The sequence below is a fragment of the Eublepharis macularius genome, chromosome 10 (assembly GCF_028583425.1).
Source record: "Eublepharis macularius isolate TG4126 chromosome 10, MPM_Emac_v1.0, whole genome shotgun sequence".
Classification (NCBI taxonomy): domain Eukaryota; kingdom Metazoa; phylum Chordata; class Lepidosauria; order Squamata; family Eublepharidae; genus Eublepharis; species Eublepharis macularius.
The window spans coordinates 58,044,116-58,304,696 of NC_072799.1; the positions used below are offsets into that span (position 1 = coordinate 58,044,116).

General features: G+C 42.8%; 3 protein-coding genes across 4 annotated transcripts; all 3 read left to right on the forward strand.

Annotated features, from left to right (window-relative positions):
• The first annotated feature begins 101,513 nt into the window (after positions 1 to 101,513).
• On the forward strand, positions 101,514 to 168,202 carry TRIM2 (tripartite motif containing 2). The gene is made up of 12 exons (XM_054990259.1): positions 101,514 to 101,604; positions 127,908 to 128,089; positions 131,748 to 131,985; positions 137,605 to 137,756; positions 140,118 to 140,298; positions 143,939 to 144,662; positions 151,408 to 151,511; positions 152,744 to 152,911; positions 153,172 to 153,340; positions 159,152 to 159,222; positions 162,668 to 162,808; positions 164,016 to 168,202. The coding sequence occupies exons 2-12, from the start codon at positions 127,956 to 127,958 to the stop codon at positions 164,166 to 164,168; spliced, it is 2,235 nt and encodes a 744-aa protein (XP_054846234.1). The 5' UTR covers positions 101,514 to 101,604; positions 127,908 to 127,955; the 3' UTR covers positions 164,169 to 168,202.
• A 2,093-nt stretch (positions 168,203 to 170,295) lies between these two features.
• MND1 (meiotic nuclear divisions 1) lies at positions 170,296 to 205,724 on the forward strand. 2 transcript variants are annotated; one of them, XM_054990223.1, is made up of 9 exons: positions 170,296 to 170,373; positions 174,973 to 175,017; positions 175,586 to 175,651; positions 180,272 to 180,329; positions 182,182 to 182,330; positions 195,567 to 195,641; positions 196,144 to 196,258; positions 204,258 to 204,302; positions 205,498 to 205,724. In XM_054990223.1, exons 1-9 carry the CDS (start codon positions 170,371 to 170,373, stop codon positions 205,602 to 205,604), a joined length of 663 nt encoding a protein of 220 aa, XP_054846198.1. In that variant the 5' UTR covers positions 170,296 to 170,370; the 3' UTR covers positions 205,605 to 205,724. The 2 variants fall into 2 exon arrangements, with proteins under 2 accessions (XP_054846198.1, XP_054846199.1); XM_054990224.1 differs by lacking the exon at positions 174,973 to 175,017 and having other exon boundaries at positions 170,300 to 170,373.
• Positions 205,725 to 206,450: 726 nt separating this feature from the next.
• Positions 206,451 to 222,884, forward strand: LOC129336514 (lamina-associated polypeptide 2-like). The gene is made up of 2 exons (XM_054989643.1): positions 206,451 to 208,203; positions 222,535 to 222,884. Exons 1-2 carry the CDS (start codon positions 206,451 to 206,453, stop codon positions 222,882 to 222,884), a joined length of 2,103 nt encoding a protein of 700 aa, XP_054845618.1.
• Positions 222,885 to 260,581: the final 37,697 nt, after the last annotated feature.

The following is a 260,581-nucleotide window of genomic DNA, read 5'->3' on the forward strand; positions in this document are numbered from 1 at the left end:
GCCCGACGGACTCCCAAAATGGCGCTTTTCACTTCTTCTTTAGTTGCCCTCGCGGGTGTCGCCAAAAGTTCCGAGGCGAGATCCCATAAATCCTCTTTTTCCTCCTCTTTAACATTCTGGAAACGCAAAATGGTTTGTGTTCGCTCCACTTGCAGTCCGATCAGCTGGTTTTCCACCAACTTTAATTCCCTGTTCGTTGCTCTCGTAAGTGACGCACTTTCCCGGGCAGACTTCTCTGCCCCCCCCCGCTGCTTCTTTAATGGCTTTCACATCGCTTTCAATTAAGCCCACCCTTTGATCTGTTTCATTCAGCTTGTCAACAAAGGGTTTTATGGCTTCCATAACCGCTCTTTTAACCAGTTCCTCAAGTGTCTCGCCCCTCTGCAAGGCCGCCGTAACTGACTTGCCAAGAGAAGGACTCTGCTTTTTCGCTGCCATTTTAGGGGGGGGGGAAACCGCCAATCTTCCGAGACTCTATGAGGGGGGAAAAATCCGAGTCTTCTAACCTTCAGACCCCACCACTCCTCACATACGCTTGTAGTAACAGAAGGGATTCGCTTACAGTAAAAGGGCCTTTTTAAGGGCTGTTTTGGACTTTGAGAAAGATCTTGGTACTCGTCTTTTGAGTTTCCTTGGGTATGTGCTTTGTACATGTATTCCCAACATGTCACAATGGCATCACGTCTGGGAGTGACATCATTGCGCCTGGTGGTGGGCATGTTCCTGACCTTCACAGGAGCCAATTTTGGCCCTTGTGAAGGGTGGGAGCATGCTCTCCATCTGGCATGATGATGTCACTCCCAGAAGTGATGTCATTGCACAGCATCGGGAGCGTACCTGCTGCACAGTGGCCCAGGTGGCTTCTTGCCTTCCCCCCACCAGACAGGTGAGCGGTGGCGGAGGGCAGAGACTGGGAACGGGAGATCCCCCACCTCGACTGGGGGACTGGCAGCTCTAGTGACTATGAGACAGTCCTGCTCAACCTAATCTACCTTGCAGGGATGATGTGAGGATAAAATGGAAGAGAAGAGAACGATGAAAGCTGCTTTAGTTTCCCATTGTGGAGAAAGGTGAGGTATAAATGAAGTAAAAAAAATATATAGCTGGAGACTGGGGGCAGATAATACGTAAGTTGGTGGGTGGGTGGGTGGGAAGGAGAGAAGGAAGCAGGATGTGGCAGGTGAAGATAGGGAGGTTGCCCAGAAAGAAAGAGGAAATAGTGCGGGGAGGGGAATACAGGGGGAAATGAGGTACCCTAAGCAAGTCCATGCAACCGGGCCCATCTTGGAAACTAGCACTGCATAACAACCAGACTTGTCCCCGGGAAAGGCTGCCAGGGGTAATGAAGGAGAGAAAACTTAAGAGGAGAGCGGGAGAGATAAAGGTGGGTTGGCTAGTGAGTGGATGGGAAGTGAAGGAGCAGGCAAGAAGAGGGGAGAAGCGATGGGCACTTTCCGGGAAGGGAAAAGGGAAATAGTGGAGGAAGGGGAAATTATCCTTGTGGGTTCTCTGCTTGTAGCACACTTTTTTGGGTGGCCTGGTGGACGCTATTACTTAGAAGTCTAGGATTGCACTTTCTTTGATTTGTGTGTTTCAAGGACAACAAAATAGCCTGTTGCGAGCTTATTTCTTTAAAACACCATCTGAAGGTGCAACAAGGCTGAGTAAAAAAAACTAAGCTTTTTTGTCCATGTGCCCACTTAGATCCACGGTACTTGTCTTGTAGTTTCTCAGGTGGTCAACAAAATCAACAGCCTTGGGCCTGGGTATGGCAAACTGCCACCAATGTTTTGCATTAATCTAGTGCAAGACATTGTCTGTAATAAGTGTGTATGGGATAAGCCTAGTGGGCTTTACGCATTTTGGAAATTGTACTATTGAGCAATCTGTAGCATTTATGCTAACAAAAACAGCAGCCTTAGAAAACTGAACAGCTGTTGGATTGGAATCCTCACCTGAAGCTGTTTATATAGGTAGCTTAGTCTCTGTTTGTTTTACTTTTCCCTTTCTCTGCAAAGAGCAAACATGAAGAAGTCTTGCTGTGTACACACCTCAATAACTTGATGATCTTGTCTCTGGCATCAGGGGGAATGCTTTTTTCCCCCTTCAGGATTCGTAGAGAGGATTCTATAATTAGAAGGTATTGATCAAAGTATTCCTGTATTATTATCTTTTTAATTAGCAAATTTTTATCCCCTTCTCTGCCCCCACCCCCGGTTTAACTATATAACCTTAAGCTATTCTGATCTATCTGGGATAAAAGGACTTGAAAGGGAATCCCATTCCTTTTTAATTATAAATTCTAACTACCAGTTCCCCCACTTTGAATGCCAATTTATATCTCTGCTTGTTTATGTTACAAACTGGTTTAATGGTTTGATTTCTTTCCTCTCAAGGAATTCTGGGAACTGTAGTTCTGTGAATAGGACCAAGAATCGCTAACAGAATTCTCAGTCAGGACCTAGAGAATGGTGCAAGTCCCACATAGTGTCATATCAGATGGCATGCCTGTCTGTAGTGAGAATGAGCACTGTTTCAAGCTTGTGCACCAATTAACAGCTGTATTATTTCTTGGATGGCCTTGGATGGTGCACTAGACCAGGAGCTATTATGTGGCTTTCTGCTATGGCTATCTAGTACTGCCATCAAGAACTGTGGGATGTTCAGTGCTGGAGGTTAGCAGCGGAGTGGTGAGGAGGAGGGAATGGGGCACTTGGCTAATTGCTGTTTGGGAATGCTTTTGCCCTTGTAAACAGCACTCTGTGCTAGCCCATTGCATTGCCAACCTGATCTTAAATGCATTTGTTTACTCAACAGAGTGGTGAGTAATAGGGTGGTTTGCTTCACCAGAGCCACACCAGGCAGACTCAGAGTGACTCATTGTGGCTTGAGAAGACTTGCACTATTTCCTGGGCTACCAGAAAGATGATCTAATTACCCCTGGGTGATGGAACATGTGCATGGTCACGTGTCAAGCTGGGTGATCAACCAGGTAAGAAGAAAATGAAATTTTCAGGTAACCTAGCAAGAATGCATCATTAAACCTGGGGAAGAAAGCTAAGGGTATCCAATGTGACATATGGTCTGGGAACATATCCAGCACTGTAGCAGGCTTGTATAGGGGAAAGTGGGCAGAAGCAGACTGGTAGGGGTCCTGGTGAAGTAGTTTGTCCTCAATGTTCTGGACTGGACAGAACTGCAGCAGTTCAAAACATGCAGACCGCTTTCATTATAGGATATAAATCCATAGCTTTCGTACTAAATGCTGGCAGACATGGCAGTGTGACTGATAGTTCTCCAGTGTTTTAGGACAAGCAAGTTCACCTCTGCTTACCCAGAGAGTTCAGCAAAGGCCTCCTGGTAAAAACTGAAAGCAAACTTCTGGAGAACCTGACTTTAGAAAACACAAAAGTGCCTCTGCAAGGGTACATTCATGTGTACATCAATTCAAATAATATTGTGAATGTGCACATGACGTTAAAGAAATGGCGATGGGCTGGAGGATTGTTTAACATTTGGATCTGGCAATTTTGGAGACGTGATTTCCTAGCCACGAGAGTGTTAATTTGTATAAGACTTCTTGTCTTGAAACTGCAGCCAGTTGCATTAGTCACCTCCGAATCTTTCTGTGGATGAGCCAGCCAATGAGAGTGTAAGTGATGTAATGCTTGTAACCTGATTATCCTTATTGCGAAGACCTGCTGGGTTGGTGCTCCTGTGTTTGTGCTGCAGTTTGGATTAACACTTTACAACTGAAAGAGAAATCTTAGCTTGTGCCTATAATTTGCACGCAATCTGTATGAGAATGAACAGGCTTCTTCTCTAGGCCTTTAAGAGGAGTGCCACAATTAGAAGTGTCCCACCTGCAGGACCTTTCTTTGCTGCTCGTTCCATTGCCTCTGCTGTGGCCTGGAGCCCTTGCTCAGACTGCCCTCGCTCTCACATCAGGCTTCTCTTCTTTTAATAGCTGTATGGAAGGAAGGTGCCAAAAAGTGGGACTTTTTCAGAGTAGTGCTGCAGAGAACACTCTGGCCACTAAATACGCAATAAAGAGTATCCAGTAGAAGCTGACTTGTGTCTCTCCTCACCCCCCACCCCTATAATTTGTGGCACTGAAGAAGTAAGAGCCTCACTTTGCCTGGGTCTATATTGCAGGACTGTTGCATTCCCTCCAAGACTGAAACAGGGGGAAATGCAGTTAATTGTCCCTTAAACAGTAACACTGTGATGCTCAACAATCTTGCTCCACATTTTATCCCACTTGTCAGAACAGAATCCAGCAAAACAAGCAAGCAATTTTGACCCAGGTCTCATCCTGAAGGGCACCCAAGATAGCGAGTGAGGCAGAAACTTTCCCCTATCCTAGTGGTTTTCCATTGAAATTCTGCTAAGGGTGGCAATCTGGTGATAAAAGCTGAGTGATTGGAAGTCAAGGCAGAGCTGGAAAAGAAGGAACGTGGGTCTGTGACAGGAACCAGGAAGTGCAGCACTGGGGAGTCTTTTTTCTTGCTCAGGATAGAGAAGAGGCCCTGCCCTGATCTCTGTTCTGGCTTCATCACTGTCCAAAAGGTTCCTTTCCTGCTCTGATCTGTTACTTCTGCAGTCTCTGGCTTTGGCCACAGCTTGATGATGGTACGTGGGCGCTGAGTCCAGATTTAGAATACACACTAGATTTGAGTCCTGGCAACATGCACAGGATCCATATTTAGGAACGAAATATGATAACGTTACAGTCATTTACAGGGAATTTCTGTTTGGACAACTGTGTTTCCCCTTGATGGAGAATAATTTGAATCAGGAAAGCGGCTCAAGAGGAAAGGATTAAACAGGAGGAAAAGACTGATCGCTTTAGAAAATGTACATGCTGCCTCTCCAGAGACATTGCTCAGTGCAGCTCACAAACAAGCCCAAAGTGCACAAAAACAGTATAAAACAAACTCTGATCATCCTGAAATGATAGTCCTAAAGCAGGCTCCAGGCTAACAGCCCCCCAAGTGGAACCCCTCTGTTAAAAGCCTGGATAATAAGAAAGATTAAACTCCCTACTCTAGAGCTGCTCAGCCCTGAGCTGACCTTTCCTCCCAGCACAGCTGCTGCCAACGATTCTTTTTTAGAGACTGAAGAGTATTCATTTATGGATCTCCCACCAAGGTGTCTAGACCAGCCTGGGGTCAAAGTGATAAAACTTGAATCTTGAGTGTGACTTTGAAAACGTGACTGTTATAACTTCATTTCATGTTACTGAAAAATGTTCCTTTAGGGGACTTTATGCTGAAGGGTAGCCTCCTTGCGTATATGTTCAATGTGAGTCACATACACTGTCTGGAGATGAATTCTTGGTAATGGGAAACTTTCTGCCAGAGGAGTTGCCATTGTTGCAATCCCTGAACCATTTGGACATCCCTTGACTACAATCTTTCTTAAAGCTGGGCTAGAACTCAGCCCTGCCTTGTTTCAAGCTACACTTGTCCAAACCACACGTCATGATTCATTGTACCACGCTAACGTCAGTCTGGCTCCCTGCTCTCCTCCTCTAATTAGCACTTAGCTTGGATTAGGCAGCGGGTGAATTAAGGTAACACAGGCTCCAACCTGGAGGCTAGGGGCAGCCTGGCACATTTAGATGTAGGCACCACCTCCATTTAAGCTTGGGCAATTATTGTGTGAATTTCAGGGCAATTAATTCAGCACACATACACTTTGGCCTCTCCTGAAGTACAGGCAATATACCAACTAGCAGTTGATTTACTGTACTATTTCAATTTGAAGAAGGGATAATTAGAATTATTTAGCACATCAGTTTGATCTTTTGTTCCTTTTATGTACCTGCCTTCAAGTCAGGATGGGGGTTAAGAAGACTATAAACTGGGGAATACCCAATGCTCAGCTAGTCTGTGAACTTGCTGGATGGCCTCAACCTCACATAAGTAAAACAGAGAGTCATACTGGTACCTTCCATTACAAGACAGTGGAAGGCAAGACATGAGGGAGCAAAGGAGAACAGTGTGCCAAAACCTGAGTACCAAAGTGTGTCCTAAAACTCCAGAAAAGGCTCCATTCTGCATTCCTATCCATCTTGTTTCTGGTGACATGGAAAAAGCAGTCCAGTGTCCCAGTCCATTTAGGTCTCTAATGTATATGTTCATATGCAAGACAATTGGCTCTTACCATATTCTGGCCCCAGTCCATGTAGGTCTCTCAAGGTTATTTATCAATACTTTGAGCTAACTCCAGACATTTGAATGCAATGAAAATGTTGCAAAATTAGCTGTATGTTCAATATGACGCATTCCCATTGTGACTGCTGTTGCTGTTCTGTTTTGTACCAACTGAAGTTTCCAATGCTCTTCAAAGGCAGCTCCATGCAGAGAATGTTATATAAAACTAACTTTATGCGAAAAGCTTTAACCTCTTAGGAAACACACCATATAAATTTGAATCAATTTTAAGACATTCTTACACTAAATCAGTGAGTTCTGTCTTGCAGATCTGCTTATCTGCTGCATTCTTCCTCCTTCCCCCATAATTTCTCACCATTTCTTAATCTGACAAGAAGAAATTACTCAATATCTGTCAATAGAAAGTCATTTTAAAGGAATGTTAACAGCTTGTCAAAATGGGGAAAGAGGTGAAGAAAGACAGACTATTTTTCCTGACTGTGTAATTGTGTATGTGTTAGGAAAAAGGTGGAACTATAAAAGGTGGTCTATAGGATGGGTGGCAGTAGGAGTTTAGGAGGAAGATGTCTCAGTTCTGTGACAACTTGCTTTTAGGAAGCAGTAGATACCAGCATGTTCTTGTGGGGTCGAGACAGAGCATTCTCACTAAAGAAGTGAGAACATGGGATGTGAGTAAAAACCTGCCAGCTTCTCACATTGCCAAACTGAGGCAACAAATTCAACTGAAATCAATGGAACAACTTCAAAAGAAATATTGAGGAAAAAAGGAAACAGACCAAGGATCCAGTAGAATGTACTATAGTTGTTCAGTTTGCTCAGCAGTCATTCTCTCAGTTTTTCTTTGGGTCTTTTGGCAGAGGCTTTTCCAGATTTGTCATCTATGAACTTTAGTTTGTTCCCCCAAAACTGTGCACTGGGTTACCAACCCTCTGTGAAGACCACCATAATATGAATGCTAACTCCTACCTCCTCTGGTTGCATATTTAATAGGTAGAACGGCCTATTAATGATTTAATGATAGGAACTGTATTTTCCCAAGCATTAGCATTTATGATTCCACTTGGCACTCATTCTGGCGGGAAGAAAAGACTGCCTTGGGAATGTCCTCTCCTATACTTTGATAACAGGTGCTGCATTCTTTAAGCTCTGAAAACGTAATGGTTGGGGAGTGAGATTGTATAAGAACAAATATATAGATTTATAACACTTATAGGTGGCTTCTGGATTGTGGGCAAACATTAGACTTTGAAGTTTAATCTGTTTGCCTCTGAAAGATACGGCCTCATTCATTAGTCTTGGTCACTACTGCAGTAGCAACTCCTTGTTTACATAACATCCCACAAGGGCACCATTGAAGGGTATCCCCTTTCTTGTGGGCTGGATCAGGAATGAGCTAAAGGTTTTAGTCCCTTGCTTATTGAAAAGAGTGTGGCTACTTGGCACATACCTGTCAACAGTCAATCAGATGGAAATTCACTTTGGTTGGTGGATGGCTCAAGTTAAGGGGGGTGGGAATGTCCTATACCTTGAGCTGCTCTACATTGCCTTGCTGCTCTGCAGCAAAGTGAAAGGCACTGCCCTCTCTTTAAAGCTCTGCAGGCATTTGCCTCTCCAAGAGCTTTGCCTTATGCATTCTTTATTACAGGTTTGTATTCTTTTATGCAAACTGTATGGTTCTGCAACCAACTCAGTTTAATTGGCAGAAGTTCTTGGTGAAGCCTGTCTTGCCTTCTTGTGGTGCTGGGGAAGACAAATGGTTTTTCCTAGCAGTGTAGCAGAGGGAAACAGGGGGAGCTCGAGGTCTGCAGGATGGGGAGAAAGTTTGTCCCAGAAACAAGAACTCACTTCCTGGAAGCTTTTAACACCGGCATGTTCAACAGCGCAAGTTCCAAATAAATATTAATGAAAGAAGGACGAGGACCAAGGATTCATATAGTCTAGTACTTTGTAAGGATAAAATGCCATGAGCCATTATTTGAACAGTGAACCTGACGTCATGCACAATCCCTGCCGTTGTTTAGCCAAGATCACCCATTGTGGCATTTCCTGATATGGTTCCGCTGCTTTCAGGTTGTACTGTGCACATTATTATTTCATTCCTTCTAGTGTTGTGTTGTGTATTTGGGCTGAAGGAGAAACAATGGGGAAACTCTAGTTTTGACAATGGAGAATACTTATCCAGGGGCCATATACAGACCATTATTTTGCTGGAGCAATGGGGATCGTTTCTTACAGCAACTATGGCACTGATCTCAACATAACAGTGATTGGTTGGTCACTGTGGATGAATGTGATAGAGGAGAAAAGAGAGGGAAACATTGTGGTGTGCAGAAAATCCCATTTTCTTAAGTCCTCATTACCCTTACTTACCGGAATCACACTCAATTTAATGATGAATTTGACTAGATTGTGAAGAAATTTTGGTCACTCATTTTCACTCTTGAGGGAAACTAAGCTTCGTTTCCCTTTGAAGAGTCATCTGGGTGGTTATATGTAAACAATCCATCCATCGTTTTAAAAAATTATGAACTTTAAGAGTAATAATTAGGATCCTTCATAAAATTTCCATAGACGCAAGAAAGGTGATTTTTCCTTCCACTGATTTCCTCTCCTATGGCAGACACAATGCCATTAAATGCTTCTCCGGGCATGTGGAGAACCTCAGGAATACCTTAGAAAAGCAATCAGTGGTCTCCTGAAAGGAGGAAGGAAACCAGTGAAAATTATCCCCCCCCACACACACACACACAAATTCTAGGTGGGATGCAACCAGAACTCATGACATGGAATGAAAATGTCTGTAGATAAGGTTTGGGTCCTATCCAATAAGGGCTTGTGACCGTTTCACTCAAAATGCATTCTGTAGTAATGGTAGATGTACTTCTAGGGAAGCCTTATCAACTTTTCCAGGAAACAGACTTGGAAAACAACTTGTAGATCCAATTTGACTGAAGACTGTAGGAGAACATGAAGACGTGAATAACCCATAAAGAAAAACTGAACGTGGATGCCAAGGATAATAACGGAGTTGCAATGTTACCACCACTACTGAGTCTGTTCGAAACTTTCATTTATGAAGTATGTCAAGTTTTCATCTCTCTTCCTTCAGAAGGTGCTTCTAGATCTGGTGAGTTAGTAGCTCAGATGGAAAGTCTGGCTTATTCGGTAGCTCAAATGGAAAATTCAGAAGCGACTTTGCAGGATTTACTGTTGAAATAATGTTGCTCATCAGGGTTTTATAGGCACCTTGGTTGTAAACCTTCTTAGGGAGGAAGAGCAATGCCTCCACTGCTAAAGGGAGTCTAGTAAAGAAGGTGTGTGGAATGGATACGCAAAACATTGTGCACAGCCAGATATTTCCCATGGACCAAAATGCACCTCAACGATCAGCCTAACAGTGAAATCCTGATTAATCCCAATCAATGGGCTTAGACTGGAGTAACTCTGCTTAGGATTTCACTGTCGGTAACACTGAGGTGGAAAGCCACTCTCAGGATCCAGGACCACTGAGAATTTCAACCCTTTGACATGGGGCAAACAAATCCTATTTGGATAGGCTCTTTGTGTTTGTTACAAAGTTTTAGATTTGTTAATATTGCTACATGTTTGGAGCCATGGTGGAATTTGGGTGACTTTATGCTGGCTTCAGAGCATGCAGCACACTCCTACTCGTAACTCGCCCACCTTCAGCAAATGGATCCTTCTTCTCACAAAAAAACCAAAACCCTGCTTGAAACACAAATTCATGCATATGAGGTTTCCCACAGCAGTTTGTTCAGTGGCAGTTTTCAGATCCTGAATCAATAGTTCTCTCTTTTAGAAAGTGTTTTTTTAAAGATCTGTTTTTTAAACGATCTCTCCTGTGAGTGTATTTGCTTAAAAGAAGCCTCCTGGCTGCAGGGCAAGGGGATGGGATACAAACCTGTGCTTTGGCCTTTGCCTCTCATCGTCAGTAAAGCTTTGCTCCAACTGTCTAACACACGTGCAGCACTAGATAAACTTTAGCTCAAGCGAGCACATTCTGTCAAGAGAGTCTTCCCTGCAAGCCCCATAGCTGGTGCAATGATTGAGGAGAAATGCTTGCTGTGCACAGGAATGGCAATCAGGATGATCCTGTCTGGCAAGCACATGGGCTATGTATTCTGGTTGGATGAGGATCCTGTCAGGCAGGTAATTAGACAAAAGGAGTAAGAACCTCAACTGGACAGAAAAAAAGAAGGCACTGAGTACCAGAAGTCAGAAAAGGAATGTACTTGTAATGCAAAATAGTGCAATGATATATTTACAAATTTATAAAACATCATGAGTTTGGCTTCTTGCACTGAAATTTATGTTTTATTATGTTTTTATGTGATTTTTATTACATATTGTTACCTACTCTGAGCCCACTGAGAGGAGAGCAGGCTATAAGTCTAATAAAATGAAATGAATGAATGAATGAATGAATGAATGAATGAATGAATGAATAATGAGGAATTGACAAGCTACAGAGGAATATTATTCTCTCTGAAGCAGTTTTCTTTTTCATGTCCACACAATATTTACAAATTGCCTTTTGTATATGAGCTACATTGTTATCCCTGAAACCGCGTAGTATGAATTTTTTGGGGGGGTCTCTGGTTTCCTACAAGTGTAAGGTCATTCATGCCCGATGAAGGCTGAAGCCAGGACATTTACCTTTGAATTTTTGTTTTCAAAATTACTTGCACGAGGTTGCTTATGACTGATGAAGATTTACACATCGAAACAGGAATGTAGCCGGCATCCTGTCTTTGTTGTATGTCCTTTGTAGCTTGTCAATTCCTCACTGTATGTATCTTATTACAGTATGATTTTTTATAAACATCAGCTCCTGCCTTCTCTTGCTGCCCTTCACCACTTCAACCAAATGGAATTTTAAAGATAGGATGGGAGAAAGGAAACAAAAGACAAAGGGCAGCTATAGACACTGCAGCATCACCAGTGTAGCCTATTCAGTTGCTTATCAAAAGGCAGAGGCAACTTAATTCAGCAATTACTCTTCAGAGGATAATGAATAGGGTGTGTTCAGATAAGTTTTGATTAGTTAGGTGCTAAGCGCATATCCCTACTCTGTATGACTGCCTAATGGGGAGATCTTGTATCTTCTGTCCAGTATTGGTTGGACGCTGTCAGAGTGGTAGCCTTAAGGGATCGTAGTGCTATTCCATATAAACCATGTTTCTAGCAAGAAAAAGAAGTTTAACATAACAGAGTCAAGGAGAAGGAGGACTGATAAAGGGATGTGCCATGGACAATCAAATCCAGACTACCGTTCATTACATCTAGGCTAGATTCCAATGACCACATTCTGCCTTCTAGACAATGTTTGGATCTAGTGCATAAGCATACATGAGCTGCTTTAGGAGACAAGAGAGATCTTGGGTTCTTCATATGCACCATGATGGGGGTTGCTTCTAAAATCACTGCTCCTGTTTTAGCAATGCCTGTGCAGGAACTCCTCATTCATGATTTCATCTCACTCTTTAAAATGCATTATAGCTCAGAAGGTTCCGTTGATGGATTTCTTCCAGCTCTTTGATGAGCCAAAGATAATTTCTCCATGTTCTCCCCTAACCAGTCCCCACTCCCTGTTTGTGGTTTAATGTTTGTACTTGAGCTACATGTCTCTACTAGAGTGGAGGATGCCCAGGGCAGGGATCTTATCATATTTGTCAAAGTAGCATGCACACCATGAAGTGATAATATTTGCTACTGCAAAATATGACAGAAATTCTTACAGCAGAGTAAGTGCATATGTTGTTCATGTGTGCAAACCCCTCATTCATCTAGACTTTCAGGCCCAATTTTGAGTCTACAGTAAACCACCTTTAATCAAGAGTTAACAGCTTTTTGTACTAGACTCCAGCACTAAGCAATCCTTTCTCATGTTTCTCATCTGCATTGGTTTTATGAACTATAAGTACTTTAGGTTTAAATAATCAAGCTTAAGTGGGGCTGGATTTAAAGAAGGGCAACCCAGGTGACCATCTGTGGACCCTGTCACAGGCTATTTGCACAACAGCTGAAACAAATAGTACAACAGTTCATCTTTACCTGTTAGGCAGGCAAGAATTGTCGTAACACTATTTAATACTGGTTTACTTAGTGGAGATGTACAGTTTTTAGTTGCTTGAATAAATTCAGATTTACAGATCCCACCATGCAGATGTATCATGTTATATGACAGAGGTGAATCATACATGCAAATCATACATCAAAATTGTGAAATGAGCTATGAAAACAATACATGATTGAAGAGAGGTGGGCCAGGAGCTGACGGTGCTCCTCGCCTGAGGCTCCATTGGGTCCACAGCTGGTCAAGAGCAGAAGCCTCGTGAATCTGAGTCATATAAAGAGGTCCAGCCTCATAAAATAGAACATTCTGCAACAAAATTATACCGTACATGGAATAGCTTACTATTTGAATAACGTTCTAGCACCTTCCGAGTACACGATGTTTTAATTTGCAAATATGATTACTATTGTTACGGGCATCTGTCTAGATGGTGCTTTACAGAGTAAAACAAAACAGAGGTTCCGACTTCCTACCCTTTCAAACTTGATTTTCATCCTTGGAACATTCTTGGGAGGTACGGCGTTAAGATGCATATTTTATATATGTGGTAACAAAGACACTGTTGTGTTTGAATTAAGCTGCTCCGTGTGTTTAGTTGCATGGCAGGGATCTGTAGCCTATATGGAAGTTGTACTGGTGTGCTAACATGTAGTTACTTTCCATGGGTTGCCACACTGTTTAAATGAAACAACCATCCCTGCACAGATTTGCACAGGGAAATGCAGCGTCACATGTAAATCAGTTCTGAGGCTTGGGGAAGCATCCAGCGACCCATCGGCAGAAGGTTCTGTCTGTTTGGGATCTTTCCCATTATCCCTCCCCCCCTCCCCAGTAGTCCTGATCCTAAGAATCAACATTCCTGGGGTTGGCAAGGACTGCTAGGAGGAGACGAAAGCATGGGGAAAGGGCTGCGGTCCTTGATGGCTATACACACGCAGCAGAATTAGGTGGTTGGAATCCTAAGGAGGCAGAATGGGCCATACATTTAATCCCCCCATGTAAACAAACGCAGACAAAAACTTCCCTGCAAATTTAAAATTAACACATTAGGAGGAAAGATTTTATCGTAGTCTTTCCCAATTTTTCGCTCACTACAAATTAGTAATTAAGAGAAACTCTGAAAAATGTAATCCTTTCCCGGCAGTCTGAGATGGTCTGGTCCACTCCTCCACCTCATTCTGCTGCATGTGTAGACCTGCCCTGGGTTGGAACTGGTTAAAACAGCGGTGGCAGCTGATGAGCTGGTTACAGCAGGGTTACCGGCTCATTTTCTTAGCAAGGCTCATATTCACCTTTGGATTCTCACCCCACCCCTTCATGTTAAAAGGAGTCCAGTAAGGGGGGAAAGGCAGCACGGTCTAATCTACAGTAGGTTTCACTTATTATAGTTGCTAGGGGTAAAGCTGGATGAGTTGAGCTCAAAGACAACAAAAACTTCCCTTTGCCCAGGTAGGTTGGCATCAACTGCTCTTTCTTCCCTTGTTCTCCAGGTGCAGGTTACAACACAGCTTTTCTTTCCTTGCATTCAGGCTTTTTGCTGTCTCAGCTAGCTTTGGTAATGAAGCCAATGGCCTTCAGAGCACATGCAAGGCAACCCTACTGCCAACATAATCTAATAAGCACTGTAATTTGCTCAGGTTGAAGAGCTTCACAGATGTTAGAAATTTAATAAAATCTATCTTGGCTCTAGATCTTTGGCAGTGGCTTTAACACCTCTGGAAATGCTGCTGTGAGCTTGGACTGTGGCAGAGGCAGGCCTAAAACTATTGAGAGAGTAAAAACCAAGCTACAAGTGACGCCTGACACAGGTTGGACACTTGCCAGCTTCCCTCAAGTTTTGAAGGGAAATGTAGGCATCCTGGTCTTGCCGCTGTAATGGACAGCCAAGCTGTAAAACCAGGACGCCTACATTTCCCATCAAAACTTGAGGTAAGCTGACAAGCAGGGGCATAGACTTTCCAATTTCCTGGGGGGGGGGGCTGGGGCTGGGCTGGTCCTTAAAAGAACCGGGGTCCAGTGACATCATAGGGAGGAGTCAATGACACCACAGGGAGGGGCTTCCATTGCCACCATCTATGGAGGCGGGGCCATGGAGGATTTAGGGAGGGGCTCCCCACAAATTTAGGGGGACCCAGGCACCAATGATCATTACTTGCTTGAAAATCGAAAAAGGATTGGAAAACATTTTCATAAAAATTTTCTCTTGCATTGTTTGACGCATATATTGTTGCTAGTGTGTAAATCTTGCCTTCCAGAAGCCTGATTTTCAGAATCATATATCTTCTGTCAGAGTCTCTTAATTCTTCTGTAGCATTTATTTGTAAATTGTTTATATAAACTGCAACTCCTTTTTAAAATTATAAATTCTTAATAAACACAGAAATACATAAGAGCAAAAAACAGGAACAAAGCCCCAAAGAATCATGGAAATTGTAATATAAATAGGAGGGGTGGACATTCCTGTGCTTCATCTGCCATTATAACTGAGTCCCTCATATGAGTTTGTCATTGCTTGCCCCCCCCAGCCAAATTCAAGGGGGCTTGAGCCCCTCAGCCCCCATGTAGTTCACCGGTTGCCCGGGGGGGGCTCAGCCCCCCCTGGCCAAATCCGGGGGGGCTCGAGCCCCTCAGCCCCCCCGTAGTTTACACCTATGCTGACAAGTGTCCAACCTGTGTAAGGCGTCACTTGTAGCTTAGCTCTAAGAGTTCCACTCTAAGACAAGCAATAGTCCACCTCCCCAAATCCTGGCTCTAACTCAAATTAATGGGTGCAGTGAGGGATCTGGTGTGGAATAGGCTGATGGAGCAAGGAGAACGCAGCAATTGAACTGCAGTATTAGAAAAAGGCATTTCTAACACTGAAAGTAAAGTTGTTAGCCATTTGGCCAGTTTGGAATGTTAAATCATGGTATGCTTTTGGTACCATTTGATAGAAGCCTGATCTGGGCTTAGTGGGATTGCCAAACTCCAGGTGGGGCCTGGGGTTTCCTAGAATGATGCCTGACCAAACTAATTCCCTTTAAAAAATGGCAGCTTCTGAGGGTGGACTCTGGCATCCCTCCCTGCTCCCCCAGACTTTGCCCTCAAATCTCCAGGAATTTCTCTACTCAAGTGGGGAATGCTCAGTGGACAATTCTAAGGGCAACCCCTGGGAGTTTTAAGTGCAGGAAAATGTTGTCAAGTCATAGGCAACTTATGGCAATCTCATAGGTTTTTCAAGGCAAGAGACATTCAGGGATGGTTTGCCATTGCCTGCCTCTTCATAATGACCCTGGACTTTCTAGGTAGTCTCCAATCCAAGTACTCATCCAGGCTGACCCTGTTTAGCACCTGGAGTTTTTAGACCATCCTAAGTACTTAGGAGGAGAGGTTCTAGGATTCCATTTAGGCTGCATTCAAGACATGTTAATAAATTGTGATCACCAGTTGGTCGTGACATCAGAGTGCAGATTGCCAGTCCAACAAATCATGGTTGAACTTGAAACCAAACCTGGAATTCAAGCTAGGTTTGGTAGCTGGTTTGTTAACCACAGTTTATATTAATGTGACTTCTGAATTCACAAAACATAGGTTGTTGAATACACCACCCCTTGTGGCCACCTGACCACAGACTGTATAGGGAAGGTGCTCTGCCCACTGGAAGGTGGAGATGAGAAATCAAGAAGATAAACAAGGATTACAGAAGACAAGCCAGGATTTGTTACTTATGCCTGGTAGAGTAACCAGCATGGTGTTTATCACAATGTTTGCATACAGTCTTAGAAAAAAACGAGTTTACCCCTACCTAGACCAACAATGAATGATGCTTACTAACCAGATATCTGGCGTGAATTACTTCTCAGAGATTTAACCCTCCCCCCTCTTTTTTTTTTTTTTTTGCTTTGGGCTGCTAGGATAATGCATGAGAATCCCGTCCTAAAATATTTATTCTGGTAATCCTTATACTGGTTTCTTATGCAATCTGTGATATACTCTGCAGTTTAGCGCAGTGCCTCCTATTTCACAGCCTCTCTCTTTAAAATGCCTATATTCATTCCAACAGAGAAACAGCTTTCAAAGATAATTCAAGCAAGCAGCAATATTCTCAGCAACTTGTCATTGAAAGTAGGGCTGGAGGGCTCCTTAACCATTCAGCCACCACTGTCTTGGCCATTCACAATGCTTCTTTTCTGTAAGGCTTCAAACACCTGCATCTCATGAAAGAATACATTGTTTCTTCAAGTGGAGAAACAACACATGTAGTGTCTACTTCACTAGCAAAGGAGGTGGGGGTAACTTCCCATTTATTCACCCCCATTCCATTGCGTAGGAACATTGCAATTTCCGCTCATCTGCACCCTGCTTTGTGCCTTTCTTTGAAATTTTATTAACTTAGTATTGAAGTGTCTTTGTCTTTTAAGGTTTATTTAAATTTCATTCTGAGAAAATCCTTAGGAATGAAGTTGGTCCATTTTCTTCCATTGTTGTCTCAGAACAAAACAAGCCAGGAGTGCAAAATGTTATAATAGGCAAGCAGTAAACTTTGAAATCTGCTAAAATTACTGCTATGCGTTGTTTCTGCCGCTTTCCTTGTCTGATGTTACTCAGCCTTTACAGCTACTTTTGACAAGATGTTTTTCGTGCACTCTATCTGCACATTTATGACTTTTGTAGAGAGGGTGACTCAGTCCAATCTGAGGCAGAGTTACACACTCCTAAATCCATCGAAGTCAGTGGGCTTAGAAGAATAAACTTTGCTTTGCGCTGCACTGTTAGAAAAGAGGTGAAACACTTGGGGATTCTCTTCCTTACGCATGTGTAGATGTGTTGCCCCTAAAATAAGCATGTGTCCTCTTCCTTGTACTACATCTCTGGGTATGTGTTCTTTTCATATTTCTGCTCATAGGAAAGTATATCTTTAGCTGTACAACCTTCCTAAGGGTATGCATAAATTCACCCTACTAGATGCTCCCCTATCCAAGATTGGAATATGACATTTTGTCTCAGTAAAATTCTGGAAGCTCACTACACAGTGTGTCATGTGTGTTTGTTGTGAGCCTGTTAGACTCGTCTTTTCCGTTTTTACTTAGTTCATGTTCAGCCTAATTCCAAAGGAGTAACCTAGAAACGATTTAACGTCACATTTCCAGTGGAATTACATGACAAGATGGATTTTTCTCATGCAATTGCCATTGGCTCTGTATCTGCTGATGGCATGGTACAACAATGGCCCGTGAATGACTCAGATGGATTTCCCATTTGACACACCTCTCTGCACCCGCTGGCCCTGTTTGTACAGTGGGAGCTGTTCCTATCCAAAGTTGGCTTTGCATATTTGTCTAGCCTGAGATCATATTCTTTCTGACAACTTATCACAACCAGATCCATGCAATTGTTTCATTAATACTTCTCCTTGTTGCCAATGTAATCTAACATGCAAGTGCTGCAGGCACCTGGAATTGGAAATATTTGTCATAGTTATGATTGATTCTGTAGTCATTACATTTTTAAAAAACCGTTTGAACCAAGGACAACGTTAGTGTTGTTTCCATTTAGTTTCACGGGAAATCAGTGTTGTACTGCACTACAAATTTACACAAATTCTGATTTTGTTTTTTCTGTTTCTTTCATCGCCATATTTATTAAACAAGAATCCTGAATATTAGCTGAGAAGAGTAGTTGTCATTCAAATGTCTTGTTATATAGTGAATATGAATAAGTATGTGTTGTTTATATTTCTTAAATCCAAACCATGATTAATTAAAATGTGTGCATCAATTTGATGAATTTGATATGGTGGTAAAGAATCTATACAAACAATGCAATCCTAAGTAGAGCCATGCCAGTCTAAGCCCATTGCTTTCAATGGGTTAGACTGCAGTGACTCTGCTTAGGATTGCATTGTAAGTCATTAAAGCAGCTCACTTGCCGTGCTTTCTTCCAAGGACCCTAGAAGGTGCGTTTTTGCATGGATGGCAGTCTATGCTCAAGAGAAACAATGTTCAGAATTCTTTAGGAGGCCATTAACCTAATTTTTGTGTAGTATGGCCATCCTTCCCTGTTGTAATTTAAATTTAGAAGGATCCACCATGTCCATTTTCCCGTCTTACTGGCCGTGCAAAATCGCGCAACCCTGCCCCCCCGGAACGACATCATCTTCCTGGCGCAATTTCTTGTCATGACTCCAGTTTGTGGCGCAATTTGCTTTGTATCTGAGTTTTGTGCGATTTTGCATGACCGGTAAGATGTGTGAAAATAGCCCATGTCCCCCAATGAACATATCCGAGCTTCTTATGAAGGAACTCAGCATGTTCATTTACATGTTACATATCTTGTGCCTAGATGCCCTAAGCGCAACCTCTGCAGCACCCATCTTACAATATCTGCTCTTGGTTCTTCTTCCCATACTCCCCCAGATGACCTCTCTTCCAACTGTTAACTCATTATCTGTTTATACATCATTCGTACACGCTTTACTATGCTCATAGTAATCAAAGTTTTGAATCCAGTCAGCTTGTTCACTCAGCCTTGCTGTATTCTCCTCTTTACTACAATCCCCACCTCCAACAAATATGGCTTTTAACAAAGCAGGTCCCCCAAATGGACTTTTTTAAGGTTGTTAGAGGTGGATCCCTTACTCCTTTCTTCACTAGCAGAAAAGCTGGTTAGATCCATCTCAAAGAATTTACATCTTTTAGGGTGACCCACAGAGTCACTGGCCTCTACGGCACCACTATACAGCTAATGGCCATTAGGCACAGCAAATACCTACTCTATAGAGGATTCAAAGGCCAGGTGTACAGCCAATGCCTCACTGTTCTGAGTGCCAACAACCTTTAAAACAGTTATTGGTGTGGTTAGATAAGTTCCTTTTGGAGGCCAACAAATTAGTCATGTAACCACACATTCCTAGTTCAAATGTCAAGAGATGTTCCTTCTCATGGATCACCTAAGAGCTATATTATTTCATCTCCCTATCTACACTTGAAAGAGATTTGTTGCCAGCCCACTGGAAAGAGTTTAAAATAACTAACTACCTATTGTGTAATCAGAAATAGGTCCTTCATAAAAGAAATATTCACAATACTTGCATGAGTAGGCAGATAGCTTATTCTAACAGTGGTAATTCAGGCAATTTGAACAACATCTGCAGTGGAGTGCTCTGCCTGTGGGCATCTTGCACTTCATGCCTGATGCCTTTGGGGCACATGATGCAATTTATCAACAATGAGCATGTTTTCTCCCAGTGAGTGTGTTGCCATAAAAGAAGAAATGAAGCGAATGTGTGCTACATCCCCCTGAATAACAGAATACTTTGCACAAGAACCCTGGACTTGGCAGATTTATTCTCTTTGATAAAAACCGAAGTAATTTCTCTTCCTAGAATAGACAAGTGGTAAAATCACAGCACATCTCCTGTCACAGGGTGATTATTACTGCTGCTGTGGTAAGTCTAATTTTGTGGAGTTCTCTGGCCATGTAGTGAGCTGGTGTGACACCATCGTCGTAGCCCACTTGTATTCCTGAGTGGGAGAACATTTAGGATTATACTGAACAGTCAGCATCATTTTCCAATGTAAAAAAAAAAAATCACTATGTTGGATATAAATCTGAAGCCACTCTAAATAACTCCAAAATTTCCTCAACAAGCCTGGTGATGAAGTCCAGCTATGGACTCCTCCTGAGCTAGCAAGCTCTAATTTCTTATATTCAAAATCCTGTGTCAGCAGTAGAATTAAAAAAACATGGCATTTCTAACACAGAATTTTTTTTTAAAAAGCGTTCTGCATCCTGAGCTTCTAGCATGACGGGAATGTGTGCGATCTGCATACCTGAGCGAAAAAGACCTTTGCTTAATCAAGGATCCTTAACCGGGATTATCAGGCCTTCGGCTGCCAGGCTTGTGCTAGGGGGCTGGGGCTGTATTTTCCATGACCTGATCTACAATCATGTGCAAGGACAAGACTTGCATGGATGGCGTTGCTGTTTTGAAGGTGATGATTGATGCTAAAGCAGCAACCAGAACTTGATGGACTGCTCTAAAGTAACATAGAAAGCCTGAAGAAAGAGTATGGCAGCAGGCCAAAAATCTAATCTCATGCAGTTACAGGCCTAATTCTGGCTAAAGCGTTGTTGAGTGAAGATTCTCTCTTTGAGATGCTACAGGGTCGTGTGTGTGTATGTGTTCAGTTACATACAACAGGCATACCATGTGTTGTATCTAAAAAGAATGGAGCCATTAATGGGTTGGTTTCTATCAATCATTTTGATGTTTTCTCTCTTCATATGTGGATTCTAAGCAACAACTGAGACTTTTTCACAAAACTGCATAGAGGGGCTGCACTGTTTTAAAATCATTCTGACAGGCAGCTCTTCTCCATAGGTTGGCTCCACCACCACTCATTTTGCACAGAAGATATTTTTGCTTGTGCATGTAGGGCTATGTGATTCCCTGCTCTCGCTACTGCCTCTCAGGCTAATTCCTACAATATTCCCAAGGATTCTTCAGCTCTCCAATGCAGAGGAGCTCAAGGGCTGCAATAGGAAGGAGCAATGGAAAAGAGCCATCCTTTGAGCAGACTGCAACAGTCCTGGGGGGCAGGGGGATTGCTCTTTGGTCTGTTGGGGAAACCTAGGTGTGGCCCAGGGAACAAGTGGATTTCTCCAACCAGCAGTCCCAGAACAGTTTCAGGTTGGCAGAAGGGCATGGTGGAAGGTACTCAATGCATGCCATAGTCTTGATCTGAATCAGGCACTGCACACACAGGAATTGGGAACTTGCGATCACCCCCCCCCCCCCACCTACTCTGTAATGTTTGAATTGGCTTGCTGTGTCCAGAGTTTAAAACATTCAGACTTATTTAGGGGCTCCATTGCATAAGCAGGGCGGTTGTAGACACATGGTCAGGGGTTTGGATGATTCAAACATGGTGTGAAATAGAAGGGTACATTAAAGCAGCTTGTTTCTAGGGATGCTATGTTAAAGAGTGAGAGTCGATTCAAATCACCATTTTTTCCAGCCACCTGCAAGGCTGCCTGTGATGGCTCGAAATGTCTGCCATTCAGTGTCTGGAAGGTTGATTGCAGAACCAGAGCCTGATGGACATGCATATCTGATGGAAGAAGAGTGACAAAATGGAGTTTGCTCTGTAAAAGTCTGTGGGAATCCACCCTTTCTGAGAGCCCTGTCGGAGGGTTTGAGACAAGACTGAGCGAGCCTTTCCCATCATCCCCTTTTTATGTGAAAACAAACAGCAGTAAGCTGCTTGACAAGTTTTCTGTGGGAAACACAAATGTTTTGTTCACTATAATTCATGCTTCTCGTTTCCCCAGCACAATAGTCCATTTTATTCTCTCGTCCTTCTCTTTTTTCATCTGCTCCTTTCTATCATTTATCAACTTTTCCCCAGCCAATTCTACCCTCTGCCTCTGACCACCGTTTGGGCTCTCTTTCTGCACCTTCTACCCACACCTCCCTATAGGCTTTCCCCTGTTTTTTCAGTTATTTCCTACTCACCCTTGGGCTTGCCTCACTTGTCTTTCTCTGCAAGCAACACCCAAGCTTTTTGATAGGAGCTGCAGATATGCATCGGGAATGTATAATCAAGCCTAGCTCAGTCCTGGGATATACCAGCCAAGAGTCTGAGGGCCAAGCTACACATGACGAATGACACTTGAATGGCAAGTGTATTTCTCCCTGTTCACTTGCCCTCCACTCAATCCACTTGCCGTTCAAGTGTCATTCGTCATGTGTAGCTTGGCCCATAGAAGGAGGGTCACAGTGAAATCCTCTGGTGTTAAAAATGCACACTTGATACTGTTCTTAAGCATCAGTTTTTTATTTAAGATTCAATTGCTGCAGAAATAAATTGGTCTCATGATAGCTATTTAATGTACACATATAAACTGAGTTCAGACATTACTCAAAATCATAGTTTATTTTAATTATAGCTAGTTTGTGAAACCAGCACTCAGCTCACTCAAATCCTGTTTTCCCGGTCTTCCCTCTGTACCCTTGCACGATGATGTTGCCAGAGACCTCGACAGGATTAAACTTAGTTGTCAGTGTTCGTATTGATACATCACATTCATACTGATATATCACATAGTCAGGAGTCCAACTTCTGGTCATGGTTTGAGGGAACCCTAGGGAAAAAACGAGAGATAACTGGAAGAGAATTAATTTTAATTCAACTCTACACATCTTGCATTTGGCTCATCAGGAGAATCTGTAAAATATCACAGTTCCCACCGCAAACTCTGGCTCAGACTCCATTGCAGTTGGAACACATGAAACACAGGGGTCTCGGAGCGGGACTTTTTCTCTTGTGTTTTGCTCCATGCTTGGTGTAGCCTTCCTTTCCTCACTGCCTGAGCAAGCATGCTGGTGGAGTGGCCTGCACTGACACAGTCACAGAATGATCATATAACTAAACTAAGCCCTGGTTCACACAATGTCTGAACTGAATCACTCTGTTTAACATTCTTTTGAACTATGACAGTAACCACTTTCCTTGGCTATTGCCTTGGAACTAAAGCAGAATATCAGTCGATTCAGTGACCAAAAGCTTCAGATGAAAATCAAGGATGCATCTTTAAACAAAAAGAGAGATGGGTTTCGAGTAGCAGATTCTTTTCTCTGTATTTTGATAGCAAAGTTCTATAGGTCTGCACACTCAGTTGTATAGTTCCCAAGGTGGTTTCCAACACAAATTAAATAAAAACAGCAAGGATAATGATGAAAGACCAACAACAATAAATACTTGTGAACATAGCTGGTACTGATACTGGGCTGATCTCTTTCTATGGTGTGAACTGCCTGGGGCATCAGTTCCAAAGGTGTGTTCTGGTTCAAAAGTAATCAACATTCAAATGGCAACCTGAAGAACATAAAATGTATTCAGATAAGAGAAAGACTTTTTGAGGGAAAGAGAGCCACAGAGGTAGCTAGAGTGCTGGACATGCATTGGTGAGACCTGGTTTCAAATAGTGACTTGAGGCTCAAAGCGATGAGATGGAAGTCATTGTATAAGAACACGCATGTGCAGCTTCTTTGTATAGGCAGCAGCCAGTTTAAATGACATCATTGGGTCTGTGTAAAGTCACATAGTTAATTACTTTGCTTCACCAGTATCTCATTTGAATCAGGTCACAAGGCCTAACTGGACACCCCTAGTTCAGCTTGAGAGATGTGATGTGGAGTTCCTTGCTTCCCAGAAGCATACACGCTCAGTTTGGACTGGGGCCATGGATACAGAGAGAGAGAAAGCAGACTTTCCTCTCATGACATTTTCCTGACCTGGAATGGCCCCAGGGAGTCACTGTTTGCTCTGTTAGGGAAATATGTTTGCCCACTGGCAAAGACACCTCTCTCAGTCTCCCTGCTGCCTTCTGCAGCTCCACTTCTCGGGCTGACCCCCCCCCCCCATACCCTGGTCCCTCTGCCTGACTCAGCTGACCACCTGGCAGGAGTGCCCCTCTCAGCCTCTTTTTCCCACCCAGCCCCACTCACACCACTCCACTGCTTTCCTACCTAGCTTCACCAATTGGTAGAAGCAGCAGAACATCTCTCAGCCTTCCCACTCATTCAGGCTGCCCACCCCACCTGCCTGCCTACCTGGCTCGGGCACTTGCCAACAAAGCCAATACCTCTCTCCCCTTCTTCTCTATCCTCAAAATGGTGAGCAAGATCTCACAACATTGTGTCACATCTCAGGGGTCCCCCCCCCCTTCATAAACTGAGGTTTGGGATTTTCTTAAAAAGCCCCCTCACCTCTTTTCTTTCATTTTCAGATTTTGTAGAAATCTTGTAGGCTTGTAGACAAATGTTTGCTATATGTACATGGCCCCCTTTTAGAGATTTTTTTAATTCAAGAGAACTGGTATAAAAATTGAATGAATAAATAAATAATATCTAATGGCTGCTGATAGTATTTTATAAAACAGGGCTGCTATATTCATATGATAAATGCCATCCTCAGCTCCGTGGAGGACAGACGTTTTATGTAGCAAGAAGTACCAGCAAGATAATTGCTCAGATGAATAGCAATTGGCAACAGCACCTGATCAATCCATTATTGGGAAAACATGGTTCTGATGGAACAAGGGAAATAACATACTAAGGGTCAAGCGACAAGTGACGAATGTCACTTGAATGGCTGTTCACTTGCCCTCCACTTGCTCTCCACTCAATCACTGCGTTCAAGTGTCATTCATCACTTGTATCTTGGCCCTAAGTTGAAATGCCCTTGGCTCAGGAACAGAATCTGACCACAAAATATAACCACCACTTTCATATATGAGTATTGGTGGGATTTTTTTTTAGCTTAACTTTGCAATAGTGCTATAACATGATTGTGCCTGTAACATTTCAGTACAATTAACTATAAGGTAATCCAGCTTTGGTCTTTGTTGGGGTAGTGGGGGGAAGAGGTACTTGTTTCTAAAAGCATTTCTTGAACATCTTCCCATCTTCAGCAGTACAAAAGAAAAAAGGAAAGGTGACTGGGTGGGCTGATCAGGATTAATTGATTCTTATCTGCAAAGGGAAAAGGTCAGAGGCTGGGTGCGGTAGCGGAAGTTTATGTCACTTGAAACCATCGGATTGTTCTCAAAGCTATCCTTACTATCCAATGTGATCTTATTACCATTATCCTTTCCCTCCCTTCTCATAGCTTTCAAGCATTCTGCTGAGACAAGGATGTTCCGTTTAACAAGGACTGTCACTTTATTGGTTCAATTAAAACCCAGCAGCAGGAGGCCTTAGGCCCCCGATTGTAATTCCCCATTGTAACCATGCTTGATCACAGAACTCACATCTGTGATTTTCATCAGTAGCAGGAGAAAAGCTGCCAGCAACCAGGCTGAAATACCTTGCTTAACTAACTCAAAAGCTTAATTACTCAAAGTGCTTAAAATCATTTCTTAATTGCTCTTTTCTTCACTAGGATTTGCAGAGGTCCTCTTACAAAAGATGACAAGATTATAGAATGTAGACAAAAGATGAAGTTACAAAGCTGATCTAGGACAGGCTTTTATTGTCTTGGACTAGGATATGACAAATGAGGGTGTTATCATGTTTATAACAACACTTCTAATTGGCTAAGCACATGGCCACTTTTAGGCTTGCCAACTTCTAGGTGAGACCTGGAGTTCTCCTGGAATTACAACTGATTTTCAGACCACAGAGATCAGTTGCCCAGGAGAAAATGGCAACTTTGAAAGGTGGACTCTGGCGTTACATTCCAGCTGAGCTCCCCCCTCCCCTCGATCTCTAAATGCTATCCTTCCCAGGCACTCCCCCTCAAATCCCTAAGAATTTCCAAGCCAAAGTTGATAACCTCTTGGATCTGTATGGGACAAAGAATCTCTCTATCTGAGACATCTGACACATGAAAAACATGTGTTGGGAGATGGCAATGTTAACCAGAAAGGGTAATTTTAAAAGACAGAGCAAGCAGCAGGGCAAAGGCTGTGCTATACTCTGGAGCTGTGTGAAGGGGCTGTGAAATGCCAGAAGGGATATTCCAGCCCATTATAACCTCTCCATGTCCAAGCCTGGCTCTGAAAGGCAGCTTCAGACCATTTCCATTCCTCGCTGCCCTCAGGTTGCAATCGCACACAGTTTTAGACCAGAGAGGTGAAACTGACAGAGCCTTTGGGGATGAAATTAACAAACCCTCTGATGAGTGATCTCTGCCGGCTCTGTCTTTTAAAACTATATTTCTTGGCTAAAATTGCGTCTCCCTACACTCGATGAACACATGCCAAGGTGTCTTGTGTAGAGAGACTCAAAGTGTGATTGTTATTGGCCAAAGTAGGGAGGTCCACATTTTTTTTGCCCACAAAAAAGCATGTCCCGCTCCAGTTGTAGGAGATGCTACATTAGACCACCCAAAGCATACCGAACAATCCATTGAATAATGTCTGTGGCAAAACACTGCATTTGCTCCTTTGAAAGGGATTCTCACCTGAAGGATTTACAACAGGCATTCTTGGGATTATAATAACAACCTGATGCAGTAAGGAAACAGATGGACAGTGCCAGAATTGTCCCCAGAAACAGGCAGTTACAAAGCAGAGCCAAAGGAAATAACACAACACCACCTGTTATCTGCAGCTCAAACTAGTCCAACACATCATCAGGATTCTACAGCCTATCCTCTATTATGAGCCTAATCTCTCTCTGTCTTACAGGGCTTGCATGGCAGGATCTTCCTTGCTCACAGGCAGCCCCCTAATCTAAAACACCATCAAAACTCCATATATCAGAAACACAGACTTGGGAATAAACCAAAATTCCAGCTTCGTCCCCATATGCACTCCAGCAATATTATTACAGGACCTCATAGCATCTGTGCCTGTACTGGCTCTGGCTCATACATTTGCTCATCTGCCTGGAAAATATGTCATCGTGTGTTACTGTTCTTTTAGAAAAGAATTTCAGACAGTACAAGGGGAGATTGCTGAATTAACATTAATCAAGAGGTGAACACTATTTGCCAGCTCTAAGCAGGGGCCTGTCATTTCTTATTCACTAACATCTTGCATTTCCCAACCCTCGCAGGTGTTAATTGCTTCAGCAATATCTCTGTAACTTCCTATTGCATAGGCATGCTTCTTTCCCTTCATCCTGCACTAGATTTTACATTTGGACCACCTAACAACAGTTTGTCTCACACCCACGTGAAGTGATTACTCTGTGGATTGGGTTTTGAAATGGCCTCTCTTTGTAACATCCCACCCCCCACCTTACTGTTGTGTACTGAAATTGTCCTTCCTTCCTGTGCATCGAATGAAGTGAGCTCTGACTTGCCAAAACTTGCTGGGATACATTTTGTTAGTCCTTAAGATGCCACTGGACCCCTGTTTACTTATTTTCCTGCATAAGACTAACATGGATACCCATCTGGAATCTGCTCTTGTAGATTGATGGGGACTAGCTTTTACAGGCCTCTCTACAGGAATGATTGAGGGCAGGTAGGGACACAGATTGCCTTCAGAAGTGAATGGTTAACTGACTCTAAGCCGAGATGTTGCCTCACCCCTTCCTCCTACCCTCTCAATTCTTGCATTGAAAATCCTGTTTAGAAACTGGCATGCCTGCCTTTGTATGGCTCTTGTAATTCCAGTTAGTGTCTAACAAGAATCCTCTGTAAGAAGGGAAAGGGAAGGTGGGAGACGTGAGGTGCAGGTGAGGTTGACATTTCGCACATCCCAGCCTCGTGCTGCTTAGAAGTGTTTGCAGCCACAGACTTCTGCCTAGGTCTGCAGACCTATGCACTTCTGCACTCCCTTTCCCCCCTATCCTCATGCTTTCATTGGGTCACCAGATTCCCTACTTTTTAAAAAAAAGATGGAAAATAAGGCTACAAGAGGGCAGATTCTGGCATCTGAGCCATACATCCTCAACAATACTGAACAACGAAATGCGTCTATAAAGATATTATGTCAGTGGCTGAAGGGATGTTTTCATAGTGCTGAATTCAGCTATAATACTAGTTCAAACGGGTGTGTGCATTGCACCTTTGTAATTGGAATCTAACTGGTGGTTTTGCAGCAGACTGGCTTGAAGGCTAAGCCAGCAGCAACTTCTCTGGAAAAGAAATAGATGTGTGAACACTGACAACTTTATTTGGCCGTCAAACAGCTGCACTCATCACCTGCCCAACCCTGAACCTTTCTTTACAGTGACCAACAGACTCGGCATCTAAAGGTGCCCTCTGTGCCCTAGAAGGCAATCAGCCGCATCAGGAAGTGAGTACTCGCTTAATGTGGCCACGGCAAATCACGTTCACCCAAAAGATTAAAATTCAAATGCTCCCTCTCACGTAAGGGTTCTGAAAGCTCACAGGACCCATCATCTCTCCTCCCTAAAATAACGCACACGTTGCAGAAGAAATGTTACATTTCCTCCAGGGCTATCTATTAATTCAAGATTTTAGCTGACAGTCACCTGGATTTTAATTAACCGATTTAAATAAATGTGCATGTTAGCAAAACTTCAATGGAAGTGCATTTAGGAGCCATGTACACCTTAGACAATAGCTCTCAGTGTTAGAAGGGAATTTAGGAGTAGGGTCGTCAACTTCAGCATGAGGAATTCCTGGAGATTTGAGGGCACTGCCTGTGGGAGAGGAAGCTCAGCATGGATATGATGTCATGTCCTATGATGCTACATTCTATGATGTCATGTCCAAATCAAAAGTGAGGCCCTCCAACTTCTCCCCTTCCAGTGAGTTCGTTTCCTCCCATTAAAATTCAAATTTTAACGTTCCCACCTATCCCTCCCCCCTTCCCTTCCCTTCTCCTTCTGCATTGCATCACTTGTGTAAATGGCAAGAGCCACATTAGAGAAAGCATTTCCCTTCTCTCACACAGGATGATGTGCTAAAATGTAGCAAATAAAGATAATGTCTGCTACATGTGTTCATAATGCAGTAACAAAAAGATTTGTATTTTAGGTCAAAATTATATTTTTTTACTCACACGTGTCTTACCTGATATGGAGGCATATAATGGTCTATTCAACCTTTTTTAAAAAACCCTCTCAAAGTTGTCTTCTGGTTTCTCTCAGAATCTACTTTGAAGAAGGATGCCAGCCAACAGCAGTCCCAGCTTGTTTTTCAATCCCAACAGACTTCTGCCCTTTATCTTTTCAAGCAACAGCCAATCAGTTTTTCCTTGTGTCTTTGTGGTAAGCCATAGGTAAAGTAGAAGTTCTAGAGCATCCACTTCTATAACCACCTTAGGACTTTAGAATCTATGGTATACCATAGAAGCTGCCATTTCCTCAAGGGAAAGTGATATCTGTAAGCTGGAGATCATTTATAATTCATGAAGAACTCCAGTTTATATCTTGAGGTTTGTAATCTTCTTTTGGAGCAGCTATGACTCAATGGTAGAGCTAGGTTTGCTAGGCCTGCTGATCATCACAGCAGCATAAAATGGTGGCAGTGATTATGTCCAAACCTGGAAGTGATGTCAGTTCTGTGTGACAATCTAGGAAGCCCCTCTAATCTCTATGGTAAAGACCACAGAGATTTGGGGGGAGGGGGTCTTAAAGTGCTGCTTGTCACTTCTGGGTTCACACACACATACACTTTCTTCCACCACAACCATCGGCATCAGCAGGTAAGTGAGTGGATAAGTGGGCAAACCAGGTAGAGCATGTGCAGAAGCTCCCAGGTTCAGTGTCTAGTAGGGCCAGTTCCAGGTTTTGGAGGGCCCTGGAAAGGAAGTTCTCAGCCCCCCCCCCATGCCCACTTCTAGGCTCCCCTTCTTGCCCTCCCACCCATATGTCCCCACATACCTGTGCATCTTTCCTTCGCCCACTCACAAGCTCTTCACCACCTGCAGTCACAGCTGCCCATGCTGCCTGCGCATTTCCCCCCCAATGGTGCTGGGTAGTGGGTGCAGCTAAGAGTGCCATTGCCATAGCCACCAAGAATGCTGATGCTTTGTGCATCACCCACACACCCTTCTGCAGCCGTGCCAGGCAGCATATGCAGCTGGAAGCAGAAATGACGAAGCACTCACAAGCAGGCAGTGGAAGGGTACGAGCGCAGGCATCAGAGGAGATGCTTGAGTAGGGAGTCAGTAGCGGTGGGCCCCACCGGAAGTCAAGGGCCCTGGCAGCTGACATATCTTGCCATGTGCTGACATTGGCTCTGGTCCCTAGCATCTGTACAGAGCTGCTCCCTGTCAGAGTAGACAATACCATAGATCAACAGTATGACTCGCTAGAAGGCAGATGCATGCAATTCAGTTGAAGTCCATATTTAAAACTTTTTCATTCTAAAAAATCCATTAATTAAATATTACTCATTATTCAATAACCGAATGTTTTACTTAGGCCGTTTTCACACGGCTTACCGGCCACGGAACATCATGCCAAGCTCCCAGAACGACAGCGTCTTCCTGGCCTGATTTCACGCGAGACCTCTTGCGCGAGATCGCAGCAGGAAGACACTGTCGTTCCAGGAGCTTGGCGCGATGTTCCGTGGCCAGTAAGTAGTATGAAAACGGCCTTAATCTATTAATCTTTATAGCTCTTAGGATTTTTTAAAAATATGAAACAAATATGAAGGGGGAATGTGTCAACAGCCAGGTAACATCTTACATCTCCTGTTCTCCAGAATGCCAAATTGCACAGGAATCATGAACCAGTTTGCTTTGCTGATAGCTTTCCATTCATGCATCAAACAAGGCATCAGCTTTCTGGTTCTGCTGATGCTCTCCGTGTTCACGTTCTGAAAGTTTATCACATTTCTGTTCTCTTTGGGACGTCTTCAGTAGAAGCAGGACAGAATAAGGCCAAGAACTCTCTCTGCTTGAGTAATATATCAGCATAAAAATGCAATGTCGTGCTGCATAATCCTTCAGAGTGCACCCTGTAACATTTTTTTTTAGTCTCATTCCACAATAATTGCAAGGGTGATTTTCAACCACAATGAGAAATGGAATGGCCTCTTTGAAGTAATTGGTGGGTTATTTTCTATATTTGTTTAATTAAACTTTGTGAGATATGTACTCTTGTGTACAGGTTGGGCAATTAAGGACAGCACCACCCTCTATGCTTAAAAAAACAAACAAACCTGAACCAAAACAAAAGCAAGCTCAGAAAATGATGTAATACCTAACGAACAGGGTTGGGGTGAGAGCCGTATCACCCGCTTTAGCATCACAAACTCTACTTAATAGGTCTTTCTGGCTCCCCAGTGAGGCAGGTTTTATTTATTCACTCATTTGCTACCTTTTATGTACTACCATTCCACCAGTGCATTCTTTATACAATAAAACAATCATTTACATTTTCATTAAAATTGGCACAAAGGGGAAAAATGGAAAGAAGATGAAAATAAAAAAATTTAGATTATTAATTGTATATAATATTTTTTTTAAAAAAAGATCTTTCAGCTTTAATTGAGTGGCATTACTAAAAAGATTAATAGGGTGGGATGCTAATAATATCTACAAATAAGTTTACCATCATCCAGGTAGGGCCTGGAGATTTTCTTTAATTACAACTGATCTCTAGATTACAGAGATCAGTTCCCCTGGAGAAAATGGATGCTCCACCCCCAAATCTCCAGGAATTCCCTGACTCAAAGTTGGCAACACTATCTACAAATCTAGTTTTTTATAAACAACAACAACACTGATGGTTGTTCTGGGTTTTCCGGGCTGTGTTGCCGTAGTCTTGGCATTGTAGTTCCTGACGTTTCGCCAGCAGCTGTGGCTGGCATCTTCAGAGGTGTAGCACCAAAACACAGAGATCTCTCAGTGTCTTTTGGTGCTACACCTCTGAAGATGCCAGCCACAGCTGCTGGCGAAACGTCAGGAACTACAATGCCAAGACCACGGCAACACAGCCCGGAAAACCCAGAACAACCATCGTTCTCCGGCCGTGAAAGCCTTCGACAATACAACAACAACACTGGTTTAGAAGAAAGAGTAGTCGCTGTTGCAAACAGAAATAGGTCCTGTTTAGAGATCCTGGGCCAGTTTTTTTATTCCATTTTTAGCTTGCCCTTTCTCTCAGGAGTTTGGGGTAGCATACATTGTTCTATCATCTTCCTTTTAATCCTCACAAGAACCCTTTGAGGTAGGGAATGCTAAGAAGTAGAAGGCCTCTCAGGTTCTAGTCCAACACACTAATCTCTATGCTGCATGACTTCTGTTCTTTGACTAAATTTACACAGAAATGTACTAGAAGCTTTGTATGTGTTTATGGGAATCACAGCACTGTTCCGGCATAATGTTCTCATGCACCTTACTTGATACAGTACAGCGAGAATTTGGGAGGGATTGTTGTGTTAATTTGTTGCTACAAAAAGGAATGGGAATCTAGTGGATTCTTAAAATCTTTATCCCTGCATAAGATTTTATGGACTCAGGTCTATTTCGTCAAATGCATGGCCCATGGTTGCATCCACTCTGCGGTGTGACATCGCCCTCCTTCTGCTGTAGCAGCACGGAAAGAGGTGTGAACTGCATCCCCATGCCCTGTCTCTGCACTACTAGTGGCTGTCATGGTCCTCACTCCTGCATCTCTATTATATTGGTGCAAAAGCATCAAGATGACAACAATCGTGCTGGCCTCCCACAGCCCACTAACCTCTCTTTCCCCTCCCTTTCTCCTTCCCAGATGAATCGCAATGTGAAGTTGCACTGGAATGTGCTGGAAAAAATGTGTTTAGGGTATAATAGACACCACAGCAACTTTTTAGTAAAGGATTAAGTACAGTATCCGATTGTTGGTGTAACTTACAAGAGGTTTCTCTAAAGCGTATGCTTTGGACATGTCCAGTTATTCGGTTCTTTGGGGAGGAAGTCATTACTCATATGAGAATACTCATTTATTTTTGAGGATGTTTATGTACTTTTAAACTATTTGCCTGTCTCTTGGAACCTAACCAATGGTCAACAGAAATAGACCACCTGTGCCCTTACTATTGCTAAAAGACTTATACAACAACACTGGAAAGACAAAATCCCATTCCCATAACTCATTGGATCGAGGACCTTATAAACTTATCAAAACATTGATTTTGTTTGTCAGCGTTGTTTTTCTTTTTTTCTGTTTCTTTTTTGTTGTGCTCAAATAAATAAAATTTTTAAAATTTTTAAAATTTAAAAATTTAAAAAGTTACAATGTAATGTAAAATTCATTTTTTATTTTTATTTATTTATGTTATTTATAGTTTTTGTTACTGTGACTCAAGGCAGCTTACATAGTATAAGTCAATACATACATCAGCTGGGACATTCAATCCATCTGAACACTCCACCCATAGTCACGGCACAATTTCCCAGAGAAGCTGGATAGGGGAGTTTTTAAAAAATTCTACACATCAGGAAAAAATACTGAAGCCACCTGCATCATGCCCAGACTGGATTGTGTGGGTGATCCCAAATACAGCAGAGAGCTGTCCACACAGCAAAAAATCTCCATGTGGAAACAGCCCATGGCAGCTTATGCTGGAGTAAAGCCTAGACTCCTGTTTGTTTTTACAATAGAAAGACAGTTGACAAGTACTTTCCTGTACTAAATAGCTTTTACTTTGATATTTCTGTTCTAGTTCTCCAAATGTTATGGTCACACTTGTGTCACAGAACACCCGGTTGATCGGCATGCGCCATTCCATTTCAGGCTTGTGAGGGGTCAAAACTAGACATGAGCACAAACCACATTACGAACCAAAAAAACCCCATGAACCGCCTGATCGTCTGTTCACGATCCAGCGGTTCGTGAGGGTCCATGGCCAACGAACCAGTGTTCGTTGGAACTCTAGTTCATTGCATTTGCCCGCAGTTCGTGAAGCCAGACAGTCAGGCACCATCAATCAATTCCCTTGGAAACGGAGCTGGGGGAATGCCTGAACTCTGTCTGCACACCTTCTGTTGCCCTGGAAACCCGAATTGAAGCCCAGCTTACCTTGATTGGCAAGTCTTCCTTCCAACCATGGAGCTGCAAATTGGTTACAATTGGTTACATGGGAGAAGACACCCAGGGGGAGGGAGGGGGAAGGGGGTGTTCTGTAGCCATGGGCACTCCAATCTCATCCCTGCAAACCCTGATAAACAAACCCTGACAGCCAACCCCTTGTACACTGGTGGCTCTAATTGTATCGAGTGGGAGTTTCCTGGGGGCCTCGGATTGGAGAGGGTATAACTCCAAGATCCCTATTGCAATCTTGACCAAACTTGGATGCTGGCTGGAGAAGAGCCTGCTAAACACTCCCTGTGAATATGGGCTCTCTAAGTGCAATGGGGGCCATTCTGACACCCACAAACCACAAACCACAAACCGGTTCAGTAATGGGAAATGTTCGTTATGGTTCGTTTGTTTGGGTTCGTTGGTGGCACCGAACCACGAACCGCAGGTTCATTAATTTTTTTTGGTTCGTGACCATGTCTAGTCAAGACTATCAGCAGCTGTCTGGGGTCTCCACCTGTTGGCACACTACTCTCCTGAGCCCACTCAGCTCCCATAGTGGATCCTCACTTCTCTCTGATCAATTGTTTTTACCTTTTTGTATGTATTTTAGTTTTGTTTTTAATGATGTGTTGTTCTTTTTAGTTGGTTTTAATGGTTTTAAAATGTGGTTTTATTATATCTGTTTTAATTTATTAGCTGCTTTGGTTGGGCAGAAAGGCAGTATATACATTTTGTAAAATAACTAAAATAAACACAACATCCTGTGACAGTGAATTCTAAAACATAATTACTCTTTGAGTGAAGAAGTACTTTGTCTATCCTGAAATGCTGCTTATTAATTTCATTGTCACAATTTCTAGTATGGGAAAGGAAAGGAAAAGTATCTCTATACATAATTCTATAAACTGCTATCATGTACCCCCTCTACCATAAACTAAAAAGCCCCCAAATCTTTAGCCTTTCTTTGTAGAGAAAGGACTCCACCTCTCATTCGGCCCTGCGCCTTTTCCAGTTTGCAATATCTTTTTCAAGATGCAGCAACCGGAACTGTAGACAGTATTCCAAATGCAGCTGCAATCGTTTTACACAATACTAGTTATTTAAGAGAAGAGGAACAGCTTCAAATTTTGATGAGCAGAGGGATAAGGTTCACACCTTTGTTTTTGATCCCTTTCCCAATCCTCAGTTGTATAGAATTTGCCTTTTTCGTCACTGCTGCACAGAGTTAACATTTTCATTGAAATGTCACTATGAACTATGATCCCAAGATCTCTTTCCTGGTCAGTCATTGGCAGTTCAGACCCCACTGGCATCAACTGAAACTTAGGATTCCAATGTATATTACTCTATGCTAATTCATAATGGACTTCATTGTTGTCACCCATTCATACACTCTCTGTAGAGATACTTTTGATATTCTTCTTATTTCACTTTGGTTCTCACCATTCTGAATAATTTGGTGTCATCCTTGAACTTGGCCACTTCACTGCTAACATGCCATTCTAGACAATTTATGAAATGACACCTGTCCCAATAAAGATTCCTCTGAAAATCTCAGCGCTCATGTCCCTCCATTGCAAGAACGGAGGGACATTTGCTTCTACTTCCTGTGTTTTAATCAGGTTATTATCCACAAAGGGACCCATCTCACCCCCTTTGGTGAAGGGCTGTCAAGCATAGGAGCTACATGTTAAAGATTTTTTTAAAAAAAATTGTTTGCATTGCAAGTTCAGACATGTTTTAGTAAAACTGGTTCTCAGCTCCACCAAGTGGCCCTACCCTCTAATTACAACAGCAAGATACTGGATCAGGAGGAGGACTAGAGACAGAAGAGAGCCAAGCTACAAGTGACGAATTGCACTTGCCCGGCAAGTGAACAGACTCACGTGTATTCCTCCCTGTTCACTTGCCATTCACTTGCTCTCTGTGGAGCACAAGTGAATGGCAAGTGAACAGGGAGGAATACACGTGAGTCTGGGCCAAGCTACACATGACGAATGACACTTGAACAGCAAGTGTATTTCTCCCTGTTCACTTGCCCTCCACTCAATCCACTTGCTGTTCAAGTGTCATTCATCATGTGTAGCTTGGCCCTCAGTTCACTTGCCGGGCAAGTGTAATTCGTCACTTGTAGCTTGGCTCAGAGAGACATCATACCCGAGAATGCTCAAGTGAAGGGAAGTGCAATGCTAGCTGGGAAGCCGAGTTTTAAAAGACAAAGTGTAGCTATAAAGTGTAAAGATACAAAGCCTGTCCCATTCCATCCTGCAGAGCTGGGAGAAGGGCCTCTGACACATGGGTCACCTCAGTAAGTTAGTGAGCGCTTTGCAGACCAAGGCAGGTTGCAGCCCAGAGACTGCACCTAATAGATCTTCACATTGCACAAGGCAGCAAGAGAGATGCAACCGCAGTTCCGTCTCCGGCTCCTCTGTTGTCCCCTTTCTTTCTGTGTAGAAGCAAGGACCCTAGTTTTGCCCTAAGCAGACAAAAGTGAAAGGACTCTCATAAGAACAGAGTAGGAGGCACAGCAGTTTCCCCTTCTGTCTCTGCCTTGTCCAATTTAAAGCTATAGAGCCAGTCTTCTCTAGTACACCCAAGTGACACAGCAGGCCGGAGCAGTGCCATGGGTTACAACTTTGTTTTTTGGCAAAGGACACTCTTCTTCATTGTGGAAGGGACCCTGTCTGTACATCAATTAGAGAAGAAAAGTGATGTCCCTTATTTTCTTTCTGCTTACAATACAACATAGTGAATGCTATTTCAATATTTTTATTTGCTCCCCAAGGTGATATGGTTACCAGCTTGGCAGGCCATGGACGCTTTTGCCCTGTATGGTTGACCACTGATCATTGTGCGACTCAGTGCATCCTACATGGGGAAAGGGATGGTAATGCTTTCAAAGGCCCTTAATGGTTGGGAAATGGTTTTGTTCTAACACCCATTAGGGCTGGAAAAAGTGTTCCTTTCCTAGCTGGAACAGGAAGCCAGAGGTGTGTGTGTGTGAGAGAGAGAGAGAGAGAAAGAGAGAGAGAGAGAGAGAGAGAGAGAGAGAGAGAGAGAGAGAGAGAGAGAGAGAGAGTAAAGTAAGCACAGAGCTTAGATTTCAGAAGAGAGAGTAGAGAGCCGAACATCGGCTGAAGCATATAGTTGGTTGTAGGATTTCTCTCTGATGTGGCTGGGTGAATATGTTGCCCCACAGGAATACCTCTGGGCCTCCACCTGCACTCTGCTTGTAGGTTTGTAAATAAAGCAAGTGCTGCAAGACGACACCATTCTTCAGTGCTCTCTTCTCCCCAGGAAAACCACCTAAGTAAGTGCCTCTAGAACTCCTTACAGCTCACATATTATTCATACTGCCAGTACTAATTGACAAAAAAGAGAGTTAATATAGACAGAAAATGAATGGAATTTGATCTAGTTCAACCCTGCAATTTGCCTTGCATGACCCCAAATGGATAGCATTAGATGGAGGAACCTTCAGTCTCTCATGCTGTAGTTACATCAGCCCTTTTCACACTGCTTACCTGCTGCTGCAACATCGCAAAAAACTTTGCGACATCGCACAAAACTCTCCCGAGAAGACACTATCTTCCATGTTTTTTTGCGCGATATTTCACGACGTTGTGGCAGGAGGTAAGCAGTGTGAAAAGGGCCATCCATGCACCAAAATATTCTATATGCTGCAACATGAATTATGAAATTCCACTGTGCAAGACTGTAACAGAGAAGAAAGGGATGGTAGGGAAGGAAGGGGATTGGTGCTCCTCTGCAATGACATGAGTACAAACATAAGCATCAGTTTTCCAGGCCTGTAAGGCAGACATTTCTGGAGGAGGGGGCACTGACTAGGAATATAGCACCAACAAGCTTACCCTAGGGCAGGCCTGCCACTAATTTCGAAAGCACAACACTAGAGAAAGGGATGTTTGTTCAAATTAAAGGGGTAACAAGATGCTCCTCACTCAGATAAGACCCTCATCCTTCTAAGCTCCGATAATTTGCAAAACAGAGCTAGAGGGCTCAGCTGGGAGGGTTGTTTCACTGTCTTGGGGCCGTTCAGTAATTATACTTTAGATTTCACGTGCTCTTCCCTTCATTCCATTTTGGTGACTTTCCTGAGCCCACGTGTCCATGGCAAATTCCCAGGAGATTCAAGAGCAAGGACACTTTTTTCTCATTCTGCTATGAAACATGTTGGACAGGCTGCCATTTTTGAAAGGTTATTTAAAATACTGTTCTTTATCAGTACAAAATACTCTGCTGAAGAAGCAAGAAGCAAGCAAAATACTCTGCGGGAAGAAGGCACTTCAGAGGCTGTGATTTATTTGGGCACAACATATTCGGAGCAGCTTCTGTTTCTGAAACATCCTTAACAGTAACACTGTAAAGAGTGTTCATTCCTTACTAAAGTGCTGGACAAACATGACGTAAGTTGTGGTGGATGCCTCTTACACCTCTGTACAGAACCCTTAATAACATAGTACCTAAATTGCAACAGTACCTTAAAGGTTGTGGGTTCAAAGGACAATCCATATCCTTTGGTTTCAAAGGATCAGTTTGAACAGTACAGATTGGATCCAGGTCTTTCAGAAGCACGAGTGATTTGGCTTCCATTTCAATACTCCTGACAAAGAATTTGAAAAGGGGATTTGCAGGTCATTAGAGATCACAGATCTCCCCATACACGAGACCTTCAAGATCCCTGTACCTTTGCAAGAGGGAAACCAAATGCATAATTTTGTCAACTGAGCAGGGGGGAAATGCTTACTTTTGAGCATTTAACAACAATGTGCATGGCAAACACCATCACTTGTCCATGTCTGCAGACCAAGGCACATGGTTAAAGCATCTAGTTAAAAAAAAATGACTACATACTAAACAGCCCATAGATCCAAGTCCAAAACAAATTATTTATGTAAACTGTGAGCATTTTTAGTTTTAAAAATAAAGTTGAGGGATACAAAATTGCAGATATTGTTTAAGGACCTTAAGTACAGAAGGCACAGAAGCAGCTTGTGACTCTTGGATATGGGTTTTCCTAGTAGTAAGAAGAAACCGTAACTTTAATAAAAGCAGGCCTTCCCTGAATTTTGTGTTATGTTTGTACAGTGGAGTTACCACCACTCAGAGGTGAAAGTAACTTAAATGTCTGTCTTGTACTGTCTTTCTCAGATGGCTTGAAGGCGGAGATGAGAGGGGCAACTTTCTAGACCCACTTTGACCTCCACACCTGTACCTTGTAGAGCTGTAGGACATAAGTCCTTCTCGTTGGCGCACCTGCCTGATTAGACTAAGTAAGCTCCGTTTGCTGACTTTCTGCTTGATAGTCTAACAAGAGTTTTCATTGTAGTAGGCATTCCCCATTATACATAAACCCAAGGTCTTCTATGCTGAAAGTCAGGTAATAGTACCCAGGGATTCCTTGCTGATCGGGAAGAGCAGAATGCTGTATTTTTTGTACAGTTTCTAATGGATAGAATGTTTTGTAGGGGGCTGAGAGGTCTGCATTCAAGTCTTGACCCTGACTTGAACTTGGGTTTGTTGAGCACGCCATCTTCTCAGGCTGCTTCCACAAAATAATGATTCTCTGTGTAGCCCTTGTTGCTGCTGCAAAGGAAGAAACATACACAGCGGCAAACACAGAGCCCAACCTGCAGTTTTCTCTGCACTTACCTTGCCTCAGCCCCCTTCCTGGCTGCCCCTGCCACTACCATCACTACCAGTCTATTGCCATGATCTACCAGCTATGCTAAATTCTGGGCTTTTCTTTTAGTAAGCCTTTAGCCCTTTCCATTTTGGAAACATAAGGGGAAAAGTGTGTCACTTTTATCACTGAAACCAAGAAGGCTTGAGACAATTTAAAAAAAAAATAAAAACGGGGGATTCAGAGGAGTTAGTCAATGGGCCTTTTGTGCAATTTTGCAGAGTTGTTATATAGATGAACAATATTAATTTATAGTACTGATTTGAGAGGACCGATAGTAACCTGCTTGGCATACTGAAGGTGCCCTCTCCTGTTTAAATAGACTCTTGAGGACAACAGCTCTTGAGTGCAGTAAGGGTGATGGTATCTATAAGGCAGCTTCTGTGAGTTTTGAAGCATTACAGTATAGTGGTAGGTAATAAATTTACTGAAGATCAGTTTTAGATTTCTCAGTTGTAGCAGTGTGACTATTTGTCGTAACAATGTTTTTAAGATACATAGGACTATATACATCTTATGTACTATTACCTGGCATGAAGAATTTGCCTCTGGCAGCCCCATAACAATTGAAGAGATTTTTTTTAATGGAAAGCTTTTAAAAGTCATGAAGTTGAATGCATTTTATGGGCATCTTTTTCAGCAGTATGGCTTTCAAGGAAGAAGAAGTAACGCACTGGCATTCTTTTTTAAATGGTTTGCTCTAAGGGGGCTGTGAAATTGGACCTTTAAATCTGTTTGTCCTTAAATATCAAAAGTTCATCTCAAAATACTATCCAAATCGTAGGTGTAAAGAATGCATATATTGGATTAATGCCTTGGTTACAAATAATACATTAGGTAACAAGAGAACAATATGAAGCAAGGTTTTCTCTCACTTTCATGATTAAACTTTTGAAGACTGAGGTGTTAGGAGCATGGTAATAGCACATGTATCTCAGGATGGATTTAGACATGTTTCCCATGTGACTTGAACAGTGGGAAAGTAATGCATCAAGGTTATCTTCAAGGATTCAATTTGTCACGGTTGTTCTGCGGCATTTGTTCAAAAAAGTCCCTGCCTAGTTATGTCTGTATGGTGATTAGTCATTTCAACCCCAAATATAATAATCTCTGAGAGCGGCTGTCCTGAAAGAGAACATTTTGTGGGTGTAGTGAGTAGGGATTTTGCTCACAGCAGCTCCTGCCCGGGGAGTATAATATTCAGGCTCCAGCCCTGAATGAGATTTGTAAATAACTTGCAGAGGATTAAGGAGTTACAATAGTCATGTGACTGGCACCAAACCCAGCAGTCCTGTGTCTCTTCCTACTATTTGTCTCATTCCTGCAACATGTCTGGTATTCAAAAATGTGTTGTGGGACCTCATGATGATCTGAGTTTCCCTGCATCTGTTTTGCTTCATTGGCACTTGTGGTGTTACCTGAATTGGTCTCCTTGCAATCAGAGAATTGTGGGGGAATTAGCAAGCAGGGAAGACTGCTATACGAGAGGCAGTAACTACAGGATCTTTTCCTTCAATGTTTATGGGGTCCTTTCCAATATAGCAGATGAGACTGGTGCTTTAAATTCAAAGAGCAAACTTTTATTGAAAAGGAAAAACACGCGCACACACAGGAATAATTAATAAAATGGTTACATGCAAACAGAGTCCTAGGAAGCTAGGCAAAAGCTGGAATAGAGTGAGGGAGGGCAAAGTATATCTACCTATCCTGAAGAGTGGTCCAGTCCATGGGGAAGAGGGCAGCTTCAAACACCAGCTGCAGGGAGAACAAAAGGCTTGGAGCAACCTCAAAGGAGCAGCACTTTGGATCCAATAAATGTGTATACTTCGAATGGGGCCAGGGCACTATTCTTATAGGGTAAAACATTCCCTGAGGTGGGGTAGCCCACCTAGCCATTAGAACAAAGACTCCAACAGTCAGTTCCTGGGAGTAACAAAACATTTGATTACCTTGATTGGTAGAGGCAGGGGCATGTGAAAGAGAATGAAAAACTTGTCCTGGCTCTGCACAAAAGAGCAGTTTGTTAATAAAGTCCACCAGAGCTAAATTGATGAATTTAGTTGGGGAATGTACCTTCCCAGGAATGAATTATAAATACTTATGAATGCTAGTTGTCTCCTCAATCATGGACAGGAGATCTGATCACGGAAGGAGGGAAAGGAATGTATTAAATGGGGGTGACTCTGCAAGACCTTTCTTGCGCTGGATTCCTTTAGCAGCTGGGGAGGCTGCAAAACTAATCCCTGCTTGTCTCTCTGCATTTACATGTGGCATTCCTTTCATGCCTGGGTCTCCCGGGCAGGATTCAGCAACTGTTAGCTGGAATTCCCCTGGCTGCAATCCAAACTGCCATATTAATCCAGGGGCCTGGTGACATTTAATATCACTGGTAGCCATATTAAATGGCCATTAAAGATGGCGGAGGCTGGGCCGATTGCTTACAGTGGGAGGACTTGATGATTATGTCATGATTATGATTCTATATTAAAGACTATGTGTGCATAAAATGCCATCAAGTTGCAGCCAATTTCTGGCAAACTGCTGAAGTTTTCAAGTCAAGAGATGAAAAGAGGTGGTTTGCCATTGCCTTACCTCTGCTTAGTACTCCTGGATTTCCATAGTAGTTGCCCATCCAAGTAGTAACCAAGGCCAACTCTGCTTAGCAGCCAAGATTTGATCATATTGGACTAGCCTAGACCATCCAGGCCAGGTCATATTAAAGATTACAGGGTGACAAACCACCTGAAGCAAATAAAATGTAGAATGTTTACCGCACAAACAGTTGCATATCCTGAATTTTATGGGCGGGGGGTGGGGTTTACTAAATTCTCTGTTTGTATCCAAAGCCCCTCTGTTCTATGAACTTGTGTCAACCAGCTCTATGATAATTCAAGCATTATGGCTTTCCCTATGGTTATGTAGACAAATGAGATTACATTGTCATACTAATTACTAGGCAGGTTAATCTCATTCTGTAAATACAAGAGCACTTGTTGTCCCATTGCCAATGGGACTGCCAGACAGTTCATGCAGTAAATTTTTAGTCCATGTGAGTAGTCAAGATGATCTTGGCTACCAGCTCAAAGAGATAAACACCATGGCTGGGATCCAACAAGTAACTTGGGCACACCCAAAAACATAGCATGCTGAATACATTTTTGTGTGCGGATGGAACAGCAGACTCCATCCCATGCCATGTCACAAACTGTCTTTGAAACTTCCCTGAGTTTCCAAAGCAATTTACTATGTGCGTGGGGCTATAGCTGGAGAATGCAGAGCTCCTTGCGTATAGGTTTTGGGATCCTGGCAAATCATGCAACAGTGGATATCCAGTTTGGTGTAGCAGTTAAGAGTGCTGGGACTCTAATCTGGAGAGCAGGGTTTGATTCCCCACTCCGCTTGAAGCCAGCTGGGTGACCTTGGGTCAGTCACAGCTTCTCGGAGCTCTCTCAACCCCACTCATCTCACAGGGTGACTGTCGAAATCAACAGCAGCCCATACACGGGCTTTCTCTGTGGTGGCCCCTACCCTGTGGAATGACTTGCCTGAGGAGGTCAGGAGAGTCTCCACTCTCCTGGCTTTCTGCAAATGATGCAAAACTGAATTATTCAAAAAGGCTTTTTACTCAAATGGGAGGGCTGTATTGTAGGGATGGGGCATCAGATAGGGACCATAGACTTCACTGCTGTGTTGCCTTACATATTATCTGCTTCTTTAAATATGTACTCCTCTGTATTACCTGTGCTTTATATTGTCTAATGTTAGTCCTAGAATTAATTATGTTCTGTTTCAGTATTTCTTCTACTCTGTATTGGATTCTTGCTAATGCTATATCTTTTAAACTTGTATCTATTTACTCTATGGCATTGTTTATAGAAATGTCCTCGATACTGTATGGAAATATACTTGATACTGATTGTACTAACTTCATACTGTGTAATCTGCCTTGAGTCTCGGTGAGAAAGGTGGACTACAAATGACAGAAATAAATAAATAAATAAATACATAAATAAAAATACTTTGTAAACCGCTCTGAGTGGGTGTTAAGTTGCCCTGAAGAGCAGCATATAAATCGAATGTTGTTGTCATTATATAGTCGGGAGTAATTTCTATGGTTGCAACAGCCGCAATAGTCTGGAGCATTGCTGCTGTTATTCTTCCCACTTGGGCACAGCATTGCATTATTTCCAGAAACAGCTGTGTGACATGGCCATGTCCGGCAGTGCCCACCATCCAACTCACCTTCACAACTTGCTACTGCATGACTTCTGCAACTTGGCCAGACTTTTCCAAGGAAGAGGCAGACAGGGAGAGGGAAGGAGAGAAAGGGGACAGCCAATGTAGTGTAGTGGTTAGAGTGTCCAACTATGATTGGGGAGACCAATTCCCACTCTGCCACGGAAGCTTGCTGGCTGACCTTGGGCCAGTCACTCTGTCTCCGCCTAATCTACCTCACAGGAAATATTGTTGTGAGGATAAAATGGAGGGAAGGAGAATGAGGGAAGCTGCTTTGGGTCCTCGTTGGATTGAAAGGCAAGGTATAAATTAAATAAATAAATAAATAAATAATAAAGCTGAAGATGGGGGGCAGATAAAAGAAAGGTTGGTTGGTGAGTATAAAGGAGAGAAGGAAACAAGGAAAATTAAGGCAATATGGGGGCTGTCAGGAGGAAAGAAAGGGGAAATAGTGTGGGTAGGGGAAAACAGGGAAATGAAATACCGCCCCCATAGATATTGCATTTAAAGACTCAGTTCGCTACAGAAACTAATCACCACAGATAGTGCGGGACAGAACTGTTTTTCTCTCCAGGCAGTTGGGAACCCTATGGAGCTCATTATGAAACTAAATAAATGACATATTTTGTGTCAGAACATTACTGCCACTTCATTAGAATATACCATCATTATTAAAGTTGCTGAGTCTTTGCATTTGTAAAGGAACACTATATTTTAATACTAAATGAGGAACAGGTGGCAAACTTAATGGGGATCTCTGTATTTTTTGAATGAGAGAGCTGTCCTTCCAGCTTTGGGGACAGGTGGGAAAGAAACCACAAGTGGTAATTTTGAAAATACCAAGAGAGAGCAATGAGTTGGCTCAAGGTGAAAGGACCTTGGGGTGTAGGGCCTGTCTCTGGGAATCTAATATATGGTAACAGATCTTCTCCCTTGTAGGGGTACCTCTTTGCAGCTACTTATGTTCTGCTTGTATATTTGTAAATAAACAAACTATTACAAAGGAGCAAGTGGCCTCTATTGCTATCTCATCTGAAGGAAACAGAACGCTGTGCTGCCCCTGAAACTTTTCTCCACTTAGGGAAAAGGAGAGTGCATGTTATTGAGTGGACACACCTTTTAGCTCATCCTCATTGAATGCCTAGAAAACATCCTAGCACAATTGTGAATGAAGAAATAATATGAGAACTAGACATGGGCATGAAACGGAAAGAAACCAAAATTAGAGTTTCGTGTTTCGTCGTGAGCCACAAATCGTGAATCATGAAATTCCATGAAATTGACACGTTTGCCAAAATGATTAGTTAGAGCAGAACCACAAGTGACAAAAGGCACAGATTGGACACTTGTCTGCTTCCCTCAAGTTTTGATGGGAAATGTAGGCAGCTTGGTGGAATGTTGGACAAGTGACAGTTGAAAAGTCCATTGGACAGCAGTCAGAGAGCGAAGCTGCGAGACCAGGATGCCTACATTTCCCATCAAAACTTGAGGGAAGCAGACAAGTGTCCAATCTGTGCCTTTTGTCACTTGTGGTTCTGCTCTTAGTTTCATGATTTGTCAGAACCTGGGGCATTTCAATGGCCCCCTTCATATCCAGAGATGCCAAACTCGCAGGGAGACTTCAGCAGGCTCTCCACCTACCCTCCCAGTTTGCAATACATTGATCGGGAAGGGTCGGAAGGAAAGTGCTGTCAGAGTGCATGATTGAAACGGGGACTGGGAGTTGCTGGATCAGAGGAGGACAAAGGACCAGCTGTGGTGTGAAGCTGGGCTGGGAAGACGGAGATGGAGTGAGGGGTGGACAGCAGGCAGGGACAGTCCCAAGAGTTTGGGATGTGGAGAACAAGCTAAATGGAAGCTCTCCAGATGGCTAGGAGAGCTGCCAATCAAGAGTAAGTGGGCTATGATTGGGGTTTCCAATGGTAACAAAAGGTCTGGGCCCATTGTTGCCTAGGGAATCAATGGATCAGTGCCAGCGTGTCTGCAATTACGATTCATTCACGAAGCTAACAAAACATGACAAAAAGTTGTGAATTTCGTGATAACCGCAGCCCACAAAATGCTGTTTCATGATACACGAAATGGCCCATTTCGTGTTGAAATTTGCTTCATATTTCGATTTGTGCCCATGTCTAATGAGAACTAAATCAAATAAAAAAGACACTGAGAGAGACAATCAGGTGAAAGTTGCAAAGCCAACAGCAGACAGAATAGCTTTATACCTAAAAGATACCTAAAAGGAGTAATGGCTGGCATGGAACAGCTTATGTTGATTGTGTTTCTGACTAGAATGCAATCCCACCATGTTGTTTTGGCAAAAAGAAGCAAGGCCTTGATCTGAAAGCAAAGAAGCCAACATCTGTGCAAGCATTTTTATTACAATGGTTGTATAAATATTTTATTGCCTTTCCACATCTCACTTGTGCTTTTTTAATTAGAACTACTCCTGTATCATTTGTGTATTTTAAAGCCTATTGTTTGAAGACCCAGGTTGCCCAATAGTGCAAAATAAACTGTTGAGCTTGATACATAAGTCAGGATAAGTGTTCTTTGAAGTAAAAGTAGCTCTTACTTGTTTGTTTTTGTTCTGTTGAGTTTTAACTTTCTGAGTTAGTTATATAACTGTTCCCTTTGGCTCATTGTCAAGGTTTAGATTAATGATAGTTACTCTGTATTTGGCTGGGAAGCCAACACACATGGTTGGTCCACGTGTCCCTGGTGTATACCCAGCTCCTAAATATTATGTTGAGTGAAAGTCTCTGTGGCAGAGGTAGCATTTATAAAAAAAGTACAAAAGTCTTGGTTGTAATTTTGCCCTTTGGAGACTTGTAGACTTAGGGCACAGTACAACCTTTACATCACCGTTCAGGGCCAAACTGCAGCACAAAGACTCCTAAAATGCCCCTATATGAAGCACAACAAGCATCAGAGGAAGGGACTGTTCTAACCCTTTTTCTGCTTGCACATCTCCAAATTATGTCCCCCAATTTGTTTTTCCCCTTGCAGGGTTTCCAAACTAAAGCTTGTGAAATAAACAGAGGTCCCGAACATTGATTTGGAGGCAGAAGACGGATTTCCAAAGGAGAAGAGTCTGTCAGGCCATTATGACAGGTGGGGGTGGTAGATATTTGACCCTAAGTCCCATGCGATTTATTTCTGAGTAAGCATGCGTTGGATTGTTCTGCATGTCAGAAAATAAATAATCTTTTACTCATGTTCAGATGATCTTTAATTTTCATTCTATTGCTGTATGAGCCAGCTGACAAAAGGCTTATCAAGTGATATAAGTATCACTTGATAACTGCCATTTCATCTGAGGACATGAAGTGCCTCTCAGCATAAGCCAGGAGATTTTTTAGCTTTTATAATGTCACTATTTCATTTTTTCCTTAGTGTGCCATGGCATTCAGGATAGGAAGAAAAGATAGCAAGCTTGAATATGGAGCAGATGGGAGCCAAATCTGTGGAGTTAATTTATGACTGGAGGCTTGCCTTTATCCTGACAGAAGGATGGATTGATTTTAAAAAATGATTTAATTAACTGGTATAAGTTGTTTCCTCTTTTGTATTTCATGTATTTTGTATTTTGTATTTTAATTGGTTGCTGAGACAATTACATTGGTTTGCATTCAATGAAACAGACTCTTCATAACTTCTAGGAACATAATCCAAAATGTTTGGCCATGATCTTGTATGTCTCTTGCACTACAAATTCATATGTAACAGGTTCGTTATTTCTGTTTGGAACACTCTGTGCACAGTAAAAGAAAGGATAGGAAGCATGATGTGTACTACTGAACGCTGCTGAAAGGCAAATTAGAACAATGGTGACAGCCATGTTTCTTTTCATGCGCGTGTGTCCCATTCATATATTTGGAGGGGGGAACACACTTTCCATTAATTGCCAAAGAGCTGTTCTAAAGAGAGTTTCATTGTTGCTGGCTTCTCCATTTCAACATCCTTCCAGTGGATGAACATGGAAGATATGATGTGGGAAGGGTAAGGATTCAGCACCCTCTCTTACATTCACATAATCCTTTGTTAAAATCTCTCTCTTACACTCACACACATTCACACCCCACACTTTTACGTGTGAACCCTATCACACCTACTTTAGTTTTTGAATATGCTGGATTATATGCTAAACACCAAGAACTTTTTAGCACAAAGGATGTTTAGCAAAAAAAAAAGACTTTGCCCCTGAGATGGAAAGTAAATGTACATACTATTTAGCTAATAGGCTTGCCAATAACAAATGTAATACATGGCATAACATATTTAAAGTGTTTGACCTCAGAAAGCATGTTTTTACCCATTTTTATTTTTCTTTAAAATACATGCTTTAATTCAGTGTGTTTGATAAAACTGTCTTGTGGCACTTCAACAATATTTTTAAAATTCTACCATAAACTTTTATTGACTATAGCCACTATTCTGTGAAAGCTCATGTTAGGAAAAAATATTATTTTTTTAAGGTGTCACAAGGTTTTCTATTACCACCACAAGCTACCCCTCTGGTCAGCAGTTTGAGAGCAATTGATGGATTCAATAATAGAGATGGGCATGAACCAAAATACGAACCAAAGTTCATGACAAACCGGACTGTTTCATGGTTTGCGAATCGGCGGTTTGTAGGAGCCCGTTTCTGATGAACTGCCACAAACTTTAGGCTGGTTTGTTTGGTTCGTTTTTTGGTTCATCACTGTAGACAGTCTGGCACCGATGAATCAGTTTCCTAGGCAATAGGGGATGGACTTCATGCAGACCTTCTGCTGACCCAGAAGTGGCCTTCTGCTGGCCTGGAAGTGACCTTCTGCTGATCCGGAAGTGACAATTTGCTGACCTGGATGTGACGTTTTCATGAACCAAATGAACCAGTTTGTGAACCGGGGCAGGTTCATGAAAGTTTGTGGTTCGTGAAATGCGACGAACCCTGAACTGCATGGTTCGTTTTTTTCCAGTTCGTGCCCATCTCTATTCAATAGTAAAGTATTAAAACAATCACATGAAGGGCTTAATAGAAAAGGGCTTTAGAAGATTATGATCAATTTAAATAGCAAATCTCTTTTATTTGTCCCTTTCCACACTTGCATCTTTTCTGAAACACACAATAATTTGTTGATATTTTTATTTATTTTATTTATTTATAGTCTGCCTTTCTCACTGAGACCCAAGGCAAGTTACCCAGTGCAAGTCAATATGATCAACAGCTAGGACATTCAATAAACAAATACAATAGGGTATGGGCTGCAGAAATGTGAAAATAAAATAATATTAAGAATAAATCTGAACTCAGCTGTAAAGGCACAATGCAGCTTGATTAGAGCATAAATTAGCATCCATATTGATAATACCTCAATGTCTCTATTCAGCTCTAGGGGTTCCATTGTTCTCCCACTGGTTTCTGAGTGTTGTGATTTTTTAATGTCAGATTTATATCCATTTATTCTTTTGCACAGGAAATGACCTGTTTGTCCAGTGTAGAGAGCAGAAGGGCATTGCTGACACTTGAAAGCATATATAACATTGGAAGATGAACAAGTGATATAATAGGTAATATAACTAATTATATAACTCGGGTTGTTAGGCCTGGTTATTGTGTTATCAGAGTGAGCATGGGGTCAGAGCTGGCATCTTGGTTTATCACATGCTCTGGTCCCAGAGCCTGTGTCTATGTTAGGAAGTACATTATTGTGAGTGACAATTTGTTTAAGGTTAGGGGGCTGCCTGAGGGCAAAATTTTTTTTGCTTCTAGAGATGCCATGTCCCCCTACCCTTTCAGTGGGAGGGCAGGTGACCCTGTGTTTACCTTTTTCGTCTTCCTTGGTGTTCCTTGTGTGTGTACTCCCATGCCTACATGATGACATCATCTCCAGGAAGTGACAGCATTGTGCAGGCATGAGAGCATGCACATGCTTCTTAGCAGGTTGATTTGGGCCCCAAACAGGTCTGATTTGCCCATTTGAATCGGCCCGCTGAGAAGCGCAGGAGCACTCTCAAGGGTGGCGCAATGATGTCACTCCTTGAGGTAACATCATTGCACAGCCCCAGGAGTGCGCCCAGGGCAGTATTGGAACAGATGCGGCTGTAACATAGAGCTTGGCTATAGACAATAGATTGTTTGGTGTGTTTAGGATGGTGACTGGCAGCATGTAGATATGTTTGCCAATCAGTAGGATTATGGTATAAGGTGATTCTTAAGAATCTGTCATGTACAACAGTGTCTAGAAAATGTACTTCCTGTGGATTAATTCATGATCAGGTTGATGGTGCTCTGGAATTTGTTGACGGGCTGGTGAAATTTCTCCAGTGTTTGTTTCCCAGGTGCCTAGATGATAATAATGTCATCAATAAATCTCAAGTACAGGAAGGGTGTTAGCAGGTGGGAGCTGAGAAAGCACTTTGATCTGAAGGAATAAATCTTCAACAAATCTGCAGCAGCTATGGAGGAGAACAAACTGGCAGGGCTTTGTAGTGAGTGTGGTGTTGACAGCGATGGTGTTCCTAATCACTCGTAGCCCATCTTTGTGTGAAACATTGGTGTGGAGAGACTCTGCATCCATGGTGGCTTAAATAGTGTTACCTGGAAGACTGTCAACAGATGGTATTTTTCTCAGGAAGTCTGCGGTGTCTTACGTGTAACTGGGGATATTCTGTTGCTTCACCCCTTCTACCTCCTGTCTGGGATATAAAAGCTCCTTCCTTTATGTGAAGACGGGAGCTCTGAATCTCTGAAAATGTTGTTGGTCTCAAAGTTGCCACTGGATTCAAATCCTGCACTCTCTGCCCCTCTGCCAAGATATCTTGCTGAGCCATTTCTTACAGAACAGCCCTCTGACTTAAGTAGAAAGTCCTCCCGAATAATTCAGTTTTGCATAGTTTGTGGAAAGCCAGGAAAATGGGAGTTTTCCTGACTCCCTCAGGTAGACTATTTCATAAGATGAGTGATCCACAGAGCAAGTACATGTATGGGCAGTTGTTGGTGTTGCCTATCTGCAGAAGGCCCTGATCAGATGGGGGAACATAGGAGGGAAGGCTGCACTGCAGATAAGAGGGGCCAAGGCTTTGTATGTGATAGTAAAAACCTTGAATTTACAGATATGTTATGTGCTTAAATCTGTCTAGAACCGAAAGGGGACTTCTTTCCCCTCAAACAGGCAGAATTGCCAGGAACATAATTAAATGTGGTAGCAACAATTCTGTAAATATCATTTTTACAGAAATATAGTTTGGTGTAATTAGATGGGAATTTCCCCCTGGGATTTAGACAGAACAGTAAATTAGTAAAAACAAATTTTTGTGATCTGATCATACAGCTTGCACTGAAATCATTAAATCTGTGACAAAAAAAACCCTCAAGACAAAAAAAACCCTCAAGACATCTATTGTGGATATCCCCACCAAATGAAAGCTGCCCCATTCACTTCAATGCCCCAATATCCAAAGTAAACGGAGAATAGTGTGTGTGTGTGTGTGTGTGTGTGTGTGTGTGTGTGTGTGTGTGTGTGTGTGTGAGAGAGAGAGAGAGAGAGAGAGAGAGAGAGAGAGAGAGAGTATATGTGAATTTCTGTTGTTATGAAACAAGTGGGGGGGGCACCTCACTTTCTCCTGTATCCCTTCCCCACACTATTTCCTCATTCCCTCCTCATGGCAACCCCCATATTCTCACCTTTCCCTGTTTCCTTCTCACCTATCAACCAACCTACCTTTTACCTCCCCTGCCAATCTTCAGGTATATTTATTGTTTATTTACTTCATTTATATTCCACTTTTCTCCACAATGGCGACCAAAAACAGTTTACATCATTCTCCTCTCCTCCATTTTATTCTCACAACTACCCTGTGAAGTAGGTTAGGCTAAGAGTATGTGACTGGCCCAAAGCTACCCAGTGAGCTTCCACACCAGAGTGGGGATTCAAACTTTGGCCTCCAGGATCCTACTCTAAAACTCCAACCACTACACTGGCTTTTAAGGGTGACTTCTATTGAATAGTAAGAAGAAGCCAGGTCTTGGGTAAATCACACAAGGGTTGCCACTCCAGTTTGGGAAATCCCTGGAGATTTGGGGAGTGGAGCATGAAGAAGCCAGTGGTTGGGGAGGGGAGGGGCCTCATAGGAGTATAATGTCATAGAGTCTACCCACCAAAGCAGCCACTTCCTTCAGGGGAACTGATCTCTGGAGCCTGGAGATTAAGTATAATTCTGAGAGATCACCCAGTGGTTGCTACCAGGCCTGGCTCAAATGATCCTCCCTCAAAGGCTCCCTTTGCCTTTTTTATTAATTTATTTATTTATTCACATTTCTAGACTGCCCTCCCCATCAGATGGGCTCAGGGTGGTTTAACAACAGCTTAAAACAGTAAAAACATTATGAAAACATTAAAACATCATATCAAAACAATTAAAATTGGCGGGTATAAAATATTAAAATACAGCATTGTCCTGCATGGGTGGTGGAAGGTCTTCAGTGGTATGGCTGGCAAGAGGACAGCCTAGCCCCCACCAAATGCCTGGTGGAACATCTCTGTCTTGCAGGCCCGGTGGAAAGATAACAAATCCTGCCAGGCCCTAGTTTCCTCAGACAGAGAGTTCCACCAGGTCGGAGCCAGAACTGAGGAGGCCCTGGCTCTGGTAGAGGCCAGGTGGACCTCCCTGGGGCCAGGGACCACCAGCAAGTTCTTAGTGGCTGATCGAAGCGACCTCTGGGGAACATATGGGGAGAGGCGGTCCCGAAGGTATGCTGGGCCCAGTCTGCATAGGGCTTTATAGGTCAACACCAAAACCTTGAACCGGACCCAGTACTCAACCGGTAACCAGTGCAGCTGATGGAGGATAGGTGTTATATGAGCCATGATTGGTGCTCTGGCAACCACCCGTGCAGCTGCATTGTGAACCAGCTGCAGTTTCCGGATCAAGCCCAAGGGAAGCCCTGCGTAGAGTGAGTTTTTCTGAGACAAACCAGGGCTTGAATATTGCTATTGTCACCTAGCAACAGTTACTGAGGCCATCTGTTTCTTAAAGCTACACTTTCTCCTTTTATCATTTTGGTGTTTTTTTTAACCCACCTCACCTAATTTTTTTTAAAGATTGCAGTTTTTTCTGCAATCCTAGAGCTTTTCTCAAGTTTGTAGAAAGACTAATTATATCAGTCTGTAGCCCCAATCTCCAAATATCAGTTTCCGTAGTTGGAACCATGTTGAGAATTAGAAATATTGATGTTAAATCTAACCCACCTTTCTTAGTAAGGTACTCAAGGCTAACAGTTTAAAAACCTTGATACAAAATAGCAGTTGGCCAATATAATGTTGAAAAATAGAAACATTATATGGTTAAGGAGTGTCAGGGGAGATTTTTGTAATAGTGCTCTGCTTCCAATTTGTAATTCCCCTACTACCACTAACCCATATAATATTTCAAGACACCAAACTCAGTGATTAAAGAAGAAAAAACGGGTTTATTTCTTACATGGAATAACCCCAGACACATTCCCCATTAGAGGGAGACATGTGTAAAGACCAGTAGCACTGGAGGGCCTTATATACCCTTCAGTACTGATCGTTTACAGAATAATTGCTATTTATTTACAGAATAAAAGATCAAAAGAAAAATGATGCATACACCTTGTCAGACTGAAACAGAATGACACATTTTCCCAGAGAACATGACATCTGACAAGCTTCATTGACAAATGAATTGCAAACATTTGAGAAGCTGGAACCATGTATCTGACATATTCCTTGGGAAGGAATTCATTCAAGGTTGAAATCTTACTTTTTTAATTAGAATAACCGAAACAACAAAATGGTTACACATTGTTCAGTGACCTATCTCCACCAGAGGAGACATATGTAACAAGCAGAATATCTTAGAAGAAGGAATGTGACACTTAGAGCAAGGCTTTATTACTTGTTTACAGATTTCTTTGTGCTGGTAGCTTGAATGTACGCTCAGAATAAGATTTTATGAAATGGGGCCTAAAAATTCCCTAACAAAGAGCAGATAAACAAGATGGACTTCATCTGGAACTTAAATATAGGTGCCAGGTAAATTGAGCTTTGAGGGTGTGCCACAAATTGAGGTACCACCACTGGTAAGGGCACCTCTGGTAATCACTTCTCTTAATTCCTAAAGGTGAAAGTATACTGAGAAGAGTCTCTGATAAAGATCGCAGCTGACAGGCAGATTCACAGAGGAGTAAGGTGTCCTTAAAATATCCCATTCCTGGGTCATTTAGAACTCCTGTGCCCTTAAGAGATCACCAATCCAGAGCATAAATGTTTTAGAATCTTAAAACTATTGCCTAAAATCTAAGAATCTGAGCTAAAATAATGATGTTTTTAGATGTAGTTGCTGTGTAGTGTTTGCTTGCCTTCCTGATTACGGATAACTTGTTCTGAAATCCTTTTTTTTTACTAAAACTATTTTTAGAGTATTTAGAACATTTGCGGGAAACAATCTATTAAATGTGGAGTAGCCAAATTTATGACAAATAGATTGATCAGCGGCTGGATGGGATCTTCATCTTGAGAGGCAGTGTACCTTAAATGCCATTTTCAGGGAGGGGGTGTCAATAAAAGGGAAGAGGCTTTGGCCTTTATACTCTTGCTTGTGAGCTTTCTGGGAATATCTGATGAGCTACTGCTGAAAACAGGATGCTGGAGTACATTTACCAATGGTCTGAATGGTATACTGGTTAGAATATTGGACTAAGAACCTGGGTTCTAATCTCTCCTTGCTCTGTGTCTAGGTGACCATGGACTAGTCATTCTCCCTTAAGGCCAAACCAGATATGATGGCTTCCTTGTTGTAACTGACCGGGGGAGGGGGGGAGGAGCCACTGACATTTTAAAGCCTAAAATGGGTCATTTTAAAAATGCTGCCAGGGACCAGTCCTGATAAGGGCCTATAGTGCAGCGTGACCAAGCACTCTTGCCCTCCCACCTTTTCAAGTGCTGAAATGGCTGCCCCTTTGCAGCGTTTTTAAATTACCCATTTGAGGCTTTAAAGTGTCCACATGCCAGACACAAGGAAGCTACCACATCTAGTTTGGCCTTCTTACATGAGTCGTGAGCAGGGCTCATTTCAAGGGGGAATGCGCAGGAACGCAGTTCCGGCAGTTCCCCAAAGAGGTCACATGTCAGGTGGCCCCGCTGACCTGACTCTCGGCCATTTTGGGCCCATTTCATCCTGGATTGGGGCCGAAACGGCCCGGATTGGGCCTCTGATGGGTGGTGGATCACGCTCCTGTTCAGCAGCAGCCCAATTCTGACCATTTTGGGCCCCTTTTCGGCTGTTTTCAGCCCCTTTTTGCCATTTTGGGCCCAATTTCAGCCCTTAATGGCCAGGATTGGGTCCAAAGCAGCCAGGATAGGTGATGTCAGGGGGTGTGGCATATGCAAATCAGTTATGCTAATGACACGTTTCTGGTGATGTCAAGGGACGTGGCATATGCTAATGAGTTATGTGAATGTGTTATGCTAATAAGTTCCTCCAGCTCTTTTTCTACTAAATGACCCCTGATTGTGAGGATAAAATGGAGGAGAGAGAATGAAGTGCACTGCCTCGAGCTCCTTGCTGGAAGGATGGGATGAAAAACAATGCATAAAGCGAATGGCTTGGAATGTCTGTCCCTCCTTGCTCTTGTTCAAATAACTTGCATGGCAGCTAATTGCAGATCATGAATAAATCAATGAGATTAACTTTTGACAACAGTAAAACACCAGAAGGCAAAATGAAGAAAATAATTAACAGAGGAATTAATAAAACAGCAGCCAATGAAACCAACGAACAATAAAACCAGCAGCCACTCATTTATAAGATCAACACAGAAGCCTAGTTCACAAGGGTATACAGTGAATGCACAATCCACTTGTGTGTAGTGTCCACTCAATTTTTCTTTACAAGCTCTTTGAGTAATTCTCATGTTACAGTCAACACATACAGCTGAACATTTGATTCAAACTCACATTTATCCAGGTACTGGCAGCCAGTTTCATTTGTAAAGGGAATGTGCGCTGGAGCTTTTTAAAAAGCAGATGCATTTATGTACAGTTAGGGTGCATGCGCATTTGCTGTTACGTGTGGATGGGGCTAGAGCAAAGCACTAGTAGCTGCATGACTAACCTACTATGTTCTCATGTGAAATTAGCCTGAAGAGCACTCCCCCCTGGAAGGCATAGGAGCTGTGCAAGAGCTCTGCTTTGACACACTGCTACTGATCTCATGAGTTCCTGGCGTTTCTGCAAAATATATTCCTGGTGGATCTTTGTTAATACACGTGGCTGGACCAACATGCAAGAGTTTGATGCCAAGAGCAGGTTGGTTTAGGAGGATACAAAATGTCATAGTATTAATAACAAAGATTTATTGTTTCTTTCACCTGTAACCACCAGTTAAGGGAGTATTTAGTCACATGCACACAGCATGCTTCGATTCTTGCCATTAGCTAACACAAGCAGCATGTCTGTAGTGTAGAAAGAGAGAATACTATGATTTGGGGCTACACCCACTTCTGGTGTGGTCCCATATTGGGCTTTGGCAGGCACTCTTGGAATACAACTGCTTTTTTTGTTAAAAAAAATTATATGGCACTGTTTCAGGTCTAGACCCTTCTGCTTGAGGCAAGGAAAGGGAGCCTGTTACTGCAGGAGAGGGGAAGATTATGCTCTATTACTGTAAATATAGGTAGCGAATTAATTTTCACTATATTTCTTCATTTGTGCTGAGAATAAATCAGTGGAAATTCAGTTCATATACACCTTGCCCCCAGCAGCAGATGTTAGGAGTGTACAATTAATGTGCCATCAATCTTCATAAAGGAAAACCAAGAAAGCATTTCAAAGGAAAGAAAGATTGTGTTTCATCGTGTATTTAGCACTGCCTGCCTCTTATTTCCATGGTTTTATGAAACACAGGAACTGCCCGTAGCTTAGTAAAATGACCTGCTTCCTATTTTAGTTCTTCACATGCAAGAGTGAACTATTTCTTTGACAGATACGTTTCAAGGGCAACATGCAATTATATATATGCATTTTGTTTTTAAAATCTTGGTTAAGATCAGTTTGATACTGTGTTACTCTGTTTTACAACTCTGGTGGTGGAGGGGATTTCTGCTGTGAAGGGGTTCTGAAGTAAATCTCTGTTGGCTTTTCCACACACAGTTGTGTTCCCCTCCTTTTATTGCAAAGAATCCAGATGTCTTCCCTCAAGGCATTCCTACTGCTGTACAGATGTTGCACTTTCCAAGGAATATTTTGCCAGTGGAGAAATTCTTTCCTTCATTATTGCCCTCATTGCTGTCAAATTGCTGTGTGGCGTGTGTTTGTGAAAATGTGGTGTGTCCCTATTAGATAGTGCCTGGCCTACCTAAAACACAACTCCTCCAAGTTATTTTTGAACTGGCAAAGAAGCTTTGATAGTATTGTCGAAGGCTTTCACGGCCGGAGAACGATGGTTGTTGGGGGTTTTCCGGGCTGTATTGCCGTGGTCTTGGCATTGTAGTTCCTGACGTTTCGCCAGCAGCTGTGGCTGGCATCTTCAGAGGTGTAGCACCAAAAGACAGAGATCTCTCAGTGTCACTGAGAGATCTCTGTCTTTTGGTGCTACACCTCTGAAGATGCCAGTCACAGCTGCTGGCGAAACGTCAGGAACTACAATGCCAAGACCACGGCAATACAGCCCGGAAAACCCCCAACAACCAAGCTTTGATAGGTCTGTATTTCTTTTACTGGTCATGCAGACACACCTTGCTTAGCTTTATTTAAGGCAATCACCCCCAAAGTAATAAATGACAGCAACACTGTCTTGCCTTTCCATTTTGTGGAGCTTTCATATAGTTGTCATTAAAAAAAAAATCTCATGCTGTCTTTTTCCTTCTCACAGCCCTAAGTCAATGTTGTTAATTTCTTGTTGATGTGCGAAACAGCCTTGTTAATGCTGCTCTCCTGATTTTGGTAACAACGAAAAGGGATAAAGCTGTCATTCATAGCATTCTGAGTAGATTCTGAGGACCACAAACTGAAAGATGTGCTCACAGCTCTGCATCTCCAGTTCTGGAACATATTCTAGCCTTTCACCAACATAATTATTATGTCTCCTTCCCCAACTGTCTGCTCTTCGGCATACCGATTCTCCTGTGTCATAGGGGATCCCACATTGCATTGTGGTCCTTGAGTGGGAGATACAGCAAGGAAAAATAGTTGTTGGATGCACTTTATAGGATCCTGCAGATAAGCCTTCCCAGAGTCCTGTGCACCAGTTACAATTTTTTAAAGCAACTCTTTATGCTTTTTAAAATTGTGGAGTAAAGGCTACTGAATTACATAATTTATTGCGGAAACATGGCCTGAGAAATGAACATGGCTCTTAACAATCTCTCTTATACAACCTATTTTGTCTCTAGGTAATATTTCTTATTTAGTTTTACTTCAGTTATACTCCGTCTTTCTCCCCAAAGGGGACCCAAAGTGGCTTACATCATTTCCTCTCTTCCATTTTACCTTTGCAACAACCCTATGAGCAGGGCTTTTTTTCTGGGAAAAGAGGTGGCGGAACTCAGTGGGTTGCCCTCGGAGAAAATGGTCACATAGCTGGTGGCCCCGCCCCCTGATCTCCAGACAGAGGGGAGTTGAGATTGCCCTACGCGTAGGGCAATCTAAATTCCCCTCTGTCTGGAGATCAGGGGGCGGGGCCACCAGCCATGTGACCATTTTCAAGAGGTTCCAGAACTCCATTCCACCGCGTTCCTGCTGAAAAAAAGCCCTGCCTATGAGGTAGGTTAGTCTGACAGTATGTGATTAACCCAAGGTCACTCAGTGGGGAATCAAACCTGGACTGCCCAGATCCTACTCTGCCACTGCAGCAATTATACCACACTTGCTCTATCATCCCCACTGGAGAAAAAACTTCACAAAATCTCTTATGAAATGGCTGTTATTTTTTCTCCCCTCCTTCCCTTTCAGTGACATGCAGGACAGAGAGCCAAGCTACAAGTGACGCCTGACACAGGTTGGACACTTGTCAGCTTCCCTCAAGTTTTGATGGGAAATGTAGGCATCCTGGTCTTGTAGCTGTAATGGAGAGCCAAGCTGTAAAACCGGGACGCCTACATTTCCCATCAAAACTTGAGGTAAGCTGAGCTGACAAGTGTCCAACCTGTGTAAGGCGTCATGTGTAGCTTGGCTCACAGTCTCAAGTTTCTGACCAAGTCAACAGGAAGTGCAAGTTTTAAAATATTTATACCCCGGCTTTCGTTTCTTCAGTTACAATCCCCCCCTGGACCAATATTAGTGTTTCATTATCTGAAGTAAGAATTGCCACATGCCAAAGTAGTAGTTGCCCTCCTACCTACTAGTCCTGGGAGAGATGAACTGTTTACAATAGAAAGCTGCTCACAGCCTCAGGGTCATGCTAAGTAGCCACTGGGTCAGACTTCCAATCTCCCTTTGTATCTTTTTACAAGTCTCTGGGAAAGGCCCTCTAACTCAATGAGGTTACAGGCAGTCCAGTTCTACAACCAGAGTAATTTACATCCATTATATCCAGCTGCAGGTAGGTGAAAACAGGCAAAGGTTTAGTTCCTAGATACTAAATCTACAAAGTAAGGTGGAGTTAAAACTAGGTTAAGATAAAAATCTAAGGTAGTAATCATGAACAAGAGAAGCCAGAAGGGCAATTGAACATTGGCAGAGGTCAAAATCAAGGTAACAGGCAGGAACAGAAATAATTTGGTCATAGGCAGGGTTCCCAGTTGCCTGCTAGAGGCAGATAGTCTCAGAGTGGTTTTCCCTGTTGCCTGGCAGGAGGTGGCAAACTGCCCAGTGATTGCCTGCCACCGGCAAGCAAACCATGCAAGCGCTCAGCAGGCATGCTCCCAATGGGGCACAACCATGTCACTTCCTGAAATGATGTCACTGCAGCAGCTGTGGGAGTGCTCCCATGCTTCAATGGGGCCAATTTTGGCCCCAAACAGGCTGGGAGTGCTCACTTTGTACACATGCAAAGATCATCTTCATCCCAGGAGGGGTTAGGGACCTGGCAACCCTAGGCTGGAACACAGGACGTGGATGCATCCCATTCAGTCAACATGCAGAGGGGTTGCATGTAGTCTAGACTAGGACTAGGGACTTCAGCCAAGAGCTCAGTTGTCCAGACTGAGGAGCAACCTCTGCCCTTAGGACTTTGTAGGACCTGGTCAGCAAAGATTTGCCTCTGTGGCAGAAGAGGCTCCTCCTTAGGGACCAACAGGGCTTGGCCTCTCTATGGAAAAAAGGGGGAGATTGCATTTAAGGAATTAAATGTATTAAATTACTCAATTAACATTTTTGTGCGACCTAGGCTAATTAATTAACTAATAAGCCTTGGTTTTCTTCTTGTCCAGTCCCATGGCTTCTCTCTCATGCCTGAGTTCCTAGTTTTGAACTGGCTTTTCATCCAGGCTTCTCTAACCCTGTCAGGGCAAGAGGGTGGGGGGCTGCAGATAAGAGTTTTGATGGGAAATGTAGGCAGCTTGGTGGAATGTTGGACAAGTGACAGTTGAAAAGTCCATTGGACAGCAGTCAGAGAGTCAAGCTGCAAGACCAGGATGCCTACATTTCCCATCAAAACTTGAGGGAAGCTGACTAGTGTCCAACCTGTGTCAGGCGTCACTTGTGGTCCCACTCTCAGAGCCAAAACAGATGAGATGCCTGACACGTGGAGGACACGGGTCAGTTTCCCACAAGGTTCCACGGGAAGTGTGGAGAGATTTTTTCTCTAGGCGTCTCGTCTAGTCTGCTCAGCTCCCTCTCAACACTGCCAGCTCTTCTTGCTCCCCTAAAAGCACTATGCAGCCTGCAGGAGCAGAGCATGTGGGCGGCAGCAAGGGGGAGCTGATTGTGCCAGTGGCAGTCAGACGCAGCTGGCAGCAGTGATTGGCTCCTTGTCCCTCTTGCCGCCACCAGCATGCTCCCCTTGATCCCCTAGATGCATTCGGCAGCGAGAGGGAACTGAGCGCGCTGGCGGCAGCGAGAGGGACAAGGAGCCGATCACCATCTTTCCACCAGGAAAGGGGAGGGGGTATACATATTCAAATAAATAAGTTCATTCCTCACATCTTCCAGCTGATAACCCTAAGGGCATTCTTATCATTCTTCTTAGTCTTGCCACCAATGTATCTCATCAAAGGCTGCTTCTCTTTGGAAGTGAGGATGTTGTCTCTGTTGGGTTCTCAAAGGGGTGGTATTTAGACATGTTGAGGGAGGCCTCCACATTCCCCCATATCAGTGGCTGGGTTTAAGCAAGGAGCATCTTGCAGTCCCATTATCCTTGTAGCTCTTTGCAACTAATTTAGGTTAAAGATAACATGTTAACCTGAGCTTTGTGATAGAATTTACATTTTGCTGTGCATAACTTCTCCTTTGACAAAGAGAGTGATTCCCTCCCCACTTTAAAAATCTGAGTTAATCTGACTCAACCTAGTTTATATTTAGCAATTGGCACAGAATGCCACATATTATCACTATCAGTCAAACCCCAGGAATAACTTGCTGCACTCATCATTTTGTATATTTTCTGGTGCCAGAGGGGACTATTAAAATAATGGCGCTGCCTTTCTTGAAGAAATGGAGACAGACAGACAGGATGAAAAGGCTCTGCCTTTTGTCTCCCTTTACTCACAGGAAGGCTGCACGATGATGATGCAGGCATTTTATGATGTTAGAAACGCAATACACTCTTTAAAAAATGCTATTCAATTTAAATAGTCGTTGCAAGGGATGCTTTTGAAATGAACTTTCTCAGTACTTTCCACCAATTAAACCAATGACTCTCTCAGGAATCAGGTTCGTTTTGACATTCAGGCTATTTGGAATTCCAGTCCCTGATTTTCTCTCTCACACTGTGTTACTCTCTCTCTCTCTCTCTCTCTTGTGCAGGAGGAGGATAAAAGAAGACCTTTGCACGCCTGCATCTGCTGGATGCAGATTTAAAACTGCCTGGGCTAAAGAAGATGCACAAATGAGTGGGAAGTCAACCAAAACTCAAGATATGCACCACTCCTTGAATAATTATCCACTTCTGCTCAGGATCCAAGCTTGACTAATGTAGAAACTTTTTTTTAAGCTACATTTTCCTACCAGGATTAGTGTAGTTGTTGAAACCATGGATCTACTTTCAGATGCAACCTTTCAGTCTGATATCACCCTCGTTGGCCTATGGTGCCGAATGTTTATATTATACAGACACTGCATGGAGCTGGGGTCCTGCTCTCCTGAGTTTGTTATTATGCAGTGCATGGCAGGGATCTCATTTGTCTTTGCTGATGACATCATATAGAAACAGATCGATGGTCAGTAAGTTCTGCTACTGTTAGATCACGGGCACTTATTTTGTGAAGCAATCTTCTCTGCCTCATTGAGTGACTTCTGTAATGTCATTTTTGCAAACTGTCAGAAGGAAAACTGAAGTACAAATTTTCCCAGATGGGGAGAACCTGCAAGTTCAATTCACTTCATGGTCCCAAACACGGAAAACTATTTCAGTGATGTTGGGGGAGAAGGGGGCAATTGGGTTTTTAAAACCTAGAGTAGACATACCATAATTTCCACTAGGTGGCACAAGAGACTTCTGAATTAGGACCGCTCTCCCAAGGCTAGCTGGCTCATGGATCTCCTCACTAAATTTTTTCCTTGCAAACAGTTTTAAAATAGTTATATTTGTTAACACTTCTGTCTTTGTAAGCAAAGCATTAATATAAAGTGAGTGACAAAGAGTCTTTTGGCACCTTAATGCTTATCACATTTATGGTAGCAAAAGCTTTCGTGAACCAGAGTCTACAAAAGTTTATGCTGCAACAGCTTTGTTAGTCTTTTTAAGGTGCTTCAAAACTCCTTTGTTGTTTTGGATGCCAGAGGGAAACTTGGCTCCTCTACTGGCATTAATATACAATATAAATTGGTTTTCACAGTTCAGCATTAGAGATACCACATGAGCCAATACTGCTTTGGCACACTTTAGGAGACAAATGCCCCAGTGGAAAGGATAGAATTACATGTTATAAGCAGTAGGCTTGTAACCTACTCCCCCTGGAGTAGCAGGAGAAAAATAAAATAAAAAACAGCCACATTTTACCATAGCATTTCCAGCAGTTCTTAGAGCTACACTTTGTCACTTCTACTAACGTCAGATGCACGCCCCCCCCCCTTATCCCCTCCCGCAGCCCTCCTGCCAGTTGCCAGGCTTGGCATTCCCCTAGCAGGGCTTTTTTTCTGGGAAAAGAGGTGGTGGAACTCAGTGGGTTGCCCTCTGAAAAAATGGTCACATGGCTGGTGGGCCCGCCCCCTGATCTCCAGACAGAGGGGAGTTGAGATTGCCCTCCGCGCCGCTCAGCAGTGTGGAGGACACTCTAAACTCCCCTCTGTCTGGAGATCAGGGGGTGGGCCCACCAGCCATGTGACCATTTTCAAGAGGTTCCAGAACTCCGTTTCCCCGCGTTCCCCCTGAAAAAAAAGCCCTGACGGTAAGCCACTGCAAGCCAGTACAGAGTAGTGGTAAGAAAGTAGCCACAGTGGTGCCTCCTGTCTTGTGCTTTAGTACCAATAAAAATGTGTTTTTTTCATTCTAGTTATATGGAAAATCCTCAGGTGTTTGGTAATGTGAATGCAGGAGTAGGGAGGGGGCATTTGTGAAGGAAAGAGAATTGTCAGGTAGGGCAGGGCATACTTATTCCCATGGTAAGTTATCTTTTTTTAGCCCGAGTGTCAAAAAAGAACGCAACGTCTACCTGTGAAGATATTGGTGTGCCGGCAAACAAGAAGAAGGGGAAGGGGTAGGTTGTATTTTGGGCAGAGTCACAGCAAATACTGTATGTGACTGGAATATTTTCTTTAGCTTGAGAGTAAGGGACTAAAATAAGACTGTTTTACAAACAGCAGTGGGTTTGCTTGTGGTTGCACACTTAGGAATATGACTGTATTGGATGAAAATGATACCTGTGTGATGCCTATTCCTGAAATATACTTTGTGAGCAGGAGCTAGGGAGGCACAATGGCACCAGAGGGAGAGCTTATACTCAAACTTCCCCAAACAGAACTCACCGTGCTTCAAATTCTAATTTTAAACAACAATTGGTGTACGGGAGATGACCTCTCCTCAGGATTCTGCTGGTTTTGAGTCTGCCCTTCACCATGCCAGGCATGACATAAGCCAAGTCCAGCTCAACTATATCCCTGTTTTAGGTGTGGAGCAAGAGTACTGCTGGGCCTGGACCAATGGAAATCACCCGGTCTGCTGTCATTCATCTGGCATGCAGAGGTTGCCTTCCTTGGACTTCAGCCCAGCCTGTACCTACCAATTCTTTCCTGCAAATGCCACCCTGAGACCGTTTCTGTTTTCAGCCAGGCTTCTTCTTGTCCCAGAGCCCAACTGGGGAAAAAAGTTTTTTAAAATCAGACTGGGGATATTTGCACACAAAAAAATGAGAGGTAGGGAAGGTTAAGCATATGGAGCTTCCGGCTGCTCTCTGCAAATGCAGCTGGTGCATGCTTTAGCATTAGGAGACAAACAGCGCACTTGTCTTATTCTGAGAAAGGCAGGATGGAAATCCTAGCTAGCTTTGCAATGTGTATTGGATTCCTGATTCATAACACCAACCCCAGTGAGTGAAATCAAGGTCATTGGCAGCATTCTGAAGTTACCAAGGCTTCTGAATTACAGGCTGTTCGGGGCAAATAGACAATGAAACTAGCAATATCTGAAAATTAAAAACATCAAATAAGTCTGTATCCATTTAAGCCAAGCTGGGCCAGTCCAGTGATGCACTGCAAGTCCAGTGCTGCCACTCCACTGTGCCATTGGATTTCCTGTCTCCTGCTCCATAATTCCTTTGAATGAAAACCCCCTGCATGCCCTAGTAAATGGGCAGAACTGTCCCACTCCCATATTGACATGAACTTGGAAGCCTGCAGGCACAACAACTGTGTTCACACTAATACAGATGGGGAATAGTATCACTGGTTGGTGGCAGCTAGCTCATTTGCAATCAGAAGCCTGATGTTTTAACTTTGCAAAAGCAAGTAAATATATAAATTGGTAGGAGGTAATATCTGCAAGAATCTGGAATGCCTAGATAACACTTGTGAGACATTTGACCACAGCTGCAAAATCACTAACAAGTATTTCTTGTGCAACTGGTTTCAAGGCCAACTTATGCCAGTTTCTTGGCCCCTTTTCCTATTTCTTAAAACTCCTCTCATCCTCACCAGTCATTGGTTCCTAGCTGCTTTACCTTGTCAAGGGGAAAAACAAGAGTTGTGATTGCTAGAAATCACAAATTGCATTTCTCAATACGTTTGCCAGATCCAGATCGGGATATTTCTGGGGATTTGAGGATGGAACTTGGGGAAGGAGGGATTTGAGGATTTGACCTCAGCAGGGTATAATGCCACTGAGTTCACTTCCCGAAGCAGCCATTTCCACCAGGAGAACTAATCTCTGTAGTCTAGAGGACAGTTGTAATTCTACGAGGTCTTCAAGCCCTACCTGGATGTTGGCAACCCCATATATCCAGCACCTTCTGGTCAATGTAAAAATTTCATTTTGGTGTAGTAGTAAGAAACTGCTTTTTCATCTTCTTCCTCTAACTGAATGCATCCCCAATGTAAACCAAAGGTCCGGCTTGCACTTCTGTAGAGATTTCCCAGGATTAAACCTGCAGTAATAATACAATCCTTATTCAGAACATCAGTGACAGCAACTTGTTGGGTTGCTTTGTAGCAGCAGCAGCAGCAGCAGCAGCAGCAGCATGGTATTCCAATGATCAGCTCTTCTGTCAATAGCGCATGTCAGACCCATTAGCAAAAACCTTTTAATTCAAATAGTACGTAGGATCCAGTGAGCCAGCACATCACAGACCAGTTTCCTCATCAATGTTCTATTCCATTGAATTAAACAGAAGACAGTGTGTGTATATCAGTAGAGTTAATGATAATGTCTATTTTTAAAAGTCATTTTTAATTACAAATCAACCATTGAAACAATTTTTACAAATCAAAACGTCCTTGAATGATCATCATTGGTTGTGGATTTTTTCTCAAGGTGATTGGATAATATCCGTTTTTTGGGGAAATATCAGCCCTAGGGTAGTATTTGCCCGGAATTGTTCTGTGTTACAGGTCCTCATGAATAAACTCCACAAAGTGTTATACAGACCAAAACTTGGCCACTGCTTTTAGAAAAATACGAATGAAGCTGGTTTATACTGAATTCGACCACTAGTCTACCAAGATCAGTAGAAGAAGTGGCTCTCCAGGATCTTGATCCTTTTTACTGAAGATATCTGGGATTGGACCAGGGACCTTCTGCATGCCAAGCACATGCTCCCTGAAGAGCTATGGCCACCGACCCATGGATGTACAAGGTTTGGCCTCCTTGATTCTGTTCACTGTTGAGGGATAGGTAGATTTCATAAAGGGATGACCAAAGATCTTTCCATTATGTGGACATATATTGACTGACTGCCCTAGATCCTCGTTTTTTGATTCCATGTATAAAGGATACCTCCAAGAACAAGTTCTTGTCCTATTTTTTTTCCATGTGGTTTATTTACTTATAACATATTTATTAATTGGCCATGTCCATTTGAAATGTTTTATGGTTGTTGAACTAGCCACTTCTCACCATCCCCCAAACCTATCATTGGTTTTCATTTGCTTCTTCCTCGGATTACTTCTAAATCCGATCAAAGGACAAGATCTCTTGGCCTCACTTAGCCTTAACACCTTCCTGTCCTACACCCAACTCAGATAACAAAGGAGCCTCTATGCAACACATTCGGAGAACAGAGCCTGCTTTAATCCACTATCTGGCTTTCTCCAGTGGCTGTTGTTTCTTTGCTTCTGTCTATAGAAAAGAGAAAGTCTACAGGTATAAATCGGTGCTAAGCAGACGGGCAGGCTGAGACGCTGTCACAATGTATTATCGATTGGTTTTGTGCTGCACGGCTGATAAGGGCATGGAAATCTTGCATGGCTGAAAACTGCAAAGGAAATGAGAGCAAGGTAGGGCATTCCATCTGAAATACTGTCATCCCTTGTTACAAACTGCAGATTGTCAAAACTATGTCAACAGCTGCAGCAGTAGAAGAAGTAGGAAAAGGGGTAGGAAACCTATTGGTCAACTGAGAGATATTTTCTTTTTGTATTCTTTCTAAACATGTAGCTGATGTAATGTTAGGGGTAGATGAATATATAGAACTTGAGTTTTGGAGGAAGAAGCCAGAATCAAGCAGATTTAGGTATCTGCCACCTTGCTCAGGGGTGTGCTAACCTAATCTTTTGTTGACTGTGACTTGGTGGGCGTGGTGACCTCTCCCAATGTTTATTTGAAAGTTCTGTAGGTTTTTAAAATTGTCATTTGTTAAATTACCATGTAATCTGCCACCGGACTATGTAGCTTTCATCCACCTCCTCTCATGGCAGGATTAGCCATGTGTTTCATATTATGGATCCTTGTTTAATACAGTATCCAAGTAACAAATGCATTTTTATTTCCTTCTGACTGCTGTGTATATAAAGGGGACATCCATCTCACAGTCCTTTTTGGGCACGAATTTGTTATAGGTGGGGTGATTTATTTGCTATGATGTCTCAAAAAATAAATGCAAACTGTGCCTTGTTGGTGCTCGTGCTCCAGAATGAAAAACACTGAATGAATAGAAAAATATAGACATTGCTAGTAAAATAAATTCAATAACAGAACCAAGGAAAGTAATTAATAACCCCAATATGACGTTGAAATGGATATTATATATTATTTTACATCTTATGTGCATTAGTCTTTTTGCTAAATATTTTCTTTGTTATGAATGGCCTTGGTCATCTATTGTTAGAGCCATAAAGGATAGCTTAGAGACTTTAAAGCTTCTTAGCACCATGACAGAGATAATAGGATATAACCTAAGACACCTGGAAAAGATGGGACCTTTGGTCACACCCCGGGGCATGTTAAGGCCTTGGTGGGGCTTGGGTGAAGTATAAACTAGTGAGTCTCCTTGCTTCAACTTCCTTAGGCAGATGTGTTTGAAAACAGGTCCTATGCTTGGAGCATCTCATGATAGGATTGGTCATACTTTAAACATATTCTTGTTTTGTTAGACATCCAACTGCATTTCCTTACACTTTGTAGGGAAACTTTGTGAGGAGAGAAGGTGCTGGAGGGGAGTGGGGAGCAAGTACAGAAGGGGGGGAAAAGGTTCTATTTGGGCTACTTGGGAAGAGGATGAGGGGAGGATGGCAGCAGTAGAGGAAGAGGCACCCACTGAAAAGAACAAAAATTGGGGGGGGTGTCTTGCTCTCTTGGCATATATATCCTCCTCCGCCATCGTCCTTAAGAGGCCTTGAGGTCACAACCTGAGATATGCTTTTTCTCTCTCCCATCCCTGTTTGTTTCTAACACCCAGCCTGGTGAAGAGTTCTAGAGTGCTTGAAAGTTTGCACATTATGTTATTTTGGTTGCTCTTAATCAAAGGTATTGATTCTTGAAGGTTTTTTGCTTTCCTCAGGGCACTGAAGATCCAGAAGGTTAGTTGTCATCCTCTGGGCATGGATCAGGGATCACTGGGGAGGGACAGCTATGAATTTCTGGCATTGTGCAGATGGTTGGACTAGATGACCCTTGGGGTGCCTTCCAGGTCTATGCTTCTATATTTAGAGATGCCAGACCCCCCGCTCCCACTTACCTGGCCATCTTCTGAGTGCGCTCCCCTGCGGTGTTGCACATTCCCGTGCACAGCAGCCACCTGGATCAGGCCCATTTTGGTCCGGATCAGGGCCACTGTGGAGCATGGGAGTGCTCCTGTGCTCCGCAGTGGCCCAAAACACATTTCAGCCCAAATCGGGTGAGTTTTGGGCCCATTTTGGCACAGATCGGGCCCATTTTGGGCTGCTGTGGAGCACAAGAGTGTTCCCACTGCAGAGCACAGGAGCACTCCTGCGCTTCACAGTGGCCCCAATCCAGGCCAAAACGGGCCTGATCCGCACCAAAATGGGCCCAAAACAAGCCTGATTTGGGCCGAAACTGGCCTGTTTTGGGCCCCTGCAGAGCACGGGTGTGCTCCCAGGTGGCTGCATGATGATGTCAGTTCCTGGAAGTGACATCATCACGCTTGTGGGAGTGCACTGCATGCGCACACACCCCACCCCAAGAGGTACGTGCAGCGAGCCAGTCCCCTGCCAGGATGTTAAGACGGACTTGCAACCCTATCTATGTTTCTGTTGCCTGGTTTTGTTCTGGGATTTTGCTGTGGCTCAATGAAGCTACTTTTTGGCTTAGAAAATTGTAACTGTAGCAAAGGCAATTAGCTTTAGTTAGTTACAATGGTAACCCTGGACACTGCTTCAAAAAGATGGAATATTGAAATCAAGATTAATTATGAATATCTCAATATTGGTATTGAATCAGCCCAGAAAAGGAAGTGCACTGGCCAGTTATATGATGCATAAAATGAATAATCATGGAACAAGAAAGTGGTACTCCCAATTTAAACCCACTTTCATGACTAACAAAAGTACCTTTAAGAGTATACTACACTTTGTACAGATTGTATTCAAAGAAGTTAGTAACAGTCCTGATCTTCCCCATTATTGGTATTTCTACTGTAATTATTAACTGAGTGACTACACCAAGTACTGTGTGTTTTGCATCAAAAAGCATTTTTCAACAGAGTGCTTTTAGGCTGCTTTGCATTAGTTTGCAGAATTGTGAGTCAGTTAAGACTTACACTTGACAACAGTAAAGCAGGGCAGGAGGAGATATTGCAAAGAGAGGCAGGTTTTAAACAAGATTCTATTGAAGGAAGAGACAGGACAGAAAAGCTAAGTTTATGAGTTGTTGTATAAAAAGATTTGTAGTCATCACAAACTGAACTAAATCATCCAACCAATTCTATACATAAATATGAAAGACCTCCACCTGAGGCCCTGGAGAGTTACTACTGCCAATCAGAGTAGAAAACGAACCCAGTGGTCTGGCACAGTAGAAGGTAGACTTCTCGTGTTCGTGAGAAACAATCGTTATCATGGGGACATGGCTCAGTGGTAGACCATCTGCTTTGCATGCAGAAGGTCCCAGGTTCAATTTCCAGTTAATAGAATAAAGCAGTAGGTGATGTGAAAGATGTCTACAATTGTACATAAATCTTAAATGTGAAAGACCTCTACCTAAAAACCCTAGAGGGTTGCTCCTAGTCAGAAGATACAATACTGACCTTGATAGAGCAATTGCCAAGCGCAGTAAAAAGCAGCTTCACACGTGTGTATTTATCCAACCATTCCTCTTTCACAGGTTATGACAGTCTGCAATTAGACTTCTGGTGAAATGTAAGATTGCAGTTGGAATCGCATTAGAATCAAATTCCTCCCCAAATCATCAACATATCTCATTCTCAACAAAGCCAAATCTATTAATATGGAAACGAGAGCCATGAACAGGCAGAAAAAAGTTCCAGGTTTGCAGAAAATCTGGGAAAGGGATGTGCCCCCCACAAGTCCTTGCAGATTCTCCACCATTCAACTGGACTTGGCGCTGCACACCTGGGCCATAGTTTTCCCAGGTAGAGGCTGCCATGGGAGGAAAAGCAGAAGCCAGGGACAAATAAATGTTGGTTGACTGGTGGATAAGAAGAAGAGAAGGAAGCAGGAAAAGGGGAGACACTATTAGGGCTTTCAGGGAATGGGGGATGGAAATGAGATGCCCATTGCAAGTCCTTACTGGCCCCTCACTTTTAAATGTCAGAATTCTGTGCCAGTGTTTAGCAATTCTACAGTATGGTACCACAAGTCAGATTAACTTTTCAAAAGTATACCCAACATATATTACTATTTTTACTAAAGACTCTCTCTCTCTCTCTCTCTCTCTCTCTCTCTCTCTCTCTCTCTCTCTCTCTCTCTCTCTCTCTCTCTCTCTCTCTCTCTCTCTCTCTCTCTCGGCAGTTACAGCTTCCTTCTTAATTCCTCCTCCATTCTCCCCCTGCCCTGCTAAACTCCATCGGAAAAGCAAGGAAAGATGATACTTCTTTGTATACGTGTTTGTGCTATTTAAATGTCTTTCCTTGAAAAAGCTAGTTATTATTACCCTTACTAAAATAGCTAGTTTGAGCTGAGCATGTGGAAAATAGTGGTAATAAAATAAGTTTAATCTTTTCCATTCTTTTTGCTCTTTCAATAAAGTGGTTTGTTCATTCCAGAGAGGATGTGAAATACTAACCAAATCTGGCCCAAAGCTGAACATGGGAATGATTTTGCCCTCGAGTTCTCTTTGTTCATTTTGTTTGCACTAAAGATGTTGCAGTGCAGAGAGTGGAATTGAGCTTGGCAGCTCAGTCCAACTGCTGAATTATTGGAGCATTTCTATTGTCTCATAAATAAGCTGCAAATATCATCTGATTCATCACAAGGCTGAGATACTAATTAACACTTACAAGGTGTCATTTGAAAGCCCCAGGGCTCCGACAGTGTGGTTTAATTTGGTAAGAGCTGTTATGGGCCTTGGTATTCCAATGCCGAGAACTTCCAAGTCACCCCTAGTGTTCAGCTGCCTGGCTCTGGTGTAACATAAGATCAGTTAGCATAATGCGGTCAAAGCAGGCCGAGAGGCAAAGATAGCAGAGGAGTTTGGAAGAGTAAAGAGATCAGAGAAGAAGAAAGTGCAGGGATGTCAGGGACGACAAGGGTGTTTCATAGAATCATAGAGTTGGAAGGGGCCATACAGACCATCTAGTCCAACCCCCTGCCCAGTGCAGGATCAGCCTAAAGCATCACTGACAAGTATTCATCCAGCCTCTTCTTGAAAACTGCCAGTGAGGGGGAGCTCACCACCTCCCTAGGCAGCTGATTCCACTTTTGAACTACTCTGACGGTGAAAAAGTTTTTCCTAATATCCAGTTGGTACCTTTGTGCACGTAGTTTTAGCCCATTGCTTTGTGTCCTACCCTCTGCTGCCAACTGGAACAGCTCCCTGCCCTCCTCCAAATGACAGCCTTTCAAATATTTAAAGAGAGCAATCATGTCCCCCCTCAACCTCCTCTTCTCCAAACTAAACATTCCCAAGGCCCTCAGCCTTTCCTCGTAGGGCTCAGTCTCCAGACCCCTGTCACATGGGGACAGGTTTGTGTAGTTTCCCTGTTGCTGCTTCCTTTCTGTACAGTGCAGCAGTGACTGGGCTTCCATACAGCATGTGTTGACAGCATTTTTTTTAATGCATGGTTTAATTGTGTTATATTGATTCTAGCAACAGAGCCCATTGTGGTAAGAAATACAATGGGCTCTAGCAGCAAGGGCTTGAGAGTTCCAGCTCTGTGCTGACAGCTCTTCTGCTGTCGTAGAGATTGAGAGTCTTGACGTTGCTGTTATAACATTATGTATAACAGGTTCACGGAATTCCCAGCTTTCATGTAAAAACAATTAAATTTCTAGCCCCCTCATTTGCCAGAGGGGCTAGAAAGGAGAAAATCTATCTCTGCAACATAAGGGGTTAGAAACTTGCCTTATAAATATATATATATATATATATATATTAGCTGAAAATTTCTATCAGTATAGCAGTCTAATGATATTCAATTGCTTGATCATAGATCCAGAGGTTTTTTTTAATGCTTGGGTTTTTTTTAATGAAGGACCTCATTGGCCCAGGGGATAGGGGGAAGTCCACTGTCAGAGGACTGGGGCATGTAAACAGTGGGAAAACTTGCCACATGGAAGCCCTATTGCCTCTGTGCTGTATTAGCAGCCACGGCAGCAAGAGGGGGGACCACTCCAGCCTGTCCCCATTTGGAAACTATCCAAGATTCTGAAGGCTTTCTCTTGACACCTGATAAAATTTGACAGTGGTAAAGAGATGCTACTTCCTTTCTATTCTCTCTAACAACATGATCTTCTTTGATTTTCTTCCTCCAAACTGCTAGGTATATGCAGCGTTTATTGCTATATTGCTTAGTAAATTATTAAGCAGACAGCTTCATATGCTATTATGTCAATGGCAGTAAATATCTGTACATCTCTTAGTACCGAGGTCTACAAATTGTGAGTAATGTGGAGTTGCTATTTTGGGAGGTATTTTTTGTAGGATCTGACTGGCAGTATGCATGTGAAGAAAACAAGGATTCCATGTCTCCTGCCTCTCTGTGTGTACACTGGAGTAGTATGGCCAGTGTGGTGTAGTGGTTAGAGTGTTGGACTAGGAGCTGGGACATCCAGGTTCAAATCCTCAGCCTGTCATGAAAGCTCTTGGCACTCTGGGAACAGGTTCATTCCCATGAGGCTATGGTTGCCAATCTGAAGAAGCTGAGAGAGAGAAAGATTTGTGGACAAGACTTTCAGAGACCCTCTAGAACAGTTAACAACAACAACAACAACAACATTTGATTTATATATCGCCCTTCAGGGCAATTTAACAACCACTCAGAGCAGTTTGCAAATTATGTTATTATTATCCTCATGACAATCACCCTGTGAGGTGGGTGGGGCAGAGAGAGCTCTGAGAGAGCTGTGACTGACCCAAGGTCACCCAGCTGGCTTCAAGGGGAGGAGTGGGGAATCAAACCCGGTTCTCCAGATTAGAGTCCCGCACTCTTAACCACTACACCAAACTGGCTCCACTTCTGTGCTGACAGCTCTTCTGCTGTCGTAGAGATTGAGAGTCTTAAGGTTGCATGATGCTAAGGAGGAAGGACATGATCCCTTAGAAGGTGTTGCCAAGTAGGCCCCCTCCCCTGCTTTAAAGCCTGCCATGAACTGTGTTAAAGTTTCCTGCGTTACTGTTTCACTGCTGCACAAAGATTGCTTTGCACGTGTGTGCTCTGATACACGTGTCAGTTTCCTGCCTGCGTGTCAATTACCCTGCTGCTGTAATAGACTGTGTAGTTTACTGACTCCATGTTTGGATAACTGCACAAAGGACTCTCTTTCTGGGCAGCCCTGCCCTGACCTGTATCTGGAATTCCCAGTGTGTGTTTGGACTCTGTTACAAGTGTGCCCCGTGCCTGCATTGCCATCTGCCACGGACCGTGCTTGTTCCCTGCTTTGGACTGTGTTTTAAAGTGCTGTTTCCCCCTGCCTCCATGGAAGCCTGCCTCATATGGGCCCAAGCCGCTGCTAGCAGCCGGGCGCCTGCCGGGGAAACCTCCAGCGAGCCTGGCTAGGCGCTCCCTGGTCAGTTCCCGCCTGGAGCCTCCCGCGAGCCGGTCCCCGAGCTTGCCCTCGCTACCGGGCAGCCTGCTATCCAGCCCCAGCTATGCCCAGCCGGCATCCATGTTCTCAGGCAGCCAGAAGACCCTGGGAAGAAGACTGCTTTGGGAAGCCATTTCGGCGAAGCGGGCACACCACGTCCGCAGCGAGAGCCCCTCGCCCCGCTCTGCATATCTTAGGAGCCGCCCCGGAGAAGAACTAAGTGCCGACCATCCCAAGCACTTAGAGAATGCATCTCAAAGAAACCTCCGCATTCCAGAGCTGATGACATCAGGACAAGCCCTGTCCGCTGGAACATCCTTTCAGCCCACTTGGATTTCCCCCTCCCTCTTTTGTCCCCTCTTCCTGAGGTGTCACTTATCACAATCTGATTACCAAAGTGGCCCATCCAAGCCATTCAGTAGCCCATCAGACCCTTTGTTTTAATCTGTGAGAACCACCAAGTACAGCACCAGCCCCCGGGTACGTTTTGGGGTATTTAAGCCGGCCTCTCAGACCGCATGGTGCGCGTGCCATCCTATCCAGAACCCCTCGCTGTCCATCTGTGGTCCCAGTGCTGGCATTGGGCCACCCTCGCTGCTGTGTCTCTGCTTCGCTTCAGGATAAGTGAGTATTCCCCCTATCATCGTTGGGAACCAGCTAATGCGAACGTCTCTGTATTTCCTACTCTGTATTTCTTAGATCTTGTATGTTCTCTTGTATGCTTGTGCAAGTTTAGGCTTACGCCACACTGAATACACGTGTTTGGAACCTATTTGTAGTCTGCCTCTTTGTCACTAGAGTGTCTGGGATCGGGACCTCCGTATACATAGGTTATGATCCGCGCTTAATTTTAAGTTACAGACTGCTACAGCTAATTCCCCATTATAATAAAGAGCAGTTCTGGTAACAAAGGAACCCCTTCCTTGGATGACAGACCAATAGCCTCTCATACTGGGGATACCCTCAAGGGTTAGGAGGTGGAAGTGGGCTTTTGATAGTAAGTGATTTGATTATCAGGAATATAGATAGTGAGTTCTGTGACAGGTATTTCTACTGTGTGGTGACTTGTCTGCCTGGTACAAAGGCTGCAAACATCACTCATAGTACACAGGTTGACAGTGCTCAGGAGGAGTCAGAAGCTAAGATTCGTTAGGCCCTGGGGAACTTTCTGGGGCACGCCAAGGCTGTACAAAAGAGGTGGGCTTTGCTTGGACCAAAATGAAAGTACCCCATGGGCACTTAATGTCCCAAAGGTGGCAGAGCAGCTTTTAAACTAATCCCAGGGAGAAAGGTGACAGGAACTGGGGAACCTCCAGTTTGAAACAAGTCAGTTCAAATGGACAATAAGGTAAACACTCAGGGTAAGATTGGATGGAGCACAACAGAAATTGGGAGTAAGAGTAAGATAGTGAAGGAGGGCACTGTGAGGAGACAAGATGAGAGTTGTTGAAGAGGGAAATACATTATAGGTATCTATATGCTAATGCTTGAAGCCTCTGAGCCAAGATGAGGAGACTGGAGTACTTGGTGCTAAATGAAAATGTAAATATAGTGGGTGTCTCAGAAACATGATGGAATGGGGACAATCAATGGGAAACCATTCTCCCTGGATATGAGCTCTATAGACAGTACAGGGAAGGATATGTTGTGGAAAGTGCTGCTTTGTATATCAAAGATGGCATAGAGTCAAACAAACTAGAAAACATCCGAGGAATAAATTTCCCAACAGAATTACTATAGGTGGGTGGAGATATCAGGCCCTAGTGCTGGTGGTGGTGGTGGGGATACTATCACCTCCGTGATCAAACCCTTGAGGCTGACCTGGAGGTAGATAGGAAATACAAGAGGTGACTAAACCAGGTAAGGTTGTAATACTGGGTGACTTCAACTACTCTCACATTTACTGGGTAAACATGTGCTGAAGTCATGCTGTAGAAATGAGATTCCTAGACATTCATCGATCACTGTGCATTGGAGCAGTTGGTCACAGAGCCAACAGAGTGGGGATCAAGACCTGGTGAAAGATTTACTGGCCAAGCTACAAGTGACGAATGACACTTGTAGTGATCCAGTGGAGCGCAAATGGAGCACAAGTGAACAGGGAGGAATACACGTGAGTCTGTTCACTTGCTGTTCAAGTGTCATTCGTCACTTGTAGCATGGCCTGTAGATATTGTTGCAGCAGTTGGGAACAGTGGCCACAATGCTATTAAGTTCAGCATTTGTATCAATGGAAAGTTACCCCTAAAGTCCAACATAGTAAGATTTGATTTCAAAAAAGGGGACTTGACAAAATTCAGGGGAATCGTTAAAAGGAAGCTGAAAGGGAAACACAAGAGCATCAGATCCCTAGAGGATGCTTGGGAGTGATTGAAAACCTCAGTAACTGAATCCCAGACAGGAGTTATTCCCCTGGGTTAGGAAAGGTACTGCCAAGACTAAAAGAATGCCTGCATGGTTAATGATCTAAGTCAAGGAAACCGTAAAAAGCAAAACGGCTTCCTTTAAAAGGTGGAAGATTACCCCCCAATGAAGTAAACAGAAGGGACCACAGGGTCTGGGAAAAGAAGTGTAAGTTAATAATTAGATATGAGAAAAGAGAATTTGAGGAGCAGTCATGGTATAAGAAGATGGATCCTCTTATGTATTAAGCAAATGAAGTTCAGTGTAGGTAAGTGTAAAAGGTGACTGGAACAAAGAATCCCATCCTTAAGTATATGCAGATGGAGTCTGAACTTGCTGAGACTGAAGAGACCTTGGGGGTCATAATAAATAGCTCAATACAAGTGTCAATCCAGTAGGCCTCATAAATGAAAAAGGCAAACTCTATGCTGGGGATTATTAGAAAAGCGATTGAAAATAAAATAGCCAATATTATAACGCCCCTTTAAAAATCTATGGAGCAGCCTTTTTTGGAATGTTATGTTGTAGTTCTGATCACTGTATCTCCAAAAGGACATTGCAGAGCTGGAGCACCTTTCCTATAAGGAGAGTCTGGGACTTTTCAAGTTTAGTAAAGATCCAATTAAGGGTGGACGTGATAGAGGTTTATAAAATTATGCACAATGTAGAGAGAATGGACTAAGAACTTTTTCTCCCCCTCCCAAATTCTTGGTCTTGAGGATATGCAGTGAAGCTGAATATCTAGGCAGTAGATTCAGGATAGACAAAAGGAAATGATACTTTACATGACTGATAACTAAAATGCGGAACTTGCTGCCAGAAGATGTAATGATGGCCATGGAATCACTGTAAATTCAGAGGCTATAAACCTCCGAATATCAGTTCCAGGAGGCAACATCCGGGGGCAGCCTCCGCCTCTATGCCCTGTTGTCTGACAGGTGGTGCACACACAAGTGACATAGGAAGGGAGGTAACTGCTGGTGGGTCACTGTGCGAGACAAGATGCAGGACCTGAGGGACCACGGGTCTGATCCAGCAAGGCTCTTCTTATGTCTTTAAGCTTGCTGGATGACCCTGGGCCAGAGACACACTCTCAGCCTAACCTACCTCTCAGGGTGCTTGTGAAGACTGTCAGGCTTTGGCAGGAGCATAGCTGCACATGGCATCAGTGTGCCTGAACTGCGGCCCTTGGCCATGGATAGGGCCTGCACAGGACCCCACTCTGTGGAAGGAGGGGAGGTATACATCACCCTTGCTCCCTCCCTCTCGCAGGCCTGCTCAACCTGTCAGGGTCCTTGCGGCATCCTTCTACTTCCAGCCTTCCACAGCTTCCACCATCTTCGCCTCCTCCTTGCTAGTTCTTCCCTCCCCCTCCCCCCTGCACAACCCACTTCCTGATCCTAACTCACCACCGCACCCTGTGGGAGAACTTCCCTTATATACCTTTACCCATTTCCGGCTCCACCTGCTAACCACACCCCCAGCCCTCTAGCCATGCCCCTGGCTCTCCTAGGCAGTCACATCTGTGGTTGTTTTGCTGTCTACTTTGGGCAGCTGCACCTGTGCCTCCTTTGCTGGCTGCCGGGCTTTCTCTGCTGATTGCTTCAGCCACACCTGTGCCTCCTTTGCTAGCTGCTGGGCTTTCTCTGTTGATAGCCTCAGGCAGCCCCACCTGTGGCTGCTTTGCTCCTAGCTTCACCTGATCCTGGCTAACCCCTTCTAGCCTGCCTGCAGGTTGGGGCACGGCCCTTGGTTGACCTGGCTGCCTTTCCTTCCCTGCTGGTAAGGTTGCTGGCTGGCTGTCCCTGCTTCCTGTGCCCTCTCCCTCTGGTTGAGTCCCTTCCCGGATGTCCTTGCTCTCCTTGCCTGGGCTCATAGCCTCCCACCAGAGGGTGGGGCTAGCTAGCTTCCACCTGCCCCGTCTGACCCTCTGAGGCATGGGAGCTTCTTTCCCTCCCTCTGGTGCTGGTGGGTTCTGGATTTGGGTGTACGTTGGGGCAGCCTGAGCCTCAGACCCCAGACACAGACAAAATTGAGGAGAGGACAATGAAAGCTGCTCTAGGTCTGCAATGGGGAGAAGAGTGGAGTATAAATGAAGTAAATAAATAGAATGGCAAAGTGAAGTCATTTAGCACAGGCAAGTTTAGAGAACCCCTCCACACAAAAGCGTGGTTTTTACTATAGAAATCTGAGAAATTCCTAGAGCATCATGTAATGTCCTCCCTCTCTTTTGCTCCCATTACTCCATTGAATGGCAGTGATAGCATGGATTCTGAGGGCTGCCAGCCCTAACTCACATGCTTGCACCATATAGCTTCATCTTTCTGATGATAATGACATTGTAAAATGCTCTGAACAGGCATTAAGTTGTCCTGAAGGGTGGTATATAAATCAAATGTTGTTGTTATTCAATCTGATGCTTTACATGGGGGGGGGCTCTGCACAGCAAGCAGAAATGAGAAACACTGAGTGACTAATGAGGATAGCCATGCTGGCAGAGGGAGGGGGAGAGAGAAAAGACAAGGAAGCACGTTAGTGGGGAAGGGGGTCTCTGACTTACCTATCCTATGGTTGTTGTGGGTTTTCCGGGCTGTATTGCCATGGTCTTGGCACTGTAGTTCCTGACGTTTTGCCAGCAGCTGTGGCTGGCATCTTCAGAGGTGTAGCACCAAAAGACAGAGATCTCTGTGTCACAGTGCAGTGCACTGCAGTGTTACCTATCCTAGCTTGTTCCTCACTATGTTATATACTCTGGTTCTTGAATTGTCTTCCTGGGCATCTTGGTCTGCTTCTCTAAATGCTGGTCTTGACACTGGTGCGGTCATAACACTAGCTCTGGATGTCACATGAATTCCTGTCATGTGGTTGGGATGTCATTTGACTTCCTGTCATATGCTTGCAGTTCAGTAGGTCTCATGCAGCAGCCTAAAGGTGAAAGCAGGGTCACAGGTGAACAGAGAGAAGACAAAATAATATAGTATTTTTATTTATTAACTTCATTTTTGACCGGGTCTCCCTCCAAGGAGGTAGGGTAGGGTAAGAAACAGCGTGACTGGATAAGCCAGCATGATTGTAGAACAGGGTTTTGAACCTGGGTCATCTTGTTCCTTGTCCAAATCACTATGTCAGTATCTTGAATTCCTATCTCACACTGACTCTTTATTAAGCAATATATATATATATTAGGAAAATAATCTATGATCCATCAATTAAATCTGTATTAAAAATCTGAATATTCAAAAATACTCTCGCCCCTATGAATGACAAGAATATTTTTCCACAGTGCATAATACAGTTCCAGTTTGAGCACTTGCTTAATGTTTTGAATAAGGTGTGGAGGCTGTTTTAAACTTTGAAATATCTTGCACTAGAGTATAACACACCCACCATCTTTGAATATGAATTGTATTATACAATATTCAATTTTTTTCAGTTTGTTTCCATTGCTGCCTTTGAGTCTTATGCCTTTGAACTTCTAAGTGTTACACAAGAAATATGTCAAAGCTTCAGTGTTTAAGTGGCAGTTCAGCTATTTCTAACCCCCTCAAGGAATCACTTATCTTTTTCTCTTTGAAAATATCTAGGTTTCTAGGACCCAAAGCCAGTGACAATTTTATAGGTTAATTTGATGCAGGTTGGTTACATTAAGGAAAAGGTAAAAATTAAAACAGCAGCAAGGAAAGGTAGCATGATACCTAATGACACATTCTCAGCATTGCTTTAAATATATTATTAAGTCTTTAACATAATTAACCCACAATGAGGAAAGAGGGTGGGAGCAGAATTACAAAAAAATGTAGATTATCGTTCCCACATGTATTTTAATGAGTTCTTTTCTGCAGAGCAATAAAAGGTGATATATACTAATTAACTTAATTGTAAGACAACTGCAGGGGTCCCCAACGTTTTTGAGCTTGTGGGCATATTTGGAATTCTGACAGTGTGGTGGGGCGCAGCAACAAAATGGCTGCCATAAAATGGCTGCTGCAGGAGATGAAGCCAGCCACATAATGGCTGCTACAGCTTACCTTCAGTCACCATGAAGATCCTTGTGCTGTGGAAGCACTTACTGCAAAAGCAATGTTTTTAAACATCTGTACAGCCAATCAATATCCCAGTGGCCAGTCATAAGCCTTGCTTTACAAAAGCCCCAATTGGCCCCACCCACTTCCTAAAAACACTTGGTGGGCATTAGGGTTGCCAGGTGCCTGGTTTTGGCCCAGACGGTCTGGTATTTTGGGAGACACTCCGGGAAAAACATCCCTCAAATACTGGACACCTGGGTTGGGCTGGGAAAATGGCGTGCCAGCCTGGGCTAGGGTTACCAGGTCCTCCCACCCCCTGGGTGGGAGTTGTGAGGCCTGGCACCTACCTGCTATCCTGTGGTTATGTGTGTGTGCTCTGGGAAGTGATGTCATCACATGGGCCGCAGGCCACGCTGGGAGCACTCTTGTGCCAATTTGGGCCCAATCCAGACCAATCAGACCGCTGCAGAGTGTGGGAATGCTGCTGCAAGTTGGGCCCAATCCAGGCCAATTCAGGCACAATCCAGGCTGATTTGGGCCTGATCTGGGCTGATTTGGCACAGGAGCGCTGCTGCGCTCAGTAGTGGCCTGATCCAATTTGGTCCCGACCTGGGGGTCAGATCATGCTGCTGCGGTGCACGGGTGCGTGCCGCGCAGCCTAGGAGCACACCCCAGGAGGTTCCCCCCGACAGCCAGGTAAGTGGGAGTGGGGGAGTGGCAACCCTAGCCTGGGCATCAGGCCAGCCTCCTGCACCTGTGTGGACCACTCAAGAGTGGTCAACCAGTCATCCCAGGTGCCCAGCCGACATCCTGCATCTGTGTGTCACAGAAGTGGCCTGCCACACTGAGAACCAGGCTAGCTTCCTGCAATAGCATGGTGCTGCCCAGGAGCTGCTGGCCAGCCAGCCCATACTCTCAGCCAGTCTACTGTGGCTGTACGGAAATGGACTGCCACCCTGGGTGCTTGGGCAGCCTTTTGTAGCCACACAGCACCACCCAGGAGTGGTCAGCCAGCCCGGGCAGCCTCCTACAGTGGTGTGATACATCCCAGGAGTGATGCCTGAAAGTGAGGGGAGTCAGCATGATGACATCACTTCCTACAGTGATGTCATCATGCCACCCTGGGAGCAGGCTTGCATTGCATGGACAAATGGTAAGTTCCCCTTTTCCGCTTCTCCCCAGGGTTTGGTATTAGGCCGGACCCCATCTAGCAACTCTAGTGGGCATGAGGAAAGGTGTTGGTGGGCGCAATAGTCCCATGGGCACTATGTTGGGGTCCCCTGATCTACTGAATTCTGTTTTGTTAGACATTCCTACATTTCTGCTGAATGAACATGCAGGGTGGGAACAGTTCCAGTTACTCTGGGTTTCATTTGATTGAAAAGGTTTATCCAGTCCCAAAGGACACAAATTATGGTGATATTTTTAATAGGATACATTCCTGTCCACAAAGGAAAAAGAGAGTATATTAAGGTATTATACGTATAGGTAATTGAACACCCATCAGGTAGTTACTGCTTTCTGCCTCAACTGCCTTGGGCTAGAATTTGATCTACTTATGTTTTCTTCAAAAGTAAATAATCCTTGCCCATAACACTAATGGTTTATGTTCAAGAATGCTTCCACATGGCTGATACTAATACCAAACCAAATTTTATTTATTTATTTATTTAAAATTTGTATTCTGCCCTCCCCGCGAGCAGGCTCAGCATGGATAACAACATATTAAACAATTCATGTACATTAAAAACAACATATTTAAAACAGGATGGTGGACAGCCTTCACAGGAAGGGTTAAGATTTATACACCCCTTTTTCCAGGCAGGTGGAGGCCCAGCCTCAGCCATATGCCTGGTGGAACAACTCTGTCTTACAGGCCTGGCAGCAGACAGAGCGTTCCACCAGGTGGGAGCCCAGACCAAAAAGACCCTGGCTCTAGTCAAGGCTCGCCGGGCCTCCTTGGGGCCAGGGACCACCAACAGCTATTTGTCCCCTGATCAGAGGGTCCTCTGGGGAATATATGGGGAGAGATGGTCCCGTAGATACGCTGGTCCCAAACTGATCTTTTAAATTTTTATCTCCTTCACTTTAACAGGATGGCACTGAAGAAAACTGTTGTGTGTCAAGGTGGTTTATGGCCCACTGCACTGAGTGGTTCACTTGCTCACATAATATGTTTCAGACTACTCAGCACATTTTAAAGGCTTTTTTATACTACAGAAGAGATAAAGATGCCAGACCTCCCGCTGTAGTGGGAGACTTCAAAGCATCCGAGTGCGTCGCCTGCCTGAACCTCAGGTGCCAGTGGGGGAATGGGTGTGTGTGAAAATGGAATGTGTACTAGTTTCATGTTGGCATGCTAATGTCACTTCTGATAAAAAGCAGAAGTGACATACTAGATGCTCTAGAATTTTAAAAACTCTATGGTAAACCATACATTTTTTTAAATTCTAGAGCATCTAAATGATGTCACTTCTGTTTTTTTCTGGAAGTGACATCCACCTCCAGAAAACCCACCAAGTTATTGCTTGAGGGGCAAAGATGTCAGCTTGCACCAGGGAACATTTTACCCTATATCTAGTCTCCCTAGCCACTGGTGAATGTGTGTGTGTTCTTGGATCTGTCCACATGCCCCCAAATCCGTTTGGACCTCTTCTCTTCACCGTGAAATGCTGGTTGTTTTGCTGCTGCCTCCATGGACCTCTATCCTCGAGAATGGTAACTATTGCCTTCCCTGGAACTGCTTTCTCTCCCTTTCCTTCCTGATTTTCTCTTAGTTAGCCTCATATGTGTGCTGTTTGTGGTTTTTTGTACATTTGCCCTTTTATTTCTCTTTTAAAAAACCTTTCCAGTTGAACATCTGCCTGGCTTATTTTGAGAGTTCTCTTAAGGGAATAATCCCTGAAAACATAGGTAGAGAATCCCGGTTACCCTCTCTTGCTTGACTCCTTTAAGCTAATTCCCCCAACTAATTAGGAGACTGCCTCATCCCCCAACTTTTTCCAGGGGTTGTTGGCAGTGGCCTGGCAATCCTAAAAAGAGAGAAAACATTTGCTATTGACTGAAGTGAGGAGTGCTTTTCATATAAACATTTAAATGATAAATAGCATTGTTTTATTCATTTAAAAAGTTTAACCCATTTTCTCTGACGTTCAAAGTAATTTACAAAATGAATCAAAATAATAATTATGATATAAAATGCCCCCCTTTTCCCTGTGTCCAGTATTTTTGCAGAGACCATTAGGCAATCCTACATACAGTCCAGTCTTCAAAGCAGCCATTTACTCTGGGGTAACTGATCCCTGTTATCTGGAGATCACTTGTAATCCCCAGAGATTTCCAGTCCACCCCCAGACATTGGCAAGCCTATTTAGGATATGTTTAGAGTGGAGGTCCCCAACCTTTTTGAGCATGTAGGCACCTTTGGAATTCTGAGACAGGGTAGAAAGCACAACCACAAAATGGCTGCCATGGAAGGCAGAGCCGCCACCCATGCAGAGGAAGCCCAAGTGCAGGAGAGAAGAGGGTAATTTTTTTAAAAAAATACACTGGGAAAGAGGAATGAGTGGGAAAATCAATACTATTTGGCAACTGCTGTCAAAACAACACTATTTAAATGTACACAGAAAATCAGATTGCTATTGGCCAATCAGAAACCATGCAGAGCAAGAAACCTACCTAGCCCCACTCACTTTCTAAAAACACTTGGTGTGCACCAGGAAAATTATCACCAGATACCACATTGCCAACTTCACCATGCTGGGGATCCTGGGTTTAGAAAGAAGATTCGTCATTACTTCTCATCAAGTTCTGATGGGGGGAGAAGCACCACCTCTTCTAGTATGAACCATTCTTAGATCTTCCCAGTGATCTTGATTGGCCATCCTGTCCCCACAGCTGTATCAGTTCATTTTTTAAAGGTGTCAGTGTTTAGTAGATAGTTTTGCAAAGGCATATTTAACTAAATGGCTTCTTCATTTTATTTTCTTTATGGAAATACAGAAGCATAACTTTAAAATAATTTAGTGAATTGGTGGGTATTGCCAAACTATTCTGCAGTTTTCTTCAGAGAAGAGTGTTCAGAAATTCTCTGATGACATCTATTAGACTAAACCTGTTACTAGTTCAGCTAAAGCAATGGTCATTCATCCAGTATTTAAATGCTAAAATTGCTTTTCTTCATTCTGGCAGAACAACAGGGCTAGTTTGAAGGGGGGGCACCATTAGGATGTAAATGTCACATCAGCTTCAGAGAAGACTCATAATCTGGGCCATATACATTATGTAAGGTCTCCATGGTAACAGTTGCTCTGAGGGGAAAACTAGCTGTCTGCAGTTTCCACAGAAACTGCTCCCTGCTGAGACAGGTGCCTTGGAGGAAAGGGAAGTGAAAAGCAATAAAGAGTCACAAGGTCTTTGCAGCGCACATACATTTCAGCAAATGCCATTGTGCCTTGCCTCTGTTAATATTTATGTTAATTTTAAATTGCTAGACGATTGAGTTGCCTGTATCCTGTAACTTAAAACTCTTGGTTTCTTTGGCCTACGGAGGAGGTTTTGTTGCTTGTGGTTTGGAAATGCCACTCATCCAGAGAAAACTGAGGCTGACCCCTTCAACTTCAAAGGTGCTGCATTGTACAAATTGCTTTGCATGGGAGCATTAGACTGGTAAATAGGAATGCTTCTACTTACCGACAGCAAAAGGGGAATATTGAGATTGGGGAGGGCAGGGACTCTGTCTAAGTCAAGATTTTTTTAAAAAAGAAAAACAAGATGGGACCATAAATCTTTTATTTATGATGAAATACAAAGCCAACGTAGGCATGTCCGTTTCATGCGGTTATTAGCTGTGTTAATCTGTGATGATGGAACAAAATTCAAGTCCAGTAGCACTTTAAAGACCAAGAACATTTTCCACATTATAAGCTTTTGTGAGTCAAAGCTCACTTGGTCAGATAGACGTGTGTGTGTGTGTGATTGTGGCCCTGCATTTAGAGTGTTAACAATACTTGCAAGATTATATTAGCATAACCCTTTCATTGAAACAAAACAGCACCAGTTTATTTCTAGTTCAAAGAGGGATATTTGGTGACGTCCGCTGAAGGCTTAGTGTTGGCATAACTGCAGATTAACATGCTGGCTATTTCATCTTCTCCTGTCACCCCATTTCCTCTTCATGGGGGGGAAAAGCCTGACGTGGTTATTAAATCTGGCAGCTGGGCATGCACATGGGAAACAAGCGAAGCTGAGTGTATATAGAAAATTCTGAGTAGCTTTCAGCTGAGCTCCTTTTCGCTGCTTCGGGGCTTGAAAGGTGGTTCAAAAGGCTCTTTCTTTCCTTTGTAATCACTAATCGCTGGATCAGTGGGCAAATATCACAAACAATTGCAAATGTAAGTATTCCTGGCTTGTTTGCTGCTTTCAGATTACCAATTAAGGCTGGGCGGGTTTGGTTTGGTTTTGTTTTTAACTTCAGTGTTTGTTGAAAGAGGAATGAGATGAAAGGCAAGGGCCAACTTGAGCAGGACTGTTAATTTGCAATACTGAACTGACTTTCAATGAAGCAATTAAAAGAAACAGATTTTGGTTGCCGGATGGAACACCTAGTTGGGTTTTGAAGTGGTTAGAGGATGCTGGTTCAGGATGAGAAATCAGGAGCCTCAAGCTATTTTGACAGGGTTGTTTTTCTTAATTGTTAGACCTAGAAAGAAACTATTTATTCCTTAAAACAAAGAGATTTGTTGTTGATGATGATCTGGAATCCCTAGCTAAAAATGTAAAACCAGAACTGTAACTGAGGAATTCTGCAGCAGCTGTTTGGGAAAAGCTGAAGCAAACAGCCATTGTGAGAGATGCTTAAACCCTCATGAGAAGCAAAGGCGGGGGGGGGCATCATGACCATGGAATGGTGAGCAATTGCTGTTTTTCATTAAGCCTTTCCCAGCGTTTATAGAGGTTGATATTTGCCTGTGAGGAGCGTGAGTGTGGAATAATGGTCCTTGGGAGAAGAGTGAAGTTGCACTTGCAGGTTTCTCTCAGTGCTGCTTAGCTGCAAAGATTTTTCCTTCAGTTATAAAGTCTGTACCTGATGGTAATGTGGTGTTTGCAGTCTTCTATATAAGGCTACAGCAATGGGGAGAGATTTCAGCTTGCAAAATCTTATTACATGTGAAATAAAATTTGCAGACAGGGACAATTGGTGCAACTGGTCCTGTCTGTCCTCAACGGCATGAGAAATGTCTGCCATTTCCAGTTTGTTTGAGTTGTCATGTCCTGTTTGTTTTACAGGATGTGTTATTTACTGTGGATTCAGACATTGCATCTGACCTCTGAGCTGTGCAGTAACGTTATTAGTTCAGATCTTTCACATGCTTATAAAATAAGGGGACCTTGAAATGAGGAGGACATCACTTCAGGTGATTTTCTAAAGCATGGTTAGGGTACAGGCATGTGCCAAGGGTGTTTGCATCACCTTCTGCCTCTGTTCTTGTGCAGATTCTCTTCTCCATTAGCAGACTGCAATAACCATCTTTTGCAGTGATGTCTCAACTAGGCATCGATGCTTACCGCTAACTTCCAGATCATGGTTTGATAGCCCTTTCTTAGACATCAGAGCAAATAATGGTGATCACAGGTTGGAAATGGAGGTGGGAATCCATGTGGAAGAAAACTACACAGATCTGCAGCACGTTAAGATTCAGCCTGTGTTCTGCCTCAGAAAGCAAGAAAATAGATGCATTCCTGGTTCTGCTGTGACAAAATGCTGCAGACTCTGCATTAGTATGTGTTTGGGTGGGGATTCTGTTCAGCCTCTTCTTCTTTCATGCTGCAGCCACACCCAGTTTGACCTCCTGTGAAAATGGATAGATTTGGTGATAGTTGATGAGGATTTGATTTGATTTCCACAGGATGATTTGACAACGGTCATAACTTCTGAGTTAAGGACATTGCAAATATGATAAAATGATGATGCGCTCAGGCAGGAGAAGGAGGAGGAAGTTTAGTCTTCAGTTTAAGTAATCTAATAAAAATTAAACTAGATTAAATGCTCAAATTTAGAAATATTGCAGGCAGTTCATTAGGGTTTCCAGGTTCCCTTACCCTCCCAGTGGGAAGGGAAGGGGACCTGGCACTTACCTTATCAAATTCTTCATGCATGTGCAAAGCTCACATGCGCTCCTGGCACAGCAAGTTGACATCACTTCTGGGGATGGCATCATCACATATGGCCCAGGAGTGCTCCCAGGGCCTGTGCAATGACATCACTCCTGGAAGTGATGTCACCGTGCTGGGAGTGTGGGAGGCCCATTCCCGCACCTTTCCCCCCACCAGCCAGGTGAGTAGGGGCAGAGGGAGGAGGCTGGGAGCGAGGGATTCCTTGCCTCCACCAGGGAAATAGGAACCCTGGGTTAATTCAGAAGAATATTCTGAAACAATATTAAATTTAATTTTGATAGTTGTTGTGGGTTTTCCGGGCTGTATTGCCGTGGTCTTGGCATTGTAGTTCCTGACGTTTCGCCAGCGGCTGTGGCTAGCATCTTCAGAGGTGCAGCACCAAAAGACAGAGATCTCTCAGTGTCACAGTGTGGAAAAGATGTTGGCAGGTCATTTATATCTACTCAGGAGGGGTGGGGTTGAGCTGAGTCATCCTGTAAGAGTTTCCCAGGGTGTGGAATGCTAATGGCGGGAGGCTTCACTGTATCCTGAGGAGGTTCTTTTGCATATGGATTGGTGCTTGATGTGCTAATCTTCTCTGCAGGGCTATTGTTGGGTGTAGAGTGTTTTGTTAGCCTGGTGTTTTTCAGAACTGGAAACCATGCTCTGTTCATTCTTAAGGTTTCTTCTTTCCTGTTGAAGTTTTGCTTATGCTTGTGAATTTCAATGGCTTCCCTGTGCAGTCTGACAAAGTAGTTGGAAGTATTGTCCAGTATTTTGGTGTCCTGGAATAAGATTTTGATAGTTTGTACATGAGGTTTTTGGAAGATGGTTTAAACTTAAAGCATTTCAAAAGTCCACACAAGATCTTCTTCCTGCATTGCTTTATATTATATCAGAGATCTGCAGTCTATTAGTCAGTAGTTAATTACAAAAAATAGGGTATTGCTTTTCATGCAACCTCCTCTTAGCCTAAAAACCTGGCCCATAATTTTAAATGAACATGGACTGGGTATGATTACTCAACAGTAGAGGTGGGCACGAACTGAAAAAAAAACGAACTGTGTGGTTCATGGTTCGTCCCATTTCACGAACCAGGAACTTTCACAAACTTGCCCCAGTTCGCAAACCAGTTCGTGGTTCGTGTGATTTAAATACCCCTTTCCGTGCTGCTGCCAAGTGGCACAGAAAGGGGCATTTCACCCCCCACCAGCTTGGATCAGCTGCTTATTGGGGAGATCCCCGACAAGTAGCTGATCCAGGGGTTTGAATGCCCCTTTCTGTGCTGCTTGGCAGTGGCACAGAAAGGGGCATTTCATCCCCCACCTTCACAGAGGCACGGAAAGGGGTATTGGGCTTTTACATGAACCAAATGAACTGGCAGATCAGTTCATGCAAGTTTGTGGACAATGTGCTTCCATGAACTGCTGGTTTGCGAAGCATGAACCGGCCCAGTTTGTGAGGAACTTTAGTTCATCTTGCAGTTCGTGCCCATCTCTACTCAACAATAAAGGAAAAGCATTTTGCATATGTTCAGTTATACTGTGTTACTACAGAAAGATACAAATAGCACCTTAAAGACAAAAAGATTTTCAGGGTATAAGCTTTCAGAAGTCAAATTTCCCTGCATCAAAGCTCTTTCACTCTTGAAAACTTATACCCTGAAAATCTCATTGGTCTTTAAGGCCCTATGGGACTCGAATCTTGCTGTTCTACTACAGACCAACATGGATACTCACCTGAAATTCTGCTACTATTTGGTTTCTTCTTTGGTAAAATAGGTTAAGAAAAATTTCTGCAACCTATTCCCTACTGTGTTGTTTATTGAATGTCCCAGCCTTTGACAAATTTTATTTACACAATGTAAACCCTATCCATCTTGAGTCCCAGTGAGAAAGACTGACTGCAGATAATGTAAATAAAAATAAATAAAATAGTCATTCTGCTGTTTTATTGCTCTAAGCTTCTTCATAATGAGACTGAATAGCAAGCTGAAAGTCTAAATACTCTCTTGATAGTTTAGTTCCATTCCTTCAATAAAGCAGTTGATACATATTTGGAAAGAAAAGAGAGGAAAAGCTCAAATTGCCAATTGTCTACCTCTTGTTCCACTTTTTTTTTTTTTTTGCTTTTGAATTCTACTTGGGCTGTTGCCACCTCAGTTCCTGGGGATCTTATAATAATCTAATAATAATAGTTAATAATAATAATAATATCTTCTGATCTTCTAGCCCCTATTCACTCATGCTACTTAGTCCAGTCAATTGTTAAGTCCAAGAAATCATTCTTGTTTCATCCATCTCAAATTGCTGCAAAAACAAAAGCCATTTTCACGTGTCGTTAACATCGTGCAACATCGCACAACGCTCACGGAATGGTGGCATCTTTGTGGCGTGATTTCTGATGTTACCCCGTCATGATTCTGTTTTTGTGGCATAATGATATCAGAAATCACACCATAAAGACTCTAGCGTTCCATAAGGGTTGCTCAATGTTGCATGACATTAACAATATGTGAAAATGGCCAAAGTCAATCAGACTCATTATGGACTTATTTGGTCCACCCCGTTCCTTCTTGAACACTTGGGGAACCTTTCTAAGGACAGACCATGAGCCGCCTTCTAGCTGATATGGAGCTCTCTCAGTTTTTTAGGGATAGGGCTGGGACTCTCTACCTCACGGAAAATCTCTTCCCCCCCCCCTTTCCAAAAGACGGGAGCTCATAGAGATGCCACCATCCAAAAACCACTTGCTTCCACATCACCTGAGAGCGCTCACCAGAAAGCACGCTGATTGCTTGCTAGTATCAAATAGTTCTGCCCAGGGTTTTTTTCTGGGAAAAGAGGTGGTGGAACTCTCAAGAGAGAAATGAGGGAGAAACACACGGGATTCTTTGAAATAATATTATTTTCAAGCACTATTGCTGAGTATTTTCAAGAGGTGCCAGAACTCCGTTCCCCCGCGTTCCTCCTGGAAAAAAAGCCCTGGTTCTGCCCTAGGAATTCTACTAGGCTGAGTAGCACCAAGGAGATACAGCCCTAATACTCTTATACCTGCACGCATAAAATTGAATAGGTTTTAATTATGTTTTCCAATGCAAAGGATTTTGCTATAGAGATAGAGGCCCAGATTACATCTACATTAGATTACTGCAATGCAGTCTTACCGGGAGGTGCCCCTGAAAAGTACTCGGAAATTGGTGTAGAATGTTGCAGCCAGGATGTTGATTGGAGTGGGTCTTAGGGGCCATTTCACTCTAGTCTTGGCTCATCTATACTGGCTCCCAATTTGTTTCCAGGCACAATTCAAGGTGCTGGGGTTGACCTTCAAAGCCCTATATTGCTTGGGACCAACACACCCAAAGGACTGCCATACCTACTGTCTCATGTACCTTTCTGACCACTTTGGTCATCTTTGGAGGCCCAGCTTTGGGTGCTCCTACCTTCTGAGATTAGGTGGGTGGCAAACCAGGAGAGAGCCCTCTGGGTCATGGAACTAGGTTTTGGAACTCTCTCCCTAGGGAGACTCGTCTGTCCCCTTCTGTAGTCATCTTCTGCCAGTGGGCTAAGTCTTTTGTTTTGTTTTATTTGGTTTGGCATTCTGTAAGTGATCTTTCCTTCCTGCCCAACATTTTAATTGTTGTTTTTATGTTTTTGTATGTATTTTAGATCTTGTTTTAATTATTTCAGTGAAGTATTTCTTGTTGGTTTTAATGGTTTTAAGATGAGACTTTATTATATGTTTTAATTTGTCAGTACCTTGATGGTTATGAGGGCAGAAAGGTGGGATAATGCATTTTTGTTAAATAAAAATTAACAGATCCAGACTAAATTGGTAATTTCCACCAATTCCCCCTTCCTGCTTCAGACTCCCCCTCCCAGTCCCCCTGGAAGGAGTATTTCATGATGATCAGTGGACTGCAGTGTGAGGAAGGAGGCAGGGAGTTTCTGTGTCACTGATGGAAAATTTCGTCTGGATCCATAGATGATAATACCCAACGGCAATGGAAGTCTTATTTTATTTTATTTTTAGAACATTTGTTTTAAATATTAAAACTGAATTTAAAGTTTTGTGTGACACTGATCTTTTTCAAAAGTGCCCACAGAAACAGAGATTTCATCTAGATCCCTTACCAGCCATTTTCACCCATCCTCTGGAAAGAGCCTAGAGTTCCAGAGAAGTGCCAACCAGCCCTGTTTTCCCCACTCCACAGTGTCCAGTTCTTCCTCCACAAGCAGCAGCCCAGAAAGTGCCCCCTAGCCTTAGCGGATGGCCACAAGGAGCTTGCTGTTTTCCTTCCTCCCTTCACAGGGTGAGGTGAGATGGGTCTGGCCGTCCGTCTTCCTCTTCCCCTCATTCCCATATTGGAGGATGAGGACAGCAACTGACTGTTTCCTGCCCTGTCCTGCCTTAGCAGTAAGGGTTGAGGAGGGCAGGTGCTGCAATGCTACACCTCCAATAAGTGGGAGGGGGCAAAGAGGGCACTGCCGCACTGTGACTCTGGTAAAGGGGGATGAGGAGGGAGGGGCAGTGACATACTGCACCTCCAGGAAGTTGGGGAAGGGGAGGAGGAGAGTTGTTGCAGTGCCACTTCTGCTCACCACCTCACCACTGCTGTGGCATGGAGGCAAGTAGGACAGGCAGCAGCTTCCTGCCATGGTGGTGGGTGGTGGCTTCTTGCTATGCCTTGGTGTATGGGAGGGTGAGCCAAAAGTGCTGAGGTCAGCCATGTACTATGGGCCCTTTTCAGCTGTGGACTTACAAATTTGGCAACCTTCTTCCTTAGAGGTCATGTACAGATCAAACACACATTTTCCTCAAATTTGCCTTTGACGTATGGCTGATATGGTTCTCATTGCATTGTTATAAGGTCATGAGAGCCTGTTTGGAAGCCTTCATGTTCTGACATGCATACTTTGAAAAGGGGCTTTCTGGCAGGTGGTGCACACACAAGAGAGGTAGGAAGCGAGGTAACTGGTGGGTCACTCAGAGAGGATGCTAGATTAGATGAACAATTAGACTGATCCATCAGGGTTGTTCTTATGTTCTTATGAGGGATGGGGAGGCTACAAAATGCTTACATAAAAATGATAGTTTCAAGTGTGTAGTCATGTTGGTCTGTAGTAGAAGAGCAAGATTTGGGTCCAGTAGCACTTTAAAGACCAACTGGATTTCCAAGGTATGAGCTTCCAAGATTCATACTCCCCTCCACTCTCTACTTGGATTATAAGGACTCCTTCCCTTTTCCACTCCTCATATCTGACTCTTGAAAGCTCATACCCTGGAAATCAAGTTGGCGTTTAAGGTGTTTCTGGACCTAAATCCTGCTCTTTTGCATCATGATGGGTTCCTTTGATTGCTGAAGTTTAAAAACTTCTGCTCAAGATTACAAAAACACCACAACCTCTTTGGCTTCCTCTCCATACCTGGACCCCCATAGCTAGTTCCGTTGTCCACAGACATGCAAGACCTGATGGTGCAAATGTGCCACAAATTTGCCCCAAGGCACCTAATGTTACTATGAATACAAAATCAAGTGGGAAATACCAATAAAGAAAAGGCACAGACACTTTTCATTGGCTTGAGGCATGTCGTTAAGTCTTTGGAGTATCCTGGACTTGGCTGTTACCAGAACTGCTTTTTATAATGGGGGAAATTAGCTTTAGCAGTCTGTAACTAAAATTAGCGCGGATCTAACCTATGTTTACGGAGGTCCCGATTCCAGACACTCTAGTGACAAAGAGGCAGACTACAAATAGGTTCCAAACACGTGTATTTACTAATAGTGTGGCGTAAGCCTGAACTTGCACATACACACAAGAAAGCATACAAGGGCTAGGAAGTACAGAGTAAGAAATATAGAGACTTTCGCATTAGCAGGTTCCCAACGTTGGTGGGGAATACTCACAATCCTGAAGCGAAGCAGAGACACAACAGCGAGGTGGCCCAATGCCAGCAGTGGAGCCACAGAGAGACAGCAAGGGGGTCTGGATAGGATGGCACGCACACCATGCGGTCTGGGAGACCGGCTTAAATACCCCAAAACGTATCCTGGGGCTGGTGCTGTACTTGGTGGTTCTCACAGATTAAAACAAAGGTTCTAATGGGTTACTGAATGACTTGGATGGGCCACTTTGGTAATCTGATTGTGATAAGTGACACCTCAGGAAGAGGGGACAAAAGAGGGAGGGGGAAATCCGAGTGGGCTGAAAGGATGTTCCAGCGGACAGGGCTTGTCCTGATGTCATCAGCTCTGGAATGCGGAGGATTCTTTGAGATGCATTCTCTAAGTGCTTGGGATGGTCGGCACTTAGTTCCTTCTCCGGGGCGGCTCCTAAGATATGCAGAGCGGGGCGAGGTACTCTCGCTGCGGATGTGGTGTGCCCGCTTCGCCGAAATGGCTTCTCAAAGCAGTCTTCTTCCCTGGGTCTTCTGGCTGCCTAAGAACATGGATGCCGGCTGGGCATAGCTGGGGCTGGATAGCAGGCTGCCCGGTAGCGAGGGCAAGCTCGGGGGCTGACCCGCGGGAGGCTCCAGGCGGGAACTGACCAGGGAGCGCCTAGCCAGGCTCGCTGGAGGTTTCCCCGGCAGGCACCCGGCTGCTAGCAGCGTCTTGGGCCCATATGAGGCAGGCTTCCATGGAGGCAGGGGGAACAGCACATAAAACACAGTCCAAAGCAGGGAACAGTCACAGTCCGTGGCAGATGGCAATGCAGGCACGGGGCACACTTGCAATAAAGTCCAAACACACACTGGGAAGTCCAGATATAGGTCTGGGCAGGGTTGCCCAGGAAAAGAGTCCTTTATGCAGTTAACCAAACATGGAGTCAGGGAACTACACATTCTATTACAGCAGCAAGGTAATCAACACGCAGGCAGGAAACTGACACGTGTATCAGAACACACACGTGCAGAGCAATCTTTGTGTAGCAGTGAAACAGCAATGCAGGAAACTTTAACACAGTCCATGGCAGGCCTTAAAGCAGGAGAGGGGGCCTACTTGGCAACATGGCAACACTGTGAAAACTGAAAACCCATAGGAGCTAATGGATTTGTGACTTGGCCTAAAGATGAAGTTTATAGCATTAATCAGTTAATGCTTAAATAGTAGTAAGAAAAAACCCAAGCTATGAAGCTTAAACTTGGTAAAGGAGTGAAATTAACCAGTGGCCAATACAGAGTGTCTGAGGACACGCCAGGATCTTGTATCATTTAGGTGGGCCTGTAAGACAGATGTTCTGCCAGGCCAGGCATATGATGGAGGCTAATTTTAGCCCATCATTGCCGAGCCTTCCACCAGTCTCCCTCTACAAGGGGTATGGAGAGTCCACTCCCGCTGGTTGCCCCAAAAGGGGCACCGTATTTTATCTGTTTTTATGATTGATTTTAAGTTGTATTTTAATCAATGTTGTACCTTGCCCTAAGCCTGCTTGCAGGGAGGGCAGGTTAAAAATAAAATAAATAAATAATAAATAAATAAATATTAAACATGATGCAATATTAATGTTATTTGCTTGAATTGCAAGCAAAATTCTGTTTGTGTACAAATCATCACTTGATCTTAAGTCAGTTTTGTCATCTTAAATTTCCAGCTACATTCTACATTTCTTTGCACTAAACCTCTCCACCAACATGTCCATAAGCTACAGGCTACTATATCAGTTTGATGATGTGTAATTATATAATTTTAAAGTCCATAAATAAAAATCAAAATGATTAAAAGACAATTATAAAGCCCCATAACGAAACATGTGACATGGCTTCTGCATGTAGGGCTAATTGTGATCCCTACTCGCTGGGCCTCATCAGCCATGAAATATAGTACTTAGGAATCAATAATTATTGATGGGAAAGAAGCAATTATTTACAATGTAATTACTGAGATGCTGGTGGCAATTCAGTTTATGCTGACCTTGGTACTTTGGGCGCAGAAAATAAATAATGCTCTCTAGTTTATCATGTCCACTGGCTCTTCTCCGAACCTGTGAACAAACAAGAAATTGAGCTGAGGATATTTTTAGCATGCTGCTTTTTAATAGCTAGTGTTTGTGTTTCTTGACTGAAGCACAGCCATTTTTTGTAGAATCAAAACCTGGATATCTCTTGTATCCTTTCTGTGTTTTGTGCAAATTTGAGAGCTACTGGGAAGATCTCTTATAGATACTTGGTGGAAAATTAGTATCAGTATTGCCAGATTATCAGTCTGGATTCCTGGTTTGATAACCTCAAAGCTCTTGGGTTTTGTTCAGTAATTTTGTATGAAAATCACCAATTTTAGTTTCTTCCTTTCCCCATTCTGCTTTCTGTCAGGAAGAAATAACCTACATTTAAAGAGGAATAAGGTTACCTCTTTCTTCTGTCTTTTTTTTTTTTTTTGGAGTTAAAACCACAGCCTGGTCTTCCTGTATTCTATTCCAACCCCCTAGGAGAACTACGCACAATGATAAAAGTAGAAGAGCTGAATCAGACAAATGTTTAATCTAGTTCTTCTGGTTTCCCCCAGTGGCTAATCCGATGCCCTGACAAGGCGTAGAGGCCCTGTAGTTGCCTCTGGACGGCACTGGTATTCATGTTCCTGAACGCAGAGTTTCCATTTAGTCATCATGACCGATAGTCATCAATGGTCCTATCCTCCATGAGTGTGCTGAATCCTTTTAAAGTCATCTCAGGTTAGTGGCGAATGCTGCATGCTATGGCAGTGAATTCCACACTTAAAGTACTTGTTCAGCAGTTCAAGTCAACAGACTGTCCCCCAATTTCTGCTGTTGTCAGTATTCCTGCTGTGAGATGTCCAGGACTCCCTTCTGGACTCTTAAGTACTCTCCTGTGCCTTTGCTGGGGTAGCAGCAAGCGGGGGCGGGGGGGGGAACACCTCCAGAATTTTCTCCCTCTTAAGTTTTTCATGGGTGTGGTCATGTTAGAAACTGCTACTGGCTGTACTGAGGGACACACTAGGTGTGACAGCATGCAGTCTTGAATGTGGCACCTACCTTTTGGAGCTAGTTGCTTGTTGATCATTGAACATCGTAAGATCGGGAATTTAATCATTACCTTTAACAACGTATGATCAAATCTCAGAATTAAAAATAACAACAACAGAAATAGCAGGTTTGTCAGGGCCTGATTTAACACAGAACCACAAAGGGGAGAAAGGAATTAACTCTTACATCCTTAAAAGGTTTTGCTGTATCACAATCAATTGTTACTCTTAGGAAGGAAAAAAGATAGGTGCCTGTCTTTTTCTTTCCTTCCAAGGCTACAAATAGCGTGTGTAGCAGCATCAATTTCAGTGAGTGAAACTATGTGTGGGGGGAGTTATTTACGCAGCTGTGACGCTATTTTAGAGGTATATGGTGACCATTTAAGCATTATTTGTGGTTCGGTTTCTGTATAGCTGAGTTATTTCACTGAAGACAAGCTTTTACATTGACAGAACATTATTTTATATTTTCTTCTTTTCACTCTTGAATATACTGTCAACCATTTAAAAAGGCTGGTTTTTCCAGAAGCTCTGAGCTAAAACACACTTAAGCTTCACCCCCTTCCAAGCTTCTTGGATAGTGTTAGTTAAAAGCATGGACCGCGCAATTGGAAATCCCAGTTGCTTTAGATGAGGGATGGTTGCCTAGATTTCATACCAGTTTGTCTCCTCTTCGTGTTATTCTGTACGCCTGTCTCCCTGGGGCTAAATATATGAAACAATGAAAAATACCACCCATGACTGAAGTGCCAGTCCTGAAGCCTGAGTAGCGAACTCTCATCTGGTGTGTTAAAAGTTGTGATTAAACTGGTAAAAAGGTGTATTGGCTCACCTGGGTTTAATCCTTGGATGCATGAGAAGGAAGTATCAGTTTGATTAGGGTGGCAATATTTAGAATAATCAAACTATTTTCACAAACTAGAAAGAAATCCTGCTTAATCAGACAGAAGATTTTTTAAAACTATCTTAATTCTAATAGAAGTACTTAGAAAAATTATAGCAATGGCAAGCATCATCTTAGAAGAGCCATTCTATCTACTCTCACAAAAGAAAGAATGCCTCTTCTAGGATGATTCCTGCTGTGCATCCTCTTTAAAAGCCTCCTCTTTATATTTTTTTCATTTATAAATGTATGCAGAGCATTCTAAGCTGATATGAATAATCAACTGAGGTGTCTGTAAGGGAATTACAGGCCTTATTTGAACAAATGGAAGCAGTTGGCCTCTTGTTACGCAAGCAGTAGTTTTGCTATGGAAGAGGATTGTCAAGGGTGAAGAGGATGCATGCCCCCCCCCCTTCCATCCACATCCTGCTCTGCAGAAGACAACTTTAGCAGACAATAGATTGGATTGCTGCAGGAGAGCAGCACCTGCAGGATATAGAGATTACACAAAGCTCCTCATACTCTATGCCAATGGGGAAGCGGGTTCTGTTCTAATATGTACCTTCCTTTTATCTCACTAGCTTTGTTTCTAGTGCCGCAAACATGTAGGCCAGGGAAGGGACGAGAGGAAGTCTATCCAGGAGAGGCTGTAGCAACATTTCCCCTCTATACAACGTATCTAATGGAACATTTAGAATGCAGTAGTCCAAATGTATTATTTTGGGAAGAGGGTTGTGCTGGACTGGGGTTTGCAGGTGTCTTGGCAGGTTGGCGTTGTTTTTGTTTCCTGTATATGGAAAATATATGGGAAAGTACATTATGTAGATTTTGATTTTTGTATATCAAACAAACACTGCAGTCAGGCAATTTCAGCTGAGGAGGAATTGATAAGTAACACAAATGGCATGTGAATGGTACCAGAAACTCCAGATGACATTTTGCAAAATAAATGCTGAAAGATTCGATTGTTGTGGTTAACAATTGCTGGTCATTAGCCAAGCCAAGCCCTGGCTCTTTCACCAAGGAGTAGACAGTGGAGTCTCTTTTTTCCCACTCAGCATGCCCAGTTTTTTTCCATAGATGCTGCGTGCTTTCTGTCAAAGTTATAACCATTATCAAATGGAACAGCCCCTTGCAGACAGAATGCAATCCACAATTATAGCCTGTCACATAATGACATGTCACATTTATGACATGGCACATAGCACATCGTACACACACACACACACACACACTGTTGTTCTGTATAATTCAGTTTGTCTGATTACTTATGATGTAATTTCATGTAGATTTGCTTAGAGTTTTAAACAGAAGTTCCAATTAAGATGATAAGCTCATAAGCATGGTGTGGTTTGCGCCTGGACACTGGGAATGCCTACATCTGCCACCATGCAAATGATGTCACCAATAGCATCCATGTGTGCAAATGGGGAGAAATGTGCCCAATTCATATTTGAAACCAGTCAGAGGTGGGCATGTGCTTTCCTGACACCTGAGCCTCCACTCCATGGTAGAATTTTGCTACTGAGCTGATATCTGAACTAACTCATATTGCCAACAGAAGTACTGCGGCTTAGACTAGACATCGTGACTTTGATTAATTGGGATTGAGTTTCCAGGTTTTCCAGGTCCTATTCACATCCCCCATAGACACATAGGAGCTGCAGGGAGCTGCCTTTTAATAAGGCACATTCTGCTCAGGATAGGGTTGCCAGCCTCCAGGTAGTGGCTGGAGATCTCCTGGAATTACAACTGGTCTCCAGGCCACAGAGACCAGTTCACCTGGAGAAAATAGCTACTTTTGGGGATGGACTCTATGGAATTATGCCATGCCAAGGTCCTTTCCCTCCCCAAATCCCACTTTCTCCAGGTTTCTCCAGGTTTCACCCCCCCCCCCCCCAGATCTCCAGGAATTTCCCAACTTGAAGCTGGCAACCCTAGCTCAGGACCACAGCCTTCCCATGCCATTTGCTGGAGCTGAAACAGTCCTGGAGGATATTATTTGCCCTCTCTTGGATCTGCAGCAAAATGGGGCCAATGATGCCTACTGGGCCATTTTGGCTTGGGAAAACAGCATGGGGGAGGCAGGACCCCTCCTCGCTGTGGTCCTGAACAGATCTGGGCCCCTGTGGCTCTTCAAAGGCAGTTCCATGCAGCTTTTGGGAGACTGCTGAGAATGCCAATTGGATCTGGGTTAGCTCATTCAAAGCCATAATGTTCCACCCTGTAGTTCTGCTTTCACTCTATTCATATGGCATGTAAACTTCTGGAGGTGACAGGAGGAGGAAGAGACAGTATTGTTATCATAGCCCTTCAGGTCTATGCCAAACAACCTTTACAAGGCTGTCAACAGCACAGAGGGCCCAGAAGTCCTCTTACTCCCAGGCCACTTTAACATTCAACCTCCAAGAGAAAAAATACATAACAAACGAGAGGTTTTTTATTTTTTAAAAGATTTTTTCTTAATTATCCCTCCAGTGTAAATCTAAAATCTGCATTATTCATGCTGAGCACCAGCCTGCCCAGATAAATAACCATATGATGGCCAGAGGAGAACCTCAGCACCCCCCCTGTTCCATTTACCCTCCGAATAGATGCTAGCTGCCAGTGCTTCAGTGTGAAACATTTTAAAGGAACATGCTGCTTCTAAATTAAGCATATGTAGGACCACCTCCTAAATCATTAATGGTTTGGGGCTGGCTATGAATCCTTATTTAAAATTTAGAGTATGCATGCTTAGATTGAGGAGAAATACAATGTAGCAGTTAACAGAGAAGATGCTTTCTTTTCAGTCCTTATTTTGATTAAGCTGCAGATAAAGAACCATGTTTCCAGTTCTTCAAACACTGAATCCCTCCAGATTCTTTATGAGATCTTCCATTGGTCAGAACAAAATGAACACAAAAGTAAACACTGTCATAGGACCCTGATCAATGTATTTATAGCTAGGTCTTGAAGAATGTCGTTTTCATCTGTGTTCCTACCCATTGCATTGTGTTGCATGTCTTTACCAATACAGCTATATAGTAAGTTAAGCAATATGTAGGTGAATGGCCTGTTTACTTAGAAGTAGACACTGTTGCTTTCACGTAAATGTGCTTCCTGAAGTATGTAACAAACCAAAAGAAGGCAGTACGACTGTATAGACTTTTAATCAAATGATTCTCACATCCATGCTTCACTCACAAAATTATACTTTCACTTAGACTAATGCCATAATCCCCTTAATACCATATAAGCCAAAGGCTGTAGATTACTTGTTTATGCTCCTGAAAGATTCAAGTCAAGTCATGGATACATCCTACCATCAAAACTGGCATGGCGCTAGCTGCTGGGCGACTGTGCAGAGATCTGGTTCATCCTGACAAGACTGTCTTATCCTGATATCCTGCTGCCCATCTGTAGCTGGCTAAAATTAAACATCCACAGACTATCTGACAATTCTCCCATGTGGCAGGAGGGAAGAAAAGCCTTTTGGAAATGTGGATTGGGTTGCCCTGAAAAGAATCTTCACCCGTTCAATGGAATCAACAAACTTGATTGATTAGATGCCACTCATAGGACAACTTTGGTCTTCCAGAAGTTGAGCATAAAAGTTAAAACACAAGTTTTCCCACCCCCAATGTGAACATCAATGTTGCTTTCGAAACTAGCATGGCAAAAATATGGCATCTGTATGCCAGGGCAACCTGCATTTCTGTTTGCCACATAGCTTTTAAAAGTGTACAAGCCCTGGCAGCAATAAAGTAGCATCCTTCCTTCCTTCCTTCCAGGAAAATATTTTGATCCCACAGGAAAATCCATCTTTGACCATGGAAAGGCTCTTCACAGATTTTAAGAGAGCAACTGATCTTTCCGAAAAGATAGCATGGCCCCTAGCTCTGCTACAAGTACCTGCTTTTTATTTTAGTACAGAAGTCCAAGTTGAATGTTGCTGTTGGTTTTCATTTAGTACACCTGGCAAACGTGTGCTTTTCCTGCAGTGATGATTTGTACGTTCCTCTCTTCTAAGCATTCTTGTCCTATTCAGCGGTGAAACGACAGCCTCTTGTCACTCCCCCACGCTCCTCTTCTTAAGAATGAAACACAATATCTTAACCAAACAGCCGCTAAAGAGGCTGATCATTGGCTGCCGTTGTCCTCTGATAGGGCAGTCCCGCCTCTTCAGTTGTGCTGACAAGCTGTTTATGTTTTTGCAAGGCCACCCTTTAACTCAGCCTCCTGAGGGTTATAATGGAGCCAATTGTCTGAATGCTGCAGGGAACAGCTTCTTCTCCTCAGAGACGCTGGGATTCAGTCCCTGGAAGGGCAAGATGGAAGGCCTGTAAGTAAGCTTCTAACTGTGCCTTTAGGGTTTGTTTGTTTTAAATTTATCTCAGGGTTTTTCAAAAATTCTCATTTAGCAGAGCTGGTGAGAAGTTTATGAGTTAGAGAAGTTTGGATGGAGGCAAAACATTCCCTCCCCTTTGGAAGGAAATACTCCCCTCTGAAAAAAAGCAGCTACTTTGTATGCGGAGACATGCTCCTGAAGATTTCTCTATTCATACTTCAAATGAGTGAGATCATCCTAGAGGATAATAGAAGCAGAGACGGAGAGAAACCAGCAGGATAAGAGGAACAGGACCAAAAACTAATGAAAAGGTCTAAACTTTAGAAGAAGAGTTGTGAGTTAATTGGCATCAATTGGTTTGCGATTAAAAACGTATCAACACTCTGTAATACGTTCAAGGGTATACAAAGAGAAGGGAGGTTGTAGGACATAAAGTATCCTTTATAAAACTGTAGACATATAAGAGATGGCATGTTGTAAAAATCAGTGCTTTAGAAAAATGTTGAATTGGTGTTCTGGGGTACCAAATTTATTTCTAATAATAAAGTGTTCATTGTCAGCAGATTGAGAATACCTGTTTGCCTGTGATTATAAGACACCTGTAGTTTCATGGAGTTTAGATTGTGGGAGTAGGTTAGGTTTAAAATGTCATAGTTCTCTGGAACCCTAAGGTACTTTTGAAAACTTCATTAATTTTGCTGTGCAAATTCTGGCTTTTAGACATGATGTAAAGTTAACCAACATAGATAAAATTGTTTTATAAATACTAATGACTTGAAAACAGATTTGGCATCTTTCCATTTAATTTAATTTCTGTGGTTTTGCCTCAGTCTTCCCTCCTCCCATTTTATCCTGACAAAAACCTTGTGAGGTAGATGAGGTGAATGGTTCTCAACTTTTTGTGTATGGTAAACTACAAGTCAAAATTTACTTGGTGTGGTGACCCATTCAGGGCTGATCCAAGGTCTCTTGGGCCTCCCTAGGCAGACTATGACCCTACTGCCCATCTAATCCAGCATTCCATTTTCTATGGTAGCCAACCAGATATTTTTATCACCAGCAAACATCCCACAAAAGGTACAGCTGCCCCCAGGCAAGTGACATTCTGAAGTACACAGCCTTTGCATTTGAACAGGTCCCACCAACACTCCAGCATTTCCCTCCTTTTAGCTACTACCGTAAAGTTACTAGTTGCCTGACAGATTTCCACCCCCCCCCCCTCGTTATTGTTGCAAAGGGAAGTGGAAGGTGAGAATCCGAGAAGCTGACAAGGAGGATGAGGAGATAAAGAATGATGCAAAGGCAGGAGCGGCCATTAGGGAAGGCTGGCCAGCAACCCACTTCCAAAGGTTTCACTACTCACAGGTTGGGAAACACTGGATTAGGTTAAGAGAAAGTGACTGTCCCATGGTCATTCCAAAGGGGTAGCTTTGTTAGTCTGTTGGACCAAATTAAAACAGAAGTCCAGTGGCATCTTAAAGACTAGCAATATTTATTCCAGCAGGAGTTTTCATGAATCAGAAGTCATTTCCTCAGATGTACCATGATCAGCCAATAAATTTACAGCAACCATGGATTCTAACCTCCCCAGTACTGGTCTGAAACACTAAAACACATTGCCAAGTTGATCTAAATAGCTTCCCGCTACCAGCATTAATTGGGGTTTCTCTGCCCCTAAATCCTAGTCTCAAAACTGCCCTCTTCCAAACAGAGGAAGGTGAAAAATGCCTGCTGCAACAAGCAGTGCCGAAGCAGAGAGGAGCAGCGTCCACATCTCCCCCCCTCCCCCAATAATGCTCCCCTTGCTGCTGCCATGGTCCCCAAATGCCATTCCTCTGCTGTTGAGCCTATACAAAAGCACAGGCACAACGGTGATCGGGGGGGGGGGACTGCCCACCACCCTGAAATATTTATTTATTCATCTGGATATTTATATCCCTATTTTCTCCTCGTTATAGACTAAAACATCTTTCATCCTTCTGCCTTGCTCCATTTTATCCTCAGAACAACAGCCCTGCAAGGTATGTTAGGCTGAGAGCAAGTGACTGGCCCAAGATCATCTAGCAAGCCTCTGTGTCAAAGTGGGGACTTAAACCTGGGTCTCCCAGATCCTAGTCCAATATCAATCACTATACAAAGCTGACTCTCTCCCCCCCCCCCAACTCACTTTTCTTTCCCTGCTGAGCTACACTGTTAGGCTACAGAGGAAAGGGGGGAAATCTTTCAAAGGGCTAAAGGGGGGGATTGCAGATTGCAGCAGCAATCTGCCCTGTGCCATTTTCAAAGCAGAATTTATCCCTGCCCCCTCCTCATAATGGCAACGAGTTTTGCTTTGAATGGTATTGTGGCAGCTAATCCAACAGTTTTGATTTTTCTTCAGATTAAAAGGGGAAGCCCTGGGAATGCCAAGAATTATGTTTGGAATGAACTTGATGTCATGCCCATATTGTTCTTTTAATCCTGGGGATTTCTGCTTTCCATGCAGATAAAAGTCCTCACGTGGAAGCAGCCAAAGATATGATTCAGTCATTCAATTGCTTTCATCAGGTTATACACAGCAAATAACTTTGACAACTTCATTGCCTTGCCTTGTTTCTAATTTTACTGCAAAATCCTTCCAAACAGTGTACTCTACAATCCACAAGACACCAGGGCAAGTCTGGAAGAGCAGATTCCTATGAAGGGTTGCCATCTTTTGTTCTGTCAGGGCTTCTCTGCTTTTAGCAGCAGCTTTGCAGCTTGGCATTCAATAATTGTGTCCTTCTCTAGCAGGATGTCATCTGTTGGATTACCTGAAACCTAGTTGTTGAAGAAACAGGAGTTCCCCAGTAAAAAAAGGTAGTAACCCAAGAGAAGGAATTTTAAATGTCCCCCCCCCCCCCTTCTGAAACCCTGGCCGTTTTCACATGGCCAAAGCCTCCAGAAGATTGCGCAAAACTCATGGCACAAAGCATCTTCCTAGTGCAATTTCCCGGCACGATCCCATTTAATGGCACAATTTCTGACGTCATCACGCCATTAAAGGGGATTGTGCTGTAAGTTCCACGGCATCTTCCGGATGCTTATGAGTGCGTGTGAAAATGGCCCCTTTTAAGAATGTTACTTACGCTATAATATTATCATGTAAGGAGCTGGAAGGATATAGATCTTATGAAAGAAAGATCAAAATGATCTTCTGAGTGAAAACATTTGTTTTTGTTACTGTGGTTGTTACTTATATCCGAATAAAATCCCTAGCCATTGTTCATCTACCAACGGCAACCAATTTCAATGTATGCGTAAGGAACAGACATTTTATTCATTCATTCCTTGTTCATTCTCTGACTGTTTCAGTGGAATTTGTATATAGTTGTCCCCAGGTGGTCTCTCATCTGAGGGATTTACAAAACAAGACCTGTTGAGCTGCTGCAGAGGAATGGGACCATTCGCTTGGCCGTTTCAAACTTCTGTTACTGCTACCACTAGAAGTAGTATTTAAATATTTATATTGACAAGAATAGAGACTGAACTAGAAAAAAGAATCTGATAAGGGCTGTTTCACAATCCAGTGCCGGCAGCAGCTGGTTAGCTTTATTTAAAAAGCAGGATAGAATTATATTTTTAAATGTCTGGAGTGTGATGCTATTAATATATGTTGGTAAAGTAGTTATTTTCACTTGAAATGTGATCTGCATTTGCAGCAATATAAGCTTGGGACTGGATCCCACGGAGTGCTTCCGGGGATGAAAAGGTTTCCATGACTGAAGCGTGACTTTCTCACCTCTCTGCTTCTGCCCCTCCCCCAAAGGTAGCATTTCACTAGGCGTTTGGGGCTGCTGCAAGAGGAGGAGGTGAAAGAGTCACATTCTGCAGTTATGGTTACCAATTGGCCCAGTAAAAGAAGAGTCCTGTCCCTTTAACTGAGGCTTAATCTGGGGAAGCTTTTCATGGTAGTAATCAATATCACCTGATAAATGACCATGCCATTAAGTTCCATTAAAGAGACAGGACATTTTTCTCTCCAGGCAGGTGTGGTAGCCTTAGTGGAAATGTCCCATAGGATCCACCCCATACATTCTAATTTCATATATGGAAAATTGAAAAAAAAAAAAGAGAGATATGCATCACTCGGGAAAATAGCTAAAGCAGCATCTCCCTCTCTGGCATGATATGCTACAAAAATCTCCAAAGTCCCTTGCTGTACTAAGTGTTTAGCAGACAGACCCACCCTGGGCCAAGCTACATATAATACTGGAGTTCCTGGATTAGAACACATAATTTGGCTAAAATTTATCCTGGTAGTCTAATCTGGATCAGGAGGGATGTAAATTTCTCCCTCCATTTCTTTGATTAGAAATGGCCTCTTCAGGCTGCTCTAAGTCCTGATGGTGGGGGGAAGACAGATACAACAAGGTTCCTCCCTTTCCCCCATGGGCACTAATAGGGAAAATGGTGCAGGGGGGGATTACACTGCCCTTTTCTAGTTCTTCAGACTAATCCTGCCCCTCCCCCTGGCTGCCTCAGGCCAAGTAACATGTTGGGACTCCCAGTCATGGAAATCCATTATCCCATGTAGTTTAGCCTTATGGAATTCTGCAATTCACTCGTTGGCAACATGGAAGTACAGGCCTCGGAGCTGGGGGGTGGGGGTTTCAACAGAATGCAGTTCTGTTTCTCCAGTCTAATGCCTCGCTAAGGTTGCCAGGTCCCCTTACCCTCCCAGCAGGAGGGGGGAACCTGGCACTTACCTGGTCAATCCCCTCCCGGACAGACCCAATGATGTCACTTCCAGAAGTGACGTCATCATGCCTGGCAGGAGCATCCCTGCTGCATGATGGCCCGGGAGTTTTTTTAGCCTCCCAGCCAGGCCGGTTCCCTAGACCTTTCCCCCACCACTGCTCCCAGCTGGAAACACTACTGTCAACTGGACAAGGGGCGGGGAAGCCCTGTCCCTTTAATCAAGGTTTAATTAACGGAAATGGCTGATTGAGAAGCTTTTCATGGCAGGAAGTTGAATAACCTCATCTGGTAGTTGCTTACAAATCAAACTGATATTAAAAGATACAATTTAAGGTAAGGTTGGGAACCCTACTCATGGCTAGCTTCCTATTTGGGGTGTCCTAGAGGAAAAGGTTTTTCTCTTTTAAAGATACTTTCTGCGCTCCTGGCTGTGTCTGCCTTGAATAAAGGCAGCAGCTGTGAGGACTTAGCCTTAATACTTGCCTTTAGCTTTCACTCTTGTTTTAAATTGATTGTGGTCCTTTTGGCAAAAGCAGTCACTTCTGTTTTTTGCAGAGGCTGGTCTCTATTAACCAGTAGTAGCCCATGAAGCCGTGCATCTCACAGGCGGCAATCAGTGCAGGATGTCCTTTCATTGTAATGGGGGAAATGCATTTTGGAACTCGATTACAGAAAAGGCCAGTCTGTCCTAGTTGTGCAGCAACATGACCAAAGAAGTTGATAGTGCTAAGGAGGACTGAAGGCCCCTACTGGAGTGCCTTTGCCTGGCCAAGATGGTGGCAGGAAGGAGGAAAACCAACCTCCCAAGCAATCAGCCTGGCCGTTTCATTTCTACAGCAGCACCAGAGGTTTCAATTAAGGCCTACAAGATGATGTTTTGGAAGGAAAATTATTCCCACCCACTCACTAAAGCTACTGCCATTTATATCTTAAGAATAGAGGGGTCAGTAGGGTAACCCCCCACCTCTCCACTGCATGTCCCTTCCTTGAAAATGTTGCTGTTGTCCTTGGGCTCTATTGTGCATTAAGAGCAGCTGTTGGTGGCTCTTACCACAAAACAATAAAAACACTTGGGGGCTGTTTACATTTAAAATCAGACAACAAGAGACTTCTGGATTTTTCAGTGGCCTCTGCTGCTTGACAGCTCCCAGGTAACCAGAACAGAATTTAGGAAGACAGAAAAACTGACTCTTCTCAAGATATAAGAAAACTTCTGTCCCAGTTTCCAGGTTCTCTTTCCTTGTCAGGAACGAGACAGCAGCTAGGAAGGAATTCCTTTGCCTTCTGTATTATCTTGACCCTTTCTGTGCTCTTTGTTGATGATATTCAAGATATGTTGAAGAATCTCTTTGCGGAGGAACCCAACAGCTGCAAATAAGTGTCCAGGTGCTGACGCGTTCAGAATATGTGTCAGAACTTGATAAATAGTGTAGCTGTTATAGATGCACTCATCCCAGCTCTGTAAAATAACTTATAGAGGGAGTTCATGGATGCGTGTTTATTGTTCATTTTCATCAATGGCTTATTTAATTTATTTAGTTTTTTTAAATCTCACCATTTCCCCCAAGGAGCTCAGGGCAGCACACACCAGTCTCTCCATCTCTATTTTACCATTACGATAACCCTGTGAGGTAGGCTGGCTTGCATGTTCAAGTGAGATTAATGAATGAAAGGCCACAAAAAAAAATCACCTCACATTACCTCAGACACAATATTAAAGCAATTCACACATTTGGTTGACAGTCACTGATTTATTCAAGCTTCATTCAGATATCATGGCAACCAACATTAAGCCTGACTATGAAGAAACATGGGTTGTTGCCAGGCTTCCATGTGATCCACGCTTCTCTCCCCTCATGTGGAGCTTTCTGAAGGACTCCTAGTTTAAAATTAATTCTGTTTCTGGCATGAGTCAACCAAAGTTAGTCTTCTGTTTCCCCAAAACTGGGATATTGAACCATTTTATACACTGGTTTAGTTCTCTCAGGGAGACATCCAGGAGCACGCCCAGCCTCTTCACCACTGGCAAAGTTGCCAGTGGTGTCCCATCCAGGGCAGGGAGCTGGATCCCAATATCTGGCAGCCCCCGTCCCAGCTGCAGGACCTCCGTCTTCACTGGGTTCAGTTTTAGCCTTCTCTGTTTCAACCGTGCCATCACAGCCTCCAGAGCTCTGGCCAGATTGTCCGGGGCCATGTCTGGCCGGCCGTCCATCAACAGAAAAAGCTGGGTGTCATCTGCGTATTGATGACAACCCAGCCCAAACCTCTGCACCAACTGGGTGAGGGGGTGCATGTAGATGTTAAATAACATCGGGGAGAGTATCGCCCCTTGCGGAACCCTGCACACCAAAGGGTGACGGGGCGATAGATCTCCCCCGAGCACCACCCTCTGTCCCCGACCCTGGAGAAAGTAGACCAGCCACTGTAAGGCTGTCCTCCTAATCCCCACGCTGGTGAGGTGGCTGGCTAACATGTATTCACTGCAAGTTGTGAATAGGCTCTTATTAATAAATGAATGTTCTTTTGAGCACATCTATCTGTGCTACATCAACCTAAAAGCAGGAACCATAGTTATTTATTTAACACAATTTATATCCCCCCTTTAGTAAAAAGCAAAAGCTTTCAACAATCTTAAGAGAAATCAGAGGGTTTTTTATTTTCAAATAAAATAATATAAAAAATTATGTCCTGCCTTTCTTTCCTCATAAGGGCCACCAAGGCAGCAAACAAAATAAAATATTCATAATAAAATTACATTTTAAAACAATTAAAACTAAAAAAAAACAAAGACTGCATTGAGGCTGTGTTGAACCATGCAATTTCTGAACAAGTTTGGAAATTTGTACTATTTAATTGGATAAAATTCTCATTATATCTTTAATTTAGGGGAAATATTTTTCAAATGATACATTTGTGGCATCTGACCCCTTATAAGCTTGTAAAGATTTGTAAGTCTTGTCTTGATAGATGTTGGTATTGCAAAAAACCTGAAGCAGATTTTTTCCATATGTGGTGGCTTTGCCCAGGAGATGTAGCATATGGGGCAAAATAGCTAGTTGTTTGAGTAAGAGGTTAGGAATTGCTATACTGCTATCACTTGAAATATTCCTGTATTATTTCCAATATTATGATATTATCTTACATTTTGTAATTATCACTAGATTGGTTTTGCTAGACATTGGAAGAAAGATTCATGTCAAGACATTAAAGACTAGCTTGATAAAATTAAAGAGGCTTTAATTCTGATTAAGTTATTTCTACAGAGAGGAAAGAACTTGGAACAAATTGAATCACTACAGAATCTCTGCATATCTCAGTGTGAATGCAATTTGTAGAATTTATAGCATGTAAATTTGTAGAATTATAATTTTGCAGAATATATGATCTTGTGATTTTTAATGGTTAGCATCAATTTGTATGCTGTGCATGTTTGCTGAAAATAAAAACGCAAAGTCATAAAAACAACAATTAAAATATTTAAAACAATTAAAACATTAGGCACAAAGGAGAGAGCACCAAATGAAACATAAAAGTCTTCATCCACTGGTGGAAGATGGCAACAGAAGGGGACAGATGGATCTCCCTGGAGAGCCAGAACTTTGGTGCCTCAACTAAAAAAACACTCTCCCAGGTCACCACCCACCTAATCTCAGAAAGCAGGGGCATCCAAAGTTGGCCTCAGAAAATGATAGCAGTTGTTAATTCATAAGGGAGTAGGCAGTTCTTCAGGTATGTTGGTCCCAAAGCAAATGTGTTTCTGCAGTGGCAGTCAGCTTTGACTTTTTCCTATAGGAAACAATGGAATGGCTGAAAGCACCTTGGTCAGGGGCCCATAGAATTGGACCCCGGGGCCCAATCTTCCTGAAACGTGGGAGGCCTTTAGAGAACAATCAGGAGTAAGCTCCCTACGAATTTGGTGAAGTTTTATTGAAAAATGACCACCCTAACCTGCCCCTGGATAGATTTCCCATATTTTTCTTTGGTGCACAACTAGAAGCAGGGAATGGTGACCTGCACTTACCTTGCCAGTTTCTTTTCTGCCATTTATACTCTCATGGGGATCAGCACAGAAGGTTGGCTTGCTGATCGTGTTCCTTGTTTGGCCACTTCCAAGCTCCTGTGCGCAAATACTTTAGCAACTGGGACCTTCTGAACTGTGTCAAAATTTCCACATGGTCTGTGTGCACCAGGCCAGCTGGAAGAAATAATATTGTGATAGTATTCCCTCTGGCAGTCCTCATGCACAACCTGGGTCTGCTGGGTGATCTGCTCAGGGAATGTGGTGTTTGTACGTTTCATTCTTCCCTGTGATTACATCAGAATGTGAATCCGAGCAGCTAAGGCCAAATCGGAGGGTGTGCAGAGTTTGTCTTTTCCACTAAACTACAGTCGTCCTGGCACTTTGACCAATGTAAAAAAGAAAGAAAGTGAATATGCTGTAGGCAGTCCTGCTAGGTGATGATCTGATTGGATGGCTTCTAATTCCCTGCATCCCAAATATGGTGGAAAGGTGTGGTAAAGAGCACTAATGAGTGCTCTTCTATTCCTGATGTGACTTGCTAAATGTAGGGACGTAAATGCTGATGCAACACTGGAAGTTGACCAAAGGCTCATAAAACAAGCCATAGATCTGTTTTAAGAGTGTCTGCAGGAATACTTATTTTGCACTGGTGGCATTTGTAAGAATCAGGCAGGCTTTTAAAAACAACAGTAAGAAATTTAGCCAGTTATTGGATATTGCCAGCCTTTCTGTGGTTCCAGAAATTTAGTTTGTGGGATCCTATGTCAACTGGACAAAGTGCAGCTATCGGCTCCATTAACTCCTCTATCTTTAGTTCTTCATGAAAAACAGATGTGTGAATCATCCGGAAGGTAAATCACAGTAAATTGACTGACATGTAGAGGTCTGACAGAAAACTGAGGATTAAGAAGAATCAGCCTAAAGCTATACTGGTATTCCTCTTTCCCTCTGGCTATTTTATTGCATCATTGGTATGTGTCAAATGGTGATGGTGATTTAATTCAGAAATATCTGAGGGGATAATGTCTTAAGATATTGTACATCAGCCATGCTGTGGAGAAAAGTTATTTGTAAGAAAATTCTTCTGTTGCTTGCACTTCAAAACTAACAGTTAATGTTCTTTTACCACCCTCTTTCTGAATACTGAACATTTACTATAACTCCTTGCATTAATTTTCACTAAGAAGTGTTCTGTGAAAATGGGGAAAAAACACTTTTGCTGAGATTTTTTACAGGCATTCTGCTGTGTTGGTATTAGAGTGTGAAAGAGAGAGAAGTGGAAAGCAGCCCTTTGCCAAGTCTGTTTTGGGAGGAGGCTGAGGTTGGCCCTGCGTGAGGTCAGAAGAACTAGCTGACACTTTGAAAGCTTTCCTACCAGATGGTTTTAACAAGAGGTTTTATTTTAGAATTTCAGCTGCTACAGCTACGAACATTTAAAGCACTTACTCTTTCTTCAGAGTTCAGAATGCCTGCTAGAAGACTGCAGAGAGAAAATGCATTTTGCTCAGCTTTCTCTGTGTCAGAAATTGGCTGGAAAAGTTGGCTGTCAGTGCCCAAAGAGATTGTGGGACGCTGCATAAGCAGGAAATACAAGGGCAAAGAAAAACCAATAGTTCCGGCTGTTAAAAAATAATCCTGAGCTAGTGCCAGATATTGTACACATTACATTACAAAAAAGTAACAGAAAGACAATATTTTTTTCTTGCCAAAGCTTGCTCCTTTTTTTTTTTTTAACAATCATTCGTGGTTGACCATTTTCTGTTTTTTAAAAAACAACCAAAGGGGTTTATTTTATTTTATTTTTTGATAGTCAGAAGACATCCATCAGAGAAGGTAAACCAGCACCTTGATGTTAAATTAGCTTCCCCTCCCCCCGCTGTATGAGTCCAGAAGTTGTTCTATGATTGTTGAAAATTCTTAGAGAAGCAGTTGAATTTATTAATAGTACTTGGGCAGCTTTGTCTTTTCCTATTTATTCACTGGCTTTTGGATTGTCGTGTCAATTGTTGTCTTCTTAAATATTACTCATGATAGATTTTAGAATTGTTATAAGCATATATAAAGGGTATGAAGAAAAAAGAAAGGGCTTGTGGATTGTCAGTTTGGATAAAAAAGTTTTGAACTCTAATGTAATCACATTGCAGAGTAGAAAAAAGCAAGAATCCAGTAGCACCTATAAGACTAACAAAATTTGTAGTAGGGTATGAGCTTTTGAAATTTTGTTAGTCTTATAGGTGCTACTGGACTCTTGCTCTTTTCTACCAATACAGACAGATTAACACGGCTACCCATCTTGATCTATTCACATTGCATAGCGTTACTGTAGTTTATGAACATAGGATATAGTCTTTTTCTAGTAGTAGTAATGTTATTATAAACAACATGAGAATTTCTGGTACTCGTCATCATCATCACTGAATGCTGATAATCTTTCCATGGGAGATTGTCATCATTTCTTTTGGACAACTATGTTGACAGTCCCTAATTGTTGGCATTCACAGTGCCATGAATTAACTGCTTTTGTTCTTCTGTTCTGGATGAAATCTTTAGGAATGTAATTTTGAGAGAGATTTGTGTGGTGCCTTTTAACAATTTAACATGTACAGAGAGAATGTATATTTATGTGCCACTTGTTACTTGAAGCCGATTCAAACGTTAATTATTGATAACCAGAGCATGTGAAACTGCTGTAAGTCTTGCTACTATATAACTACTGGTCATAGGATCAATTTCTTTTACCACATAATTAATCCCTGTCTCTGGGAGCCAAGGTTGGACGTTATAAGCTTGTCACAGACTGCCTGCTCTGCTTAGAATATGTTGACACACTAAATATCCTATTGAAGTTCCTCAGTAGGGTTTCTGGGTAGCCCTCACCTCCCGTTGGGAGGGTGAAGTCCCTGGCACTTAACTTGTGCCGGGCATGAGGACTTCTTTGTGTGTGCACACCCTGAAGCTGGCATGATGATGTCACTTCCAGAAGTGATGTCACCATGCCAGCTGCGTGAGCACTCCACACAGGGCCAATTCAGCCCATTTGGGGCCCAAATCGGTTCCAAATGATGTGCAGGAATGCTCCCGCAGGTGGCACAATTATGACACCCAGAAGTGATGTCACTGTGCTGGTTGGGAATGTGCGCATAGCGCACACTCCTGAGGTACCTGCCAGTGGCAAGCCAGTTCTGGGAGCTTACCCCCTCCCACCAATCACTGGGTGATTGGCAGATGAGGGGGCAAATCCCTGGGAGTTTGCCTGCCACCAGTGAGCACCTGGGATTCTGGGAACGCTATTCCTGAATTATGTTAGGGGAAAGCTATGGGAGGGCCCTCTTAAATCCATAATTCTATGTGCACTTACTAGCCTAGTATATATGACAGTGGCAATAATATGATAGTGTTTGGCTTCTGATAGTGCAAGTGTCCAGAGACAAGAGGTTAGGTCAAAGCGGGAAGTGGTTCCCTGAGAAGGCCCGTGAGATGTCAATGGCCAGGAGGCTGGCTGGTAGAAGGTCCAGTTGGAGTCCCTGCCATCTTTCGTACAGGCAGCCATCATGATATACTTAGCCCCATGCTCCTGCTGCTATAGTTGCATCCAGTACCTGTGGCATAGGAGGGTAATTAACGAAGGTTCTCAGCGACAGGATGGGAGCTGCAGTGCTATTAGGCACTAGGTCTAAATCACATTAATCTCAGTGGTTCTAAGTAAGTATGCATAGTGTTTTGCACTGAGTTCCCTGTAAGTATTTCCATTTTAGGTGAATGCATATTACTTTTCTTTTGCTAATGAAACTCTAAAAAGTGAGATGACAAAAAATAAGAGCTAATATATTGAGAACTGTGCAGCAATAGAGGCCTGAGAGTTCAGAGCTTTGTGTGTTGCTGGGAGATCTATGAATGGAGTAACTAATTTTTTCCCCCTTGAAAAATAGGCGTGCAGGGGTGAACAATTCTAATCACAACCACGGTGCAAGCAGGGGTTTAAGCCTCCTATTACTTTGATCAGCATCAGCGCTTCTTGCACCCCACACATGATTTTTCAAGAAAAATGCTGGATTTTTCATTCATGAAACTCCCAGATGTGTATCTTTACAGGAACATTCACAAGTGAAGAGGTGACTGTCATGATAAATATAGAAACTAAGTATAGTATAATCTTTTTGGAAAGATGCTTTAGCATAGATACATTCAAGTATAGCTAAATTAAGACATGGGCTAATCTCAGACATGTGAAATATGTCTCATGTACACTGGAACTTCCTGTTCTAGCCATCTATATCACTGGCTGAGTTTACAAACAAGGACTCCTGATATTTTGATACTTTGGTAACTAGAGACAGAAGAGGATATAAAAGGTTTTTGTGTTGGCCACTCCAGAAAAACAAATTGGAGAACAGTTGAGTTAAGATCACCTGAATGCCCAGTATACAACGTTTTCAAACTATGGGTTGAGTCCAGCTAGCTTTTCCACTCAGTCTCAGTTAATTTTTCTCCTTATTATAGCCCCATCCCACATGGCTTTTGCCCATGCAGGTCCCATGATCCCAGTACAGCCTTTTGAGACATCAAAGGGACCTGTGGCAAACCTGCTTCAGTCCACCAAATCGATCATTAATTCCATCTTGCAAAGTGGAAACCACTTTTAATTAGTTACTACATTTTCCCTCCCGCTCCCACTCTCCCTTTCTTTTTCTTTCAAAATATAAACAAAAAAAATAGTGGTGGTGCTGCATGTGCAACATCATGGATCACAACAAGGAATCTTCTGAGTACTGCTTACAAATTTAGCGAATGCCGTGTTACGTGCCACAATGACGGAGCATGACATGAAACTGGCACTAAAACAGATCAGGAAGTTTGTCAGTAAACATTGTCAGCTGTCATGCTGAGGGTTGGGATGCTATATTATGTTATGTTATGTTATGTTGTGTTAATTATTATATTAAAATAACCCTGTTCAGAGTAGAACCTACATGACTGGACTGGGTTATCATCATGACTGTTCTTCAGAGATTCCAGAGCACTAATGTACCACAGGACAAGAATTACTAAGTCTAAACACAGGTCCAAATTAAGAATATGGTGCTCTTCAACTCAGAGTTTCTGCTTGGTAGCAGGTGATTTGGTGGACCGAAGCAGGTTTGCCACAGCTAGCCCTTTGATGTCCCAAAAGGCTGTACTGGGATCATGGGACCTGCATGGGCAAAAGCCATGTGGGATGGGGCTATAATAAGGAGAAAAATTAACTGAGATTGAGTTAAAAAAGCTAGCTGGACTCAACCCATAGTTTGAAAACGTTGCATCAGGGCTTAAAATCAATTTAACTAGCATGCTACCGATCACGTGATTCATGATACAGAATCTTGATTTCCGTGACCACATTAGTTGGAGAGCTCAAATAGCTTTAAAAAATAATAAACTGTCAAAACTGCATGACTCCATGCAACTACAACTCGGGAACTGCTTTGGATTCCTTTGGTACGGGTGATGTTTGCTTTGCATGCCAAAGGTCCCAGATTCAATACCTGGCATTTGCAGTGAAAAGAATCAGGGAGTAGGTAAGTTGCAGGGTAGACCATACCGAACTTAATAGAGTAATGCTCTGACTCAGTATGAGGCATCTTCCAGTGTTCATGGAGTGTTTTCTACCAGGCAGAGTTTTCCACTGCTTTCTAGGCACAGAACTAATAACATGTAATCTTGCCAGAGGGAGAGGAGGTTAGGCGAATTCACAATGGCTTCCTTTCATAAAGACGCTGGCAGCTGGATGCTGCAACTTTCTTACCTTATACCTAGCTCATCTGTGGAAGTAAGAGCAAAACCCTTAATAGAATTAGCCCACACCAGCCATATATTTCTGGAGTCTTTCCCCAATGATTTTGGATGTGAACACTATTTGAAGGCCAAGGGAATTCTCCTATAGAACGGCAGATCTTTTTGTGTTATGTTTCTGTTTTGCAAGACTTAAAAAGCATGTGTGGTCACTGTGTGTAATAGGTAAGTGTGAAATTGTTCCCATTCTTAAAAAATACTTTATTCATTAATATAGTGACTGTGATTGTTAAGTACTGGGTCTACCCAAAGTTAATCTTAATTAAGTCACATTGATTTTAGTAAAAAGAAAAAAAGGAAAGAAATATGAGGACATTCTTAATGCTCCTTCTGACATCAGTGATACGTTCACCATAATCCTCATGTTTAATCAAAAGCGAGGCCTGATGAGTTCAATGGCTGCCCTGTAGTAAGTTTGTTTAGGATTTCATCTTTAAAAGTGACTGGATCATATGTATAGTTCTCCTGGTATCCCTATGTTCAGTCCGATTATTTAGAAATGTGCATAATTATCAGACCTGGTCAATAAGTAGTAAACGAGTACTTTATATGTAAGAGCTGTTCAAGCATGAAAGTATACACTTAGCTTTAAGTTACTTTGTTTACTCATCATTCTTCCCAATCCACTCCTTTCCTGCCACTTCCAGGATAAACAGTCTGTACATTTTCAGTGTGGACTGTGGCTAATAGGCTATATACATCCTGGAAGACCTCTCATATACTCAGTCTTTACTGGTAAAACAAACAAACCCTTTCTTTTGGCAGAAGACAGACCTCACAAAACATACATCAGATTTCATTAAAGGAAAATATAGTTAAAATGCCACACAGGCAACTCCCCCTCCAAAGCCAACATTATCCTGGATGTAGATGCATTGTGGTCCTGCTACTTTATCAACAGAGACCCTAAAGGTTGCGGGCATATTGTTCTAGTTTTTTAAAATTATTATTTGTATAGTAACCTATGCTCACGTGAAACTGAGAGTGTATCTACACAAGACGGCATGTGTTCACCACGTGTAAGGAGAGGCAACGTTAGCTGAGAAGCATGGTTTTAAAAGACAAAGGCGGTGATAATTCCTCAGAGGGTTTGTTAATTTCATCTTCGCCTCCCAGAAAACTCTGTTAATTTCACCTCTCCAGTCCAAAACAGGGTGGGATCACACAACCAGAGGGCAGCAAGGAATGGAAATGGGCTGGAGCTGCCTTCCAGAGCTGTGCTTGGACCTGGAGAGGTTATAAAGGGCTGAAGTTTCCCTTCTGGCATTTCACAGCCCCTTCACACAGCTCCAGTGTATAACAAAGCCCTGCTGCCGGCTCTGTCTTTTTAAACTACCCTTCCCAACTACCATTGTATCTCCCGACATGTGTTCTTCATGTGTCAGATGTCTCACAGAGAGTGGATTCCTAGTTAGAGAACTGACTAATAAATAGGCTGCACTTAGCTCACTGAATTGTACATTTGCAGGGTGGAGGGGGGGCGTTACCTATCCATATTTGTTTTAGTTTACTTCTTTTAAGCAGTGACAAGAACAAAGGACGCCTTGAAGCTGAAATATGATAGTACATAGATCTGTTTATTTTTCCATTATAATTGTTTTGTTATTTAGTAACGAATTGGCTATTGAGGAAAGGCAAATAAGTCAGTTGTAATTTTTTTAAAATTTTGAGTTGGCAGGAATCTTACTGGCTACAGCACTGATTCACAGGGGGTGTTTCCCTCTAGATTAGTAATGCCTTTGAAAAGAAAGTCCTCAAAACTGTTTTTAACATAGTGGGGAGGAACTTCACCCTGCACATATTTAGCAGAGCGACTTCCTTTATTATATCCTCACATATTTCACACATTTGTTTTTAGAAGGGTTAGGACAGGAGTAGATTGGCCCAGGGCTCATTTCGAGGGGGAATGCACAGGAACACAGTTCCTCAAAGAGGTCACATGTCAGGTGGTCCCACCCACCTGACTCTCGGCCATTTTGGGCTTGTTTCGGCCTGGATTGGGGATTATTTGTATAGTAACCTATGCTCACGTGAAACTGAGAGTGTATCTACACAAGACGGCATGTGTTCACCACGTGTAAGGAGAGGCAACGTTAGCTGAGAAGCATGGTTTTAAAAGACAAAGGCGGTGATCATTCCTCAGAGGGTTTGTTAATTTCATCTTCGCCTCCCAGGTGATGTCAGGGTGTGTGACATATGCAAATCAGTTATACTAATGACACACTTCTGGCGATGGCAAGAGGCGTGGCATATGCTAATGAGTTATGCGAATGAGTTCCTCCAGCTCTTTTTCTACAAAATGACCCCTGGATTGGCTGTTATGTGAATGGAGACCTCTCCTGGTGGACTGATGACCTCCACCACCACTCCCCGAGCTGGACCGGCCCGGTGGCAGAGGTGCTTTGCGTGGCTTGGGCGCTGCACAAGGCAAGGGAGGCGGCACTCAAGCAAGGCAGAGTCTGGCCATTTGAACAGGCAGACTGCCTCTCCCTCTCCCACCCTTTGGGGCGGGGGGGGAGGTAAGGGCATAAGGCTGGGTCAGGATGGAGAGGGGCATTATCCAGGGCTTCTTTCCCCTGCCCGAATGGAAAGGGTTGGGTTGAGCACGGCTCATTCGAAAATCTGTTTTAGAATAATTGGCTGGTGACTAGGGTTGCCAGCCTCCTGGTGATGGCTGGAGAGCTCCCGGAATGACAGTTCATCTACAGACTACAGAGATCAGTTCTCCTGGAGAAAATGGCTGCTTTGGAGGGTGGCCTCTATGGCATTGCACCCTGCTGAGGCCCCACCCCTCCCCAAACCCCACCTTCCCCAGGCTCCACCCATAAAATCCCCAGGAATTTCCCAACTCAGAGCTAGCAACGCTACTTGTGAGTTATTTTTTTAAAAATAAAGTCTCCTTCAAAAATTACTTCTCTCAGTTCCTTAATATGCTGCGCTCTTGTGTATTGCATAGAAGCATCACATAAACTCTTCATTTAATTGAACTGTGTGTCTGTGTATTTTTCTAATTCCATTTGTGTAGGAGCAGGTGTGAGGGGAAAGTGCTTTGTGCTATCTTTCTTATCGCTTTGCCTGTTCAAGAGTCTGAGCCTTTTAATTGAAAGTGGGACATAGTTGGCTTATATCTTGAAGATAAGTGAGAACCCACGTATGCTTATGTCTGTAGCAGGGCTTTTTTTCTGGGAAAAGAGGTGGTGGAACTCAGTGGTGGAACTCAGGACCGCACAATGATGTCACTTTGGGTCAGCTGGAACAAGGGGGGAGTTTTTTAAAGTTTAAATCGCCCTCGGTGAAAATGGTCACATGGCTGGTGGCCCCGCCCCCTGATCTCCAGACAGAGGGGAGTTTAGATTGCCCTCTGTGCCGCCTGGCGGCACGGAGGGCAATCTAAACTCCCCTCTGTCTGGAGATCAAGGGATGGGACCACCAGCCATGTGACCATTTTCAAGAGGTGCCGGAACTCCATTCCACAGCGTTCCCACTGAAAAAAAGCCCTAGTCTGCAGGAATCATTTTCCATACATCAGAGCTTGAATTATCTGGACCGGTTTGTTCTTTAGACACTACACTTTGTAGTGCATGCTGGTGTGGATTATGGAGGTTGACCTGCTTTGTGGATACTGGTGAAAAGATGGGTCCTGGGGTTTTTTTTGGCAGTGATGTGCATGACTGGCAGCCCCTTCTAATATTCTTGTGTCACACAAAATACATCTTAGGGCATCTCCTTCAGCAATTGCACTTTTAGTGGCTGTCTATTGACTGCTGCGCCAAACATGGGGGAGGAGGGTGGTGATGTTTATAAAATGAGGGGCGACTTTCCTCCACTCTTATTCTCACTGATTTGAGGGCAGGTTGTATTAAAAATTAAGGAGACACATTGCGAGCATGCACTCACATGTGCCTTTCGCTGTTGCAAAGGTGCCATCTCTAGATTGGTCCCTGCGCCTGCCTACTAATCCCGCAACAACATTCCAGAGAGCAAATTCAATGGGCTAGTCCTGAGCCTTGAAACAGCTGATTGCTGCTGACTAGGAACAGAGGGGGGGGGAATCCACCCAGCGAATCTCATTGCAGCTCTGTGCTGCATCCCTATCCCACAATCCCTTGCATGCTTTGCTGCAGTCTTTCAGCACGGGCTGAGTGAGAAAGATGTGCTAAATAAAGATTGATTGGTTGTAATCCTTTGGCGGGGGGGGGGGGTGGAATCTCCCACTTGTCAGTGACCTGGGGTTGGGGGAAATGAATGACTGCTTGACTGGGCCTCTGTTCATTTCCTCCATTATTCTCTCCATGGGATAGAGCATTGTTAACCTAAAGCAAGAAATGTGCTGAATCCTCAGTATCGGCAGACTGTGCATTTGCAGGGACCCTTGAGTCACACGTGAGGCTTTCAAACTTGAAAGTCTATTACTATAATTATGGTTGGCTCGTTTGGACTACTGCAGGACACAGCTCCATCCTGGAGAGGATTTTATATTTGGCACTGTATTGATTGAGCTCTTTTGCTGCGGAGATGGGTACGTCTCTTAAGTCCTTATGTTTGTTCTGTATTGTGCCTGGTAGCTAGAGGGTTCGAGCGTTCCTTCCTCCCTGTTGTGGTTCCCTCATTTTTAAATATGATAAATAAGTAGATTATGGTCGTTTGAAGATGGGGGGTGCTGCATGCTTTTGGGGCTAGCTCCGTGCTTTAAACAATAGAGGACCAAACTGGTTCAAAGATTAAAGGAAAGATATGCATAAAAGGGAAAATGTATCAGAAGTGTATGGGTTTTTGCTGATTTTTAAAGATACATGTTTTTAGATAAGGGTTTATTTTGACTACGGGAGTAAATCAATTTTTTGAAAGACTACTTCTCCCCAGTATTTAAAATGGCATGCTTTATGTATATTGGATTCTGCCTCTGAAGCAACATTTATTCAGTGGTAGAGTTCCATTGTAAATGTTGCCACTGTTAATGTACATATTAGACCGTCTGGATTCATTGGGCATGGATTGGACCCTCTGGATTCTGCATATTGTTGATAGTTGGTTGATGATTCAGTCTGTTCTTCCAGAGTCTAATCACAGCTCTGGATGTGTGGAGTACTGCCTTTATTTTAAAATCCTATACATTGTGACTATGTTACTATTCATGATTTTTTACATCTTGGCACAGGCAGTAGAACCATAATTTTGATGCAGGTAAAGATGTTTATAAAAATCATATAAAAGACTTGCTTGAGCCCCAGTGGTTTGTCTTTTAGGAGCTCTCTTCCAGATGGGTGTGGCTGCACACGCTGAATTTTCTGCGTTAATAAACTCTCGCAGTTAGGGTTCATTCATTCACTCTATGCACAACGTACAGATTTTCTTCTCCTATGATCTACTGATGCCTTTGAGTAGAAACTAAGAATTGCTATTTTTACACACATGTATCAGAAAACTTGCAAAAGAAATGAGGATGATGTCATTTTTGAAGCCTTCTTAATGCAAGATCTGACCATTTACCAAAAGACGGTCAGTGTTGTAGCTCCTACTTTGGATTGGGCTTAGCCAGCCTGACTCTGTTAGAGAGGAGACTTTTGTTAAAATGGTCAGCATTTATTTAGGATGACTCTTCTTGTAATACTAGTATCACTCTGTCATTTTTCTTAAATTTGATTCGTTTGGGTTTGCAATGAATGATAATATAGCTGCTTTAACCCTTTCTTTGTCTCACACCCTTATCAGTTCCAATCAACTGTACTTTGATTATTTATGTCCCATTGAAGTAACTAGGAAATTGTGGTACATCTCACAAAAATTAAGAATTAGTACTTGCAAGATTATGCATTCAAGACATAGAGAGTAAAAGGGCTTGGATCCAGAAGTTTCAGTTTTAACTATTCCTGGGACTCATTGTGTGGCTTTAGCAACCCACAGGCTGTGATCCTGTGCCAGCTTCTTTGGGAGTCAGGCCCATTGATTCAGTTGAACCAACTGTTAAGTAGGTCAGGCTGCAAACTGGGAAATAACTCCCACTGAGTTCAAAGGGAAGTGTGTATAAGAATGCAGGTGATGAACGCCCACACGATTTACCTTTGTTTTATCTATGAAATGGGAACAGTAATACAGTAATAAAATGGTTGCAAAGAGAATATTGTAGAAAAAAATCACCAGAATTAGTTTAAAGGTTTTGTAAATTATTAGTAGTGGTGACAGACATTCAAGGATATAAAGTTTGTCGTTTAATGCATGCCATCTTGCAAGCTATTGTCTAATTGCTATTATACGTTTGATAAAGACCGTTCTCTTTCCCCTGAGTCATCTTGATAGAAAAGACATATTGGAACCAAATATGTAATAATAATAATAACTGCACTTATATACACCTCTTCTAGACAGATTAATGCCCCACTTAGTGTTGTTATTATCCCCACAATACAGCTGGGAAGCTGGGACTGAGAGGAGTGGCTTGTCCATGGCCACCTGCTGAGCTCATGGCAGTAGTGGGATTAGGAACCAGCAGAGTGCTGGTTTGCAACCCAGCCACTTAACCACTATACTACAGCAGCTCTCTATGTATATAGTTTTGATTTACATGTCATTGCCTCCTAGGGTGACCATATGCAATAGGCTTGCCATCCCCCTGCCCCAGCCTCCTGTCCCATGGCCCTCCTCGCCTGGCCAGTGTGGAGGGAAGGCATGGGGGGGGAGACCCATGTGTGCATACTCCTGCACTGCCCCATGATGGGGGAGACCCATGTGTGCATGCTCCTGCACTGCCCCATCGCACCATCATTTTATAAAATGATAGGGGAGCTGCAGGTTATGCTGAAACCCAATTCCATAAAAATTGCCCATTTGGAGGCAATTTCTACTGAACTGAGCTTCAGTGCACCCGTGGCTCCTCCGTTGTGCTGGAGAGTGATGTCGTGCATGGGAGGTAAGTTCCCTGTTGCCCCCCAAGCCCTTGCACCCACACTTTTGCTCCTGGACCCCCTGACAACCCAAATGTGCAAAGCAGGACATGGCTCCTCTAGTCATGTGGAGCTGGGGATTTCTGGAGGTGCAGATTTTTCTAAATTCTTCACTTCATCACAGACTGCACCTAGCAAGAATCCCCCTTTATTTGTACAACCCTTAAAGATACAGGAGCCCTGTCATCCAGTTGCACCTGGTCACCATGATGGGTTGCTAATCTCCAGGCCAATCTCCAGCCTGGAGGTCTCCTGGAATTGTCTCCAGAGATCAGTTCCCCTGGAGAAAATGGCTGCTCTGGAGGGTGGACTGTATGGCATGCTACCCCGGGGCCTGCCCTCCCTGGCTCCAGTCTCCAGGAATTTCTCAAATGGGAGCTGGCAACCCTGTCACCATAAATATCAAGCCCAAATATATGCACTGTGTGTTGGTCACTGGCCGAGGAGGTGAAATGAAATCCTGCTCTCAAGGCATAGTTGACTTATGGGGTTTTTATAGCAAGCGATTCACAGAGGTGTGCCATTGCCTGCCTCTGCAACTCTGGCCTTCACTGGGGGTCTCCCATCCAATTACTAACCAAGGCTGACCCTGCTTACTTCTGATATCTGACGAGGTGAGGCTCTCCTGGGCTAATGCTTGCCAGGGGTCTTAGTCCACTGGTTTTAAGTTACAGTGTTTTAATTAAAACTTGTAAGCTGCTTTGAGTGATGAGGAAAGGTGATATATAAACAAACAAACCAACAGAGTACCAAGAAGAGTACTCTCATTCATTGGGCTCTTCCCTTTTGAAAGGGTGATGCCCGTGGATCTTATCTGGCGTGGGTTCCTGAATGTCAAAATTCTTATAAACGCAGACAATCCTTTCAAATGTGTGGAAATGGTGGGTGGAGGCAGGGGGCGTGGTTTCAGGTCCCCCTCCATGTGTTCATTCTACACAATCTGTCACCTGCATGTGGCTAATGAGAACACAACATTACTCATTTTTTTAAAAAAAGTGGTTGGATCCTACAACGACCTTCCACTGAATTGGATCGTATGGCCTTTTTGTGCTAAGACTTCCTTCAATGGCCTTTTCTAATGAATAAAGCTTCTCTTGATGGAGAAGAGTCTTTCTTTGCTGAAAGAAGGCCTTCTCCGTCGGATAAAGACTTAGTGGAAGGCAAGTCAGAAGAGCCGACGCTATATCTTTAAAACTGCAGTATATAGTAGCAAATTATATGACTAAAATTATGGATGAGGAGCAAAATCCAGAATGTTGGGTTTAAAAACAGATTTAAAGATGACTCCTGTATATATACTTCATAGTATGTATTTCCTGTATAAAAGTGTGCTGATTCTGCCTGCTTTTGTTCAGAGTTAGGCAAGGAATTATGAAGCTCACTGAACCCCGGTGGGCTGACCAATGGAAATCTAGTTTCTAAAATAGCCATGCATATTCTTATCCTTGCAACCGTATGTGGAACAAAACTGCTCTTTACATTAAATGAAGATGACTAAGTCAGGAAACTGAATTTTGCATCAGTATAAATTTATGTGGTTTCACTATGCTGTACAAACCTCCTTTTGTAGTCTGTGTTAAATAATATTGGCAGTATCATTTCTGGAAAAAAAGCTGCTGGTTCGCAGGCTAGCATGGAAGCTATGTGCACAGAAAGGCTTTTTTCAGTAAAAATTGCTCTGTGGCTGAGTCTGCCTGAGTATTGAGATCTTTATCTGAGTCTCTGCAATGTGTGTTCTTAACTTCTGAAGTGAAGTGGTGACTGAGATGGACAGGGCCTTCTCCATTGTGTCCCCCACCTCCAACAGTAGAATGACTTCCTTCTAACTTGCTGCCCTGGAGTTTTTTTGCCAACTCTGGGTTGAGAAATTCCTGGAGATTTGGGGGTAGAGCTTGGTGTGGGTGGGGTTTGGGGAGGGAAGAGACCTCACTGGGGTATAATGTCATAGATTCCCAACCTCCAAATCAGACAACTTTCTCCAAGGAAACTGATCTCTGTAGTCTGGAGATGAATTGTAATTCTGGGAAATCTCCAGGCCTTACCTGTAGGTTGGCATTGCCTGGAGCTAAGCTTCCAGCACCACACAAAAACCTCACTGTTTTCTCAGGTGTTTATAAACTGTTTAATGTTTTATGGTTCACACCTTGGGGACCTGAGTTGGGTGGGAAAGTGGTGTCGAAATTTTTAAGTAAATTACGTGTGTGTGTGTGTGTGTGTAAAGCGCCCTCAAGTCACACCCAACTAATGGCGGCCCCAGGCTTTCAAAGCAAGTGAGAAACAGGAATGATTTGCCATTGCCTTCCTCTGCAGAGTCTTCCTTGGTGGTCGCCCATCCAAGTACTGACTCAGCTTCCAAGATATGTTGAAATCAGGCAATACCATCTCACCTTCCCTCCAGTAAATACATATATACATTTAATATGCTGTTAAAGAATGCATTTTCAAAGTGGGACGTAAGTGCTCATGACTGCATAAGAATCATGTCATGCTTAGCTCTACTTCCAGGGCTGGATCGGTCATTTAACATACAGGGAACAGTCCTGGGACTAGGGCTGCCAACTCCTGGAGATTTGGGGACAGAGCCTCAGAAGGGCAGAGTTTGGGGAGGGGTGGGAGCTCAGCAGAGGTACAATGTCATTCTAGAACAATATGTTATACCATCCTCCAAAGCTGCCATTTCATCCAGGGTAACTGATGTCTATGTTCTGGAGATCAGTTGTAACTCTGAGGGCCAAGCTACAAGTGTCAAATGACACTTGAACGGCAAGTGGATTGAGTGGAGGGCAAGTGAACAGGGAGAAATACACTTGCCGTTCAAGTGTCATTCGTCACTTGTAGCTTGGCCCTGAGAGAACTCCAGGCACCACTTTGAGGTTAGAATACTACACGTGAAGGATACAAGTTAACTATAAGTTAACTATGGACACTATTGTTCTTTAATAGCGGCTCGAGTTTTTGATACATTTGCTCATTGTACTTGTGATTTATTCGTGTTTGATTTAAATTGACATTGATAGATGTTGAATGACTGTTCAGCTTTATAGCCAGTAAATCACATCTTCACTATTGCTGATTCCACACACGTTGGATAATGCAATTTCAATGCACTTTAGCAATCTTTTGGAAGTGGATTTTTTGTTTCACACATGAAAAATTCAGTTCCAAATGATCTCCAAAGAGGATTGGAAGTGCATTATCCAATGTGTGTGGAATCAGCCCGTATGTATATAGATAACTTGTATCCTTCATGTGTAGTATTCTACTCTCTTTCACATCAGTCCTGTGTGGAGGAGCTTCCCTTTTATTTTGCCTTACCACTTTGAGGTTGGTAACCCTATCCCAGTGTGCAGTCACCCTGGAGGGTGGCTTGCAGTTAAGAGCAAGCGGAGCCAAACCCTAGGAACTCCGCTAGTGGTGCAAAGGGAAAACCTATACACTCAGGGCCAAGATAGATGTGATGGCATCCCAGGGCCCAACCTGCGGCCACTTCTGCCATTTTAAAGACTAATGAGGCAATTTATAAACATCGCAAGGGCATGATCCTGATTAAGCCTGCAGCTTGGCAGGATGAGGCACTCTTGTTTCTCCTCGGTGTGCCTTTTTGACTGCTGTCTGGGGTGCAACCATTTTGGCACTGCCAGTGATCCACCAGGTAATCACTCCAGGGCCTTTTTAACTTCCCAGTATACCCTTGGCACATAGGGTTGCTAGATCCCCAGGGGCCAAAGTGGAGGTGCTGGGGGCTGGGGGGCAGTAGGGAATTTCCCTCCCTTGTGCATGCTCTCACACTCCTCCTTTGTGATGAAAAATGACATAATTTTCCAGCAGGTCAAGGATGCTGCGTGTTGCCCTTGGAGGCAATTTTTAATGAATTGGGCTTCATCATGACCGGCAGCTCTCCCATTGTATCAGAAATGAGGGAGTTGCACACTGAAGCCAAATTCATTAAAAATCACCTCCAAACTGGTAATTTTTAATGAACTAGGCTTCAGCACAACCTGCAGCTCCCCCATCACACTCATTTTCCAGTGTGATGGGGAAGTGTGGGAGTGCACGTATGTCCTTCTCCCCCCAGTGTCTTTCCTCCCACCAGTCAGGAGAGCGTGGGGGGGGCAATAGGTAAGGGGATCCACAGCCATGAGTGGGGGTCTGGCAAACCTACTGCCACTTGTGCACAATTCTAGCATTAACAGAACACTGTTGGAGATAAACTTCACTGCCATTTTGTTGAATGAATGCTGCTTTTTATGCTTTTTATTCTTTTCTCTACAGTTTTATGCTGCTTTATGCTTTGATGCTTTAAAAGAATTTTTCACACTGTTTTTATTGTCTTGTATAGTTTTAATTGCTTTTAATTATATGCTGTATTCTCATTGGAATTCTTCTTAGACAAAAATCTTTGGAGAGTGTAATATCCAAATATATTTAATAAATAAGTGTGTAGAGGTAAGCAGCAGTTGCTCGGTGGTTGAAGGCAGGTGATGATTTGAACTGATTATGGTGTAATAGGTATAAGCCTGATCAGTGCCTAGATGGGAGACTGTAAAATGCTATGGGAGCAGAATATAGATGTAAGCAATGAATTTTAAAATAAACTAAACCAAATTTGTAAACGTTATCTGATGTGATGTAGTGTAGCATTTCTTCTCAATACATGTTGAGGCTGCCATTTTAAAAAGCATTTTCCCTGTATTCTCATTCTAATAGTCCTTAAATCAGGATTAGGCACATTAGAAAGAAGTTTACTTTTTAATTGCTAAAGGTTTTGTTTGTTAAACATTTTACAGCAGTGTGCCGGGTAAAGGAGAACGGGACCCACATGTCAGTGGTCTAGGATGGCCAGTGAAGGCTCCAACATCCCAAGTCCTGTCGTGCGTCAGATTGACAAACAATTTCTGATCTGCAGCATATGCCTGGACCGTTACAAGAACCCCAAAGTGCTCCCCTGCTTGCATACTTTCTGTGAGAGGTAAGGCTGAGTTCTGTTCTCCAACCAAAGTGTTTACAATTGGTTGGTCTCTTTGGACAGTCTCCATGATCACTTCCCCAAAGTCTAGAGTTACATTTGATCAGGGCTTTTTTTCTGGGAAAAGAGGTGGTAGAACTCAGGCATGGAACTCAGGACCACACAATGATGTCACTTTGGGTCAGCTGGAACAAGGGGGGAGTTTTTAAAAGTTTTAATCACCCTTGGCAAAAATGGTCACATGACTGGTGGCCCCACCCTCTGATCTCCCGACAGAGGGGAGATTAGATTGACCTCCAAGCTGCTGCGCAGAGGGCAATCTAAACACCCCTCTGTCTGGAGATCAGGGGGCGGGGCCACCAGCCATGTGACCATTTTCAAGAGGTGCCAGAACTCCGTTCCACCACGTTCCTGCTGGAAAAAAAGCCCTGCATTTGATTTACAATGAACCTTGCATCCCGTTGAAAAGTTCTCCTGGAATATAGAACTAAGTTTAATGAAGGAGAGGCTAAAATGCCCTGGGGCTTTGAAGAAGAGTTGGTTCTTAAGAAGGAGGCAGCAAAGCTAATCTGGAATCTCACTATGAAATTTTGGTAACCAGTTGCAATGTTTATTGCTTGTGTGCAGTACATTTACAGAGAGTACTACAGCATTAGTGATTTCAGTCATTGAGAGCCAGTGTGGTATCATGACTAAAAGGACTAGGAAGCCCCAGGGCCAAATCCCCATGAACCTTACTGAGTGACCTTACACCAGCCATACTTTCATTGTTAAACTATCTTATAGGGGGAAATGGCATTGGGGGAGGCCATATACTCTACAGTGAGCGTCCAGGTGGAATGTTCTGTGGAGTTATAGCTGATCTCCAGGCTACAGAAGTAAGTTCCCCTAGGGAAAAATAGCAGTTTGTGAGGACGGACTTTGTTGCCGCGCGTCACTACTGAGCTCCCTTCCTAAACTCTGCTTTTCACAAGTGCCGCCCTGAAATCTCCAGGAACTTCCCAAGCAACGCTGGGCCTTGGAGGAAAGGCAGCCGGAGCCTGTTCAGCCAGTAAACTGAATCTTAGAGCAGAACCACAAGTGACGCCTGACACAGGTTGTACACTTGTCAGCTTCCCTCAAGTTTTGATGGGAAATGTAGGCATCCTGGTCTTGCAGCTTGGCTCTCTGACTGCTGTCCAATGGACTTTTCAACTGTCACTTGTCCAACATTCCGCCAAGCTGCCTACATTTCCCATCAAAACTTGAGGGAAGCTGACAAGTGTCCAATCTGTGTCAGGTGTCACTTGTGGTTCTGCTCTCTGAATCTAAATATGGATCTGTGCACTTTCACTAGGAAGTTAAACAAAAAATGTAATTTGAGGCAAGTATATCCAGAATTGAGGGTTTAGTGGCAAAAAAAGTTTTCATTGGCAAAAAAGTGTGTTGTTTCCATAGATGTACATCAGTTCTTTTGGGCCAGGGCTCTTGTATCTTTAACACCTTCAGGACTGACAGCTGTAATGAGTGATATTTTCTATGACAGGAAAAGCTACACAGGAACAGAAAAAGGCTGCAACCCCGCCTGAAACCTCCCACCACCATTTCTGCCCTTGCGACTTTTCCCCTGCAGGTTTTATTTCATTTCACCTCATCGACATTGTTTCATGAGTGTTTAAATGTAGTACCACTAATGACTCTATTTTCCTAGACATTTTTTATATATTCTATTTGAGGGCATATTATTCAGAAATTTTGCCTGAAGTGCAGTCCTGCATTTACTCCTCCATAGTCTAGATTAAATTCTTGGCATGCCATTAGAAACCCTCAGTATTTGCAGTTATGGGCCAAAAGCCAAAACTGGGCTGAACACAGCCTGCGGTGACAGACGCACACAATTGTCTCACCACAGGCTGACACTGCTGGAAGTCAACACAGGCTGGGCTATTTCTGATAGCCATTACAGGCTGATGCGCGACTGAGAATTAAGCTGCTTTGGGAGGGCATCATTGTCTGGGAAGCAGGGCAAAATTACGAATAATAAATAATAAGATCAGGCTCTAGGGTGCTGAAGCAGAGATTATTCACATTTTAAAAACATTGGTAGATTTATGCAGTAGTGGGCGGAGTCCATCTTCAAAATAATGATATTAGTTTGGTCTAGTGTAAACAAAATCTCAGAAATGTTGATAGTTGTGGACTGCCCCAGAAGAAACTCCTGGAGACATTTCTCTGAAGTGCTTGACAATGTGCTATTAGTCTTTTGACCTTCCCCTTTCTGAATAGAGTCCTTCATGTCTGTAGAAAGCTGCTCCTGGAGATGAGGAGCTCTTCCAAAGGTACATTAAGTACAGCATAACAATACAGAGCAGGAAACAGTGATTGGCAATCCTACTATACACCTCACTCTTCTGTGATATGCATACACAGATGTACTGAAGAAGCTCTTTGAATTTCAGCTAGGTCATGCAGTCCTGTCCGCTGATGCTTAGCACACTGTAAAATACTTTGCACACCGTAAAGTAGAGCCTGTTAAACCACTTCTGAAATACAGCCATAAAAATGGGTCAGATCTAGCGATGATTTCCACTGATGGAAGGGATAACCCTCACTGAAGAAGACTTTCTTCACATCTCTCATTCTGTTGCAGTTCAAAATGCTCCCCCAAATGCTGCTCCTGGGGAACAGAGAACCCTAAAGAACATCATGAGGAGTTAGCTGGAGACCTGCAGTGGAAGGGGAGAATCAGAGTCTCTCTACACAAGACATCTTACACGGGGATGCTCAAGCGACTTACTTTCTTTATAATCTTATATTCAAGTGTACTCTGTAGCCCTAGCAGTGCGGGTATATCCTCAATGGAAGAACAAGTGTAAGATCTTTCACTTGACCCTACTTGTGTAAGATGACTTGTGTAGAAAAACTGTCAATAAAAATCACTGTCCATTCCATTAGTGGAAATCTAATGTTGGATCCAACTCAGTGATGTGACACTGAACATTCCTACTGATGTCTGTAGTACTTCACAATTTCCCACCAAGCTTTTAATTGTTGAGAAGAGAGAATTCCAACAGGTATAGCTTCTCATACGTGAGAAAGAAATGATGTACTTGCCAGAATTCTCTTTTCTACAAGGTACCCTTTCCTCTTCTACCTTTGGCTCAAGATGTAAGACATTCTTAAACTACAATTGAGTTAATATTTCATGTGATCTAAAGCTTCAGTTGCAAAGAGGCAGTTTTTTGCAGAGAGAAGTTTAAAGTAACATGAGAGGAGACATCATTATCCCTTCATCTCCTCAGGTCCTTAAAAACAATGTGGATTGAAGATGACACAGCAGGAAAATGAAAGGAGCATACAGATGCTACAGGACAATAGTTTTTAAAAATCATATTTACATCAGAGCTTTGAAGAACAATTGTTTAGACTTTCTCCATCTAACTCCCTGTGTTGTTGACACTCTTATGTAGCTAGATTCTCAGTATGCACTTCCTGTAGAATGTACTTTTTAAACAGATTAAAGATACCGTATTTTCCCATCTGACGGGAGTTGCAAAACCTGAAACAGTTGAACAATGCTAGCAATGGACTCCGTCTTTCTCCTATTAATAAATCTGATGGCAGATTTTCAAAAAATCCATTCTAATCTCAGCTCCTTCCCCCTTAAATTTTCTTTTGTTAGGTGCCTGCAGAATTACATTCCAGCCCACAGCTTGACCCTTTCTTGCCCAGTGTGCCGCCAGACCTCCATCCTGCCGGAGAAAGGGGTTTCTGCACTTCAGAATAATTTCTTTATCACCAACCTGATGGATGTCCTGCAGCGAACGCCTGACAACAGCATTGAGGAGTCTTCCATCTTGGAGACAGTCACAGCTGCTGCTGCTGGGAAGCCGCTCACTTGCCCAAATCATGAAGGAAATGTAAGTGCAACAATGTCCTGTAATACTTACCTGCAGGGGTCATTTCGTAGAAAAGGAGCTGGAGGAACTCATTAGCATAACTCATTCGCATAACTCATTAGCGCCACGCCTCTTCCCGTCACCGGAAGTGTGTCATTAGTATAACTGATTTGCATATGCCACACCCCCTGACTTCAGCCATTTTCAGCCCCTTTTTGCCATTTTGGGCCCAATTTCGGCCCTGAATGGCCAGGATTGGGTCCGAAACAGCCAGAATAGGTGATAAGGGGCACAAAATGGACAGGATCGGGCTGCTGCTGAGTGGGAGAGTGATCCACCACCTGTCAGAGGCCCGATTCAGGCCGTTTCAGCCCCAATCCAGACCGAAACAGGCCCAAAATGGCCGAGAGTCAGGTGGGCAGGGCCACCTGACATGTGGCCTCTTTCCTGTGCGTTCCCCCTCAAAATGAGCCCTGCTTATCTGTAGTTTGGTGACCGTCTGCACCATCATCTGTGTTTTGTTAGTGGTTGGGTAGAAGATTGTCCTTGTTTGTACTTTCTTCTTTCCAGTTAAAAAGAAAGAATAAACGTTCCAGTTATGATCGTGTGTTGTGCTGAAGTGTTATGCTACTAAGCAGGAGGTTTAATCATGGCCTGTTCTGCACGGTGAACTTTACTTTCTGTGTAATATGGATTAGATCCAGTTTATTCATTGGTTCTGGCCCCATACTGCTTTGATTCTTTAATTCTACACTTTGAGGCGAACTGAAATAGTGTCTGTTTCTTATTTCTGCACTAGAAAAATTTGGCTGCAGGCAGACTCCATCAGTTTCCTCAGATGATGGGCTTAGGACAAGTCAGTTTCCTCAGCTGAGGAAACTTACAAGGGAGGGGGGATGGTCATTTTTATATGGCAGCAATATTACTGTTTAATTTTTTTTAAGCCAAACCAGAACGGACTGAAAAGTACAGGAAGCACAAATAAACTTTAAAATATCAAGAGGGATTCTGGGCTGTCTGCAGAGTTTTTGTGTTAGCCATGTTACAGCATTTCCCCGCTGGCAGTTGCTAGGGTTTTTTTTTCTTTAAGGCACCAACTTTGCAACATTGCTATTTAGTATTTTTTTTTAAAATGCAGGGGAAAAAACTGGATTGGTTGCTGGTCAGCCAGTCAGGATGCAGGGAATAAAGGGGAGGGCCAGGGTCAAGCCTCACACTGAAGAAACCATTCTGCATTTCAAAAAAGCCTTTGTTTGACTTGGTTAGGGGAAAAAATCAAAGTATTTGCTCAGGGAGAAAAGTTGCAGAAAAGCTGGGGAAAGATTGATTCTGCGGCAGATGCAGCCTTTCTCCATGCAGAACATTAACAAGACTGGGAAGCAGTTTGGAGACCAAGGCCGAATCCACACGATATTGCGCACTCCCGTTTCAATTCCCAATGGGAAGTGGCATTGTAAAAAGCCCGTGGAGGCATCAAGGGGTGGGCGGGTGCCATTTTTATTACAGTGAATAATGTTTTACTGCCGAAGGACAGCCTTGGTAATTTCCGATAAGCGGACTGTGGCTGCAAAGGTTGACTTCAGTTTTTTTTTTTTAATTTAAAATTATCGGTATAGCGAAAAATCGCTATCCTATAAATATAGTTGAGCGGTTACACAGTAGTATGTGGCAATTGGCCATGCGAACACCTGTGTCCCACCAATGTCCGCAATCTTTTTCAGTGACCCATTGTGCTCTCCTGGGGCTCTCTGATCAACAGAAAATGCCACTTCGGTCTCGCATGGCCTGTGTGCGATGCAGCGTGGTGTTTTCTATGAATCAAACGTATTTGCAATACAGCGGAAAATCGATATAGCGGAAATCTCTCATTACATTTTAAAAAACGTCATGTCATCATCAGTGACGGCGGATCTATACCCGCCCCTTATCCCGCTTTTCTCCCAGGGATGTGAACAAAGCATAGCGCAATGCTGACTCAGTAAGAAAGGGAATGTGAACACCGCCGCGGATAATATGGGATAGAATTCAGCGCAATAAATGTGCAGGAAAACTGGAAGGTAGGGAAGTGTGATTCGGCCCAAATCAGGGATTTTGACCATGTGTGCAGAACTCTAGAGAAAAATCAATGCACAACCGATGAAAAAGGCCCATGAGGAAAAGACCTATATGGCTTTCTTGCTATTCAGCTCAGAGGTTAACGCTTTGCGGTAAACTACATTTTTTGCATATGTTTTACTGGAAGGGGAAGCAAATCGGCATGACTTGGAAAGTGAATGGCCTCTTGCTTCTTCCTATTGTACATTTATACAGTTGTTGAGATGCTTCCTCCTCCACCATTACCACATCTCCTATTTTCCTTGTGTGTAATTCAAACCATAATATATTACATTTACCAAGCAGGTGGCTTGCATGTGGTGCTAACAAACTGAACTGTATGCTGTAGGGGGGGGAAATCAGGTTTCCCACCTCTCCTTGACATCTGATTGTTAGTTCATCTGACTACAGCTTACATCCACACATCGTTGGATATTGCACTATTGTTATGCCGTAACAATCATTTGCAACTGGATTGGCTTGCCTGCATGGGATAATCCAGTTGGGAATTATTGCTATAGCCCAATGATAGTATAATATCAAATAATTTATGGATGCAGACCAGAAAAACAGTCTTTTCTGACATCAGCCATGATGCTCAGTTAGGTATGATGCAGTTCAGATTAAACTTTATACTACCTAGTGTTATCTTGCTAGTTGCAACAGTCATTGGAAACAGCAGAGAAAGAGTCTGCATAAGCCACATGTTCTAACAAGGGACCTCAGGAATAAATGGAGCTTATAGCCTGAATTATTTCATCATTCCACTTGAACTGGCAGGTTGGCATTGCTGCGGGTACATCAGTTGGTGCTCTGTTGCCTTTAGACTGTGGCAGCGTAATGTGAACTACATTTGCAATTGTTGTTTCTAATTATTAGGAAGTTTTATATACAAGTAGAAATACAATCCAATGCTTGGCACAAGCTGAAATCTTTAAGTGTGACATAGGTAATGTAGCTTATGAGTAATTTGGCAAAGAGGAGAATTTCAGAATTGCATGGATGTTAGCAAAAGCTCGTTGATAGTGATCTCCTCAAAACATTTCGTGCTATTTCTTTCACTGTTCTGCTTGCAGAGATAGAAATAGAAAAAGACCATATCGCTCAAAACAGAACCTTCTGATATTCAGTTGAAAACTCTGACTTTTATTGTCTATGGATGCTAGATGGAATCTGTTCAGTTCTGAAATCCTTTGCTTTGGGAAATATAGGCCGTTTTCACACTGCTTACCAGCCACGGAACATCACACCAAGCTCCTGGAACGACAGCGTCTTCCTGGCGCAATTTCAGCGAGTTCTTGCATGAAATCGCGCCAGGAAGACGCTGTCGTTCCGGGGGCTTGACGCGATGTTCCGTGGCCAGTAAGCAGTGTGAAAACGGCCATAGTGAAATTATTCAGGGTTATACCTGAAATAACTGCTGTGACTGTTTTAGGACCATATCTCTTTGGTGCCACGTAACCAACTGGAATTCCTAGGTTTGAGCTATTCAACTCCAGCAACCAAACTCCTTGTGTAGGGTGGGGGCTAGGCCTCTGCAGTGATCTGGCAGTTAGGTGGCTGTGAGTTGCAATGACTTTGTGATCTCCTGCACTTTGAGAGTGAGGGAAATTTATTTTATTTTAAAATAATATTTATATCTCACCTTAGACACAAGGCGGTTGATTCCATCCCTTTTCCTTGAGGGAGATCATTCATGTGCCTATTCCTAAAAAAAAGAGGGCTCCATTTTATTGTTAGCTTGTGCTTGCCTGCTCTCTTTTGTGACTCCTTCATTGTTCCTGTGCATAGGAGTCCTCATTAGGGAAAAAAGTGGGATATAGTTTTAGGTGTGTAGCCATGTTGGTCTGCAGTAGAACAGCTGGATTTGAGTACAATGGCACATTAGAGACCAGGGTGTAAGCTTTTGAGAGTCAGAACTCTCCATATATGATATGGGATATAGATACCTAAATAAATGTTTTTGCCTGTGCAATAGTTTCTGTGTGCTTTTGCCCAACCAGGAGAGGTTTGGGGATTTAGTTTCACATTGCTGTTGTAAAATTGTTCTATTTTGATTGGAAAATGTCTTCCACATGGGGAAGGTCACCTTTTGATCCATCCGTGTGTGTGTGTATAAAGAACTAAAACTTCTTCAATTAGATGGGCCTCTTTGTAAAATGAAAGGATGCAGCATAGGAGTAAAATGCTTATTACGGGAAAACATAGATGAAAAGCTTGCTTCTCTTCTTAATTTGAAAGAACTTCTTGGCCTTGCTGGATCCTGTTGTAATTCCCTTTAATATGTTTCTGCCTAATTGGGGTGGGGGGGAGAACTGCTCTCTCCTTCTGTCTCTGGTAAACATTAAGCAGAACAGATTACTCCCTTTTAAAACTGTGAGTGCCAAAAATATGGCTCTCATTATATCAAACTTGATGTTGCCGTGTTCCATATTCAAGGGGAAGTCTGTACTATTTTAGGCATTTTGAGCAGTAATAAGAGTCTTAAAGTACAGGAAGTGTCAGAATTATTTCAAACTGAATAGTGGAAAGATGACAGCTACAAGCATGGCTGTGTAATTTCAAGTAGTTTACATTGTATAGGCTTGTATTTGTTTATGCTTATAAAAATAGTGTGTTTTCCAGCATCTTTGTTCATAAAAAATAACATCTTTAGAAGTCTGTATTAAACATTAAATTTTGATGCTCCTTGATATTTTAGTAAGATCTGTCAATTGCTGGGCAGCCCACCTGGTTCTCCATGTCTCCATTTTATTTTCACAAGAACTTTGATAAAGATCATGCCCCTTAGCTCAAGATCAGCCATTGAGATTGATTCATGATGGAAAGGAGGTTTGAACTCAGGCCTTGCCAATCATAGTCTGACACTCTAATGACTACACCATATTGACTCTGAAATGTAAATATTGATCACAGTCCAACTACAAAAGGGGATTCAGTATGTAAAACAACTAAAGTTTGATGAACTTTCAAAGACTGAGGACTAATAAAAGTTAAAGGCAAATAGACAAACCACTATTCAGTTCATTCCTGTATTAAAACTGGGATTTAACGTGTCCAAAACATTTGTATTTGCTGTGTTAGGAGTAACACTGGACATTGTTCTGGTTATTCTGGGCCAAAACCAGCGCAGACTGTCCCCTCCTTTAATTCCGTAAGTTGTAGTTGTGGTGCTCTGAGTTCAGGATTTCAAAGCGATGTGATCAGAGAGACTCTGCGAGTGTAAAGGAGAAACTAGTATTATAAAGCTGATAACTATTTCCTTTCTTGCTCCCAGAATGCCTGAGGTACAATCTGACACTAGCTCCATTTTAACTCTGCACACCTGCTCAGCATTTTTCACAGGATGCTGACAAAACAAGGTGTTATATTCATGATCTGACTGAGCTATACGATCCCCTCCAGTTTTTTGTTTGTTGGTAATATCCAGCCTGATGAAGAATTCTGATGAATTCAAAATGTGTACAGTTCTGTGTTATAGTGGTTGTTCCTAATAAAAGCTATTATGTGGTTTTGTTTTTTGTTTTTCTCCCTCTTTGTAATCAGCTGATGGAATTTTATTGCCAGTCTTGTGAGACAGCCATGTGCCAGGAATGCACAGAAGGAGAGCACGCGGAGCACCCCACAGTACCCCTCAAAGATGTAGTAGAACAACATAAAGCTTCACTTCAATCTCAGCTAGATGCTGTCAACAAAAGGTATGAAACTTTCTCTGTAATACTCAGTATAAAGTTTATGGCAGTCTGAAAACAAAAGCAAAACTGTTTTCTAATTTAAGCAAGCTTGTTTCTATGCTCCTCTCAAAAGAGGTGCTTGAGGAGTTATTGAATATTGGTGATGGGAAAGGAAGAGTCAGTGCCTCATGCTTCCTGTTACCTTTGCTTCCACATATTGTCGTGACACCTGAATGCAGCCTGTGGCCATATTTGGGCATTATGGCAAACTTGTTGTCAGGCTTGTGTGCCCTCTTCTTCCCTACCCTTGCATGTTGAGAGCAATTCAGAGCTCATGGTTTAGGAAGCCTTGTCTGAAAGGGAAACTACACAATACCCATGGGCACATGTTGGGTCCTGCAAAGTTCCCTGAGAAATAGGTAAAAGATAAAAGTAGTCCCCTGTGCAAGCACCGAGTCATTACTGACCCATGAGGGGACATCGCATCACGACTTTTTCTTGGCAGACTTTTGTTATGGGGTGGTTCGCCATTACCTTCCCCAGTCATCTACACTTTACTCCCAGGAAACTGGGTACTCATTTTACTGACCTCAGAAGGATGGAAGGCTGAGTCAACCTTGAGCTGGCTACCTGAACCCAGCTTCCGTCAGGATCAAACTCAGGTCTGCAGCTTACCACTCCGCACCACAGGGCTCTTTAACTACACTTTGTAAGTGTAGACTTACAAAGATCAGCTGCTCAATGAATCGCTGGTTTGAAATCATTAGAGCAAGTTCCCTTTTTATTCTTTTTGCAGAGAGCCCTGAGCAAGTGAAATTGACCTACCTTCATCAATTTCATCTCCTAGCAAGGGGTGAAATTGACCAGCCTCCTCTTAGCTAGGAGGTGAAATCAATGAAGGTCGGTCAATTTCACTTGCATAGGCTCTCTGCAAAAAGAATAAAAAGGGAACTTCCCCTTCGTGCTTTCAAACCAGCTATTCCTCGATCCTGCGATGGACTTAACATCTACAAAAAAAGAGGAAAGAGGAGATGGGAGGGGAGATGGAAAGGAGGAAAGAAGGAGCGGCTGGATAGACAATCACAGCGAAGTGAGAATTGCAATGGGAGTGGTTTTCTCTCTCACTTGCAAAATGCCTCAGCTTTTTTTCTGCCTCCTGTTACATCCTCCCCCACCCCTCAGCTCCTGGAGGAAAACCTGAGCTGAGCAGCTTTTTGAAAGGGAGAGAGACTCCCTGGCAGACAATCTCATCGAGCAGCTGTTCTTTGTAAGACTACCCTTCCCAGGGAAACTTGCGGGACCCAACACCTGAAAAACACATGTTGAACATCTCTTGTAGTTTGACTCTCATTCATTGTGATATCTAAAAGCAGGGAATTAGATTGGCCAATGGTAGGGGACACAGTGAACTACAGTTTTTAGTCAATGTGCTCAGAGAAAGTGTTCATTCTAGTTGAATCAGGCAAATTGTGTGGAGATTGAGAGAGAGTCTGTGTAAAAAAGAGCAAGAGTCCAGTAACACCTATAAGACTAACAAAATTTGTGGTAGGATATGAGCTTTCATGAGCCAAAGCTCATTTCTTTAGTTTCTGTGTGTTTCTGAAAGAAAGTTAGCCAGCCAGGTGATCCTGGTTGTCAGTCTCTCTGTGTCTCAGAGAAAGGATTCTGGCTAAATGAGGCAAACTGTGTATGTGCCTGAATTTGTCTAAGTATATCTGAGTGAGAGACTAATCTCTTTGTGACTGAGTCTTTGAATATACCTTTAAGAAGATATAATTATTTTTAAACTACCAAGCTTAAGAATTATTCTGAAACCAATATGCTTATAAGAAGTCTGCAACCGTCATGCTTATATTTTTATAAATAAATTCTACTTTTGCTTAAGCAAAAAAAAACCCTTTCCCCCTCACAGCTACCCTCATGCACTGTCCATTCTGTCAAACTACCTTTTATAATAAGCCTTCCTAAAGTTAAACTGAGGAGATCTAAGGAAAAAGCCTTTGGTGCCAATGGGAACTTTTGAGGCATTCAGGGAAGTAGCAATATGAAAGTCACACGAACACAAAAAGGAAGGTGCTCTTGAGGTAAAAGTTTGGATAAAGTAGAGAACACCTGAAGCTCTGTGTGAGTAGAAATAAAAAGAATGTTTGTTGTGACCAGAGCCCTCCTAAGGTATATGTTTAAAGTAAAGTAAGGAGGAGCTGGATTAAAAGTCCAAAGGCAAAGGTTTAACAAGGTTATAACGACAAATTTTTAAAAAGGAAAACCATTACACCTTTCATTAAAGTTCTGCTACTGAAAATAGATTTGTCATATGAATTCAAAAAGAAGAACTCGGTGGTAATGCCTTTGAAACCAACATTCATTATAGTTTATCTTCCTCAGGCTTCCAGAGATAGACTCTGCACTTCATTTCATATCAGAAATTATACATCAGCTGACCAACCAAAAGACAAGCATTGTAGATGAAATTCATTCCACTTTTGACGAACTCCAGAAGACATTAAATGTCCGCAAGAGTGTACTGCTTATGGAACTGGAAGTGAATTATGGCCTTAAACATAAAGTAAGACCTGGTTCTTGTCAGCAAAATGCTCTCTCTTTTAACTATTGGTGCTTCTGGAAGGAAATAATATCTTAGATATCATCTGAAATATATGAAAAATGGCTTATTTGCAATATATGTTTAATTTAACTGTGCATTTTCTATTTTGGTTTTGATTATGTAGAAACTAGTAACGTTTGCAAACAAACAGCTTCAATCACATTGCCATAAATTAGTTTGAAAGAAACAGTAATTGAAAGCAGTTTTTAAATGTACAGGCAGACCCTGTTGGATTCCCAGGGAATGTATTAATGTATCTACATAACTGACAGTTTTGAAAGCTGAATATTAAACTATTGTCACAATTCATGGTGAATGTTATCATCTAGTTTCATTAGTTGTAACTTGTAATGCTTTAAAAAGCAACTGTTAAAAATGTTAGTTCTGTATTAGATAAAGTTAGTGACAATACGGCCAACTGTGAACATATAAAATCAGACAGCTATTACATTCTTAAGCATGTCATTTGTATTCTTAAGGTGTGTTAAAATCCAACTGCCTGCCATATTATTAGCATTATTAGCCTTCCCTTATGTGTAATGAAACAAAAAATACTTATCTGAAGGATAAAAATGTGTATCCTTCATTTAAAAACTATTATTTATTTTTCAAAAATTCTTCCTGCTACTTGAATTTAGTTCATTTAACCCATAAATCATTATAAGCCCATAAAATCCCTCAGGCACTAGGGAGAAATGCTAACCATGGCGGACTGAGTCAAGGAAAATAGTGCCGTTGTACATGGCACTAGCAAGCATGCATACTGTCCTTTCCACATGGAATACAAATACATTTTTAATGTGATCTTTCCAAAAAGATCATACTGTCAGGTTTAAGATAGATGATAGAAAAGTGGAGGGGGTGGGAGAAGAGACACAATGATTAGAGGATAGTATCAAGGTTTATATAGTATAAAGCCTGGATAGCTGCCGTCTGGGGAGGGTTCCACAACCATTTCCCATGACTCTGTCCTTGCGATGACCATTTCCTCCCCTTGCCACCGGAAGACCTTTTTAAAGAATTGGCAGCTGAATATTATTACATCAATATAACATTATAACAATAAGTGTCTCAGATTCTCTAAATTCCTAGCTTTCAGTTTTAAAAAAGTAAGGCCATTTCCACATGGCTTGCCTTGTTCCGGAAAACAGTGAAATCTTGCACGAAATCATGCGAGAAGATGCTGTTATCGTGCGAAATGACGCTGTTATCATGTGAGAAGATGCGATAATAGCATCTTCTCGCAAGATTTCACGTGAGATTTTGCTATTTTCTGGAACAAGGTAAGCTGTGTGTAAATGGCCTAAGTCTAGCACCCTTTGTTGAGGAAATACAAGGGGGAAAGCATATTTTCCCAACAAAAGGGGCTATAGAGACCTTTTTAAAAATGGAAGAGGGGAATTTAGAGAACTTGAGTTGTTTATGGTTATAATGTTATATTGATCTAATTATTTAAAAAAAAAAAAGTACCAGTGGCCCAGAGAAGGGGAGGCAACTACTTTCAAGTATCTAGGGTAGAAAAACTGTGGGGAAACCTTCCATGTGGAAGCCCCATCGCTGCTGCGTTGTATCAGTAGTTGCAGCAGGACCATCAGTAAGATTTAAAAACACTATTGAGTAGGTATGATTGTGTGAAATAAATGTTAACCAAGGTCATTGTGCATTCCTTCCATTGAACATCCTTGGGTTTCTTTTCTGCTGTATATCAGTAATTTTTAAGGTAGTAAAGAACAGAGAGCTTGGATGCAGTCCTATGCATGGGGTTTTTTTTGTGAATAAGTCCTACTATTAAGTGGGATAATTACCAAGAAACAGGATCAGGTTGTTAGACTAGTTGTTAAGTGTTACGGAACTGTGATTATGAAAGCATGGAAATATACATTTCTAAACTTCTCTAAACTGACCTGTGTAACTACACCCATATAAATTGTCTTCCATCATCATTTGTTGGACTTCTTAATAAAGAACAAGCTAGGCTAGGCAAGGCTCAGCTCTGCCATAAAATGCGTCTCGGAAGTCCTGCCTGCCTTCTCCCAGGAGGGTTATATTCTTGCCACAATTACTAAAATTGGGTAGTGGCTAATTGCCACTATTTTGCTTCGGAGAGTTGGGCCAGTCACACACTGGCCAAATCCACACTTACCCGGCACAGCGCTAAGCAGGCGGAGTGAGAGCATCTTTCTGGCGTGTTTTATGATGTCATCGCGCCACAAGAGCGGCATCATGATGCGATGATGCCGTAAATCGCGCCAGAAAGACACTCTCACTCTGCCTGCTTAGCGCTGTGCCGTTAAGTGTGGATTCGGCCACTGACAGATTAACCTGCCTCTCAGGGTTTCTTGTGAGGAAAAAAATGGAGGAGAGGAGAATGATGTAAGCTGCTTTAGGTCCCCATTGGGGAGGAAGGCGGGGTATAAGTGAAGTATTTTTTTTTAAAAAAAACCTGAAGAGTACTGTTTAGTTGTCCTGTCTGTACGCGAAGTGAAGCAGAGAAATGTTCAGCATAGCGTCTTGCTTAAAAGCACATTATATAACTCTGACAGCTTCCAAATTAAGCGACTTTCAAAGAATTCCTATTTGAGCTTCCTGGTTCAGTTTTGTAGGGTATCCACTGATGCTGCTCAGTAATCTTTAAAATGTAGCTCATCAAATTGAGCATCTCCTTCAAAGCCACGGCAGACACTTCCAATTGTACATAACTAATTTATGTGTACACTGCTTGCTTTGTAACTTGAATTATCCTGTCTAGGCGATAGACAACCATGAAACATTGGTACAACCCCTCGGTCACTTTGATTACCCTTTCCAGCGCCTTTTCCAGTAGTACAATGTCCTTTTTGACAGGCGGGAACCAGAACTGTATTCCAAATGTTGCACTTCATAGTTTTAGACAAGGACATTACAATGCCGGGCAACATGTTTTCAAACTCTTCCCTAATAATCCGTAGCACAAATTTTGCCTTTTTCACTGCCACATGCTATATTTTTTATGTTGGTTTGGGCGGAGTATTCTGTACACATGCAGCCTCAAAGATGGGCAGATTGCTTCTCCCCCTGGCCAGCTTGGCTCAGGAAAATGACATGAGGGATGAAGACAGGAGCCCTCCATTCCCCTGTGCTGTCATCCTGAGCCCAATCAAGCTCCTTATAACTTCAAAAATGCCTTTCCCCACAGCTGCTGTGTGACTGCAGGGAAAAATGGAGGACAGGAGGACAGGAAAATGATTTGGGCCTGAGGAACCTGGACCAATCTACTTGAAAAACATATCATGTTGTTTGGCCCTCTGAGCCTACAATTCTATTGATATATCCACTATGACTCCATTCTTTCCTGGTTAGTCAATTTAAAGTTAGGATTTTTTTTATACCAGTGTGCATCACTTTACCCTTACTCGCTTTAAACCTCACTGGCCAGCTCTCTGGCATCTCCAGTTAAGAGATCTCAGGTAGAGCTAAGAAATCCTACTGTCTGAGATTTTCGAGTTCTGCTGCTAGTTCAAGTAGACAGTACTGGGCTAGTTGGACCAGTGGTCTGACTGCATGTAATGCAGCTTCATATGTTCACATGTGGCACCATCATTGTGTGTTATCCTCTGTCCAGGTCCTACAAACGCAGCTTGATACCCTACTGGAAGGACAGGAGAATATTAAGAGCTGCAGCAACTTTACTGCCCAGGCACTCAATCATGGAACCGAAACTGAAGTCTTACTGGTTAAGAAGCAGATGAGTGACAAGCTGAATGACCTTTCTGTACGAGACTTCCCACTGCAACCCCGTGAAAATGATCAGTTGGACTTCATAGTGGAAACAGAAGGATTGAAGAAGTCCATTCATAACCTTGGTACTATTTTAACCACAAATGCCGTTGCATCAGAAACGGTGGCCACAGGGGAAGGGCTGAGGCAGACTGTCATCGGACAGCCTATGTCAGTTACCATCACAACCAAGGACAAGGATGGTGAACTCTGTAAAACTGGGAACGCTTACCTCACTGCTGAGCTGAGCACCCCTGATGGGAGTGTAGCAGATGGAGAAATACTTGACAATAAAAATGGCACTTATGAATTTTTGTATACTGTCCAAAAAGAGGGGGACTTTACCCTCTCGTTGAGACTGTATGATCAGCATATTAGGGGCAGCCCCTTCAAACTCAAGGTAATTAGGTCAGCAGATGTATCCCCTACAACTGAAGGTGTGAAGAGGCGCGTGAAGTCTCCTGGCAGTGGCCATGTGAAACAGAAGGCTGTAAAAAGACCAGCCAGTATGTACAGCACGGGCAAAAGGAAAGAGAACCCCATTGAAGATGACCTAATCTTCCGAGTTGGTAAGGAACGCGCCTCTCTTGTAAATTCAGGGGATGATGGTGTTTGATTACAGTCAACTTATTTTAGAATTAGCATTTTAGAATTTTAACATTCAAGCAGAATTAATTCAAAGTGGAGTAATGCATTTTCTTACAAATTATAGAGATCATGTTACATGAGAAATATCCAATGTTGCTACACAGATCAAGGCCACTGTGCAGACTGAGAGGAGGTTTAACCCTTTCTCTGTTGCCATTTTTGCAGTAGAAATCAGCCCCTCACCCCCACATCCCATGTTGCCATTCACTCTGATAAGGAACACAAAACACAACAGGGACTCAATTTTTGTTTCCCACAAGAGCTGATAGTAGCTTGAGGGAGAAAGCTCTTTTCTACCAGAAAATAATGAGCAAGCAAAGGGTTAACTTCTTCTTTTCCCAGCACGATGGCTTTGTTCCAAATCAGGCGTTCCCAGTGGCTGCTATCTAACCTTTTAAGAATATGTCCAGACAACTGACTGCACGTCTCACACTTAGCATGTAGTTCACTGTAAGGGATCCACAATAAGGGTATTGTTTATGCCTTTCATACTACCTGTATTACATCTAGAATTCAGGTTTCATTATACAATAGCTATATTGCAGGTCTAGACAACCAGCAAATACTTTGACCATTGATTTTCTCTATAGCATTATTACAATCTGTTGGTGCTGTGAAGTTAATGATTCATGCAGTATGTTTCAAAACAATGATCTGAATTTAATGCTGCTCTGAAATCATTGTTTTATGTGCAAGCAGTGGAAGATGTCATGCGTGGTTGCAGTTCAAAGTCCTGAGATTTTAACTCCAATGTGAAAACACACAGTTCATAACTTTATTGATTTTTGCAAGTCATAAAGGCTGAAGAGGGATAACTCAGCAAATGGTGAAGACAGCATCAGTCAATAGTAAATAATGCATCATTAACCTTGTAAGGATGTAATTAATTAATTTATCAAAATAATCATTATTTTAATATATTAATCAAAATGTCCTGGAGGCTTATATAAAATTAACATTGGTGCAGATTTTAATGACTGATGTGCAAGAGTAAATTAAGTGCTCTACGAAGCTACTTGGAGAATCAGTAGTAGTCTAGAATGAAAGGGAAGAAGTGTTCTACACAAATCTCTTACCACTATCATTGACTGAGTAAACTGAGGCTCTATTTTAATAATAAATAATAAGAGTGTGCTTATATACTGGCCTTCTGAACAGATTAGTGCAACACTCAGAGCAGTGAACAAAGTCAGTGTTTCCTACAATACAGCCGAGGAGCTGGGGCTGAAATGCTTGCCCAAGGCCACCTGCTGAGCTCATGGCAGTAGTGGGAGTTGAACCAGCAGAGTGTTGGCTCGGAGCCCAGCCATTTAACCACTATGCTACAGCAGTTTAAATGATCTGTTTGGCATTTCATTCATATAAATGTTCAGAGCACAATTGTGTGTTTCAAGTTCAAATTTCAGCTTGGCACTGCACTTGAGCGAAATACAAAGTTAACGTGGTCTGTGCAAATATATAAAAACTAGCAACAGAGTACATTGTGTTGAAAAATACAACAGGTTCTAGAAAGGTGATTCAGTGGCCTCCTGTGGCAGGGCCTTGGGAGGGCTATGCCTTTGCACCAGGCCTCCCTGCTGCCTCTGTGACTGCTGAGGGGCCATGGGAGGGCCACGCTGGGCCCTCCCAAACTCCTCAGAGGCCTGGCATAGGTAGTAGGGAGGCCCGGCCCAGCAGCACAGCCCTCTCAAAGCCTCATCACTTACCTAATCAGTTTACCTAATCATTGTATCTAATTCTGAACTGGGTCCTGGAGTGTGGATCAAAAAGCAACTCAATAGGGCAATTGACAGATGTTACAGGATGTCTACAAACCTATGGGAAACCCCAGGTTAGTAGAAAAATCCAAAATCTAAAAAAAAAAAAGAGGGTTAACCACCCCCAAAATAGAAGCATTATTTGTAGCTTTAAGAGATGAATGTCCATTCACAAGACTACGTTCTGAGTAGACCTGGGCACGAACCGCATTACGAACCAAAAAAACCCACGAACCACCCAGTCTTCCGTTTGCGATCCAGCGGTTCATGAACGTCCATGACCAACGAATCAGCGTTCGTTAGAGGCGCAGTTCGGTGCATTCTTCCACGGTTCGTGAAGCCAGACAGTCAGGCACCATCAATCAATTCCCTTGGAAACGGAGCCGGGGGAATGCCTGAACTCTGTCTGCACTCCTTCTGTTGCCCTGGAAACCCGAATGGAAGCCCAGCTTACCTTGATCGGCAGGTCTTCCTTCCAACCATGTAGCTGCAAAGTGGTTACAACCTCGGAGAAGACACCCGGGGGAGGGAGGGGGAGGAGTGTTCTGTAGCCATGGGCACTCCAGTCTCATCCCTGCAAACCCTGATAGGCAGCTCTGACGGCCAACCACAGACCTCCTGTGTTGCTCAATGGAACCTCAGCTTATAAAAAGCAGTGGGCTCCCAGGCTGGGTTTCACTTTCAGCGAGCAGTGGAGTGTGACAGAGCTGTTGCTTGCTACTTGCTAGCCTTTGGAGAGAGAGACGGAGAGAGTTTAATTTGAGCTTGTATCCTTATTGCAATCTTGACCAAACTTGGGTAATGGCTGGAGGAGAGCTTGTTAAACACTCCCCGGGAATATGGGCTCTCTAATTCCAACAGGGGCTGTTCTGACGCCCATGAACCATGAACCTTGGACCGGTTCGGCAACAGGAAAAGTTCGTTGCGGTTCGCTGGTTTGGGTTCGTCATCGGCACTGAACCACGAACCGCCGGTTCATTAAATTTTTTCGGTTCATGCCCATGTCTAGTTCTGAGATCTCAGTTTTGGAAGTTCCTAGGCAATCACAAAAATATTACTGGAGCCTTTCAAATCTTTGTTTTTTGTCAGTCGATGCTTGTGGAGAAGAGAAGGAAGAAGGAAATGGGAACAGAAAACGAAGCTGAAGGAGGAAACAACAGAATAACATAGTTTGGGAGAAAAGAAAAAAGGAGAGCCTGCCAAGAGAGGAAAGGAGAGAGAGCTAAAGAAAAAAGGCAGATAAAAGTGTGGGTGGAAGGGAGGGAGAGAGAGAAAGAAGGAAGTAAGAAAGGGGAAAGGCTATGGGATTGTGGGGGGAGGAAATAGTGTGGGGAGGGGGATACAAAAAGAAAATGAGATGCCCCCCATGAGTTCTTGCAGCTCAACTCCCTGTACAGTGTAGTAAAGGTAGCTTATGTGTTGTGGTTAATTTTCATGGTGCTATTGCCTTCTCTTTATCTTCCCTGCTCTCCATTCAAGGTGGCATTCCGTGCTTGCTTGCTTGTGAGGGTGCCATGCTGAACTCAGTGGAGTTCAGATCTGTATTAAAACACAGATGATAATACAGCAAAATTCAAATAGTGGGGAGAGAAAAAGTGAGATTGAAAGAAGTGTCAAAGTGTAGCTTGATGAACATGGAGATAAAGTATATACATAATGGTTCTTAAGGCATAAGTATGAAGATACTGAAGTTTAGTCTTAAACAGCTAATATCATCTTGCTATTTTTTCATCATTAGACAATGTTCACTCTGACAGCAAATCTTTCCAAGAAAGTTCTTATTCATATTCATTCTTCTGTGCAGTCCACACTGGGACTGCGCACACATAAGCCAGTCAACCGGAGAAGTTTTTATTCATCATTGTGTCTTCTGCACAGTTGCCCATGTGTGACTGCACAGAAGACCACTCAATGAACAACGATTACAGATAAGTGCGGTCCTGTGTTCATCATCATGTCTTCTGTGCAGTCCCCATGTGTGCCTGCACAGAAGACCACTTGATGAACAATAGTTACTCTTCTCTACAGCTCTGTTAGGGGACCACTTCTCCCCGTCACATGTTAGCTCATTTTCCTGCCTAAACAGCCATGTGACCACCCAGGAGAAGCGATTCTTTCCCTTCAGTATTCTTAGCTGCCATGAAGAGAAGAACCTTGCTAGTGACCTCTGTTGCTGTCCTTTATCTACTGTCTTTTGGTTTGAACTTATTGGAGTTAGCCTTGACTTCTCTTACGGTTGGTGATTTGGATATTATTAGTTATTGGAACAGTTTTGACCTGGATTGGCTTGACTTCAATATTGGGTTCCCTTTAAATGTCTCAGAGGGCACTCTTTAAGAAATGTACCAAATATGGTACAAAAATGCCCTACGCTGATGAGCATGATCTCTGCCTTCTATGTCTGGGAGAAGGCCACAATGTTGCAGTTTGTAAGTTCTACCAGCAATTTACCCCTAAGGCCAGAAACGAGAGGTCTCTCTGTTTAAAGGTTGCATTGTGGGAAAAGGTTCTATCTGGCTCAGATCCACCAGTAACTAAGTCATCTGCCTTGAAGAAGCATCCATCTAAGGCGGGATCAGTGTCCTCCTCAAGGTCACTGTTGAGGTTGGATCCAACAGGCAGAAAATCTCACTCTCCGAAGCCTCCCTCAGATCCAAGCCAACCACCACCTAAAAGATCGAAGAAAACCAAGCATTCAAGGTCTTCTTACAGCTCATCAGAACCAATCTTCAGTTATGGAGATGGAGGTTGAGGTAGTCATTCTGGTCACCCCGAGAACTCCCTCGCCTCACCTGAATTCTCTAGAATGGTCTTTCTCCAAGGGGAAGGCTGAACTCTGTGATTCAGGGATTCGCCACTTGGACCAACCTGAGGAAGAGGTCTGGAGGCTGTGGAAAACACTTAGGAAACAATTCCTTAAACTAACAGATTCTGGAGAGGGATGCATTTTTCCAACTTCTGTCTTGGTATATTACTTTGTAAAAAGTATATATGAAGGGCTGCTATTCTCCCAGGGGTGGTGGGCAAGCGCCTTCCCTCAGGCTCCAGGCCCTGCGAGGCCGCTTTGATCTAGTCAGAGCAAAAGGCAGAGGTCGGCAGCAACATTTCTATAAAAACCATAAAGATGACCAGATTCTTAGAGCTTCATGACCTCATTTCTGGTGCAAACCCGTGTCATGCATTATCACATGACGTCCCTCCCTGCTCTCCAAAGGCTCCTGCAGCCAAGCTGGCAACCCTATGTGTGTGTAATTTTTACTTTCTTTAGGGAACAAACATGTCTAAGACAAGTTCCACATACTTTTTTATAAACATAGTATCTTCCCTTACGTGTATTTCCTCCACCCCCGCAGGAGTCTTCTAGTTCTGAGAACTTCTGTTTACAACGTTGCGTTGTCTAATGTTGATTCTGAAAAACGTCCAGCTGTGTTCCGTAGATGGAAGGAAGAGGCAATGTGCTTCCAACTCTTCAGCTACCTTCTTGCCATTTAGCTGAAAGGCATAATAATGCCTAATCATAAGCATATGCAGTCAGGTTTCCTGTGTGCCCAAGAATGTCACTTGGAACTGAATGCATAGGTATAAATCCAGTTTGGACAGCCAAAGTAGTGAATATGAAGGTATGCTCTTTAAGGGGGAAAAACCTTCTAAAATCTCATGGGCTGTGCCTGTAACTGTCACACTTTAACATAGCTGTTTGGATCCCAGCCGTAGTCAAGCAGATATGAGGGACAATTTGCACAAGTTCTGAGCATGGGGTATCTTGTTTATTGGTTTAGCTACTTGTTTGAAATGTTACAAAATTCTCCAGTGTGCCAGCTCTTCTTTTGGCATTGCTGTTCAGCGCAAAAATAAATTGACCTTATGCATCAGCAACCAATTGGGGCTCTTTGAAGAACTATTCTGTAGACAACTTGTGTGAAGTAGTAGCATTGAAAGGTGTAAAAATATATGTGGTATAGCATCGTTGCAGAACATATGGTTGCAGGGCACAACATAAACTATGGATTGTTGGGTCTTATTTACAACTTCAGAATCAAAACATCTTGGAACTTAGTAGAAGTGCAAATTGAAAATCCTTTATTACTTTTCAGAGTGGTAAAATAGTTTTGCAAAGTAACGTATTTCACACTAATTTTTTAATTAGTTTACATTGCTTTAAAGGTTTGTGTTTTTGCCAGTTTAACTGGGTATGGTGTATTGGGCAACAGGCAAGCATTAACAAGGTGCACTAGCCTTTAACAGTGAAATCTCAGAATAATAACATTCTATTTATATACCACCCTTCAGGAAGACTTAATGCCACAATCAGAGCGGCTTACAAAGTGTGTTATTATTATACTCATGACAATCACCCTGTGAGGTGGGTGAGGCTGAAAAAACTCTGAGAGAACTGTGATTGACCCAAGGTCACCCAGCTGGCTTCAAGTGGAGGAGAGGGGAATCAAACCTGGTTCTCCAGATTAGAGTCCTGCAGGCTGCTACTCTTAACCACTTCACCAAACTGACTCTCCTAAACATGATCAGAAATTCAGAGGAGCCATAGAATAGATACCAGAGCATGAAAGACCTGCATAATGTCCTTTTGGAAGCTAGTGTATGAAAAACAAGAATAAAATAAATATGTGTGAAATGTGATATGTATAATATACACTCTATATGAACTAGCAGGCCAGTCCCTAAAAGAGGTACAACATTCCAAATCCATTGGAATGGATTCTAATCTCATTGATTTTAATGGGTTTGGAATGATATAACTTTGTTTAGGATGGCACTTTTAGTCTGTTACGATCACACAAAAATACCTTTAAAACCAGGTGCCTAAAAGGGTTGGGATGGGATAGTTTGCAGTCATTTACTTGACTGGTTTATACTGCCTAACTTGGTTTGTCTTCAAATCCCTTTCTAGGTACCAAAGGCAGAAACAAAGGAGAATTCACAAATCTTCAGGGAGTAGCTGCATCTACAAATGGAAAAATATTAATTGCAGACAGCAATAACCAGTGTGTGCAGGTAAAGTGTCTGTTTTTTTAACTTCTGAGTTGACAGATCTTTGTGGAAGGATCACAAAATTTCATGAAAATACGAATGAAGCACACATACTCCTGAAACACTAGAATTATTTTTCTTGAAACACAACAGCTGTTATGATTCATAGTGGATAATGCTACTCATGGTTACTTCTTTGTTAAAGCTGAGAGACAGTTTAAACACTGTTATGTTTATTAGTTAATACTTCGTTTGTTACATTTGTGTACATACTTGATTGGCTTTGGAAAGGCAGCCATTTTAGGGCATCGTCTAATTGCAGACATGCAATTTGAATGCATTAGGAACCGCTGAATGGAGGTGCTGGGGCAAGTGTGTATGTGTGTGATCTCTGAAACTTCCTGTCCTTAAAAGTAATTGATGCTGCCAGGGATTCACAATGCCTCATTATCCATGTAAAGAGAGATAGGGGGTATGGCAACCATTGCTCTCTGTTCATGTGCTGTAGTCCTTCTAAAAGCAACAAAAAGCCCAGTTGTAGAGGGACTGTGACCCAGAGGTGAACCATCTGAAGATCATGGTCCACGGATTAAATACCACTGCTATGGACGGTATTATTATTGTTATTTATAGTCCTTCTTTCTCACTGAGTCTTAAGACAGATTACACAGTGTAAAAGAACATGATCAATGGCTGGCCAGTGATTATCCATGATTGTTCACCACATAGACTTATGATGGCAAATATGCACACCAAGCTCCATAATGTGGACTAGTTCACCATAATAAACCACTGTGATGCACAAAGCTTTGCATTTGCAGAAGTCCATATTCTCTGTGCTTGCAAGGGATTCCCCATGTTAAATGTGGAATATTTCATTGAATAACAACAACATTCAGTTTATGTACTGCCCTTCAGGACAACTTAATGCCACACTCAGCGTGTTTTACAAAGTGTGTTATTATTATCCTCACAACAATCACTCTGTGAGGTGGGTGGGGCTGAGAGAGCTGTGATTGTCCGAAGGTCACCCAGCTGGCTTCAAGTGGAGGAGTGGAGAATCAAACCTGGATCTCCATATTAGAGTCCTGCCACTGTTAACCACTACATCAAATTGGGGATGAGGATGAGGAGTCCTTATTTATATAGAGGGCCATGTATCCACTGAATTCTTGTGAATACTTGTCATTGATCCTGTCTAAATCATGAGAATGAATGGCTACATTTTATGTTAAAGCTGTTTTTTAAAATTCTAGCTCTTTTCCACTGATGGTCAGTTCAAGAGTCGCTTTGGAATCCGGGGAAGATCTCCTGGCCAGTTGCAGCGGCCCACAGGAGTAGCTGTGCATCCTTGTGGCGACATCATTATTGCTGACTATGATAATAAATGGGTTAGCATCTTCTCCTCTGATGGAAAATTTAAGGTATGCTTAAAGCCCTAATACTTCCCTGAGATTAAAAAGGAGCTATTGTGTTTGGGAAATAAATTGCTAACGTCTCAAAGTGATTGTAAAATATATTCAATCTCATATATAATTGTTCTGTCCCTAATATGTGGACAGTATTTTGAGGCACATACCCAGTTCTGTGCCCAGATTATATTAAAATACCGATTTATTACATGAGGTTTCTGAATTTTTGTTGTTTGTGTGTTTAAAAGGAAATGTCATCTTGTATTCTATAGACAAAAATTGGATCTGGAAAACTTATGGGACCAAAAGGCGTTTCTGTGGATCGCAATGGACACATCATTGTTGTGGACAACAAAGCATGTTGTGTGTTCATCTTCCAGCCAAATGGGAAAATAGTAACCAGGTTTGGAAGCCGAGGCAATGGAGACAAACAGTTTGCAGGTATGCTTGATAGGTATTGGTACTAACTTTAGGGCAGGAGGAGCAGGCTTTATAAATTTTACAAAGAAAATAATACACATTCAGACCACTTTTTTTGCTTATGATTGAGTATCATTTCAGCATGTCGGTGAGGCTGAAATGTTTGTGCTGCACCCCCCCCCCATTGTAGCCATACGGTAGTAGAAAGAATTGCTGTAGTCAAGATATAAGCATTGTCTTTAATATTTGTACCTCGTTCTATAGAGAATGAATATCATTGTTCCTAACCTGTGCTTCACACTGTCAGTGAATATGAGATTCCAAAATAATACTCTCCGCTCCTTTCAGACATGTCCTGTTGAACGCAGTGGTGCCATTGCTAATGTTGCAGTTACTCTTTAACCAGTCCAGTCAATAAAAACATCCATTCTGTGCCAGAGAGTATATCAGTTTTGATGAGACACCGTCCTGTGCCTCGAAATGTTTCAGACCAATGACCCAAAAGAAAATAGGTCTTACTAGATTTTCGATATTTCCCATGATTTCTCCAGGCTTATTCTGTAGAGATACTCATCAGCGCTTGGCTACTTAGAAAAGTGAGCAGGCTTCTATTTGCATATTTCTATTTGCATATTTCTATTTGCATATGCAGACACTTTAATGGAATTGCACTGCAAAATCAGGCATACAATTGCAACAGCAACTTCAACTGAAAATAGATCAAAAAGTAATGTTATTCATGCTCATACTACTTGCAACATGTAGTTTCATGTCTTTTCCTCTTGTGTTTTTTTTTCTTTCAAAACTAAACTCAGCTTGCTCTAGCTGAGATGCCTTTTAATTCTGGTAAATTTTCAGCTCGGAGTCACAGTCTTTGAGCTTGTTTTTCACCCCATGATAGAAAAGTACTAAGCCTCTGTATCTTTCCCAATGTAGTTGAAGGAGGGGGGAGCTTTGAGGACCATGAAAAAAAGCTAAGCAATTCCTCTATAGCCCCCTTTCCTGTAGCCTGACTCACACAGTGCTGAAATGTGTCACTGTTTGAGCCTTGGAGTAATCTATCCAGTACTTTTCTGTTTTTATCATCCATACTAGTAGGATCCAGAATGGTTTCAATAATACCTTTGACCCACATTGCAGGAGGATACACTTTAGAATTGTGTGAACTTTGCTTTAGACAGGAAGAATTCTGTACAACCAAACTGCTGTCCTATCCACTCCAAGTCATTGATTGGTTATTATCTGGTTTTGGAAGCCTAATGTTGATAATTGACCATTCTGATTTGCAATTAAAAGTTCTTTTTAAAAAAATATATATTCAACTTATTTTCAGAGTAAATCAACATAGTTGTTTATATGTATAAAAGAGACCACATCCAAACAGCATTAGCCAAACCACACCAATCTAGAAACAAATGTTACCTTAAGCAGACCATGGCTGTTTCCACACAGCTTTCCTTGTTCTGGAAAACAGTGAAATCTCGCACAAAATCTTGTGAGAAGATGCTGTTATTGCGCGAAATCTCTCGAGAAGACGCTGTTATTGTGATAACAGCATCTTCTTGCATGATTTTGCTGTTTTCCGGAACAAGTTAAGCCGTGTGGAAACAGCCCATGTATCTGCTTTTCCTTCCAGTTGTTGATCAGGATGTTTGTGTCTGGGATGGAGGAAAAACTTCTAGACAGAACCATAGGCCACGTTCAGATGTTGCACTAAGGCACACTTAGATTTGCCACAACAGGCATAAACATGGTTTGTTTGTAGGGTTATACTGGTCCCTCTAGCTGTCCCTTTAATAGGGTGGTCCACACAGCAGTGCTTTCCACTGGAAGGCTCATTGTCACTGGTTGCAGTGCTAGTAAAAACTGGGCTTCCATATGATTGGTTCCCCTGGCACACTCCCTGCCACTATTCTTCCTATATACCACCAGGGGATTCTTCAATTAATTCCTCCATCCCTGATAATTGACGTATCATTCTATTGGTATATTAATATGTCACTTACCAGAAAAAAACCTCCACAATAAATCCCATAGCAGAGGACAGTGGGAAGGGGCAGGGAGGAGATGGCCACTGTGGAGACAGGCGCAGGGAAAATGGCTGTTGTATAGGCAAGACCAGGAAAATCCTACACGGCAACCATCCAGACTTTGCTGCAATCATTTCCAAATCTTGACAGCAAAGGTGGTTTGGGAAGGATCAGAGAAAAGCAAAGGAAGCACGAAGAGGTGCAGGAATGAACCGCAATGCTGTGGGAAAATGAAGGAAAAAATACTTCCCAACAACACTGAACCCAGAGCAAATAACCCATGTGGAAAAGGTTAACATTACTTTCATCTCCAGCAAATGCCAGGTGATGTTATTTATCTCCATGCCATAAAAAGTTTCAACTGTCCATTTCCACACATTCATTATGAAAGATGTTTTTCTCCTGGCCAGTTACCAACTGTACTTGTTTGTCATGCCAACAGACTCCAATCTCTCCTTCTCCCCTTTCTATGTGGAACCAAAAACAAATTCCAATTGCCTGCAGCAACTGAATGCAGGTGCCTGGATAAATTGGAGCTTATTTGCTCCTCAGAAGCAAAGGTTCCGAGGCCAGACTAGATGCTACATTTGTCATGAGTCGAGGTTCCCCTGTCAGGTTTACAGACAGACGAGGTCTAAAGCACTCCAGCACCCAATTTGGCTCGGACGTGTAGTGCAGGAGGAGAAGCTTCACCCCCCCCCCATGCCATTTTGCCAAGCCAAAGTTACTGCAGGGAGCACTATTTGCCTTGCTGTGGGACCCCACATGCTGCAGCAAACAGGGTTCCTCATGGACGTTTTAGCTCAGGAAAATGGCTCTCTCCTTCATGCTGTGCTTAGGCCCCAGAGCACTTGGGAATGTTAGCTCCTTGATGTCAAGTCAGGGAATCCTGACTGGACTCTTGGCAGATGTTGTAATAGCTCAATCCTCCACCCCTAGCCTTCCTCTCCTTGCTCAAAAGTATCCAACAGAAATTGCAGACATAATATCTAGCTTGGCCCTAAGTCAGGATTCATCTCTAGTTTAGAATCCTGGCTTAAGGGGAAGCAAATTCTCATTCATCTAGGCATCTAGGCACAGGCATTATGGATAGCTGGAGCTTGTTTGGGGGTTTCTTATGAGAAAGGGGGAGGGCAAGGGAAGCAAACGGGCACAAGGGCACAATGAACAAGGCACATTCATGTGCACTGTGGCAAACTGAAGTTTAATTGGGGTTCGATATGATGGATGAATGTGGCGATAGAGACATACTCCTGCTCTGTGCCTTGCCACAATTTCTTAAGACCTTGTTGAGTTAATAGTATAAGAAGGATAAATCTTTTTGTTATTAGAGTTGCAAAACCCTGTGAGGTGGGGAAAGAACAGGCTGTTAATTTACATGACAGATGAGTTTTAGATGAGTTTTAAAATGAGTTATTACTTTATGCTGCACTAAAAATGAACATCTATATAAGAAGAGCCAGTCTAACTAGTTTAAATCTAGCTAAGTAGCTAATTTTAATTTATTGTTCCCTAAATTAAATGTACTATTGCCCAAGTTCATTTTGCTGCTTTTGTGTTTGTTGCTGATTATATTCTTCTTAAGGTAATATCTCTTTGTATACTGGAAAGCTTATCCACTGCAGCTTTTCCCTTTGAGCTTGGTTCCCTTCCTGTTTCACTGTTAATGGAATGATTCAAATAGAATATAAACCCTTGAGATGAAATCCACATTTACTTAGTAGTTATATTTTCATAAGCTTCAGCCAGAACTGGATATTCAGTGGGCAATGTGCATCTCAAAAGTTCTGCTACAGTTTCTCCACTGGTGGGTTCGGTAGTGTGAAGAATCTATAGCATGCATCTTGAACTTTAAAGATGACTGGAGGTGGTTCTGGAGGGAAAGGTATCTGGTGTTTAGCAGTACAAAAGCAGTAGGCAGGAAGTCAGATATGTGTGTGTGGGCTGCCAAGAATCTAGTTCTAAGCTTTCATAGTATCATTCTATCTTATAGTAAAATGGCTGCTCTCATTGCGACTACAAAAACAGCAAAACAGGTCATCCAAAGAAAAAGGTTGGGACCTCACACACTCAAAAAATGAGACAACTGAATGAGCACCAGGAATCATGGAATGTTGAAAAATAGTCCAAGAAAAATAAAGGGTGAGGGAGAAGAAATCGCCCTTCACAAGCCTCTGAGACATTCCTGGAGGTGGAGACTTGGGGGGATTTCCAAACAGTAACCTTCACACCCTCCTCCTGTGATTCCTTGTTTACCATTCATATTAAAATCCTGAGATGTGTTCTTGAATTCTAATTGGAAAAGTATGTCTTTAAAAACAAGTCTTTATTTTAAAACCAGTATTTTTCTTTACTACGTACTAGCATTAAAAAAGAAAACGAGGCATTCCTTTTGTTGATTCAATTCTGAACTAGCAAGATGAGAACTTGAACATTTTCCTCTGTGTTCTTGTTTGTCCAGCATCAAAACTTGCCGGCACACATCCCTATCCTTACAATTTATAGTCTTTACTTACAGACAATTCATACAACGAAGTCATGTCCTAGGACTATAGCAGTATAATATGTACAAAAACAGAGGTGTAGTGGGAGGGATTCACAGTGCAACTTGTGGTTGAAAGCAAACAGCTTTTCTAACTTTGACTGAACTTCCTTCTAGAAAAATTATCACAAAAAGAGAAAAGCTAATTACTTGAGGATGATTTTTTTCTAGCACAATTACATAATCTTGGATTTCATATTATTTACAAGCCCACAATATCCTGCTGTTTAAGTGGGTACTTTTTCCTATATTTCATTTTTATTTAACGTGTTAATTTCTTTTAATTACTTAGCAATGAAATCAGTTGTTGACATAATTTTCCATAATATGATCAAGGCTAAACTAATTACAATATCAGAAAAAATTACTGATGTGCATCACCAATTTTGATGAGAAGTTTCTAAAACGCTGAAGAGCTATGCCATATTCACTCATATCACCATGATATGAAGCACTACATCACAAACTGCTTTTGAAATTATTTTTCAAAATGCATTGCCAAACAGCTTGAGAAGCTTCTATTCAAGAAGCAGGAGTCCAAAGCTCACTTGAACACACAGAAGTAATTGTGTATTTCTTTGGATCCAGGCTGCTGCCTGGTAAGGACAGATCAGCCTTACAAGCAAAAGATGCCTTTCATTGAAATAAGAGAAGGAATACCTGTTTGTTTCAGATCTAGCATTTTCCAACCAATTTCACCTAATTCTCTTCCTTACTATAGCTCCTGTCCCACATGTCTTTGTCTAGGTAGGTCCTATGTTCCCTAGAACAGCCTTTTTGGGAGGTCAAAGGGGATCTCTCTCCTCTCTTTTTCAACAGTGGAAAAGTAGGTTGAATCCAACCCATTATATGATTAAACAGACAAAACATTAAAATCTGAGATACAAAATTAGGGAACAAATTAGAGAAATAATATGCACAATGAAGACCCCCTTTAAATTCCACAGACATTAACTACAACTACAACCAGGGCTTTTTTTCAGCGGGAACGCGGTGGAACGCAGTTCCGGCACCTCTTGAAAATACTCGGCAATAATGCATGAAAATAATATTATTTCAAAGAATCCTGTGTGTTTCTTCCTCATTTCCCCCTTGAGAGTTACGCCACTTCTTTTCCCATTTTATAAGAACAGTCCGCTGAACAACTTTAAATTGTTCCAGAATCAAAAGCAATTCTTTTATTTTACAACTAAGAAGTTCATTGCAATGATCTAATTCATTTTCCCCTGCTTGTTACTGATTAATTCTTGTCTGTTGCAGGCCCTCATTTTGCAGCTGTCAACCACAATAATGAAATTATTATAACAGATTTCCATAATCATTCTGTCAAGGTATGACATAGTAAATTCCTGTTAGTGGATAGAAATTGTTCATATACGTTCTCGTGAAAGAATTATATGTTCAACTTTAGATGTTACTGAATATGGAGATTGGATGGGTCATTTGGTTTTCCTATTTAATTCTTGGGTTGTGTTGGTTCGAGAAATTGTTCTATATAGCAGATTTCTTTGGGCCATTCCATACCTTCATTTTGAGATTATAGTTAATCAAGGGATGCATTTAAGGCTTGGAGAAACTTGCCTCTGATGGTTGTGGTGGTAAGGTAATGAAGCTGTTTCTGACCTGGTTAACACTGCAGATTTCTCACACATCACATGCAACTGGCATGACTAACAATCATGCACCTTATATTTTATATTCTATATGGGAAGCGCCTCGTTTCTAGGAGTTTTGCAATGAGTCGTGGTCCTCTATGGCAGGAGATTTATGCCCGTCGTATTTCCTATGCAGGAAATGTGTCCATGTGAGCTAAGCTCCATATGCAGAGTTAGGCAGTTCAGACATTTTCAGATTTGGGACTACCTTAGTGGAGGGGGCACATAGATTTCGATGGCAGGGCATGATTAATTGCAAAGTTCGAAGCTTTATTATTGTTGGTTCCTGCACCCTAACCCCACTTTTCAAGACCCTACCCCCAGGGCATGCCCCCAACTCCTGAGCCAAAAGCACCCTTCCCTCTAGCTCTGGGTGCCATCCCTGCCAGCCCCTCCCTGGGCCCTCATTAGCCAATGATTGCATCTATTGTGGCACTGTTTCCAGCCACAGGCTCCCTGCTAGCCCCGCCTCAGACTTTGCAGCCCATCTGCTGCCTGTTTAGGGGTGGCTCCTGGTTGTCATTGGAGATTGGAGACAGGACTGCTGTCTGGTCTTGAACTACCCTTGAGGCTAGGAGCATGTCAGTGCCTCAGCCAATCCAAGTATCATCGTTCCTAGCCTGATGCCATGAGATGATATTGGCCTAATATCTGGGACTCCAGCGGGCATCTTCAGAGCTCCTTGCTGGGGTTCAGAGCTGCTGATGCTGGCCCACTGCTACTCTGGGCCTGAGGTGCCTCCTACCTCCATCCCAGGGGGTAAGTCGGGTGCCCTGAGACATCTGTGGGGTCCGTTGTCATGGGCTGTGGGCACATCAGTAGACTGGGCCCTGGACAATGGTTTTTAGATATGTTGATCTGGTGTTACAATCTGAATCTTCTACTACAGCAAAACATTAGTGTTTCAGCCATACAGTTATACCTATACAGGCAGGGACCCATAAGAAACTCAAAAGGAAATCCCCTCATCAGTTCCTGTTTTGTCCTCTGACTTCTGATAGCTGTCCCAAGCCACCTTCCTCTTTCCTTTCCTCCAGCTACCATCATCTCACAGTTAAAACAGCAGTCAAACATTCATTAAAACTATAATCATCATCATCATCTTCATTAATAGTTCATCCTTCTCACTGAAATCCAAAGCGGATCAATCACAATGTGATTGAAAATACAATACAATCAACAGCTAGGACATTCACTAAGCAAGCATAATAATGAACAACAGGACATTTAGTGAAAGAGATACAATAGGGTATGGTAACAGAAAATTTGGAAAATCAAGCATTAAAGCTGAGCACAGAGATGAAATCTTTCTGAAACAAAGAATAACTAAGTTACTTGGCATTTTTAGCAGTGTGGAAGCTCCCTAGTACGCACATGTCGATATCAGCAGACAGTACCCAACAGAGTAGTGTATAGTCCCTGTCCCTACCAATGCACCTCTCTGAGCTACTTCTTATGACACAGCCCTATAATCTAGGTAGAAAGCCCTCCTGAAGAATTCAGTTTTGCATAGTTTGTGGAAAGCCAGGAGAGTGGGAGCTTTACTGACTTCCTCAGGCAGGCCATTCCGTAAGGTGGGGGCTATAACAGAGAGAGGACATACACAGGCAACTGTTGATTTTTCCCGACTGCAGGGTAGTATCTGCAGAAGGCCCTGTTCAGGTGAGCGAAGCTGCTGTGATGGAAAAAAACCGAAAGGTGGTCACACAAATATGAGGGGCTGAGGCCATGATGGACTTTGAATATGATAGTCGTTACCTTGAACTGAAGCTGGTAACTGAAGGGAAGCAACTGCAGAATGGAAGTCATATATATGCTTTATCTAGCTCCTGAGAGTAAATCAGCTGTAGCATTCTGACCAGCTGGAGTCTGGCCTATGTAGAGTGCATTACAGTGGACTAGTTTCAATGTTAGTGTGCAATGAATCCAGGTTGTAAGATTGGCCATGTAGGGGCCATCTTCCAGGCTAGTCTCAGTTGTGAGAAAGCCTTTTTTGCAGTTGCATTTACTTGCTTCTTTAGTAGCAGTGCTGGATCTAGTATAACTCATAGGATCTTAACTGAGTCAGCCAAGGTCAACTGAATCTCATCAAAATAAAACAGCCAGCAAAAACAGCTTAAAAGAAGAAGAGCAGGAGCTAAGCTATTGTCCACCTGAGACCACCTGAATGCTGCAGAAAATTCTAGGAAGGGCAAGTTGTCTTTCTGGGAAGTCTAATTGCTGTTGTTAATCATTTCATTGTGTAACCCATAATAAGCTTCTGATAAACCCCCGAGTTACATGTTCAACATAAAAGCAAGGCAAACCTATATGCAAAGCAAACCTATGTGCAAGTAAGAGCGGGACCACAAGTGACGCCTGACACAGATTGGACACTAGTCAGCTTCCCTCAAGTTTTGATGGGAAATGTAGGCATCCTGGTCTTGCAGCTTGGCTCTCTGACTGCTGTCCAATGGACTTTTCAACTGTCACTTGTCCAACATTCCACCAAGCTGCCTACATTTCCCATCAGAACTTGAGGGAAGCTGACAAGTGTCCAATCTGTGTCAGGCGTCACTTGTGATCCCGCTCTAAGACTTCCTGCTGATAGCTATGTTAGGGAAAGGCAGTCTTAAGTTTTGTAGCTAGCTGAGGGAACTGTGTGTGTGTGTGTGTGTGTGTGTTTATGAGAGGGAGAGGGAGAGGTATAGTCCTAGATCTGGCAATATTTTTCTTTAAAATGCTTGCTATAAATTTCCTCTTTGGATAACATTGTTATATTTCGCATGTCTCACCCTATTTCCCCCCGAAAGCAAATGTCTTTTAGCTAAGTTTTAGGAGGGGCCATGGCTGAATGATAGCGAATCTGCACTACATTAAAAAGTTCCTAGGTGCAATCCTTGATATGTCCAATCAGAGGGCTCGGGTAGTAAGTAATATGAAAGACCTTGGAAATGCCAGTCAGAGAAAACAAGCTTGATAGACCTATGGTCTTTCTCAGTAAAGGTAGCTTTCTGTGTATGTATGTGTTCATTAACATATCTGAGGACAGTAATTGTGCTTCTTTTTCAGGCTTGTAACTTCAAGCAAGCACAATATAGTGTAATATGTAACTTGATTTTTTTTTTTTAAATTCCTACAGGTATTTAACCAGGAAGGTGAATTCATGTTGAAGTTTGGGTCTAATGGGGAAGGAAATGGGCAATTTAATGCACCAACAGGAGTAGCTGTAGATTCTAATGGAAATATTATTGTAGCCGATTGGGGAAACAGTCGAATACAGGTATACAAAACTTTCTTTTTCAAGTCAGTTGGCTTAATATGATATGTTGCATGGCTAGTGTTCCCCTCCACCATTTTCTGAACTAACTCTCACACCATCTCTAAAAAGTCTCCATGAGCTCTGTAAGTGCTAATAAAATTGTGTGTTTAGTTGCTAATCAGAGCTAGACAAAGATAGTTTATATTAACTGGGCTAATGATTTGACAGAAAGCTTAAGGAAGTGCAGTGGAGTATAGACAAGACTGCCAAAATAGTCAAGTGTACTTAATGGAGAAAATACACAAAATAAGAGGTTTTCACACATTACCTAGTCAACATGTATAGTCTCCGTGATGCTGAAGATGTACAGAATATCTGTTTAAAAGCATATACATTTGATTGGGGTCTATTTGTCTTTAGGCAATGTACAAAATTGATGTGGGAGCTATGTATCAGATGGACAGTGTATAAAATGTGTTAAGTCAGTACATATTCTCTGACATTTATTAATGATAAGCCACACTAGTGATGCTATCCAAGTCTGTACCCCCAGTGGCTTGTAATGCTTACAAACATTACAACCTTGAGTTTCTCTACAACTGGGATTCCCTCTGCTTCTTTTCTTCCTTTGCTCCTCATCTTACTCTTAGGCTCACTTATCCATGGCAGGTGGAGGTGGATGGGAGAGGAAAGTGACTTTGTGTCTCCCCCCACCTCATCTGTTTCCCCTCCCAGTGCCTCAGATGCTGTTTGGGAAATGTAGGCAGCCAACTCCAAGCCTCTGCAGACTAGAGAAGAGGGGGAAATGGACAGGGTGGAGTGGAATTCTTTCTTTCCTCTTGTTTGCCTATTTACCTGCTTGCAGCTGTTGCTGTGACCTCTGAAAACTCGGTACTCAGGGGGATAGTTGGGCAAATGATGAGTAAGTTTAGAGCTCTTCGAAAGAAAAGGAATTTTTATTGAGTTTTCTCCTATATCACACACTCATTAGACCCTTTCCAGCTCAAAACTTAAGTTCAGCTATCCCTGGGCAATGTGTATAACAACCTACTGACTGTTTCAATCTGTATACATTCTCAGTGTCTTCATAGGCACATGCCCAGTCAATGGTGGTATACCATGGATTGGGCATGTGCATTCACCAACCACTTTGATTGGCTCTGAGATATATATTGTTTTTTCTTCTCTTTCATTGAACTGAACTAATTCTTTCTTTGCATTTCTACAGGTTTTTGATGGAAGTGGATCCTTTTTATCCTATATAAATACATCTGCTGATCCGCTTTATGGTCCCCAAGGCTTGGCCCTAACTTCCGATGGCCATGTTGTAGTTGCTGACTCTGGCAATCACTGCTTCAAAGTCTATCGATACTTACAGTAGCAGTTGGATCATGCTTAAGAAGTTACTAGTCTCTGAGGGCCAATCTAGATCTTTTTGTGTAGGATGTCTACTTTAAATATTTCAATTTTAATACGAATGGAGTCTTCACTTTTATGTTTTATTTCCAAACCTACTGTGTTTACATAGGACTTGCACCTCATATGTTCTGCACTGAACTCATCCTATGGATTAATAAGATCCTCCCCCCTCCCCCTGAATTCATGAAGACAGTGGAATAATAGACATGTAAACTGTGGCTTGTAGATCAGGCATTTATGTAACTGACTAATTTTTCTGTGAGGGGCGGGGGAGCTAAATGATTTAAAGGGGTTTATTTAATATGTGAATGGGGAGCTCTTGTTTAAAGCTTCCAAATTTGAAAATTGTTACTGTTAAGCATTATTTATCTCAGCAGGAAGTCTGGGAGTCTTTTAGACCATGTTGTTATAGTAAGTATTACATTTGTAACATTCTTCCTTCTTAGCAACTGTAGTAAGGCGTTTCTTTTAGTAATAAAGATATATGGTCAAGTCACTCAAACCCCTTACTGTTCTAGCTGTCAAACCTTAACACAGTTTAACTTTTAGCACTACAAGAATCAATGCAAACTTCCTGTTTGATGTGGGATTAATATACATGTGTATCAACTTCCCTACTGCTCAGTGTGTTATATAGATTTTCTAGAATCCTGATGCTTCTATGGAAAGACACACAATAGGGATATGTTACTGCAGACATTGTAGGATGTTCTTGCCATGGGCTTTAAAAGCTGCCCATTTGGTTTAAAAACAGTCCAATTTTCACAAAGGATAACAAGCTGCGCAAGTACCCCATTGGAGGACTTACCTTGTACAACCAAAGGATGTTTGGAGGTTGACAAAGGTTGGGGTGTGGCAAGGGTTACCAAAGCAGGGTGGTGGTGTTTTTAAAAAATAAAATTCAAACAAGGTTCAGTATAAAAAATAAACAGTAGGGCAGCTCCTTAAGACTTAGTGAGCATGAGATAGGACTAAATGATGTTTCAAAAGCGATTCATAATTTTCTCTCATCAAGAATAAAGAATGCATGTAGATTATTTGTACATCATCCTTTCCTAGAAAAGAATATTCTGCGTTCTCTCTCTCCCCTGTTCCCCAAACGCATATCTGAGATGCAGGCTGTGCAACTTAAAATTCTGGGAACCATACATATTTTGACGACAAGATTCTTTTCTTCTCTAAGTTATGCCCAAGAATAGTAACGATCATACATATATTTTGTATACATGTTACATAAAGTGAAAAAATACATATGCTAGCAATGTGGGATCGTACTGCCCCCAGCCTAGTACAAGAGGACAACTGGTCAGCATAGTTCCTGTCATTGAAACAATCTTGCATTTCTCCTTTGTTTTTGCTTTGCTCAATCATGTTAATATCTACCATCATGCAGAACGGAAGGTGATTCATTTTGTAATATTTCAGTTCAGCCCCATCTCAAGTTTATAAATGGGTAGAGCCCAATATTTTGCTTCAAACATTCTTTAATTAGTCCAGTAAGATAATGTTGGAAAACTAAGATACTTGCCTAGCTGGCCCCAAGACTTTAGCTGGAAAATTGATACATCATATTCAATTAAGGCAGCAGAATGAATTTTTTCATGCTTTAATTCTTTCTCTGATAGTCAAACAGAATAGTTGTTCTGTAAAATTATCTTCTTAAAATGAATCTAATGTTACAGTTCTTAGATGAATAAAGAACTATCTGACGAGGCAATAGTCACTAGGCGCAATTAATCTTGGCCACTAAACCACCTTTAGAAAAATTTACACGTTTTGACAGAAATAATATCCTATTTATGATTTAGATGTATTTCTTAACCATGTAAACAACAGCAACAAACATTAAGCTGTCTAGTAATTGTATAATGTAATGCGACTCTCAGACTGTTAAGTATATTATTACTACAGACTGAATTCTGTGCACATTGTCATCAAATCCAGTTTATCCTTAAGATGCTTTTTAGCCTTTATTAAAAAAAAGTCCTTATGTCAAGAAAAATATTTGCAGGAATTAAACATAGGTACTGAACTAACTCATGCACAGTGCAGTCCTAAACTGAACGACACCCCTGTAAGCCTACAATCGAAGGGTGTAACCTTGTTTAGAACAGCACTGACAGTGACCTAAGCAGGGATTCGGGCTTCTGTCCACTATGCTTTTGTGCACTCCAACATGTTTAATGGAACTTACATAGAAGCAGTTTTCAGTGATTTATTATGAGGAGAAGCATCAAAACCTAAATTGTTATGAATTGAAACCAGGAGACCATTTCATGCATGCTGTTGTGTCCATGCATTCCTTAAAATGTTTTTCTAAAGTTACTAACTTTAACAAGTAACAGTAATGCTATTGTAACCATACTACCTTCACTTAGATTTCAATTTTTGCTTCTTTCCTTTACAGCAACGCCTAACATGTGTTAAAGGTGATGTGGCCTTCCCTCCAATACCTTTAGGTCTTGGTTCTTCTTTGTTGAATTGTTAAGGATTTGTAAAACAGACACAGTGATGCACACTATTGTAAACTGGGGTTAGTTTGGAGTCCTCATGAATTGGAGATCTTTGGAAGACACCTTTGAAAGCTCTGCAGCAGGGCAAAAACAAAGTGATGAAGATCACATATTTCTGTCCATCTATGAAATGCAAACAGCAGGTTCACATAGCCTCAGTTTCCCTCAAGGCCAGGCAGAGAAGCAAGAGGGGGTTTAAGCCTGAACTTGCACTTATTATAAGTTTATAATAAGTTTATAACTGAAACTGGATTTCCCGCTAACAGAGCTGGTTTCAATTATCAAAACTGAGTGAAAGGCAAAGAGTTAAACCTCTTTCTTCCCTGCATGTCTGAGGCAAACTGAGGCTGAGCCAACCAATAGTTTGCATTTTATGTACTGACAAAGATGTGTGGTTTTCATTAACTTGCTTTGCTTTTAACAGGGAGTATTTGAAATATTAACGTGAAACAATTGGGTTACGGATCTCCATTGCATAAAAGTAATTCTTAAAAAAAACACTTTTGGTCCATACCAGCAATTATGAGAATTGTAGTGTTTGCCTTACTGAATTAATATCGAAGGTTAGGCACATGTAAGTTACATCCAGACTTGCTGCATTGCCAAGCCTAGGACGCAACCGCACTGCAATTTTAAATTAGATTAACCATCGCAGGTTGCTCAACATTTTTTTTAGTAATTTTACTTTCTGTTGGCAGTAGAGAAATTTCCCTTGTGGAACATCAAGATGTATGCATGTGTTTGTTCAATGGAGACATTTGCTGAAAAGAATCTTAAAAATACTGCCAGGAATTCATTGGTTCGTTTTTTGGATAAATTATAAACTGTATATTGAAGGTTTTTTTAATTGTAAAAAAGAAAACTGTTAAATACTAAGTTTTTACTCTGACTAAAGTTGCAGAAAAGTAACAAGAAAAAAAATTGTCTCATGTTGTTGACCTCTGCAGAGAGAGCAGAGCTTTCAACTTTACAGTTATTTTTTTCTTTGATAATTAAGGATCTAGTGTTGCCATAATGAAAACAAGTGCCCATTATGTTATGCTTGTTGTGTGAGGAAATGTTTGTTTTAAGGATGGCAGCAAGGTAGAAAATCATAATGTTCACCAAAAATGCTGATGAAGAACTGTGAGCAGTGATTCAAAGGGTCTGTGTTTGAAGTATGTATGAAAAACATTTATACTGTAGAGCAGAATGAATCCCAAATGGTGATAGCTTCTGATGAATGTACAACACTCAAGTGGATGTTTGTGAGCAACACAGCCTTAACCCTGATAGCTTGCTTCTTTGCTTTATGACATGGGAATGTTCCATAATGTGCATCGTGTATTGTATATCCCTGCGCTAGAAATCAAATCAGTATGTTGTACCTTTCCAGTTCTTGGAGCAAATGATTTTTTTGTTTTGTTTTGTACATTCCATCTTTGTATGCAAGTTTCATATGTTTGGTGTAAATAATGCTATAAAGTCTTGCACTCTCTAAAAATGATACTGAAGTATCTTATTCATTTATTTTTTTCCCCCTGTCACATATCATGTGCAGTTAGAAGAAATATAAATTCTGTCTAGTTAAGGCTAAGGGTGAAAGCTATACATTGAAGAGTATTTGTGTGTAGGTTTAGCTTCATGTGTGCCATGGTAGTTTTGATGCTTTATTTCTGACAAAGGAAGCTTTAAAACTTACTTTGTGCTGGAATGACAGGAAACTCCTGAATGAAATGTGTTATCTTTATCATGCACAAAACACAAAAATATTAAAAATAAAAGTGGTTTCATCTTAATTTTCAGAACGGAAGACTTTATTTTTGACTTGTCCCATTGTATTCATAAATATGTCTTATTCAGAGGTACGAGAAGAAAGCAAGGGCAGAAAACAGGAATCATTATAGTGCAGGCCACAAAATCAAATCTAACCAGCTTTTCCCCCAGGTGAAAAATTGAAAAACTGGTTAGATTCAATCCTGTCCTCTTGAAAGACTGTGCTGGGGATCACGGGTCCTGCATGGGCAAAATACACATGGAACAGAGAGCGTAGGCAACTGGATGAGATTAAGCGAAAAGTGACTGGATTCAACAAAATTTTCAACACACATGCATAAAAAGGGTTTTTTTTAGTTTTAAATCTGTTTTCCTGAGTTTCTTCATTCTGAGTATTTTCAGTGCTATTGAAGCAAACTCAATTCTAAGATCCAGAGGAGTTAGCCGTGTTAGTCTGTAGTAGCAAAATCAAAAAATTGGTTAGTCTTAAAGGTGCTACTGGACTCTTTTTGATTTTTCAATTCTAAGAGCATCTAAGAGCATGCTGCCATGATGCCTGAGAAAATTCTGCCATGTGGAGGCTGTGTCCTTCCCCAAGTTTCTGCATCTTTTAAATACCTTCTACTGCTTTTGCTATATAGCTTGCGTTGGCCCAATAGATAAGAACAACTTTACTTTAGAAGGCAGTTTGAATGTTACATCAGTCATCAATGTAGCAATTCATACTGTTTTACAGTGTTGCAAATGTTTGTGAAGTACTTTGAATACTGCACCGCATTATTCAAAAGTTAACTGCAGTATAGGTTGCAAAACCAAATCTGTAAATGAGTATAATATGCAAGCCTCTTATATGACATAAAATTTCCAGCATTCTATAACTTAACTGTTCTCACACTTTCAAAAGCATGGGGCATATATATATGCCCCATAATAAATATATATATATATTTTAAAGCAGATTGGGAATTTTAGCCAACTGATGGAATGATGGAATGATTTGCTGACATGCTTTGTGTTGACTTACAATTACTGTCTACTTCTTTTCCCTTACACATAGCTGCTGTTTGAATATTGCCTAGATTCTTCTGCTGTTTGAGCCAATCCTTGCTCATATGCTGTGCACACTATTTTGTTAAAAGTCACAAGACTTCTTTTTAATAGATGTTCTAGCACAAGCTTTTGGGAGCTAGAACCCACTTCAGATACATTTAGTAAAAACTTCAGCCCCAGTAATGCACCTATGCAAAACTCAGAAGCCTACCAGAGAAGCACAATGAGAATTCACACAGTAGCTGCAATTCTCAGGACTATAGTCCTACAGACACCATTATTCTAAAAAGTGACATCCTGACAAGCCATTAAATTGCTAGAATATGATGCTTACTCAACACGGCCACTGCACTCTATTCAGTTAAATGGGCAGAAACAGGTTTGTAGATTTTGGAAACAACTCCGGTTGCCGGGGTCGGGGGGCGGGGTTAAATAAAATCGTAAAATTAAGTAAAATCCGGATGAAGCATAAAGAAAGGCTAGAACCGCCCACACGAGCCACAGAGGTTCTCAACAGCACTTTCGGCTTAAAGTTGAACTGGCTTTTTGCTCTTGGTTTCCACCATAGATTCACCAAGGCCTAGAGCGAAAGCATTTCTCACCGCGCAAAGAACGCAGGCCAAACGGTAGCTTCCCATTGTCTAGGCTGTGTGTTTGCTCATCTCTATGGTGGCAGGGAGGGACGTGAAGAGAAAGGCGGAACCCGCGAGTTTGGCCAACTGTGCCACCGTGCGATTCCCCCCGAAGGGCGCCAGATGGCGCTGCGAACTAGGAAGTGCGGCGAGGTTTGATTTTTGCGCGGCATTTTCCCCTCCAACTCCCGCCTGGAGCCGCTTGAGGAGCGCGATGGTAAGCGAGCAGCGCCCGCCTGGGTCTTTTGGCCGTTGCCGGGAAGCCTCGTTCTCCTGCCTGCCGCCCTCCCTCCTCAGCGCTGGCGTCGTTGAAAGCGCGGCGGCAAAAGAGGCGCGTTAGGCGGGAACGGCAGAAAAAAGCGCGAGTGCCTGAAGGGGGATTCCTCTCACGGGCCGCCTCTGCTCGGGCAGCGAGCCCCTTGGAGGGCGAGGGTCGAGGGTCGGGCCGCCTCGCCAAAAGGCTAGCCTCAGGGGCGAATGTTTGGTCATCATGGCAAAGAGGACGCCGCTTGGTTGCCAACGGCTGGGAGAGAAAATGCTCCGCCCCTTTCATGGGGGCTCGATGGGATGAAAGTCTTCAGCGGCTCTTCCATACACCAAGTCTTCATTAAAGGGACAGGACGTTTTTCTACCGGCCTGTTGGCAACCATGCTTGTGAACAATGAAGGCCCGTTGCCCTTTAACTTCGTGCAGGGCGGGCCTGGGATACGCCCCAGCTATGCAGTTGACTTTGCACAGAAAGCACCAAGCAAGGAGAAAGCTGGTGTGGCAGGAGAGGAGTTCCGCCAGTTCTCTTTGCTTGTTGTGCTGGTTTTCTGTTTGCAGGGAGTTCTTAATATAGGTCCTGAATAATAGTTGTATGTGAATTTTGAGGTCTCTATTCCTGCAGGGATTACGCCCAGTTTGGGGCATGACTGGCATACATGAGGAAGCGGGCTCTGGCCTTGCCTGACCCAGAAAGGCCGTGGAGTGTGCTGCTTCACCCCTGTGGCAGCCGATGTGTAAAGCTGAGGGTTTCCCCAACAGACCAAATAGCACCCCACACACACACACACTTTTTCAGTTCTGGAAAATGGCTAGGAGAGGTTGAAGCCCCTTTTCCGTATCTGCTGCAATAGTGATTTGAATTGAGAATTGAGGATAACCCACAGATTCCTCTGTGACTGAAACACAGGACACTGGATGGGGACCCTGGCCCCAGCTTGCATTTTCTGTTACGTGTGAATTTTTGCCCTCTCCATCTAAAGTACTGTAGTCTTCCTGTGAGGCTGGGACAATACCCTGTGGCAAGCTTCGGTTACTGGGAATGTACTATTTACTAAAAGGGCGGGGGGGGGGGGGCGCTGACAAATTTTTAATGTCTTTGCAACGGCTGGAAGACATTTCTGGGGTATTAAGGTAATTTAGCTTTCCATATTTATTTACTTGCATCTGTATCCTACCCTTCTTCCAAAGTTTAAAATGGTGTATGATATTTTATCTTCTTCTGCATTATCCTTGCAACAACCAAGTGGGCTGAGGTACTTGGACTCTTAACTTATTTTGAATACTTGTAGTTGCAGCCTATTAAATGAAGTGTTAAACTCAAGTGGGTGTAATTCATCTTTGGGACATTAGTGTGAATCCCACACGCTACAAATGGCTCTCAGGTATCCTCACATTTACATATATGTGAAAGAGAGACACAATCAGGACAAACGACAGAACATAAATTGCCACTGTCTTCATGGTGAACTTGTAGCTGGTCGTTGCTGGATGGGCTTCCCTCTGACCCAGTAAAGTGATGCATAGTTTGGTCAGGGGGAGCCATCTAGTGCAGCATCCATGATGGCTAAATAGAACTTCCATGTTTAGAGGCTGTATAATTGAAATTTCTGGGAGTCAACAGTAAAAGAATGTTATTACCTCCATAGTTGCAAATTTTCTGTAACATCTGACTGGACAGTGTAAGAATAGGATTTTGCACTTTTGCTTGACCTAGCAGGCCTTTTCTTAAGTTCGGCACTAGATACATAAAATCACACTTCTGTTCACTCTAGGTGCAATCCTTTGCACATAGCAGGGCTTACTCCTCAGTTTAAATATTTGTAGGTTCAGGCTGGAATAATTGTTATCCTTAAACTAAGATTTAAAAACCTGCCTTGTTAAATCGTATGAAGGTGCACTGGTGAGAGCCAGTTTGGTGTAGTGTTTAAGAGCAGCAGGACTCTTAATCTGGAGAACCAGGTTTGATTCCCCACTCCTCCGACTGAAGCCAGCTGGCCAGTCACAGCTTCTCGGAGTTCTCTCAGCCCCTCCCATCTCACAGGGTGATTGTTGTGGGGATAATAATAACATACTTCGTAAACCGCTCTGAAAGGGTGTTAGGTTGTCCTGAAGGGTGGTATATAAATCGAATGTTATTAATATTATTAGTCTAGGACTCTGCACCTGACAGTGGCCAGCTACATGCCCTGCGAAGGGGTCATGGTGGTAATGGTCAGCTCTTGTTGTCTATGCTGACATCTGGTAATTGGTGAGCTCTTGTCTTTACTGTGACAAGCAGCTCTTATTTTTTATGTATCTGTCAACTCTTCAAAACTAATTTAAGCCACAGTTGTAACATATTACATTAGATTGGTAGAGGGAAGATGTTCCCATAACTTAATCATGATTATATACCTACAGTTACAATATTTTCCAGTTCTGGGTTTTTTGGCTAGGTTCTTGTGCTTTTAACAGTTGCACTAAGACATTCAGCATCTGAACCTTTACGTATTAGGGTAAGGGCGGTGATAAAAGGAGTTTTATTTGCTAATTCTACTAGTTACACAAGTACTAAACATAGAGGACTGTGCAGAAAGTTTGTAGTCCTATAATGTCCATACAACTATAATTATGAGCTTAAAAGCATCCTTCTTTTTTTAACTCTTTAATCATTGATTCTGAGTTCTTTAGAGGTAACTAATTTGCATTAAGCCTTTAGCCTGGTGGTATGCTAAAGTTGCTTGCCCACTAGTCACAGACAGCAAGATCCTGGTTTTTATTTAAGCTAATAGCATCTGTTAAAATGTTCTTTGCATTTCCCACAACCTTTTGCCATGGCGTAAATTATCTGTGAGTTTGACTGAAATGTACAAGATGTTGTAAACTTGTAAATAATCTTCTCTGTGCAGAGACAGTACAGTTGCAGAATATACCTCCAGAGCCTGCAGGAAACAGCCTGCAGATAAGCTGAGATACATAAATGTGTGGTTGAAAACCACTGTTGGAAGAGGTCAACAAACACTCTTTAGACACATTGCCAACTGCTCAGCTAGTTGCTATGCAGTTTAGTTCTTGAGTCTTTACGCCTCTTACTTCTCATGGTATTCTGATAACCACAAGTAAAACCACAATAGGTTAAAAGGTGTATGTGTGACAGTATTGCCAGAAAAATTTAATAGCATTTTTATGTTAGAAAATACTGCATTCTAACACAATTTTAGGTTAAAACTTCATATTCTGTCATATTTATGTAACTTCCTTACTCAAGAGACTGATGTGAGGAAAATGTTGTTCCAGCCAACTAAGGAAGGGGAAGGGGTTGGGTTTGTGTGTGGCCTGCGGAGTGGGGCCAGTGGCTTCACAGCACCAGTCTAGGTGCACTGCATGGGATGTGGGCAGGCTAGGGTTTATTTAAAGCCTTCTGCCTAGTTTGATGTGAGGGAATAGGCAGTGACTTCAAGTCAAGATTTTGTTGACTGTAGTTTGAGATGCTTCCAGACAAAGTACTTTTGACTTCATATGAGAGCCCCAAGGCTTTCATAGTAATATATTCTTCATGTAATGTGGGTAGTAATTCCCGAGGAGAAGCCATATTAATCTGTTGCAGAAAAAATGAACAGGCGTCTAGTGGAACCTTAAAGACTTAAAAAAAAATATTCCAGCATAAGCTTTCATGGATTGGTCAGATGCAGTGAATCCTTAGTATACTGTCGTTTTATGTAGAAAGCAGGAAAAAATAGAATCAAGGAACTTTGCTATGCAGGCAGAACAAGTTGAAATATTATTACACGCAACTCCGATTAATCAGGAAAAATACTGAGTCCTTAATTAGTTTTGCTAAGCTAGTTAACACCTGTAATGAATGCAGAGTCCTAGGCTTTGCCAAGACAGTTATTTCTTATAATAAGAAAATAATCCCGCCCCCGCCAGGTCAACTAGGTCTTGTAATGTCTTCCTCACTGTAAATGTTTTCATTGTTGTAGGTAGACGATACAGGCATCATTGGACGTATTTTCACATGACGTATTTGTTCATGCATTTGGTTTGTTTGAGTTGGTAGCTTGCCACCTCAGAAATCCACCTCCACAATTGCATTATGGTTTCCCATGATTTTTTTGACCTGTGGCATTCAGAATGTATGCATAATACTTTGGAGAAGGAGGCTTACTGTACTGGTTTGTCATAGTGTTTTGGTTCCTAACAGTCCTCATTCTTTCAGGTAATGTACCCACTGTGTTGATGGTTCCTTTTTCAAAGTACTGGCTCCTGCAACTTCCTTTAGGAAGCTTAAAATAATTTAATGGGTAAGAAACTTCCAAAACACCAGGGAAAGTTTTCTTTAAAAATAATTTACACAATGCAGTGCAGATTAACATTTGCAATGACTAGTGCTCATGGGAAGTACTCTTGCCATACATCACATCACCAGCCAAGAATGTGGTAAGTATATCATCTAGATCAGGCCCATCTTAGCAAAACATGGGACTCGCCAACGATTACAGGTGTGTCATGTCAGTTGTCTTCCATGCTTTTTGACCAGCTCATGAGTTCCTGTCATCCTTCTTAACAGAAAGAATCAGCACCTTTACCTACCTTATCTGGATCCAGCCTAAGAGTGAGCACAAAAGCATATTTAATAGACCAAACTGTTGTGATCTGAGAAGTATACTGAAATTTCTCTTCCAGGTAAAAGAGGTGTATGCTGCAATGTACACAGTATATACTGAGGAGTGCTTATCAAAAAAGATGTAAAATATAATGCATAAAATGTAATAGCTATTTCCACATCATCTGTAATCTGTTCTCTGTTACGTTTAATACAGAAAGAAGACTGTACATTTTAAAAAGCAATGGTATTTGATTGCTTTTGCACTACTTGTGCACATTTGACATGTCACAGGGCAATAGTGCTCAGCCTAAGCAGATTTTTTTTTGTCATGCATACTGAAATGAGAGGCAGCTGTGCAGTGTAGTCTGCATAAATGAGCAATGTGTTTGAAATGTGGTTTTTCTGGGGCTGGGATAGAGATTATTGCTTAGTGCACTCATGTTTGTTTGTTTGCTTATTAAAACACAGGATGGATTATATGGAACGTCCCATGAGGGACATCTCTGCAGAGATAACAAAGCAAGAGGTTAAATTTGACAGCAGTATTAAGATTGTTAATTTTCCCCCCATTTAGTCAAAGAAAAGGGGACTGAGTGTTGAAGAGAAGAGAGCTCGAATGATGGAAATATTTTTTGAATCAGTAAGTAGCATTTGCTATTGCAAATTTTCATGGGTAGTTACACAGTGAGCATGTTTTAATTTGTTTTGTTTTGTTTTGTTTTCCCTAAGCCTCTGAAAGAAGCAGTTATAAGGTTTCTGCTTAATAAGCGCTTCATTGACCAAGGATGATGTGGCCACTTACAGAACGGTTTCTAATTTGTCTTTTCTGGGAAAGGTGATGGACTGTGTGGTGGTTCCTCACTAATGCATCTGTTTTCAACCCATTTCAATCCATTTTGAGGCCTGGCTTTGTTTCGAGTTAGATGGGATAATTGTCAGCAGCATTTGATTTAGTAGTGTGACGGTCCTGACCAGCTCCCTGGTGGGATATTCTAACTCCTCACTCGGGAAAACAGCCCTCAATTGAGCAAGTGAAATGCAGCCCAGGTCAGAAGCTGGACAGAATAATTCCTTTGTTCCCCAACCCCCATTAAGCAGAATTTGGAGCCTTCCTTCTGGTAGCTTGCCACCACTTCTTTCTTCTTTATGACTTCTGCACCTTTTCCATAATGTGCTTTTCTATAATGTTAGCTGGCAGCCAAGGCCATAGGTAGGAATCAAGGCAATATGTCTTGACTCTAATAAATAGACAACTTTATTACTACAATATACAACTCTAGCATAAATACAGTTCTAGGACTAGAATGCAGACTAAGAAAAGAAACGTAGAAAAGTTGCTATTCAAGACTTACGCATCCTGAGCATCTGCCTTTTCCTCCTTATCAAGACTTGCAAATGGGTGTATACATGGATTGGATGCTGGTCCTTATGCATAACTTCACGCACAGCCACACAGGGACACACACACAGCACACAGAAGAGACAGCTCCTTTTCGGGTCTCTTCCCACATTTGTCAAAAAAGCCTTTAACCAATCTGAGCCTTTTGTTCTGGAGCCCAAAAAAGCCTGTGGGGCCTAGCTTGCCCAGTTGTGATGTGTTAACATGTTTTCACCCTGGATGTAAAGTCAAACCTATCTGGTTCAGTTAATTTGATGAGGCTTTTCCCTGCCTCAATGTCTTCTTGGAGCTGGTCAGTCACCATAACTGCCGTGCCCCTCTGTTCCTCATTCAGCACAAGTAGATTACACTATGTTTGTTAAAATATGTGGTAGGTCTTAAAGGAGTAGCTCTTTGGAGGTTTCATTCTCTTTTGTTTGGACATACAGTTTCCTCCAGAGAGGCAGGGTCTATAGTAAGAGATTTGGGACCTCATTTTGGATTGTCTCAAGGGCAATTTTGTCATTTATGATTGTTGTGAGGATAAAATGAGGGAAAGGAGGACTATGTAAGTCACTTTGGGCTTCCAAGGAGAAGAAAGTGGGGGAATAATAAAGAAATTAAGCACAGCCATCTCATTTGTGAATTAGCACCTTGAGGCCATGATCAAATGATCTATTTAAATTTGTTTTGCTTAATCCAGACAATAAAGAGTTGTCCTGGGCCCTGTGTTGTTCAACATCTTTTTAAATGACTTGGATAAAAAAACAGAGGGGATGCTCATTAAATTTGTAGATGTTACTAAATTGGGAAGGATTGCAAATACAGTAGAAGACAGAATCAAGATTCAAGGTGATCTTGACAGGCTGGAAAACTGGTCTAAGACTGATAAAATGAATTTCAACAGAGATAAATGTAAAGTTCTGCATTTAGGTAGAAAAAAATCAAAGGCCTAATTATAGGATGCGGGAGACTTGTCTTGGCAGTAGTACATGCGAAAAGGATCTGGGGTCTTAGTATATCATACACTGAACAAGAGTAAGCAGTGTGATGCGATAGCTAAAAAGGAAAATGTGATTTTAGGCTGTATCAACAGGAGTATAGTATCCCCAGTTTAAGAAGGATGTTGACAAGCTGGAACGTGTCCAAAGGAGGGCAACAAAGATGGTGAGGGGTCTGGAGACCAAGTCTTATAAGGAAAGGTTGAAAGAGCTGGATATGTTTAGCCTGGAGAGGAGGTGACTGAGAAGCGATATGATGGTCCTCTTCAAGTATTTGAAGGGTTGTTACATAGAAGATGGAGTTCTTTTCTGTTGCCCCACAGGGTTGGACCAAAACAGTGGGTTAAAATTAAAGCAAAAGAGTTTCAGGCTAAACATTAGGAAGATCTTCTGACAGAGAGGTTACTCAGTGGAACAGGCTTCCTCAGAAGGTGGTGGGTTCTCATTCCTTAGAGGTATTTAAGAAGAGGATAGATGGCCACTGGCAGCTATGATGATACTATGATTCTATATGAATGTACACAGATCCGGAGAGGGAGGGCATGAAGGGATGAACCAGTGTGAGACTTATGGCTGATTCTCACACGTCCAGGGTAATGCCGGTTGCCACTTTGGGGTCAGGAAGGAATTTTGGCTAGGTATTCTGGAGTTTTTTTGCCTTCTGGGCATAGAGCAGGGGTTACTAGGGGAGGTGAGGAGGGATAGCTGTGAATTTCCTGCATTGTGCAAGAAGTTGGACAAGATGACTCTGCAGCAGCGCCAGATCTAGGTGCACGGGCGCCCAGGGCAAACCTTGCCTGGGTGCTCCGCCCACGTGCAAAGCACCTGCGTGCTCCCGGCACTGCGTGATGACGTCACTTTCGTGACATCACGCAGGGGCGGGGGGCATGCCCGCCTGCACGGCAAGCCGGCCACTCCAGCGCCCAGTGAGCCGTGGAACTGGCAGCAGTGCGGGCATGCGCTGGGGCGGCTGGCTGGCTTGCTGTGAGTGCAGGACCTCCCAACCCTTCACTCAGCCACCCGTGCGGCAAGCCAGCTGCCCCAGCGCACGCCCTCTAAGAATGTGAGCAGGACAGCACACAAGAGATTTGTATGAAGTGCTGTAGAATTGTTTTATTTGCAAGGGTAGTCAGTGGTATTTGAGCTACCAGCATTTTGTTGGGTTTTAAGTATGGATTTTATTTTAATCCTTGTTTTAACTGCTCTCGAGCTGCAAAGAGGTATAATATATATATTTTAATAAATAAAAAAGTGAACTTGTGCAGACATGGCTCAGAGTTTGCTGCAAATTGAATATGCATCCTACAAGTTCCTGTGGTGCTACAGAATATCTTGGAACGTACTGTCAGATTACACATGGAGATGGCAATGCCAGAAACAGCAGGAGCGCCTCAGATTTGCATGTTGTTGCTAGTGTGGTGGATGCTTCTTGAACTTAGCAGGCTGTCAGGTTGAGCCAGCCCAGCTCAGCCCTGCTGTTGTGAACACAAAGGTTGTCTAAACTGGTCTCTTATTTTGGTAAAATGTTTCGAAGTTTTTTCAGAGATCTGTGTGTAAATACTTCGGATTTGTCTGGAATCAGCAGAGTGTACCGCAAAACTCGTTTCTGGAAAAGAACTTTCAACTGTTTTAGCTTTTTAAAAAAACTGTACGTGAGAGCCATGTGTTCTGTTGGAAGTTTTATTTGCTGGCTGGTAAAGGGTGTGGTAAAATAGCATTGACTAGTTTGAACCTAGCTATGCTTTCCACCCAACTTTGGTAAACACATTTCTTGATTACTAACTGCCAATCAAGAAGGGTTTACTTCTAATGCAATACTGGACTTCCCATTCTGAGTATAAATAATACAATTAAAACAAGAAAGTATTAAATTTGGTTTCTCATTTTCAGTAATGTGTATTGATATTTATACATATCAGGTACTTTTTAAATATAACATAATACAGGCTGCTGAAACCTGTATTTTTAAACCCAACTTTCCAATATACCTCTTGGAGAACCTCCTTTTTTTTTACTTTCCATTTGTGAAACAGAAGCAAGCAGAGCTAGAGATATATTAGTTAAGTTGAACAGGGAAGAAAAATACAGTGACGGGTGCATTATGAATCACTGGGGTCAAAGTGGATGAAGAGAAGCATATCAAAACACTACCACTCCAATAGGCTAGAAATATTAGAAAGATGAAACTTCACAGGCTACTTAGTAAATGTGGCAAAACTAGTAAAAGAAAAATCTAAACAGAGGGGTTTTTCCCCCTTTTCCACTGGGACTGAATCGAGACATAGGCTTCCCGTCTCATTACCAATGCTAATTTTTCCACACCTACTACCCTTCTGCATACCCCACCCTATTCAATCCACTCTCCAAGATATAAAGATAGATGGATTAACATCCTAGCTATATCTGAAGAAGTGAGCTGTGGCTCATGAAAGCTCATACCCTACCACAAATCCTGTTAGTTTTATAGGTGCTACTGGACTCCTGTTTTTGTTTTTTTTCTTTTGAGACATTTAAAAGGTTCATGCAGTTCAAGACCTCCAATCACTATTCTGCCTGAGAAGAATCTAGCTCTTGACTACATAATAGCACAAATTATTGAAGCAGTTCTGGAAATTTCTTGGAATATTCATGTCGCTGCTAGAAAAGTGTAGGTCTGAGTGGATCAAAAGGCAAGTCATCTTGCCTGTGCAAGCCAGAAAAGTGATGGAGTTTCTCGTGCATATTCCAAGTGTCGATTCTTTGCTGTCATCCTGAATCTGCAAGTTCTGTTTGCAGAGTATAGAATCCTAGGCTCTGCTAATTTGTCTACCTTTCTAGTCACCAAATGTTTATAATGATGTGCTTGTCATATTTTGTGTGTATTTTTCTTTTTTTTATCCAGAAAGATGTGTTCCAGTTAAAAGATATTGAGAAAATTGCTCCAAAAGAGAAAGGAATCAGTGAGTATTTTTTCCCCAAGTAATGTGGATTGTCAAACCCTAACCAATGTATTGTGACATAAGCTTTACTGAGATGGAGGACACAATTGCAGGTTGCAATATGTAAGATTTTTGTTTTTGAGCATTTTATAAACAAAAATTGCACAATATGTCCACTTCTGTAATAACTTATAAAACTAAAATCTTATCATCGTGTGGAAAGCTAAGTGTAATGCAAATAATTGTTTAGGTCCTGCATACTAAAGAAATCATCTGTGCACTAACTTCCTTTCACAATATATTAGACGAATATACTTGTCTTGATTACATCCTGTGTGTGACAGGTTAGATGGCAGAACTACACATTTTCAGTGATTGCCCCACCATTTTGGAATTTACATTTTCTGCCAGTTATCTAAAGCTTGGCCAACATTTAGCAGTATAATATAATATAATATGATATTTGCCTGGCTGATAACCAGAGATAAATTCTCCATTTTGTGAAGCATCTGTGTGCTTCGTGTTTCTCTCATTTTTTTAAAATTATCAGTGATGTGCTGAAGAAATGAATAGTGTGCGCCAATCTACTATTCTATATGCTTATCAAATAGGTATAATGTAAAAATAACGTGTTGAATCCCACTGCACATTTCTGCTGATGGGAGAGTGGGCAATTGTTTACAGTTCTCGTAAGAACAGCCCTGCTGGATCAGATCACTGGTCCATCTAGTCTAGCATTCTGTTTCACTCTTTGGTCAGTCAGTTTCCTGGAGCACCAACAGACTGGACCATAGAGGCAAAGGCCTTCTGGTGTTGCTTCCCGGCATGGGTATTCAAAGATTTACTGCATATTGAGATTCCCTTAAGTCACAATGACTACTTAATCATGATGGACCTATCCTCCATGAATCTGTCTCTCTTAAAGCCTTCTGTGCTTCTGGCTGTCCACTGACAGCTCATTTGACAATTTAATGACTTATTGCATGAAGAAGTACTTTTGTCTGTCCTGGATCTGTTCCTCATCCCTGATTATCCCTGAGTTCTCTCTATACACTTTCTCCTCCTCATGCATAGTTGTGTGAAATTCCATCATGTTACTCCTTAGTCATTTTTTCCAAGTAATGGAAAAAGAGCCCCAGGCTCTTCAGTCTTTCCTCATAGAAAAGGTGTTCCAACTGCTTAATCATATTGATTGCTAGAGAGGCTGGCTGGGCTGGGAGTAGGGGGCACCATGCTTCAGTGGTTCTGCTGTTCCTGGACCAACTGATTCCAGAATGTGGTGGTAGGAGACTGCTGCTTGGTCCTGTGGCATTCATGCTGTGGTGTCTTGCAGGGTTTCATCTTGTACCCCATGCTATTTAAATCTACATGAAACTGCTGGGAGAGGTCATCTGCAAATTTGGAGTGAGGTGTCACCAATATGCAGATGACACCCAGTTCTCTTTCCCCTTAACAGCCAAGCTAGGTGGGTCTGATAATTGGGTGGACAAGGGCTAATAACCTGAAGCTCAATCCAGGCAAGACTCAGGTGATATTGGTCAATGGAGAAGCGGCTCCTCGTCCATGGAGCACCCTCCCCCTTGAGGCCCACCTAGCACCTATTTTATTCCTTTTAGCTGCAAAGTCAAAACTTATCTTCTAACCTAGGCTTTTAATTAAGGATTTTATCTTACCAGCTTTTAAATGGTCTGCTTCTGTTTTATGGATAGTTTTGTGCTGCTTATGTCCAATTGCTTGTTTTTGTTTCTTATGTTTTTTGTTTTATATTGTGATGATTTTAATTATAAGCTGCCTCAAACAGGACTCTGAAGAGGTGGCATAGAAATATCCTAGAAAAATAATAAATAAAATGTGGTGTTTATGACTTCAACAGCTGCAATGTCAGTGAAGGAGGTCTTACAGAGTTTAGTCGATGATGGTATGGTGGACACGGATAGGATTGGGACTTCAAATTACTTTTGGGCTTTTCCAAGCAAAGCTCTTCATGCAAGAAAATGTAAATTGGATGAACTGAAGAATCAGGTAATTCAAAGTTGATTTTCTACATGTCTAGTAGTTATTAGTATGCTTGAAGACAAGTCAGCTCCCAAATAACATTTCTTTCCACCTGTATTCATTCATTGGATGATAAATGCTAATTAAATAGATTAATAGCTGTTGTGTTCTGGGTTATGTAATACGAGCCTGTTGGCCTTTACTTTTGAATATTGGTTTCTCTCTGTGTGTGTAAGTATATGATATTGTGAATGTGAATGTGAAATTGGTTATAAATTCTAGGTTATGAACTTGTTCTTGTTTGCCTTAACATGGTTAAAAGCAATAGGGTTGGAAAAAAGTTCTGAGCATTTTCTGTTCAGTAAAGTGTTATGTGCCTGGAAGAGGTGGTGGTAGAGTTGGAGAGCATCTACTTATGGCCCATTCCTGATCTTTCAGCTATGAATAAGCAAAACAGCTGTAGCAGCACTCTAACACAACTATTCACTGAAAGAGTTCCAAAAAGCAAAATGAGGCAAAATGAGGCAAAACTAGGAAATGAGGCAAAACTTTTATTTTTTTCAATCACAACTATTGGTCCAGCTAGTCAGAAAGAATTACACCATTGATAGCTTAAGCTAACTTGCTTAGTAATTCTGTTTTTACATAAATGGCCACATAGTGGGAAATATAAGGAGTTCTATGGGTTCCTTTCAATAAACAGAATCCCGAGGGCCAAACTACATGATGTATCTGGCCATGAGTCAAGTTAGGTGAACTCTGACTAGACCTTTTTCCCTGCAGCCACACAGCAGCTGTGGGAGAATTATCCAAATACCAGTAGGCCAAATTGGATTGGGACCATGGTGCCATGGAAGGAGGAGATCCTACCTTATCTCCCATGTTCTTTTTCTGAGCCAAAATTGGCCCAAGGGGCACTCATTTGATATGCAACCCTGCAAAGAGGCAAATAATGCCCCCTGAGCTGGTGGATGGTGGGTGGGCTGGAGCCCTCCTCCCCAAGTACCATGGTCTTGATCAGGGTGGATAAAAATCAGTTTTTTAAAAAAATCAAAAAAGTTGGATTTTTTAATTTAAATTGGATTTTTCTAATAATGTTTTTTGAGGAAAAAATCTCTCTAAAGATAGTTTTCTATTTAAGATACTTTATAGTCCAAATATATTGTCGAAGGCTTTCACGGCTGGAGAACGATGGTTGTTGTGGATTTTCTGGGCTGTATAGCCGTGGTCTTGGCATTGTAGTTCCTGATGTTTCGCCAGCAGCTGTGACTGGCATCTTCAGAGGTGTAGCACCAAAAGACAGAGATCTCTCAGTGTCACAGGGTGCTACACAGTGGTATAGCACCAAAGACAGAGATTTCTCACTGTGACACTGAGAGATCTCTGTCTTTTGGTGCTACACCTCTGAAGATGCCAGTCACAGCTGCTGGCGAAATGTCAGGAACTACAATGCCAAGACCACGGCTATACAGCCTGGAAAATCCACAACAACCATTATAGTCCAAAGGTTATCATCATGAAATAAGGATTAGTTTTTAATTATGTAGCATGAGGCTGTATATTTCATGCAATGTTTAAATTTTTGGTAAATGAATTCCGTTAATCCATTCACAATGTCATGCTCTTCCAGAGATTTCTGTAAGATTATTGGGCAATTTTTCTATCTGTCAGATGCTTGGTTTTACAGTTCTCACAACTGTGAATTTGTGTCTGCAGATATCACATGTCTCTTCTTCACAGCAAAAAGGTTATAAAATAAACATACACAGTTGAGAAAAAGACCTTAATCCCATTGTTCCTTTGCAAATCTTAAATGCTAAGTGTGAGGAGTCTTTAAGTAGAAAAGAATGATATGTAGAAAACCATGACTTAAATCTAGTCTTACTGACTAGTGATTTAAATCCACCCTGGTCCTGATCCAAATTTGGCCCGGAGCTGCTTGGGTAAGCAAGTTCCCTATAGCTGCCATGTGGCTGTGGGGAAAACAGCCAAATATATTGTATGCTTTGTCCCTAAGAGTCACACTGAATCAATGCAATTAATCTTGTGATCTCTGAATGTCATGTCTGTGCCTCATCCATGCCATGCTTAATGCGGACCTGTTGTTCTGAACCAATGTTTCAAGCTATAACTTGATGTCATATTGCCAGTGCCATAACTTTCCTTTCACAGGCTTATTGAAGCTCCAGGTGCCTTATCTAACGGACTGTAGAAACTTTCAGTGCTTCTGACCTTGTATACTGCTCACTCCCATGCACTGCTGTGTCTCAACTTTGATCTCTTGCTTTCTCAGTGTCTCGACTTGATAGTACAAATATGTGAGACGTTCTCAGGACAAGTTCGCGCCAAAAGTCCTGTTTTACTGTTGGGATGGGGAAGGAGCAAATGTGTGTGTTAAGAGGAAGGATTTTCCCACAGATTACTATTCCTGTCAACCTGTTCTTACTACTTAGATGCTTACCTTGCTTCTGAGTAATTCTATGGAAATATCTGTGGAAATGATCTGATTTCTGAATAAAGCCATTTAACCAAGAGCCTGGATTTCTTGCTACAATGGTACAGAGATCTATCTGCCGTAGCCTGTCATCCATAACCTGACACTGAAATGGAAGTATTTTAATTACTTGCTCAGAAATATCTGTTACCAATTCATAAATTTCTCATAACTGCATAAAATCAAATAATCCTAATACTTCTCTGCAGTACAAGGCCATACAGTGACAAGATATGCAGAGGTGAGGAGAAATCTTCCAGAATCATATGACTTGGAAAATACAGGATTTTTTATACAAACTGTTTCACATATATAGACTGTGATCGTATGCGGCATATATATATAATACTCTTTGTCAACCCCCAAGTAGAACGAGAAAATTCAGTTCTCTAATAGTTCATTGTGTCCCAAAGATGGATATAGTAGTTCCTGGGAAAGCCCATCTGAAATGTCAGACTGAGAGTGCTTGTATTAAACCTGTTAATGGATTTGTTAACCTGCACTTCTTGAGTTCGAACATATTGATAGCATATTGAGTAGATCAAATTTAAAATGTTTTAAATGAATGAATCCAAGACCATTTTTTTTAGTTAATTGTTAACATTTATTTGACGTTTATCTAAATAGAAAAGCAACTTTCTGGCTGCTTATTGTCATTGCTTTCAGGGACCACTTTCTGATTGGATAGCTGCAAGTTGGTGAATCTGCCATAGTAAGCTGAATGCAACACAAGAATAGGGGAGACTAACCCGGTTAGTCAGCTCAACAAATTTACAAGGACTGGGAATCAACCAATTAACCAGTTCACACTGGTGTTTTAGTAACAAGTGCAAGTGCAAGTAATGTAAACAGTGTACAATAATAAATATTCAAAGTCCGTATGAGCAATACATAAATAGTCCACAGTGGGAGATCCAGAGGTAGGAGAGCAGTGTGCCAAGGTGCCAGTTGAATAGTTCACAATCCACACAGCCGAAAGAAAGAAAGAAAAAAAAGCTTAATTTAGATCAAGCATTTGGGAATACTATTAGTATTCAGTACTACTGAAATCCAGGTCAGATTCTCAGTTTGGGTCCGGTTTAAAGTGGGAATACCAAATATATTTGGCCATTATTCCCTATGGGGAAAAGTGTCCAGGGGGTGGGGTTGGTGGCATTTTTAAAGCAAACCACCAAAATTGCTGGGAACCTAGTCCTGCCTGTCCACTAACCCCCCCCCCCTCCAAGTTTCAGGAAGATTGGACTCAGAGATGCAGTTCTATGGACCTCTGAACAAGGTGTCCCCAGCCACTCTTCATTGTTTCCTATGCGGGAAAGAGTTCCAAGGCTTTCCAGGCAAAGAAGCCTTAAGCAAAGGAGCAATCCCTGGCCAAAAGCCACTTCCCAGTGCAAGCTGAATCAACAAAGCCCAACAGAACCAAAATGAAGCAAGAGAAACCCACCAGAACCAAACTGAAACAAGGGGACCAATATCATGCCAGAGAATCCCACCAGAACCAATGGCAACCAGGAGAGTGTCAGCAAAATCAAACTGAAGCAAGCCCAGCTGAACCAGTGTCACTCAAACAACCCAGACAGGTGGAACCCAGGGTCAATGCAAGCACAACAGAAACACAGAATCCCAACAGAACCAGTGTCAAAAACCCAAACTGAATCAAGGAAGGACACTGTTGTAAGCTCAACAGGAATCAACAACCAATATCAGACCATTACCAGACAAGTCTGGGAAGCCTGCAAATGTGGGAAGCCTCACTAATTCACTCACTCCCCCTCTCTCCTGCCTCACTCCCCACTCCTCTGGGGGGTTGGAAAGCCTTGGAAAGTTGCTAGGGGGGGATAGAAAAGGGCTTGCAAGGGCAGCCACATAGCTTTAAAAAGGCTGAATAGATTCGTGTTTATCTAGCATTGATTTATTCAGTATCCTGATTTTATTCAGGATTCTTTAATATTATTTGGTATACCCAGATAATATTGGATTAGCAATTATTCAGTATAATTGAGGTATATCAAATAACGCAACCCTAGCTGCTAATTCAGAGGGAACAAATGTGTTCCTGCTTCATGTGGAGATGGGAGTTTCTTTTTGTTCTGGTTTCAGCACTCTTTCATGCAACTACTGAATATCAGAAGGCTGTTGGCTGTTCTTTGATTAGTTATAAGTTTCAGATGGCCAATTGCTGACAATGAGCTAATTGGGTTCAACTGATTTAACTTTATATGGTATTGAATTGTAGGTTTGATTAAGATGATTCCGTGATTGCTACAGAGAGCCAGTTTGGTGTAGTGGTTGAGAGCGGCAGGACTCTAATCTGGAGAACCGGGTTTGATTCCACACTCCTTCATTTGAAGCCAGCTGGGTGACCTTGGGTCAGTCACAGCTCTCTCAGCCCCACCCACCTCACAGAGTGATTGTCATGAGGATAATAATAAGACCCTTTGTAAACTGCTCTGAGTGGGCATTAAGTTGTCCAGAAGGGTGGTATATAAATCAAGTGTTGATGTTGTTATGATTTCACTGCAGATGAATTTGAATCTTAGGACCAAACAATGTTATGTTTTTAATGAGTTGGGACTGGGTTCCCTGGAATTTGAACCATAGGGCCAAACTAGATGGTATGTTTCTGGGATGAGTCTGGGTTCCTGGGACGCTGATCCCTTTCCCTGCTGCTGCAGTCATTTTAAAGATCAGAGGGAGGCCTTTTTGGCTTGGAACTGTGGCATGTGGGAAAGAAGGTCTCTTACATCTCTCACCCACACAATTTTCAGGATTTTTAGACATTGAAACAGCCCCAGCAGGGAGTTATATAAATAGGTTTGGAGTGGCATGTGCTTAAAGTACTGTTGCCATTCATCTCATGTCCAAGGGCTTGCACCATAATAGTATCCAACTATTGTAAAATAGTATTTTCTTATACAAAGACATTACTTTATGTAAAGTGTGTATATACATACTAGTTGCCCTTTGTGTTTGAGTAGATATAATAATAATTTATACATAGCAGTTATAACTGCATGATGCTAAAAACTTTTGAAAGGACATGCTCTGCCTGCAGGCCTAGCTTAATTCTTCAGGAAGGTTATTTAATTGTATTTCTCATCAGAACATGTTTTGCAGCATAACAAAATGTTCTAATGAGATGTCAAGTGATTGTATCCCTTTCTATTTGAATAATCACTTCAATTATTTCTCAAATGATATTACGGTAGACATGATGCTGCGGTAGACATAGGAATCATTATGGACATGTTCTTCTTTTTCATGGAGTAGTGGCTTTCGTTATAACTGCCAGAGGAAGGAATACAGAAACGGGAAGGAAATACTGGTACCCCTGTTGCAGTTACACCTCTACTACACCTCCACCATTGGAACAACATCTGGAAATGAATTGGACTCTGTCTCATTAAGACTTTGGTCTTACATAAATTTATATACTCAAGGCTCTAGCACTTTAGCATTGTAAGCATAGGTCACTTTAAGTCTACGTTTATTCCTATGGTCTGCTGTTAAGCTTGTCTTCCATAGGACTTGTGACCTTGCAGATGCATTATAATAAGATGCCTTCGAGTGTTGTTGTGCAGCCAGAAATTACTGTACATCAAAACTTGAATTAATTTGCAATACTGACTGTTTCTTTGTATTTATTTCTTGATACACTGTACATATACCAATAGAGTTTATTTCACTTTGTTAGTAAGGTTTTCACGGTGCATTTTTTTGCTTGCTTTTTTACCCTTAAAAAAACTGCAGTCTGAGAGGGAAACTACAAGTTACTGCTTCCCTGGGTTTTAAAACATGTCTGCTGACACCACTTTTAATTCATGTGTAGTTTTTTTTAACACAAAGCCACACGGCCCCCCTCCAGAGCAGGCACGCAACGCTACAGCTTTACTCAAGTGGGCTTGTTGACTGGCCAGCTCACCCAAGGAAGATGCAGAAGGAAAATGGTAACCTGCTGTCCCTCTCCACACCTCTCTGATCGTAAGGTGGACACAGGGCTGCCTGCCATTTCCTAGCCTAGCGTTGAATCCACACGCAGGGAGGGGAAGGCTCAGACTTGCCGTCGATGCCGCTTCTTTACAAAGGAGCCAGGGAGAGGGAGGGCAGGTCAGGCACACTGGTACTGGAGGCATCTATTCCCACCCCCCATCCCGGCTCCTTTTAGTTTGGAAAGTTCCCTGAATCCTGTCAGTGTTCACAGGAACTTGTGCAAGGTCTGTATGCTGGGCAGAATCTGTGCTTTCATTTGGGTGCTTACATAATGCACATTCCCTTTCCAGGATAGTTTCATGCTCATGAATTATTCAGTGCTATTCCTTAGGAACATTTCAACCCTGTTTTTCAAAAGAAAATATTCAAGGCAATTCATAATTCAAAATCTGTTCATTTTTCTACACTGAGATTGCCATGTGAGAACCCCAGGCACAGCAAACAGCCCAGCAGTCTCTTGCGCCTTGAACAGGTTTAGTGGGTGTAGTTAACAGCAGGGAGACAGTGGTGGAGCTTGCTTGCCAGGTTGCCATCTTCCTTCTATGGAAGGAGGCGAGAGCAAGAAGAAAGCAAGCCCAAATAACTAGGGCTGCCTTGCTGCATGCCTGTTCTGGAGGGGCCTTCCTGCCCTGTGTTAAAAAAAACTACACGTTAATGAAAAATGATGTTAGCAGACACGGGTTTAAAACCTAGGGAAATTGTCACTTGTAGTTTCTCATTTATGAGGTCTGTCCTTTCCTCCCCATGCAAATTTCAGGATAACTAGCTACTTCTGATTTCTCAGCAAATGATAGTTTGCCATTAACACCGGAACAAGCAAACACACATATAAACAGTGCTTTGATGTTGCTTTCAAACTCTGGTTTGTTTATTATTAGTTAATTGCATTTTTATTTTGCACTTCCTGCAAAGAGATTATGGCAGCATACATTGTTCTCTTCCTCTTCCATTTTGTCTTGAAAACAGCTGAGGTTAGGCTGAGAGAATGGCCCAAGGTCACCCGCTGAAACCCAAGAATGGAAGCCCTTATATCTTAGACAAAATCTTCGAGTTTATTCACATGTTCAGATACAGCATAGAATAAGCTCTTCAGCCATTGGATAGAGGAATAATTAAATACTCCCCATATAAATACCTCGCCCTAACCTGGAAAGCCCAGATGAGCCTGATCTCATTAGATCTCAGAAGCTGAGCAGGGTCGGCCTTGGTTAGTAATTCGATGGGGGACCTCCAACAAAGAACAGGGTTGCAGAGGCAGGCAATGGCAAACCACCTTTGTTAGTCTCTTGCCATGAAAACCCTGCTGGGGGGGTGGGGTCACCATAAGTCAGCTATGATTTGAGGGCATTCTCCACCTCAATATAAATACCTCTTTGCAGATGGAAACCTAGCCTGTAATGCAGGAGTATTGCCTACCCTTCTTCCTGATGTTCTAGCTTTCCACAAATGCAGTGTTTACATGAAGATAGCATCAGACACACAACCCCTCCTCCCCTCACTTGTAAGCAATAGGCCTGTAATTATTTCCTTTCTTAAAGTGAAATAATGAATTATTTAAGCACTTCTGAACTACTCTTTCATATTCTTCTAACATGCTTACAAATTTCAGTAAAGTCATTAGTCAATGCATATGCTAAAGTAAGTTTTTGCCTATGTGCAGTCAAATTTGTGCTTTAGGTAGGTAAGGAATACTTTTTACTCAAAACACCTCTGTCTGGTACTCACACTGGTTCAGCAGCTACTGTTAAAGCCTTACACTTAGAGGAATTGCTGAGCCGCACCCAGAACGCTTTGGACTAGCACTGATGTCTGACTCATCTGCACCCAGCCAAGAAAACAAGCCTCAGTGGTGTGGCAGAGTGACTAAAGCTGCACACATGCTGACATTGCAAGTAAAATGCCATCCTGTGAATCTGGAGATGCAAGATGAGATGTAGAAAATGTTAGTAAAAATACCTGACTTCTGTCTCTGTGGTATTTAATGAGCCTTTGACTGAAAAATTTATATAGGACTTACTTTTCTTTGCATCAGCACAGAAAACTGTCACAAATTTTCATTTATAACTGAGAACATGGAGGCTGAATATTAGTGACTTGGCTCATCATTTCCCAAAGACTCCATGGTAGATCCCTGGTAGATTAGATATTTGAACCCAATTTATCCCAACTCAGGCTTGTCCAGGAATTAATTACACTTATTTCCAGCAGCAACATCAGTTGATGCAGATGGCCACAGGCCAAATTAAGTCAGCATAAATAATTGTGGTGAGTTCAAGCCTTGTTTTAATTAGACAGATTCACCTAATAACTGCCTGTAAACCACAGAGATGAAAGGGATCAAATGTATCCACACCCACCATATTCCCACAGATTACCTTCACAAATCAGATTATAATGTGAGCCTCAGGTGGAAGTACCACATACACTGTAAGAAGTGTGCTTGGGAAAATATCGCCATATAACTTACGCAGCTGAGCCAAGCCACATGCCAAAGAAGAAAGGCAATCCCTTTCCCTTCCCAAACAGGCAGTCAATAAGACCTGGAGGAAAATTCCTTTGCAGTCCTAAATATGGCAATCAGTTATAATCTGAGTATGACCAAAACCTATCAGAACTCATTCCAAGTCAAATGAGGGCTCTAAAAGTGGTTACTTGTCATTATAGCCACATCACTCCTTCAGGTATTGAGGGACATAATATGATAACCATTCAGTGAGTGAACTAAATAGATTGACTGGGTGTTCATTTTTTTTCAGTAAGTACTGTTATGTGGGGTAGTTAATTGAATGCCAGGCCTTGGGCTATGGAAACCTGAGTGCAGATATTTCTCAGTCACAAAGTTCATGGGTAATTATTTCTCAGTTCAACTTGTTTCACAAGGTTGCAAAAAATAAAACGTGTGTTTTGTAGCTTCTTTGAGATGTGATTTGCTACTGAAAATGTGGATAAATATAATGGGAGGATCTTGAAAGACTATATAGTATTTTATTTTTGATGCAGAATAGACAATTTGAGCCAATTCTTGCAACATACTTTATTTAGGAGATTTATATGCCACTTAACAAAGTGACTCACAAGTAGAAAGAAAACCATAAAATAATAGAAACACATTCTACATGATCACAAAGTGCATAAAAATACAGAAAATTAGCATCTGTAGTGAAATAAGAATCCTACGTTCCTGTTCAAGCCTGGGAAGAACAATTGTTCTGAATTTGTAAATGAATTCAAGTTCAACAGTCTTGTGTTGCAATCTCCTCTTGAAGCTTCTCTGTTTGAGGACTGCCACTCTTAGGTCAGCAATGTAATGTCCTAGAAGATTAAAATGTTCTCCCACTGGCTCTTGAGTGTTGTGATTTTTAATGTTAGATTTATGTCAGTTTATTATTTTGCATAGGGTCTGACCTGTGCGTCCAGGGTAGAGTCGACGGGCATTGCTGACTCTTGATGTCATATGTAACGTTGGAAGCTGAACAAGGGAATGAAGTGGAAGTGGTAGGGCTGGTATTGTAGGTCTGGTGATTGTGTTGTTAGGGTGAATATGGGGACAGATTTGGCATCTTGGTTTATTGCAGGCCCTGATCCCAGAGTCTGTGGTCACATTAGGAAGTGAATTATTGTGAATGAAAAATTGTGCTTTTTCCTGTTCACCTTAATCAGGAAAGCCTTCCACTTTTTAAAATAAGCCTTTTTGCCTTTTATGGATTCTTTGATTAACCAAGGTATCCATAAAGGGGTTTCTCAATTACATTTTTCACAGAGATTAATTTCGCAAATAGGATATGTCTGATGGTTAGGACTTGGCTGTAGTTATTTCAGCAATGTTTTTAATGTGAATTTCAATATGTTTCTATGCCATATTTGGAAGATGGTAGGAATGTTATAATTTGAAAGGCTATTATAACACAGAACGCTTGTAATTATGTCCTTTATGGTACTTTTCTAGGCAGTGCTTAGATGAAGGTGTGTTTTTGTATACAATCATCAATTGTATTGTATACAAAACATCAATACAATCATAAACATGCTTACTTGAAAGCAAGAACAATAATTTCATAATGTAATTCTGAGCATGAATTTTATCATTGCACAATTGTAGATACATTTTTATTATGCTATATCAGGTTTGGGATTATATTTTGTTAAAGCACTTAATATATTGAGAACTGTAAGACTAAGATCCAAGAAACAGATTTTCCTTGTTTGACTTAAAGGAAAGCAGTGTTGTAAGAGAGAGACTGTCTTAGGACATCTTTTTGAATGGCTTTACCATAAAAGGCCATGTGGCTTGATAGGGCTCTATAAGTACTTGCCAGTGAGTGAACCGAACCTTAGCTATGTAGCTTGAATGATATGTTGTGAAATGTTTTTACTCTTGTGCTGGACGACTGAATAGAAAAAATACTTTGTAAGCAGGCAGTCTAGAAACACAGTGTAACTACCCATCCATCCAGTAGACTATGCAGCGTAGGCATGGTGTGATTCTAATATTTCAGCTGGGCAACTTAGGAGCACATAAGGCATGCTTAGCCAAACATGCTTTTTCTTAGTCAGTTGTTTCTATCCAAATGACACTGACTTCTAAGTAACTATGCATATGTTGTTGCACTGTTACAAGCTGATTAGTAAGTGAATTTTTAAACCTAAACATTTTAAAGAATAAGACTAAAGATGAATATATGGGTGGGGGGAGGCTGCCAAAACAAAGGACTTTTCTGCGCACACAACTTGGCAGCTGATCCCCAAACTCAGGAATCAGTTTGGATGCAGTTCTTCCACCTGCCCTCCTGTTGCATTTTTATAGTTGTGGAATGGGTTTATTTTGTTCTGCATGTGCCTTAAATAATCAAGATTTTTAAGTGAGCATGTTGTCATTGTCAGTGGTTTCTTTGGTGGCATCACAGCACCCCTTCTTATTTTTTGTGCATGCTTATATCACACATTAATATAAGGGCTGAATTTTAAAAAATGATTGAAAATGAATGCAAGAAAAATCCAAAAATGGGAGCAACTCCACCACCCATTCCTAAGTTCCACCCTCTTCCTCAGTCCAAACTGGAGACCGCTGCTGTGGCTGACCCAAAGGCAGGAAGTAGAGTGGGAGGGACAAACAAAACCAAAAGAAACATGCATGAGGAAAAAGAGACTAAAAATCAACTTCCAAAAAAACTTCGGGGTAAAGTGGTCTCAAAAGAACCAGAAAAAACCTGAGGGAAAACCCAAAAATCTGAAGTGAAAACTAAAGTCAAAACAGCATGCAGAAATCACGGGATAAAGCAAAGCAGTATGGGGCCAGAACCAACGGAAAAAAACTGCAGAAAATCCCAAACTTTTGATTGTCTTAAAGTTTAAGAACAGGTGGTATCAAAGAGTGATAGTCAAAGGAGGTTTTCAGGGATAATGGGAAAACTCTTTGCTTGGCAACTTCTTGCAATACTTGAAGAATTTGTGCTATAATATCAATTCATAATACAGATCTAAGTATCTGATGTTGTTACTCCAATCATATCTATCACCAGTAATATGAAGGATGATCTTGCCATAGTGATTCTCTCTCTCTAACAAATCATCATGTCCATCAGTAACTTATTTATTAGTTGGGCTGATGAGACAGAGATACTGTTGGTTGTAGTGCCCGTCCTGTTGCCACAGTGTCGCCTTGCCTGAGCTGACTGGGCTGGCATTGAGTGATTCTGCACACGCTGGATAATGCACTTCCAATCCTCTTTATAGATCATTTGGAACAGATTTTTTTGTGTGCGGAACAAAAAATTCACCTCAAACGATTGATAATGTGCATTGAAAGCGCACTATCCAACGTGTGCGGAATCAGCCATTGTCATTGTTGGTCCCCAGGTTGGTAAGTGTTGCAGGTCGCTATTCTGGTAGTTTAGGATTTCATGGCTGCCATTACAACATGGCCCTCTCAGTGTTAGCATTGAGTCCTGCCTGAGTAGCTGGACATACTCTTGGCCTGAATTTTTCTGCATGAGATTGGTGATCTGAAGGTAAAGCAGCAGAATGTGACTCCATTGTGGAAAGATGGTTATCTGGTGGAGTTTGGTCTAGTGGTTGCACAGAATATATGCAGGGTTGGGGATCGACTAGAATGGCCTGCCACTGAAGAATGGTGGATCCAAATGGCTTTCAGATGTCTTTGTGGGTTTTTCCAGCTAGTATGGCTGGCAGTTTTGTTCATGAATTAATGGGCGTCTGGAATTGGGAGATCACATGTACAATAGATATAGTTGTTCCCCACATGCCAATGTGGTATAGTGGTTAGAGTGTTGGGTAGGATCTACGAGACCCAGGTTCAAACTCCACTCTGTCTTACAAGCTTGCTGGGTGACCTTGGGCCAATCACACCCTCTACTTCACAGGGTTGTTGTGAAGATAAAATGGAGGAGAGGAGAATGATGTAAGCTGCATCTAGTGGTCTTAACTGTGTAACACCTTCTGTACATCTTCCTGTGAAGCAGCCCTTGAGTTACTTTTTTCTTTTTGTCACTTTTGTGTTATGTGAACAAGTTAATCCAATTAAGGTCAGTCATATTTCACTCAGAGTGGTGTAAATAGGAGTTCAAGAGATTATGAAGTACTCTCTACTTTAAAATACTGTGAATAGAGAAAGAGCTTATGGAACAGTCACATCTTGGTTAGATCCTTAGATCCTGCTTTATTGTATAAGAACAGGTCTGTTTTGAACTACATACATTTCTTAAGATTAAAAATTATCAGGTTGAAGTCAAATGCGATGACAAAATGTTCTTCTCTTCCTTCAGTTATCAGAATATAGCCAGAAGAAAGAGAGTTTACAGGAAAACATTGAAAAATCAAAAACTGGACGCCAAGATACTGTAAGTACTGAATAATTTCCACAAGAAACCATAATCTGAAATCTTCTGGATATTAACAGTTGAAGGCGCATGGGCGGGGTGATATGTTCTGTAAGCTATTCCTTATAAGACTGCTTTCGTTAGCACTGGTATACTCCAAAAGGGTGGGGGAAGCAGTGCCGAAGGCAATTGAAATTGTTCTTTTTTTATTTTGCACTTAAAATAAATAATGCCACCAATCATGCAGGGGTAATAATTCACTGGCTCTAGTAAATGTGCAATGCAAATGTTTAGGATGAATATAATATTGGAACAAACTGGTACATGAAAGCACATGTGCACCCTGTGCTATGACCCCCATAAATGATTGGGGTACACCGTGCCTATTGTATCAGTATCTTAACTACAGATCTTGGTGTTGCGCTTTTAAAAGCCTATTGTGACTATGTTGTGTTGTATTGCAGTTGACACCATTAAAATAATAATGTTTAATTTGGGGGGATTTTTCAAAATATGATCCTAGGCAGAACGTGCTGCATTAACAAAAGAACTTGCTGCCCTTCGTCAGAATAAAGACCAACTGAAGTCAGAAATAGAAAAATACAGAGAGTGCGACCCAGATGTTGTTGAAGAGATCCGTAAGAATTGTCCAGAATTGTTTTACTATGTTATATATTTAGTCCACATGTAACTACTGAAAATGAGCTGTACAGAAGGTGTTAAACAGTTAAGACCACTTTTTAAAAAAAATCTTAATTGTGGTGGACAGCAGATGCCTGGAAGAATAACTTGGCACGTTGTTGGTGTAATGATAAACGTTAATTCTTGGAGTACTTTTGGAAAAGTGCATGAAAATTCAAACTTTTCCTGATCCAACATGATGCAGTGCTTAGAATTCTGGATTTAAATATAGAACTACACCCCACCCCCAATATGTGGAAGCAGAGCTTTTTTTCTGCTGGAATGCACCGGAACGGTGTTTCAGCAGCTCTGCAAAGTAGTCACATGTTCCGGTGGCCCTGACCAGCTGAAGAGCAGGGGTTAAAAGAGATTGTTTCTGCTTGGCAAGCTGTGGGAAAGGAGCTCTAATCCCCGCTCTTCAGCTGGTAGGAGGGAGCCCCAAACTGCTTTAAACTGAAGCTGAGAGGAAGGGGATTCCCTTCCTCCCAGCTGAAGCTGGGGAAGCCCCAAAAGGGCTTTAAAACTTCAGCTGAGAGGAGGGAGATTCCCCCTTCCCAGCTGAACCCTCCCTCCCTTCCTTCCTTTCTCTTTCCTTCTTTCCATGTCTTTCCTTCCTTTTCTTTCCCTCCCTCCCTCTTTGTTTGTTTGTTTTCTCTCTCTTTCCTTCTTTCCCTCCCGTCCTCCCTCCCTCTTTCCTTCTTTCCACATCTTTCTTTCCTTCTTTCCCTCCCTCCCTTCCTCCCTCCCTTCCTTCTTTCCATATCTTTGTCTTTCTTTCTCTCTTTCCTTCTTTCTTTCCCCTCCTTTCTCTTTCTTTCTCCCCGGGGGGCAGCCAAACTGTGCGCGATGACGTTACTTCCCAGAAGTGACATCATCGTGTGCTCCCAGGAGCACGTATGCGCTTTTAATGCGTGCACGTGTAGTGATGGGGCACCACCTGTTAGGTGTTGCCCCGGGTGAGAGTTCCCCCACCTCTTTCCTCAGAAAAAAAGCCCTGTGTGGGGGGGTCACGGACTTGTCCTGGGAACTGATTTTTCAGCCTGACCTCCTTCATAGGGTTGTTGTGAAGCTAAAATTTGTCTTCTGAAATCCTGGAAAGAAGGATGAGATATTTGACAGCTAATAATTGTAACAGAATAGGAATGCTGCAGATTCAATATAATTGGTTGTTCATCTACTTCCACTGTCAGACAAAGCAGCGTTTGCTCTCTAGCACGCTTTGATATGCCTGCCTCATTCTTGTAGCAGATTTGTGTGACTGTGTTGTTGTTGTCTGCTGTTTCTGTTTTTTTCTTCATAGTATAGGTTCTCTTGCTCAAAATCCCAAGTAAACCAATGATATTAACTAAAATGAAATATATTCACACTTTTTGGTAGCTATTAGGGGTATGCATTTAGAAAATTTTCATTGTGGTTTCCTATCTGAAATCTGAGTGAAATATTTAATGTGATTGGGTAGTTTTCCATTAGGGTGTTGCTGGGTCAGGGTTGAAATTTGTCAGTTTTCCCCCATTCATGATTTTTATGGCTGTTCTTTTCAGTGAGGAAGGGGAGAGGGGACCAATTGAAGGTTCTAGGGCAGCTGTTTTTGCACTTACAGAACATAGTCCTTCCTCTAATCTAAAGAAGGCCTAAGTTCCAACAAAGGGGGACGATTTTACAGACCCCCAAAGTAGGCGTCTCTCTGTGCAACCACACTAAGTTCTCCCTGCTAAATCCTAAGGCGGCTATCAGGACAGCAGGCAGCGAGCAGGAGAGTTTCAGTCAGCCACCAGTATTTAAAAAAACAGAGTCCTGTTGGCATTCATTTCATTTTTCTACTCTTACAGTGACTGACAATAAAAAGATACCTTTCCACTGAAAACTCTGCATTTGCCTTCCTTCCCTGTTGTGGTTTGTTTGTTTTATTTTCAGAAAGTAAGGAAGGCTTCTGTTGCACCCTCCCCCAGTCCCCCAGCCATCTTTGCACTTTCACTATTTCCTACGGGGGACTTCTGGGTGTGGGGGCTGAAGGTAGTTTTCAACCAAATGTCACCAAAATTCCAGTGGAGTATCTTGTGACTGTTCTTTAAAGAACCCCCAAGTTTCAAGCAAATTGGGCAAAGCGTTCTAATTCTACAGGCCCCTGAGCAATCCCCCCCCCCCCCGCTTTTCTGTTTTCACAAGAAAAATGCGTCTCCAGCCCACAAGGCCCAGAGAAGAGAGAAGGAGGGGGATGGAGAATGGCAGCTCTCTTTGGCATTGGCTAGGGATGCTCTTTGTTCCTCCCTTGCAGTGATCTGATTGGAAGATACATATTCAAGTGAAATGGAAGCTCATGCTGCATTGCTGGTAAATGCTGGAACGCGAAAAAAAGGCATGGATTTCTTGAGGGGAGGGGTTTTGTTACTACCAAGCAGCCACAACTAGCATTTCTGTTCCTGAGAGACACAGATAAGACCCAGAAACATTTTTTTTGTGATTTTTAAGGCTTGTGATTTTCATTATACATACCCCTAGTAGCTACCTCACACATCATTGACAGGGGGATGGTATAGGGTAAACCAAATACCTGTATCTTCTGGAAATACACAAGTATATGAGGCAGCCATTTTAAAATGTGTTGTGTGACTCAATCAAGAGTGTACTTATACTTTTTTCTGTTTTTGTGTGAGAGCTACTTTCTAAGTGTTGCCTTTTGGAAGTGTTTATGGAAGACAAATTTTAACCACTGTTACTATTCTCTCTTCAGTTAAATCCTTGCAACAGATTATTTGTATGCATTAGTTATATAACCTTTGCTTTAACCCCAGTAGGAGGCTTTCTGCAAAATGAAGGAAATGCATAAACATCGTTTCATGTGCCTTTACTCTCAAGAATGGTGCAGATTTATTTTTTTTTAAAAAAGTACTGTATAGTTGTGCCTCCTCTATAGGGCTTCATTGTTAAAACATTAGATCTTTGTGAGCCTATTTTCTTTCTTTCTTTTTTTTTTTAAGTCTGTCAAGTCCCATCAATGCAGGCTTCCCTGTCCCTTATGGAAAGGTCAGACTGTCAGATCTCATCAGTACATAAATAGTGTCTCTCCAAAAAGTGTCTGATAGGGTTTGTCAGGACTAAGTAACAAAAGACTTCTGTCAACTCCACATAAATACATTGTCTGCAACTGTGCACCAGGCTTAGTTGCTCTGCCCCGCACGCTATTGACCTCTTTGGTTTTTTGTTTAATAAAAGAGATTTTGCTTATTGCACAGCTCCACAGTCAGCAGTCAAGAGATTGTAAATTTGCTGCTTGTGTTTTAAACACTTTCTTTTCTTACAGCTGCAGTTCCAAATCATTTCCATGTATCCCCTTCTCAGATTTGTTGTATGGACAATAAAACAACATGGGCAGAGCAGCTTCTCTTGAGGATCTCGTAGTAGCAAAAGAAACAGCACAGCTGGCTTTGTTTCCTGTGCATCAGAAAACTGGAGGGAGGGGCTTTCTTCCCTGATCCTATCCAGAGCAGTTCAACAATTGAAAAAATGGGTGCTGATATAGGCATTGTGTTTTCAACGATGCACTGCACAGCTTGTTTAGTTAGGAGATCTCTATGCTACCTCTCCAGAGTCCACAAGTTCAGTATTTGGTATTGTCGCAGGATTTATCTGGCTTTTAAAATTGATTTTCATTTTTAAAAGTTGTTGTCCTGTACATTTGCAACAATTAAGTTCCATCAGGTAGTACTTGGTAAAATAATTGAAGGCAGATTAGGAGTTTCACTAGTCAATGGATGAATGTTTTTGGTGATCTGTATTTTTCTCCAATGTACAGCATTTTGCAAACATTTGAATTTATTTGCTGAGTTTGATGTTATTTCTTATTTCATGTATCTTATAAACTTGACTGTTTTGGTTCTGAATCTAGGCCATATCAGCACAGATTTTAGAATGGGGATAGGTGAAGGAACACACTACATACAACTTTGATATTGGTGCTTTCCAGCTGAAATTCTAGTACTTTACCCAACTTCCACAAATATACAAAATACATCGTTATGCCTAGGAACAGCATATTTGTATAACGTGTCTCTGACACAATGGAATGCATACACGAGTTGTCCTCGCACTTCTCATTGTTGCATTCATGTGCGCACACACGCACGTTGTTAAAAAAATAATGGAAATACTCTGCAGGTATTTGTACCGTAGATTAGGACATTCTTTTTGTGGTAGTTGTAGTATATTAAATATATATATTAGTATATTAGAAATATAGAAAATATTCTACTTTGTTTTTAAATTAAACAAAGGCTTCACTGTAAACTGACTCACGTGCAGGATGTATAAGAATGAATGTTTGGAGGGGCAAGGAGGAGAAAAGCAGGAAGATACTGGACATCCTTTTTCAGTGCAGGGCAGGGTGCATATATGCATTCAAATATCCAGTGAGCCAAGATCTTGATCTATAGAAATTGAGAGTTTTTGAGTTTCAAGAGGGTTTGCTTGGAAAGGGAGCCAATCATGAACCCCAGTAGTGATTCAAGCAAAAATCCAAAGGAGAATCTCAAGAGCAAAAGCATATGAAGCAGGACTGAGTGAGGACAGCAATTAGACTTTCAAAGCCATGATATAAAGCTGAGAATAATTTGGAATGACGATAGAAGTTCATCATATAGATGATAAAAGAAACAGAAGTTTGATTTGTCCCAAGCTGGGAGAAGCTAAGGTGAAATCGGAAGCCTTCTAGTTGGTATGGAGGGGTGGGGGCTGAAGCAATGAGGAGCTGCAACCAGGAAAGGCTTTTGCTGTGTAAAGCTTTCTAAATAAGGAAAGTAGGAAGGAAGGTTAGTTGTGGCAATGAAAGAATGTTTTGTGTTGGTAAAATGAGTTTAACATATGCTATTTTAAAGGTACCTGTCTGAGAAGCCTTTTAGGACATCTTGCTAATATTGGTTGAACTAACTCTATCAGAAGTGCATGTTAGATGCCTGCATGCTGGATGCGTGCAGTCTGATGGCTCATTCTGGACCATGCTACTTCTTGTTTTGTAAATGTAGCAGCGCTTTCTGCAGCTCTTAATGCATTTGATGCTTTTCTCAAGAGTTTGAGGTTCCTGTTTCTTAGAAGGCTTCTTTTACACCATTTCACTGTAACTAGTCTTAAAGGATAAAATGCTAACAATAATGGGTTGGATCCAGACTAAATTTTCCATCAGCAGAACAGAAGGTTCCTGCATCTCCTCTCCCAGTGCAGCCACAAACCATTGCTCCTGGGAGACAGCAGACCTGAGGAACAACATGAGGGGGACCTGCAGTTGGAGGGGAAATTGGTGGAAAGCTAATTTTGTCTGTATTCAGCAAAGTATTCACATGTTTTATCCTGAAAGTTCAAATGGAACTTATTTTTCAAATGGAGTGTGCAAAATCCTATCTGTTAAATCTTCAGCACAGGGCAGTAAAGTCACTGAGGGCTGGAAATGCTGTCTTTTCTCATTACCAATGATATTACTCAGCTTTTATCTCTGTAATGTGTTGGGGGGGGGGTGTATCAACCTGGCAAATGTGTTGAAATATTTTTAAAAATACTTACTGTGAAATGTTATAGCATTGTATATGGGTACTATGCTGCTTCAAACCAGAGCTTCCTCCTTTTGAACTTCACAAGGCCTCTTCAGTTTCTCTTCCCACAAGCAACTTCCTACTACACTCCACCAAACTAACTCTACCTGAGACTTGAAAAAAATGCAAAGACAATGGTTAACATTCTAATGCCTATTAATGTGTTGACTTAGATTTCCAATTTATTTCATAACTTCTTTTAAAAACTCTCCTATCTGGGTACGCCAGACACATCCAGTGAAACTTTTTCTAAAGAAGTATTTTTGCTGTAAAATTGCACACACAAAATTGCACACATAAAATGTATATCTGCAATTATATTTTCCTGTTGGTCACTTGCCCACCCACACAGTATCTTCTCCAATTCATAATGCAAACACACAAATCGGTATGACAAAAATTGATATACTCAGGGGATTTGTAGCGTCTTGTGGTCTGCTAAAAATGCAAGTTTATTTTATGCCCATTTGGAAACTTACAAAGTGTTGGCAGTATGGGGTTTTTTGTTTTTTATTTTTTGTAATTGTAGAAATGATTCTCTACAGTTCCTCTTTTTATGCCACAGAGAACTTAGCAGGTCAAAGCCCATTTCCCTTTCTGTTGAGGTAATTGTTCTTTTTTTTCTTTTTTGTTACACTCCTGAGCACAGTGCATTTGAGTGAGTGAGTGCATGCACTGTTAACTTCGTAAGTTAAGTAAGCCTTGTCTACAATACAGACTTTATATTACAATGAACATTTTATGTTGCTTTAATTTCTTACATCCATGTTCACAACCTTTGTACTGTGCATTGACCATTGTTAAAGAATAAGACTAGGCAAGCACTGGCAAGACAAAGGGCTGTGTGGGTGTGAGAAATATGACAGCTCTTTCAGGGCTTCTGCATGGGAATCTTTTGTGCACTGCAGAGTGGTGAAGGAAAGCTGAAAGACATTTGTTTTGCTTCATAAAATGTTCATCGTTCTTTACACTATTTGTGGATCTAGCACAGGCTGTGTCGTTAGAAATATCTTTGGTATATATTGGGCAAAAGTATATCTTTTTAAAAACTTTCCTTTTTGACTGTCCTCTTAGAACTCACTAACTTCACATTATAGTATGTTTTTTTGGTCATGGAACGTGAAGTTGCTAACAGTATGGTAATGGTTCGCACAATGCTGGTCACTTTGGTCACTCAGGAATTGAAAAGAACGTGTGAACTAGGAATGTACTGATCTTTGTGCAAATGAGTTTGTTAACATACCATAATTTAAGGTTGTGACGGTGATCTGATCTGAGCATTAGTGCAGCAAACGACCCAGTCTTGCAAACTACAAGCAGCACTTGCAGCGTCAGCTGAAAACAATCGACTTGCTCTCTCCATTGCAAAGCTGCAAATAAAATAATCAACAGGTCTCTCGGTCCATCTTTAAGCAGATCTGACTCAGATGGTGGACCCATTATACATTACATTATAATGTAAGAGGCAACATGCATGCCTGAAAGCTAAGTATGTGCAAGTGCTGCTGTGCTGCCCCCACCATTTCCAACCTTCATACTCTGAAGAATGGCTTGGGAACAATTGATCTGATCATCAGTAAATCAGAGAGTGCTTGCTTCAGCAGCACATATACCAAAATTGGAATGATACAGAGATCTGAATTTGCAGGTCTTCAGATTGTTCCCTGATGTGACCTGCCCTGTAAGTGAGCTCACTGAATTTTCTTTTACAGGATGTTTTAACACAGGGTGTAAAATACTATAACTTTTTCTATCTCATTAGAAATTTGGGCAAGGGGGAGGAGACAAAACTTGTAGGGTGTGAATGCTACAGAAACCCCATCTCTGTTCATTGTCATTTTTCTGACCTGTGGTTGGAGACAGGTTTGTGGCACATCATAAGAGTCTGCCGTTCCGAAGGTGATTTGGGGTGGGGGGTACATCTTAAAAATGCTCTTTCACTTATATAACATTGTGTATAAGACGTATTTGTTTGCATGTATCACCCTGCTGATACATTGTTTTCTACTGATGTAGTATTTTCTTCATTATATTCACACTCTATATCATGCCGAATATGCTATGCACAGTCAGAGTTGGGCAATCCTAGTCCCTTGCTCATTCAGTGTCTGCATTGATTGCATGTCTTTTTGTATGTATGTACTGTTATCAGTTTACACTGTGTAGTCTGCACTAAGTCTGAAAAAGATGGACTACAAATACTGTAAATAAAAAATAAATATAAGGATTGGTTGAATATTAGCTGAATAGTAGTAAACATTTCTGAGCCCATAGAAAAATAATCATGGTCACAAAAATGAAGTTTTAAACCAACCTTTAGGCATGTGATTCAGTAATAGCTTGTTTTGATTCTCTTTTTTTCCCCCTTTTTTTCCAGGACAAGCAAATAAAGTAGCTAAGGAGGCAGCCAACAGATGGACTGGTGTGTCTCTGTTTACATTCTTTAGAAGCATTCTTGCCCCTTCTTTGACCATAAATAAATTCAAAGGAAGAAGCAATAGTTCATAAGCTTTTAAAATAAGCTTTTAAAATTGTTATATTTTTGCCTGAAGAGAAAGTTGTTTGGCAGCTAATTAGTTGATTATTGTTCATAAAATCTTTAGTCTTTCATGAACTGTGCCATTGGCATTAAAAACAAAAAGCCACACACATAGATAGATATAAACAAAATAATTCTAGTTTTCGTAGATTCATTAGTGAAAACTTACCTGCTTTAAGCAGCGTCATTACCAGATGGATAATTTCATTTTATCCACTGCATATATATAAAAAAAAATACTGCATATATCAAATAGTTCACCTTATAAGTAATGCACAGTCTTATCAGACTCAAGCCAGTAAACACTGAGGACATGATGCCTACCTTTTTAAAAACTCGATTGCGCAGTAGTTCCCAGGTCATGGCAAATTGTACATATAAGGCAGCTGCCTTGTGCAGTTCTAAGCTGGCTTGTGCACTGTCCACATGTTGGAGGATTTGTGTGGCATGCTAATGGTCACAAGTGCTTCATGTGAGAACTTCATGTGCCATGAGCCACAGTTTTCTTGTATGAATCAGCTGCTATTTGCCATGTTCTTAAGTACAACTAAAATCTGAAGAAGTGGAAAAGAAAATAGGCACAAATGACCTCTTGGACAAGCCTCTTTACCACAAATGGTACAGATTATGACAGTTTTGTTGAGCCGTTATTTTTTCTCATTAAGTGATTCCATGTGATGTCATTTTAAGAATGGAATGTGTGTTTAATAATTAGAGGCTAGGTTATGCACTGTTTTATCCATGCCCTGAGCTTTTCTTTTGTGAACTTCCACCTCTGTTATAAAGTATAATACAAATATTGGAGAGTTTCCTTGTAAGCTTGGGATTTGACAGTATTGAGGAAGCTTTTCATGTAACAGAGGTCACATGGTAACCAGGTTTTTCAATGGAGAAGTGGGAAAAAATGAGACAAGAATATGGTCAAGTGTAGGCCGGCTCTTAATACCATATTCTTATTTTTAAAAATTATAATAGTTTAAATAATGGAATGGAATACTTAATACTTCTCAGATCCATATTTCTTGAAAGCAGAATTCTCTTTTCTTTTCATTAACCTGTTTCTTCACTTTGCCCGCAGATAATATCTTTTCAGTAAAATCTTGGGCCAAAAGGAAGTTTGGATTTGAAGAAAACAAAATTAACAAAACATTTGGTATTCCAGAAGACTTCGATTACATTGACTAAAAGTGGTTAGTAAAGATGGCAAATAATACTATTCAGCTGGCATTATTTTTATTGTGCAATTTCCTTTTTCTAAAAATTTGATTGTTACTTGTACTTTGGTAAATAAAGTCTGGAAGTAGATTTTCATTGTGGTTTTTCTTTTCCATCCTTGAACCTTCCAAGTATTCCCTATCAAACTGATAGCTAGTAACAGGGAAGTTTTTATAATAGTTTGTAAAGTGTGCTATAATTCTTGATGTTCATTTTTCTGACTTCATGACATAAGAAAATGAGTGGTCCAGCCAAAAATAGAGGAATGCTGGGAAGCCATCTGTACTCAAATAATATTTGAAGAAGACCAAAGACCCATAGCATCATAAGACTTTTGGACTATAAATGACACATGGTTATTTTATTTAGTACTGTTTCACAGAAACCCTGGGTTCATCTACGGTCTTCCTGTGCAGTCCCACATGGGACTGCGCATGCGCAGGCCTGCCGATACCGGAGATTTTTATAGCTAAAAGCCACTAGGGGGCGCTCCCGCCTCCCAGCGCGCATGCGCGGCCGTCTTCCCGCCGAAACGGCTCCTAAGAGGCGGAGCGCCCCTCACATACCCTCAGTTTCTCTTTTGCCGCCGATCGTTGAGGTTTACAGCTTTCTTCGTTCGCGATGTCTGAGAAGGCCTTGTTCAAGCACTGCGAGACCTGCAATCGTAAGATGACAAGGTCGGATGGTCATTCCGTTTGTTTGTATTGCCTTGGAGAAACGCACAACACCCAGGCGTGCAAGCATTGCCGCGCGTTTACCTCCAAGGCCAGGGCGGAGCGGGCGGACCATTTGCATGCCTCTCTCTGGCAGCGCGCGATGTCTGTCGAGGATCCTCCACCAAAGTCTTCGTCGGCTCCGTCTGCATCCTCTCGTCCTGAGGCATCGGTTTCCAGGACTCCTCGTTCCCAGCCCTCCCCGAGTCGTTCGGAGTCGAGGCCCGAGAGGATCCCTTCGGTTCGGAGTTTGTCGGAACCGACCGTCTCGGTTCCGAGATGTTTGACGAATCGACCTCCTTCGACTTCGTCGGCCATCCGGGCTTCGCCGGTCCATAGAAGCTCGACCCCGTCGGCTCCGAGGTCGACTTCTCCGATCCAAGCAGCCTCCACGGTTCCGACGACTTCGGATCCGTCGGTGAAATCAAAGACTGCTCCTGAAAAGAAGAAGAAGAAGCATAAGCATTCCAGTAAACATGACAAGGCGGTGTTAGAAGGCCTACTCACCTCTCCACCGTCGGTTCCGATCAGCTCTACTCCTGTCCAAGTCGAACAGCAGGTAGAAGCGGGTGATCACCCACGGTCCAAGACTCCTCCGGACAGGGGGGCTCAGGAGGATGATGTCATACTCCTCGAGAAGCCTCTTACACCTTCGGGTCGGACCCGCTCGGCCTCCTACGAATCGGGCTCGGTTCATTCGGTTCGGAGTCGACGGAGTCGATCTACTCGTCGTTCCAGCTATCGGAGCCCACCTCGGTCCCACCGGAGCCGATCCAGGGAGAGTCGACGTCGAGATGAACCGGCGCCTCGTTATTGTAGTAGGGAGAGTTCTTATTACTCTGACCGGCATTACAGGGGTGCTTCACTGTCCCCTTCACTTCGTGTCGGTTCCGACGTCGGGTATGACCTCTCCCGTATGCCGTCGGACAGGAGTTCTTCCCGACCCCATGCTCGATACAGCGTCTCTCCAGTGTCAGAGTCGCCTGAAAGAGAAATTGGGCCGTCTGATGAGGCTTCGCCCACCGATGATTTTCGGGCCTATAATGAACTGCTCCAGAGAATGGCTAAGGCCCTGGACTTTGAGGTGACTTCTTCTGAGTCTAAGTTCACCGATAAGATATTACAGCATATCTATTCGGGATCAACACCTTCGATTGCTTTTCCCCTTATAGAGGGTTTTGCTGACCTTTGGAAGAAACTGCAATCTCGACCTGCGTCTGCTACAGCCACCAATCGAAAAGTTGAGAGCCTTTATAGGACCAAGGATGATGCTCATCCGTTCCTAGCGGTCCATCCTCCTCCGTCCTCACTTGTCACTGAGGAGATGCAAGCTCGGCCTCGCCAAGGCTCGATGTCAGCTCCAGCTGACAAAGTTAGTAGGAAGATCGATGCCTTGGGTAGGAAGTTGTATACTTCGGCTACGTTTGGCATCAAAGTGGCTAATTATGCCGCGATGATGGCGGCTTATCAACTCTTCTTATGGAAGAAAGTGGCGTCTTTCCTCCCGAAGATCCCTGACGACCAGCGCACCTTGCTTCGGGTCATTCAGGAGGAGGCTGTCCGCTTGTCCAGACACCAGATTAATGTTGGTAGGAGTATGGCTGACACTGCAGCAAGATCGCTCCTTTCCTCGGTGGTACTGCGCAGATACGCCTGGCTTCGCACGACCGCCCTGCCAGTTGAGACAAGGAACAGGGTTGAGGATTTGCCTTTCGAGGGCAACACCCTGTTCTCAGAGAAAACTGATGAATTTCTCTCTAAGAAGAGGACGGATCGGCTGACGGCTCGCTCGTATGGAGTCTTACACCAGCCGTCGCAGCAGTCTTCTCGCCCTTACTATCGCTCCTTCCAGCGTGGCAGGCAACACCGCTATCAGCCCTATCAAGGGTATGCTTATCAGCCTCGCAAGAGCTACCAAAGTCCACAATCTGCCTTTCCTAGACGAAGGCAGGGCCAACGTCCCAAGCCTGGCTCCCAACAGCATCAGGCCAAGGACCAGGACCAATTGCATAAGCAATTCTGACAATCACAGGGACCTGACCCCACGTTTGGGGACAGGCTGAGTGCTTTCTTGGATGCTTGGTGTTCAATTTGTTCCGATGTTTGGGTTTTGTCTATTATCCAGTTTGGTTATAAAGTTGAATTTCTTTGTTTACCTTACCTTCGTCTCCCTGTGTTTTCTTCTGACCCCCTTCGTTCAGAGATCCTGGGGGAGCTCTCGGCCCTCTTGCAGAAAGGGGCTATAGAGGAGGTTCCAGCTGCTTCAGCTGGTTTGGGATTTTATTCCAGCCTGTTTCTTGTGGAGAAGAAAGATAGTGGGCTTCGGCCTATCCTAGATCTCAGGGGATTAAACAAATTTATACAGATTCGTAAATTCAAAATGGTTACTTTACAGATGGTTTTAACCTTGTTGCCCCAACAGTCTTGGTTTGCGGTCCTAGATCTGAAGGATGCGTACTTTCATATTTCAATTTTCCCTGAGTACAGGAAGTTTTTACGTTTTGTTTATGGCCACCGTGTCTTTCAATACAACGTTTTGCCCTTTGGGTTGGCCACTGCACCTAGAGTGTTCACCAAGTGTGTGGCGGTGGTGGTAGCTCATTTACGCCTTCAGGGTTGCCAAATTTTTCCTTATCTGGATGATTGGCTCCTAGTTGGTGATTCTGCTGAATCTGTTTCTGATCAGGTGTCTCTCACTTTAAATTTATGTTTACGCCTGGGTCTGTTTGTTAATCTGAAGAAATCCAAGTTGACCCCGGTGCGTTCCATCCAATTTATTGGTGTAATTCTGGATGGGACTAGGGATGCAGGCTTCTTGCCTGCGGAGCGTGCTTCAAAACTCAAAAGGCTCATTTTGACCCTTAAAAGGTGTCGTTATCAATCTGTTCGATTTATCCAGACCCTTTTGGGCTGTATGGCTTCTACTACAGCAGTGGTCCCGTTGGCCAGGTTGTTTATGCGACCACTTCAGTTGTGGTTCAATTCGGTGTTCTCACCGGGCCGTGACTCTCAGAATATGAAGCTTTCCGTCCCAAGGGGGGGGGTGGCCTCCCTGGAATGGTGGCTGGATGACGCTAATTTGTTTAAAGGGGTGGAGTTTGGTTTTCGACAAACTCATCTGTCTGTTACTACGGATGCTTCCCTTTTCGGTTGGGGGGCTCATTGTGCGGGATCTTATGCCCATGGGTTATGGTCTGAGTCTGAACGTATGGAACATATTAATATTCTTGAATTACGGGCAATTTTATATGCGCTGATCTCCTTTTCAGATGTCGTGCGGAACAAGTCCGTTCAAGTCCTGACAGACAACACGACGGCGATGTTTTACATCAACAAGCAAGGTGGCACGGCGTCTGTGGCTCTCTGCACAGAGGCGATGAGACTCTGGAAGTGGGCCATAGCTCATGCTGTGTGGTTGCATGCAGTTCACATCCTGGGGGTGCAGAATTCCATGGCAGACCATCTGAGCAGACTCCACAGGGAGAATTACGAGTGGTCCCTTCAGGACAAATATCTCGCCCCTATCTTCTCGGAGTGGGGGACTCCGGAATTGGACCTCTTTGCGACAGTGGAGAATCGCAAGGCCCTAGCTTATTGTTCCAGAGGAGGAGTAGGCCCAGAATCAAGTGGGGATGCGTTTCAACTAAGTTGGTCGGGTCCCCTGTGTTATGCCTTTCCTCCGTTCCCGCTTCTGGCACGGGTCCTCAGCAAAATTCAGAGGGACAAGGCATCGGTCATCCTGGTGACCCCGTATTGGCCGAGGCAACCCTGGTTCCATTCTCTTCTGAGTCTCCAGACTCGATCGATCCGTCTCCCGGTGGTTCCCGACCTCCTGACCTGCGGGGGGTTTTTTCACTACGACATCGGGAGACTCAAACTGACAGCTTGGTTGATCAGACTGGGGGTGTTTTCTCCGAAGCTGTGACTAATGTTCTCTTGAATGCTAGACGTTTATCTACCAGGCAGTCTTATGCCCTTAAGTGGGAAAAATTTTCTGGGTGGTGTAGACGCGGGGGCCTGAATCCCTTTGAGTCCACCCTTTCTGATATTTTGGAATTTTTGTGGGAGGTGAAGCAGATGGGGTTGGCTAACTCCTCAGTTAAAGTGTATCTGGCAGCTATCTCTGCTTTTCACCCGCCGGTGGATAAGAAGTCTGTCTTTTCTCACTATTCTGCTAAATTGTTTTTATGGGGGCTGAATAATTTGTATCCCCCGGTGCGGGCCTTGGTCCCTCAGTGGTCTTTGCCCCTGGTCTTGACTCGTTTGATGTCCAAACCATTTGAACCCTTGGCTTCCTGTCCACTCCGTTTTTTGTCTTTTAAGGTGGCCTTTCTGGTTGCGGCTACTTCGGCCAGGAGGGTTGGGGAACTGGCAGCGCTGTCCTGCGAGCCCCCTTATTTGAAATTTCACCCTGAGAAGGTTGTTCTTCGTACGAAAGTTGAGTTTTTGCCTAAAGTAGTGTCACGTTTTCATTTGTCCCAGGAATTGGTTCTGCCAGTCTTCTTTCCATCTCCAGTTTCGGAGGCGGAGAAGGCCCTTCACTCTTTGGATGTTCGCAGAGCCATTCTATTTTATTTAGATAGAGTGAAACCATTTAGGCTTGACTCTAGTTTGTTCGTTTGTTTTGCTGGACAACATAAGGGTAAACGGGCCTCATCTCAGACTATTTCTAGATGGGTGGTCCAGGCTATACTGACTTGTTATTCTGCTGCTAACTTACCTTGTCCTTTGGAAGTGCATGCCCATTCCACTAGGTCCCAGGCGTCGTCAGCAGCTCTCTTCAAGGGTGTTCCACTCCTCGACATCTGCAGAGCAGCGACGTGGGCCTCGGCGGATACTTTTGTGAAGCATTACGCGCTGGACATCCTAGATAGGAAGGAGACAGCGGTGGGCACGGCAGTTCTGCACTCCATCTTTGAGTGATGCTTTGGCGTCACCTCCACCCAGGTATTTGGCTTTGGAATCTTCCCATGTGGGACTGCACAGGAAGACCGTAGATGAAAAACAGGTTTTACTTACCATAACTGTTGTTCATCTAGGTCTTCCGTGCAGGCACACATGCCCTCCCTCCTTCCCCGCTAACTCTCTTGGTATTTACCTTGCAGGGGGCGGCGAAAGAGGAACTGAGGGTATGTGAGGGGCGCTCCGCCTCTTAGGAGCCGTTTCGGCGGGAAGACGGCCGCGCATGCGCGCTGGGAGGCGGGAGCGCCCCCTAGTGGCTTTTAGCTATAAAAATCTCCGGTATCGGCAGGCCTGCGCATGCGCAGTCCCATGTGTGCCTACACGGAAGACCTAGATGAACAACAGTTATGGTAAGTAAAACCTGTTTTTTGATTATTCACATAACCTACATAGCTTTTTCAAGCTATGATTCTGGATCATGCACCAGTTTAAAAGTCAAGCAAACTGAAATTATGAGGTAATATAGATTATTTGGGGCAAAAACAATGCTGGGCATGAGCTTTCCTGAGATAAACAAGATATTGTAGAGTAAAATGCAGTATAACGTTTTCACTTAATTTCTGATACCACTCTGTAATGGTTTGCTTGTTTTTAAAGGTTTTAAAACCTTTGGCTTTGGACCTTAAGTTCAGCTCCTCCTTACTTTATGTTAAATTCATAGCTCAAGACAGCCCTGGTCCTAATAAACGCTCCTTATATTTCCACTCAGAGCTTAGTTCTCTACCCAGGCTGTTACCTCAAGAACACCGTCTCTTCTGTTTGGTGACCTGTATATTGTGGTCTCCCCAAAAGGTTCTCACTGTCACCAAAGGCTTTCACCTGAGGCCTCCTTGTTATAGATGGGAGTTTGACAGAACAGTCAGCATGTGAGGGTGGTTGGTGAACAAAATAAAAGATTTTTTATTTCTTGATCCAAAGTAGAATTATTTGTAAGTACATAAGCTTGATGGTTGCAGAGTTTTGATAAATGTATTGGTTTCAGAATAGTTCTTAAGCTTGTGTCAGGCTATGGAAAACAGGGTACATAGTAGCTGACTTCCCCCCTTGCAGCAAGAATTCCAAGCTCTCTTGAGTCAAGGTTGTTTATTGGAAAAATCAAAATGAAAGCGTATATATGTCCATAGATTCTACAGAAGCAATATAAGCGACTGGCTGTACATAGATCTCTTGCTGGGAATGACGTATGGGAGGCTTTCTACAAAGTTCCAGTCCTTCCCTGGGAGCCCCCCGCCCGCAGGACCCAGCTGGGCATAGTCAGTCAGTGGGAGAATAGGAGAGAACCGTCCCAAGGCCGCAGTGGTGAGCCATTCGAGATAAGCACGCTGTTCTCCCAGGAGCGAACTGTCCTATGTGAAAAACTACACACACACATTGAATAATTACAGCAAGACAAGAAAGATGGAAGGGCTGTGGATCACAGTCCTGACAGCTTGATGGTTTCACAAATAATCTCTTCTTAAAGGTATATTCACAGACTCAGTCACACAGAGTAATCTTCCATGCAGGTCTTCACTATTGGAATAAACTCCACACAGACATAAATTTACTCAGACCTTTCCAAACAGCTTACCTGACTTAGAAAGATCAATCTCTCACTCAGATATACACAGACTTTCTCAGGTGTACACAGAGTTTGCCTGACTTAGAATAATCACTCATATATATATATAGACTGGCCCAGACACACACAGTTTGCCTGTCTTAGAATAATTTCTCTCTCAGAAACACAGACATCAGGCTGCACATGGCTTGCCTGTTTTGACCAGAATGGAACACTTTCTCTGAGAAATACAGTCTCTCTCAGAAACATAGTTTCGTTGAAGTTGGCAGTATACTTATTCTCAGAAAGACACAGGCATAAACTGTCTCACAGGCTACATACAGTTTGTCTGTTCTGCCCAGAATGAACACTTTGTCTCAGCACACACTCTCAAAACTCCAGTTCACTTTGCCTCCCTAACTGCTGTCCAATCAAATTACACTCTATTCATCTATCCAGGCCCCCTCCTTTCCCTAGAAATCTGCATCTTAGCTAACAACATTTTTTTAAAAACTCACATTAGCAAGCAGAAATAAAATCCAAGCTATTTAAATGCAAAACATTACATGCGGTAATTGCATCCCATTGACAATTCCAAAGGGAAAAAATTGAACAGTGTAAATCAAAAGGCACAAATGCTGTACTGGTGCAAATACTTTACATTGGAAAGAGCTTTTTTCCCAGTGATAAAGTTAACACTATTTCCTTGAATAACAATCTTTCTATAAGACCTCTGCACAGTAAATGCAAATGGTTGGATCTGTGAACAGGAGGATTTCAGAGAACATCTCTTTATTCCTCCTACAATATTCTGCATTTCCCCCATCATCAAAAGAATCTGCCAGTGAGGGTCAGGAACCCCCAGAAAAAGAATGAGATGCAACATGGACGAAAGCAGCAAGAATCACTAAAGGGGGGAAAGGGGTGATGTCTGCCTCCCCACATTGCTATGAGGGGCCTGTTCTAGAGGGTCTCCTGACCAAAGGAACAGTTTTGGAGGGGGGATGCGGCTAAAGGAAGAAGACTTAGACTCCTGTTCATCTGAATCAATGCATAGTAGTTCTGCTCTTGTACCTTCATTATAGTAGTTGTTTTGCTTGCCTGGTTTTGTTGTTGCTTTGCTTCGCTTGTTTTGCATGAGAAGAGCAGCAGGAGTATGGTGAGAGGTCTAGCTGGAACTTGTGTTTGCTCTCCAGTACTCCACCTTACAGAGGTATGCAGGTGTGCATGCACAGTTTTAAGAATCTGCCTGTGTGGTGGGTTGCTCATAGATGCAAAAACACATGCCAGCCAATCTATGCTTTACAGACCAAAGATACCAAAAACGCTGTTTGCTATGCAGCAACAAGAAAGGAAGATAGAGGTCAGGACCAGGTAAGAAATGGGTGTGGGTTGCTAGTGGGTGGCCTTCCTCTTTTTTCTTTCATATGCATAGCTATACCATAAGCAGGTTTGGATCAGCTGGTTATTTCTTTATCTTCCTTGCTTCTGCTTCCTTATGCTTGAATGTAGCAAGTCTGAATGCAAATTTGGCACTTCATAATGCATTACATTTTCAAACCAATCTGTTTTATATGGGTCGGTTGGTAGAGATTGACTTTCAGCAAATTGAAATGTAGTATGTAACAAACTTTGAGAAATGGGGACTAATCTTAAAAACAGATTTCATCTCTGCCGTGGGCTTAGGCTGTTTCCACACAGGAGAGGAATGTAAAAACGCTCCTACCATTATAGTAAAGTGTCCAATAGCACCTTTAAGACTAACCAACTTTATTGTAGCATAAGCTTTCAAGAGCCACAGCTCTCTTCGTCAGTGGCTCTCGAAAGCTTATGCTACAATAAAGTTGGTTAGTCTTAAAGGTGCTACTGGACTCTTTAATATTTTGCTACTACATACTAACACGGCTAATTCCTCTGGATCTCCTACCATTATAGTAACAGCAGCAAGCAGCATGGGGGAAGCCAGGAATAGTGGTGTCTACCCATCTCTTTATGCTGCTATCTGCCGCCACCACCTCACCCCTTTCCCTCAATTACATAAACACAAAAGTAAAGACAATATGGAGATTGAATGGGAAGGGGGCACAACCACTTTGCCATAGTTATTAATTTATAATCTGCCATTCTGAGACTCCAAATGAATTACAAGTTAAAAGCGCTTTTACTTGCTCTCCCCCAAAACTAGAACTCAGGAATATCCAATGAAGTTGATGGGCAGTAGATTCAAGACTGACCAAAGGAAATACTTCTTTATTCAACAAGTAATTAAAATGTAGAATTTGCTGCCAGAGGATGTAGCGATGACCATGGGGATAGATGGCTTTAAAAGGGAGTTAAACAGATTCACAGAAGATATAAGTCTATCAGTGGTTATTAACCATTGTGACATATTTGAAGGCAGCACACCTCTAAATGCCAGTCCCAGGAAGTTGCATGAGGGGAAGGCCTTGACCTCTATGACCTGTTGTTGGCCCTCCAGGGTAACTCATTGGTGTACTATTTGAGACAGAATGCCAGATTAGATGGACCACTAGTTTGATCCAGCAGGGCTATTACATTCTTAACAGGCAGCTGCCAATATTACCCATTTGTAAGATTAGTACCTTTAGAAGCATCTACTTGGATAAGTGAAGGTGTTGCAGCTGTCAGGTCCAGTGTATATCTAAACTGTACTGACTCCATTTTCTAATGCTTCTAGTGTTTAAGTGCTTTCTTCCCAGGTGCACCAGTTCCCAGGCAGCATTCCCACCGGAGGCGACTGTTTTGTCTAACACCGTTCCACCAAGCATTGGCCTTGAAGGAGAGCAGCTTCCCAGGACTGAGAGATGTTGTTTTGAGAACTGTGGGGGGAGGCAAATCCAGATGGGTATTGTTACTTTGTACCTCATGCTTTGCCCTTCATTGGTAACAATGACTGTGTACCATCCTGAGTCTCCTATTCAGGACAGTGGACTATAATGGACCTTTTCTGCAGTAAAGTTTCCTTGTTCAATCAATGGACTCCTGTTTGCTTTTGAAAGGGAACCTGTAGGAAGAGCCTTATCTAGCCACAAGCTGACATTTTGTTACCAATCATGCCTGAGTCGGGCCCAGCGGAATCCAAGGTAGTCCCGGACAGGGATCCTTTGTTTGATCCGTATGCGTCCCCCGACAGTCAAACAGTGCAACCCCAAGAATCTCATGTGCCAGCCGGGGCTGGAGCTTCGACGTCTACACCGCCCCTCATCGACCTCAGCAGTGAAGGGACAAGGCCGACGGCTACCGCTCTCCCCTTGATCTCGCTACCCACCCCGTCGGAGTGGGGAGCCAGACCCCCGAGAAACGCGAGAGCGCAGGGCCGGAGGGCTTCATCCAAGAGTTTCGATGGACGGACGCCGAAGCCTAGAGACTGTCCCTGAGCTGGATAGCAGCCAACCGTGGCTGTTTTGGAACAGGACGGCCGAACAGACGGACGGGAACACATCTCGCCGCGGCGCCCTGAGTTGGGATTATTCGGAACTTGCCCCATGGAAAGAGCCAACGGAAGTTCCTGAACATAGTTGGGTGCAAATGCAAAGTCGCACCCATGCTGTAGATTCCGGCATCTCGGCGGTGACGGGCCTAGCCAAAGGAATTCTAGCAGCGAGATCACGAGTCGATCAAGGAGATCCTCCGCCTTGGGGGCCGTTTTCCCCGGTGAGTACAACCGAAGGAGGTTCCGTGATGGGGCAACCGGGTCCTAGCCGTATGCAACAGTTGGAAGCTAGGCTGATTGATATGGAGGAAAGTTTGGCTCATGCCATTCACCTAATCTCAGCGATGGGGGCAGGGGAGAGAATCTCACCTGAAGAAATGGCGGTACAAATCGCCACCCTCCAAAGTGTCATGTCCTATCCAGTGGAGGACGCCCCGCAGCAGCCGCTGCCTTCGGGAGAGGAGGAATACTATCCTGGAGAACCGGGAGAGTCGCCCGCGGAACTCCCTAGAAAAGACGAAACCCCGCCGCACGGGGATACTCCAGCTGAGGTACCTGGAGAGACTCCGACGGAAACCCCTAAATCGGACGGGGATCCATCTCCCAAGGAGACTCCAGCGGAGGAGCCTAGAGAGGAGGAAGAAGGGCCAACCCGTCCAACCGAAACGACGGTGATACCCCCTCCCGCTTCTCCAACGACAGTTCGGCCGGATCAGACGGAAGAGCCTCCGGCCCCTTCTGAGGAGGAATTACCGCAACGACCGCTAGAAGTGGTTCCCATTCAACAAACCCCGAGCGCCCCGACGCCACAAGACCAGCCTTTGCGTCCCAGAGACACGACGCTGAGAGGGGCAAGCCCGCGCGGCCCACCACCCATCAGGCCTTCGCCGCTGCGGCCCCTTCCGCTTCGACCGCAACTAACTCCTTCGCAGCAACCGATACGTTTGCCACTTGAGCAGCCCGTAATACCACCTCCGAACCAACCGGTGGGGCCTACACCACTACGACCCCACCAACCCGTCCCTCAGCGGCCGGTCATTACTCAGCCGCACCGGCCACCTCCACCTCAACCGCTACTGCCAGCACCTCCTGTATTGCCACCACCAGCCCGACCGAGATTGCAGCCGCCTGTCCGACCACGACTGCAGCCACCGGCCCAGCCGAGAGCACCACCGCCAGCCCAGCCGAGAGCACCACCGCCAGCCCAGCCGAGGCCGCCACCCCCGGCTCAACCGGTGATGCCGCCGCCAGCGCAACCAGCACCGCTACCACAACCGGGTCCCCCCATACCTCAAGTGCCATTGATGCTTCCGATGGACTTCTACCCAGCACCGGCTCCGAGGCAAGACCTCCCGATGGGTTGGGTGAAACTGGAAGCTACTTTTGATGGGGATCCCTCCAAACTGGGATTTTTCCTAGTGCAAGTCGTGCAATTCTTCAACCGGTGGGGACACCTCTTCGGCAGCGAGGCCAGTCAAATTGAACATCTCGGCTCCCGCTTACAAGGCAAAGCAGCGGACTGGTATGTAGGACTATACAATATCGGGGCCCCGGAACTTAATACTCTCCAGGGGTTGGTGGATGCTATTCGAGCGCAATATGAAGACCCCTTAGAGGAAACCAGGGCCCGAACAGAATTGCAAGCAATTAAACAGGGCAGCATGTCGGCGAGAGACTATATCACGAAATTCCGACAATTGGCCGCCAAATGCCCTAGGTGTGAGGAGTCCACCAAAATCATTCTGTTCAAGCAAGGACTAAACCCGAGACCTTCTCAACGTCGTGGCCCAAGGTAAGATCTTTACAAAATTAGACTTAAAAGATGCTTACTTCCACGTCCGTATCAAGGCAGGGGATGAGTGGAAAACCGCATTTAATACGCCCCTCGGACAATATGAATACCTAGTTATGCCTTTTGGATTGACGGGAGCCCCGTCTGTATTTATGTCCATGATAAACGAAGTTCTGCACGAATTTCTGTACAAAGGGGTGGTGGTGTACCTTGATGATGTCTTAATTTATTCAGACACAGAGGAAGAACATATTCAAATGGTACAAAAGGTCCTGGCCACCTTGATGAATAATAAACTACCCATCAAGTTGTCCAAATGTGAATTCCATAAAACCGAACTCACTTACCTTGGGTATTGCATCTCCCAAGAGGGTTTAAAAATGGATCCAACCAAAATACAAGCGATTCAAGAATGGCAAACACCCACCACCCGTAAAGAACTACAATCCTTCCTGGGTTTTGCCAACTTCTATAGAGACTTTATAGCAAATTTCGCCCGAATCACGCTCCCCTTAACAGAATTGTTGAAAACAAAAGATAAAGGGGACCAAGCTAAAAAACCCTCCTCCAAACTACAATGGACCTCCGATTGCCAAACTGCTTTCGAATGCCTGAAAAAGCAATTTGTAACGGAACCCATCCTCTCCCACCCCAACGAACAGTCCCCTTTCGTAGTGCAAGTCGACGCCAGCGATACGGCGATAGGGGGAGATTTACTGCAGAAGGGGGAGGATGGAAAGTTGCGGCCTTGTGCGTTCTTGTCTAGAAAATTTTCGGAGGCGGAAAGGAATTGGAATGTGTGGGAGAAGGAGGCTTTTGCAGTAAAAGCAGCCCTTACTAATTGGAGACATTGGCTGGAGGGGGCGCGATACCCCTTCGAGGTTTGGACAGATCATAAAAATCTGGAGGCCCTCCGAAGCCCACGCAGACTGAATGCCAAGCAATTGCGATGGGCGGAATTCTTTTCCAAATTCAACTTCACTCTAAATTATCTCCCGGGCAAGACTAACTTTTTGGCGGACGCCCTATCGCGCATGCCCCAACACAGGAGCAAACGGGAGGAGACTGTCGACACGGTCTTCTCGCCTACGCAACTTGGGGGCGTGGTGACTACTCGCAGTCGAGCCAAACAGCCCCTCCCGGCCAACCAGGAGTGGAAATCGAAACTTAAAACTGAGGTGGAAAAGGAGGGGGATAAGGCTCCGCGAAACAAACTGGTCCAATCCCCACAGGGGGATTGGCTAGCTGGGAGCAAGTTTTATGTCCCAGACAGCCTCCGGCTGGAGGTTTTGCAGCGCTGTCATGATGCTCCCACTGCTGGTCATTATGGGTATCTGAAAACATTGCATCTAATCCAAAGGCAGTTCTGGTGGCCGGGCATGCGCAAAGACATTTCCCAATATGTTAGTTCCTGCCCCGTTTGCCTCAGCGCCAAAACCAGAAAAGGAAAACCTCCGGGTCTCCTGCAACCATTGGAAACACCCAACAGACCTTGGGAAATAATATCTATGGACTTTATCACTGATCTACCTGTTTCAAAAGGACATAATTGCATTTTAGTCGTGGTAGATCTGTTCTCCAAACAAGCTCATTTTATTCCCTGTACTGCTATACCCACCGCTCGAAAACTAGCAGATTTATTTTTAAAACACATCGTAAAATTACATTCTTTTCCGTCCAAGGTGATTTCGGATCGCGGCGGACAGTTCGTTGCCAACTTCTGGCGGGAGCTTTTGAGAATGTTGAATATTGAGCAAGGCATCAGCTCAAGCCACCACCCACAAACCGACGGACAATCCGAAAAAACAAACCAGATACTAGAACAGTTTCTTCGTTGCTACATTAATTTCCAACAAGATAATTGGGTAGACCTTCTCCCTCTGGCCGAATTCTCATATAACAACAGTGTACACGCTTCAACTGGAGAGGCCCCTTTCAAAATTGTCTATGGAGCTCACTTCAATCCCTTCCCGTTGGACGCTCCCCCTCTCCATTCCTCTAATTTGCCAGATGTATCTTCGTGGTGGGGGGAGGCGGCGCAACAATGGACTCTTATTAAGAAACATCTTGAAAAAGCCAAACTGGATTACAAAAAATACGCAGATCGCCATCGTGTGGCCGAATGGGATTTACAACCTGGAGATCATGTGTATATTTCCACAAAGAACCTGAAACTAGCTCAGACAAGCCGCAAACTCGCTCTGAAATTCCTGGGACCTTTCCCTGTGCGCAAAATAATAAATAAAGTGACTGTTGCTGTAACCTTGCCCAAGAACTTACGCCACGTACACGATACGTTTCATGTCAGTCTTTTAAAAAGAGCTCCTACCGATGACAAGTGGCACATCAAAGCTCCACCCATTCCAACTTTGATTGACGACCAAATACACTATGAGGTGCAACAAATTTTGGACTCTAAACTCAAACGAAATCAGCTTTTTTACCTCATTAGATGGAAGGACTTTGATTCTGGGTACGATGAGTGGGTGAACTCTGTACATGTTCATGCTCCTAGATTAACCAAAGCTTTTCATACTCGCTACCCATATAAACCAGGGGGGGATCTGTTTTAAGGGGGGCAGAATGTCAGGTCCAGTGTATATCTAAACTGTACTGGCTCCATTTTCTAATGCTTCTAGTGTTTAAGTGCTTTCTTCCCAGGTGCACCAGTTCCCAGGCAGCATTCCCACCGGAGGCGACTGTTTTGTCTAACACCGTTCCACCAAGCATTGGCCTTGAAGGAGAGCAGCTTCCCAGGACTGAGAGATGTTGTTTTGAGAACTGTGGGGGGAGGCAAATCCAGATGGGTATTGTTACTTTGTACCTCATGCTTTGCCCTTCATTGGTAACAATGACTGTGTACCATCCTGAGTCTCCTATTCAGGACAGTGGACTATAATGGACCTTTTCTGCAGTAAAGTTTCCTTGTTCAATCAATGGACTCCTGTTTGCTTTTGAAAGGGAACCTGTAGGAAGAGCCTTATCTAGCCACAAGCTGACAGCAGCGAAGCATAGTCAGAGAAGTGGTCCTGCAAATTTGTGGGTCCAAGGCATTTAAGAGCTTTGTAGCTGATAACCAGAACCTTCAAATGAACTTGGTAACTGATCAGTAATCATTGGTTCATCGTCAGTTTCCTTATGCAGTTCCACATGGGATTGTATGTGTGCAGGCCTGCCGATTTTGGAGATTTTTCTAGGTTAAAATCATCAGAGGGCACCCTCGCCTCCCAGCATGCATGCACAGCCGTTTTCTCGCTGAAATGGACCCCTTAAGGAGGCAGGGCACCCCTGGTACCCTCAGTTCCTCTTTTGCCGCTGTTGCAGGAGGTTCTAGCTTCGTCGACTTGGAGAGTACCTATCTTTGTGCGGAAACATGTCAGATAAAGCTTTATTTAAGCGGTGCATTTCCTGTAATAGGAAGAGGACTTACTCCGATGGGCATTCCAACTGCCTTTTTGGCCTGGGCGAGACCCACAATACTCCGTACCTTTACTCCTAAGGCAAGGGCAGAACGAGCGGGCAGATTGCAGGCCTCCCTCTGGCAGAGAGCCGTGGCAGCCACGGATTCCCTGGCTAAGGTGAGCACACCTGGCTTGTCTGGTGTTACTGAGCATTCAGATCCTAAGCCTAGCGGATTGAAGACTCCGTGTGCCTGGCCTTCCCCCATCCCATTCGGAACCTTGACCTCCATCGAAACCACCAACCTCAGAACGGAGCAACCCTAGGGTTCGAAGTGCCTCGGAACCATCGGTACCAACCGTGTCATTGGATCCAACCCCTTGAGATCGAAAACACCTCAGAGTCATGTATCATCAACTCCAGCCGCAATGCACTCCTCCAGGCCAACCTCCTTCGTGTTTGCCTTGGATCGAACCGGATCAGCCCCCAGAACCGAAAGACCAGGAGGTGTTCTCAGAACGGAGACCCTCTTTGGGGTCTGACCTGAAGAAGAAAAAGAAGCACTCTGTATCTGAAAGAGAGAAAGCTGCCCTGGAGAGCATTTTGTCACCCCATCCATCCACTGAGGATCAGGGAAGTAGAACAGGGTCTGAACTCCCCAGTAAGAGAAGGAAAGAATTGAGCTACTGTTCCTCAGAACAGAGCACCTCAACCCCCTCGACAGGCTGGATAGAGGAGGATGTGATAATTTTGGATAACCCCCCTACGTTCACTGGGCGCTCTGGATCACCATCAAATAGATCCTGGATGTCACCATCTTCCCAAGAGGAAGGGGAGCTCCCTCGGACAGTGAGATCATCTGCCCGTCGAGATGAGCGTCTCTACATGAAAGAGCACTGGCAGCGAGAGGATACACTCTCCCATTGTTTCATTGTTTCCTGCTATTCTGACATCCCCCCCCCCCCGGGATCATTCCCTGTCACCTTCCATGAGAGCTTACTCTCTTGTGGGATCCAGGTTGACATCCTGACTTTCGGAAGGGGAAATCGAAGGGGAGACCTACTTCCCCAGGTCTAGTCCAAGTCCCTCCTCAGAGCCCTCACCTGATGAGGCACTTGGGACCACAGAGGAAGCATCAACAACAGATGACTTCCATGCTTACAACGATCTCCATATGGCGAAAGCCTTAGAAATTGATGTAACCTGTACTGAGCCCCGTTCCAAAGACAAGATATTGCAGCATATCTTCTCGGGATCGACGTCCAATGTAGCCTTCCCAATAATTGAGGGCTTCGCAGAGATGCTGACTAACATGAATCTTAAGCTGGTTTCAACGCCACCCGCAAACAAGAAGTTTGAGAGCATGTACAGAATGTGGGATGAACTCTGACCTTACCTTTCATTGCATCCACCACCTTCTTCCTTAGTGATGGAAGAAATGCAATCCAAGACCAGGCAGGGATTGCACTCTACCTCATCAGATAGAGAGAGGAAGAAGTTGGATGCTGCATTTAATATTAAAATTGCCAATTACTCAGCTATGATGGCGGAGTACCATCTACTGCTTTGGCACAAAGCCACAACATTCATCCCCAAAGTGCCTGAGGATCAACAGATTTACCTCAAGGCCATCCAGGAGGAGGCAGTACGCTTGTCTCGACACCAGATTAATGCCAGCCGTAACGTGGCAGATACGTCAGCCAGGGCACTGTTGTCAGCAGTGGTCTTCCGGAGATATGCGTAGCTCCCGAGCTCCTGCCTTACCCACAGAGATGAGGAACAAAGTAGGAAGGGACTTTCCCTTTGAAGGAAAGTCATTATTTTCTGAAAAGACAGATGAATATTTGTCTCAAAAAAGGAAGGACAGGCTCACAGCTCGGTCCTATGGGGTATTCCCTCAGCAGCAATCATCTGGCAGAGCGCAATATAAATTCTTTTCTAAGGGCCGCTCACAGCGCTTTCATCCTTACCAAGGGTATGCATATCAATCCCAATGTTCTTATCAGAGCCCACAACCCTCTTTTTCAAGGAGAAAGCAGAACCATAAGCACGGTTCTCACCAGCAGCAACCCAAGGATCAACCCCATGCTTAGAAGCAGTTCTGACTATTACAGGGCCCAGACCCTAAATTTGGGGACAGATGAATTTCATTTTACTCAGAGTAGTGTAACATCACTTCTTTTTTTTAAAATAGATTTTGTTGGATGAGGTGATATAAAATAGTTGGTTAATACATACATCTTCTCCAAATTAAACCTTTCTATATATATGTCCCCACCACTCCCCTCCCCCTATTCTCTGTTGACTTCCAACAACACTCGAACCCCCCGTTTATTCATAGAGATTATTATTACATTATATTGCAATCATATTATATTAACCATGGTAAAGATCTTAATATATATTCCCTTCGTTAAAGTCTTATTTAATAAAGTTTAAAATCCCTCCAAAGACCACAGTTGACCTTTAACATCGCATTTCTTTTCCAAATATTTCTTGAACTTCTTCCAGTCTTCCAAGAAAGTTTCTGGATCTTGCTCTTTCAGATTTCTAGTTAATTTGTCCATTTTGGCCATGTACAACAGCTTCCTTATCCATTTTTCAATATTCAGTACTTCTTCTTTTTTCCAATATTGAGCATATAAAATTCTTGCTGCTACTATCATATAATATAACAATATCTTATCATTTCTATTGATCTCTTCTAAATGTAAAGATAGCAATGACATTTCTGGATTTTTAGCAACATATTGTAATATCAAAGACATTTCAGCACATATTCTAGACCAGTAGTCTCTAGCCTTTTGGCAAGTCCACCACATATGAAACAGAGAACCTTCATGCTCCTTACATTTCCAACATTTATTCGATAACTGTTTGTTAGCTATAGCTATTTTTTTCGGTGTTAAGTACCATCTATACAGCATTTTATAACCGTTCTCTTTAATACTGGTACAAGTTGATATTTTTAAGGTATTTTTCCATAATTGTTCCCATGCTTCCATCGCTATTTCCTTATTACAATTTATAGCCCACTTTACCATTTGCACCTTGACTGTTGTGCGAAAGCCGAGTTGATTCTGTACGCCAAGTCCATATTTGCTGTTATTTCATCTTCCTCTTTCCCTAGAAATTCTGCCAATATCTTTGTCATCTGCTCTTGTGTGGTTTGAGTCTCAGATTCCTGAATGCCACGAAATCTTAACTGCTTTTCTGTCGCCTTACACTCCATCATTGCCACTCTTGTCTGCATCACTCGATTTTCATGTTTCATTTCTGCTCTTATATAATTTGTCTTTTGTTCTACCTGTTCCACTTTTTTAGTTGTCACTTGCAAATCTTCCTTTACTCCCGCTATCTTTTTTGCCAGTGCAGCTACATCAGCTTGAATAACATCTCTCATCTCTTTAAAATCTTTTGCCAGCATTTCTTGGATCTTCTGTAACAACTCTGATTCTCTGCCACTTTTTTCCCCAGTCCTTCGATCGCTGCATCCACCGAGATTTGCCATTCCTTATCTGCTCCTTTTTTCCTGGCCATTGTGGGGCTTGGTTTCAAGCCTCCCCACGTGTCTGCCCTTTTCCTCAAATCCGTGTTGAGTCGTTTAAACCTTGCCTTTTCTTAAAATTTCTTTAAAAAAGAAAAAAAAGTATTTTTAAAGTCCTAAATGTCGGGCGTTTTTTCTCTATGGTACCATTACAGCGTCTCTATGGTTTCTGGCTTAGCTTCGTACCTTACTTAAGATGGTGCACTTCCTGTTCCTGTTGCCTTCGTAGCCTCCCAGTAGTATATTTGTTTTGGTTCCTTTTTCCATCAGTCCTCTTCCTTTCACTTTACTGTCCTTGCTAGGAATCCAATTGTCTGCTCTGCTGTTAACTTCCTGTCTTGCGATGTTTCTCCAGTCCCCCCTCTGCTTTCTCACGCTGGTTATCTCAATTCTAACTGCAGTAAGTATAAACAATATTTCTTTTCAGATTTTCAGTCCATATTTACTTCCCCAGCGTCTTCAATTTTACTCTGCTTCTATTACTAAACATCTCTTCTTTTATATTCTGTCCATTATTTTATTTTCCCTTGGTCTTTTTACTGCTATTCCGTTTTTAAAAGTCTGATAATGATCTTTACCTTTGCCGATTCTGCGGGTTGTCTGTGTTGTTTCCTTTGCTTAATCTTTGGTAAAAGCTGTTGCTGAAGCTTGGTTCTGACGATCTTATGCCAATTTAATGACTCCTGAGGCACTGCAGAGATAGAAGCTCGCCCTTCTTTGAGGGGACCTCAAGGTGATGGTGGGAGTCCTTAATTCAGAACCCCCTCCTTCACCGAGATCTCACTCTCGGGGGTGCATAGCGTTCGAGCCCAACTTCTCCCTGAAGTTGGGGTGGAAACAGGCATTGAGGCACCGCGCTTTCCAAGAAAAACAGTGTCTCGGACAGCCCAAGTCTTAGGCTGCTTCAGACCGCCATAAATCCAAACCGGAAGTCCTCTGAGTAGTGTAACATCACTTCTGACAGTTGGGTTCTTGAGATTGTTTGTTCTGGATATAAAGTTGAGTTTTTGAATTTACCTTGTCTGCGACTTCCTAATTTTACCGACTCAGTGTTTTGGGGGTTCAGGTGAAACTAGAAGCTCTCTTAGCTAAAGGGGCTATTGAAGAGGTGATGGATCATTCCACCAGATGAGGTTTCTATTCCATACTCTTTGTAGTAGAGAAAAAAGATGGGGGTTTTAGGCCCATCCTAGACCTCTGTGATTTGAATAAATCTGTGATCGTGCGCAAGTTCCAAATGACCACATCACAGATGGTTCTGTCTCTCATCCCTCCACAGTCCTGGCTTGCAGTCTTAGATCTCAAAGATGCATACTTTCATATATCCATATTTCCAGAACATAAGAAAATTATACGCTTTACCTATGGTAAGCACATTTTCCAATACCGGGTTCTACCATTCGGACTTTCAACTGCACCTTGAGTTTTTATGAAGTGTGTGGCGGTTGTTATAGCCTACCTGAGGACTAAAAATTGCTGTATTTTCCCTTACTTAGATGACTGGCTCATCTTGGGCCATTCAGAGGAGGATGTCACCAGACACATTTCAGTCATCCTTTCCACTTGTCTAAGATTAGGACTGTTTGTGAACCAAAAGAAATCAAAACTTACACCCTCCAGAGTAGTACAGTTCATAGGCGCTCTACTGGATGGGGTCCAGGATAAGGGTTTCTTGCCTGTGGAGAGAGTTTCAAAGATTAAGACATTAGCAAACAGATTTAAACACTGTAGATTCCAATCTGCAAAGAATATTCAGACTTTACTGGGCTTTATGGCTTCTACTACTGCAGTGGTACCACTTACAACTTTGGTTTATTTCAAAGTTCCAAGCAGGAAGGGATACACAGGAGAGGAAGTTTAACATCCTGAGGGGGATTCTCAAGTCTCTAGACTAGTGGTTAGATGAAATCAACGTCCTTGAAGGGTTACATTTTGGTCACTGGACATCTGATATCACTATTACTACTGATGCATCCCACCCTTGGTTGGGGGGCACACTGTAATGGGGCATATGCGCATGGTTTATGGGATGTGACTGAACAAGGTTCTCATATCAATTTGTTGGAACTGAGGGCAGTTTTGTATGCATTTGACTTCATTTACAGATGCAGTAAGAGACAAGACTATCCTGATACTCATGGACAATATGACTGCAATGTTTTACCTAAATAAGCAGGGGGGCACGGCTTCAGAGACACTTTGCAGAGAAGCTGTAAAGATTTGGACTTGGGCCATGGAGCACTCGGTATGGCTCCAAGCGTTCATATCCCAGGCATGGACAATACCTTAGCAGACCATCTGAGCAGGCTAGGGGGAGACAACCACAAGTGGTCTTTAAAGGAATCCTGCTTAGACCCCATTTTTGCCAACATAGATTTATTTGCCTCCGAAGAAACTCACTTTTGCTCGAGAGGTGGTATAGGCCACGGCTTGCTAGGAGATGCTTTTCAGCTCCAGTGGTCCTCCCACCTTTTTTACATTTTTCCACCCATTCCACTCCTGACCAGGGTGGTCAGCAAGATTCAGGCAGACAGAACGTCAGCAATCCTGATAGCCCCCTACTGGCCAAGGCAACCCTGATTCCATGGATTAATGAGGCTGCAGACTCAGATATACCACCTGTCGTCGAACCCAGACGTGTTGTCCTGGAGGGGAGTACTGCACAACAGCATAAACAAGCTGAAACTGACCGCCTGGCTGATACGCCAAGAGACACTTTCTCAGAGTGTAACTCATGTGTTGCAGAATGCCAGACGGTTGTCTATCCGCCAATCCTATAGTCTGAAATGGGAGAGATTTAGAATCTGGTGTCAGGGAAAGTGCTTGAACCCCACCGAGTGTTCCCTCTCTGAGATATTGGAATTTTTATTAGACCTCAAACATGAAGGCTTGTCCAATTCCTCAGTTAAAATTTATCTGGCAGCAATTTCTGCCTTCCATCCCCCTATTGACTGATGATCAGTTTTTTTCTCATACTTCAAAATTGTTTTTGAAGAGGTTGAATAATTTGTTCCCACCAGTTAAGACTTTAGTTCCACAGTGGTCTTTACCTTTAGTCCTAACTAAGCTTATGACTATACCTTTCGAGCCTCTAGCCACTTGCCATCTCAGGCTGTTATCGATGAAAGTGACCCTTTTGGTAGCAGTTACTTCAGCTCGAAGAGTCGGGGAGTTGGCTGCTTTATGTAACGAACCCCCCTATTTAAAAATCCACTCAGAAAAGGTAGTACTTAGGACCAAAGTTGACTTCCTACCTAAGGTAGTTTCTAAGTTCCACTTGTCTCAAGAAATAGTTCTGCCAGTTTTCTTTAGTATTCAGTCTACGGATGTGGAGAAGGCTCTGCATACATTAGATGTGAGGAGGGCACTTCTGTTTTACTTGGACCGTACCAAACCCTTTCGGTTAGATTCTCATCTTTTTGTTTCTCGGGACCAAAAAAGGGAAAGAAAGCTAGTCCTCAGACATTAGCTAGGTGGGTGGTCCAGGCTATTTTGTTGTGTTATAAAGAAGCTAACCTACCTTGTCTGTTGGAGGTGCATGCTCACTCCACCAGGTCCCAGGCTTCATTGGCAGCGTTTTTGCGAGGTGTTCCAGTACTGGACATCTGTAGAGCAGCTACATGGGCGTCAGCTGACACCTTTGTCAAACACTATGCGTTGGACATCCTGGACAGGAAGGAGATGGCAGTGGGCATAGCAGTCCTCCAGTCTATCTTCCTATGACGAGACATCCGGGCCTCCACCCAGGTAATTAAGCTTGTTAATCTCCCATGTGGGTCTGCACAGGAAGACAAACTATGAAAAACAGTGTTGCACTTACCTGTAACTTGTTCATCTAGGTCTTTTGTGCAGGCACACACACCCTCCTTCCCCACTAATGCTCTTCTATCTTACCTGAGCACACGACGGCAAAAGAGGACTGAGGGTACTGGGGGCGCTCCACCTCCTTAAGGGGTCTGTTTCGTTGGGAAAACAGCTGTGTATGCACGCTGGGAGGCAAGGGCGCCCCTGGTTTTTTTAAGCTAGAAAAATCTCCGAAATTGGCAAGCCTACACACGCGCAGACCCATGTGTGCCTGCACGAAAGACCTAGATGAACAACAGTTACAGGTAAGTGCAACACTGTTTATTATCTGCAGAACGGATGTCACAAGCATGTTCTGCCTAACTTGATCATGGTGTTCTGCACTAAGTCAAGTTTCCATTTTGCCTTTAAAGGCAGACCCATGTACAGTGCATTACAATAGTCTATCCTTGAGGTAACCATAGCATAGGTTCAGATGGCCAGATCAGCGAAGTTAAGATTGGAGGGCATCTTCTGGGCTAAATGAAGCTGTTGGCTACCTTTTTTGCAGCTGCATTAACTTGCTTTTCCAGTAGTAGTTCTGGATCCAGGATACCCCTAGGCTCTTAACTGTGTCATTGAGTGTCAGCACAATGTCCTTCAAGATTTCAGCCTTTACAACGAGCATTACCTCCATTATGTCAGAAGCCAGTTTGGTGTAGTGGTTAAGAGCGCGGGACTCTAATCTGGAGAGCTGGGTTTGATTTCCCACTCTTCCACATGAAGCCAGCTGGGTGACCTTGGGCTAGTCACAGCTCTCTGGAGCTCTCTCAGCCCCACCCACCTCACAGGGTGTTTTGTTGTGGGGATAATACTTTGTAAACCATTCTGAGTGGGCATTAAGTTGTCCTGAAGGGTGGTATATAAATTGATTGTTATTATTATTATTATTCAGTTTCAATGTGTTTGCCCTTATCCATTTAACCTCAGCGGTAAGGCACTAGTTCAGAACCACTAGAGTTGTCAGGCAATTTTGATAAATACAGATCTGGATGTCATCAGCATGTTTATGACAGTCTACTCCAAATTCATGAATGATTTGTCCTAAGGGAGAAATAGAAATTGAATAGCATGGAGGATAAGATTGAGCCCTGAAGAAACCCACAAGACAAGCCCTGCACTGGTGACAGTTGGTCTCTAGCAACAACTTTCTGAACAATTTAAACCAATTCAAGAACCTTTAATTCCTACTTCTACCTCCAGGTGCCTCAACAAGATGGTATGGTCCAACACTGCTGATAGATCCAGTAACAGAGAAGCATGGCCCTTGTCCACATTCAAATGGAGATGATCTGCTAAACCCTCCAATGCCAACTCTGTTCCATAGCCTGTCCTGCAGCCAGACTGAAAGGAATCTAGAACAGGAGTCATCCAGAGAGACTTGGAGATATTCTGCCAACACTCGCTTTACCATCTGGCAAATGAAAGGCAAACTAGAGACCCAGTAATAATTGGCCACATTTTTTCTTTAGCAAGGATATTTTAAGTAACGGACAGATGACCACATGTTTTTAGTGACTAGTGGAAACTGCCCTAGGTCAGATAAGGTGCACTGTAAACCTACAGCATGGCTCAATGGGGGGGGGAAGTCATTTAAAGGACAAAGGGGAGATGCAGAGCTTCACCTCTTTGCAGTGGCTGCTGGTGGAGCCTCCACATGGATGCTCTGCCAACAGCCATCATGTAATTTCATCCTTTAAAATTGATCAGAGAAGGTTTAAAGGGACTTGGATGGGCCCATAAGTCATGCTTACAGTGAATGATGTTATTTGGACATGCTCATTGAATTCAGAAGTTTTTTACATTCTGTGCAGGAAAAACTCCCTTGTGGGAGGCAGCTTTACAGTATGACCTTGGAACAGACACTGGTGTTCAGTATCTGTACCCATGCCTGGCAAGGTTGTTATAAAGGTCAACACAGTTAAGAATATAAACCATTCTACAGATTAATGAAATGGTCTATGAATAAATTAAAATAGTTTCTACAAAACGAGATAAAAAAGTATACTATTCTGAAATTTTGATAAAATAATTTCAAAAATCTGTCCATTCTTATATTTAAAAAATTGCTTTTCTTGGAAGTTTTCCCCCTTTCCCTGTTCTTCCTGAGGTTGTTAGCAAAAATAGATTCCATATTTTCTTAATACAACATTAAGGCAGTAAGTTACTTGATTTCCATTTAAAAGATTTTTTAAAATTAATTCCTAATATTGTTTGGCAACAATATCTTCTACAAAGCCCAACAAAATGATTAAAGAGACAAAGGGTAGCCAAGAGATGGCTTTAATTACATAGTCAATGCTTTTAAAAAATTCCAAAACTGTATTGCACCCTCCATTTATGAGAATCTCATGCAGAATAACAGAACACTGAAATATAAGCGCTTGTGTTTCAGAATGACAGACAGAGACCATCGTTCTCAATAGGATTAAGCCTGATGAATAGACCTCCAGTGTGTGTTTACTTGCTAAACAGAAAATGGTGTGTGTGTGAGGGAGAGGCAGAGATCAGGGCAGCAGAACAGATAATTTTTAGTCCTTCCCATGTCCTTCTAGTTTCAGTTGGTTCCCTGGAACTGTGTAGATGCAGAAGAAATACAATGGAGATCTGTTCAAGGGCTTCATCTATTTTGACTGTTAGGTGGAAATGAATTCCATAGAATACAGTGACATGAACTTCCGTTCACTACCAGACTGCTAGTTAAAAAAAGGCACTCTGCAATAGATCTGTAGCAAGACTAATGGAGAAAATTCATTTTTCTGTCTCTTGTGGTTTGGTTGTACTATTGTCACATCCTATTCACATGCATTTCCTGTATGGCTTAACTAAAAATATAGTTTTAAAAAGGCACCATAAGGACTTATTTAAAATTCCTGTGTACAATTCTGGGTTACTAATAGTTTTTAAAAGACACATTAGTGAAGTAATGTCACAAGCACCGACTAAGTAAATGGAATAAACTGTTACCTTGTCATCTACAGCTGAAACAAAATTAATGAATTGAATTTATTTTGCTTTTATCTTACTGCAATGTGTGTTATACAAGGATTTCCCATGCCATTTCTGCAAACAAACAAAACAGAGATGTATTTCCTGCATGTGAAGAAATGTTTTAGTAGCACAGAATGGTTAAATGTACCTTCAGTTGTATAAAGAAGCTGTACACTTTAAATCAGATTTATGGAGCCCAATAGTACTTCTTCCCTCAAGCACTGTTTTCAATCTAGTATATTTTTTTTTATAAAAATTTTTTATTAGTGAGTATACCTTTCAGATTTAATACATACATTCACTTAATATCTAATTAACCCTATCCCCCACCCTTTTCCTCCCCGCTCCCTATTGACTTCCAACAGCTTTCCAACCCTTAACCCCTCTTATTACTTAATGAAATCCCTTACTCTAAGCACATTCTAATTTTTTTTCCAGATATTCTATCATATATGTCAAATATACTATCAATATAGTATACATCTTATACCCTTCAATATAGCAGACCAGTATGATATAGTATAATATATAACAAAAATCTTAGTTTAAACATATTCTATTTCTTTTAAACATATATTCTATCAAATATACTACTATCAATATAATATGTATTATAAAACCCCTACTGTGTGCCATGCCACCAATGTGGCACAGCACACAACACCATATTCCATAGTCATTATATAATATACAACCTGATCCACTAACATTATATATCATTTGTAGCATATATAGTATACCCCATTAATATATTTATTTAACTATACTCTTATTCATCTACTCTGAAAAGGAATTCCCCTAACCCTTATACTAGCTTAGATTATAATTACTTTCCCCTATATGGTAAGATCCCCTCTCGTTTTCAATCTAGTATTGTGACTGTCATAAACTCTTTCAAGACTGCACCGTATGGTTACTCTCATTTAAATGATACCCTGAGTGCCAATCCATATACATACAATATTTGCAACTGGTGCTACTATACAGATGTTTTATGCATAAGGACGGGCATTATAAGGTTAATGTGTGTTACACATGATTTTGACAGCAAGGAGCAGACAAATAATGTGCTTTGTGAGCGGCAAATGCATGTTTAAATAACATCTAAGAGTACTTATATGTCTGGAGAGGAAGGATAGGCAGCTTGTAGTTGCTGGCAGAAATAGCTTCTCAGAGGGTTTGTTAATTTCATCTTGGCCTCCTGAGGCTCTGTCAATTTCACCTCTCCAGTCTAAAACTTGGATCCCAACCAGAGAGCAGCAAAGAATGGAAATGGGCTGGAGCTGCCTTCCAGAGACGGGCTTGGACCTGGAGAGTTTAAAATGGGCTGAGGTTTCCCTTCTGGCATTTCACAGCCCCTTCACACATCTCCAGTGTATAGCAAAGCTTTTGTCCTGCTGCCAGCTCTGTCTTTTTAAACTACCCTCCCCAGCTACCATTGCATCTCTTGACATATGTACTTTATGAGTCCAATGTCTCGTGTAGAGAAACTCTTATTTTTATGCCATTTTCAATTTCATGAGATTTTTTCACAGAATGTATGCATTTGAATGTTTGTGAAGCAATAAATTAGCATTTATGTACATTCATACATTGTATGTATCAATGAAACATAGTATACAAACTGTGTAAAAATATGTACAAACATGACTTATCTGTGTCAGCAAGGAAAACAAAACTATTCTCGATAAGGAAAGGAAAAAGCACATTTGTCCATCGCTGCCTGAAAGAAACAGAAAGTTCCACACAGACATCATTCCTTTAACCAAGGGGTGGGCAATTGTTTTGGCTCGAGGGCCACTTTGTGGGAGCGGAGGTTAGCGGAGGGCCGCACCTTTTAAAATGATTGCATTCATTAGTTAACTTTGCATTTCAGAAAAGGTATAAATTGTATCATAAAAATCGATAAATATAAATTAAATAAAATAGTGGTAGTTTTATTCAATGTATTTATTGTGCTAATTTCATATCATCTATAGCTGCAAGCACATTTAATTTTAGAATCAGTTTTATCTCGGTTCAAGGCGGATTTTTCTGACTGTCTTGGCGGGCCACAAAAAACTCTGTGGCGGGCCGCATGTGGCCCGCGGGCTGCAATTTGCCCACCCCTGCTTTAACCTGTTACAATACTGTAAACTCTGAAGGTTTTACACTTAATGGCCAGTTTAATTCACACTTTTTCCTCAGGATGTACCTGAGTTGTTTCTAGCAGGAAGTATGCATCCTGACTATAGATATACCTGAAGCAGGTCGATGGCAGTCTGCAGTACAACAGCAAAACCTTGAGCAATCGTGACACTGGGCAGAGCTCCCACCAAGTTGCAGGTCTATGACTTCTCTAAGTCATATATATGTTTATTCACAAAAATGCATCCCTGGCAACAGTGCATCAGAGGAATTCAGGTTAGGGAATAATAAGAGTCTAATATACCATCTGGATTTGTTTTAATTATAGATGCAATTTAATCAGATAAATCAAAGGTTTTCAGGAGAGAACATTGCAGTATTTGATGTTATTTGCTTGGATTCAGCATTCTGAACTGCAAAACTGCACTCAATTTTGAGTAGGATTCAGATATTGAGATTCTTGGCCACCCTGCTCCTTGTTGCTGGAGTCCAAGCATTTGCATGCATGTGTGTATGCATGCACTTATATTCCCATTTTCTCCCCAGTTGGAACTCATATCAACTTAGAATATTGTTCTCCCTCCATTTTCTTTTGTGGTCCATTGGGAGTGGGTCAGTCTTTACTATTGAGAAGCAACTCCTCTTCAGTGCAGGGTCAGTCGATCTGATTGATCCCGGAAGCAGAGGGGCTTCCTCAGCTCTTCAGTTTTTCCTGGCTCTGTTTAAGTGTAGGATGTCAACTGCAGTGCTCTGTCAAGCACAGTATCCCCCCCCCCAAAAACGAAGGCAAGAGGTCGTGGAGAGAAAGGAGCTCGCAGGGGAAGGAAGGGCGCTAAGCCCCCCCTTCTCTGGCCGTTTCCCGTGCTGGAATCAAGTGGCCACGAACGGGGAGGCCAATGGTGCTAGGCAAGCCTAGCTTCCACAGCTCCTGTGGTGGAAGCGAGCAACAGCAAGCAGCGAGGCCAACGGCGCTAGGCAAGCCTAGTTTCCATGGCTCTTGCAGAGACTCCCACATCGTGTTCCAGCCTCCGGGCTAGGACCCCCCTCCCTTTCTGATCACCTCCTTCTTCAGGGGGAACGTGGTAGAGTTGGAAGAAGCCAGCAGGAGTAACGACGGGCTGAACAACCTCTTCTTCAGCTCCTGCACAGCTGCCTGGAAGCCTCTCTACATATCGGGGGAAGGCTCGCAGGCAGGCAGAGTGGTAAGAGGCCTTCCAAGACCAGGATTTTATTCTCCACTGGGTTCCACTGGATATTCTTTGGAATTCGTAACAAAACCAGCAGACCACATTTTCCAGTTACCCAGAAGTCCATCCACCACAAAGCATCAGCTGTTACTACAGGCGATCCAACACTTATTAGAAATAAGGGTGATAGAACAAGTTCCGCTAGGTCAGAGGAACCAGGGAGTTCATTCCACCTTCTTCATAGTACCCAAGAAAAATGGGGACGTCAGAGCCATACTGGACCTTCAGTGGCTGAACCAATTCATCAGGACTCACAAGTTTCGCATGGAGACCCTACGATCGATTGCGATGGCCATCCAGAAGGGAGACTTCTTGGCTTCCATTGACCTTTCCAAGGAATACCTCCACATACCCATAAAGGAGACACACCGCAGATTTCTCCATTTTGCTTACGATAAGCATTTTCAATATCGAGTGCTCCCTTTTAGGCTCAAGTTTTCGCCCAGGGTGTTCACCAAGGTTCTGGTAACACTGATGGCCTTACTCAGACTGCAAGGGATATCACATTACTTCCCTTATTTAGACGACATCCTGATAAAGGCATCCTCCATGCAGATGGGACTGGAAGCAGTACAAACAACATTGGAGTGTCTAGAGAAACATGATTTTGTGGTCAACACAAAGAAGAGTTCTCTTCACAGAATCACAGAGTTGGAAGGGGCCATACAGACATTCTAGTCCAACCCCCTGCCCAATGCAGGATGAGCCTAAAGCATCCCTGACAAATATTCATCCAGCCTCTTCTTGAAAACTGCCAGTGAAAGGGAGCTCACCACCTCCCTAGGCAGCTGATTCCACCTTTGGACTACTTTGACCGTGAAAAAGTTTTTCCTAATATCCTGCTGGTACCTTTCTGCATGTAATTTAAGCCTGTTGCTTCGAGTCCTATCCTCTGCTGCCAACTGGAACAGCTCCTTGCCCTCCTCCAAATGACAGCCTTTCAAATACATAAAAAGAGCAATCACATCCCCCCTCGATCTTCTCTTCTCCAAACTAAACATTCCCAAGGCCCTCAGCCTTTCCTCATAGGGCTCAGTCTCCAGACCCCTGATCATTCTCGTCACTCTCCTCTGCACCCTCTCAATTTTGTCCACATCCTTTTTGAAGTGAGGCCTCCAGAACTGCACACAATACTCCAGGTGCAGCCTGACCAAGGCAGTATCGAGAGGGACTGTGACCTGCAATTTCGATGCAATGGCCCTTTTGATACTACCCAAGGCTGAGTTTGCCTTTTTTGCCACCACATCACGCTGACTGCTCATATTTAGTTTACAGTCCACTCTTACTCCAAGATCTCTTTCACATACATTTCTGGGAAGTAGTGTATCCCCCATCCTGTATTTATGCTTCACATTTTTGTGGCCCAGATGTAATACTGTGCACTTCTCTATGTTGAATTGCACCACCCACTTCTCCAGAGTATTATTAAATTTTAACTCTATCTTCTTGGATGTTTGCCACTCCTCCCAATTTGGTATCATCAGCAAATTTAATGAGTAGCCCGTTTACCCCTTCATCTAGATAACTGATAAAAATATTGAAAACTACTGGGCCCAAAACTGAGCCTAGCAGCACCCCACTGGACACCTCCATCCAATCTGATGAAACACCATTGACTACCACTCTTTGGGTGCGGTCCTCTAACCAGTTCTCTATCCACTGAACTGTCCTATAGTCCAGTCCGCAGTTTTCCAGTTTACCCATTAGAATGTCATGGGGAACCTTATCAAAAGCTTTATTGAAATCCAGGTAAATCACATTGACAGTGTTCTCACAATCCAGTAAACTCATCACTCAATCAAAGAAGGAAACCAAGTTGGTCTGACAAGATCTGTTGGGGACAAAACCATGTTGACTTCCTCGGATCACTAAGTGGTCCTTCAAATGCTTACCCTTTAAAATCTGCTCTAATACCTTCTTAGCAACAGAAGTCAGACTGACCGGCCTATAGTTTCGCAAGTCATCCTTCTTCCCTTTCTTAAATATTGGGATAACATTAGCTGTTCTCCAATCTTGTGGCACATCCCCAGTCCTCCAAGAGGCCTTGAAGATGATGGACAGAGGCTCTGAAAGTTCTCTAGAAAGTTCTTTGAGCACTCTTGGGTGCACAGCATCTGGCCCAGGGGATTTGTATTCATCCAGTGCAGCCAGGTGCCTCTCCACAACCTCTCTGTCAATGTAAACTAGCCCCCCAGGTGTCCTGTCATGTCTACTACCATCTCTAGATGGGCTCAAGTTCTTCAGGGAGAAAACAGAGGCAAAAAAGTCTTTAAGCCTGTCTGCTTTTTCTCTGTCCTCTATCAGAGTTTCTCCTTCCACTCCCAACATTGGTCCAATTGCCTCTTTTACTTTGTGTTTGCTTCTTACGTATCGGTAGAAGTTTTTCTTATTGTAGCGAGCCCCCCTGGCCAGACCCTGCACATACTGAGCTTTGGCTTCTCTGATGGCTGATCTGCAGTACCTAGTAACCCTCATATATTCCCCTTTAGAGGTCTGTCCTTCTCTTCATTTCCTGAACATTTCCTTTTTCTCCATTAGCTTATTCTGGAGCTTTCTGTTCATCCACATTGGTTTCTTGGAGCCCTTACCATGTTTCCGTCTTGCTGGAATAGTGAGGGCTTGAGCTTGCAGAAGCTCATGTTTGAGAAGAGCCCATCCTTCACTCGCTCCTTTCCCTTCCAGCACACTCCCCCACAGAATGACTCTCATCAGGCCTCTGAGTTCATTAAAGTTGGCCCTATGAAAATCTAACCTACGAGTCTGGCTACGAACTTCCTTGGCCCCCCACAGCAACTGGAATTCAAGGAAGATGTGGTCATTTCCCCCTAAGGTCCCAAATGTCATGTCTGTCACCCTTCCGTGCCATTATTTTCAGTGATGTGTTGCTGTGAAACAGTGTTTTGTGCTGAACAAGTGTTCTATGCTGTGACTTGATATCATTTTGCTGATGCCATAACTTGCCTTGTATTCACAGGCCTACTGTATCCAGAGTGTCTTCTCTCTTGTGCTTTGAAGCTCAGTGTCTCTGACCTTGCAAACCTGCTAGTTCTCAAGGGAAAGAAGAATACTGTTTCATTCTTAATCTGTTGCCTCCCTCCTTTGTCTAGACAAAGCATGTAAACTATTTAGGGAGTTCTCAGAACTTCACTCCAAAAGTTACGTTTTCCTGTTGAGAGGGGGGATGTGAACTTGGGACCCATAAGAACTATAATTTTTACAGATCTTGTTATTCATGTCAACCTTTTGATCAACCTGTGGACATATCTATGAATATGATTTGATTCCTTGAATAAAGCCTTTCTACCAAGACCATGGAGTGCTTGCTGTGAGGGTACAGGGATCTATCTGCCATAGCCTGTCATTCATAGACCTGACACCCACCACCTTCACCCCATCTACCAATTCCTCCCTATTGATTAATATTAAGTCTAGTATGGCCGAACCCCTTGTAGCTTCCTCTACCATTTGAAAAAGAAAGTTATTGGCCAGGCAGGTCAGGAAGTTGTGTGATTCTTGTTGCTTTGCTGAGCTTGTCTCCCAGCACACATCGAGGAAGTTGAAGTCACCCATAATTATAAGGTTCTGATGTCTGGATACTCTACCAATCTGTTCAAGGAGGGCAGCATCCATTTCCTCTCCCTGGTCAGGCGGTCTGTAGCAGACTCCAACTACAATACCCTTTGTCCTTCCTCCCCTTATTTCCAGCCATATACTTTACACCAGGCTGCCAAACACATTCTCCAGAACTTGCTGACAATCAAGCCCTCTCCTCACATACAATGCCACTTTGCCTCCTACCTTCCGGTTTTTCTTAAACAACATGTACCCATCCACTACCACATTCCAGTCATGGGAATCATCCCACCAAGTCTCAGTAATTCCTACTATATCGTAGCCCTCTGTTTGCAAGAGAAGCTCAAACTCATCCTTCTTATTACCCATACTTTGGGCATTGGTATATAGGCACTTGTAGCCTTGTACCTTTGTTTGATCTGTCCTACTCAGGTAGGCCCCTGCTGTTATCACTGCTTCATTGAAATCCCCTTGTTGATCATCTCCTTCCCCTTGTGGCATCAGTTTAAAGCTCTCCTGATGAAGCTCTCCTGGTTCTTTCCAAACATTTTCTTCCCTTGAGAGGTGAAACCCATCTTCCCTTGAGAGGTGAAGCCCATCATGTGCTAGAAGGCCTTCTCTAAGGAAACTTATCCCGTGGTACCAGAACCCAAAGCGCTCCAGTCAGCACCACCACCTCAGCCAATGATTCACTTCGAGTATGGTCTGCTCCCTTTGCATTCCTCTTCCTTTGACAGGAAGGATAGAAGAGAATACCACCTGTGCCCCCACTGTCTTCAACTGCCTTCCAAGAGCTTCATAATCCTTTTTAATTCTTGCAGTGGTATTTGCGGCTGTGTCATTAGTTCCCACGTCAACCAGCACAAACGGGTACTGATCAGTCGGTCTGATCAGTTTCATCAGTCGGTCTGTAATATCCTGAATTCTGACTACCGGCAAGCAACACATCTCTTGGAGGTAGGTGATCTGGCCTGGACACATGACATTCCATACCCCTGAGCAGAGAGTCCCCGATGACCACCACCTTCCACTTTCTTCCACTTCCATGTGGCCCCATGCCCTCTTCACTCCTTCCTCCAAGTTTTTGTGGTTCTCCTTCCACTCTCATCTCCGTCACCATCTCAAGCACCTCAAAACGATTCTTGAGCTCCAGTGGATCAGTGTCACCTTAGTCCACATCTTCTGGTTTGTACTGCAGAACTGACAGGAGGCTCAGAAGGGTGATCGACTCTTTCTTCTTCTCTTGGACTTATTCATGCTTGTGCAGAGCCCCCAGGCTCTTCTCAATAAAATCTTCCCTTTCCTTAATTTTCTGAAGGGTGGTGATCTAGGCTTTGAATCTTCTCTTTCAAAAGCCTTACCAGCTTATACTTCTGACAAATGAAGTCTGTCTTCTCTTCTGGGAGGAAAACAAACATGGCACACTCCATGCAGGTTACTGGAAAGGGGCCTTCTGTCGACATCACCTTCCAAGTATATTCTAAGAGTACTCTTCTAGCTGCAGGTCCCTTTCCTACTCCTTCTCAAAGCCCAGATGGCTATGATGTGCCTCTGGTGAGAAGGAGACTAATTCAATCAAGGCTCACTCAGTAAAGGGTGAGGCCAGCAGTTAGCCCCAGGCAAAACAGACACTCTCCAATTAGTAACAATCTCCCTCTACAATCAGCTCCAACTCAGGCAAAAAAGACAAACAGAAACACTCCAATTGGCACCACTTTCCAACAGGCTCTACACACTCATACAGCCCCAAACACTGTCCTCCCACACAGTAACCTCAGCAAATTCCCCCAGCAGTTAAGGAAGGCAACTGAAAAAGACTCACTACTCTAGCAGCTCCCTTTCCTGCTCCTTCTCAGAGCCCAGATGGCTGTGATGTGCCTCTGGTGAGGAGGAGCCTAATTTAATCTAGGCTCACTCAGTAGAGGGTGGGGCCAGCTGTTAGCCCCAGGCAAAACAGGCACTCTCCAATTAGTAACAATCCCCCTCTACAATCAGCTCCAACTCAGGCAAAAAAGACAAACAGAAACACTTACTCCAACTGCACCACTTTACAGCAGACTGTACACACTCACGCAGCCCCAAACACTGTCCTCTCTCACAGTAACCTCAGCAAATTCCCCCAGCAGTTAAGGAAGGCAACAGAAAAAGACTCGCCACTCTAGCCACTCCCTTTCCTGCTCCTTCTCAGAGCCCAGATGGCTGTGATGTTTCTTTCTCCACTGCAAAAAATTTCTCACCTGGGAGTTCTTCTGGACACGGTAGAAGACAGAATGTTCCTATCCCCAGAGCACAAAAGGAAACTACAATCCCTGATCATACAGATTCAGAAGAAGCCATACCAAGAGGTCATGGCTCTAGCGCAACTGGTAGGCATGATAATATCGTACCAGGATGTGCTGCAATAGGCAAGATTCCACACATGCCCATTTCAATGGTTCCTGCTTCCCTATCAGAGGGCAATAGCTTGAAGAAGGCATATCATGGTGAAGGTGCCAAGAAACATTCAGTGACAGTTGGAGTGGTGGATGGATCCAAACAGGTTTCGGTTAGGTGTTCCCCTCAGGGAACCGAAGAGAGTGATGATAACGACAGGCGCCAGTCGCTGGGACTGGGGAGCTCACTCCCAGAACAGAACTGCCTATGGTCCCTGGTCGCAAAACAAGAAGTCCAACAGCATGAACCTACTAGAACTGAGAGCAGTGAGAAATGGGTTGCTACAGTTCGGTCACCTGACAGGAGCCCATGTCCTAGTAAGAACAGACAACACGATGGCAAAATCTTACTTGAACAGATGAGGGACCAAGTTCAGGACCCTAAACAAGGAGACCAGTCTAATTCTAAAATGGGCAGAGAAAAACATCCTATCTCTGAAGGAAGTTCACATGGCCAGACTAAACAACATCCTAGCAGATTGACTAAGCAGAGGAAAGATAGATCAAGGAGAATGGATGCTTCACAGGGAAGTCTTCCACCAAGTATGCAACAAGTTCGGCACTCCAGACACGGACTTGTTTGCCAGCAGTCAAAACTGCCAGGTAACAAAGTTCATATCCAGAAGGAGGGAACCGCAAGCCCTGTGCACAGATGCCCTGAACTGCTATTGGCCAAGGAGGCTCATGTATGCCTTTCCGCCAATTCAACTGCTCCACAGAGTGATACAGAAAGCCATAGGGCAAAGGGTGGAGGTGATACTAATAGCGCCACATTGGCCCAGGAGAACATGGTTCCAGGATCTGATGAGCCTATCAGTAGCGGAACTGTGGCGCCTGCCTATCAGGAAGAATCTTCTGACTCAAGGGCACCTCCTACACCCACAGCCGGAGAAGCTCCAGCTCACTGCTTGGAAATTGAGCGGTACCAGCTTAGACAACTAGGCTACTCAGAGGAGGTGATCTCAACAATCTTGCCTCAAGAAAAAGATCTACTAGTAGCAGTTATAACGCCACTTGGCAAGTGTACCAGGTGGTGCTCAAACAGGCAGAAGGATCCTCTACCAATTGTTGTTAACGAGGTCCTGCTTTTTCTACAGGAAGGTCTGAGCAAGGGCTTGAGCACCAGCACCTTGAAAAGGCAAGTGGCATCAATTTCAGCCATAGGGGGGTGCAGGAAGGGGAAGTCCCTAGCACAACACCCACATATAAAAAGTTTTTATGAGGTACAACCTTAATTAACCCACCTCAAGTTCATAGGTTTCCTACTTGGAATCTGAACAAAGTGTTGAGGGCACTGACTAAAGAACCCTTTGAACCAATGGCGACATGCCCCCTAAGGGAATTAACTTTCAAAACACTTTTCTTAGTGGGGATTATTTCAGCCAGAAGCGTATCTGAGCTAAATGCAGGAGGAACACTAAACTTATTCCATATTAGATGTTTTATGCTTCATGGCATTTTCAGTGCTGTAACTTCAAACACTGACGATCACTTTTCTGAGGAAAATCATGCATTACAAATGTATTATGTTTCACAGCAGCGTTGCCACAGTACTGCTGACACACACACACCCCACGAAAAACATGGACTAAATTGTTTACATATCATAATAGTGTTACTATTTCTTCACCAAACAAAAGAGTGGTCATATCATAGCAGCGTTACTGCGTTTTCGCTAATAAAAAAAAATTGGTTCTCACATCACAGCAGCATTACTGTGGTATTGCTAATTAAAAAAAAGGTGGAAAAAGTAACGGAAGCTGAGGATGATAGACCAATCAGCTCCCGAGGGAAAAAAGAGGGGGGGGGGCTCAAAAGCAGAACTGGAGTATTTGATTCTGCACTGACAGAACCCAAAATGCTCCTGGCATGCCATCAGCTTAAAAAAAAATGGGGGAATGAGCACAGGTGGAAAAACTGATTAAAACCGGTCAAACCCCGTTTCTGCTTCCCATGACCCCCCAACACATGCAGAGCTCTGGAGAACATGGGAAGCAGAACTGATTCAGAGACGCTATAAAGTGACCATGCATAAAACACTCAGGTCTCCTTGTTCGGCACCTTATCTGCTACACCACACCAGGTTTCAAGCAGCAGGGCTAAACCTGGGCAGTTTAAAGCCTGGCCTACAGTCTGATCGACTGTTTCCCTCTTTCCCAGCTGTTGGTTTTCAGGCGCATGCCTTACCTGTGCTGATTAGCACACACATTTGCAGCTCCATGCATCATGGCCTTCAGTTTGTGGAATTAGCCTGTGACTTTCATCCTCCCTACACCCCGCTATCCCTTATTGGTATAGGATGGGAATCTGCTTGAGGTCCTTCTTGGGAGACTTACTCTTGCAAAGTAAGCAGTTCTCTGTGCTCTGTAAAATGCATCTAAGCATAACAGGAATAAGTTGATACCATATTCAGAGGTCTTGCCTAGTTTCGAAAGCTTATGCACAGTGACATTCCAGTCTACAATGATTTAGCTCTTTGTAGTAAGTACTAGCTTTGTAGCTCTTTGTAGTAAGTACTGATCTTCTCCCCACCCTACACCCCAGCTGCTATTTCTTGGGGCTATAGCCAAAGGTCTTTGACTGCTGCAGACACCATCACTAATAGAGGTTCTGAATTGGAAAGGCAAAAAGTGTGCTTAGCATTTTTCTGTATGAGGTGATTTTTCTTTATGTAGCGGAGAGCAGAGGAGCAGTCTTCTCTTTGCTGTATCCCTTCCCACCCCAGCCAACCAGCATTCATCTATCTGCCAGTGGTGATGCCACACCATGGCATCAGGCCTGTCAAGCTGACCAGCATGAGTTGTGCATCTATCTGCCAGTGGTGATGCCACACCATGGCATCAGGCCTGTCAAGCTGACCAGCATGAGTTGTGCATCCTAGTGTTTCCTTTCCCTCCAAGAGCTCAGATGCCTCCATGGAGGGCTGGAAACGTTGCTTCCCAATCCACTCTCTCATACTGAAATGGAGGGGACTCTCAAAAGAAGTTTGCAGTACATCTTAATTAAAAAGTCTTCCTTGTCATACATAAAGTAGCTTTTTAGGTCCTGGATATGTTTTTATTGCAGTCCTTTTACTTACTTTCCTTTTGGCTATTAAGCCAATGTCTGCTAGTTTAGTATTCCACCCAACTATCTTCTGAAGCCTTGATTCTTTGGCTAAAAAAATCAGAATCAGGATAGTTTCCGATCACAGCAAGCAGAATAGCCTTCATCTGTCCTATCCTAAGGTTACAGATCAGTTTCAGATTTCCTTGGAAAGGAGAGGTAACAAGAAACTCCTTGCAACTTTTGATAATACTTCCCATTAGACTGTAATTATGAAAACATACCTCTGAACTTCCAGTGTGTACAGACGTGTTATAACAGGTATTTGGGATGTGGTCTGATTGTGACTTATTTTATCTAATGTGTTAGCACTAGGCCTGGTGGCCTTTGTTGATGGACGTAACACGCTCAGTCTGGTGTTAGACCTTCCTTGAAGTCAGACTACTGTCTGACCTTACCAAGAGAAGGTTACCAATATCATGGCAACTTCAACAACTCAGTCATAACATTTCTACAGCTGTCGAACGAATGTAGTTTCTCCTATTACTCTGGTGTATATATTTATATTGTTATACAGTATGTATGTCTCTGTATTATATATAATGTAAGAGTGTGTGTGTGTGTAATTGTGAGCATGTGTGTGTCATGTGTAATAGAAATATATATTCCCTACAAAGCTGAGACTATGAAACATATTTTTTATCAATCAATCTTTATTGCATTAGCTGAAAGCCATAGCAACAATACAGGATAAAATTAAAGGTCCATCAAGATAAAATTAAACAAAAAAGACATTTTCATATAGAAGATTGATAAACAAAATAACCATTTAAAATATCTCATAATAAAAACTCCAAACAATCCAAAGGCTAATAACCCAGAATAGAGTGCTTAGTGTACAGGTCAACCATACCTAGGTCAGTACACCTCATTGTCTTTTTTTACCTCTTTGATGATGGCAGCAAACCTTTCCATTTATTTATTTATTTATAACTCACCCTCCCCGCAAGCGGGCTCAAGGCGAGGTACAACACTGATTAAAATAAACTTAAATTCAGTTATAAAAACAGATAAAATACTGTGCCCCTTTTGGGGCAACCAGTGGGAGTGGACTCTCCATACCCCTTGTAGAGGGAGACCGGTGGAAGGCTCGGCAATGATGGGCTAAAATTAGCCTCTACCATATGCCTGGCGGAATATCTCTGTCTTACAGGCCTGCCTAAATGATACAAGATCCTGGCGGGCCCGAGTGTCCTCAGACAGAGTTCCACCAGGTTGTGTTATATATAATGTGTCTGTGTGTGTGTGTGTTGTAGGGTTGCCAGGTCCTCCCTCACCTTTTTCTGTGGTCCTCACACGCATGCAAAATATTCCCAAGCCTATGCAATTATGTCATTTCTGGGAGGTGACATCATTGCGCAGGCCTGGGAGTGTGTGCTTCGCAAGTCTTTTGGAGCCCAAATCAGCCCACTGTGAAACACACAAGCACTCACAAAGTGGCGCAACATCACTCCTGGGAGTGAGGTCCCAGTGCACCACCCAGTGCACCACCCTGGGAGCGCGCCTGGAAGGCCTGTTCTCCTGCCCCCCCCCCCCCCCCGCAACAGGCAGACCCTGCCAGTCATCTTCCAAAGCCTGATGAGATTGAGTTAGCCATAGGAGGATTGCAACAATGACAATACCACAAGAATTATAGAGATCATTGCAAATCGATGGTGAAGGCGCACGTAGCGCCCCCCCCCCCCCAATTTGCAGCCTAGGACTATTGTCTCACATTGCCTTTCTGTAGAGTCAACTATGGCTGGACCTTAAGTAACGAATGAGCTTAATCAATGTGGCATTTGGAACATGGAAAAAAGAAACTAACTGTAACCAAGAATGATGAAGAGATGTTTGCTGATTTTTGTTCTCCCACTGATGGCCTCCGGAAACATAATGGAGAATATATATATATATTTGTGAGTTCTAAATTCTAAATGCCTCCCAAATGTTCAGTTTGCACAGTGCACAATGACTAGAGCAGACACTGTACTTTGTTAATAGGAATTTTGTGTCTGTAGTTTGAGAACATATGTCTTGGATCAGCAGCAGGGGAATGCTTGCAGCTGTATTATGTTTTCTCTGAAACTTTCACAACACCTTTAACAATAAATTCCTAAGAACTTCTAGCCTCTAGGTAAAGTCATATATGCATATAATTAAAAATGAATTACTAGATATGTAACCAATAACAGCTATAGCTGCAATTAAGCAGAACTCCCTTAATGTATATGCACAAGAACAAAGTAATTTCTTGTTAATTGTGTGTAAGAAAGAAGATAGAGAACAATATTTGCTAACGTGAAAATCAAGTGGAAAATATGCGTTTTGACATGCCACTGGACAAATCTACGATCCTGGTACAACACCACTCATAACTTGATATCCCGCTGGGGTGAGGTAAAAACCAATTCCCTTGTTCTAGGAAAGGAAAAGAGGAGTAAATGTTTTTAAAGTACAACTCTGTGTATTCCAAATAATCTGTAATGCCAAGTGCAAATCAAACAGACTCAAATAAAGAGGATTTTCCACGAATGTGTATTTGTTTATGCATACACTAAAAAGAACGGCGATGCACTTGTCTATTGAGTAATTTGTCACACATTTAGAAACAGAAGCATATGCAAAATATGTAACATGTAGATATTCAATATTTATGGATGTTTCATGCACATAATGTAAAATAATAAACACAAATATTGTTGTGCACCTTAAAAACTAACCAATTCAGGGTGGATTTAGCTTTCAGGGACTAGAATTTCACCCTACTCACACAGCCTTTGTGAACTGTTCTGCTGCTGGTTGCTAGTGGATTTTTGTGCCATTTCAGACCCTACTGGTTTGGCTGCCAGTTGCTAAGGAATTTTAAAAAAAAAATTCACACAAAGCCACTTATGTCCCATTTGCAATGTGGGTTTGAGCTATGGCCAGAATGTTGACTAGAGCGGGTCATAGGGACCATGTGGTGGTGGAGAGTGCCTCAAGTCATAGGTGACTTATGGTGACTCCTGGCGGGGTTTTCATGGCAAGACACTGTGAGAGGTGGTTTGCCATTGCCTGCCTCTGCAGCCATGGTCTTTGTTGGAGGTCTTCTGTCCAATTACTAACCAAGGCCTACCCTGCTGAGCTGAGGTCTGACAAAATCAGGCTCACTTGGGCTATCCAGGATAGAGCCATCACGACCATATCGTTACAGTTTTCTTTCACCTGCACTGGCTCCCAATGCTTCTGTGCCCAATTCAAGGTGCTGGTATTGACCTTTAAAACCATATATGCCCGGGGCCATCATACCTTAACAACTGCCTTCTCCCATATGCACCTACCCATCCACTCCAGTTATCTTCAGAGGCCCTGCTTTGGGTGCCTCCACCACCTGAGGGTAGACAGGTGGCAAGTTACATCTCAAGAAAGGGCCTTCTTAATCATGGCACCAAAACTTTGGAACTCCCTCCTCAGGGAGATTAATCTGTCTTCCTCTACCATTGTCTTCTGCCAGTAGGTGAAGACTTTTATTTCATTGGGCAAGCCCCCCCCCCCATAACTGTAACTGACCCGCCTTATTTTTGGTGTTGTGTGTGTTCATGTGTTTTAATTTAATAATTGTAAATGTAATTTATTTTCAATTTTTTTAGTGTTGAAATGTTTTAGTGTTTGATGTTTGCCACTTTGCAGGCCCTGTTTGTGTGGAAAGGTAGCATAGAAATGTTTTAAATAAAATTAATTAAGTTGTATCTTTATTTAGGAGTTGAGTTTCTGAGAGATGGATCTTTGTTATAGCATATACATAGCAGGCCTGAGTCATTTCTGGTATACTCGTTACAAATGGCACAGTCTGTGAGCAAAGGTCTTCTGACTACTAATTGGAGTAAGAGTCTAGCAGGGATATTAAAGTAATGTGCCTATTCAATGACGACCTGGTCATAGAGCAATGGCCTTGATTTGTAGAGTAGAAGATGGGCAAGCTAGAAATATAACTAATCAAGGTTTGCTATAAATTCATATTGATTAGGGCTGCCAGTCCCTTGGTAGGGGTGGGGAATCCCCCACTCCCAGCTTCTGCCCCTGCTGCCATTCGCCTGGCCAGTGGGGAAAGGGCCCGAGAGGCAAGAAACCTCCTGTGCCAAAATGCAGCGGGTGTGCTTTCCACAGGTGTGATGATGTTGCTTCCAGGAGTGATGTCATTGTGCCTGGCGATGGCAGGCACTGTTGCCAGATGCAATGACATCACTTCCCAGAAGTGCCATCATCATGTGCATGCAAGAAGCCTCAAAAGGTGAGTGCCAGGTCCCCCTCCCTCCCACCGGGAGAGTAAGGGAACCTGGCAACCCTAATATTGATCACTGACAGCGTATCTTGCTCTCCTTAATGACAATGTTTCAACATTGTATTTTCCCACCAGCTTTAACAAATGGAACTGTAAAAAAATTCCCCCAAAGCCTAATAATATATTATTGAAGTAATTATTTATATCTAAGAAAATATGGTTGTACAGAGCTTTTGTATTCTTTTTTAAGATTGTTGGGAAAGACCTGATGTTGAAATGCTGTCACGAAGAGGGATCAGCTCCAGTGTCCAGCAAATGGGCTTGACTTCTGTCAGTACACAATTATTCCATTTTAAATGAATAGTAATCCTGTTTCCAGCAGAGCAGAGTGATCTTTTAACTTTTAGCTGTGAAGCTCCTAGCTGAGAAGCATCTTCCCTTGAGGGCTGCAATGTTTATCACTGTTCCTAACAACTTAAGATTTTCAGTCCCGTGAGATTTTCATTTGGACAGTCTATCTGAGAACTGACATGGAAAAGACTTTGATATGATGGATGATAGTTTATATTGAGTTTCTTGCTTCAGTATTAAGATTTTGGCAACCCATCATGTTTATCTGATGTGAAGAACTGAGGAATGAATTCCTGTATGTTCCATATTGCAGTTAACATTACCAAGGATTTAGGGGGTGTTGTTACCATTTTTATTCATTTCTATGTTTTTTGTAGTGATCTGCTGTGAATGTTAAAGTATTTTATAAACTTGTGGTGGTTAGTCTTTGAAAAATCACAGGACTATTGTTTTTGCTTCAACAGACTAAGACAGCTATGACTCTGAAAAACAGAAATCTTTACAATGGAATTACCAAATAATAGTGTGTGTTTAATTATTTTCTCATGTATGATAAACAGTTTTGATTGCTTTAAAAAAATTATTAAAGAATTAATTGTGGGACAATTTCTTTCTGCATTCATTGGTCTGGTTAGTGCTAATTGAGCTTATACCTTCATTTAATGTGAAGTGTTTATATATTGATTCTCACCAAACTCTCAAGGACTGCTCACCAATGTCCATAAAATTCCAGTAAAACCAGTAAAAAATTGCCTGTTTCTGTTCTGGCTGCTCAGTTGGAACCACAGAAATAAAAATGCTTAGGCACAAGCAAGCAGGGCCAGAAGTGTCTGGGAGCTTGCTGATTTATTTATTTATTAAACTTCTATTTAAAGTTTAATTTATTAAACTTCTATCCCGCCCTGCAAGCGGCCTCAGGGTGGGTTACGGCAGTAAAACATAATTTACATTAAAACTTAAATAAAACCACAGAATTCCTGTTAACACCACCCCCGGACAGTGACCTCACACCCCATCCCTGCCAATAATACACAAAGGGGTGAGCAAAAAGGACGGAGAACAGGCCTTTCAGTCAAGCTGTAACTCATATGGGAGGGACACGAGCCTGGTTGGGAGGCTGATTGGTCTGTAAAGACAACATAGTTGAAGTGAAAGTGGAACGCACCAATATATAGACACTCTTCTTTTTAATGCTGAGAACAATGAAAACAGGACTTGTGCTGGTGCAGAGTAGGCCTCGGTTGAATAGTGCAGAATGCTCCTAGCTACACAAACTTCAGGCTGCAAATAGTTCAAAGTCAGGTATTGAATTTGGTGCAGAAACTTGTGCAAAATATGTGATGGCAACCTAAAATCCTTTGCTAGATAATTTATTAAAGAATCTTTCACTTCAATGGGACAGTTGCTTTGCAATGTAAAAGTTCAGTAGACGATCAGCCTCAGCAAAACTTCGCCAACACTTGCAGCTAAGAGCTCACTTCTTCCTTGCCAGTGTGGCTGTCAAAATAGAACTTCTGAGTAGATCAGCTTAGGCTGATCCTGTATAAGTAACATGAGCTTTTGGAGGCGACTTCATCAGGTAACAAAGTGGCCTAGAATTGTAAGTTTTTATCTGCAGTGGAGAAAAATGTTCTAGCTATGTTTATAAACTTAACGTGTTTCTAAGCTGTTCTATGTACCTGACAAGGCACACTGTACCCTTAAAACTGCCACAAACTTTTACAACAGATTAACAGAGCTACTCTTCTGGAATTTATCATTAAAGTGGACTTGGAAAGAGAAGACAATGTGAAGTTGTATTTGCGTAACTGTTTGGGGGGGAAATGGAACGGTTAAGCAACTGAGGTGGAAACTTGATCCACTGTTACCCATTGATTCTTGATAGCCTTTCTGGCTCTGCATATTGCAAATCTAAACTTCATGTACATGTGATGGTTTTGCATTTATCTAAAATGGTGAGATCATGATTTTATGGCATCATGCATCATTGTTTTGGACAATTTAAAAACTTTGTGTTCGTTTTCAATGCTTCTTTGATTACAGACGACGCTGAAAGAGGCTTTCTGAAAATAAATGAAGCTTCAAAAGCTTGGAATGCTGATATTAATGCAAAAGACTCCAAAATCATGCTGTAGCTGACTGCCATTCTTAAACAGAAGGCTGTCTATGCCAAACAATGTATGCAATGTTTGTAGAAGTGGCATCTTCTATTACCAAATAAATTAAAATATGTTCAGTTCCTAGTAAGTAATTCTATTAAGAGGTTACAGTATGTACTTGTTTAACTACTAGGATAAACATAAAAAGTGATTAGCACACAAACAGATGCTTCAAGATTTTTGTGTAACTAATACTATGCAGATTTAACAGTTGATTATCAGAGTTTTATTTGAATCCACGGTAACAAACCACTGTCTATTTTGAATTGTGCTGCTAGGACTTGTTGTTTGGTTTGTAACTTTACCAATTTGTTAACTAACTTTATTGCATATTTCACTGTACAAAATGTTTTGCAGTTCTTAGTTATCTTCACAACAAATCAGTGCCCTGCAGCATTCATTAGTTTGCTCTCTTGTTTGTGTTTTGCTTTATATTTATTTGCTCAAGACCACCCTGGGTGACTATAATATTCAAAGAGAATCATCACTGAGTTGCCATAAACCAGTTGCCATTTTTATACAGTGCAAATTATTTGCTAATTATGCATAGCCAATAAACGAATTGCTATGTTATCTACCAGTCCCAGCAACTATAACAAAAAAGTTGGGGAAGGGTCAGCAGAAGCATCTGTTATATTTGTCCATTTATTCATGCTAGGATTTGTTCATGGTTCCTATTCAGTTAGGAAGAGAACTACTGAGCATGTCAAACATAGATGTGACTTCCATCGGTGGCCAGACCATTGGAAGGGTTCTCACCAAAAACACTGCCTGCACAATTTGCCTTGAATCTCTGGATTTCACAAAGAGTAAAGATTTACTACAAACAGATGGGAATCCTGTCTAGTTAATGGCCCAATTAGGCAGCCAATAGCATGCCTTTAATCCATAGAAAATCCTGACTACTAGGCAATACCAATAAAACAAAGATTTGATTCCTTCAGCCTCAGCTGTTTCTTTACATCGGAAGGGAAGCAGTTCACCTTTGGAACTGTGGTGGCTTATTTCCAACCTTGTACACATTATTGTTTGCCAGCCATGTGCATTTTGCACTTTTCCAGCTTTTTTGTACATTTTCCAAGATTGCACTTGCTCGGAGGATTTTTTTGCTGCGAGTTTCCAGTGTGTTTTTCAGCAGCATTGTCATGCATGTGAACAGAATGAAGCGCGTCAGAAGAGACCTCCCACGAATCTCCACCCACTTTTTTGTGTGGCTTCTTGCCTTCCTTCTTTGCAGTACTGTTCATTTCCTGAAGCCTGCTTGCAATTGTTGCCACATGTGTTACCCTAAATGGTTGGGTGTCTCCTTGTGAGTTGGAGGAGTTAGCATACAAGGAGAAGCAGTGAGAGGGGGTAACTAGCAGAATCTCCACCAATGTATACCAGGATTGTTCCCTTAGAGGACTCTAACAAACAGGCAGGTGTTCAACAGGAATGCTTTTTATTAAAGGGGCAGCAAAAACAAACACACAAATCACACACAGCATATACACACAGCTAACTAGAAAATAGAGAGGAAAAAGGAGAAGAGTACAGGGTTGGGTGATATTTACCAGTCTAGAAGATAGAATATCCATAGAGAGGAGCAGCTGAGCGGCCAGTGCTTCGCAGCAAGAGGAAGGAGGCTCAGATATGCATCTGAGAGTGTGAAAGAGTCCAGAACACACACACTGAGCACATGGCAGGGCAGTACAATTATACTGCGGAATGTACCCTGGGGCAGGATTGCATCTTCTGCCCAAAAACAGTTTAATGGCTGTCTCCAGAGATGCGATAATAAAATAGGAATGGCTTGATTAAACATTCCTGGGTGTTACTAAAGGTAAGAACAGTGATTAATGACCCAAGATTAGTGGAAGGGAAGAGTTATCAGGTCCCTGATTAACTCTGATTAGGAAGGAGGGGACGGAAGATCAGTAGAGCATGGATGTGATTAATACAGGAACTCCTGGAGAGCCTCTTTTGTCTTAAATCTTTGCACATCTCCAGAGGTGGGGCTGAGAGTCAGTCTTGCATCATGACTCACATTCCAGTATTTTTCCATCTCCAGCGTGAGTTGGGAACCATTCTGCTTGGCCAAGCAGCATGTCTGACACTTGAAGCTCATGGGGGAAAAGGCTTATGATATGACCATATTCATAAGCTGCTCTTTCAGTGTGAGGGAGGGTGTGACTGCTAACACGTGCATAGCCCTTTTTTCATTATAGCACAATTATGTTTAAAAATCTATATGTACACATTATCCCTTTGTTGTGCTGGCTAATGGCATCCCCACAGTAAAACCCTTTTATTAGTACTGAAAACCTTTGAAATTGTACTCATGAGAAGCATTTTGGTCATCATACTGGCTTACCCCCCCCTTTTTATTATTTCACTAGAAAATTCTGTTATAACACGAATCTTGTATTTTGAACACACAGCCATGGCCACTGCTCTTGGGGAATCAGGTAGGTGCCATCCCACTTGGCTGTCCAGCTAATTGTACTTTTGCTTCCCATAGGGATAACGAGAAGCTATTAACTGAGCATATGGAGATTGGAGACATCTTGGTGTTATAATAATAACAATACTAACAACAACATTTGATTATATACCACCATTCAGGTCAACTTAATGCCACATTCAGAGCGGTTTACAAAGTATGTTGTTATTATCCCTACAACAATCACCGTATGAGGTAGGTGGGGCTGAGAAAGTTCTGGAAGAGCTGTGAATGGCCCAAGATCACTCAGCTGGCTTCAAGCACAGGAGTGGGGACTCACACCTCCAGATTAGAGTCCTGCCATTTTTAACCACTACACCAAACTGGTAAGAGGAAGCAATTAGAACGGATTTAATAAAAAAAAAATTTTAAACAGCCCTTTACAGCCCCACTGTTGACTTGTTTTACTGTTCCATATGCCCAAAGAGGAGATGAAATTAACAGAACCTTCAGGGAGGCAAAGATAAAATTTAACAAATCCTCTGAGGAGCAATCTGCCCCAGCTCTTTTTTAAACTACACTTCCCAGCTAAAATGGCATCTCCCTACACTCGAGCGTACCCATGTAATATGTCTCGTGTAGAGAGACTTTCTAAGTGGGCATATGGAACAGTAATATAAGGCAATAGTGGGGCTGTAAAGTTGTTTTTTAAAAAAATATTAAATCCATCCCAATTCCTTCCTCTTACCAGTTTGGTGTAGTGGTTAAGAGCAGCAGGACTCTAATCTGGAGAATAAGGTTTGATTCCCCACTCCTCTGCTTGCAGCCAGTGGAGTGACCTTGGGTCAGTCACAGCTCTCTTAGAGCTCTCTCAGCCCCACCCACCTGATGGGGTGTTTGTTGTGGGGATAATAATAACATACTTTGTAAACTGCTCTGAGTGGGTATTAAGTTGTCCTGAAGGGTGGTATATAAATCAAATATTATTATTATTAATTTTGTAGTGCTTATTCATGTTGCTTTGAAGAGAGATCAAGGTTCCCTTCAGAGACTTCCATTCTTGTAGGAAGAGAAATAGAGGTATTGGAAAGCATATGTCTGTAAATACTGTGGGTATCTTCATGGACCCCCGCTGTCTCCCCTCTGACCACATAGTACTCATCCTGAAGCTGCGTTTGCACCACTTCTGCTCCCTCCTCCTATCACATTCCAACAGCCACCTCACATCCCCACAGAAGAGCTGAACGGGTGAACAGTTAACAAATTTCTGAAATGAATACTTGAAGTATGTGTGTGGATCTCTGTTAAGTGCTCGCTACTGAAATACATATTTTTGTTGAAAATGGAATGATGGATGGACATCAGTGAGATTCCAGGTGGGGATATATATATGGAATGGCAGGTATTTTAATCCCTCTCACAAGGTTGAAGAAGAATTTATTTAATTTTATTGTTATACACATTTATAAACTGCCTTTCTCACTGAGACTCAAGGTGGATTTACAGTATGAGTCAGTAAAGTCACAGTCAAGAGACCATTCAATAAACAATGTAATTGGGTGTGTGCATGGAAGTTTGAAAAGCTTTAAAACTATCAGGGTGGGTCAGCACTGCTAGTGTTATTAGATCTTACAGCAGTGTTTGATATGGTCAACTATGATCTGTTGACCCATCATCTTGCTTTTGTGGGAATCCGTGGGACCATCTTACAGTGGCTAGTCTCTCCATGGTCAGGGGCAGAGGGTGACACCATGAACTTTTGACCAGCGTTCTAGCACAATAATGCATGCGCAAAAGAGAAAAAGAGGGGGGCGTTTTTCATCAATGGTAAACAAAAGCGCAGGAAATCCTCTTAAAAAGCGCTTTTTTTGGTGTACTTGGACATTTCATTGCGAAGTAAAAATCACAAAAAAGTGCATGTTGGTTCTGCGTGCGGAAGATGAGTTGTCGTTGTGACTCAGCAAAACACAGCTTGAAAGCAGGGAAAAGGCAGTAACAACAGGCAGTGCAGAAACGGGCCCTCTAATGGAGATTAAAAGGTGATGATCTACAAGATGAATTCCCTGCTAGGAAGGACAGATGTAAATCTTATGAAAATAACTTATGACAAGTTACTTTATTTGCACCTAATCTAGAGAGCTACACTGAATTCAGCTCTTGGAGAGTTAAAGCCTCATCAGCTGACCACAGCTGTGGTTTCTCCAGTTGGGTCTGAGAGACACTTATCTTTTACAGCGCAGTGAAATATTTTCAGTCAGACATCAGATCTTTTGCCAGCAGAACAAACAGAGAACTTATTTGAGTTAATGGTTTTATTTAAAACTAGCTTGATACTCGTGCTTCGCTATGGTATTTAACTACTTTAAATCCAGTTATAATAATTATGGGTATTAGTGAACTTTTAGGGAAAGACTGGGAGGTGCATTTTACCTCAGGACACATTCAATGACTCCCAATAGCAACTGCATACTGTTTAGAATGTGGAGGGTGAGAGGACCAATCAGGCAGAATATGCAAACGATCCCTTGTTCTAACTGTGGGGGGGGGGGGGGAGATGAGGTGTGGAACGTTGTGAGTCCCAATCAGCCCTCATATGCAAATGACCTTGAAAGGCTGGCCCAATCAGGGAAGAGTAGCAGAGCTGCAGTGGGCGGGGGTGCAAGCGGGCAGCAGCCTGCCAGCCACACAGGGAAGCAGTATCCCTTTGGGAAAACACATTTGACCCCTTTTTATCCCCTTAGGAGGCAAATTTCTTAAAATTCCTTCTTAGTGGGTGTTTACATCATGAAAGAAATGTTCTCCCCCAAATTTCATGTTTCTAGGTCCAGAGGGTTGGGCTGGGCGTTGATGAGTCAGTCAGGACACTTGTCTTTATATATATAGATAAAGCATAACTATTAGGCAACAACTTAACAAATAAAAACAGGACAAATTAATCCTATGAATCCAGAATAAATGCATGTGATAAAAATCAGATCACCTAACATTTCTTAAACTTGAACTAAACTAATGATTATAACTACTAAGATTAAAGCAATTCTGGTTGTAAGCTGATAGGCAGAATGCTATATAAAATGGGAAGCCAGGCACAGAAGATATGCTTACCCCATATAAGGTCTCCTTTGACAGATAACCACCAGCAGAAAACATGTTAGGCCCTTACATAGCACTTTTTATAGAGGAACAAAAATAAACCTCTCTAGCTTTAACACGATTTTCCTTTAAATAAAACAATTGGCCTCTAAATGAATTATACAAAAGAGTAGTACAGGGTGAACTAGGATACATCTTGATAACTCACATTCAACTCTCAAAGAAAGGTTCTAAGGCTAAAAACAGAACTGCTTATAAGTAAAGACCAATAAATCTATTATTTCTTCAGATACATTAATGATCTGTCTGGTTAACAGGCAGTCTAAACTTTTGGTTCTATGATTGACCAGCAATTGAACCTTACATAGGTTATGAAACTACTTGAGAATACATAGATTGACATGGACACCTATGATTAAAATGATGAAAATTTGACAGTCCAAAGCACTTTTTTTTTTTTGGTCCAAGAGTTTTGCTGAACAAGGAGATGCAGCCAAGTCTATACAGTGGCTTATGTTCTTTCCTTCAGTGTGCAAAGGCTGTTTGGCTTGACTGACTGGCATATAAGCCCTAGATTTGTCTTCAGATACCTGTCTAGCCATACTAACACACTATAGAAGTATTATTAGCCTTTAAGAAAAAGAAGATAATTCATACATTCTTGTTTGTCCTAGAAGCAACATGTTGCTTCTGTGGCCAAGAGTATCTTGTTTAAAGAATCTGATAGTACCCTGTGAGTTAGGCATTGTACATTGCATGCATCTGAAGAAGGGAGCTCTGGCTTACAAGAGATTATACTGTAATAAAATTTGGGTGGGATCCAGCCAGCCTTTTTCTAAGTCTTAGGCAATTCCCCTCCTTACTACAGCCCCTGTCCCATGTAGCTTTCTTTCATGGACGCTGCATGATCCTCAGCATAGTCTTTTTAAGGTCAAAGGCGACCCTGTCCTGTTTTTTTCATTAGTGGCAAAGCTGGTTAGATTCAACCTTTTGCTAGTTGGGAAATGGCAGAGAGGAGAATGATGTAAGCTGCTTTGTGTCCCCACTGAGGAGAAATGAGCGGGTTTAAATAAAGTGCATAAATTAATTAAGGTGCTAATACAGCCGATACTCTGGCTTAAGGCCTGCCAGGTGTTATATGCTACTTAGAAGTGACTGCTAAGATTTATCATTTGTAGAATCTGGACTTATGCTGAGGGTACAGTGTACAGGACCAAAGGTGAATAACAACAACATTCAATTTATATACTGCCCTTCAGGATGATTTAACACCCACTCACAGCGGTTTACAAAGTATGTTACTATTATCCCCACAAAACACCCTGTGAGGTGGGTGGGGCTGAGAGAACTCCTAGAAGCTGTGACTGACCCAAGGTCACCCAATTGGCTTCAAGTGGAGGAGTGGGGAATCAAACCCGGTTCTCCAGATTAGTGTCCCCCCCCCCAGCTTTAGGTTAAATATTTGGCTCATATAAGTGCCCACTGGGAAAGATTATTTGTTGATCAATCATCGAAGTACCCACCCCTGTGGATGTTACATTTATTTTTGCCTCTGTTGACATACTATGCACAGTTTACTGTTGGGCTCTCTATGATGAAGTCACAATATGACAATATGTATTGCTAACAGAAGGGCAGGCCTAGGTTCGGTCAGTAGCTTACCAGCAGTCAGCCATTTCAGCCAACCCAACAGGTTGCTCTAGTGCCTTCATTTCAGTGCACTTTTATTCTGCTGTTTCAATAGGCCTGGCCTATGATGCTTCATTTATGGGGGTGGGGGCAGGTAGGACAGTTAACCTCTCATGTGACAGGACAGAAAGGCTGATTGTTACCTTCAAAAGTTTCTGGGGCAGAATAGGCAAGTGCATAAATTGCGGGGAAATACTTTAGTTTTCAGTTCAGAGGTAAGAAACATTACAAGTATCTCTGCAATCACCAGATCATGGTAACTGCTGACCATAGCTATTGACACAGATTTGGTGACCTGGGGTGGGAGGAGTTGTGGAGGAGGATATTTGGTGATTGTGACAGGGCTTAACCACTTCATTGGTTATGTGAATGTTTCTGGGATCACTTTCAAGCTGGTAGTTCTCACCTTTAAAACTCTTAACTTCCTGGATCTCAGTTAGGACCACATCTCCTGGTATGAACCTGTACGCTAACTTCAATCCCTTCAGAAATCTCTGTTGGTTGTTCCCTCACCCAAGAGTGTTAGATCAGCTGCTGTTAAATCATGGGTTTTCTGGGTGGTGGCACTCTCCTTGTATAATAGCCTTTGGAGGAGGTAAGAATACACAGGGCTCATTTTGAGGGGGAATGTGCAGGAACGCAGTTACGGCAGTTCCCCAAAGAGGTTACATGTCAGGTGGCCCCTCCCACTTGATTCTTGGCCATTTTGGGCCCGTTTCAGCCTGGATTGGGGCCGAAATGGCCCAGATTGGGCCTCTGACAGGTGGTGGATCACTCTCCTGCTCAACAGTGGCCCGATCCTGACCATTTTGGGCCCCTTTTCGGCCATTTTCAGCCCCTTTTTGCCATTTTGGGCCCAATTTCGGCCCTGAATGGCCAGGATTGGGTCCAAAACAGCCAGGATAGGTGATGTCAGGGGGTGTGGCATATGCAAATCAGTTATGGTAATGACACACTTCCAGTTATGTCAAGGGGTGTGGCATATGCCAGTGAGTTATGCTAATGAGTTCCTCCAGCTCTTTTTCTACTAAATGACCCCTGCGAATAACTATCTTGACAGTTTTTTAAGGAAATGCTGCAAAGCAGTATTGTTCAGGCCTATGAAGGAAGCTGATGATTCTGCCGTAAACTCTTTCAGGGGTTCAGAATCTAGACTGTTTTATTGTGTTGAATATTGTGCTGTGCCTACTTTAGGTTAATTTTGGTTCTCATCCACTTTGAGCTTCTTTGTATAGGAAGAGAGACAGGATATAAATGAACGTTAAATTTAAAATAAATGAATACATACATGGGATCATAAATGCCAAATGGCTCCATTCCTTTCCAATGGGAATAATACTTCGTAAACTGCTGTCTGAGTGGGTGTTAAGTTGTCTTGAAGGGCAGTATATAAATCAAATGTTGTTATTTATATATGGGATGGGGGTGGAAATGACTTACCAGCACTACAGAATAGTTCAGAGTGATTCATATAATTCAAAGGTCCATGTCTAAGAGCCGAAACAGACGTGGCGAGATACTAGAGTTCAACTCGTGTTCTCTTACCTCAAGGTTTGTCGGGAAGTGTAGGCGTCCTTGCAGCTTAAAGTTTAGCATTTACAGAGCAGCAGGGAGGGAAGTGCAGGTGTGGGGCGCCTTTCTTCCCGCTCTCGAGGTGCATTGTGGCATTTTCCCTTCCCCACTTACACGGAGTATCGCTTCATCTCCCCCCCCTCCCAGCCTGGCCCCTGCAGAGCGACGCCTGGCTGTGCCGGGAGAGCTGGGAGGAAAGGCGCCCAGAGCATCTCCCCCTCTCACTCGCCTGGCTCCTGCCCAAAGCCACATGGCCCAGAGCTGCATAGCCCAGCGTGCTCTGCCTTTACCCCAATCGCATGGACTGTCGCTCCACCCACCCCTTGCCCAGCCCCCACAGAGCGACGGCGAGCTATGCAGCTCCAAGCGGCGCGGCTTCAGGTGGGGGCCAGGTGAGCGGGGGGGGGAGAAGATGCAGCAATGCTCTGGGCGCCTTTCCTCCTGCTCTCCCCATGCAGCCTGGCATCGCTCTGCAGGGGCTGGGCGAGGGCATCGCTGCATCTTCCCCCTCGCTCGCCTGGCCCCCACCTGAAGCCATGCGGCTCGGAGCTGCATAAACTTTAACCTGCAAGGACGCCTACACTTCCTGACAAACCTTGAGGTAAGAGAACACGAGTTGAACCTAAGTATCTCGTCACGTCTGTTTCGGCTCTAACTTTTCTTTCGTTGGACAATGCTGGCGCTTAAAAAGCT

Bases quoted from the DNA above. Each gene is read 5' to 3' on its own strand.
- LOC129336514 (XM_054989643.1), top strand. From the start codon at position 206,451: ATGTCTGTCGAGGATCCTCCACCAAAGTCTTCGTCGGCTCCGTCTGCA. The intron at 208,204-222,534 runs GCAGGCAACACC...GACTTTCGGAAG, and splicing joins CTATCGCTCCTTCCAGCGTG to GGGAAATCGAAGGGGAGACC.
- TRIM2 (XM_054990259.1), top strand. From the start codon at position 127,956: ATGGCCAGTGAAGGCTCCAACATCCCAAGTCCTGTCGTGCGTCAGATT. The intron at 128,090-131,747 runs GTAAGGCTGAGT...TTCTTTTGTTAG, and splicing joins TTGCATACTTTCTGTGAGAG to GTGCCTGCAGAATTACATTC. The intron at 144,663-151,407 runs GTAAGGAACGCG...ATCCCTTTCTAG, and splicing joins TGACCTAATCTTCCGAGTTG to GTACCAAAGGCAGAAACAAA.
- MND1 (XM_054990223.1), top strand. The intron at 180,330-182,181 runs GTGAGTATTTTT...TGACTTCAACAG, and splicing joins TCCAAAAGAGAAAGGAATCA to CTGCAATGTCAGTGAAGGAG. The intron at 182,331-195,566 runs GTAATTCAAAGT...CTCTTCCTTCAG, and splicing joins TGGATGAACTGAAGAATCAG to TTATCAGAATATAGCCAGAA.